The 288358-nt window shown below is 40.8% G+C and overlaps 3 protein-coding genes, 1 non-coding gene and 1 pseudogene across 5 annotated transcripts; 1 reads left to right on the top strand and 4 right to left on the bottom strand.

Annotated features, from left to right (window-relative positions):
* Nucleotides 1–60562: 60562 nt before the first annotated feature.
* On the top strand, nt 60563–207401 carry CIT (citron rho-interacting serine/threonine kinase). Of its 2 annotated transcripts, XM_063086476.1 has the most exons (47): nt 60563–60658; nt 64549–64690; nt 72106–72281; nt 76952–77053; nt 87427–87569; nt 88433–88526; nt 94800–95003; nt 96551–96704; nt 115576–115759; nt 132043–132148; nt 133067–133210; nt 134558–134677; nt 139298–139468; nt 139740–139790; nt 140325–140378; nt 142776–142916; nt 144812–144937; nt 148264–148359; nt 152317–152433; nt 153469–153578; nt 154513–154687; nt 158215–158412; nt 166422–166475; nt 173093–173290; nt 173781–173974; nt 176392–176527; nt 178451–178555; nt 183070–183210; nt 183652–183759; nt 185496–185658; nt 185938–186102; nt 188909–189046; nt 189608–189788; nt 189973–190064; nt 190570–190674; nt 190911–191080; nt 192322–192402; nt 192557–192692; nt 194380–194519; nt 197560–197652; nt 198577–198685; nt 198784–198912; nt 199765–199845; nt 201334–201412; nt 201549–201728; nt 205943–206246; nt 207378–207401. In XM_063086476.1, the coding sequence occupies exons 1-47, from the start codon at nt 60563–60565 to the stop codon at nt 207399–207401; spliced, it is 6210 nt and encodes a 2069-aa protein (XP_062942546.1). The 2 variants fall into 2 exon arrangements, with proteins under 2 accessions (XP_062942546.1, XP_062942547.1); XM_063086477.1 differs by lacking the exon at nt 144812–144937.
* Nucleotides 155717–155790, bottom strand: TRNAI-GAU (transfer RNA isoleucine (anticodon GAU)). The gene has a single exon. It is a non-coding gene; the product is annotated as a tRNA-Ile (tRNA).
* A 7867-nt stretch (nt 207402–215268) lies between the features above and the next one.
* PRKAB1 (protein kinase AMP-activated non-catalytic subunit beta 1) lies at nt 215269–227515 on the bottom strand. Its single transcript, XM_063086582.1, has 8 exons — nt 227372–227515; nt 227010–227240; nt 224446–224609; nt 223117–223210; nt 222717–222831; nt 220455–220588; nt 216871–216939; nt 215269–216659 (listed from the first exon to the last, which is right to left on the bottom strand). The coding sequence occupies exons 2-8, from the start codon at nt 227166–227168 to the stop codon at nt 216582–216584; spliced, it is 813 nt and encodes a 270-aa protein (XP_062942652.1). The 5' UTR covers nt 227169–227240; nt 227372–227515; the 3' UTR covers nt 215269–216581.
* A 12611-nt stretch (nt 227516–240126) lies between these two features.
* On the bottom strand, nt 240127–245044 carry LOC134370734 (heme-binding protein 2-like; annotated as a pseudogene).
* A 9026-nt stretch (nt 245045–254070) lies between these two features.
* TMEM233 (transmembrane protein 233) lies at nt 254071–287644 on the bottom strand. Its single transcript, XM_063087914.1, has 3 exons — nt 287320–287644; nt 264626–264762; nt 254071–256169 (listed from the first exon to the last, which is right to left on the bottom strand). Exons 1-3 carry the CDS (start codon nt 287503–287505, stop codon nt 256163–256165), a joined length of 330 nt encoding a protein of 109 aa, XP_062943984.1. The 5' UTR covers nt 287506–287644; the 3' UTR covers nt 254071–256162.
* Between the last annotated feature and the right edge of the window lie 714 nt (nt 287645–288358).

Here is a 288358-nt window from a genome sequence, read left to right as displayed (position 1 = left end):
CGCCGCCATCTTGAAAAAAAAAATAAGATTATTCTTAAGACAAAAATGATTTCACATATTTAAATCACTTAAAATGGAGCCTGGCACATGCTAGGTACAATATGGTGTTTGGTAAATAAACACATACATAAAATAACTGAACATGAATCTGATGCCATGATCTTTCCTAACTTTTACATCTGTCTTCTTCTTTATATACCTGCTTCCTTTTAAAATAAATTTATTAAGTTGAAAAATGGATCAACTCAAAAATAATAAATAATATCCATATTGGGTATGAAAAAAATCATGATGGTGATATGCAAATGACTAAAGTTAGGCTACAGTGGAGTTATTTAGAATGACAGTCTGGGATTTCTGAATTCTATCTGCCATTAACCAGCTGTGTACATTTGAGCAAGGGATTTAATGGGCCTGGGCTTTGGTTTCCTCATCTGTATGGAAAGAGATTGGGCTGGATGATCATACCTTTATCCTTTAAATCAGTGGTCCTCAATTGGGGGTGATTTTGTCACCACCCCCACCCACTGGGGACATTGAGAAATGTCTGGAGACATTTTTGGTTGTCACAACTGGGAGGGAGGAGGTTCTACTTACATCTAGTGGGTCGAGGCCAGAGATGCTGCTAAACCTCCTACAATGCACAGGACAGTCCTCACATAAGAATTATCTCTCCCCAAATGTCAATAGCCCTGAGTTGAGAAACATTGATTTAATATGACAGGCTTCTATAACTTGACCGTGGGGTTTGTTACCTGAGAAAGATATAAATGAGCTATACACAAGACAGGTTATGATGTGAGCCTAGGGGTACTTTTGGCTGCTTTTAAGAATTCCCTCGTGAAAAACCAACCCATAATAGAGCCATACCACTTAGACAAATAAACAAAAAGCCCTTCTGCTTTGGGCTGAATTGCTCCCAGCATTGACTAAATTGCTCCCTACTCTCTCCTGCCCTCTTCTAATGATTTGGTTGTCTCTATTGCCCAAACTCATCAGAAAATAACTGCTTTATGTTCAAGTTGGCTATTTTTGGTTCTTCTAATGCCCACATCTAGAAAGATTTGTGGTCTAATTTTCGGTGTTCACATTTATCTGCTTCTTGTCAATAATTTTGGCCCTAAACACACTGATGCTGATGTGTTTTGCTACATATATCAGTCATCTGCAGCTATTTTAAAACATTTCCTAGTTTTATTTCAAGACTTTGCCAAACATTTGTTGTATCTTGTTCTTTCTGCATCACATTCTGGATTAATCTGTTGGCAGGCAAGTTATTTATACTTATTGGTACTTCTCATACTAACACTGTTTCCTATGTGAACTTTGTCTTATTTTTTTCTTTATTTTTCTTTGTCAATTTCAGATTAAATTGTAAAAAAAAAAAGCTTATCATCCAGTTGCCAGGACAACTACAAAGTTTTGCTGGTAGATAGGCAAAATGTCTTCAATCTGTTTTTCATAGCTTGTGTTATCATTTCTACTACTGCCCTTCTTACTCTTAATAAAAAGCCTTTATGGACTTCTTGGTGTCTTCTTGTGATCAGAGGAATTATCATTTTCTGAGGGGTCAAGATTTAATTGCATGTCCTGGAGAATGTAGCTATATTTGTGTCTGGGGTACATGTGTAGGTGTGGAATATATATATATGCATACTAAGTTTTCTGGGAAGATAGTTAGTTTAATGGTAATTGAATTTATACTTGACTACAACTGGAAGAAATAGGTTTTTATTGGTGATTATATATTTTTACAGGCCAATTAATTTTTAAAGTTCCCAAGTATAAGGAAATCCAATCGATTATATAGTTATCAAGGCAGTTGGTCAATAAGTATTGAGTAGCCATTGAAGGTTGGTATGGGTTTGGTATTAACATTACATGAAAACTTTAGTTTAGAAAATTTTAGAAAACATGGTCCCTATCCTCAAGGAGGATTCCATCAGTGTTTGTGTAAGTGAGTGTGTTCAAACTGGACATGGTCTCATCATGGCTTCCCCATAGTTCACACCACAGGAAATATAATATATTGGTTAAAAACATGGTTTCTAGAGTAAGCCCTGGTTTCATGTTGAAGCTCCCCCAGTTACTACCTGTATAATCCTCTCAATAGGCATTGTGTCACTATGTTCTATATAATTATAGAACTATTATTATAATCTATAAAATTGTTTTCACTAATGGATTCTTAAGGCCTGGCACAGTGCCTAACATATAGTAGTCACTTGATTCATTTTTGCAATGAATGAATAATGTGTTTAAAGCACTTAGCACATTGCCAACACATAGTGCTCACTCAATAAGATGCTAAAAACAAAACAACAAAACCCTTGATCTCAAAATGCCAGATTTTTTACATATTAAAGTGGTCTGTATGGTTTGTATTAACTACTTCAGTCATTCAGAACATTTATTGTATAGAAGCTACTGTGTTAGATATTATGTGGGGGAAACAAAGATGTATGTATGCTATGATCCTTGCCCTCAAAAACTTTACAATTTAATAAGAGATAGAAAACATGAATAGGAATAACTATAATTATAGGCGGTACTACAGTACTAGAATGATATTAAATAGTGTATTAAATACCTTATAAATTATGCAATATATGTTTTAGAATTCAGAGAAGGGAGATACTACTGGATACAGTGGCATAAAACTTGGAGCCCATGTACTTTTTATTATCACTATGTGCTGATAAAAATTAAGGAATATTCCAGGAATTTGTGTTTGGAAAACAGCAAAGGAAGGGGAGAATGAAACTGTAAAGGTCAAAGGAAAGATAGGCTGGCATTGACTTGCGGAAGGAAAGATGCCATTTATTGAGCACCTACTACAGGTGGCCAGAGGATTGTCTTACATTGTTGTGAAAGTTTTCAGAATCAAAATGTCGTTGCCTGTGTTAAAATCCCTGAGAAATTGAGCCAGGCAAAGGCCATGAAGGAAGGAGTCCTCATGCAGTTATGTCTGATAAGAACTTTCACAAAGTATTCTGCAAAGCCATAAACTTGCACAGAAGCCATCACAACCTTAATAAAAAATACTGCAAGGACATCTGCCCAGTAACTGCCTGTTCAACCTCGAACTGGCATCTCCCTTGTTATTGAGTCCTGTAGCCCAGAATAATTATCCCCAAACAATGATGAAATCCTGAATCATTTTTTCTCTAAAACCCTCTGTCTTCTTTTACCTTTCTGAATACACACATAGTTTATTAAGGCCCACATAGTCCCATTGCAATGGGTAGAGAGACTATGGTTAATAGTTAAGTTTTATATATTACATAACAGCTAGAGGAGAGGCTTTTGAATATTTTTGCCGCAAAGAAATGCATGAGGTAATTGAAACTTTAACTACCATGACCTGATTATTATACAACTTATGTGTCAAAATATCAGATCGTAACCCATAAGTATGTACAGTTACAGTGTGTCGATTTAAATCTTAAAAATCTGAAATCAGAAACACTCCTGGTCTCAAGCATTTCTGGTAAGGTATACTCAACCTGTACAATGATAGGAGTGAGTTGTTGATGAGAAATGTGTCAGTGGGCTTGAAAATCAAAAGTTCTTCCTCACCTGGAGAAAGTATCCTATAAAAGCTATAATTGATGGAAGAGAAAGGGTGAAAATACTTGACAGGAAGAGGAAGATTGTTCTCTGAGTTTGGAAAACCACTGATGAAGACCTGGCAGTTGGAGAGAGATTAAACATGTCTCTGTGCCTATGGAAATGGAAGCAACTGTCCTTTATTGGGCCAGTGTGACTACAGCTGAAGTAACCATTTCCCTCATCTTCTCCAACGCCCACCTGTAGCAAAGTGCATTGGGCTCTTCTTCCTGACACCCCACTCTATCCATCCAACCCCAATCTAATAAAGGAAGAGATTAGAGAGAGAAGCAGGCCTCCCTGATGGGTTTAAAAAATAATTGCATGGAAGAAAGCGGTGTACATGTTTTATTATATATTTGCATTTACAAAAATCAAGAATTTGCACGGGTTTATATTCAAGAAGACATGTGAAATCACCCAATTAAAAGAAGAAATGGCAAAGACTCAAACTCTGGTTACAGAATTTAATTTAATTGAAGAAAAACCAAGAAATACATCAAAGGTATAAATCTGCATTTCCCTGTGGTCTCAATTGAGTGATTCAGACTTTTTTAGTAAGTGGGTCGGAAAACTGCTAATCCTGTAATAACTTTGTTCTATTGCACTCAGCTGGTAGATCTATTTCTTAAGACCTAAAAAAGTATGTTAAAATTGTCAAAGCTGATGTCATCCCAATATCAAGTGGCTTTGTTTATTAACCATGAATACTTTATTTTCTTGATTGAAAGTCTGTTCTTCTAATTGGCAAGCAGCGACAATATTGTTTGTGGTTTTGTTTTTAAATCTTGTGTTCTGTGTTGCACAATTCTGTGGTATAGCTGATACAGTGACACCATGAAATGGGGAGTTTCAGACAATAAATTTCAACTGGAGAAACATCGCACTACAACATGAGGACAAATATAGGAGCTGATGTATTGGTTTTGTTGAAACAGCTCAGGCTTAAAAACACAAGCCATGAGTCAGCATGAAAGAGGTTTTTTGTTTGTTTTTAGTTTTGGTAAAATATACATACCATAAAATGTACAAAAAAATAACCATTTGTAAGTGTACGGTTCAGTACTGTTAAGTATGTTCACATTGTTGTGCTACCATCTCTACCATACATCTCCAGAATCTTTTCATCTTGCACAACTGAAACTCTGCCCCGACTAAACAACTCCCCATTTCCACCTCCCCCTGCCCCTGGCCACCACCATTCTACTTTCTGACTCTAGGAATTTCACTACTCTTTGTACCTCATGTAAGTGAAATCATACAATATTTGTCTTTTTGTGACTGGCTTATTTCACTTAGCATAACGTCCTCAGGGTTCACCCATATTTAGTCTATGTCATCCATATTTAGCATATGTCATATTCCTTCTTTTTTTTTAAGGCTGAACAATATTTCACTGTATCTGTATACCACGTTTTGTTTATTAATTCACTCATCGATGGATACTTGGGTTGCTTCCACCTTTTGGCTAGTATAAATAATGCAGCTATAAACATGAATGTACAAATGTCTCTTTGAATCCCCTGCATTCAATTATTTTCAGTATGTACCCAGAAGTGGAATTATCGGATCTTTTGGTAATTCTTCTTTCAATTCTTTGAGGAACTGTGTTCCTTAAAAACTGCCATACTGTTTTCCATAGTGGCAGGAGAACTATTTTTAAGTCATCTGATAGCAGGGTGCATTCATTCATTCCTTCACTCTCATTTTCCAAAAACATTACTGAGTTCTTGCCTTATATAATGACTGCTCGGCTCTGTGAAGTATATAATGCTAATTTGGTGGTACAAAAGAAGGAGATCTACAAAATTAATATACAATGTATCAGAATAGAGATACAGTTATTCCTAAACCAGTGGTTCAACACAGTTTAAAATTTTTTGTCTACCAGAAGGGGAGTTAGTTCATTTGGAAGCATAAAAAAAGAAGCATCACAGAGGTAAATTTGGGGAGTCCTATTAAAATGTGAAAATGTGGCTCAGAATGAAATTCTATTACTGACTCATTGGTGAGGCCATTCCAAGAGGGACTGAGTATATCTAAAAAGCTAAACTGAAGGACTCTTTTTAGCTCATTCATCTAACTCTTCTTGTTCTGATTTTATGATCCTTAAACTGTGTTCTGATTGCAATTTGGCTTCTCTGCCTGCAAAGGGAGAATGCTGTTGGTCCTGCCAACGTTATCATTTTGGTTTTCAAGAGCTTAAATTTCTTATAAAAATTTAATAATTTGGATCCTGACTTTAAACAACGGATTTAATAAGACCTAATTAACATGAGTCCATTTCTAAAACATGGACCCACTCTTGATGTGCTGGCAAAATCAGATTTCTAAGCCTTTCAGATCATAGACCAGGACCAGGCACATGATAAGCACTACATAAGTGTTGAATCTTGTTATTGATGGGAAACTCTTCAAGGTAATAATTCCTTATGAGATCTCTTGGCAGACAAAGTCTGACCACATAGAACACGTAGGCTTCTTTTCTGTTGAAATATGCATAACTCTTATTCTTAAAGTGCAATCAAAGTCGTGAAGGATTTATCTTGGTTGCCTTCTTACCTCTCCTTTTGGTGCCCCTTCCCCTGCTTCCGAGCACCCCACACACTCAGGATTTTCTTCTATGGTGAGACACCAACACCCTTCAGGTAGTACCCCACACTATGGCCTTCCCATAATCTAGCAGAATTACTGTAGCCAATATGAGAAATTTATTGATAACAGTGCAGTCATTACTGATGACTATGGATTACACATGCATGTGTTTTAACCTTCCTGGAAATTTACTGTTAACATCCAAAGGAACACTCTCACATTGTAGAATTTAATTGACTGAGAGAAGCCAATAGGGACAAAATTTGGGGTTGTATAAGGTCCCTTTGGTGCCACCCGGCCTATTGTTTTTTCCACTGTCCCTTTTAAGAATTCTGGGGCCATGGCTGAAAGAGAACTTCTGCTCTTGTGTGACCTCAGGGGGTTTTATGAGGTCTGCAAGAGTTTGGGTGCTACTGGGGAAATTCTAAGGCTAAATTAGGTGTCTGGGTTTGGGTGAGCCACTGAATAGTAAATGTAAGGGTAGTTTAGGGCTGAGGACAGAAGAACAACATAAAGTGGAGCTGATCAGAGCCTAAAATAAATACTGACTGTTTGTTCTGGAAGAAAACTAGGCTTAGCCCAGGGGGACTGAAGCAGGGAGCTGAACTAGTCACCATTCCCTTTGCCACTTTCTAATTGTGTTAATATATGACACCAAAACTAGTTGACAGTTCAGAAAAACACAAAATATGGTTAAACAATTGGTAAATAGAATTTACAAAGAAAATGTGAGTGAATAGGATTATTTAACCTGAGAGAAGTAATAACATACCCTGTTATTTTATGGAAGGTGGTGATAACTACTTTCTAATTGCACTGAAGGATTTTATTAAACATCAAGGAGCAGGCTGGCCAGTTAGCTCAGTCGGTTAGAGTGCCATCTTGACCACCAAGGTCAAGGGTTCAGATCCCCACCCTGGCCAGCCACCAAAAATCAGATTTAAAAAAAAAAAAGCATATATATACATATCAAAGAACACTTCCTGAAAATGCTGGTAGCCAGATTCTGGAATCATTTACTGATTGTATGGGCCCTGGGCTGCTTTTAAAAATGGGGGTGGTAGGCTAGAATGTGGTTTAGATAGGATGGTTTGGGTGTGGTCCTGATGAACATCCAAATATGAATGAATAACACACCAATGAGTTGATCGCTCTATTATAATTAATCATAAAAACAGAACTCAATCTGTGTTAACCTAAACTCATCTGTTAAATTGGTCATTTATGGCAATCTTCTCAGAAAGTCTTTGCCCTCAATTTAACACTTAGATTATTAAGGTAATAGGGCTCCTTTAAGATGTCTAAAATCAAATCTGGATGGTTTGTTTCAGCAATGGGAAGTTTTGAAAGTGAAAAGTGAAGGATACAATTTTATATCAAGGACAGCTGCAACTTCCATGATAAAAATAACTTTTCATACAAATGGAATTTGACTTAGAGATGAAGTGTCAGGACTCAAGCTAGGTTGGGGAATCTCCTTAATGACTCCTGTGTAATAGATATTCCAAATTCAGTATGACCACAAATTATTACTCTAAGAAACGGACCCTTGACCATTTCCCAGGGCAGGGGAAGCTTTGCTATGTTGAAGCTACCTGGAGAAGAGTGAAAAGTACACTGCTCCTATGAGTCCAGACCACCAACCTCATTTACCTTTCATTCACTTTTCCTCTGAAGTTCTGGGTGACTGGGACCCTCTTCATGGGTGAGGGTGGGGTACAAATATAGGAGCCAAAAGAGAAAGAACAGAAAAATTAAATGAGGAAATTAAGTAGGGCGTCAGGTCAGGACCAGCTGTCTCAGTAAGCTAGCAAGCTCTTATAGGATCAGAAACTCAGAAACCTATATTTTTCACTTTCGCTCTTTTCTTGTTTTTGGTACTTCCTTTGTTTACTAGTACAGTTTCTTTTGAAAATTGCAGATGATCTTATCTTTGCTAAAGGGAATAAGAAAAGAGGGTTTTAAGTTTGTCCATGGTTAGGCCAATATTTAAAGGGAAAATTACAGAGAAAGTCAGAGATGTGCTGGGTTTTTTGATTGTTTTGTATTATTTTCTGCCAATTTCTTTTTCTTGTTGAGATGAACATCAGGAAATCATTTAAGGTGTAGGATCATGGTACAAAACTGAGAAAGTATACAGCATCACATACAACTACTCTCATGAAAATAGATATCCCAAGAGTATAGAGTTACCAACTTTGGTATGCTACAGCTCACTAAAAATTGAAAAATAATGTAGTCTTTAGGGCCCAGGGGTCCAAGGCTTGGTGCTGGGGACTGGACCTCCCCCTCCTGCAACCAGGCACAGGGCCAGCACCTCGGGGCCTGCCCCCGGAGCCAAGGCATGGAGAAGGGGATGGGGCACCCCCTCCCACAACTAGGCACACCACCAGCACCAAGAAGCATGCCAAAAACATCACCTCCATGTGGGTGGCCCACCACAGCCACCACAGTAACCACAGCTGCTGTAAAAGTGGCTAGACATCATGATTACCATGCAGATGGTCCACCAGCGACTGGAGAGCATTGACACAAGGAGAGTCACCAGCAGAGACCAAAGAAGAGGATGTCTCTCCACAAAGCCCATTCCAGAGTGACAGAAGAAGCATCTGCTCTATGATAATATTGGGGGACCTGAACATACTTCTCAGCATTGGATAGATCATCTAAGCAACAAATCAACAGAGTAACCATTATTCTTTCAGAGGGAGAGAAGAAATCTAGGGTTATCAGTGGTGGGAGGGGGGAGGGAGAGGAGGATAGGGAGAGATTGGACAAGGGGCATAAAGAATAAGCACAATTTGTAATAATATATATACTAGTAATATTGATTTTATCAACATATGTCAACATTGAATCCCCAAAATATGTATAATCAATTATGATTCAATAAAAAAAAAAAAAAAAAGAAAAGAAAATGTAATCTTTAGGGTTGCTTGATATTTTCAGAACACATGCTTAGGAGTGCCCACCATAGTCATCTAATTTTATTTCAAATGATGATTAAAAATGAGTGCTTTGTGGTATGAAGATCTTTCTGCTATTTATTTTTTAGCTTTCTTCCCGACCACCCATGGTATAGTTCTGCTTATTTTAGAAAGTGTGTTATTTTGTGATTTTGCCATTAATGTATTCAGTATCAATTATGCACTTGCAAACAGCTCTGTGTGGGTGAATTTCAGCGTTGAGAATTTCCTTAAGAAAATGAATTCTGAGTTTTAAGTTTCCTTTGATCACTCTCCCATTTCAACTGGCTACCTGCAGTAAAGTAAAGCTCAAAAGACCTGCTGTCACTTTTAACTTTTGGTTTGAATCATGCCAATTAGGCTTAACCTTAACAAAAACAGAGGAAATAAACCCTGAAGTTTGTGTGTTCATCCTAATTTATAGGTCCTAGACAAAAAGCCTGAGGTGTTTATAAAAATTCATAAAGAGGGCCAGCCTGTGGCTCACTTGGGAGAGTGTGGTGCTGATAACACCAAGGCCATGAGTTCGGATCCCTATATAGGGATGGCCGGTTAGCTCACTTGGGAGAGAGTGGTACTGACAACACCAAGTCAAGGGTTAAGATCCCCTTACTGGTCATCTTAAAAAAAAAAAAGAAAAGAAAAAATTCATAAAGAATGTACTTTTCATTTTTGCTGTTTAAAATCCCAGATATTGCTTACCCTGTCTACAACCAGGCCAACAAAATGATGTACTACTGTTAGATTCTTGGCAAAATTTTCTTCAACTCTGCCCATCTTCCCCACCCAGTGTCTCCTTCTTCCTTGCTATCCCCCTCATCACCACAAAGACACCCTCATCAGCTTCAGTATGATGTGATGAACTGGCCCCTTGCCTGCCTCTTAGCCTTATTTTCTTTCATCATAGAGGCTATTTCTTAAAGTCCTGTTTGTGATTAACTAACCTTGTGGGTTAGGATATCAAGAGGTGAGGCAGGTTCAAGTAGCATGTGGGAAATTTCCTTTACAGATGGTTTCCTTCCCTTTGGTGCAAAAACCAGAAACAGCATACATTGACTCAAAATTAATCATGAACAGGTTTGATATTCGTTAGCCTGATTCAACCAGAGTGGACTGGCTTATCAGACTTGCTTCCCTAAGGAAACAGTAGGTAGTTCACCCTCGCCTCTATCTGGGCAGAGAAGGAATTAAGCCAATGAGAGATAAACTCATCTTGGATAAACACATTCTAGATCTGGGTATATATGCAAAAAGAATTGAAAGAAGGATTTTGAAGAGATATTTGTACACCTGTGTTCATAGCAGCATTATTCATAATGGCTAAAAGGTACTTCCCGAGTATCTATCCACAGAAAAATGGATAAACAAATTAGAATGTGGAGCTGACAAAACCAAGGTCCAGGGTTTTATCCCTGCACCACCAGCCACCCCCCAAAAACAAAAAACCTCCCACCAAATGTGGTATATACACACAATAGAGTATTATTCAGTCTTAAAAAGGAAGGAAATTTTGATATATGCTACAACATGGATGAACCTTCAGGACATTATGCCAAATGAATAGGCCAGTCTCAAAAAGATTAAATACTATATGATTCCACTTATATGAGGTAACTTACAGTAGTCAAAACCACAGAGACAGAAAGTAGAATAGTAGCTGCCAGAGTCTGGGTGGGGGAGGAAGAATGGTGAGTCGTTAATGGGTATATAGTTCCAGATTTGAAAGATGAAAAAGTTCTAGAGATCTGTTTCTCAACAATGTCAATATACTTAACATTACTGAACTGTACATTTAAAATGATTGAGATGGTAAATTTTATGTTGTGTGTACTTTACCACAATTAAAATAAATTCTGGAAAGAGAAGTCAGTGAGAAATAACTTAGATGAGAAATTGGAGAGCAAGGTAAAGATGGGGTCAGGTCCTTGTCACAGGTGGGGCTATTGTGGTTGGCACCACCCTGATCCTCCCCTTAGGACTAAAGGACATTTGCCCCAGCTGCTGGGAGTGCTGCTGGCTGACTCCACAGTTGCCAGCCCCAGCTATCAGTGCTTTCTGGGAATTGCCCTCAGCTGAAGAAAGCCATGGCATCTAGCATCACACCCAATTTCTTGGGGCAGCCTACACCCAATGAGAGGTGGACACAGGGGCAATAAAAGCTGGGTCATCTCACCCCAGCGAGGGACAGCTCTGAAGGGTGAGCCCAGATTCAGAGCTCCCTATGGGGTCAGCTGAAATCTAGCTGTTATGTATCCCAACTTCTCTCCCTGTTCAATCCTGCTTCCTTCACCTCCCCAACAGATGCATGAAGTGATGGTTACATTAATTACCCTGACACAATCATTGCACAATATATATACATATCAAAACATCAGATTGTATCCCACAAGCATGTGACAGTGTGTCAATTAAAATTTAAAAACAAATTTTTTTGTTTGTCTAATTTTTCCTTTGCTTCTATAAAATACCTCCAGCATCCTCTTATTAACTTCCTCCTCTCCCTCTTCCACCCCTGTTCTGTTTTTTTGCTTATGTTAGCTATAAGACATTTCTGTTACATGCAATCAAAAGTTTGCAAGCAAAACATTGCATACAGTGAAGTTTAAACCTTGAAAGAGGGATAAATGACAGCAACTCTTCTGGGAATATTTGTCATTTCTTCTTAGGCATCTATAAAAGTCATCACTTTTGTCAGCAACAGGATTGAACGTGCTACCATGGTTTATATTTTATTGCTGTTTTTGTTGTTTTTAAAGACACTACTCAAGGCCTGTGTTATAAATAAATGGAAAGGAGTATAGATTTATGCTGATAGCTATCACCTCGGTAGAAAGGTAGAATTTGAATACATTTCCACTATTGGGCTGAGAAAAAACTAACTAATGGAAATTTTATTTTACTCTTTAGTCTGATGAGAGAGAGAGAGAGAGAGAGAGAGAGAGAGAGAGAGAGAGAGAGAGAGAGAGAGAGAAAGCAATGGGCAATAGGAAACATAGAGAGAAGAAACAGCCCAGGCAAACTACAAAGTGAATAATCATATTGAGATGTAGAAGCACCAACAATAAGAAAATCCAAAAGAGATATTTCCAGGTAAAGTGTCCTGATATTCAGGGAACAGCCGTCATTAAATGATATCAGACTTAGCAGAGAGGTTTCAAAGATAAACTAATAGGAGAGGTTTTGATAAGATTTAGAGAAACACTTCTTGATACCTGAGAGGTATGTTTCAGTGCAAAGAGAAAAAGAGAGTGGTTGGGGATCTTTATCTCTGGGGAGTTGAAAGAAAAGGACAATCTTATTCATCTTAGATGGAGCAGGTGAGCTCATCATATCCTTCAGAGTTCTATGAATCATCCTTGGGGTTTCTTAAAGTTTTATGACCCTAATCATTTTAACTGCCTGAAACCCATATTAAAAATATGTGTTACTACTAGTACATTGTCTGCTCTGTGGGAGCTCATTCCTCCTCTTTTACTCTGCAACTCCCTGGAGGCGAGGGCTGCTGGAAACCATTACAAATCAGTTCTTGAAGCACAGACCACAAGGTTCTGGATGCCTCATGCCCTTCAGGAAAACGATGAAAGAGTCATGTCATGCTCAAAAGTGTGGCAAACCTAACAATCTGTCACCCAAAACGTGCTAATTGTATTGAACAGTAGCAATCAGATTCATGGCTACGTCTTGTGAAATAGAAACGCAACACTTCAGTGGCTGCCAGGTGGTGCTTAAATAAACTGGGACACTTCACCTTAAAAGCTTTCAGTAAGTGCTGAGAAGCCAAAACAGAAATAAATGATTTAACAAGCCGTAGGCTCTGCATATTAATAGTCTAGTCTCGTGTTATAACGCTAGAGCTACTGAGCACTTGGATTGTGGCTACTGTGACTTAGTAACTGAAGATGTAATTTTACTTAAATTTTATTAAGTTCAATTAATTTTTTTTGATCAAGGTGAAATTCACACAACATAAAATTAACCCCTTTAAAATGAACATTTCTATGGCATTTAGTACATTCACAGTGTCATGCAACTACCACCTTTATCTTGTTCCAAACATTTTTATCATCCCAAAAGAAAAACCCCATACCATTAAGCAGTTGCTCCCTATTCTTGTCTCCTCCTAGCCCCTGGCAAACACTACTCTATGTTCTATAGACTTACCTATTCTGGATATTTCATATAAATGGAATCAAACAATACGTGACATTTTGTGTCTGGCTTCTTTCACTTAGCACAATGTGATTAATTTCCATTTTAAATTTAAAAGCTGATATTAGATTTGGTTATTGAATAACTTTCAAGGAGATTTGGAATACACGGGAATATCAACCTACTTTTTCAACTATAAATTTTATGAACTCTAAATACAGAGGAATTATTTTCAACTCAGATTTAACATCTGAATTGAGATATGCTGTAAGTGTAAAATTGCACTGGATTTGGAAGACTTAGTACAAAAAAAATGTAAAATATCTCATTTATAATTTTTTATATTGACCACATCTTGAAATAAGAATATTTTGACTATACTGGATTTAATAAAATGTATTCTTAAAATTAATTTCACCTGCTTCTTTTTACTTTTTTCATTGTGGCTATTAGAAAATTTAAAATTATATATGTGGCTCACGTTAGATTTCTATTGAGTTGTGCTGGCTTAGTAAAAAGATCTAACTCAAGCTGGCCACTAATTCAAAAAAACTTTTTTGAGCACCTACTGTGAACTTTTATACATTTATGCTGTTGCATGGAAAAGTTGGTTAGGAATAATATGTTTGCCACTTTTATTGACCATTCCCTAGACTTCAGCCTAGGACAGAAATTGGTTCTAGATTAAGTGTAGGAGATTGATAAAGTTTTCCTCCTCTCCTGCCAGCTATTGATGCTCATATAGAGTCAGAATCACTAGGAAAGGTCTTGTGATATAATCACTGAAATGTTTATTTATTTATTTATTTATTTTATTGGTTATGAATGTCACCCCTCGTGCCCATGATGTGAGGGCCAGATTCATACTGGCAGCATACCCATTACCACAAATTGCATTGGTACCCTGTGTCCCCCACCCAATTATCCCCAACCTCCCTCTCCCTCCCCTTTTCACCCCCACTCCACTTTGTAGCCCAAGGAATGTTCTCTCCCTCTGCAAGTCCAATGCACTACTGTGTTGGGTCCGCCGCCAGCCTACCCGAACAGCCCTAGCCCTTGGTGGGTGAGCGAATTGCCCGGATTCCTCTTTCCCTCTGTCCCCGTTGGAAGGAGACAGGGGAAGAGAGCCGTGAAGAGAGGTGAGCACAGCCGCCGGCCCCAACCAGCCGGTTAAAGGACACTCAGACGCGGGGGTGGAGGGGTGGGGGGGTGTTCTGTTGAGCAGTTCCGTTTATTATCACACAAGCACTTGCTTTGAAAGGCAAATGGGGAAGGGGGGTTTTTACATCCTCCAATCAGCTTAAAGGTTATGAGAGCATGCATCCTGTCTCAATGCCTAGCTATTGTAATCACGCAGTGTTCACCAGCGCGGAAGCGCATATTTGGCCAATAAGGGCTAAGGCAAGGTTCCCGCAGACACTCCCACCCTACTTCCTCCCAGCGCGACTTAGGCTCTGCGATGTTAATACACCCTTGTGGGCCCATAATGGCGCCGCTTGTAATATCACTTAAGGTGGCGTTTTAAGGCCCGACACTACTGTGGTCTTTCTTTCCTTCCTTCTTTCTCTCTTAGCTCCCACATATGAGTGAGTACATGCAGTATTTATCCCTCTGTGCTTTGCTTATTTCACTCAACATAAGTTTCTTCAGGCTCATCCATAAAAAAGAATGAAATACTCCCATTTGCAACAACATGGATGAGCCTGAAATGTTTTAAATGAGGGAAAATGAGGAGTGTGTACTGGCCTTGATTTTTTCTTTTAACTCATAATTTAAGTATATACTATCCATTTTAATGAACCCAAAGCATCTGCCTTTGTGCTATTGAGAACAAAAAGATAAACACTTGCTTATGCATTCACTCGCCAATGACATCTTGGGTGCATATTGTATGCTATGCACTGTATTAGGTGCTGGAAGTTTAGGTGTAATAAACCTAACAAAGTCCCTGCCCTCACGGAGCTCACATTCCAGTAAAAGGAGACAGAAAACAAACAAATCACAGATTCTGATAAGTTCTATGAAAAAAAGAAACACTGATTTGATAAATAGTAACTTCCTCAAATGGTTGGGGAGAGGCTCTACTTTAAATGAGGTGGCTGTGCAATCTCTTTGAGAAGATGACATTTGTGTTGACATTTGAAGAGTAAGGAGGAGTCAGTCATACAAAAAGAGCCATGGGAAGAGCACTCCAGGCAGAAGGCACAGCAGAGGCAAAGGCCTTGAGGTGGGAAAGAGTTTGGTGTGTTTGAGGAACAGAAAGGAAGCCATATTATTAGGCGGTGATGAGCGAAAGGGAATGAGATAGGAGATGATTTGGTAAGCAGGAACCAGCAGGAGCCGGCAGTCCGTATTAAGAAACCTGAGTTTTATTTTAAAGGTAATGGGGAGCCACTGATGGTTTCAGAGCACAGGAGTAACCAGATGCATTTTTCATACAGATGATCCAAGAATGGCTTCAATAGACAGCTCATGTTTTCTCCTAATTATTGCCAGAAAGAAGACCTAAGAAATGATTAGTTTTGGTAGGTGTCCTCTAATATTCAACAGTATTTTAGTTAATCCCAAATACCAAGCACCTTGTACATTTTGCATGGATCTTGTTCACATGAGGGATTCAGGGACCTCCCAGGAGATAACTTATCAAAAGGGAAGACAAGTTCAGTCAGACAAGTTTGACTCAAAACAGGGCTTATTTGGCAAGAGTTGGAAGGGTGATGTTTGAGGACAGAGGGGTACCCGTTGCTCATATTAATTCTCAGGAACAGTCCTTATGATCTTAACATGCCTGAGTTTTGTGTGGTTTTGGCTGTAAGTAGAAAGTAAAACACATTTTAAGGGGTTATTTAATGAAAAGAGTGTTGTTTAATGAAAACCTCTTTTTGGTCCCCAAGTAATGTTCTGGCATCTTGTCAACATGGTGGAACATAGTGTGGACAAGAGGTAGTCCCCTCTACTGAATGTCACCATTGAACATCAAGTAGCTTTGGCACCTTGGGCCAGTTGGTACGCAATAAGAGGCAACAGTGCTTGGTAGGGAAGGTGGTACCCAGTGGTACAAGGTAGAAATGTCCCTTGGATAAAGTGGAAGTCAACTGAGATCATCATGGCCAGCAGAACTAGCAGCATGCCTTGTTGATATAGGCGTGTCCAGAACAGGAGAAAAGCAGGAAAACCCCCCAAAAGGTAACTGACTAGACTTGTTTCTGGGTATGTGCGACCCCCTCCTGCACATACCTGAAAATTCTGACAGGGAGCAAACCTTGCAGGACCCTGGAGTTCTACAGTAAATAGTAAATAAGGCATAGTTAGTTGTCTTGGGTTGGGTTTCCCAAGAATCCATGCTGAGACATGGATTCAAGTGGAGGTAGTTTATTTGGGACGTGACCCCAGGAAATGACAGCATGGGGAGAGGGAAAGGGAGACTCAGAAAGGAAGATAGATACAATAGGATTTATTATCAAGCAGGTTACCACTATGGGCAACTGTAGCTCAGTCCCACTGGGGAGCTCTGGAAGACTGTACATCACATGCCTCAGCTTCATCTTAGTGGAGGGGAAAGGGAGCTGAGGTATTTATCTACCAACTCCCCATCCATCGCTGGGTGAGGCTATTTCTAGGGACATGAACTCTCTGGAATTTCTGGGCTATCCTGCTTGCTGATCCTGCGTGCTTTCACAGCTAGAACAAAGCTCTCATTCACAGAGTCACCATGAACATCCTTTAGGTTTAGAGATGAGTGTGAGGCTCTCTGGGCAGGGCCCCAACAACATCAACTACATCAGTGGTCACACCAGGTTATGAGCATAGAGAAATTTATCATGTTTATCTCTGTGTTAGTCTCATCTCTGGCCCCATTTCAGTCCTCACTCTTGTTTTGTTTTTCTTCTTCTTCCTTCTCTCCTACTTATAATTTATGCTCTCTGGTTATGTTTTATGTATCCATGTAAGCTGCCTTAAATGTTTTCTGGAACACAGGAGGGTATAAATAAATAATTACTAGAGAGGTTTGACAGTTTTGCTTTGTTTTTGAACATCCCCCCCCCACATTTTTTGATCTTCTTGGAACAGAGCCTTATTCACCTGTGCCTAGCATTGTGTTGATCGCATTGAATTTGATTATTGTTCTGTAGAATGACACATAGCAAAAAAGCACACCCAACAGTGTATAAACCAACTCTGTGACCAAACACAGATACAGAAAAAGGTCCTCTCTGGCCCCTTCCTTCTTGAACTCAGAGTCTAGAACAGTATCTGCCACACAGTAGGTGCTCAGTAAATTAATTAATGAGACTTATAGGACCTACATACAGTAAGGCCTCCCATAGACCACCAGTTAGAAATCCATCAACATGATAGCATTGTGTGTTTCATAAGATCAAGGTTGCCCTTGAAATTACTATCATGTGAATGTACTTATTTTCATGAACACAAGCTGAGAGGTAGGAACTAAAGATAGATCTAGAGATGGTGTTTTAGAATGTATACCCAGCAGGCTATGTGCATCTAAGAACACCCAATGGCAATTCAAACACAGTCTGTTTATGAGCCTAATCTTTGCTTAAGGGTGTTCTGGCAAATTGTGCTTAATAACACCTCTATTGAGAAAAGAATTACCAGCAATGGTGGAAACTGGGCTCCCCAGGAATCTCAAATGCTAGAAATTGAGTGACTGCTTTACATCCCATGAATCTCTGAGGTGTATGCTTTATTTAACTCCTGAGTTTCCCCAGGGGAATTGTTCTGGGTTAGATTCTCTGGAAAGATGCTCATATGGAGTTTGGGGTACAAAATGCATATTAGGGATCAATCCCCATGAAAGGAAGGGGAGGAAGCAGGATTGCACAGAGGAAAAAATCCAGCAGCAATGAAAGCTTGACAAAGGTTTGACCAACCCAGTGAAGTTCTCTGGGGCAAGGGTTGCACATCTAAATGTCCCATATCAGGCAGAAATGGCCAGCATTCATACCCTTGCCATGCTTAGTCAACAGTAGCAGGATCCCCGGGGAAGGGAACAACCTTGGGCTAGGCAACTCTCTGCAGCTGGGGCAGACCCTAAAGGAGTTGACAGCTACAGGCTATCTACTGACCACACTCCCTGCAGCTGGACAGCAAGTCCTTTCTTGAGGGAGATGTGGGTGGCACCTCTCTATGGCCACCACAAGGATCATGTTCCAGTTGTTCATAGTCGTAGCTAGCTTGATAACACTCTCTTATTGGCTGCCTTTCTTTCCTTGTTTCTTTTCCCCACTCCCCTGCAAGGTGTTTCCTTCACCTCCCAAATAAACTACTTGAACCAAATCCCTGTCTGAGGGAAGTGAAACCAAGATGTACCCAACTAGCCTTCAGAGTGACGTTCCTAGGAGCAAGTCTGTGGTTTCCAGTTTTGTACACGTACTTTTCTTGTGTTACTTCTACTTAGGATAACTTAAATCCTGGTTTGCTAAACACAATTCCTGTTCAATCTGTTGCCATGGTGTTCCATTCCTAGTATACCCCCTTTTCTCTTAAAAGTATCCTGGTTTGTTGGTTAGAGTGCAGTCTTATAGCATCAAGGTCATGGGTTTGGATCCCCATACCAGCCAGCCACCAGAAAAAAAGAAAAGAAAAGTATCCTGCTTTGGATGATACATTTTATTATTATCCCACCACTCTTTAAAGTGAGCGATCCTTAGTAAGATACACGGAAATAAGATACGGGATAATAAGATACAGGGAAAGGTGATTAGCTTTGATCTTGAATGCCAGCACTTATTGTGTATTTTGGGTGAATCATCAAATGCGACTGGTGAATCTATTGACTCTCCACGTGTTTTTCTGCTAACGACGCACATACCTACATAACACTCCCATGGGGATTCCCAGTATGCTAGCTGTAACTCCACTCCTTTTTTCTCCCACTCAAGAAGGCATATTAACTGCTGGCAAGAATTGTTATAGGAATAATGTATTATTTTTAAAAAGATGAATCACTTTCAAGCTTTGGTACTTCAACCATTAGCATCAAATCACTCATGACACAGTTCGTGACTGATTGGATTTGAGTACTGCTGATCTCCTTCCAAACTCCCAAATTATATAAAACAGTCATTTAGCTTCATGGTGTCTTCATTTTCTCACTTGGAAATGAAGATGGTAAAATCTCCTCTGTCTGGTTGAGTTTTGGTGGAAGGTAAATGAGATGAATGTGAAAATTTAGGAAATATGAAACTTTAAACAAATGGGGGCAATTGTGGTGGCTATCTGTACACCTAAAGAGACAGCCATATCTGCTGAGAGTTTTCAAGGGCCACATCTGGATTGACAAAACAGGTCCACAGGAGAATTTGCTTCCATCTAATTTTCACAGGATTCTTTCCTCATGGCACTTATGAGTTAAAATTTTACCAGCACTTCTAGTCATTATGTTAATTCTCTACATCTTTGCCAAGGGGTGTTAGGCAGGACCCCATGGTTGCAAGGGGGAAGAAATCCAAGATGAATTAGCTTAAATAAAAAGGTGTAGTTTATTGGCTCACATGAGGAAACCATGAGAATGTCCTGGTTGGGGTTAGCCAAAGGGAAAACCAGAACCTGAGACTTGAACATAGCAAGGAATCTTTGGGTCTCTTACCCATTGTACTCTTTGTATACCGGCTTCATTTTCTCAAAACTACTTCTCCCTTAGGTGGGGGCATGGGTATAGGATGCTGGGCTCCCATCTTTATGGCCTTGTGACCAGAAAGGAAAGAGAGCCTCTTCTTCTGCCCTGCCCCATCAAATTAGTTAGAACACCAGGGAAGAATTCTATTGACTCACCCTTGGGCCAATCACCACAGTCCAGGGAAAATGTGTGGACTAAGCCAGTTAAACCAGAAGCCACACCTCAGATCAGTTACCCAAGAGCTTCTCATGCAGATGGTTGCTTCAGGGATTGCTGGGAGCTGGCAGCTGCCGAATCTGTGTCTGTCACTCAGGGAAAATATGGTCTTATACGTTGTCAAAACTTTATTCCTAATGAACCTACTATGCTTCCAGGGCTGTAAGTAATAAATCCTTTCCCTTTCCGTCCAATGCAAGTATTTTGAATGTTTTAATGATTCCTTTCCAAAGCCTACTTTCAAATCATCTTTCAAAGTTTTGTGCCAATGTATTCTCCCACAAATGGATGGTGGTGGGCACTCCTGAATTACAAGCTGTCTTTGCTCTAGACTGGCAGTTCTCAACTCAAGGTGATTTTGCCTCCCCAGGGGACAATGGCAATGTCTGGAGATTGATTGTCACAACTGGGCTGATGCTACTGGCATCTAGTGGGTAAGAGGATGGGATGCTACTAGACACACTATGATGTATGAAGCAGCTCCTCACAACAATGAATGATCTGGTCCAAAATGCCAATACTGCTGAGGTTGAGAAACCCTGATCTGTACATATGGACATGGTCTTTATTTTTGGAATATAAAGTAATCTCAACAAGAAGACTTGCCTTGGCAGAAAGACTTTGGCAGCACACTGTATGGCTGGTCTTGGAATACTGAGGTACACTAGGGGTTCTATTTTCCCAGTTTGGGAGGAGGGCATTGAATATGGCAGGTAAAGTTTCTAAGGTGTTCAGCTGAACTACTCAGAAAACTCTCTCCCAAGCCCTGGTGGACTCTTTGTTTTAGAGATAGCATTTGCAGCACTTTAGCAAAAAAGGGCTGGCTCAGATTACAACTGAGTCTGAGAATTACTAATGTTTGTTTTTTTTCTATTCTGACCCTTGGAAAATAATAGTGATATACTATCATTGAGGACATTTAATGCATGGTAAAATAGAATGTAAAAACTCTCACTACTAACAGGATCTGATCTCAGCAAGTTTATACAACAGAAAACAATTTATCTTTTACTTTCAGCTTTCTTATTTTTCATCTTTCTCCACAACACTTACTGCTGCTCCCTGCCCATCAACCCCAACTAATGGTCGCAGATGCTTCCTCTTTTCAAAAATAGTATAACAACAGAATAAAAAGCAGGCATTCAGCCTGCCTGGATTCAACTTTGGGAAAACTATTTAAATAACCCTGGTGTCCTTGTCTGTAAAACGGAGATGATAACGTATTTCCACATAGGGTTGTTGTGAGGGTTAAATAGTTAATATACATAAAGAACTTAGACTGGTGCTTGGAACATAACAAGTGCTATGTAAATGTTAGTAATATCATTTTCAGTTCTCCAACACTTTATCAAAATTTGATGTCAGACCAAAACCCAATGTTAAGTTTTAAATGAATGGCAACAGTTTAGTATGGGGTAGTGGTGAGGGTCTTTGGGTTTAAGAATCTGAGATCTCAACAAGGACAGTACTTTACTCTGCAAACATATTTCATTATACATGTAAAATCTTCTGGGAACAAAAACATCATCTAGAGCAGGGGTCAGCAAACTATGGCCCATGGGTCACATCCAGGCAGACTTCTCTTTTTGTAAATAAAGTTTTACTGGAACCCAGCCATACCCACTTTTTAATGTATCATCTAAGGTTGCTTTTGAACTATAATGGCAGAATTGTGTATTCACAGCAGCAGCGTTGAGTAGTCATAACAGAGGAAATATGACTTGCAAAGCCTAAAATATTTGGTCCTGTATGGAACAAATTTGCCAACCCCTGCTCTAGACCTTTGCTACTCAGAGTATGGTTAGTGGGCCAGCATCATCAGCATCACCTGAGAGCTGGTTAGAAATGCAGAACCTCAGGCTTCACCCCGGACCTACTTAGTCAGAATCTGCCTTTTAACACAATCCCCAGGGGGCTGTGTGCACAGTAAGACTGGAGAACACGATGTAGAGGACACTTGCTTTGAAAGGAAGAGTAATATATGTGACTTTCAGGGTTCCTTTTAACACCAAGCTTCAAGTGAAGAACTTAGTTGATTCTCATTTGTCTCTCACTGATCCGAATCTTAAAATTTGGGGATATTACTTAAAATCAATGAATTTAGAGCTGGCAAAAAATTAGAGAAGTAATTTTTTTCCTTCTCTCCCTTTTTGGTCCATTTTCCTTTCCTTTGTCATTTGTCAGTGTCTACATGGGCTCCAGCCTCACCTAAATTCTGCTCTTGACCAGGTGAAAGGACCTGTGCAAGCTGCGTCTCAGTTTCCTCATCTGTAAGATGGGAATAATTTTATCTGCTCAGGACCTACCTCAGAGAGTTGCTATGAGGATGAATTGAAATACTGTATATGAAAATGCTTCATTATTGGTGAAGGAATATAAAAATGTAAGGAATTATTTGTAGATTGCCCGGCACCAAACATTGACACAGTGTGTGCTACATAATTGGGTAGTTTTTCCTATGGGAACTGATCCAATCATAGCCACCAGATGGCAGCAAAGAGCAAGTAAGTTCCCCCTCAGAGGTTTCCTCTGGTCAGCCCATGAGGTTTTAGAAGGGGAATGAAATAGTTGCTTCTCCCTGATTTCAACAAATTGACTCCCCTTTAATTGTTCCTCCCCTCCTCCTCCCCAACACATCCCTACCCCAAACCTACCACGTGTCTTTTTTTTTTTTCTTTCTCCCAATTCCTACCATGGGAATGATTTAAAAATGCATTGAGGGGCAAATTGGAAGTGACAGCAATCTCTGTGTTCACAGCCTAAAGTTAATGTGGATTGGCAGTGGGGATTAAACCTGGGGAATTTACAAAACACATTTCAGGCAAAATGGCTGACAACTGATGAGGCAATGGGAAACGAAAATATTTAAACAGATTGCTTGTTCTCTAAGTCCCTGTCCCAGGCAGGTCATCCACCCACCCATCCTCCATTCAAAAACCACTTATTCCTGGCCTGGGAATACAGATACATTCTCAGTCCTCACAAGAAAGGGAAGACGAATATTGGACAAATAACTAATTGCACATGTGATATGAGCTAAGACATAGAGGGAACCATGGAGATGTGTAATGGGGTGACCTAATTTTTGGAGGGTGTCAGAACATGCCTCCCTGGGAAAGTGATGCTTGAGCTGAGGCTGGAGGATGAGTAAGCTGGCTAGGCAAAGAAGGAGGGAGGAGTGGATAACAGCCCTCTAGGCTGAGGAATCAGGGTACTTGATGGTCCAATGACCTCCGTGGAATTTTAGAGCACTCTGATTGAGTGAATACATAATGACTGAAAGCTAGCATGATTCAAGGAAACTTAACAGATTTCTATTTTATTTATTACAACACAATCTACACATACTTGAAAAATTTTCATGCATGTATGCAGGAGGCAACATTGATTCAGTTTATAGCTGGTGGGATGTATTGATTTCACAGAGTCTCTATGATGATTCTATGTCCCCTACCCCTGGATTGCGCAGGACACAATCCCTGCACCCCCCTCCCCTTGTCTTATCACTTCAGGGCAGCTCTTATGAAACATTTCCATATTTTAGTCATGTCATTTTTGGATCTGTTCCTGTTCCTCTGGACATTCCCCATCACCTCTTCCCCAACACTCATTGAACTATGAGTTCCTAACCCAGATCCATGGACCCCCAAGGGGCTGTGGATAGAATTCAGACATTCTTCAACTTGGCTGGGGAGAAAAATCACTTCTTCATTTTCACTAAGTTCTAAGTAAAAGTCAGCATTTCTCCTTCCATTATGAACATAGACAACAAAACACGGGATTGTTAGTAGTGCCTGTGACTTTGTCTCCAGTGGAAGTCACAGACATTTGAATATCACATGTATAGCTGCTGCTATTTCAAAATTAATGCTCATCATTACTTTGAAATCATGGCAGTTTTTAGGCTTGCTGCTTGATTTTATTGTTTAGCGCATTAATAAAGACACATGCATATTACTGTATCCCAAATTTTTAAAAAGTATTTTGATAACTGTGTTTCAGTATGATTGGTTCCTTTGTAACCCTGTGTGTTTCACTTCAGGCATTTATTATCACTATTCTGAGAAGAGTCCTTTGGCCTCACCGGGCTGCTGAAGAAACTCCATGCAGGAAAGGTGGCCAAACTCTGCAAAACTCAAGAGTTCTTGAGTGTGGCCTCGGCTCTCTTCTTTCTGGGTGGACACAGGGCCACATTATGACTTTGGTGGGTCTGAGGTCCTTTTCTTGCCTCTGTGGGACCCTCCTCCATAAAGATATTAAAAATTATATTTTATGACTGCATTGGTAAAAATATAAATATAATCCAGGCTGAATTCATTATTATTTTATTTATTTGTCTTCTGCTTTCAAAAGCAATTAAAACATTTGTGTGGGCCCTGGGCATTGGCCTGCTGTGCATGATGGAGAGGTTGGCCCCGAATGAAGTCATTCATTTCCATTTCTTCCACTACTGTTATGTCCCAATGATACTCAAGTCTCCATCCCTAGCCCCATCATCTGTCTTGACCAGCAGACTTGACCCTCCAGCCACTCACTGAATATCCCCACTGGCTGTCTCAGCAACATCTCTACTGATACATCAGGTCCCAAACGGAACATACTGCTTTTAGCTGAAAATCTGCTTTTGTTGCTATATCCTTATTATGCCACCATCCAACCAGTCATGAACGGAGAAACCTCAGGGTCCTCTGTGACTCCTCCCTCTCCTTCATTCTCCACATGCAATCAATCACCAAATCCTGTCAAAGTCACTTTCCATGTCTGTCCCAGGTCTGGCCCTCCCATCCATTCCCAGGGCCAACAACCTAGTCAGGCTGGAATTGCTTGCCTGGAATTCTCCACAGCTCCCTCATGAATCTTCCTCTCTCTCTCCTCTCCAGAGTCATCTTACTGGGATCCCAGTTGTATCATATCTCATCACTGCTCACTCCTTGGACCATTCCCCACTGTCTAAATTAACAGTGAGTCTTGAACTGAAGAGCTTATTAAAAGTACAGATTTCTGGGTCCCATTGCAGAGCTGAGCTCCCAATTTATTTACTGTTGGATGGAGATCTGGAAACTGCCTTTTAAACAAACACCCAGGTAATGCTTTGTGGAGCAGTTCTTGAACCATACTTTGATAAACACTGTAATATCAGCTAAATATAACATGGTATTCCATTTTCTTCCTGACCTGGCTGCATTCTACCTTTTAAACCTTTTTCTTGTCTCACATTCGAGTGATATCATTTACCCCCGACTCCTCACCACTATTTACAGCTCTATACCTTTGCTCATTCTCCATGTCTAAAATGCTTTTCTTTTCTCTACCTGCTGAATGCCTCCTCATCTTTTGGGGTTCAGTTCAAAGGCTACTTATTTTTTAAATCCTTCTTTGATCCCTCCAGGTATAATTAATCATTTCCTTTTCTATACTTCTATACTTGTGTACAAACTTTGAGTATTACATTTTTATTACAGAAAGGGGTGGGTAGGTGGGATATTCAAAATATTCAGCAAAAGTATGGCCCAACCAATCAGGACTCAGAAGATTGAGACACACTTGTTCCTGGTCTATGGGGGGGTGTTCCTCCCCCAGAGAGACTGAGTGGTAGTAGAACAGGGTGGATGGGGAGAAATAAGGTGTTGAATGAAGTAGCTATTTATTAACTGAGATGGAAGAATTTCAACATTTTAGCAGTCAGTATAAACATACTGATTGTTGTGGCTGGTTAGCAGCCACTTGTGTGGAAGCATGTGCATGCACGTGCATGTGTGTGTGTGTGTACATTTGTGTGTTTGTGTGTCCTGTGTGGTTGAGAGCACAGATAAGTGCAATCTATTGCTCATTCCAAACCTCTTTATAATCTATAGCTCTACCCTGCTTTCTCAATGGACTCTGAACTGTCTGAAAAACTTATGGATTCAAATGTCAACTCCTTTTCCTTTATTTTTCTACCTCTGTTGCAAATGTGACTCGGCAAGTAAAAAAAAAAAGGAACTCAAAATAACTGAGGAAGAGGGCATAAGAATTCCCTGGAGTGCTAGTTTAAAATGCAGATTCCGGGGCCTCTACCCTAAACCCACTAAATTAGAATCTCTGGGTAGGAACCAGAGATTCATACTTAATTAGTTCCTCCAAGTAATTGTGATGCATGTTAAAGTTTAGGAACCGTTGGTTCAGGTTAGTGTTTTCCAAAGTGGTTGTACTATATGTTAGAATTACCTAGAGAGTTTTAAAAAATACAGGTTACTAGACCTCACTGCCAAATCACTTAAACTGGAATCCTTGTGGGTTGGGATGCAGGCATCTATAGTTTTAAAAGCTCCCCAGGTGATTCTGGTTTGCAACCAGGATTGAGAACTACTGGTTTAGAAAATTCTTAAGCTGGTTAAACAGTCCCTGAACAATAGAGTTAAATGTTTACTGTAGTTAATAGGAAATTTTCTCTCTGGACTTTGATCTTATACATTACTTTTTTTATATTGGGAATGAGGAAAACTCATTATTATTTTGACTGCTGTCAGTGGGAAACAGCATAGCAAGTCAAGTCATGAATTTCTATTCTGTGCTAGGCACGATTGTTGGGAAAAATAGCAAAATATCAGGGCCCCTCAGATGTTCAGAACCTTGCTGCACATTTGCTGTAAATATCCTCAGGTGTTCCTTGTTACTACTTAATGTAAGTTGTGTATGGGCACCCAGGTGTCCAGGGTTGTGGACTTAAGTATAAAAGACTAACAGCTCTGATCCACAGTGCTTTGGAGAACTCTCAGAGAAGCCACTGGGATAGTTGCTCCTAGAGCTGAATAAAACCCATTCATTCTTTTATACCTATGGCTCCCAGAACCTTTTTTTTTTTTCTGTTACCTACCTCACAGACCTGTGTATGGAGAGTTTGTAACCCAATCTCTGCAACAGACTCGAGGGGTCTTGTAAGCCCTAGCTTTACACACGATGATCATTAAGGTCTTGAGATTGTCTTGAGTGTGGGTGTAGCTGGAGTCTGTGACTTAGCATTCAGTGGCTTCACGTTGGTAAGTGGGGCAGATGGCTCTGAGCCTTCCTGCAGTACCTGATGTCCATAAACTGCTTTGAACAACTCCCTGTGAAATAATATACCTTTATCTTCCCCAGTCCATGAGAGAAAAATAAGGCACAGAAATTGAAGGGAGCTGCTCAAGGCTGGATATGTTATAAGTATCATAGTCAAGGGTAGAATCTCTGAAGTCAAGTTATACATCACAGAATGGTGAGCTGATAACATTCTGGGCAACTAGGCAATTTAGGATAAGTATATTGGGTGACATAGGCTCTTGTCTTCACCTGTTTACTCTTTGTTCCCTTTCAAAATTTTTATTATGTATGCTAAACTCACAGGCTAATTTATTGCTTAATTGCTTCTTGTCCACTTTGCTAACACAGACCCACTTTAATGGGAATACATTAAGTTCTTACCATCAGAAGTTGAACCTGGACCTAAATTAAACAGCCATTTCAATATCTGTACTAACCTGTGGTGAGATGGAACCAGACATTCATTACTAGCCAGCAAGAACCAACTGTATATGTCCCATCCCACCTCCATGTTCAGTATTCACATTGGCCACAGTGGGCGTATACAACACAAGAATTTGCAAACACAGCAAATCAGGTAGGTGGTGGTGGTTGTTTTTTAACCCCAGAGAATTAGTTGTTAAACGTTTACCAGCATACTGCTAGTGCTAGGTTGGCAGAGAAATTTATCTGCACACTTCAGGCTTTCACAATGGTGGAATCAACCAGCTAAAATGACGAAAAAGATTGACCTGTCATCTTTGGTACATTCTACATTAGGTTTTCTTTTTAATGCAGTGTATTAGTTCTTTTTGTGTTGCTGTAACAGAATACCTGAGACTGGGTGATTTATAAAGAAAAACAAAATTTATTGCTTACAGTTTCTGAGGCCGGGAAGTCTAAAGTCCATCTGGTGGTGGGGACAGTAACCCAGGGGTCTCACATTACAATATGGTGGGAGCAGAGAGGACAGAGAACACAGAGAGAGAGAAAGGCAGGATCTCTTCCTTTAAAGCTCTCAGAACCATGCCCATGCCCACCATTTTTAATCCATTCACTACTGCAGGGTCCTACAATCCAATCACCTCTTCAAGGTTGCACCTTTAATTACCATAATTGGATTTCCCACCCTCTTAAACAGTCACAGTGGGGGCTAAGTTTCTAATACATAAAACTTGGAGGACACAATTCAGGCTTCAGTGAGTTTTCGAGGGACATAATTCAATCCACTATATGCAGCCTACAAAATGTCAACTTTTAGGTGTGATGTAATTTCCCACCTACCAGATTGGTTTAAAAGAATGATAATAATATCAAGAACTTGCAAAGGTGAGGGGTAGAGGAGACTCTCAAGCACTGAAGATGGGATGGTAAATAGCACAATCCTTTTGAATGGCGACTGACAAAGATTGTGTCAAAAGCCTTAAGATGTGCATTCCCATGGAGTTCATTCTAAGGAAATAACTAGAGATGTGTGCAGCATTACATGATTTAAAAAGTTCACTGCAGCATTATTTACACAAGTGCTTCTCAACCTTGGTTGCATATTAGATTCACCTGGGCAGTTAAAAAGAGTAACCCCAGTGGTTCTCAACTGGGGTTGCAATGGGGGCAAGGGATCAGGGAGCTAAGGAAACATTTTGCACCCAGGGGACATTTTGTGAAGTCTGGAGACATTTTTGGTTGTCATAGCTGGGAAGGGGTGTGCTACTGGCATCTAATGGGGAGAGGCTCAACATCTCACAATGCACAAGACAGCTCCCTACAGCAAAGATCTATCAGGTCCAAAATGTCAATAGTGCTGAGGTTGAGAAATATTGCAGTATATTGATGTCTGAGCCTCACCTCAGACTAATCACATCAGCATTTCTTGGGGGAAAGCATGATATTTAAATAACAAAAACTTCTCAGATTCTGCTGTGCTACCAGAGTTGAGGAACTCCAATTTTCATTTTCAGAAAATTGTAAATAACATATAATTAATAACAAGGCATCAGTTACATAAATTTGGCACTTTAATAATAACATATGATTTCTTAGTCCAACAAGGAGATGAGACATCAATAAGAAAGAGACAAACAATGGAAAGCTGCTCAAAGGACACGAAAAGGCAGTTCTCAGAAAAAAAAAAAAAAAAAAAAATCCAAACAAGCAATATACATATATATATGTGTATAAATGTGATCAAGCTCACTAACAATTAGGGAGATGCAAATTAAAAACAAGCATGGAATATAAATTTTTCAGTTTAATAAATATTAAAAAAAATAAATACTATCCAGTGTTGGCAAAAGAATGGTGAAATAGGCATTTTCATACTCTTGATGGAAGTGAGAGTTGGCTCATACTTTTAGAGGGCAATTTGGCAGTCTCTAACAAAATTAAAGATACATTATTCTGGGGCTGAGCCCGTGGCGCACTCGGGAGAGTGTGGCGCTGGGAGTGCGGTGACGCTCCCGTCGCGGGTTCGGATCCTATATAGGAATGGCCTGTGCACTCACTGGCTGAGTGCCGGTCACGAAAACGACAAATAAATAAATAAATAAATAAATAAATAAAAAGCACTATATTTAAAAAAAAACAAAAAAACCCCATTATTCTGTGTCTTATCAACTTATTAATTTTGTACCTAAAAATGACCAGATCTGTAAAGTATATGGATTAATAAGTCAAAGGAGATATGCATTTTAAATTTTGATAGATATTATCAAATTGATCTACATATATTATATATCTTATATAATATATGGAGTTATACACACACAGTGTTACTATGTGTGGGCACTGTTCAAAGCATTTTATATTTTATATATATGTTTAATATATATGTATATACATAGAGAGAGTGAAAGATCAAGCATTTCATAACTGTGTGTGATATCAAATAATTCAGAATTACAAAAGTGTTCAAGTGGAGACTAGTTAAAAAGTTACTGCATAGTTATGCAATAGAACACCATGCAGCCATAGAAAGATATCTAAGATATATTGTTACATTAAATAACAAGTCGTTGAACAATAATATAGTGTGATTCCATTTGTATATATATAAACCTAGAATATTTTGGAAAGATACACAAGAAACCTTTAGCAATAGGAGTGGCATGAAGTGTTTTTCTTTCTTACTCTTCTGTACTGTTTTTTTTTTTTTTACCATGGGCCTATATTTTTATATAATTTAAAATTATTTAACTGGATTATAACATATAAACATTTTTGTAGAATATTATTAAATAAATAATAATATTCATGATATACTAAGGGAAAAAGTCTACTTTAAAACATTTTATGTGGTACAGACTCATTTTTAAGGCATTCATAGGAAACAGGCTAGAGAGGGGCTGGCCAGCTAGCTCAGTTGGTTAGAGCACAACCTTTTAACAGTAAGGTCAAGGGTTCAGATCCCTGTACTGGCCAGCTGCCAAAGGAAAAAAAAAAAAAGGGCTGGAAGGTACATACATCAAAATGCTTCACTGTTTAGAAGACTGGTGTTTTCTTTCTGTTTTTCTCTATTTCCCAAATTTTCTGCAATGAGCTTGTGATTCTTCTGAAATTCGAAATTCTGAAACCCTACAATAAATGTAATTTTTCTCCTGAAAGTACATCCACACATAGCTACTAGGACATTGCGCATAGTTCTGGTGTAGTAATGTGCAAAAATAATTTCGCTGTTAGTACGATATTTTGCCGGGCATCTGTGGTGAGGCTGTAAAGAGGATCAGCTGGAACGGTGACCCTGTAAGCCCTTTGTTAAAAATGGCACTTCCTCAGCACATGGCTCCCAGATGCACTTCATTTTTGGATCTATTTATTTAATATGAAAAACTGTTTCTGCTGCAGAAATTCATTGTTATCTCAAGTTTATAGAGAAGATATTTTCCTCCCATGGAGCAGAGTGCCAATATCTCAAGAGGGAAGCAGAACCCTGAGTCCTTCATTCAACATATATTTATTTATAGGGCATGAACTTGTGCTTTGGGCATTGTTCTAGAAGCTTATGTTCCAGTGGTAAAGCAGACATACAAGGTCCCTGCTCTTAGGAAGATGACATTCTGTGGTGGTGAGAAAGATAATAAACTGGAATAAGACTTCCTGGTTCATGGACAGCCATCTTCTCTCTGTGTCCTTGTGTGGTGGAAGGGGTAAAGGCAGCTCTCTGCAGTCTCTTTTATTAGGGCACTAATCTTATTGCTGAGGGCTCCACCCTCATAACCTAATCACCTTCCAAAAGTCCCACCTCCAAATACTATCACATTGGGGATTAGGTGTCAACATATGAATTTGGGGGTAGTTACACAAACATTCAGTTCATAGCACACAGAATGCTGGACCCCTCCTTCACAGTTTCTGATTGAGCAGGTCTGGAGTGGAGTCCAATAAACTGCATTTCTAACAAGTTATCAGGTGATGCTGCTGCTGCCAGTGCAGGGACCACAATTTGGGAATCACAACTGAGCCTGTCTTTACCAGTTCAGTATGATCCCAAGGACATCAAAGCTTAGGCAAACCTTGCTCATTCATTCACATACTCAGGGAATGTTTATTAAAAACGTGCTGTGTGCAAGGCAGTATGCTAGGTGCTACATAATCAGTGATAAAAACAGGGTTCTTGCCCCCGACTCTTATAGATGAGTGATTTGCTCAAGGTTAAACAGCTGGTGGTAGAACTAGCACTTGAGTCTGTGTTTTCTTACTCCAAATCCAGTACTCACTCCATTATGCAATAAGCAATGTTAACAAACAGCTTAGTTGCTATTAATTACTCCTTTTAATATCTTCTAAGGAAGTGACCTTAGAGGTAGCACGCAGACCTTTTCTTTGTAGATGGGTTTGCATTTGCAAGTTTGGAGAAAGAAGCTTCAGTGGGGGCCCTCCCTGCTGGCAGCTTTGGGAAGAGAGAAATGACTAAGAGAAATGACTAAGGAGGTGTGGCAGGCACAGTGATGTACTGCCCAGAACCCTCAAGGATGCAGGACTTATTCCCCCAGCTGCTGGGAGTACTACAGCCCTCTCAGCTGCCAGCCCCCTCAGGGGACTGCCTGTTCTAAAGAGAGCTGCTTGATGGTTTAGAGTGCAGTGGTGTTTACAAAATTGATCACAACCGGGTATGGATTTCTTTGTTCCTTCTCCACTCCCACACCTTCACTTGATTAGCTTTAAAAATAAATGGATGGAAGGATGGAAGGAAGGAAGGAAAGAAGGAAGGAAAGGAAAGGAAAGGAAAGGAAAGGAAAGGAAAGGAGAGGAGAGGAGAGGAGAGGAGAGGAAAGGAAAGGAAAGGAAAGGAAAGGAAAGGAAAGGAAAGGAAAGGAAAGGAAAGGAAAGAAAGAAAACTGCTTCTCCCAAGATCACACCCCCTTCCTGGGAGGCCCACATCCGATAATCGATGGGGAACATAAAGGCTCTGAAGGGACATCCCAGTTGCAGGGCTCTTTGGCAGATCAGCTGAGGCCTTGATTTGGCTGCATCCCAGCTCAGCTTCTCCCTGTAAGCCCTGCTTCCTTCCCTAACCTTTCCAAGGACTGGTATCCCAGAGTACTCATTAATAAACATCTTGCATGCTAATCTCCATCCATCTTAGAGTTGGCTTCCCAGGACCCCAACCTAGGATGGGGATTTCAAGGTGTCTGCTCTGGCTCAAGTAATCTAAACCTCGTACTCCTCTCTTTCAAAAGTTCCTGCGAAACTGGCGTTGCTCACGTATGCTTTTGTGCGACAGTATTTGTAGTGGGTTGAATAGTGTCACCCCAAAATTCATGTCCACCTCGAACCCCAGAATATGACCTTATTTGGAAATAGAGTCTTTGCAGATGTAACAAATTAAGGATCTCAAGATGAAATTATCCTGGATTTAGGGTGGGCCTAACTCCAGTAGTTTATAAGAAGAGACACACATAGAAGATGGCCATGTGAAGAGAGAGGCAGAGTTCGGAGTGATGCAGCCACAAAGCAAGGAACACCCAGCATCACCAGAAGCTGGAAAAGGCAAGGCAGGATTCTCCCCTAGAGCCTTCAGAGGGGGCATGGCCCTGCCAGCGCCTTGATTTGGTACTTCCGCCCTCCAGAACTGTGAGAGAATAAAATTCTGTTGTTTAAGCCACCCAGTTTGTGGCACTTTGTTGTGGCTGCCTTAGGAAACTAACACAGTATTTTCCTTGGAAGAGGTTAAAGAGGAAAATGAGGTGACAGCTGACCATCATATGAACGGAAATGACATGGTGTTGCTGGTTATGCAGTAGGCATTCAAAAAATGCTTGTTGTACTAAACTGAGATAAATGCTAATGAAGGGAAAAGCAAAGTTTATTGAAGTTATCTTAGGATAACTGCTTGATTTATTTTCTTTAGACCCTAGGCATGTGGGCACCCGCTAATTTGCATACTGACTCATGGTATTTGATTCTATGCATGGAACTGTGGAAGGTGCAGCATTCATTTTGGGACAATTTTAATAACTCTTTAAAAGTCAGTCACTAATGAGGTCCTTGCACTGTGTCACTATAATGCATGTCCTGATCATTTAAATTAGATTTATAATTTTTAAATGCTCCTGGTTTTTTTTTTTCATTTTCATGTTGTACCTCCTGGCCCCTCAGGAGCCCCCAGTTCTATTTTTAGGTTTCTAGGTGGGTAGATAATATGTGATTTGCAAATGCAATTTAAGATCTCAGGATAGCATCAAATGTAAGTGCCCTTGCTAGTGCTTGTCTCGTCACTCTATAGCTGATAAAACATAATAGGCCTCAACTCGCCTTATCCATAAAATGGAGCTCATACTGCCTTTTCATAAGTTAGCAATAGTTAGAGAATAAAGTAAATTATCTGATCAGATTTCACAAGTTGAGATATTCTTCTGATCACATTTGGTGGTCCAAAATCATTTCTTTCTTTCTTTCTTTTTTTTTTTTTGGTGGCTGGCAGGTACAGGGGTCTGAACCCTTGATCTTGGTGTTATCAGCACCACACTCTACCGAGTGAACTACAAAACCATTTCTGAATCCTTCAGGTTGAGCCCTTGGGTCAACATTGAGCAGAGGAGGGTTGCATTTATCAATGACCAAAGATACAAAAACTGAGCTTTATGTGGGTTTTTAAGAGCCCACAATGAGCCTCAAGACACTTGCTCTGTTTGACCCTTCCTACCCTTCAAATTTAGAGACTCAAATCAAAGGAATGATTTTCAAGGGCTAGCTAAATCAAAATGAAAATATCCAGTAAATCAGCAAATGCATTGAGTTCTTTAATGTGGAGGGCACTCTAATAGGTTCTATTAGAGGTCTCAGACAACACGTGGTTTTTATAACTGAAGGAGCTCAAGGAGGATCTGTGAATATCCTTTAAAGTGCTGAGGGAGCCCTGCAGAGCTTGCTGTGGAAGTTAGGTCCTCTTCAATGGCACATGGCCTAAAGTTCCACATTTGGTGCCTGTTAAAAAACTAGCAGGTTATGCTTATAAGAGATGGTTGTCAGTGAGGATGTTTTGATGATAGCCTAACTCCAGATGTCTCAACAATACAGGGAATTTGTTATCTATTTGCTCACATAACTGAAAACCTATAGGTAGGGCTTCCTTCAGGTAAGGTTTGATCCAGTGGTTTGCAGCATGTCACCAAGCACATGCTTTCTTCCAGCCTCTCCATTCTAACTCCCATAGTGTTGGCATCATCTTGGGAGATCACCCAGTGGTCCTATGGTGGCTCCAGATTTTTCTCCTTTTGGTGCATCTCATTACCTTCATACCACACCATCCAGGGGAAGAAAGAATATATATTCTGTTATCTCTTATGTGATTCCTGGGATTCACTCTCTCTTGTTGACCTGAATCTAGCCATTTTGTGATTCTTGAACCAATTGCTGTGGCCAGGAGACAAAAATCAGAGATCAGAGAGCTCTCAGGAGCCAAACCTCTCCCGGGCTCCCTTTTTTCAGACACCACACAATCTTTCATCTCTCTCCTCTCAGCATCTCTGCTTCTTTCTTTTGGCTCATCAACTTTCACTGTTTTTTTCTGCATAGAGTGTATGGTGACCATCCTCAGTCTTTGAGTTTATGTGACCTCATTCAAGGGATAATAGAGCCTGACTCTCATGTCCTGATTTCAAGTCCTGGGAGAAATAATCTAATTGGGCACAGTAGGGTCAGTTTCTACCCCTGGTACCAAGAAGTATGGTCAAGGAGTTGGGATCACATTGTCCAGAAATGGCCAAAGAGGGCCACCACTGGAGTTGGTAATCAGGTCAAGACAGTTCTCAGGGACTTGGTGTCTACCCCTAAAACTAGTGCAGAAAAGTGAATGTGTGCCCTTACATGCCAAAATCTGGGAAAGGTCTTCCACTGAATACACCTGATACATGTATCAATTAGGTTTCTTTGGTTGCAAGTGATAGAAATCAACTCTGGCCAACCCAAGCCAAATATACATACATATACATATATATTTTCTATCCCCTTGAATGGAGATGACCTTACTACTTGCCTTGAACAGAATGTGGCAGGTTTGATGTTGTGTGAGCTCCAGAGCCCAGGTCTTAAGAAAACTCGCAGCTTCTGTACTGGCCTTCCTAGAGCTCTAGAACCACCATGCTGTAGGGCTAGCATACTGGAGGATGAGGCGTCACATGGAGAATGAAGCCTCCTAGATGGCAATCAGCACCCACTGCCAAATATTGAGTGAAACTATTTTGGATCTTCCATCCCAGCCAAACTTCCAGTTAAATGCAGCCACATGGATGAGCCCTGGTGAGACCAGCAAATCTGCCCAGATGGCCAACCCACAGAATTGTAAGGAATTACATAAATCATTGTTTTTAAGCCTCTGAATTTTGGGTTGTTTGTTGCACAGCAATAGATAGCAGAAACACATGCCCAACCCCTGGGCTTGGAGAGGAGGGATCTGCTCGGAGAGGCCTCTGGGAACCTCTTTGGTTGCCACAGTACGAAGGCTACATACTTGGATTTTCTGGCCCACAAATTGTGCATAGTCAGGGAAAAGTAGTTCTTCAAAATGCACCAGGGTGCTCTTTGGAAGAGAAATATATATGCCTGACCGTTCAAAACAACATTCTATTTTGCTTTGTGATTCTTGTAAGCAGAGCTGTATAAACACTCTGAGTACCTATTACATGTTGTTTTAAACTCATACTTTTGAAATAAATACCACCAGGATGGACTGATCTGAATTAAACAGGCAGAGACTACAGTCTGTGCCATCTGCAGTCCTCTACTTCTCCTTTTGGCCCAATTGGAGAACAAACACATACACACCAAACCACAAGAGAACTACTGATTTAGAACAAATTAAATAAAGCAACATGTAGGATGTCAACGCTGAGCGCTCCAAGACAGGACCCAGCACACCTACTCCGAGTGCAGAAGACAGGACTAGCCATGTGCCCAACCACTAAATATCCCCAGGTCAGGAGCAGGATTGACACAACTTCTATATATTGTGTCAACTCTAACACAGTGATTCTCATCCAAGGGTGATTTTGTTCCCCAGAGGACATTGCCAAATGTCTGGAGACATTTTTGGTTGTCACGCCTAGGTAGCAGAGATGGTGTTACTGGCATCTAGTGGGTTCAGGCCAAAGACGCTGCTCAACATCCAACAATGGCCAGGGCCCCTTCCACCCCCACAACAAAAAATTATCTGGTTTAAAATGTCAATAGTGCTCAGGTTGAGAAACCATGATTTAACAGAAATAGAATTGCCAGATAGAATAGGAGTCATAACCACATCCCTGGGCCTTAGAATAGTCATGAATAACAAAAAAGCCCTGTTATTCAACTCAGCACTGTGTATAATACTCTACCATACTTTAAAACCTTGCTGCCCACCAGCTATCCCACTCTTAGTAATTTACACAAGAGAAATGAAAACATACCTCCGCACAAAGAATTGCATGCATGCAAAGCAATTTATGAATATTATTATTCATAATAGTCCAAATGTGGAAGCAACCCAAAATCTGTTTACTGGTGAATGGGTAGACAAACTGTGGTCTATGCATACTACTCAGCCATAAAAAGGAGTGAAATACTGATATATGCTACAACATAGATGAACCTCAAAAACACAACACTCAGTGAAAGATGCAAATGCAAATACCACATATTGTATTATTCCATTTATATGAAATGCCCAGAAAAAGCAAATTATAAAGATAGAAATTAGTGGTTGCCTGAGGCTGGAGGTGGGAATAAGGATTAATTTAACTGGGCACAATAAATCTTATTGGGGTGATGAAAATGTTCTAAAACTGGGTTATGGTGATAGTTGCACAACTAAATAAACTTACTAAAAAGTATAAACTGTATACTTAGAAAGGGTCGATTAATCTCTTGGTGCCTTAGTTCCATCATCTATAAAATTGAACTAATATATAGTACCGACCTCACAGGACTGTTACAAGGAGTAAATGAAGTGCTATATAAGTTAGCATAGTGCCTGGTACATTGAAAGTGTTCTATATTGGAGTAGTAGCTATTATTTTCCAAGTATGCATGCAATGGCCAACCCTTCTTGAATCTAAGTTTAAGTTGCATCAAAGATGCTGTCTTTCTGCATTTCAGTGAGACCAGCCAGCAATGCTCCTAGGTCCTATTATTATCTGAATTGAAGCCAATTTTGTCAAAGTTATGACTGGAATAGGTTTGCTTCTGCACATTTTAGCCAAACACAATTGAAAGAAACATGCAGTTTTAGGGAACTTATGTTCTGTAACAAAACACTCTTCTAAACAGACTCAGCTGGTCTAGATAACACTCCAGGACTTGATTCCCTCCTTTAAACACTGTGGTCCCTCTGCCATGTTCTACTGAGTATGGTAAGAAAAGAGCTCTCTCAACTCCATGTTCATAGGGACAGGTAACTTCAAAAAATTTTTTTGCTGATTACTTAAATAATGCATGTTTGTTATTAAAGAAATCAAACATGACCGAAATACGTATAACCTAAATATGGCAAGGCTCTCAAGGGCAGCCACAGCTCTCATCCTGGGCCCACTTTAAGGCTGCTTTCAGCACTTAGTTGCAATCCTAGGAAACCAGGGGCCAGTCTGCTAGACATTACTAAATGATATAGCTTTTGCTGAAGATTTTTTTGAGAAAGTAGGGAGGAAGGATTATAACGCATATCACATGGCAGAACTTTATAGTAATTCCTTTTAGACATTTTTGTTCTGCTAAAATATCCTCTCTGGATGTCAGCCTCCTCTCCTCTCTCCCCTTCTTCCTTCCCTGCCTCTGTCTTTATTCCCCATCACAACCTAAATTCACCTTAATTCTCTGGAACAAATCAGTTCTGGCTCTCAACCTGCTTATCACACTCAAATAGACAGAAGCTCAGCATGCTGATCTTACTCTGACCCTTATTTTTAAAAGGAAGCAGCTCAATCAATATTGAGCAAAGAATGGCTGCTGGAGCTGGTCCTCTAAGGTTTGGAAGACCCAACTGAGTGCTTCTCTTCCGGTTCTGCATTTAGTGAAATCATGTCGATAGCCTGAAATCGGCTGCAGTTGGAATATTTGCACCACAGAAGTTAGCAAACATTACCAATTTACCTCTAGAGAGCTAGTTCTTCTTCTTTTTTTTTTGTCTTTTTCGTGACCGGCACTCAGCCAGTGAGTGCACCGGCCATTCCTATATAGGATCCGAACCCGCGGCGGGAGCGTCGCTGCGCTCCCCAGCGCCGCACTCTCCCGAGTGCGCCACGGGCTCGGCCCCAGAGCTAGTTCTTAAACATTTATCAGCACGCAACTGACCCCACTCTGCAAGATGCATATCCAAGTTTTTACCAAACAAAAGTAGGCACTGCAGAAGGCAGTTCCAGGAACTGGGGTGGGGGTGGGGGATAATTTCTGATGCAAAGAAAATAAGATTTTCTCCATATTGTCACATATATAATGTATGTAGAAAGTGTAATCTTCATTTCTTTCCCTTCCCACACCATGCATCTCCCCCAAGATAACTATTGTTAAGTTTCGTATAGATTTCTCTCATATTTTCCAAGAATATATAAACAGATATTCATGCTATTTGTATGGGATGACACTATATATATATATATATATATATATATATAGTGTCCTGTTTATATCTTACTTTAAAAGAAAATCTAACAAGATATCTTTGAAAGAAAGTGAGCCAAGATGCCCGGTACTATTTAAGCTTTATTAAAGGAAAAGAATCTGCTGGGCTGTGCTCAAAGTGGAGAACAGCCTGGGGCTGCCCTGAAAATGGGGGACAGCAGCAACAATGGGTTTGCGAGAGTTTATATTAGCTGTTGGGTGCGAAATGTGTGGGGCGGGGGGGAGGGACTATCAGGTTGATATAACTGGGTGGAGAACTGTGCTTATGCGGAAGCCATAAAGTTTCTAAGTCAGGAGGCTTCTTTTAAAGGGAAGCGGGGAGGGGCTTGATGCTGGAGTGTAAGACAAGGCCGGTGGCTATTTCATGCTCATTGTGTGCACAATGGTGCCAGTCACGTCCAAATCCATCAATCTTGAATATTTTCCTTTGTACACACAGAGTCACTTCCTAAAAATGTATGCATGGTATTCAATTGTGTGGACGTACCATAATTAATTTAAGTCCCTATTAACTGAATTTGGCTTTTTCTTTGGCTTTTTCAGTTATTATTAGGCCTCATGGCCAGGATTAGCCCAGCCATGTTAAGCAATATTCCACCCTCTTTCCCCCTTGCCCCTCCCTATCTTGTGTTAATCAACTTTCCACCCCCTTGCTTTTCAAGAAAAACCGGAATTTGTGCAAAACAGATTCTTATGCAGAAACGACCACCCAATGTCCTTCCTCTAATTAAACCTTGTAAAACCTTTTTAGTCTGTATGGGGGTGGGAGCTGATCTAACTCTGTCTCCCTTCCACGCTGGTGGAATAAAGCTTCTTGGCTGAAATGGCGCCTGGCTCGAGTCTCTCTCTCTCTCTTTCCACCCCCTTTTCTCTGTCTCACCAAACCTAACAGTTATGAATAGTTATGAAGATGATGATGATGGTGATGATAATGATGTTAGGTAAAGTTTTTTTTTCTGTAGGGTAAGTTCCTAGAGGAAGAATTGCTGGGAAAAGTGTAAAAACATTTTTAATTATCATATATATTGTCAAATTGCCCTCCAAAAACATTTGTGCCAATTTAGCCCTCCACCAACAGTGTATGATAGAATTTTTTTTAAGAGAGTGATTTTCTAGGTAAGATTTAATGCTCTAATTGATGTTGGCAGCCATAGCTGGGACTTTGCAGTGATGACTTGATTTGTTTCCTCCTGAGCCTTTTGTTCTTTCCCTGGTACCTTTATTCATGTCTTTAACCTGACCAGAAATGCCTTTCCCACACAAATACATCCCAATCATTTTTATGGATTTATTGCATATCCCTTCTCTAGTCCCACTGGCTCTTAATTAGAGGTACTTGGCAATATCTGGAGAAACCTTTGGTTGTCAGAACTGAGGTAGGGGATGCTGCTGGCACCTAGTGGGTAGAGGACAGAGATATTGTTAAACAGCCTACAAAATGCAGAACAGCCCCTCACAACAAAGAATAATCCAACCCCAAATATCAAAAGTGCTGAGGTTGGGAAACCTTGCTATAGCCAAGTTGATTTCTCCCTTCTTTGAACGCTTGGTGCTTACTACATATTCTTCAGTTTTGGCACTTAATAAATAGATTGCTTTATTTGATTAATTACCCTCTGTGTCAGTTGAGATTCTTTTGTTTGGAAGTGATAGAAATTTCAACTTGAATAAATTAAAATAATAAAGGGAACTTATTGCCTCACATAACTAAGATGTTTTGAGAACATGCTGACTTCAAGAGATGCTTGATCCAGTGTTTCAAATAATGTCAATGAGGACTTAGTTTATTTCCAGTTCTTTTTTACCCTAGATGTGGTCAATTTTGTCCTAAACTACCTCTCCTCTCATACTTATGGATACAGCAGATCTAGTTCCACATCCCCAGGCTGTACTTCCAGGGCTACACAGTAGCCACTAACCACACATGCAGCTCTTGAGAAATGTGGCTAGTCTGAATTGAGCTCTGCTGTCATTGTAAAATACACATGTCAGATTTCAAAGACTTCGTAATACAAAAAGTAAAATATTAATTTCATACTAATTACAAATTGAAAAATATTTTGGATATATGGGATTAAATAAAATAAATTGTTAAAATTAATTTCATTTTTTTCTTTTTTTACTTTTTAAAATGTGGCTCCCAGAAGACCTAAATTTGTATATAAAGCTCACATTATATTTCTTTCTTTTTTTTTTTTTTGGCAGCTGGCTGGTACAGGGATCCCAACCTGTGACCTTGGTGTTGTAATGTTGTGCTCTAACCAACTGAGCTAACTGGCCAGCCCATATTTCTATTAGATATTATTGGTACAAGAGAAGAGACTCTTCTGGACCCTTTCTCAATAGAGAGGGAATTTTCTTTCCCAGAGATCATAGTAAACATCTCCTTCTCTCTCATTGACTTTGGTCAGGTTACTGCCTCAGTTATGAACCAATCACTGTAGGGGAGAGGTATGGAATAAATTGATTGGCTGATGCCAGGTACAGGCCCACCCCTGGAGGAGGGATTGGATCAATCCCACCCAAAATTTATGGTTGAGAAGATGTAGAGGGATGGGGGTTTTGCAAAGGATATTTGGGATTCTGTTTCAGAAGGTATGATAAAGAGTGTCTACTCTCAACTCCTAACCTGTAATCTCAATTGAAGGTAATTTATAAATATTTTGTTATTGATTGCACAAATAATTCATGCTCATTATTTAAAAATTCAAGTACAGTGGACAAGAGGTGTTCACTATGCCCTTTAGGTTTATAGTCCCTTCCTCTCTCTTGGGTAAGACTGTAGAGCAGTTTTCACTTGGATTGTGAATACCTTGAGTACCATGCCTCATTATTTGTTGTGTCACCGTTCATGTAACACTGTGCTTTCCCCAGCAGATAGTGGTGATGGTGGAGACCATCATACACACAGTTACATTCCCAGAGATGGGCATGCCCAGTAGAGCAGCAGGGTGGATTCTCAGTATTTGAAGGGAAGGTAGACAGATTGTCCTCAGTTGTTCAGTAAATACTATTCTTGGATTAAAGGATTCATGGCAGAGGATGGTACATCTGTCAGTATGGGAATGGAGAGTTAAGGGGATGTTTGGACAATGTGGAGGACAGACTGTGAAAGAAAGTGAGCTGAGATGCAGATCTATTATTCCTGCCTTTTAAGTATAGGAAAAAAGGAAAAAGAGCAGAGGTCTCATTCTTCTGAAGCTACTTCTTGCTGGAGACGGGCGAAGATATGGAAAAAATAAAAGATTTATGTTGGCGAGTAAAATGATTATGTGGTGCGGTAGTGATTTCGTGTGGGGAGGCTGTATTCCTCCGGGGAAGGGTCGCTGATTCTGAGGGGCTCTTATCCTCCTCACAGGAACAATTCGGCGACCTTTTGGTTGGTGAAAGCCTGTATATGTTCCTGCAAGAAATTAGAGAAACACCAAAAGAGACAGGGGCCAAAAAGTAGGCTGAGTCCCAGCACAGTGAGGGGTCCTAGTAGGGGCATAAGCCAAGGTATCCAAGGGTTCAGTGAAATGGTTTAAGCTGTTTGGGATCACCCCGGACTCATTTATGTAATAACAGAATTTCTCCCCCAAGAAGAGGCAGGTGCCTTTCTTCTCGGCTTTTAAGGAAGTCAAGGGCCTGACGGTTCTGTTAAGCGACTGTCGACTGTCAACTGTCGTGAGTGAGGTGACCTGTCACTGGAGGGAGGAGATGCTGTCTATGCTTAGTTCTTCTGAGAGTTTTTTATAGAATTGAGAGGCAGTAGCAGGGCCCGCTATGCCAGTTCCAGTTGCAGGAAGGATCCCTGCCCCAATTAAAAAGGTACAATTAGTGCCCTATGGGAGCAGGGGGCACTTCCTGAGGGGGAGCTGAAGTTAGTCCCAGTCCTGTCTCCATCTCTCCATCTGTCTGGAGGGCGATGTCAGGGATGAGCCAAAAGAATATGCAAGAAATCGCTTTGGGGGGCAGGCAACAGGATAAGGTAGTTTTACAAAGGAAATATTTTCTGGTTTTAGGGCATGCATGAGGAGGGGGTAGGTGAGTGGTAGCGTTTGGTGTTAGTGAGGCAGAGTGTGGGCAGGCCCCGCACAACACTGATAGTCCCCACTGAGGTGAGATTAGAGGAAAGTGAAGAGACATTTGTGGAAACATTGCAAGCTGCATCGACAGGGAGGGGGGTGACCACAAAAAGTTTCTCGTGAAGTGGGAGACAGATGAGTCGCACGGGGACCAGTCTGATTCTTCGAGGACTGCATCATCCCTGCAGACCTGGAACCTCCACGTTCCAGGGAAGGGGGAGCATTGAGATAGGAGGAAAAACAGGGGAAGGATGCAAAGGGTTAGGAGCCAAAAGAGTTTAAAGGGCACGTTGCCACAGTGAACTTGCTAAGAAGCATCCTGCTGATAGGAAGTAAAGGAGTGCCAGGAGAAATCTTCCTATAATGTTACACACTTTGGGGACAGCACTGGCTAATCCTGTAGCAAGTAGTAGAACAGGTAGTATAATAAAGGTTAGGGACACGGGGTGGCATATACTTATCATGTCCCACGATGGCAAACCAGTGATAGCAGGTTGGGACCAGTCTCGGAGTAGCTCTTGTGTGAGGGATGTGGAGCGGGCCCGTAAGAGTGAGAGGGTAATCGCTGGGGGAAAGATCATTCTTCTTCTGGGATTGGGGAAAGAGTGGAGGTCCTGGAGATTTTCAGTTTTGTGGGTCCTAAAATGGACAAAGTGTGAGGAGATGTTGAGTTGGGGGTTGAGTAGAGGGACTCCTCTGGCTTGGTGTTAACAGATTTTTGAGTAAAGTCTCAGGTGCTACTTTTACTAAGGATAAGTGATACCAAGGGGCCTTTCCTAGTACTTTTACTGCCATGGGGGTGGTGAGAAGTACTGCATAGGCCCCTCCCAGCAGGGTGAGAGGGGCTTTGGGATTCGGGTTTTAATATACACTTGCTGTCCTGGGTTCAGTTTAAAGTCTGAGGGGGGTGGTGGGGAAAGGATGAGGTAATAGAATGTTGGCCTGTTCCCTAAGAAGATCACTAATGAGCGAAAGAGTAGGCAGACACTGCCCTAAAGGTGATGAGCTGGAAGGGAGAGGTGTGAGAGTGAAGGGCCTACTGTACATAAGTTCAAGGGGGGCTGAGGCCTGTGGGCTTGCGGGGGCCAGCCCGTAGGTGAGTGAGTGACTGGTGGGTACGTCAAAAGGAGGGATGATTTCTGAGGTGAGAGCTTGTGTTACTGCTGTAGCATCCTCTGAAGTGCAGGGAAAAGCCTCAGTCCAACCTGAAAAGGTATCTACTAGGGTTAGAAAGGACATTTTAAGCGTGTCCTTTCTAAGATGACTCCTGTGATCCCCACTTCCTGGTGTTCACGTCCTTGTGTAATCCCCTTCCCTTGAGTGTGGGTAGAACCTGTGACTTGCTTCTAACCAGGAGAATATGGTAAAGGTGACCAGTTGTCACTTCTGTTATTACATTACATAATATTGGCATGTCTGTCTTGCTGAGAGATTCTCTCCCTTGCTGGTTTTGAGGAAGCAAGCTACCTCTAGTGAGTTGCACTATGGATGGAGCCACATGGCAAGGAACTGAGGTGGCCTCCACTGATAGCCATCAAGACACTACACTACAGTTTTCAAGGAACTGAATGTTGCCAGCAACCACCTGGGCTTAAAAGCAGATCCTTCCCCAGTCAAACCTTGATATGGGACTGCTGCTGTGGCTGACACTTTGCAGTTTGTAGAGCACTGAGCTCAGCTGTGCCTTGACTTCAGACTCACAGAAACTGTGAGATAATAAATGTTGGTTGTTTTATGCAGCTCGGTTTGTGGCAATATCCTTATGCAATACTAGATAACTAATACAGACAGTCCATTCAATTTGCAGGAGGCATTCAGCAGCACCTTATAGGGTTGTTTCTCATTTTATCGATGAGTAACGGTGAATAGAGAGACACTCTAGAGGCTCAGAAAACGAAAGACTATCTCCATAAGTTACCACGGAGAGACAGGCCCCAATTTCTGACATTGATTGGCTGCCATGAATATTCCCAGTAAATTTCAAATCTTAACGATTTCTTGTTCCTTTCAAAAAATCTTAGCTACACAGAGTGAAAAACGGGTGGAGAATCTCAGACGTTACCTTTTTTTTTTTTTTTTTTTTTTACCTTTTTGTTAGTGCTAGAAATGGTTTTTACTTGGCAAAAGAAAGTGAGCTAGGAATTGTGCTCTTGAGGGCACAAAACTCTTATTTCCAAAGGTTGCTTTTTAGACCCTGCTAATGGGGAACAGAGCGAAAACTACCTTGGAGGAATGATCGTCTTCAAACCATAGCACCCCTTAGCGAGAAATTTCAGTTCTAAAAATACACCACCAAACACACCAATTGAAGGAGAAATGCCTTAATGGCTGTGGAAAATCTTTACGCCCAGAGAAATTGGTCACATTAAGGCGCTGCCTTGCTTTTATCTACAGCGAACACAAAGTATGTCAATGCATGAATCCATTGTTCTCTTTCATCCTAACAGCAAACCATGGGAGTTCACAAAATCCATTCATTACCATTCTCTTATTTACTGCTTAGTGTGTACTGGACTCTACCACCTAATGTTTGCACATTTTCTCTTAAATCTCTAGAATTTATTTTGGTTTATAAGTGTTCCTCGTTTTTATGCTATAAAACAATATATTATTGGAGACCTCCATGATATAAGGAGAATTCAAAAGGAGTTTGAGCCTCTTGCTTGCCTTTTATGAGGGTACTTCAAAAAGCCCATCGAAAAATGGGATTAAAAGATAATATGATTCTTTCCGGGAACTTTTTGAAGTCCCCTTATATAACAGGACAACTCTGGAAGAGGCCTCCAGGACTCGAAGCTGAGAACAAAAATGCTGCATGGACTCCACATTCCGAAGAGAGAAGAAAACAGTTGGGGTCCCTCTCTTCTATTAAGAAGGAAACAGACTACTTTGCTAGACACCCACTGCAGGCTGTATGTTGGTGGAAGGATGAGGCAAGGGCTGAAACCGATCCTTCTCCTCCCCATGGGAAACCTTTCTTAGACATGGAGAGTACTTGCCAGAAGGGAGAACTGGAGGTGTCTCCTTCCTAGGGTGGCCAGGGCTGTGCCACCTGCTTGGGCTATGGACTTGTTGATGGACTCTCTGGGCTTGTACTTTTTTTTCTTGGCGGGTCTCATGCATTTATTCTTCTTGAAGAATTTTAATTTTGGTTTCTTAAGTCTGTGCCGTATCTCTCCCCCAAACTCTAAAGATTTTTTAAAAAAATTCCATTTTAGTTTGAATTCCTTTTTATTTTTTCCAACTTTATTGTGGTACAATTTGTATTCAATAAAATGTACCATTTTAGTAGTATATTTACGTGAGTTTTGACAAATGTATATGCCATGTAATCACCAGTGCAATTAAGATATGGAACATTCTCATTAACCACCAAAAGTTCCCTCGTGCCTTTTCTCAACTAATGCTCACCCTCCTCACCACCTCCAGCTGCTTTCGCTTTTTCCCCTTTCTAGAATTTTGTATAAATGCAGTCATACAGTACGGACTCTCTTCTATCTGGCTTCTTTCACTCAGCATAATGGTTCTGAGATTCATCTATGTTGTTGCATGTATCAGCTGTGCATTCCTTCTTATTGCTGAGTAGAATTCCACTTATGGATAGACTACAATTGATTTATCCTGCTTTTCATTTTTATGTTAACTTGGAGAGAAAAGGAATTCTTATAATGCTGATGCTTCTTACTTAGGAACAAGCCACACGTCTCCATTTTCTTACTCAGGTCTTGTTACTATGTCTGTAGCCAAGTTCTCTAGTTTTCTTTATGTGGCCCCTGCTCTTGTAAGTTTACTTCTAGGAACTTGATAGTGTATTAGAATATAATTATAACTAGAATAGAATCCCTTTCTCCTTAGCATAGCTCGATGGTTGTTACTCGTATAATGGAAAGCTATTGATTTTTGGGGGGTGGGGGTGCACATTTATCTTATATTGGGCTCTCTTTTGGAATTCTTGTTGGTTCTAATAATTTGTTTAGTGGAGTCTCTTGGGTTTTTTAGGTTTATAGTCCTATCACCTGTCAGTAATAACATAATCTCCTTTTGTACGAGTGATACTTATTCTTTTTCCTTATTTTTGTGATTTCTGAAGAATGGGAGAAAAATGGGAGGGAGATGGTTGGGGTGCAGGCGTGGAGAGGCAGAGAGAGGGGGCAAAATGAAATAGCTCAAACTCCCAATGTTGAGTGTGCAAAAGCGAATTAAGTGGACACCTTAGAACTTAGCTGGAGAATGAGCTGAGGGGAGGGTAGTTGGAAAAGTCCAAGCAGGAGTCCATTTCCTACATCAGAAAATTGTGTAGGGTGTAGCCCTTCCCTCTAATTTCTAGTCTCTTTCCCAAATGTCAGGGGAGCTTTAAAGGGAGGAGAAAGGGATTAGTTCTTGAAGATCATTCTTGCTCTGCACTCCAAAACTTGGCCTACTGGGGGGAGGCAGGGGAGGTGATGTATCAGATGGCACTGCAAGAGACTTTGAAAACTAAAGACACCTAAGAGCTATGGGGTTTGCTAGGGATGTTTTTTTAAGGGTGGAAAAAGGAGATTTGACAACAAGTGATGGAAGGAAGAGACTGGAAGAAAATAAAATAGGCTTTTTTGAGCAGAATGTTCAACAAACCAGTTGCATTTAAAATGTCACCTGCATTTCTATTATTCCTATTTTAGGAAGGGGACAATTAAGAGGAGACTGGAGAAGTTTGGCCATTTGGGGAGAAAGCCCATCTAGCTAATCTTTGTAGAAACATCCCTCTCCTAATCACACTTGGATCTTGCCTTTCATGGCACTACCAAGTGGACATCACCAGATAAATAAAATACATCAAGGACTCGGTAAGGATAAGCACCAGTGAAAATGGGGACTGCTCCTGCAGTACCTCGGTAGGGCCGCTAGATAGCGCTTCTGCTTAGGTGAGGCAAAATGCAAACCAAGCAATGGTGCTTCAGGTGGTTTAAGGAACTGATGGAAGTCATTTTGAAGGTGGGAGTCTAAAGGCTATTGGAAGAGAAGTACAGGTGTTCATTAGGCAGTGTGAAATGAGTGTGATCTGGAGAAATGCATCCATTGCATATGAAACATTTCCATCGCTAAACAAGGAAATTAGAAATAAATAGGCACCATGAAAGATACTACTTCATACCCTTTAGGATGGCTACTGAATATTAACAAACAAATAAACAAACAAAAAAAAGAACATAACAAGTGTTGGTTAGAATGTGGAGAAATTGGAGACCTGATTCATTGTTGGTGGGAATTTAAAATGGTGCAGCCACCGTGGAAAACGGTTTGATGGTTCTTCAAAAAGCTAAACATAAAATGATTATATGGTCCAGAAATTCCACTTCTAGATATATATGCAAAAGAACTGAAAGCAGGGACTCAGACACTTGTACATCAATGTTCATTCAACAGGTGGGAACAACCCAAGTGTCCATCAACAGATGAATGGATAAACAAAATGTGGTGTATACATGCAATGGAATTATTCAGTAATGAAATGGAATGAAGTTCTGAGATGTTAAAACGTGGACGAACCTTAAAAACATGGTAAGTGAAATAAGCCAGACACAAAAGGATAAATATTGTATGATGCCACTTATATGAGGTACTTAGAACAGTCAAATTCCCAGAGATAGAAAGTAGAATGGTGCTGGCCAGGGGCTAGGAGGAGGAGGGAATGGGGTGCTACTGTTTAATGGGTACAGAGTTTCAATTTTGCAAGATGAAAAGAGTTCTGTGGATGAATGGTGGTGATGTTTGTAACAACAATGAGTGTACTTAATACCACTGAACTGTACACTTAAAAATGGTTAAAATGGTAACATTTGTTGTATGTATTTTGCCACAATTTAAAATAAATTAAAAAAGAGCAATGCAAAGCTGAACAGTGTCTTCCCCAGCATATATAAGTCCCCAGATAGAGATTTTTGGGCTTTTCTGAAAAGTGATGCTGATAAACAACAGAGCGCAACTCTTTTTTTCCCCAACCCGCTCCGTGTTTTGTGTTTCTTTCTTCCCAAAGTCCTCTTTGGGACTAGGTTTGCTCTTTGGGATTCAGCAACCTCTCTCAGCATGCACACGTGGAAAGCGGAACTAATAGACACCGCAGTAACTCCAAATGTTTTAACGTTATTAGAAGTTAAAAGGTGGCCTGACAGCAGAAGGAACAGAAAAGTACAACCCAATATTATTATTGTGGAAAGAGCCAAGCCAGTTAGATTTAAAGAATGAAATCACAAAGACAATTCTTTTTAATGAGTAAGAGTCTAGTCATTCAAAAAGAAGGAGTATCTTTGACCTCATCTCCTACTATTCTTGTCTGCACTAACTTCTTCAACCCTGCTGGTTGTGGCAGGCTCTACAGTGGCTCTGCCAAAGGATGTCCATGTCCTAATCCCTAGAACCCATGACTGTGTTGTCTTACATGACAAAAGGGACTTTGCAAATGCGATTAAGCTAAGGATCTTGAAATGGGGAGATTATCCTGGATTATCCAGGTGGGCCCAATGTCACCACAAGTGTTCTTATAATAAAGAGGGAGGCAGGAAGGTCAAAGAGAGAAGAAGATGTGACAAATGAAGGGAAGGGAGGGAGGGAGGGAACGAGAAAGAGAGAGAGAGTGAAAGAGAGAGGAGAGAAACAGAAGATTCTACATTTGTGACTTTGCCGGCTTTGAAGGTGGAGAAAGAAGCTGTGAATCAAAGAATGCAAGTGGCTTCCAAAAGCTGAAAAAAGGCAAGGCAAGGGATTCTTCCCTGGAAACTCCAGAATGAACCAGCCCTGCCAACACCTTGATCTTAGTACAGTGATGCCTGTGTTGGTCTTGTGACATACAGAGCTTCTGAGAGAATACATTTGTGTTGTTTTAAGCCATGAAACTTGTGGTCATTTGTTACAGCAGCAATAGGAAACTCATACACGGGCCTCTTTACTGTTTCCTGAACACATCAGGCTCCCTCCCACCTCAAGGCCTTTGCTCTTGCTGGTCCTGCTGCCTGGAGTGCTCTTCCCCCAGTTATCTGCATGGCTTTCTCCCAAATTGGGGATCTTTATACAAATATCACTCTCTCAGTGAAGCTGTTTCTGACCACCTTATTTAAGACTGTAACTCTTCCCCTCCGCTCTGTGAGCCCTCTCCTGGTTCATTTTTCTCCACAGCATATTTTACTTATTTATTTTGCTGGTTGTCTGTCTTTACTCACTAGAACATGAGCTCCACAAGGTCGGGGATTTTTGTGTGATTTATCTCTTGCTGTCTTCCCAACATCTAAAACACTGCCGGCAAATAGTAGGCACTCAATAAATGTTTGTTAAGTGAATGAACGAAGTCCAATGAGATCTTCCTATGCAAGAAATAATCAAATTACTCTAATCCCTTTATTTTCTACTTGTCTCTTAAGTGGCATTTATTGGTGTATTCCAGTCTTCACCTGTTCTTCTTCCATGATGGCTGCTTCTAGATATTTCCACGCACTGATTCAGACCCATCAACAACATTCTTAAAACTTGAATTTAAATCAGAGTGGCTTTTATTTATTTAATATTTATTAATGTTTATTGAATCAAAATTTATTATACATATTTTGGGGGTTCAACATTGAGATATGTTGATCAAATCAATATTACTAGCGTATATATTGTTACAAATCGTAATTATTCCTTATGCCCCTTGACCAGTCCCTCCCCCTCTCCCTCCCCCCCCACTAGTCACCATAGATTTTTTTCTCTCACTCTGAAAGAATAATGGTTACTCTGTTGATTAGCTGCCCAAATGATCTGTCCAATGCTGAGAGGTGTGATTAGGTCCCCCAATACTATCATAGAGCAGATGTCTCTTCCATCACCATGAAATGGGCTCTGTGGAGACCGACATCCTCCTCCTTTCTTTATCTCTCCTTGTGTCAACTCACTCCAGTGGCTGGCGGACCATCTTCATGGTGGTTGTGGCATCTAGCCACCTTCACAGTGGCCATGGTTATCATGGTGGCTAAGGTGGGCCACCCACATGGAGGAGATGTTTTTGACCTGCTTCGTGGTGCTGGCAGTGTGCCTGGTTGTGGAGAGTGTCCAATCCCTGGTTCCATTCCCTGGTCCCTAAGTGGGTCCCAAGGCGCTGGCACGCTGTGCCTGGTTGTGGGAGAGGGTCTGGTCCCTTTCTCCATGCCCCGGATCCCTGAGCGGGCCCCGAGGTGCTGGCAAGGTGTGCCTGGTTGTGTGGGGGGGTCCGGTCCCAAGCTCCTTATCCTGGGTCCCTGAGCAGGCCCCGAGGTCCTGGTGCAGTGTTCCTGGTTGTGGGAGGGGGGTCTGGTCCCCTTCTCCATGCCCCAGAGTGGCTTTTGTACCTGAACCTTTGATCTAACACTTTACTGAAAGCATAGGTGCATTCATTCATTCATTCATACATTCATTCAAAGAATACAAATTTATTGAGGCCCTATCAAAGGCCAAACACTGTGCAAGATATTGAGCATTGTTGCCCAAATGAAGATGGGCATGATTCTTGCTCTCATGCAGTGTGAGTATGGGCAGGCATAGAGAAAGATTTAAAAAAATAAATATTAGATTGACCAGAAGGGTAGAGAGTCAATTTTATGAAAAAATTATTATTACATGCAGACCTAAGATAAACCCAAATGAAAGATATGGGGCATGTTTAATCATATTCCCAGGACAAGGTATTTGTCTTGCTGAAACTCAACCAAGACACAAGACATAGTTTAAAATAAGTATATGCGCATGGTGCGGCCGGTCACAAAAAAGACAAAGACAAAAAAAAAAAAAAAAAGTATATGCTTTTCACCAATTTTGAGAGATTGACATTGATCTAGTTTCTTTCTAGTAGGGTTTTCCAGTCCAATATCAGTAATAATTATGTTAAATATACACAGAGAGGGAAACTCTAGGGATTTGATGACATTGTTTTCTAGTTGTCCTTAGAGGACAATTGATGTGAGTCAGGTGTGTGATTTTCTTGTATTACAAATGGATTGGGGATTATAAAACACTCCTGAAGTCAGTGGGCAGAAGGATTAGAGGTATATTTTATGATTTATAACAGTTTTGAAGAAACACAGTTAACTAACATGCCCAAGGATCGTAGAAATTAAATGTCAGGGAGGCTAATTGCCATTTAACTGAGTTTTGAAAATTTAGCTCTCCTTGTTAAATGCTTTGTCTACGGTCAAAGAAGGAAAAAAAAAAACATAAGTAGGAAATTATTCATTCAGATTTGGAGGAAACCTTAGGAAAATGATGGGATCAGAACGAAAGTTGTTACAATCAGTAAAAATTATCATGGCATTTAAAATCTGGAAAATGTATTTTGGTTAGTTTGTGAGCTCTGCTGGTTTAAATAAAATATATTTAATGTATTCATTGGGAATTTTCACATCATGCAGTTACAACACATGGTTCTCAATCCAGGGTGATTTCGTCCCCTAGGAGATACTTGGCAATGTCTGGAGACATATTTGGCTGTCACAGCTGGGTGTGTGCTAGTGTGTAAGGACAGGAATACTGCAATGCACAGCAATAATGCTTCACATTTATATACTGGCCTTAGAATTTTTTTTTTTTTTTTTTTTTACATTTTAAGAATTGAGATATAATTCAAAAACCATAAAGCTTACTCTCTGAAAATGTACAATTCAGTAGTTTTTAGTATATTTACAAAGTTGGGTAACCATTACCACAATCTAATCCCAGGACATTTTCATCTCCTTCAAAAGAAACTCCATATACATCTATTAGAATGGATAAAATCCAGAACACTGATGACACTGAATGCTGGAGAGGATGTGGAGGAAAAGGAACGCTCTGTCACTGCTGGTGGGAATGTAAAATGGTACAACCACTTTGGAAGACAGTTTGGTGGCTTCTTACAAAACTAAACATATTCTTACCATATAATCCAGCAATTGTGCTTCCTGGTATTTACCCAAAGGAGTTGGAAACTTATGTCCACATAGGAACCTGCACACAGATGTTTATGGCAGCTTTATACACAATTGCCAAAGCTTCAAAACAACGAAGATGTCCTTCAGTAGGCGAATAGATACATAAACTATGGTATATCCATATAATGGATTATTATTCAGCGCTAAAAAGAAATGAACTTTTAAGCCATGAAAAGACATGGAGGACCTTTAAATGCATATTGCTAAGTGAAAGAAGCCAATCTGAAAAGGCTACATCCTGTATGATTCCAACTATATGACATTCTGGAAAAGGCAAAACTATGGAGTCAGTAAAAAGATTGGTGGTTGGACTGGGGTGTAGGGGGAAGGGAAGGATGAATGGGCAGAGCACAGAGGATTTTTTTGGGGCAGTGAAACTACTCTGTATGATACTATGATGGTGGATACATGTCATTATACATCTATACAATCCATAGAATGTACAGCACCAAGAGTGAACCCTAATGTAAACTATGGACTTTGGGCAATAATGATGTTTCAGTTAATCAACTGTAACAAATGTATCACTCTGGTGGGGGATGTTTATAGTGGAGGAGACTATATATACGTGGGGGCAGGGGGTAAAAGGGAAAAATCTGTACCTTCCTCTCAATTTTGCTGTAAACCTAAAACTTCTTTAAAAATATAAAGTCTGGGCATTGATTTCGGGTCTCACAACATTACTGAAATTATTAATCAGCTGTAAGAGTTTTTTGGTAGAGGGTTTAGGTTTTTCTATATATAGGATCATCTCATCTGCAAACAGGGACAGTTTGACTTCATCTTTTCCTATTTGGATACCCTTTGTTTCTTTCTCTAGCCTGATTGTTGTGGCTAATACTTCCAGTACTATGTTAAATGGGAGTGGTGAGAGTGGGCATCCTTGTCTAGTTCCTGTTCTTAAGGGAAAAGCCTTCAGTTTTTCCTCATTCAAGATGATATTGGTGGTGGGCTTGTTGTAAATAGCATTTATCATGTTGAGATACTTTCCTTCTATATCTAATTTGCTGAGAGTCTTTATCATGAAAGGATGTTGAATTTTGTCAAATGTAATTTCTGTATCTATTGAGATAATCACATGGTTTTTGTTCTTGATTTTGTTGATGTGGTATATCACATTTATTGACTTGCATATGTTGAACCATCCTTGCATCCCTGGGATGAATCCCATTTGATCATAGTGTATAATTTTTTTGATGTGTTGCTGTATTCTGATTGCTAGTATTTTGTTGAGGATTTCTGCATCTATGTTCATCAGAGATATTGGCCTGTAGTTTTCTTTTTTTTGTTGTATCTTTGTCTGGATTTGGTATCGATGTGATGCTGCTCTCATAGGATGAGTTTGGGAGAGTGGCCTCTGTTTCAGTTTTTTGGAATAGTTTGAAGAGAATTGGTATTAATTCCTCTTTAAAGGTATGATAGAATCAGCAGTAAAGCCATCCAGTCCTGGGCTGGATGTCTCGCAACATTACTGAAATTATTAATTTCAGTTTTTTTGTTTCTTTGTTGGAAGATTGCTGATTATGCTTCACTCTTGTTGCTTGTTTTTGGTCTGTTCAGGTTTTCTATTTCTTCTTGGTAGTTTGTATGTGTCCATGATGGATCACACAACAGGGACTGAAAGGCCCATCCCAAGGTCTTCAGTTAACCTTGCATCTGAGCCAGGGTAAGAGTGGGTCATCCCCACAGGGGCAGATTCTTGTTAACAAAGACTGTTGATGAAGCCAGATTGTCACGTTATTAAATTACAATGAAAAACACACTCTGATATTTTGTTAGTGGTAGATCTGCTCTCTCTGGGCAAGTGGTTCCTGACATTGGATGCACATTGGGGTTACTTGGGAGCTTGACCAACTCCTAATGTGTAGGCTTGACCCTGGAACAATGAAATGAAGATCTCCTTGGTGGGGCCCAGGCATCAGTATTTTTAAACTCTCCCCAGGTGATGCCAATGTGCATGCAAGGTTGCAAACCACTGCTCCAGTAATATCTATATAAGAAGTCAAATTGTAATCAAATGAACAATTTGTAATCAAATTAGATTTTATCGCTTAGTCCACAAATCTTTGTACAGGTATTTATTATATGCTAGATAAGCATTAGTAGAAGCTAGTACACTTTGGTGGTTATTGAAATAGGCCCTAAGATGAGAAAGCCCTGTTCAAGTCGTGGTTCTACCACTTACTAGTGTGTGACTTAGCTTCTCTAAATTTCTGAATTTCTCTGCTGGTAAAATGGAGGTGCTAATAACAATAAGTCCCTACTTCAGGGGCTTGCTTGAGAATTACGTCAGATTATGCAGTGTTTCCCAAATTTCAAAAAACCATTTTTTTTTCTTAGCTATACCCATGTACCACGTGTACTACTGTTTACTTAACATTTTGTTTACTAGCTAACTTTTTTTTTCTTAAATACCTCCTTTAGCCTTACTCCAAGTGAAATCATCTATGAAATATCTAGTTTGATGGAGTAGCTATAGTTTTTCCTAACCCACAGTAAAAGATATAATTTTAAAAATAAATGACCTATGTATGCCACCTGAAAGTGTCTCATACCAGTGGGGGACATATCTTTGGGAAACAAGTATAGGAGTTCCTCCTTATCCACTATTTGGCTTTCTGTGGCTTCAGTCATCTGCAGCCAACCATGGTCTGAAAATAGGTGAGTACAGTACAGTAAGCTATTTTGAGAGACACACAGAGAGAGAGAGGAAGAGAGAGAGACCACATCCACAAACCTTTTACTATAGTATATTGCTATAATTTTTCTATTTTATTATTAGTTATTGTTAATTTCTTATTGTGCCTAATTTATAAATTAAACTTTGTCATAGATATGTATAGATAGGAAAAAAACATAGTACATATAGAGTTCGGTACTATACTTGGTTTCAGGAATCCACTGGGGGTGCTGGAACATATCCCCTGTGGATAAGAGGGGACTACTGTACTACCTGGGACATACATGGCTTGCACCTAGAAAGCACCTAGATAATGGTAGTTATTTTCATTATTTAGAAGTTACCTGTAGCTAAAATAGCTTGAGGAACTCTTCCTTGCTAAAGAAACCAGAATCACTTTGTTCTTTATATCCAGAATGGGGTTAGCTCCTCAATTATTTTTTCTTTTTCTTTTTTTTACATATCCAGTTTGTCTAGAAGCTTCTCAATTCTGAATGTTCCAGTAAGTCTAGTTTGAGTTTTGCAGACATCCCTCCTATCTCAGGTGCCTAGGTGTAACTCTGTTTGTGCTATTTCCCAGTTGAACATTCTGAGGGCAATTACATTTCCTTTATTTTCAAGTTCTGGTTGGGGTATTTGCTGTCACATATCACCTGTTCCCCTTGGTTGCTATGGCCCTTTGTACCCTCTGCTGCCACAGGAACTTAGCACAATTTTCAATGGTTGTTTATTGCTTCACTCCCCTATCATACTTGACTTTTCAAGAACAGATAAGGGGGGGGGGGTGTCTTTTTCATTTTGGTACCCCCAGCACTTTGCACAATAACTGTTTATTGAATACATGAGTAAGTGAATGCAAGAACATCACAGTGCCCTTCACTAGTTCTTGGGTATGAGAGAGGTCTTCCAGAATCCCCACTACAATAATCATCATGGATTCATGTTTAGCAAATGCTTGGTCATTGATTCATTTTGTGCAAGAACAAACATAAGCTCTCAGGGTTCTTGTCAGTCTAGATTCAATGACAGTTTATTCTATTTGGCAGCATCTTATCCCCTTACTATTGGCACAATCACTGTTGGTCCCTTCTTATTCTCTTTCCCCTTAAACTTTCTGTACAGTTCCTACTCCTGAAAGAAAATTGGTGGAGTTAATGTGCTTTTTGCTTTATGTTTCTTTTCCTCATTTTTCTTGTTTATTCCCATCTTGTCTCACAAAGGACTTTCAAAGGCTAGTAATTTGTTCTATGGGAAATTAGTAGAACGTCTATGCTAGATTCAGGGCAGTGCAAAACAGTGCTGTTAACATTGCCTTCTAATTTAGGATGAACAAGTCCCAATATTGTGGTAAAGGTTTCTATATGTGATACTTGGAAACTAACAGGTTTGGCTAGGCAAGAAAAATCAGGGGAATCATTGATACTCAAAGCTTTTCTGAGACTCTTTGTATCGAATCAACAGCTAGCTTCAAAAGTAAGCCTACGATCTACTTTGCATCCCCAAACTTTGGTTAACCTCTTCATGTCATTAAAAGCATTTCTTATTTTATACATTTTTCTGGACTGGGTCAGCCCTTGCAACAAAAAGCAAAGTCTGGGAGAATATTTAATGCCTTCTGAGAAGTAGATTTTGTGTATGGAAAAGGGTTTTAGAGTTAGTCCAGGATTCCAAACCGAGCTCCACCACCTAAAGCTGCAAGACCCAGTATTAGCCACTCCACCTCCCTGAGCTTCAGTTTTCCTATATGTGAAATGTGGATTATAGTTCCTTCCTCCCAGGTCTGTGATAAGGATTAAATGAGATAAGGTGTTTGATAAAAAAAGGGGAGCAAGCTTGATAATTAGTAGCTATCATTATTGTCCCAGGAACAAGAAGCAAATTATGTCTGGGAGAAAAATGTGTACTAAGCAGATCTGTAGCTTTGGTTTTGTACTGATGGGCACGTACGTGTGTGTGTGTATGTGATAACGCATCTTCAGTTCTATCTAATGTAGGGATTAGAGGAGTACAGTAAGGACTGCTTTCCCCCTTTAATTTTTTTTACACATATAAATAGAACACGCACATACATATACACACAATTAAATCATTATAAAACAACATCCATATTATTACCACCAAGGTTAAAATAGATCCTAGCAGCACCCTGATACCCTGAAAGGCCTCCATCCCAACCCCAGGTAGCTACTGTCCTGACTTTAACTTTCTTTATGGTTTTACCACCTGTATGTACACTCCCCCAAACAATATCGCTTTGTTTTGTTCACTTTTGAATTTATATTAATGGAATCATACTTTATTGTCTTGCGTCCTTCACTAGGCATTGTTTGGAGACTCATTATGTCATTGTGGTAGTTTGTTCCTTTTCATTGCTGTATGAAAACACTGCAATATAAAATTTTATCCTTTGTACTGCTGATGGACATTTAGGTTGCTTTCAGTTTTTGTCATTATGTTGTACAACACTATTCTGCATTGATTATTCTTGTACATGTCTCCTGTGTACATAATTAGGAACTTCCCTCAGGTATAGAAATTACTCCTAGGAGTAGTCATAGAATGCACAAATCTTCAGTGTTAGCAAATACAGTAGTGTCAAACTCTTTTTCAAAGATTGTACTAACTTATACTCCCATCAGCTATGTATGAGTGTGTAGCTCCACATCTTTGCAAACAAGATTTTTTTTCTAACCTGAGTGTTATTGTCTCTTATTGTTCTTTTATTTTTCCTATTTCCTGATTATGAATGAGGTTGAGCACGTTTTCATACATTTGCTGGACATTTGGATTTCCTCCTTGGTGAAGTGCCTGTTTAAGTATCTTGCCTTTCATTTATTTAAAACGCCCTTTCAGAAGGTCTTACTGACCTTCACCAACTCATTGCCGGACAGTCAGACCGGAGATGTAGTAATCCAGGCAGGTTGAAGTTCAAGCTCATTTGCAGCCTTAGCTATTAGCAGAACCGATTGGTTTCCCAAAGTAACAAGTACTTCTACTTCAGCCATGTGAGAAGGACAAGAAGACCAAGACAGAGTGGCCTGGCTGTCTTCCTCCTCGCAAGGGGTTCTGAGAGCAAGGGACAGCGCCCAGGCGACCTCTCCAGGGATCCTAGGCAAACAGACACGTCCCCAAACACTGCATCCTGCTTAACCGCCAATTTCAAACTCCCAAGATCTGCCCTGCCGGGTTTGCCCTTTCCCTTTTTCCCATTGGTCGCGAGTCCAGGGAAGAAACAATTTGACTGGCTCTCGCCATTCACTTCCTCCGTCCCTTTAAGGACTTAGGCGGGGTCTGGCTGAGACGCAACTGTCCATTATAGAAGCTGGCACTCTGATTGGCCCAGACAAGGCTGAGTCGCGCCCACGCCGTTCCCCGGTTCAAACCCAGCGGCGGGAGGCGCAGGGCGGAGCAGAGCACAGACTTGCCGGGTCCGCTGAGCGTGAGTCTGATCCCCCACCCCCTGTACTCCCTCACCCCGCTCTGCAAGGCCTGGGGAAGGGCCGCATCCACACACAGCAATCCTAGCTTTCCCTCCCGCAGCGGGGAGGCGGCGATTCCACACCCGGGGCTGCGGGGGCAGGGAGGGTCTTCCCCGGCTGGCGGCGCGCGCGCCCACCCTCCCCCGGAACGGAAGGGTTTGCGGGCTGGTGCCTGGGGCAGGACGACTTGTTACCTCTTAAACGGGGTGGAGTCCTACGTGTGTGCGGCCTTGCCTCCTGTCAGCATGACCTGCGTTACTCTGTCTAGTGGAGTCCGTCAGCTCCTTATTCTCTGTGTGACCTTAGCGATTTACTTAACCTCTCTGCTTCATTGTCTTCATACGCTCGGTACCCACCCCGTCATCTCCTTCCACTCCCCCCCACTCTTTTACTCTGCTCCATCCCCTCTGGCCTCCCTGCTGTTGTTGGAGAGGCCACGTCCTGCCTCAGGACCATTGCCCTGGCTGTTCCGTCTGCTACGGTTACGTTTCTTTCCCCAGGTATCACCGAGGCTTGCTTGTCACCCCCTTCAGGTCTTGGTTCAAATGTTACCTTCTCAGTGAGGTGTACTCTGACTACACGGTTAAAAATTGCACCACTCCCTCTGCTCTGCCCCAGTTGGCCTTACCTTGCTCGATTTCTCTCTCTCTCTCTTTTGGCACCTGGCCCGTTTGGGGATCCGAACCCCAGACCTTGGTGTTTTAAGGCTGAGCTCTAACCAACTGAGCTAACAGGCCAGCCCTCAATTTTTTTTTAAACCCCATAACATTTATCACCTAGCGACACACTGGGGACAAAAATCCCTGCCCTTATGGCTCTTAACATTCTAAGGTTGTCATATAATAAACACAGTTATAAGTAAGAGAATGTGTCAGATAAATGTATCACCTGCTGTTACAGTGAGTTAAAATCTGGTTTTTAATCTCCGTGGTCAGACTGAGCTTCCTAAGACTGGGATGGTGGCTGATTTTACCTCCCTATCCCTGACGTCTTGAGTGAGATCAGGATCTCTCAAGCCTTTCCTGCCCAAAATATTAGTACCTACTTGACCTTTTCTGATTTCCCTTTAGAACCAGTGGGGAGATGTTGAAGTTCAAGTATGGAGCACGGAATCCACTGGATGCTGGTGCTGCTGAACCTATTGCCAGCCGGGCCTCCAGGCTGAATCTTTTCTTCCAGGTAACAGGCTGCCTTGCCAAGTTTGCTCACCTGTGTTGGTCTCCTTGGAATCTCCTTGTCACTCACCTTTGCTCTTATTATAGGACTGAAGCTGATATTCTAGGAGAAATATTATTTGGTGTTTTATATGTACTGATTGTATTGAAAAAAGGAGTCACTGTCCAAACAGGAGTAGATAGATAGCTGAACTTGCCCTTGAAGGGAGATCTTTTTATATTTCTCACACTTTACACTTCTGTACTAAAGTTTGTGGTTTAATTAGCAGCACTTAAACCACAATTTCTGTAGGTGTAATCCTATTTATTTTTCATTAAAGGGATGTTTACTTTGTAGATTTTTAAAAAAACAGTTTAGATAAATACCACACCTGTGTGACCCACATCCCTCTCAAGCTACACAACATATTCATCACCCCAGAAGTGTTAAAACTTAATTATTTCCAAGCAGATTTCTAATTTTTTTGTTTCTGAAGTATATGGAACACTGGTGAAGTAGAAATCCTTGTTTGATTTATGTCGCAAGTCAAGGGGACAATGTAGATAGTGGTGATGATTTAAGTTTGAATCTTGGCCCTGGCACTCGTTAGCTGTGTTACTCTGGGTGAGTCAATTACCTTCTCTGAATCCATTTGCTACTCTTTAAAGTAGGGGTTATAGTACCTAATTCACAGGGTTGTAGTGAGGATTAAATGAGATAATCCATATGAGGTACTTAGCACATTGCCTGGTTCTTGGTAAGCCCTTTAGAAATGATAACTATTGTTAATACTAAAAATAGAAAAGTATTAGTTATAATCATAATAAATTCCTGTTTAATTAACAATAATTACATTTAGGAAGGTATTTATGTAGGATACCTGTATGCTGATCAATAGTAATGTGTTCTTGATAACATTTTTTTCAAAATACAGGTATTGGGGAATATTCAAACAGATCAGAGTAGAAACAAATTGAAAGCTTAGGTTGTTCTGTCCCCATAACCATTTGAAGTCATGACATATTTTTTACAAATGAATAGTCTGCCTCTAACCTTAGAAGACTGGAGTCTGCCACTTTTTAGCCCCCTTATCATTTTACTCCAAAACTTCTAAACTTTTTACAAAACAATCACTCATTTATTAAGGGCTTTATAATGTGCTAATTATGTAATAGCTATGGCTTCCAATGTGCCAGGCACAGAACCAGCATGCTTCTGATTATCTCACTTCAGCCTCATCATAGAGGTAGGGACTCTTCTTATTTATACTCTAAATAGGAGGAGACAAATATAGAAATAGGCAAGGACTTGCCCAATACTGTGTAGGTCATAAATGGCAGGACCAGGTTCCATCTTCTGTCTGTATTACTGCCTATGTGACCGCTGAACCACACTGCCAGCATATGTGGGAGTTTATTAAGTGTATCTTATATTTAAATGTCACCATAACAGCAAGGATGTGTGTAAATCCCCAATTCATCTCTTTTTAATGAGTTTTCCTCCTGCCCCCAGGAAAGCTATTATTACAAGTGTAGCATACTGCTAACATTTGCCTCCTGTGACCAGATAAAGATACTGTTCTTTTCTCATATAGAGCTGTTTTAATGAGGTTTAGATACAGTAGTGATTTTGTTTTCAAATCAGGTAGGTACTTTAGACTGGTTCTCAGTTTGTCTTTTTTCCTTCTACCCAACAGTACTTCCCAACATGTTCTAGGTCAGTGGTTGGCAGACTTTCAGAGCCAGCAAAATTTCACAAATTGCTGGGCAGACATAGGTTTGCCAACTTCTTATTTTGCCAAGTAAGGGTGTCAAAAACAACTAAAAAGCAAAACCTATTATATTCTGGCTGCTTTATTTCACAAAGAATGAGCATTTTAAGAAACACCAAGGGGGAAGAACATCATCTCAGAAAGAATCATTTTAAAAATTGAATACACTTAGCTTTATAAAAGAGATATCATGTGGTGTTCATTTTTTCTCATTTCACTGCAGGCTGTTGAAAACTTTGTTAAGAGTCAGTACTATATTTGGAAACCCCTGCTCTAGTTGGTCTAAACTCATTGAAGAACAAAAGAAACAAAGAATTTTATTTTTCTGAGTTAGTTGCAACTGTAGGTATCACTAAAGTGACAGATATGATGGCCTTGAGGCACAGTGCTTCCCAACCCTGACTGAAGTCTGAATCTCTTGGGGAACAAGTTAATAAAACAGATTCTAAGCTGCAGTCTGGAAAATTCTAATTCAGTAGATTAAGTTCTGCTTTTTTTGTTTTTGTGGGTTTAATTTCTCAGGTTCCGTAGTGATTCAAATGTAGCCAGTCTGTTTCTGTTATCCAATGCTGCATAACAAACCACTCACAAAGTGTAAAGCACCAATGATTTATTTTTTCTTAGAATTCTGTGGGTTGGCTGGACTCAGGTAGGTGGTTCTTCTGCTCCACTCTGTGACATTAGCTTGGGTCACTCACAAGGCTACATTCGGCTGGGCTCATGTCTGGGACTAGAACATCTGGGGGCTGACTGCTGGCTGGATCACCTCAGTGTTCCTCTACATGGCCTCTCTTCTCCATGCGGTCTTTAACCACTCCATAGTCTATCCCAGGGCTTGTAATTTTTTTCTATAAATAATAAATTATTTTAGGCTTTGTGGGCCACATAGTCTCTCTTGCGACTACTCAACTCTGCCATTGTAGTACAAAAACAGCTTGGACAGTATGTAAATGAATGGGTGTGGCTGTGTTCCAATAAAACTTTATTTATAAAAACAGGCAGTGGACCCGATTTGGCCCATGGGCTGTAGTTTGCTGACCCTTGGCCTAACCTAAGCTTCTTTACATGGTGGCTGGCTTCCCAAAAAAGCAAAAGCAGAAGCTGCTGGGCTTCTTAAGGTCTCTGCCCTGGACCAGCACAGTGTCACTTGTGTCACATTCTGTTAGTTGAAGTGAGTTGCAGAGACAGCACAGAGTTGAGGGGAGGAGAAATAGACTCAGCTCTTGAAGGGAAGAGCAGGATGGCCTACAGGGTTGGAGGAACTGTTGGTGGCCATCTTTGCAGAGAGACCTCACACAGTCCATGTCCTGACGCATGGGAATCATTGCTCTAGACTGGGGGTTGTCAGCTCATGTTTTTGGGGGCCGGGCAGTGAGTATAAATGAGTCAAGTGGGCCAGGTGGAAGACTAGGAGTCAGGTCTGCAGTGAACTCCAAAAACATTTGCTACCAAGAGGGGCGCCTCACTTGGCTCTACCTCATCATCACCAGCCAGGAGCATGGGGCAGGGCTGCTAGATCTGCCAGTGTTTCAAGAGAAGCCAGAATTCCATTTTTATTATTTTTTTTGTGAAATCTCCTGATTTTTAAATATTGGCAGATAATTCAAATTATTTTAAACACTACAGGCCAAACAAAACATGTCTGTGGGCTAGATACAGTCTGCCAGTTTGTAACTGTTGCTCTAGATCATGAATAAATTCAGCTTTATGACAGTCACCCATTCTACTCTTGATTGTGCAAATGAATTAAAGAAACTCAAATTATATTAACAAACCTCTGGGCACACATTATCATTGTTTCCTATTGTAGAGACATGGAAACATGTCAGAACTAGCAGGGTCCAGAGTAAATGTTCTCATGAGCCTCAGATCATTAAGATGGAGAACCTTTTCTTATTAATGGTATGCTTGTGAAGTTTTTCTTCCCAGGTGCTAGTGGAAGAAACCAATGGTGATGTAATCGTACAAGTGACAACTTAATGACTGTCAACTGACGTTGCTTTAAAAAATGAAGACACAGAATTGTGCTGTGTGTCATGAGCAGTTAGTTGAGTTGGTGGCTTGTAATTTACTCTGTGTGGATGTTATTGATCAAAGCTTTTTATTATTGACAGTGTCTCCATCTGCTGTTTGCTGTTTTTAGGGGAAACCACCCGTTATGACTCAACAGCAGATGTCTCCTCTTTCCCGAGAAGGGATATTAGATGCCCTCTTTGTTCTCTTTGAAGAATGCAGTCAGCCTGCTCTGATGAAGCTTAGGCATGTGAGCAACTTTGTCCAGAAATGTAAGTTTGGGAAACTTTCTCTTGAAAACTGACCCAATAGAGAAAACTAGAAGGATGCTGGAGGCAGAATGAATTAGTGATTGGTGATAGTGAGTAAGAACTCTGGTCTGAATAAGACAGACTCAGGTTCAAGTTCAGGTTGCCACGTTACAGTTGGGAGACTGAGTAAGTCAGGCTTCTTGGTTCCAAGTGACAGAAACTCTCTCAAAGAGTGAATTTTTTTTTCTTTTTTGGCTGGGTGGTGTGGGGATCCGAACCCTTGACCTCGGTGTTATGAGGCTGTGCTCTAACCAACAGAGCTAACCAGCCAGCTCAAAGAGTGAATTTATTGGTTCATGAAACTGAGAAATCCAAGGATGAGTCAAACTTTAGTCTGTCTGTTCCAGGAACTTAAATGTTGTCCTCTGTCCCCATCCCTGTACTCACGCAGGGCTGACTTATCCATTAGGCATAGAAGGTGCAGTGCATAGGGCCCATGATATGTAATTTTAAGAAATTTAATTTGTTTTAATTAGCTTATATTAATTTTGATTTATTTTAAAATCATAAGAAAAATGAATATGATAATAATGTATAATGATTCTGGATTGTATTCATCTTTATACCAATGCATAAAATATAATTTTTGATCTTTTTTTTAATGGGAGAAGGGGCTGATGAAGGCAGAAGTACTCAGGCCCTGTGGAAATCACAAATAGGCCCTTCCTTCACTCTGCTTCTAACTTTTCTTGACTCCCATGCAGTGGAGAAGTTGGCTGCTGGTGCCCCAATTTCAAACTCTTTTACCATACATTACTGTTTTTCAACCAGTGGTGATTTTACACCCCAGGAGCGCTTGGCAGTGTCTGGAGACATTTTTGGGTGTCAAAACTAGGTGGGGAGGGTGCTACTGGCACCTAATGGTCAGAGATGCTGCTAAATGTTTTACAATGCACAGGACACTCCTCCACAACACAGAATTATCTGGCTCAAAATGTCAACAGGGCTGAATTTGAGAAACCCTGCTGTATTAGTCAGGGTTCTCCAGAGAGACAGAATCAGTAAGATATGTTATAATTATATGAGAGGGATTTATTAGGGAAATTAGCTCACGTGACTATGAAGAAAAATCCCCCAATAGGCCGTCTATAAACTGGACGCCGGTAGTGTGACTCAGTCCAAGTCTGAAGGCCTCAAAATCAGGGAAGCTGATGGTGTCCTTGGTGTAAGTTCTGGAACCCAAAAGCTGAAGAGTCTTGAGCTCTGATGTCCACGGATAGGAGAGAGGTTGTTTCCCAGCTCCAGCAGATCGAGAGAGAGCTTCACCTCTTTCCTCTGTCTTTTGTTCTCTCCAGACCCTCAGCGGACTGAATGGTTCACTCCCACATTGAGGGTGGGTCTTTCCCACTCAGTCCACTCAGACTCTCATACTAATGTCTGCTGAAAACACCCTCATGGACACACCTAAAAAGATACCTTTACCAGGTTTCTCAGCATTCCATCATCTAACCAGGTTGACACCTAGGGTTAACCTTCACATCTGCCTTACACAATATTGCTGTTCAACCAACCACCCTAAACTTCAGCGGCTTAAAACAGTAGTCATTGTGTTACTTCTCATGATTCTGTGTGTTCACTGGACTCAGTCAGGGATTCTTCTCCATGAGACATTGGCCAAGGTTGCAGTCATCTGGAGCTCTTGTGGGCTGGAGTGTCTGAGGTGGTTTGCTCCATGTTGGGTGCCCCGGCTGGAAGGCTGGGCTCAGCTCAGACTCTGGGATGACTGGGTTTCTCTCTCTCTCTCTCTTCTCCCCATCTCTCCATGAAGTCTCAGAGCCCTTTGCTCTGCACATGGCTGCTCTATGTGGTCTCTACATCAGGGGTCAGGCAACTACAACCTGTGATGTGTATCTTGTAAACAAAGTTTTAGTGGGACACAGCCATGTCCATTTCTTTACACATTGTCTATGGCTGCTTTCATACTGCAACAGCATTTGAGTAGTTGTGATGGACATCCTATGGCCTACAAAGCCTAGAATATATACTATCTGGCCCTTTAAGAAAAAGCTTGCTGACCTCTGATCTGCATGGTCCCTCTAGCAGGGTAGCCAGACTTCTTACATGGCAGGTCAGGGTTTCCAAAAGCACAAAAGTAGAAGCTGTCAGGCTTTCTTAGGGCTGAGTCCTACAAGGGACATAAGATCTCCATGGCTGTGTTCTATTATTTGAAGCAAATCATAGGAGTGCCCAGATTCCATGTGAGAGGAAACTACACAAAGGCATGAATCCCAAGAGGCATGGTTCATTGGGTACCATTTTTGGATACTGGCTACCACACCCTGCCCAATGTTTGTCTTCTGTTATCTAGATTAATATAATCCCAGGGAAGATTCTAATTGGCTCTGCTTTGGGTCATTTATCTGCCAGGAGGTAGAGTATTGTGATTAACCTCATCTGAGTACCCAAAGGGGTCAGGGCACTGTGATTACCAGGACCTCATGGAATGGGGGATGTGCAGTTCCCCAAAGGAGCTGGGGGTGCTGAGTAGGCAAAATCAGCATATGTCCACTATAGTGACCTTCAGTATTTTACGTGTCTGTTCTTAGTTTTCTCATCTGCAAAATGGGAATAATGTACATCTAATAAGGCTATGTGGGGATTGAATGAGTTAATGCACAGGCCAGATGTATCATTGTTGCCTGCCACATAGCAGACACTCAATAAATGTTACCCCATAATGATAATCATAAACTTCAACAATGTTTAAGATATTGTGTATCTTTAAAATGTACTTGGGGTGTTTGTTCATCCTTCTGTATTTGAATAAGGTCTCACTTTCTTTTCTTGAATATTTAAATTCTCAAGTAGGGAGTGGGAGGGGAAGGAAATTATGTGACAAGACTAGTTTACTGAACCATCTATAGGCAACTTCATTAGTCTTGAGACTACCTCTGGTTGCTTAAAAGCAGTGAATCATGTAGAATCATTCAGTAATCAGGGGGCTAGGTTTAGTGGAATGTAGATTTTTTTCTAATAGAACTCTCTTCCAGCGAACTGTTTTGTATTTTTGAGGTTAATCACAATACTCTACCTCCTGACAGGCTTCCTGGGGAGTATCTTTAAGAGGCCATGATTGAAAAGGGATGGTTACATTAGTATGTTTTTTTTTTTTTCCTTTCCCTTTTTGAGTTTCTGTTTTGGAACTTTGCTTTTCTATGTGGAAAAGGGTCCATCAGCTGCTACTGCTCAACTTTCTTGAGTCTTCCCATAGAGATGGAGATATTCTCTGGGGACTGTTGGAGAAAATGGAACAGAGTATAGCTCTGAGGCAGTGCCTCCAGCAGAAATGCCCCTAATCTTAGGCCAAGGGAGGGGACGGAATGAGCGTCTGGGAACCAGAGAAAGGATTTTTGTCTTTTTTAGTTACTCTTATATCCCCAGTGCCTAAAACAGTGTCTGGCATTTATTAGGTGCTTCATAAATAGATGATTGGATAAGCAAAATGTGGTATGTATACACAGTGGAATACTACTCAGCCATAAAAAAGAATGAAATTCTGTCATTCTCAGCAACATGCACGAGCCTGGAGAAAATTATGCTAAGTGAAACAACCCAGGTGCAGAAAGAGAAATACCACATGTCCTCACTCATAAGTGGGAGCTGAATTCATAAATAAACAAATAAACAATAAAGAAAGAGAGAAAGAAGGAAATAACAATCACAATAATACAATGAACTTTTAGAAGGAGAGAACAGAACTGTGGTTACTAGAGGTAGAAAGGGGAAGGGGAGGGGAAGAGGGAGGAGAGTTAATGAGAAATTAATGAGAAATTGGTTAACAGACACAAAGAATTATGTATTGTAATGATGAATAAGGTAACTATCCTGATTCAACTATCACACATTGTACGCAACTATTGATAGCCAACTTTGTACCCCACAAATATGTATAATAAATTATCTTTCAATTAAAAATAAATAAATAAGTACTTGTTGAATGAGTATATTGCAAAGGGAACAAAATAAATGGCAAATGTTAAGCACGGTATTATATAATTTGTGTAAAAAATAAACAGCAAATGCGATATTAAAACGTGCATGGAAGTGTTGATAATGATCAAAGTTGGGCTGTTCTTGGTGATTTGACAGTAGCTGAAATTCTACTCTCAGCTACATTCACTGTAGGCAACACCTTCTATAAGTTCACAGCTTTAGTGCTTATGGGCACATGATAAGTTTTGAGATTTTTTTTTTTTCTAATTGCAAACATAATACAAAATGAAGTATAAGAGGTTAAACATCATGTCTTTGTTTGGGTTGCTATAACAAATAACTTAGGCTGGATAATTTATAAACCGTAGAAATTTATTGCTCACAGTTCTGGAGGCTGGGAAGTCCAAGATCAAGGCACCAGCAGATTTAGTATATGGTGAAAGCTTGCTCACCGTTTCAAAGATGGCAACTTCTTGCTGCGTCCTTACATGGTGTAAGCAACAAACACACTCGCTTCATCCTCTTTTATAAGGGAACTAATCCCATTACGAGGGTTGAGCCCTCATGATTTAATCACTTCTCCAAAGTCCTTACCACTTAATGCTATCACATTGGGGATTAAGTTTCAACATATGAATTTGGGAGGACACAAACATTTAGGCTTAGCACATCACATACATGGTAGCAAGAGAAAATCCCTCAACATCTTACCTGTCTGAGATAATTACTGTCAACTGTTTGGTGCATAGTATTCCAATTTTTTTTATTACAGAAGTTTTCAAACATTCCCAAAGGTAAAGAGAATAGTATAATGAACCCCTATGTACCAGTCAACTAGCTCCAGCAATTGTCAGCACTTTTCCATGCATGTTCTAACATTACTCTTGTTTAATTTTGCACAAAATAGGTCATATGTGTATAGTGTTTGCTACTAGCTTTGCTCACTTAGTGACATCTTTATTCAACAAATATTTATTGAGCACTATGTGTCAGGTTCTACTTTAGGTACTAGTTTACAGCAGTGATCAAAACAGGCAAAAATCCCTCCCCATAAGGAATGTACGTTCTAGTGGAAATTGAGCTACCTCATTCATTCAACATGTGCCTAATATTCTTTTATATGAATGGACTTTCTAGGTTGTTTTAACTTTCCTATTGATGGACCTTTTGATTGTTTCGGACAGTTTTTCTGTTACAGCAGCTTTTATCACATGCATCTTCACATGTATCTTTTTTGAGCTCATGTGCGAGGGTTTCTGTGCAGGATGGATTCCTAGAAGATGAACTGTTGGATTACTGAGTTTCAGATAAGGAAGCAATAGATTCAGCTGTCTTGGCTTTTGCCCGCTGGGTCCAAATGTTTATCTGACAAAGTCATTCTTTGAGTGCATTTTCATTACAGTGCTTTGGGTCTTTAGGGCCATCTCAATGTTCAGTACCCATTGGGTCCTTAAATACTATAACTGAAAGTGTGCAGGGATCAAGGGTGATGTGATTTTGGGGTCACAGAGCAGCTGTGGTATGGAGAGGAGTTGTGAAGTTTATTTATTTATTTTAATAGTCTTAGGCTCGAGTTTAGTATTTCACAGGTTCACCTTAACAATCCAAAAGCCTTTGGATAAAGAAATGGAGATTTGGAATGGTTTCTCAGAATTCTGAGGGAGTACCAGGTAGTTTTGCCTACAAAGCAGTTTATCTACTTGTATGATTGAGATGTCTGGTAGTCGCCAGCCACAGACTCAGAGTTATGAAGTGGGGCAACGCTGTAAGCAACTTTGGGGCCCAAGGCCTAACAGAATATTAAGAGATTGGCCTTGTGTATAAGCAATGATGAAATCAGGTTCAGCCCAGAAAGTTATAAGCCAGCATATTTGGGAATTATAATTTAAAACTCAAATGCTTGATCTGAAAGAAATTTGGAAAGGGACAGGTGAAGACAGGGCTTGGCACGGCATTGTCAGAGCAAAAGGAAAATACCATGCAGTTTTCCATTTTGCTTCTGCATGGTATTCTCCATGTAGGCAGTCTAGGTTTGTTTTCTACAGTAGTCACAATGAATTCATGTGGATCTGCCCTCCACTCTTACCTGGTTCCCTAAGGGCCCAAGGGAATGTGTCTTCAGGATGACTGGCTGAAGTGAGAGGCATGGTCTGTGGGTGGGGAGACTCTCAGTGCGGTGGAGTTAATCATACATACTTTTGATCCAAGAGAATTTACCTCCTATGCAACACAGAAAGAGGGTGCATATTAACAGTTAAAATTGTGCTGGATAGTTCATCAGAATTCTGCTCAATGACTTTGGGTATGAAATGGCTTTTCCCTTTGTTGGACTCAGTCCCTCTCATTGTGTGAACAACTCATGGAGCTGAGTGTGACTCTGAAATGTAGCTCCTAACTTTATCTGGTGCCCAACCACTGAAATGGCCATCCTTTCAATGCTCAGAAGATGTGTGGGATTTCAACCATCTCTCGTCTTCAACATGGCACCTTTCTGTGGGATTCTCTGGGATACTTTTGATTACAGGTGTCTCCTGCCTTCTTTTTGCATGTAACGCCTGTATACAACGCCATTCTCATGTAACGTACAGGAATACATTTTAAGCCAGGCACTGCTGCTCACCTTCATTCTTGCATGTCAGTAGAGTCATTGCACATCCAGTGATGACTCAGCTTAGTGTATTTAGGGTGTTAAAAAGTATATGTTAAATTCCAAATCCATGATCCATTTAGTTCATACAGCATATATTGAGGATCTCTGGCAGTGAGATTGGAATTGGAAAAAGAATAAGACTTTCTGTTAAGAAAAAGAAAGTTGCAAACCCATCCAGATGTGAGGTCTGTTGACCGTGCAGAGCAAATATCAGGGCTTCACTTGGTTCTTTGGGCCCACCTCACCCCTCCCTTTTAAGCACTGTCACATGTTAAGTAAGGAGGGCATTACGATTACTGACACAATCCAAGTGAAATAAAATTGGGCTAGTGGGATAAAATTGCAGAGCAAATGTAGTTACAATGGAATGATCTGGAAGCCAACTCCAAAGCTGATTGAAATGGGAGTCATAGTGTTTATATCACATTGTAAACCAGTCTAAATGCTGACAAGCATGTTTGACCAAATACTGCCCTGCAGCCTTCAGAGAGGAAGAAGAAAAGCATGAATTTGTGTCTTCCCTACCTATTTTCTAAGTCTGCGGGATTCAAATTATAGCTACCATGGAAACTGTACTTTGGAATTTCTGGAGCCTTTAATTTTAAGTTAACATACAAAAACACTTTTGTGCTGATTTTATAATTATTCATGATGGATGAGAAAGTGACTAAATGTCTTTGACAGGGAGGGAAGATATAAGAATGCTTTTTTCTTTCTTTTTTTTTTCTTTCATAAAGATGCATATATTTGAAGCGCTTTATTTACCTGGGAGTAACTCTTCTGTCTTTTGCAGATTCTGACACCATAGCTGAGTTACAGGAGCTGCAGCCTTCAGCAAAGGACTTTGAAGTCAGAAATCTTGTAGGTTGTGGTCATTTTGCTGAAGTGCAGGTGGTAAGGGAAAGAGCAACTGGGGACATCTATGCCATGAAAGTCATGAAGAAGAAGGCTTTGTTGGCCCAGGAGCAGGTAGGAGCATTTTAACATCATGCCCTTCCCCCTTCCCCACCAGAATATTCATTGCAGAGACAGTAATCTGCTGAACTGGCATTTAGAATTGAGCGCATTTTCCTATGTGACCCTGTAGTTAATTATGGATGTGTGTACAAAGAGGTCTCTCGTGTTCTTAGCTCTTCTTCTTGAACTGATATTGGTAAATTTTGAGGGCTCACAAATTCCTCTTGTTTTCTTTATCATGTTTCTATAGTTGTATTTTATTTCAGAACCAAATTGGCCTTTTAACTAATGAATTTAAGAAGATTTTTCATGACCATATTGTGGGGTGAATCAGATAGCATTTGCTTTTGTACATGCTTTAGATATTTGTGTTGTGGGTATGTGTATCTGATTTTAAAACAGAGCTTTGAAGAAGTGAAATAAAATTGTTTTGTGGCTAGGGAGTTGCTTGTCTGAGAACAGGTTAGAAGTTATATTTCTGGTTGTGGCATTTTTCTTTTAAACAAGGCTGCTGTCTTGAGACATATTGATTCATTTGCTGCGATTTAGAGAGACGGCCTTCAGCCTTGGATTTCAGAGAGTAATTTATTAGTTACAGACATTCTAGTGCACATTATGTGTTCAATAATGTATCCAGCTCTGTGGGAAGACTGCAAAAGGAATTGAAGTTCCATAGCTGTTACTTTCAGCGTTTAAAAACAACCTTGGAAAGTAGAGGAAAAATGCAAATATATAAAGCAGGCACTTACCAGCTAAAGCATCCACAGAAGGAGGGAGCAATTAGCAAATTCATTAACAATGATGTGAGGGGAGATGTGGGTGAGCCAGGGAAAGTTCTCATTAAAGAGAGGGAATGGAGGTTCTGGGCAGACAACTGATGACAGCGTGCCAGGTAGAAGTATGGCCATGTGTGACATTCTAGAGGTTCGAGTACTAGAATGCTGTGCAGGGGTGTGTGTGTGTGTGTGTGTGTGTGTGTGTGTGTGTGTGTGTGTGTGTGTATCTCAAGAACATTTATTTTTTATTGTGGTAAAATATATATAACATAAAATTCCCCATTTTAACCATTTTTAAGTGTATGATTCAGTGATATTAAGTGTACTCACTGTGTTGTGCAACCTAGACCACAATTCATTTCTAGAACTTGTTCATCATCCCGAACAGAAACCCTGTACCCATTACATAATAACTCCCCATGCCCCAAGAACTGGTTTTTGAATTGCAGTTTAATTTGCGAGGCAGCTGGGGATCATTTATTTAGCCTTTTGGAAGGAGCAGGTTGGGATCAGAGTCTGAGCATCAGAGGGCAGGAAGCTGCTTACGAGTCCAGGAATGATGTGGACTATGTTTAGGAATGAATTGTGAGCAGCATCATAGAAAGGAAAAATGATAGGACATTGCAAATAATTTGGAAGATAGGGATGGAAATGCCATTCAGCCTCTCAACACCTATGTAAGAACTATCTATCATCAGTACATGCTTACTGAGCATCTGCTGTATTTGGTGTGTTTCTAGGTCCCTGGGAAGAGACATCAGATGTAGCCCTGACCTTGCGGTGCTTATGTTTTAGATGGGAAATAGTGCACGTAAAAAGAAACTAATCTGACATACCACTCTGCAGGCAAATAACAAAGATGTTCAAATAGATGTGCCTTCCTCCAGGCAAATGACCTGAAATGACCATGTGTGAAGTGTGGACTGGGATTTTTAAAAATCATACACATACAGAAGCTAATTAAAGCCATCCATCCCTTCCTTAAAAGGGTGCATATAAAAGAAAAGTAGGGTCCTTAACTGAGCCGTGGGGAGGATTTGGAATTCAAGGGCACGAGAAGGGAAGGACTGAAAGGGAATGCCAGAGACGAGGTAGGGAGAAGTGGTGTCCTGCAGTCAAGGCCTATCACCTGGAAGATGACAGCACACCCTCCCAGAGTTCTGTGACAACCAGAAGAGGTCCTCAGAGACTTTTTTTTTTTTTAAATGGAAGCTGCAGGGGTCAAAGGGTCAGTGGTGAGCATGTAAAGGTGTAGACTGTTCAGCTAACCTTCACTGAACACATTTGATGTGCCAGGAAAGAAACAGGATCAGCACAGCAGGTGCAGTAAATTACTAGGGTTGTGTTGGTGTTTTCTAAATGTGTTAGATTTATTACTGGGAATGTGCAAGGTGATTTTAGGTAGTACATGGACAAACTGTTTAAAAACATTTAATAGTTTAATATTAACTAGCTTATCAAAACCTGTGTTTTGATAAGATGTTATTGTTAGAACTAAGCAGAGGAAGGTATATTTAAAATTAAAATTTTAAAAATTTTGAAACTATTGCAAATTTGTGAAAAACCTGACATGGTATCAGTCAGGTTCTTAAGAGAAATGGAACAAGTGGAATATTTACATACATACTGTAATATAAGTTCACACATAAAACTAACCATTATTTACATTTTAAACAATTTTCTTCCTAATCATTTGATACACATACACACAAACATATTGAATATATATAGCATATGTACACATAAAACATATATGCACACATGAATATGTGTGTGTGTATATATACACACACACATATTTACTTCAAGCAGTTGATTTTGTGGGGGCTGGAAAGTCTAAAATCTGTAGGGTGGGCTAGTAGGCTGGAAATTCTTGGGCAGGAACTGATGGTGCTGTCAGATTTTCTTCCTCAGGGAAACCTTGGTTTTGCTCTTAAGGCCTTTCCAATGATTGGATGAGGCCCACCCAGATTATTGAGGATAATTTCCTTAAAGTCAACTGATTGTAGATGTTAACTACATCTACAAAATACCTTCACAACAACACTTAGATTAGTGTTTGAATGAATAACTGGGTGGTATGGCCCAATGAAAATGACACGTAAAACTATCATGTAGTATAACAATTTTTTTTCCCGAGTCATTTGAAAATAAGTTGCCGGTCTGATGCCCCATTACTTCTCAGTGCTTTAATGTGTATTTTCTACAAAAAGGGCATTTGACCATGAACTACAATAAAACCATCAAAATCAGAAAATTAGCAATGATACATTACTGCCATCTAATCCTCAGACCCCATTCAAGTTTCACCAATTGTCCCAATAAAGTATTTTAGAATAAAAGGATTCAGTTCAGGATCACACATGGAGTTTAGTCGTCCTGTCTCTTTAGTCTCTTCAATCTGGATCAGTTCCTTAACTTTTGCTGGGCTCTCATGACCTTAACAATTCTGATTACAGGCCATTTATTTTGTAAAATTTAGATGTGTCTGATGTTGCTCATGTTTGGATTCAGGTTGTAGATCTTTGGCTGGCATATCACAGACCGGGTACTCTGTTCTTCCCATTACATCCCAACAGTTGACTCTTTCAATTCATCACATTCCTGATGATGAGCTCTTTGATCACTTGATGAAGGTGGTGCCTGCCATGCTTCTCCACTGTGGAGTCACTCCTCTCCCCTTTGTAATTAAATAAGTATTTAGTGGGAAGGCACTTTCAAATGATGGGAATATCCATTCCTCATGAAACTTTTAACATATTTATTTATACCTATGTGGACTTGCATTTTCCTATTTCTATCTGTTACTGTCATTATTTATTTTTATACTCAAATTGTCCCCAAGTTAGCCAATGAGAACCTCATCAGGTGGCTTTTATGTCCTTTTGACATATCCCCATCATTCTTTGAGTACTTTTTTACTTTCTGATACAGCAAGATGTTCAAACTTTTTTGGTACTTTTACCTTCTCTGCCCCAGCCCTGGCATTAGTCATTTCTTCAAGGGGCCCTGATCCTTTTAATGGAAAATGGTGCTTAGAGGCTAAGATCTGGGTACTCACTGCATATTCTCATTGTTACTGGGTGTCACTGCTCCCAGACACCTTTCAGTGGACAGTGCTAAAGAATACATGTATGTGTATACAATACACCTGTTTACACACACATGTACGCATGTGTGTGTGCACAGACATATATACACATACACATTTACATCTATATTTATTTCTATATCTTTATATATTGAAAACCATGAGTTCACACCAATACCTCCAATACCAGTCCAGCTTCACAGAGTTCATTTTAGTTTTCACCCTTTCCATGTTTGTAACTCTCTTCTCTGACATTATATCTTTAATATTTTTCCTTATTTTAAGCATCGTATGTATCTAAATTCACTGTCTTTGTTACCATCCCACCTACCCTTGGTGGATCCAGATAGCCTACTCCAGGCCACCTCTACCTGTGGAGGTCTTCTCACCCTGTATGGGCCCATGATGGCCTACACTGGGCTGGTTGCTGCCCTCTCTCTGCTGGGCATGGCATCCTGTCTGGGCCACCATGGTCTCTCTCCCTACCACCTGGCATACGCTTGACTTGTTCACCTCTACCTAATGGCTTTAGGACTGAATTATCCAGGAAGGGAAGGTGAAGAAGAAGAGAAAGACAGTTAGATGTAAAGAAAGTGAATTTAATTTAAAGAAAGTTGTTAAGTAAACCACTGAGCAGGTAATATATGGATCTGGCAAAAATTGTGAGCAAAGTAGGTGAGAGATTGAGATTTGTGAATGCCAGCCTAAGTGATAGCTTTTTTTTTTTTAAACTAGAAACATCAGTTTAAGCTTAATGACAGAAGAAAGTCAGTTTTTAATATTGTAATTGTCTAAGGGGTTTCTTTTTCTCCTAGGTTTCCTTTTTTGAGGAAGAACGGAACATACTGTCTCGGAGCACAAGCCCTTGGATCCCTCAATTACAGTATGCCTTTCAGGACAAAAATAACCTTTATCTGGTGAGTCTTTACATCCATCTCTCTGGAATTAGCCTAGCGCTCGGATTCTCTGTAGAACTGAATGTGGCTCCTGCCCATGTGGTCCATAACACCTCTCATTCATTCACTTGCTTTCCTGACTTTCAGGTGTTCCCTGTTCTCCTTGTTCTCAAGGTTAAGGGCTGGCCCATTTTGAATCAGCCTCATTGATTGTTGAGTATTAGAGCTGTGGCTTCAAGGGCAATAATAAGAAGTTATTTATTTGGGAATAGTCTGTTATTTCCTTTAGTAGGACCTTGCTTTAATTTTTGAAAATTAAGATAATACATGGTTGTTATAGGAAAATGCAAGCACTGCAGAAATGTATGAAGTAGAAGGGAAAGTCCTTTACTCTCTTTTCTAATCCCTCTCCCTAGGAAAACAAATGTTAATGGTTATGTGTGCTCTTTCTGACCCTTACTGTGCCTGTGGGGGGAAAAAAATTCTGTATACTCATGAATGCAGTTTGTTTTACAGAAATGGTATGTTACTCTCTGCTTGGCTCTTCAGCTTGCTTTTTGCCTTTCAACAGTTTATCCCAGACATCCTTCCATGTCAGTACATACAGATGTACTTCATTCTTTTGAACGGTGGCATAGTTTTCCTTATGCGCGTGTAGCATAATTTACAGAATGATAAAATTCATTTTGGGGCTTTGTTTAGGTTCTTGAGGGATTAGATTCCTAAATTAAAAAAGTTTATCCTAGAAACAATTTTTGTTCCTAATTCGGCCCTTAAAACAGGACTATCATGTTACCTTGAATGGAGATATACTTGTACAGAGGCTCACATAAGAGAAAAAGGGGAGAGATGCACTCTTATCTGTCTTGAACTTCTACTGGGCATTTTTTGGGCACTTTACTGCCTTTATTTCTGACCTGGAACAAACAGTTTATTTGCTTAGGTTTCATATTAGTTGAGAACCCAGTGCCTGTAGATAAGTTCTCCTGGCCTACCCAGCCTTCTGAGCAAGGACATTGTATATGAATGGCTCAGGAGACTGACCTTGAACCGCCCACCCCCATGCTGTTGTGTTTATGGTCTGAAACTTCCTTTCCTAGAATATTGTCATGAAGCTTTCCTCTCTTGAGACCTGGTGCGTGGAGCCCTCACCTTCACAAATGACCTTGGTGTGTTTCCAGGGTCGCTGATGTTCTAGGATATTTGTTGCACATGCAACGTTTTTTGGTGCCATCTGTATCTTGCGGAGCCTCTCTTGTTTGGATGTATTAACAGGCTTCTTCATTAGCCTTCAGAAATGCAGTTCCCTTGAGACAGCAGGGTTTTTGTTTTGTTTTGTTTCTTGTTTGTTTTTTATTGTGGTTTTGGATATTTTAGTTAGACTTCTGCAAGAGACTTAGAACACCAGCTTGTGAGGGTAAACTTCATTTTCAAGGTAATACAGAACACAGGCAGTCCTGGCGTTAGGAAGGACTCTGATTTTTTTGGCAAAAGGGGAGAGTCCACAGTTTTGTGGTCTGCGTTGCACTGCTCCATAAACTCATATTTCTCTTTCTCTGGGTTGAAGAGCTCACCAGTTTCCTTACATGGTGAATGTAGTGTTTTTGTTGTTTTTCTTTAAGCCACATCTTCAAGAGGGTACTACCTAGGCATTTTGAGAATTTCCCAGTCTCGCTTGGCCAGGGTTGAAGAATCTTCCCTTTCTTTTTCTTCTTAATTGAGGATTTGTAGCTGTCATGGTCTTCTGCTTGAACATAGCCTTCCTGGAATACCTCTGGGATTGGGAATATCTGCTGGTTCCTCTGCTAGGACAGGCTCTCAGCTCCAGGGGGCTTCCTTTCTTGGGCCTTTTGGCTCTGGGGCTTCCCTCTTGATCTTGCCACTAGCATCGGCATCCTTAGCTTAATGACTTTCTTCAGTTTTCCACCTGCTATCTTGCAAGATGGGAAAGTTCTTAAAATAGCTGTTTTTTGTAGTTCTGGTTGCCTCAGCACATTGATACTTGTGTTCAATGACATTTTTACACCCTTCTTTAGTAGCTCAATTGAGTATTACTGATGAGATCTTGCAATTATTTCCTTGTCTGCATTTTCTTCTCATGTACTGTGGAGTAAAATACTTACTAAGAGTATAGTTTTCATATAAAAATCCAAATTTAGCATAAGAATTAAGATGTAATCATAGGTCCACCATCCCTTGTCTTTAATTCTGAAATACCCAGAGCTCTGAATAACCTCAAATTCTTTTGTTACTTGCTCAGCAGCAAAACCTGATTTGACTTAGTTTGTAGCAAAAATCTAATCTGAGCTCTCTTAAGGCTGTTTATAGACTTTATTCATTCCCTTTAGTGTAACTATTCACATACTTTGGTGCAGAATTGTGAATGTGTTTGATTATGAGGTGATGTCCTAGACCTTACTGAGGGTGTTATGTAATATAAACTATATGCACCACTTTACTTTTCTAAAGTCTGAAAAATTCTGAATTTGGAAATACATTCTGTTGCAAGATAAGAGGATCCTAGATCTATATTGGCACTATAAAGTACTGAAATTCCATTGTACCTACTGACCACCTACAGATTACTAAACCTTTGAAGTTTGGGGAAACGTATATCCTGCTTCCCTGGCTGTTGAACATTTATTTGTAATGCTAATATAGTTTAATTGAAGACACATTTTAAATCAGTTAAAAAATAGGATTCTACCTCCTGTGTATCTCCCATGGCTGTCTCTTCTCTCTAGTCCTGCCTCTACTGTGTAAATTCAAGTCTCCATCTCTCTTGCCTGCATTACCATGAAAACCTCATAAGTGTTCTCCCTGCCTTCTGTCTTGCCTTCCCTGAAGGTCTTCCACATACTACAGTCAAGTCAGTCCACTGTTAAAACCCTTCAAGACTCCCTGCTGTTCTCTGGATGAAGTCCAGACTCTTCCTCATGGCCTACAAGGCCTTTCTCACTTATGCCTCTAGCCTCATCACTTACAATTTCTCTCCTCTGACTTTACATTCATCCTGAACTTCCTTTGGTTCTTTAACCTTGCCTCTGATCTTTCTGCATGCTGTTCACTCTTTCTCTGTTTATCTGACTAATTCCTATTTTTCTTTCTGGGCTTGGATCAGATGTCACTTCTAGAAACCCCTCCTGGACCCTCTACTTCTGGGATGGTGACCTTCTGCTGTACACTCATAACACCCTGTATGTCCCCTTCATGAGTGGGTGTTGGTCTCTTCTGCTAGGCTACTTCCTCTAGGAGGGGAGCAATTATGTCTACCATGCTCCCAGTAGGGCTTCACCAAGTAAATGCTTAACAAGTATTTATTGGATAAATGCATGATTAATTTCATAGAAATTTGATTCACATACAAATTTTCTTATTGTGTTACAGAAATCATATTATGTTAGCAGTGGGAGTTTTGTTCTCTAAAGTGTATAATTCAAGGTAGACCCAGTGAGATTTTCAAAATTTGGAGCATAGTGCAAGGAAATTGAACTTGAGTACTTTTGAATTTTGATGGTTAAAAATTTCCCATTGGCAATGACATATCAATGAATGTGGCTTACCATTTTGTGGTATATAGAAAATTGTAGCAAACTCCGTTGTAGCTTCTGGTTCTGTATAACAAGGCTAGTCCCATATTCTGGCAGGTGGCCTATGGAAACTGTGTTTTGTTGATCTGGTTCATGAAGAAATCTGTTCAATTCTGTGTAACAGATGCCTTCATCAGTGTCTTTCCATGAAGGAGCTGATCTCTACAAAGAAAACACTGTTTTGCAACTCACTACTTGTAGTATTGTATCTAAATTCTTTGTGAAATTCTTTTTATTGATGTTTTTCTTAGGGTGGGTGTCTTCAGGCTGCCCTCACGCTGAGCCTATAATTGTCCTCTGTACCTCCTTTTCCTGCTGTGACCTTACATTGACTTTCCTCTGTTCATCTTTTCCCCCAGGTGCACAGAGAGATGTATTAGTTAAGGTATAGGCTCAGGTGCTATAACTAAGAGACCCCAATATACAGTCCAGGCTGGTGGAGTAGCTCTGTTATATGTGATCATTAAGAGACCCAGGTTCCTTCCATCTTGTGGCTCCTCCATCCCTGAAAATGTCCTCTTTTACATGGTTGAAGTTGGGCCATTTCATACCTTGTTACAGCTGGCTGGTAGGAGGAAAGAGCAGAAATTCAGAGCAAGCAAATTCCTTTCACACAGAATGACATGGAAGTTGTACACATCATTTCTTCTCACATTTTCTTGGCCAGAAGTTAGTCATGTGACTGTACATCTTGCCTCTAGGGAGACTGGGATATGTACTGTCTAGCTGCATGGCCTATATTCAGCTAAAATTCTGGGGCTGGCCAGTGGTTCACTTGGGAGAATGTGGTACTAATAACACCAACGTCAAGGGTTCAGATCCCCATACTGGCCAGCCGCCAAAAAAATAAAAAATAAAAATAAAATAAAATTCTTATTACTATGAAAGAAGGGAAGGATGGAGGGAGGGAAGGGGCAATTAATAGGCTGCCACAGAGATTAAAACAGCTACTTTTGTAGGTAATGAAAGATAGAGCTACAGTTTGAAGGCAGGCCCTGTAGATCTGCCTTCCATATTCTTACTTATTACATTATCTTGCTGCATCCAAAACCACTGCTAATAGGACCCTGGTTCTGAGGTCCTGTTTGAGATTAGTTCTTTATATTTCTTGCCTTTCAGTCCACACCTGTGCAATTTTGTGGGCAGTGTTTCCCTCCTATATAGGAACAATTTGGAAGTGGGCTATTTCTAGGCATTGACCCCAGGGCCTTTATGAATAACAGCCTATGCTGTCATCGAGAGTCTGGAGAGAGTGAATACAACTTCATTGTTTAGTTTAGTGAAGTGTGGCAGCTTATGATCGTTTTGACAAAGAGACATGTGCTGTTTCCATCTCTCAGCTAAGATTATCTGATTTTTCAGGCATGTCTCAAAACTTAACCAGGCGTGTACATGTGTTGCTGCTTCAGAAGCCAGGGTTTGGAAACCAGCTTGCCCATCAGAGAGAGGCTGTTACGTAGAATATCGGTTCTTATTTTATTACTATCTATTCCTTGTTTGATCTCTCCAGAGTCATTGTCCTTTTTGGCTTCAGTTTTCTCATTGGCAAAATGAGATATTAATACCTCCTGTTGACCCCAGTTCAATTGCTCAGTGTGTTATTGCCTTGAGGGTTGAGGTTTTTGAATTCTCTGTGCCTTCAAAATAGTTGTTTTGTGTTCTGGTGTTTTGAGGCATATTTCTGGTGAGTACATTTAGAGTTTTACCTTTTTAGCAGCCCCAAAGTAAGTATGTTGTCCCAGTTTGCCTGGCCCTACTCCTAGAGTTTCTAATTCAGAAGGTCTGGGCTGGGGCCAAGAATTTACATTTCTAACTGGTTCCCCAGTGATGCTGCTGCTGCTGTTCTAGGGACCTCGCTTTGAGAACCACTATCTAGTTATAGTTATAGTTAGTTTCTGGTTACTTCCTTTTGTCCCTTCAGTAATACTGAAAATATCTGAAATCCCTTTCCTTGTTCTTTCAGGCCCAGGAATGGTACCTGTTCTCCTGCTGTTGCTGACCCTGGGGGCCTCCTCATCTGATGTTTATTTCCCTTGACCTAACCTGCACCTTTGTAAATACTCCCTTCATTAGTTAATGTCCTCAATTACCTGGTTTGAGTGTTCCATTTGTTTCTTGCCGAGATTCTGGATGATTCAATCAATACTCAATAAATATTTTTTGAATAGAAGGATGAATCAAGCTGGGATTCACATTTTCTCTTGGTCATCTTGCCCTTCAAGAATAATAATATAGGGTCTCTTCCAGGGCTCACTCCACTTAGAGGATCCTTTTCCTCCTCCCCCGTGTCAAAGATCAGGAACACTGGGCAGAGTAGATAATGATGCTAGTGGCATCATTACCTTTTCATGGCACTTCTGGTCATGCTGAATGTGCAAACATTTCAAGGAGACATTTCTAAGAGGTGGTTAGCATGGCATGCCTCTAATGATGCCCTAGGCAAATGGAATAAACTACTAAAGAACTATTAAATATTCACACATAGCACATGTGTGCACATGCATGCAAGCATACATGTATGTGCATATGCATACGTGTCCATGCACGTGTGCATGCACACACACACACATACACATACACATTTGTCCTTTGCTTCACATACAACACAATGGATGGAAATTGCCATCCCAGTATTTGGGGTATGATACAAACACCAACAGAGAAGCAGCCGCTCTTTCCGTAACTGAACACATGTAAGATTTGCCCTTTAATTATCATCTGCAGCTGCTGCTATCAGAAGGGTCTGTCTCTGTTGGCCTGAAAGCCTTTGCTTTAAAAGAGCAAGTGCATTATAGCTCCAAGCCAGGCTTGTCTGTCAGCTGCTGTGCTTTCTCTGCCATCAGTGGGGCTGCCACATTGTATAGGACTATTTCACTCTAGGGCTCTTTTTCCTCCTACTGTCTCCTCAGTCTTTGATTACTATGCCTTGGTGATCACCATTTGGGAGATCTGCCTCTGTTCATTGTGTGCAGGAGACATCTCTACTTCTTTCAAGGATGGAGGATTGTTGCTTCAGTGCTGGTTAGATTGGTTACTTTCCAGCCCTTTGTTGTCAGTGATCTTGTCTTGATGTGCAGAAAGGTTCCAGGTAGTCACGGACAAAATTTAAGCAGCAGAAATGATGGCTATATTAAAGCCAAATTTCATTCAAGGGCACATCTGCTATAGAAACTTAATTCGGTTGGAGTAGAGAGCCTCATTGGTTCCACAACTTCATCAGCAGTGGGTTCCAGTGCAGTGCTGGGCTGGCTGCATCAGAATCACTCCAGTAGCTCCTTAAAAATGCCAATTCCTGGACCCCACCCATGGAACTTGATCCACGAAGTCTGTGGTCAGTCCCTGGAATCCATATTTTTAACAAGCTCCCTAAGTGGTGGGGACAGGAAGTAGACATACTTTACCTTTTTATACTGCATATTCTTATTATTTTAAAATTCTTTTTCATTCCCTTAGAATGCCAGCTCCATGAAGGCAGGGATTTTTTCATCTCTTTTATTCACTGCTGTTTTCCTAATATCTAGAACAGTGCCTGGCACATAGCAGGCATGCAAATATTTATTTGGATGTATGTGTCTTATTTTTAAAAAGCATTTCTCCTAGTTACTCTGATAGGCAGGCAGGCTTGGGAAGTCCTGCCCTAGAGGACTTACAGTCTTCTTGGGTTAGAAGCCAAGTTGATCCCATTTTTGGGGGATCAACACCTCATTGGGCAACTCTGAGTAGTAAAAATCAATGACAGAGTCCCATTTTTGGATAAAACCAGATGCTGTGAATGAACTCTCTGGTACACACTGGGTGGCAACTTTGTTCTTAATTTGCTCATACTGTTCTTTGGACCCTGGTCTTTAGTTCACTGCAAGTCATCTGGTATGAAGACTTGAAGACTCTTAGTTTGTGACTTTTGATGATGCTTTTGGAACCTTTCGATTTGGTGCCATTTTTAACAATACAAAAGTGTTTTCTGAAAACATCCAGGTCCTGGTTCTTAATTATATCATCAACCTCAACAGCATGATGATTGACTAAGCCTGAGTTGGCCACACACAAGTCATCTTCTCCGTGGGTTTTATTTATACCAGAATATGCCCCAGTAGTATAGTTTTGGGATATGGGTAACATGTTGGGATAACTAAATTTACTCAGAAAATGTCTGAACTAATGGTGAACAGTTGGGATTTCTAATATGGTAACCTGGAATTGTGTTGGTGGGTCAAGTTTGATTATTTCTTTGATGAGGATCCAGTCTATTTAGGGGTTTGTTATTTAGTATGTCTATTTTGGCCCCATGTTGTGGAGCATGCTGCTTAACAGCTGGTGTAATTTTTGTTGCTTGTTTTCTCAATCAACCCTGGTTTTGAAGAAATGGAAAGTTCAACTCTTAGAAAAGACTGATCTAGTTTGGGCGGGGATTTTCATTGCAGGAAATTGCATCTTCTGAATAGAAGCAAAGAATACATGTCTTTTTGCCTTTTTAGGAGATGGTTTTTATTTTCTGAACTATTTTACTGGTCATTACAAATAGAATCTTTGGGAAGAGCTGCTAAATACAAAGTAGGGTTCAATTTGGGAGTTCTTAAAAGTTGCTGGTGGCTGCTATACATTTGACCTTCTCAGCCTTAAAGTTACAAGTTGTACTGTTTTTTTCACATCTTTATAGAGCCATAGGAAATTTATAACTGTTCCGTGTTGTCATAAATATGCATTGTTCTTATTTTAAGACATTTCAGTTCTAAAAGTATGAGTACTTCGGTTACTATCTTTGAATTCTTTTTTCTTTTTTCTTTTGGATGTTTAAGACCTTTTTAATGGCAATATATATTTAAAACAGACATAAAAATTAGCATTCACCCACATACTCAGGGCCTGTGGAGGACCAGGTAGGGATGAGTGGGTGAGCTGTAGGCAGCCAGGTGGCTCCTCCTGTGGGCTCCTTGAAGAATGAGACAAGTAGCTAATGTCTGCTGTGAACTTGGGGGAAATAAAGTATGCATTTTAGGGGCTGCCCTTTCTAAGTGTTGCTCTTCTTGTTAGTTCATAAGTCAATTTTTTTCTGGCAATTGCTGTGTAGATGGAATCTTATTCTTCTAATGCAATTGCCCAGTATGTGGTTGAGTGTCTGTTGTGTGTAAGAAGCTGTGCGAATGGAGTAGACTCCCAGGTTATAAAGAGCCCTTGGGGAGGACATGCAAGTCACCGGCTTCTTCAGGGGTCTCTTGTTTGGGTGGAGTTGGTGCTGGTTAAACTTCCTGGAGTCTTTACTGGACCAGCCTGGGGCCCTTAGGGATATGTGCAGATGCTCCACTTCTGACTTGTCTAGAGCTTTCTTCTAATTCTGGACTAAAAGCAAACAGTTTGGAGGATGATGGTGAGAACTCACATCCCAAAGTTGGCTTCTGGCATGCAGTAGTTTGAGAGATTTAGTGTTTTTTTAAGAAGTATATTCGGATCTTGCCTTTTTCCAGAAAGGATTTGATAAGTTAAAACAAAAGACATTTATAGCATGGCTAAAAAAACAGGAAATCAGGAGAACTCAGTGAGGTTAGCATGATTGTAGCAATGGGTCAAAATGGGTTCCAGCTCTTGCCAGCCAGAGCAGAAAGGATCATGCAGTAAACTGAGAGGAAGGACAGGAATTGAATGGTAGCTGAGTGCCAGGCAACCTCACGTTGATGCCAGGATCTCTGAGGACCTTGTTTTACTTAATCCTCACATGGTGCTGCAACAGGATTAGATTTATCCCTATTTTACAGAGGATGAAACTAAAAGGCGGAGAGGTGAAGTCACCAGCCGGAGTCTGAAGCCACCTAGGCTAATTGGGCTCAAGGCCGGTGTTGACTCAGGATCATCACACCTGGTTTATCATCAAAAGGAGGAAGAATTTCAGTTCCTTGGGTTAGAAATTTGTTTTTGCTAATTAAATAGTTCACCTGAGGTTTTATATTCTTCTTCTAGATTTTTTTCCTTTGTATATACCAGCACATGTAATAATTCATTTTTTTCTCACAAAAAAGGTGTTGTACTTTGTCCTATAAGGCTGTCACTTTATATTATCATGGACAGCTTTACAAAAAGTGGCAGTATGAATAGGTGAAATCCATTTGTTTTTAATATCTGCATCATAGCCCATTGTTTAGATATATCTTATGTTAGCCAGTCTCTTGTTTGTAGATATTTGGATGGTTTCCAGGGCTTTAACCCCCTGTTACAAGCAGTGCTGCAGTGAATGTATTTATCTATCTATTTATCTGCAAACTATTGTAAGTACCTGTAAAAGAAATTGTTGGAAGTGGAATTACTAGGTCAAAGGGTATATATTCACATTTAAATTTTTATAGAGACTTTCAATTGCTTTCTATACTGTAAGAGGAAAAGATTGTATCACATTTATTGCATGCCTCCTATATTCTGCTGGGTGCTGAAGGGAATGCAGAAAGGATGCAAAAGAGTTTGTTGCCCTCCAGGAAGATCCATCTGCGCTGTGTACCTAATCCTAGGGAATTTCTGGAGTGTCGACTTGGGTGGGTGGGGGAGTGGGTGAATTTAATTCAACTTTTCAAGCTTCTCTTGCAAACATTGTTCATGGTGTCTGGGACTAGTCTTTCATTACATTGATTCACTTGGATAGTGGATATAATTTCCTTAGGGCAGGGAATTCATCCTATGTGGCTTACAATATGTCTCACACATCTTCATTGCTTTGTGGAGACATTGTAATTATAACATGTGAGGCAGTATTTGAAGGTCTAACTGAGGTGTTCTCTCTTCTGGTGTGTGAAGAATTAATATCTTTGGTGTTCTATACAGGTCATGGAATATCAGCCTGGAGGAGACTTGCTGTCACTTTTGAATAGATATGAAGACCAATTAGATGAAAATATGATTCAGTTTTACCTAGCCGAACTGATTTTGGCTGTTCACAGTGTTCATCAGATGGGATATGTACATCGGTAGGTGAGACTCTGGTACCATGCCAAGAATTTTCCTCTATCACATAAGAATTCCTACACTGAAATGAATGGATAAATGATTTTAGGATCGAAATAATGCTCCACACAATTTTTAGCCTGTGACGAGCTGTAAGTAAACTTTCCAAAATGGCATTTCAGCCCATTCAACAGTGCAATAGATCTAGAATTGCATTATTCTCAATTTTGCTTGTAATACCTGTTAATGTAGCTTAATATAACAAGACCAAGAATTCTTGCATGGGTTCTTTGGGTTATATGGTAGAAAAACTGAATTTTATTTGCAGAAGGAAATGGCATACCATGTAGGAATGGAAATCCTTGGAGTTGTACTTCTAACCACACGTTAGTAATTTACAAAGGAGTTCCACAAAATCCTTAGTTGATAAGTGTTTCTTCATGTCCTCATTTGTCTGATGTTTTATATACATCTAAGAATGTTGTGGGAATGCAATGATGGCTAGACTAGGAGTCACAAAATCTGGAACAGAGTCTCAGTTTTTCCTTTGGCTAGCTGCATGACCTTGGGCAAGTTCCCTAGCTTCTTTGGCCTTAGTTTTTGTAATGTAAAATGTGTGTCTCTGTGAAAAACAGCCCATCTAATAACATATATTATTTTCCTTTCCTTTCTCTTTCTTTCTCTTCTCTCCCTCTCTCCCTTCTTTGCTTCCTTCTTTTGTTTTGCAAAATGTATTACTAATGATTTATATCCATCAGTAAAGGAGGTCTGTATAGCAGAATATAAAAACTAAGACTGTTGGCCAGATTGAGATCCTAGGTTAGCAATTGCTTGGTGATTGGCATGGAGAAGACAATACTAATTCTTGGTTCTGATTTTCTTACAGAGACATCAAACCTGAGAACATTCTCATTGACCGAACAGGACACATCAAGCTGGTGGATTTTGGATCAGCTGCTAAAATGAATTCAAATAAGATGGTAACAAATGGAATTAGGTAGCTTAATAGAGGTTATACTAAAAAAGGGTGATTTTTCATCAAAATAATACCCAGCAAAATATTTTTAGGAACATTCTTATACTTTGGTTAAAAAGAAAGGAAAATACTTGTTTTGTTTCTGCCTTCACTTTCCTTGCCTGTTATAGACTGCCTTCTGTTATATTATCTTTTTTACTTTAAAATATTTTGATGAAATATAACTCTTTTAAATCTCAAGTCCTCTATTTCCTATGCAGCAAAATTGAAATTAATCCTTGGAGCATTTGAATTCAAATATCCTTTAGTGTTGAGAACTAAGTGCTCAGAATGTCATTTTTAAGTCTTGGACCTCTGGTAAAAGTTAAACTGTATTCTACATGCTAATTAGGAAGGCAGGAGGGTAGCTATTGAGATCAAAAGTACGAATACTTTAGGAAAAAGATGACAGTAAAAGAAGATTAGAGTTAAAAAATCTTCTAATAAAGTTGGTATGTACTAAAATGTGAATTTTGAAGTCAACAATGGGAAAAAGGATGGGTCTAAGAGAAAAACGACTTAGGTTTTAAAATTTTCCCAACTGAGCCGTTTGGTGACCTAGACAAATCCTTAGGAGATTGGTTGGCCTTTTATTCTTTTTCTTGAATATACTAGTTTTAGTTAAATTGAGCAAATTAAGAAGTTAGGGAGGCTGCTCTTCATAATGCCCCCCAGGTCTGAGAGTATAGTCCTTTATATAAAGGACAATATGTAAAGTTGCCTTTTCCCCTCAAATTCCTTGGAGGAAAGGTGTTATATTAATATTACCTATTATTAATAACCTATTATTAGGTTGATGTTAGGAAAAGACTTGGAGTTGCATTAACTCTTTGCACTCCAGCCTCTGGCCTACCTACTTGAGATAATTTAATTGGTTTTCAGGTCCTTGGAAGAACAGGCTCCCTATCCTGTCCAAAGTCAGGGTTTCTCAACCGAAGCACTATTATTTTCTTCAGGTTATGTTTTTATAACCTATTCACTTCATGATTATGTTAAGAATTAGATTATAGAATCAAAGCATTTTATGTTATAAAAATTATATACAAATCAGAAATAGGTATGAAAAATTAGGTACTGAATTTAGTGGAATGAATAGAGCACGGAAAAAAGTTAAATAATGTGGAGTTTTATTACCTAGGATTCAAAAACTTATACATTGCATTAGCGACATTAATAAACTCATGCATTAAAAATAAATTGAAGCATAGGTACCTAGTCCGACAATATAACCTCAGCACTTTTGACATATTTGGTTTGGATAACTCTTTCTTGTGGGGGCTGTCCTGTGTACTATAGGATGTTTAGCTGCATCCCTGGCCTCTACCCACTAGATGCCAGTAGCTCCCTCCCCCAATTTGTGACAGCCCAAAATGTCTCCAGACATTGCTCAATGTCCCCAGGATGGGAGTGGGGCAGAATTACCCTTGTTGAGAATGCCTGCAGTAGACTGAGACATATCAGAAAGCTGAGTAATTAGAGCCAGCAATATGTGTTTGCAACAAGAAAATCTCCTCAGAACACTAGATTAAGATCCAAAGTCACTGCTTGGAAAATAAATGGGAATTAAAGGTAAGGCTCTATCTCTACGTCTAGAGTCAGTCTTTTCAGGGCCATTGGTGGAGAGACAGGGCTCCTATTCATTTCAGCTTTCTATTTTTCAGTGCTTCAAAATGCCTCTTTCAGTTCCTCTAATTGTAGTATTCTTCACTCCAGGTGGGGAGCCTCCTGGAGGCACTCAGGTTATTTTATTTTATTATTTTTAATTGACACATAATAACTGTACATATTTATGAGGTACAATGTGATATTTGGATACATATATAATGTGTAATAATCAAATCAGGGTAATTAGCATATTTATCACCTTAAACATTTGTCATTTCTTTGTGTTGGGAACATTCAAAATCCTCTCCTCTAGCTATTTGAAATTATACAATAAATTGTTATTATCTGTAGTTCCCCTACCGTGCTATTGAACACTAGAATTACTCCTCCTATCCAGCCATAATTTTGCATCTGTCAACCAACTTCTCCCTATCCTCCCTCCCCCATCCCTTTCCCAGCTTCTGGTAACACTGTTCTACTGTCTACTCCTATGAGATCAACTTTTTTAGCTTCCACATATGCGTGAAAGCACATGGTATTTAACTTTCTGTGCATGACTTATCTCACTTAACATAATGTACTCCAGGCTTATCCATGTTGCCGCGAATGATAGGATTTCATTTTTTTTTTTATGGCTGCATCAGTATTTCATTGTGTATATATAGCACATTTTCTTTGTCCAATCATCAGCTGATGGACACTTAGGTTGATTCCATATCTTGCTCAAAATGGATTAAAGACTTAAATGTAAGAACTGAAGATAACGAAACTACTAGAAGAAAACGTAAGAGAAATACTTCAGGACATTGGCCTGGGCAAAGGTTTTATAAATAAGACCTCAAAAGCACAGTCAACAAAAGCAAAAATAGACAAATGGGATTATATCAAACTAAAAAGTGTCTGTCCAGCAAAGGAAGCAATCATTAGAATGACGAGAAAACCTGGAGAAAACCCCTGATAACTTTGGTCAAGGAGATATGGTACTAAGTACAACCACTTGAGAATATCAAACCTCCTTTCCCCTTGTGCTTTTAGGACTAGAATGTGACAAGCAGATAGGGAATTTTTAGCATTAGGTACAAAGGCCCTTTTATTATAGGAGAGCAATGATCTGCAATCTAGATCAAATCAAATGTGGATATAGAATTACAAATTTTTTCTGATATTTTTGATCAGTGGTGGTGGGTTAAAATGTGTGCTTTCTCTAAGTAGAATGTTTTAGAGGGCTAAAATAGGTTCTAAATGTTTTCTGTACTCAAAATATACAATGTAAAATGTAATCCACATTTATTGAAATTACTTTGTATTGACTGATTTGGGGTAAGTAACACAAAGTAATTTCAATAAATGTGGATTTATTTTTCCCTACCACTCCCCAAATATTATCTATGTATTTTGGATATTTGTGAATCTTAGATCTGTTGAGTTTTCCATCCTTCATAGTCTTCATTTCAAGCTTCTTATTCAGAATGTTGCTTTAGAGTATTTTCTGTTAGTGTAACACAGGGGCCTAGTGACCACAGGACCTGTTGTGTGACGCAGGTCACTCATTTCACCTTATTAGAATCTCAAAGAATGGCAAATAGCTAACAGTTCCAACTTATCTCATTCAGCTCTCATGTTGTAAACAGTTGTAAGGAGATTGTAAATAAAACATTATAGCATGTTAAGTGATAATCAGCCCCATTTAGCAGTTGGAAACCCACAGGAGATAGCCTTTTTTGGATTTACGTAGGAGTGAAAAGATTTGATTTCTTTTCCACAAGAGGAACAACATAGTGAGAATTCCTTTTCCCCCTGCTTTTGCAAGTATATGTTTATGCCTCGGGCAGCTAGATGGGGAAAATTAGGATTAAGTAGTTTTACATTTAAGCATTTTATGGAAAGAGGTTGAGAGAAGGAAGACAGTGGTTTTCTTATTTTCTTCTTCATCTTTTTATTTGTAAAAGAATCTGCTAAATTAACCTTTTTCTCCCTTTCTCCTTCCCTCCCTTCTTTTCTTCCTTCCTTCCTTTTCTTTTTCCTTCTATCTCCCAAAATATGACAGTCATCTGTCCTCCAGTCATTCTCTTACTGTCTCCTGCTGAACAGGTTTATTTTCTTCCCTTTCAATACAGTGAAAATAAACTAAAGTTTAGTAATACTGGGGCCCTGTCAGACAGTGCTCTGAAGGCAGGCTGGGCTCCTACTACATATTCACTTTAGTATCTCACCCAGATTAGCTGGCTAAATTGCCACCCAGGGCAATTTAGAAGTGAAAGCATGTTGTAATATCCTTATCAGGATATGTGAGATTGTGTGTTGAGAAGGTTTAATGTGCTTGGAGGTCAGTGATAAATGTAAATTTAGTCATTAATTGTCATTTAAAACCTTCGTTAATTACTACTAAGCACTATAGTAGGAGATGTACAAAGAGAAAGCCAATGGGTGTTTTTCTTTTCAGAGCTTTCTAGTACAAATTAATAATAAAATTTAGAAAATTATAAAATGATTGGACATAAATGTATATAATCACATATTTGTTATGGGGCAAGAATTAGTTGGGATGTTAGACTCTCTTTGATAAGTCTAATTATTAGTTTAAAAATGAGACATTGACAATTTGTACTTTTTCGCTGGGTCACCCTGGTAAACATGACCCAATCAAGTTCCTTTCAACTCCTTGGTTGTGAATAAGTGACTGTGCCCTGTGAACTGCAAATAAGGAAAACTGAATATTCCTGAAAAGTCTATTTGACAATAAAGTAAAATCTAACAAGTGCAAATGGTGCATATTTGATAATTGTGCAGTTATGGTCCTAAAAGGTAATTAGGCACAAAGGACAAGTAAACCTTTAATCAGTGATACAGTGGCATCATCATTACGCAGTCAAACCAAGATGTTACGGTTTTTCTTCTCTTGTTTTGTTATTAAAAGAATATCTATTGCTCATTGTCAATATTGTGGTTTTTACCAATCCAATGTTGAGCTCATTAACATTTACATACACATTAAAAGGCAGAAATCTTGGCCCAGACTTGCCAACATGAAGGCTTCCCCTTGAATTAAGCTACTTTCAGTTTCTCAAGCTTAAATCCCCTTATGGTTCTTTCTTAGACCAAGTATTTTCCCCTTTTTCCCCACTTTTGTCCATCAGCACAGGCCTGACTGTGGGTTTCGTGGGTGTTGTGACCATCTAGCTTTCCCAAGGGGGTACTTGCAGTGGAAAACCTATTGCCCAATGGGTGATCTGTCCAGAGTAACAGTATCACACTGCTTTCTGGGATTAGGGTTTGGAAAAATCTATACCAGAGTGTGGGCCTGAGGGAAGGGATGAAAAGAAACAAAATGGGAGCATGGGTCTATTTCCTTTAATGAGAGGGTTTTGGGACAGAGGAGTGGACAAGGTTAAAGTTACAGGCTGGAATAGCTTCATCCAGCTTCATCTCTGGGGAAAGGAATGTCTTCTCTAAACATTAACTTTCCTTTCAACCCCCAATTAAATCAAAGCAAAGCAAGTTCACTTTTTGATATAAATCCCAGCCTTAAAGGTATGTGGTCATACCCACAAAATCTCTTGGCTAACTTGGGGATACTCAACATTCTTTAATGGGGAGACAATTCTTTTGCACCATATAGCTACTGACCTGAGAGAAACCCATTTACAATATAGAGTTACAGGACAACTGGTCAACACAGTGTATGACTAAAGTCAGGTCCTCTCTGTTTTGACGGGGAGAAAGGTTAAAGAGGTGATTCTTAGACTTGTAATTTCATAGCTCAAGAAAACATCAAAATAATTTTGAAAACCAGAGGGGTTGCCAGCTTACTAGGTTGCCTAGTAAAGGGTGGGAGTGAAGGGGGTAGAAAATCTATTTCTTTCATCAGCATCATTTCAAGAAACAAAGGACATTTAAGCACTAAAGCAGTCAAAAGGACAAATTCTGAGAAAAAAGGGACAGTCCTTTCAATGGAATAAAAAGACCTTTATAAAAAGACCTCCCATATTTGTCCTTTGCCAAGGTCAGGCTTGGGTGCCACTGGATTGGAGGGTTCTGGGTTTCTGAACAGTGGGGAGAGATCACAGGAATAAGAGTTGGGGATGAAAAAGAACCCATTAACATTTGGCTCTGGGTGGAAATTATTTCTCATGTCTTGCCTTGTGGGTGGGCCGAAATACGAAGGTTGATTCCTAAAGCAGTGAGATAAGGCATATGTTTATGATATTGTATTGCTGGTAGTTGCCAGTTTTTCAGTAATGGTTAGATTGATCTTAAAGATTCATCTTTAAGATTTATTATTATTTTGTTGTTTTCACAAGTAAGAGAACTTCTATCATATCAATAACTTATTATCAGGAAAGACATCTTCCATTCCAGGTATATACCCAACTCTCATTTGTGTAACCAAAGGTTGTATATCATCAACAACTCTTGCCCTTTTGCCTTTGAATTGTGTTATGTGCTTTTTCAAAAAAAAAAAAAAAAATTAGTAGAGCATTTGCATTTCCTGACAGTGTGCCACTTGACAGAAGGTTTAAGTGCCTGTGAGAATCAGAATCAGTGGCAAATCAGCTTGTGTCTGAAATGTGGCTGTTGGCACATTGAGGATAATTGAAAGTTTTCTGTATTCATTTTATTTATGGGTTACTAGGTAAATGCCAAACTCCCAGTTGGGACCCCAGATTACATGGCTCCTGAAGTGTTGACCGTAATGAATGGGGACGGAAAAGGCATCTACAGCCTGGACTGTGACTGGTGGTCAGTGGGAGTTATTGCTTATGAGATGATTTATGGGAAATCCCCATTCACAGAGGGAACCTCAGCCCGAACCTTCAATAACATCATGAATTTTCAGGTAAGAAGCCATTGGTAGATTTTGAAGTCATATTGAAAAATGTCATTTAAAAATTGTGTGGATAATGTTTATATGTAAACCAGCAGTACTGGAAAATAATGATAAAAGCAAATACTTTTATATAGTGCTTATTTTGTGCCAAAAGCTATTCTAAACTTTATTAATTATATTTCATTAAATCTCAACTGCCAGTAATTGTAAGATTATGTCATTATTTTATGTATCTCTAAGAGAGAAAAACTGCTGCCAATTAATCTGTGTTTTTATTGATTATGCAATGTATCTTGATTTCAGTGTTGTTAAATGTGAATAAATGTGAGTCTTAGAATTGATGAAAGATAGTTTACTAACATAGTTAATCTTCAAACAACCCTGTAAGGTAGGTATTATTATTATTATTGTTGTTATTTTCATTTACAGATGAGGAAACCAAAGCACAGAGAGGTTAAGTAACTTGCACAAAATAACACAGTCTGGCTCTGAAGTCCATGCTCTTGATTTTACGTTATACTGCTGCTTTTTAGTACTAACTATTGAATGTGGTAGTAAAATTGAATGAGGAAATGAATTAGAACTACAGTAATATATATATAAAGTAAAATTAAAACTATTTTCTAACGATGGTACTTTCCATAATATTAAGCCCATTTCTTAGTATAGAATAAATACATGTTTTTTAGTTTCAACCAAAAGGAAAAAGATAACATTTCCTAAGTTTTAGTATCTCACCCAATTTTCGTCTTTCTGGAATGCTTAATACATTTTTTTTTTTTTTTAAAGATGACCGGTAAGGGGATCTTAACCCTTGACTTGATGTTGTCAGCACCACACTCTCCCAAGGGAGCCACAGGCTGGCCCTTTAATACATATTTTTTATGTGCATACATTATTTGTCATTCTTGAGTCTCCTTTTAAAGTTTCCCCTTAGATAAGTCTTGGGGCTAATTTATTTCCTTCATTTCAATTCACTCATTCAGTCATTCAATCATGAGTGAGTTGCAGCAGGTACTGTTAGGTACCAGGTTTACAGTGATGAACAGAAAGAGAAGCCCTCTCTGCCTTTGTTCTCCATCAGCACACAGAAATCACAGTCCATTGTGTATGTGCAAAAGCAGAGAAAACAAGGAGCATGCAGAAGGGAGAGATGGAGTGGGAAAAGTAGCCAGAGAGCGTGAGGTGGGAGGGGAGCGTGTTCTGGTCAAAGAGAACAGCGTGACTTGTTCAGGAAGCTTTAAATAGCTCATCATTGTTGGACAGCAAAGAGAGCCCTTGGGAGCATAGCAAGATTAGACGGGCAAGAGGAGCAGGGGTCAAACCGTGAAGGATATTGAACCCCTACAAAAGAAATAGGCCTATTGATGCGAGCAGGCCACTTATTTTGGGAACATGTCTTTGGTCCAAAGTTAAGAGGCCATGAAACTTCTTTCTTTAAAAAAAAAAAAAAAAAAAAAAAGGAAACCTGTGTATATGAAAAATACTTTCTTAACTTTGGGACATGAGAAACTGAATCACTGCTAAGGAAATTATTATTTTATTTTTTGGAACAGCGGTTTTTGAAGTTTCCAGATGACCCCAAAGTTAGCAGTGAATTTCTTGATCTGATTCAAAGTTTGTTGTGTGGCCAGAAAGAGAGACTGAAGTTTAAAGGTCTTTGCTGCCACCCTTTCTTCTCTAAAATCGACTGGAATAACATTCGTAACTGTGAGTAGAGCTGTGTTCCCTAAACTGGGGTGTGGAGATTAAGAAACACTTAAGAGTGATCTGAAATTATTCTGGCCCAAAAAAGCTGGCATAAATTACATAAATAAAAGCTTTAATTATCTATGGGAGTAGAAAAGGCTAATGATATAGCTGTCTTGGAGTAATAATTCTGCTTTAAAATTGTTTGCATAGAACTGGGTCATTTATCAAACTGTGTTTATGTGGCCTTTAGAATATTATATCTTGGTAAATTAGAGGCACAGACTGATGGAGTTCAGTGGTTGTCACTTGGTTTGACAGAGTTTCTTCCCAGAGGAAAAGTGATCCTAGGTATTTCATTCACAGATTAGGAAAAAGACTGAGATTAGGCAACCTGCCCAGGTTGCTCTGCTAATGGCTGAGCCTGTACTAAAACCATAAACACCTTGCTGTGTTCATTTGTTTCTCTCTACAATATTTGTCTTTGCTCACAAGCATGTAAAATCTATAATGTATACGCACAGTGGATTCCTTCATACACCACTTTGTAATCAATTAGTGTAGACTGAATTAATTCATTACAAACAAAGATGACTTATTATCAACAAAACTAAAATGCTTGGTTTTTTACAAATTGGTGATTTTCTAAAAACCTTTTTTATTCTTGGATGTGTTGTTGATTGAATGCGATGGAATGACCTGACCCAATGATCAGCAGAAATTAGAGCCGGTAGGAAAGCGTTTGGCCCATTTGAGTGTGTCATTTTTGTTGGTGGGGGCAGGTTGAGAAATGGAACCCGTTTATAGGTGTCAAAACCAGGTTTCTAACTGGGGCTGTATTGTAATTATAACCTCTTGCACCTTCAGCTGGGACATAAGTGTGGTTAAGATTCAGTATTGTCCAGTTGAAAGCCATTTTGATGGTTTGTCTAACCTGCTGAAATATTTAAGTGGGCTGTATTACCATAAATCCTTCTTGGCAAACTTTTTTCTTCTGGTAGTCATACTGTTTTGTTTTTCTAATCTTTAGACATCACCCCTCAAATCTCCAAGGTTCAGACCTTTTAATCAGTGATATATTTTTAGTGCATTCCTTTTATGCTTTTAGAATGATTTGATAGGATTTCTTGTAGATGCTATTCAGGTACTGTGAAATTTTATGTCTGTCTGTCTGTATATCTATCTATCTGTCTGTCTGTCTATCTATCTATCTATCTATCTATCTATCTATCTATCTATCTATCTATCTATCTATCTATCTATCTATCTATCTATCTATCTATCTATCTATCTGTAAGGTTTTCATCCACAGTTGCTGGCTCATAACTCCCATAGCCCTTGGTCTTTTGTTATAATATTGGGGCATGTTAGTCCTCAGAACCTGGCCTCAGAAAACAGAACCTCTCTCTCTGATCTCCTGCCCTCCTTTTACCTGCTGCTTTTTTTCCCCAAGGCAGGCCATAGCTGTAAAGAAATTCTCTGACCTACCTTATCTGATTGTAGGTCATAAGACCCCCATTTCAGAAGGGGTCCTGCACCATCCTGGGAAGACAGAATGCTGCATAGAGAGGCCAAGAATAATCTGAACAGATAGGCCTGTGGGTTTCTCCACCCAGGCTGTTAGTGTTAGATCACACCCTTTTTGTCCAATCACATTTCTACATGCTTGTCCATGCTTCAGTCATGCCTACATAATGAGGTTTCCATAAAAACCCAAAGGGACAGGGTTTGGAGAGCTTCCAGGATAGCTGAACATGTGGAGTTTTCTGGAGGGTGGCATACCTGGGGAGGGCATGGAAGCTCTGCACTCCTTTTCCCATACCTTGTCCTATGTGTCTCTTCATCTATATCCTTTGTAATATCCTTTATAACAACCAGTAAAGGTAAGTGTTTCCCTGAGTTCTGTGAACTGCTCCAGCAAATTAATCGAACCCAAGGAGGGGGTTCGTTGGAACCCCAGATTATAGCCAGTAGGTCAGAAGCAGAGGTAAAACAACTAGGGGCTTGACATTGGCATCAGAAGTGGTGAGTAGTCTTGTGAGACAGAGCCCTCAACCTCTGGGATCTGACGCTATGTCCGGGTAGGTGGTGTCAGAATTAAATTAGAGGACACCCAGCTGGCGTCTGCTGCAGAATTGATTGCTTGCTTAGTGTGTAGGGAAAAATCTCCACACATTTGGTCACAGCAGTCTTCTATGTTGATTGTTGTGGTGTGAGAGCAGGGGAGAAACTATGTTTTTTCTTCCCAGTGCTTAAATTTTTCTTGCCTTGCCTTTTTGTCTCTATATAGTGCCCATAGAGCATATAAGTCTGTGTGGAGTGTGGTGTATGCTGTCTATCCTGAGGCCCATCTTTTGAAAGGCCATGGTTATTTTTGGCATGAGATTACGTTATGATGGGTCACTATAGTTTCAGTCATATTCTCACATGCCTTTCATGGCTGTCTGCTTAATTTTTCCTTATCCTAATAAATATCCACTTAGTTTTTCCTTATCTTTAACACATGTTTCTCCCCACTCCTCCCATTCTTATCAGGAAATTCTCCTTACCAAATTGAATCCTGATTCTTAAGAACCTTGATGGTTTTTATTGACTCCCAACTCCCAGTATAGTGGCTTTGAAGACTCACAAAATGTATTTGCTTTTAAAAATATTCTTTTAATTTTAGTGAACCTTTTATTTTGGAATAATATTAGATTTATAGAAAGGTGGCAGACAGTACAGAGAGGCCCACATACCCTTCACCCAGTTTGCTTAATGTTAACCTCTTATATAACTGTGTCACATTTGTCAAAATGAAGAATAATATTGGTACATTACTATTAATTATAGTTTAGATCTTATTCATGTTTCACCAGTTTTCCAACTCATGTCCCTTTTCTGTTCCAGGAATCAATCAGTTAGGGTGCTTGTATCTGATGAGACCAGTCCTGGCTTAGATACTTTGTGTAGCTCAGCCAGCCCAGGGATTTTCATCCCCATGAAGATTGGTAGTGCCTTTTGCTGGTGATTCGGTGGTATGTCTGACTATGCAGAGAGGCATGGTATTAATTACAGTGTCTCCTAGCAAACTTTCCTTTTTTTTGACCAACCTCTGATCCCTGTCTATTTACAATCAACTCAGGATTTTGTGATTGAAAGCATTGCTGGACTCCATTGCTATTTGAGCTGTTTTCTAGCTAGGTAACTCTAACATAAATTACGGCTTTGTTCAGTTCTGTTTTTCATAAACACATGTTGAGTGACTTTCATTAACCAAAACACTTGAAGTCATTAAGTTTCCCAAGTTCATGGTTGCTGTTTAAATGCCTTGTGGGTTACAGGCTGTTGGATATTTCCGCTTTCCACAACATGAGATTGTCCCTTGATGAAAGCAACATTAGCCTCTCTGCTGTTTCACCCCTAATTCTTCTTTTTCTTGTTGTAACCAATGAAAGGAAGTACTGCTAAACACAGCAGGTAATAATCTCCAAAAACTCATTATCTCAAGAGGTGGTCCTGGCAGGATATATGAATACAATTTAAGAAGGGTCTGGGCAAATTTGTGAATGACGGAACTGGGAGTGGCTACTGAGAGAAACTAGGGCATGCCTTGGCTTTGACACTGAGGTCAGGTGATCATCTATGCCCTCCTGGGTCCTGTCCCTTCGATTGCTGTGGGCAGCACCACATGAACCAGGGATCTGACCCAGTTCAGGGATGCTTATTCTCCCAGCAGGCCAAAAGCTCTGTGATGAGTTACTCCACACTCATGGGTCACCAGGCACCCATTACTCTGATGTTCCATTCTCAGCCTCACACAGGGTTGGGTTTTCAACTGCTTATTATTATCATCATCATTCCTTCAAGGCTGCTTTCCAAGTTTCACTAGGGGGCTTCTTAAGTGTACCAACCGCTGTGGGACGTGCAGTTCTGGTGATGTTTCAGATGCTGGGCAGGATGCTGGTTGTGCCCAGCTGATTTTTCTGGGCATCTGGAAAGCTGAAGCCAATCAGAGCTCCTCATGCCTTTGGGGTTATGCCTACGTTGCCCGGCATCGCATTCCTGCTCCTTTCAGTGGGAAAGTTTTGCTGTCTGATGCTCAGTTCTATCACAACTTTTTAAGTATCTTCCCCCTAAGGCATAGCGATGTCAACAGAACCAGCATATTTGTACCATTCATCCAAGACTGCCACCTCTCAACAGTGAGAAACACATGATGTAAGTGGCGATTATGGATTATTTCCTAGAACATTTATGGCTAATGCTGTAGGGAACTTGTATTCTCTGTTACTTATGACACGGGCTTTTTCTCTTGAGCCATCCTCCTTTCACTCTTCTCAGAAAGACACAGTTCTTGCAAAATTATTCTGATTTTTCAGGTCCTTAGCATCTGTTAGCAGAGAGTGCATTTTGTTTTGGTCTGGTCGTGACTTAGTGGTGATTCCATGCTGATGACACACTGAGATGTTCTGCTTCCCATAGGTGTTGTTTTTTTGTTGCTGGTCATTGTTCACTACCTGGCCTTGAGTGGCTGTAGTGAAACCTCAAGTACGTAATGTTATGGTTGTTCAATAAACCCGAGGAATGTCAGCCTTTGGCTTACAGGAGAGGGGTTCCATGCCTACCTAGCCTTGGGCGAAATTCTTACATATTCTTGTGTGTAGAAATAAACACCGTTTAACTCACTGGATTTTTTAAATTCCAGTTCTTTCATATGATAGGAAATAATGTTTAGGGGGCACCTATTCTGTGCCAACCACTAGATGTTCAAGTTTATCACACTATATTACTTCAAAACAGTTCTGTCAAATGAAAGGATTATCATACCCATTTTACAGATGTGGACACTGGTTACTTGTTCAAGGTCATATGGCAAAGGAGTAAGAGAGTCTGGATTCGGGTTGAAGTCTGTATGGTTCCAAAGCCCATGTTATTTCTACAATACCGTGCATGTCTTAGCATAATAATTGTTGTTAGTAATAATTTTTTTGATATGGCAAATAGTAAACATGTCACACTAGACAGTGGCTTAATCTCTGGGTCTATTTAAGAATATTTGAGATTGCAGTAATTTTTGAATCTGCAATATTCGTTATGATATTTGAGTATCTATAATGTACTAAGTGTTATGTTAGGTGCAGTGGCTCTGTTGCTGAACAAACTTGGATGTGGTCCTGCCTCCATGGAGCTTATAGTCTAAGATTCTAACTGGTCTTTTGCTTGAGCAGAGCTGTATTTCTGTTAAATTGCTGTATCTCAAAATGCTAGGAAGCTTTGTAGGTTCCCCACTGGTTTATCAAACCACATATACTTGATTTGAAATGAAACACAGACCACAGACTGTGTGACCCGGTGATTCCCTCCCCATGTGCAGCACCCTGCTAACTTGTTACTCTCTGCATGTTTCAGATCTTGCCTGGGAAGGGACAATGTTGAATCAATAGCCCACTTCTTCTAAAATCAGGATTTATAGTTTTGGGATGAATTGAGAAAACTCAGTGTGTGTCCTGTTTTCTGTTTATTTAGAACAGAGTCGTCAACTTTGGCACTATTGACATTTGGGGGTAGATAATTTTTTATTGTAGGGGCTGTTGTGTGAATTGCATGATGTTTCATGGCATCCCTGGCCTTTACCTGTAGGTGTTAGTAGCACCCTCCCCCTGCTGTTGCAACAACCCCAAATGGCTCCAGACATTGCTCAGTGTCCCTTGAGGGACACAATCACCCACAGGTGAGAACCATTGATTTGGAAGAACTGGCTGCATTGTTACCAGGAGAGAGAACATTACAGTAATTTGAATCCCTCCAGACTGCCCTTGCTAACAAACAGCGGGACTGTTCTCTGGCATCAGTAGGACTTTGCTGCTCAGAGTGTGGTCCATGGACCGGCAGCATCGGCATCACCAGAGAGCTTGTGCAGAGACTCAGGCCTGCTGAGTCAGAAGCTGCATTTTAGTAAGCTCTCCAGGTGATTCCTGTGTATATTAGAGTTTGCCAAGCCCTGTAAGAGAAGAAATTAGATCTGTCAGCCTTCGTGTTTCTTCCTTGTCTTTGTGGGTCTTCTTCGTTTTGTCTTCTGGGTTCAGGTGAGGGAGGCTGCTTTTTAGCTAAGAACTTCCATAGTCGATAGAACTGCTTAGAATTGCTGGGTTTTAGACCTTGCTTTAAGGAATATAAAGCTTTTCTCTCAGTCTTCACATTTTTCATATCCTTCAAGATGGGGGTTCAACCTAATCTCTACCTTGTGATAGCAAATAGGCATTTTCATGCCCCTCCCCCGTTTTACTATTGTCCCATATTTACTTTTAATTCAGGATAGATCAAGTGTTTTTCATTAACTCTTTTTATGCACATATTATATTACCATGCCATTTATTGAGCATCTACCATGTGCCAGGGGCTCTACAAAGGGGCTCTTTATGCATAATATTGTCCCATTTACTCCTCCCAAAACCTCTGTGAGGCAGGTGCTGTAACTGGTCCCGCAGTACAGATGAGGGCACTGAAGCCTGAAGAGATGAGCCACTTAGTGAGGGTCATGGAGCCAGTGGTTGGCAGCGGTAGGTGTCGAATTCAGATCTCCCTGACTCCAAGTTCTCTTTCCTTTTATTTATTTGAAAAAGTAGTACAGTTCATAGTAAAAAAATTCAAGTGATGTAGAAGGTTATACAGTGAAAAACGTCTCCCTCCCATCCCATGCCCAGTCCGTCTCCCTAAAGTGAACCCCGATTGTCAGTTTCTTGCATAACGTTCCTGAATATTCTATGCTAGTATAAACATTAGCGCAGCCTATCCTCTTAACAACATCTTTATGCTGCCTCCCAAGAATTCAGGAGTTATTTTTGCAGGTTATTTTTCTGGATCATTGAAATAAATGAAGGAGAAGTTTTTATGAGACCTTACCATGTTTATCCTTTGCATTTGACACTCTGCCATTGATTTCTGGTGAGCAGTGCTCTCTTCCTCCCAAATGAAAACCCCTTATGATTTTAACATTAATTTTCCATTTGTTTATTTTAGTGTTCTGCCTTTAGAATAGCATTATCTCAATGACTTATGCATTTTATGTGCGAGTGTTCATTTGTTTTGGGCCTTTTTAGGTCTGCTTGTTTTGGGGTTCCTGTCAATTGAGCAGGTATCTGTCCATGTTTTGTTCTACAGGCTGGCTCAAGGAGGATAGTAGATATACTTCTCTGTTAGACTTGGTTGGTCCTTAAGTGCTTCTTCCTGTTGGACACTAGTCACTTCAGGGGCAAGAGGAAGTGAGGAAGAGGATCTGGGGCTGTTTGGGGTCTCAATGTGGGGGAAGGGAAGGGTAGACAGAGGGGGATGCTACAGTAGTGATGGCAGAAATTCAACTTCCTAGGCCAGGAGCATGTGGTACCACCTGCTAAAACATGGAAAAGGAATTGTGAGGAGATGTCGTCAGTAGCTCTTATAGTCTTTTATGGGATATGCAGGTAAATATTTATGTTTCTCTTGAGGGCTGTTCTGTTTTTAGAGGGTAAGTTAATGTTAGGAGAAAATATGCTAAAAAAAAGCTCAGTGCTTATGAATTAGGATTGTAGTATTTTCCTCCTCTAGTCTGAATTTAGAAGCTACATCCAGAGATGTTAAAAATATACAGTATTCCACATTATTCCAAGGTAAATTGAGATAGCATATTCTACAGAAAATATAGTTGCAATATTGAGAAGATAAAAATAAATAAATGTAGAAATCTGCATTTCTACATTTCGGTACTACCCTGGTACTCCTGGGGAGTTTCTACCCTGGTACTACCAGGGTAGGAAAATAAAATCAAATCAGGGTTAAAAGTAAAAACAAAGAAGTTCCTGTTAAGTTGCCAGAGGAATAACACTTTGTGACTATCAGCCTCCTAGTGGCCAAAGCAAAAAGGAGAATATGAACAGTTAGAAGAGCCTCAGTCCCATGAGAAAAAAGTCTAGAATGCTTTGCTCAGAAAAGATCCAATTTTCTGGATACCGAGGCTTGAGGAATTTTATCATTGGGTTTCCCATAAATGAGACCCCCTGTGACGTGGTGGGCCACAACCCTCCAAAACGTTCCTTGGCAATTTCCATACAACTTCTTTTTATAGTGCCTCTTAGGGCATGCCGAATGTGCAGTGCCAAATTCCAGATCAGCAAATCAATTCTAAGTGAGATAAATTAATATCTTTCTTGGGGGAAGCTGGGAAATGGAGAATAGGTTTGTTGGAGAGCCCATAAATTGAAGTCCTCAACCTTTAGATTCTCACTTGCAGAAAAACCCTCACAACCAAACAAACATGGAAATGACTTGGCCAAAGATTCAAAATTATATTAAACATCTGGGACTATATTCAGCAGCCAACCTTCTAATCAATTCTATGAAGTGTGGTGGTTGCATTTGTGCTCATTTTCTGAGGGTGAAGATTGGATCGAACTAAAGAGGACGGTTGGCAGGAGTCACATGAGATGAAAACCTAAGGACAAAGAGTAGGAGGCCCAGGTGCTTTATGACTGAGGGTTTGGAAATGGTTTCCAGTGTCTCACTTTAGAGAAAAGACATATGGCCAAGTCTTGTTAATCCCTGGTGATGGAACATTCAACTGCAGCATTGGTAGTTTGGGATCTCAGACCAGCCTTCCTGTCCTTCAAAATACTGACTTATAAAGGAAACACACAAAGAATTGATAGCCTGATTGGGACCAAAATATCCGCTTTATTTGTGGCAAGGTGAGTGCTCATAACCCTTGATTCAGGGCTCTGGTAAATGTGTCCATCCTACTGAACAGAGAGAAATGGTGGGCTTTCCTCATGCACAGGGAGGCCTTGTCACAGGGGTCTGATGGAAACAAGGAGGATGAGAGTGGTCAGTTGGCTGAGTGCCTGCCAAGTCTGGACGTGGGCAGTAAAAGAGGGAGCTGAGCTTGGCTCTTACTTTCAAGACACAGTAACCTTACTTTCTAGTAAAGCAGGCCTAGTGAATGACCAGCTCTGATGAGTCAGATTGGCTCCTCCTTCCTTATGGTAGGAGTGAGTAAAAGGTTAAGACTTGGTGTATTTACTCAGCACTTCCACCTTATGGGCTGAAGGAGACCGAGTAGAAGCTCCTTAGATCAGAAAAGGATTGAGGACAAAATTTCTCCCTTCCCAACAGATGGAAACAGCTTTATTGAGGAATACAATAAGCCACGTGTATTTGCAGTGTACAGTTTGATAAGCTTTGATATGTGTATGCCATGTGAAACCATCACCAGGCTCAAGATAATGAGCATATCCAGCATCCCAAAAGTTTCCTCATGCTCCCTCGTAACTCCTCCCATCCCTTCCCTTGTACCCAGGCAACAACTGATCTGCTTTTGGTCACTGTAGTTTAGTTTGTATTTTCTAAACTTTATATAAATAGAATCGTACAAAATGGACTCATTTTGTCTTCTTTTACTCAACATTATTCTGAGATTCATCCATGCTGTAGCATGTATCATAGTTCAGTATTCCATTGTATGGATATGCCACAATTTGTTTATCCAGTCACCTACTGATAGACATTTGGGTTATTTCCAGTTTTTGGCTATTTGAAATAAAGCTGTTTTTTTTTTTTAAAAAAATCATTTATTTATAAGCCTAAAGGCATATGCATTTATTTCTCTTGGGTAAGTATTTGGGAGAGGAATGGCTAGATCATAAGGTAGACATATGTTTAACTTTTTAAGAAACTGGCAAACTTTTCCAAAGCAATTGTACCATTTTATGTACTCACCAACAGTGTATGAGAGATCCATTTACTACTCATACTTACCAACACTCCAACAGTTGGATTTAAAGTCAGTAGTATCGGGCTGGCTGGTTAGCTCAGTTGGTTAGAGTGTGGTGTTATAACACCAGGGGTTTGGATCACTGTACCATCCAGGGGCTCCCCACTCCCCCCCCAAAAAAGCAAAAAAATGTCACTGGTATCTTAGAATATAGTCAGCTGTGGAGATAGGCTTACATTTTTTCAAATTAAAAAAATTCTGAACATTCATACATATATTCATGCCATTGACATGATGAAGAAGCTAGGTCATTGTCCTTTAGAATAGCTTCCACATTCTGGATTTGTCTCTTCTCAGTAGGCAGTGGTGGTGGTGGTTTTGTACAGCCATGAACCGCAAAACAATGTTTCGGTCAACAACAGACCTCATACGCGATGGTAGTTCTTTAAGATTATAATGGCTGTACCATGTAACCTAGGTGTGCAGTGGGCTACACTTTCTAGTTTTGTGTAAGTACACTCTGTGATGTTTGCACAGTGACGAAATCACCTAATGTTGCACTTCTTAGAATGTGTCTCTGTCATTAAGTGGTGATTACTTGTTCTTCCAGCCCCTGCAAACTGGAAGGTAGCTCCAAAGGCTAAAAGAGATATTTGACTTTTTCTGGCAAGAATATCTAATATTCTGGCCTAAGATGGAATAATTTGAGCATCAAAAAGACTGCAGTGGCTTGAAACACATCAAATATATAAAAATTCACGAGTTCATAATGATAACAAAAAAGAAATCTCATTGGTCACTCCTGGAGGTTGCTGAGGTGCCAGCTCATTACTCTGAATGTTGCTAAATATGGGGAAAGTACCAAGCATTTATCCTGCCTTCTTATATGAATTATATGCCAGGGCAAACAAATTGTTGATGTGCTAGTAAATGTAGAAGGAATGATGATATTAGAAAACCACTGTTTTGCAGGCCTTAATGAATAATGGCTCCAGGCAGTGATTGTCAATGGCTGCTGAAACCATTAGGTGAAAGATTGGAAGGGACTTTATGGTAGTAAGATCAGGCTGATATCATTAGAACCCATGAATCATTCTTAGCATCTCAAGAAGGGAGACAGGCAGACACTGTGTGCCCCCTAATGTCATGAAACAGTAAGTAGATAACACATCTTGGGCAGTATTCTTGCCAAAAGAATTGCATATGGATATCTGGAAGGGCCTGGATTTAACTGCCAATTTACAGGAAACATGGGAGTCAGAGAAATGTAAGTGACGCCACAAGGATATAATCAGTCAAGTCCAGAATGTGGGAAATTGTATGAGGATGCATGATCCAGTTTCTCAAACCAATAAATGGCATTAAAAAAAAAAAAAAAGAGGGGGTCAGTGTTGTAGGTTAAAAGCGATATCAACAAAATCAATGTGTGAGCTTTGGTTTGATCCTGATTCAAACAAACTAATTGTAAAGAGATATATTTGGGACAACTGGAGAAAATCGAACAGAAGCATGGTATTAGATAATGTTATAGAGTTTCTGTTAATTTTGTTGGGTGTGATGAGGGTACCATAGTTATTTTTTTTTAAAGTTCTTATCTGTTAGAGCAGTGGTTCTCTCAAAGCTCTACCCCACCCCAACCCCAGGGGACAGTTGGCAATGTTTAGGGACTTTTTTGTTTTGGCAGCTGGCTGATAAGGGGATCCAAATCCTTAGAGACATTTTTGATTGTCATGACTTGGAGGTGCTATTGGCATCTAGTGGGTAGAGGCCAGGGATGCTGTTAAACACCCTATAATATGCATGATAGCCGCTTGAAACAAAGAATTCCCAATCTTCAATTCTTAGTTCTTATTTGTGAAACCCTGTTTTAGATGTACCTACTGCAGTAGTTATGGGTGAAACCATATTATGTCTGGGGCTTGCTTTTAATAATCAGCAAATGTGCAGACAAGGTAGGGATGGTGAGATGAAATAAGTACGGGAGCTGCTCATTGTTGAAGCTGGGTCATGGGCACATGGGAGTTTGTTTTACCACCTTACTACATTGGTGCGTGTGAAAAATTTTATAATAAAAACATAAGAATACATTTAAAAAATGTTGTGGAAAAGGCTACTAAAGAGATCAGAAGGGTGGCAAAGAATGAATCTAATCTGATGTGTTGTTGGGTGTAGGCAACTCACGGGTACTAAGGGATGGTGTGGGGCCTAGAGCAAGCAACTCCTAGGGAATGGAAATTGATGAACTTGCTTCTTTGCTGTTATTTAATTGAGTCCTGGGGAAGCTCTACCTGGGTGAAAAACTAGGTGTATCCAAACCCAGTTCTGCAGAGAAATGCAGTCATGACAAGTTACAATTTGAAAATTTCCCCTTTTGAGTATTTCCAGCCGATGTAGGTGTTTCATGGATTGCTGAGTACCTAGACCCAAGAGGGAGGGAAAAAACAAAGTAGAGCTAAAATGTTAAGAAGTCTGGCTAAAGTTCAATCCAGAAGTGAGAAAACATCTCCGAAAGTATAAATCTGTGGGGAAACTTAAGTAGATTACCAAAAACTTGATACTTAGTAGCCTTGTAGGAATGTGGCTTTTGGGTATGGTAAGAGTCAGAGCACACAACTCCATTGAGATTCTTTGAAATCTCCCCCAGAGAGGATATCTGTTTAGCTGCTGGCAGCCAGACCCTAGATTGATTGATTGAAGTATAGTTTAGTAACGCTAATGTCCTTATTAATTTACTTTGAAGACGGTATTGTAAAAATTGATTACCAGCCCCAATCACCGTTATCCTAAAAGTCTTTTTATGACTCTCTGGGTAGGCAAAGAAATGGGATGGTTTGTTTTAGTTAAATCTTGCAAACTGGATCTGCTTTGTCTTCTTTTTGAATTTCTTATATACTGTGTTGTGTGGATGAGTCATACCTGACTACTTGCTACCAGGAGGGGAGAAAGTGGGGGGCTTGCCTGAGGCTCTAGGCAATGTAATCTATTCTTACGGGCTAAATTACTTATGTATATTTAGTAGCCAGCTCTATTTGTTGGTCCCCTAATTTATTCTCTTGGTTCGTTCCCATGAGACCTCTGATATTGGATATCTTTCTCTTCTTTCTATTGCGACCATTTTTTTGGAGTTGTTCCTGTCTTGAGAGTTGGTCGTTGATATTCCTAGAATCTCTGCTCTTTGCATTAGCTGTCAAATTTTGCCACTTCTTTTTAAGCCTATCTCCTGTTAATCCACATCGTCTCTGTTTCTGTTATCACTTCCTTAGTGTAGAATTTATCATGTTGACTATTATAGACTTGTCCTTTAGAGGTTTCTAGCACTGACCTCTTCCAACCATCACTATTGAAATGATCGTATCAGTCTCTGGATATGTTCAGTTGGCACTGATGCCAGCTCAACACTCTATAAAACTCTCTCTGGTATTACATTCTGTCCATCCAATCCAGGATTTCCTCTTCAAGGTCAAGCCAAGAATTGACTTTCACTTACTCCTCAGCCTCATTACCTACAGCTCTGTTGGGCCACTGCTCTGGCTTCTGGGATTTTTCTAAAGTAGCACTCTTCCCCTCTCCAACCCACAAAGATACCTTTTAACCAGCTCTTGAGATTCAGTCACCTCCATGACACTCTCCTGCAGGAGCACGCAAAAACTCACTGCCTCCTCATGGGCAAAATTTGCCATCACTCCGTTATGTATTCTCTGCTTTTTCCCACCCACATCCTGACCTCTGAATGATGTAAATATCCCCCTCTTTACTCATTTTGCAGTTCTGTCTTCATAACAGATGAGTACCATCACATTAGTGTCTCAGATTTTAAGCAACTGGAAAAGAGTGAATTTTTTGGTAATCTTCCTTTGCATTTGAACATCGTATCTAATTAGTCAATTAAATTTTTTGAGGGGTGGGAGACATCATGGTAGATAGAATAAAGTTGAAACTGTTTTTGATTTAATATAGTTGAATGCCCAATGTGTTGCAGGCACAGTCCTGATTCATTATATCATCACACAATATTTATGTGCCTTCATCCTCCTATGACACAGTGCTGGCTATTATTCATCTTCTATTTCTGCCACATGCAATTCAGCACCAGGGTCTGTAATCCAGGGATGATTAAAAGTCTTAGGAGTTTTACTAGGCTCAGGTTTTTGTTTTTGTTTTTCAGTAATGTCAATTTTTTATGACTAAATTGGGTACTCTGAGACATATCAGAATTTGGGTTTCCTAAAATGGTATGTTGCATGGAGAAGCGCATTAGATCTAAGAAACTATCCCACATGTAAGATTCTTGTTATTCGTTTGTTCCTTTAACAAAATAGATATTAGACATTGAATAAGGACAGCCAGGTACTGGTGTGGGTGTTAGGTATATAATGGTGAGCACAGCAAAGTCTTTCCCCTCATGGATCTTGTGTTCCAGTGGGGAAAACAGACAGTAAACACCATGCCAAAATTAGAAAATCTTTTATGTTTTTAATATGAACCTTTGTCTGGTATGCTGAAAAATTAAAGGTGGGCATGGGGTAACTGGAGCTTGGTGGAGCATTAGAAAGAAGGGCCAAGAGGACAAAGCCATTTGGATCTTTCCTTTTTTTTTTTGAATATTTTTGAAGACAATTAATTCCCCCCCCCAAAGCTTTTAATGAATGTCAGGATTAAAAAAGAGAGAGAGAGAGAGAGAGAATTTATAGAAGGGAAATTAACTACAGCTCTTAAAATAGCTCTTTGTTTCTGAAAGCCTTGTTCTGCCATCTATCTTATAACTGAAAAAAAAAAAAAAAAAAAAAAAATCCCTCCAGAAGTTACTCGTATAGCCTCAGCCACTGAGGAGAATGTGCCTGATGTTACCTCAAACAAGATGATTTACTTAAAAAATATTTAGGGAAAGATTTTCTTTTCTGTTTTTGCAGTGGCTTTTACCAATGAACAATAGATCTTAGTATATGACTTCTTATTTGTCATTAGTGAATGTAGTGGGTATGTGGTGGTGGGGAAGGCTGATTTCATAATACTGTATCAGAAAATATTAATATAGGCACTCATTAACATATTTTTCAGACAAAACAATCTCAACTTTTAAAGCCTCTTGATTTAATTCAAACATCAAGTACCTTCTTTGTGGCCTGTATTATGCTAGGTGCTCTGTTTGCAAGACCCATTTTCTAGTCATTTAATTATATATTTTCTCAACACATATTTATTGTGCACCTACTATGTTCCTGTCACTATGCTATGTGCTGAAATGCCATGTGTATCTCCATCATCATAGATGAAGACCAATATGATTTTAATAACCTAATAATATCTTTTTTAAAGCAAAAAAAAATAATATTACATTTTGTTAGAATCAAAAAATAGACATTTTCTGTAAGGCACAAAAAATAACAGAATTAGCCCCCCGAGATAGATGTGGTCACAATCCTTTTAAACTGTGGCATCCAGATTTTAAGCTACTTCTCTCTCTGGTGCTTCTATTAGATGTGTATTGGATCTTCTCATTCTGTCTTTGTCTCCTGACCTTTCTTGTTTTCCATCTCTTTGTTAGTGTGTGTTGCATTCTATACGAGTACTTCTTGAGCTGTAGTGTGCTAGTGAATCACCTGGGGATCTTGTTAGAATGCAGGCTCTGATTCAGTGGGTCTGGAGCAGGGCCTGAGATTCCGCATTTGTAGCCAGCTCCTGGGTGATGCCGATGCTGCCAGTCTACAGACCACACTTTTAGCATCATTGTTCTATGCGACTTCCTCAGATCCAACTGCCAGCTTACTAATTTCTCTTCATCTGTGTCTAATCTGCCATTTAACACATCCAGCAAGTTTTTAACTTTAGATTCAATATCAGTACTTCTTATTTCTAGTTCTGTTTGGTTCCTTTCAAATGTACTGTTTTTTTTGTCTGTCTGTCTGTTTTTTTGGTGGCTAGCTGGCAGGGATCTGAACTCTTGACCTTGGTGGTGTTAGTACCACGCTCTACCAACTGAGCTAGCTCACTGGCCAGAACTTGCTTGGTTCTTTTTCAAAGTGTCTTGTTCTTTGATTAGAATTTCTACTCATTTACTGCGATAATAAATTGAAATTTATTTTATGGTCCAATTAAGATTTTTATTTTGCAGTTTTGGGAGGGCTGATTCTCCAATTTCTTGTATCTGCTGATGCTCCTTCACGGTAGTTTGTATCTTTGGGTGGTTTATTTTTCTTTCTTCTTATGTGCAATTGTTGGTTTTTTCTTGTGAACTCATTTCCAGTAGTGATTGTGTGTGTGTGTGTGTGTGTGTGTGTAAGAGAGAGAGAGAGAGAGAGAGAATCCTGTGTGTCCCCACTAGTTCTTTTTCACTTGTGTCTGCCAGTGCTTTAAGTGCTCAAGTGATCCTGGAGCAGTATGTATGTTAATTTCTTGAACTGTAGTTCATACACCATACAGAATACTGTAAACATAGACACCGTATATGAGGTTACAATTTCTTACTAGCCACCTTCTTTCTTTCCCACTGAAGGGCCCTGGGCAAGGGTGAACATCCTCATCCCTCTTTAGAGGGAAGAATATTTCCCCCACTTGTCTTTGGCTTGAGGCTGTGGCTTTTTCCCCAGCCTAAATATGGTCCTAAGAAGCCTTTCTTTTCAGAGTTTCCTGCTGTACTTAACTGGTTACCTGTCTGGAGGTTTACATCCCTAGCTTTTAATTTGTGCTGTAAATATCTCACCAGTTACCAGTGTTTCACGTTGTCTTCTTCCTTTTAAATTGAAGATTATTTGGTCCTTTTTCTAATGTTGACCACATTAAGCTACCTTTGACCCTTTGTTTTACAGACAAATCTTACTTTATAGTACAGAATTTCAAAATCATATTATTTCACTGAGGGTGGCTCCTACCCCTCTATTAATCATACTCCTCACTCAGAAATGGAATTCTACTTTAGTCTCCTAAAGATAATATAGTGGAAAGGGAATTAAACTTCTGCTAGAAATTAAATGATATGATATGATTAACACAAACATCCGCACGGATGTGTCTGTGCCTTGCTTAGGAAAGAATGTTCAATACAGATTCTGCTGTATCTCACTAACCTTCAGTAACTCTAAGATCTGTTATAAACATGCACCTCATGTGAGCAATGATAATAGCAGGTAATATCTATGGAGTGTTTACTGTGTGCTAAGAACCGTGCTAAGCACTTTATATAGATTATTTTGTTTAAGTCTCCCAACAGTCCTTTGATATAGTTATTCCCATGTTGAAACTGAGGCTCAGAGAGGTTAAGTGTCTTTCTCAGGGTTACAGAGCTGGTGAGTAGTGGAGCTGGAATTTAAACTCACTTAGTCAGATTCTAGAGCATGTGCCATTACTGACTATGCTTCCATGTTAGTATCACCTGCAAATCTCTCTCATACATTTCTTCAGTCTTTATCTGTTTCTTTATTTTGGGATGGAGACTTCTCTTTTTGATCCTTATGAAATATAATTTACATTAAAAATTTTTTTTTTCTTTAAGAAATGTATTGGGTAATTGAAATCAGATGAAATCAGATTGGATTTGAGCCTATGTTGATGGAAGTACACATGGGATGTGGGTTAAAGCAGTCAATCTAATTTTTCTTTCCATCAGCTAATTTTTAAAGTATTGAGCAAGCAGACTGTGACACTAACAAGGAAGATTTAAATTCTCTTGAGAGAGGTTGGAGGTGTTAAATAATATTCTGGTAGTGTACATTTTACATTTTCAGTCTTCTTCACTACCCCTCCTCATCTCAATGCACCCGAGTCTATGAGAATTTTCTTTTGTACTTCCTGGGAGCAGCCAGACCTCTGGCTTCATCTCCTCTCCCCTCTACATCCCTTTACCACTCAGTTACTTCCTAGAGCTGCTCTGGATGTTTTTGTCTTTGGGGAACTTTGGAAACAGCCAGATCTTTTTGAATCTGTGCACAGGAAACAGACTGTTGCTCTATCTGGCACATAGCTCTGTCCAGAAAATGAGGAGTTAAAAAGAAGTCTGTCTGGGCTGTTGGGCTGTGAAGGGCTATGACTACTGTCCTAGGGGGAGCTCTAGCAAGCCCTGGCAGGCGGTGACTCATGCTGCTCTGTCACTCAGATCGGCATCGGCCCCTGCCACGCAGGCAGCCAGGTAGAGTTACAGCCAGAGCACGCACCGAGTAGGGAGCATGCAGCCTACACTGAGGGGGATGTGATGCCTGGCTCGCTGGCTCACCCCAGCCGGCCCACCAGGGACGCCTCATACCGCAGCCATGGTAATGCTTCTGACCGGCGACGTCCCCGGGAGCACACCGTGATGGGCTGCCTCCTGGTGACTGATGGATGAGTGTCCACCTCCCTGACTGAGGGACCTTAGTAGGTCGGCAGGAATTGGAGAGGATGTAATTTGCCCCTAGCCGGAGTCATGCCGTAACAAGGTAGGACCTGTGCTGCAGATGTCCGTTCGGGCTTCCGCACCCTCAGTGTGCAGGGGTGCTGTAAATCACCAGGAGGAACTTTATTTAGCTGGTGTTTCATGATGCTGATTCAAACTGCGGTGAATTGGGGGGCATGATTGCACTGGGGAGGAGGGATACTGAACTAAAAAAAAGTGGTTAGTGAGATCTCTGAGTAGACTTATCTAGATATGAATGAACTAGACTGCAGTGGAATCCTAACATGAGTTTCAGAACCTCACAAATTCTCTTTCCTGTTCTTTCCTCCCATTCCAGTGAATCCATGAAACATAGAAGTTCCATTTTATTTCAATGATTAGCACTAAATATTACTAATTTAAACCTGTCTGGAGGGAATATATAGGTTTAGGTCGGCTGGCATTCTTGCACTAGCCAGCTGATGCTCTGTAGAAGCCTTCTGGAAATATTAGGAAGGAGCGGCTTGCTCGGATGAGTTTTTCCCAAGTGCTTTCATTCATCCGTGTGACCTGTTTGAGTTTATCCTTCAGTTTACCCCAGCTGGGAAGGCAGCCTATCTGCAGGTTGGTGGCCATGTTGGCAGAGACGGGGTTAATCTCTTGTTGCTGTAAAAGCCGAGGCTGGGTCTGCCTGTGCAGCTAGATTGAAAGCAGGCGCTGCAGTGCCATCGCCAACGCTGAAGGAGTAAGACGAATTTCTCCGCAACAGTGTTGAATCCCTCTGAATTTTTCTCTCCCTCCTTTTCTTGTTTTTCTTTAACCAGCTCCTCCCCCCTTCGTTCCCACCCTCAAGTCTGATGATGACACTTCCAATTTTGATGAGCCAGAGAAGAATTCGTGGGTTTCAACCTCTCCGTGTCAGCTGAGCCCCTCAGGTTTCTCAGGCGAAGAACTGCCGTTTGTGGGGTTTTCGTACAGCAAGGCGCTGGGGATTCTTGGTAGATCTGAGTAAGTGAAAATTTGACTTTCTAAGGGACCTGAATTGATGCAAGGCAGACAGAGCCAAAGGTGGTGGTGGTGGTGGTGGGGGTAGGGTGGCGGGAGTGCAGTGGAGGGAAGCTTCTAATCAGCCTGCATTTGGAAAGCAATCAACCTGTTTGGGCTTGGTGGGGTAGACTGTTAATATTCTTTCTCATTTTGCAGCATGTAAGGTACCTGTTCTTGTTTGTAGCATCATAATTGTCAATTGGATACTTTGGGTTAGTTTTTCAGTCTTTGGTCTTCTTTAGAGGGGAGGAGATAGTGGGAGATTTCTAGCAGTACAGATCCTTGGTCAAAGGAGAAACGTGCAGGAGTTAAGATGAACTGTCTGTCTGTTTAGCCATCTATGTATCTGTCTCTTAAGTAGGTGGATGGGGGTTGTTGCTATCTTGGCTGTATTGAAAGAATCCTAAAAACCGAGTCTCATAAGCTAAAGGTTTCCTGATGGGTATAACTGAGCTGCAAGTGGCTGAACGAGAGCTCTAGCAGAGAGATGGTGCTTGGCTCCTTTCCAAGCATGCTGCAAGATCAGGGATCTGGCAGCTGAGCCTCTCTGAGCCAGTGGAGCACTGGTCACCAGAGAAAGCCCCATCACTGTGAGCCACCAGGAGGGAATATGATGTAGCCGAGTCATTGATTCACAGAAACTGGGCTTCACAGGAAGGGGGAAAAAAAAAAAATCCAGGAGACTAGAAGATGGAAATATAAGCCTCTTGACCTGGTAGGTTTCTCTCATTCTTATAAAAGCTGTTGAAAATGCATTAGCGTGGCACTTGGGATTGGAGGGTCCTGGCTTCTAGGAGCCTCCTGAAATTCCTGTAAAATGCAGTAGCCTCTGTGGATGCGGGAGCTGAGCATCTTGCTTCGTTCTGTCATGATACAATGACATTCTGTTTTCAGAGGGGCAAGTTCCCCAGGTAGGTCTTGGACTGGCTGTGTTATTCCTCAGACACCCTGGCTTCTTCATTTTGAGGCTCTTGGGGGTAATCTTGAGTAATTAGTTGCTGCCCACTTAGGAGATGAGCAGAATTTGATTTTCTCCTTGGCAGGATTCATTCCCTATTTGTCCTATATCTGGCTTAGATATCAATTTGAGGGGATGTCGTGTTGGTTCCTGGATGGTATCTCCCCATGGGTGCTATTTTGACATTAATGTTCCTGAAAAGATTTCAGACTTTTGTGGAGAATTGGGCGTTTGATACGAAATAAGGTTGTGGGTGGTGATTGAATTTGAGAGAGATTTTTATTTTTAAAGATGTTGAGGTGGTCTTTCTTAATTCCCTCCCTGGGGGCTGGGTTTAAAATTTGGTTGGATTTTGGTTGTGTTGGATGTGCCTTTCTGGCCAATTTGCTCTGCAGCTTCAAAGCAATCTGGATGATGGTCAGAGAGGCAGAAAGCTAACTAGCTGTTGAATGTGCCATCAGATGGATTTGAAATGGCCCAGCAGAGCTAGGAGGTTTTGCATTGGCATCAAAGAGCAGGGCAGCAGTGGAGGCCTAATGTTAAAGGATGCGTGGTTAGTGGGCAGCATAACCTTGACACACACAGCACACTGAAGGTCACAAACTGGACTGGAAGGAGATGTGTATAGAGTTCTAATTCTGGTTAGAAGAGGGCTAGCTGGGTCAGAATGAAGGCTTGCTTAGGGTCTTTTTCAGTGATTCGAAAGACCAGGGAGGTCTCAAGGGAGTTAGATTTCAGGGGCAAAGGCAGAATGATGTGGAGTATCTTAGGCATTGCAATTAATGTGAAAAAGTGTGTGATTAATTGCTTATTTTTCAGGCAGACTCTAATTGCACCTTGCTGCTTCTCACAGAAAGCTCAGTTTGGGAGCTCTCTAACAGGGGCATCTCAGTATCAAGGCCCAGGCACTTGATAAGTATTTGTTAATTTAATTTACTTATGATCCTTTCCCCCAGAATGTGTTTATATTGCTTACTATTTTGGAGATTTGCAATTTCACCTTTGGTAGTTTAAACTATATCTCTAGAGCATAAAATGAGTTTCTGTTCATGTCCCAACAGAATGTTTAATAAGATTATCATAAAAAAAGGTCCATGCAGATAAAACCATGTATTTCTTATCTGGAAGATGGAATCAGTGTATTCCTATCTTTGGGAAACTTTAATGTCTTTTCCATGGCTATTTAGGGTTGGAAAATCAGAAAGATTTTCTTTCATCTTGTGTCTTGTTATGTGATGTTGCTGTTGGACTTGGCTACTCCACCGTGGGCAGCCCAGTGGGTGAAATCTACAGCATCATTTTAGAAATGCACTCCACCTGTTGGGTGTAGGTGATCCTGGACATGTTGGATTATGATTAATTATAAATCCAATAAAAAGGTGCAATGATGAAATTACTTAGCAGCTCTTGTAGTTTTATTGACATACAGTTATGAAATTTATTTAGGGGTAGGAGGAGACACTTTCTGGGGATACCACCTTTGCCACCAGCGACTGCAATGTTTCTTCTTGAGTTTCTCATTCTCCCCTCCCTGTTTTCAGCATCACAGGTTTTTATTTACACATGTTGATTACCTGAGCCGTTACTCACTTTTCACACCAGTGAGGAAATTGCAGATGCTGCTGTACTGTGCTAGGTAAATTGACCCCAGATTTGCTGCCAGTGAATTGAATAAGATATTCAGAGTTGGGGCTGAATGAACAAGGAATTTTCATGGAGACCATGGCAGTGAGAATGATTTTAATGTTGTGGTTGCTTCTCACTTAGAGTATTTTTTGGGGGGGACTCCAGGTCATTTTTGAATCCGCCATGAGTGTATCTTTATTTTAGGTTTGACAAGAATCTTGATCTCAGCATTGCTATGGATGAGGTGCAGTGGGAGTTCTTTGCAGCTCGAGTTGGTGGGAGCAGAAGAGATTCTAGAGAACTAGGTTTGGTTGTCTTTGGGGTAGGATTGTGGTAAAGTTAGTTTTGGAGAGTATCTTTCGGGTGCCTTTTTTCCTTTTTAACCAACAGTACCCCAAACCAAATCCTCAAGATCTGAATGCCTGCATGTTCCTCTGAGGCTGTTTGCTTGAACTTTACAATAGCAGAGTAGTAACAGAAATCAATTTGTTAAAAGTTTAAAAATAAAATGGATTCCAGCTCTCTTCCCTCCTCTCTCAGCATGGGGTACATTTCTTTAGAGCCTTTCTCTCTCTCCTAGACTGAGACACTGCCTTATTTAAGCTCTTGCTGAAACAGTGCATTTCTGCAAAACTTCAGTATAAACTCTAGAAGGTAAAAACCATTTGGTTTTATGTTTTGTGTTAGTTTTACACATGCATGTTGTTTGCTTTTGGAAAAGTTGGAAATCTTAGTAGAGCAATGGTATCTTGATGAGATTTGAATTTGTAGGATGATCCTATCTAGGTAGGATATTTTTAGGAAGGGGGCTCTCTCTTCCTTTTGACTTAGGGCTTTTTCCTTTCCTTTTGGGTGGATCTGAAAATGTATTGATGGAACCAGCCATGCAAACACTGTGGAAGAATGAAGAGTGGCCACCAACACTGCATTCTCAAAATTCCAAAGAACCAGTTTTTGGTGCCTCTTCCTTGATCAATCAGGCTTCTTCGCATGTCAGTTTTCTCACCTGCAAAGTGTGATAACAGTGATGCCTTTCTTATAGGGCTGTTGGGAGAATTAAGTGAAATATGTAAAGCACTTGGTCTAATACCTGGCACATGGAAAAGCCTCAATATATGTTCACTGCTGTTATTTTTATTACCATTACATTAGTCTATATATGTGTAGTGTCCTTCCATACATGCCAAGAGAATATGGAAAGGACTCAGCAATAATTAGGTATTCTAAAGTCATGCCAGACCTGAAACCCAGCTTCCCTGGCCCTGGGAATTTTTTGTTAGAAATGCTTAAATGTTGTAATCAGCTACAAGGGTTAATATGCAGTTGCCAAGTACCTGTTGGTAAAAGGTGGTCATTGGGGAGGAATGGATTAGGGGACAGAATCAGAAGGTCTAATCGTAGAATGGGTACCTTTCTATCAAGTTGAGCGAGTCAAAGCAGCTATGCTGAAACAATTGAGAGGACACAAAGCAAACATCTTTGCTACAGAATATGCTGGTAAAAATTGGATATCTAACTGCTTTAGGAGACTCAGGAGAATAAGGCAAAATCCAATGGGGACACTTAATGCCAATTAACAATTCTTGCTGAATTACAGTGATGATCTTCCTTGGAATGGCTGTCCATTCCCCCAAGTAGACTATGATTTCAAGGGCAGGGCTGGGTCTTATTCATCCTGGTTTTCCAGGAGCACAGGACATGGTAGACCTGTAGTAAATGTGTGTGCTGGAACTGGGTTTACAAGTGTACTAATGGAAGGCAAATCATTTGGCTTGGCTTTTTAAAAGACAGTGGATTTGGATCAGTGGAGGGGAAGGTGGAGAGAATTTCAGGTGGGCAGGGTAATACACAGCTTATCCTTACAAAGCACCAACTCTACAGGCTCTGTTCTAAGCACTTTATACAGATTAACTCATTTAAACTGTATAAAAGCCCAAGAGGAAGGTACCATCATCATTCTCCTTTTACATATGAGGAAACTGAGGCACAGAGAGATTAGGCAACTTGACCTAGGTCATGTAGCTCTGAGTGGTTCATTTGGGACTTGAACTCAGGCAGTGTGGCTCTAGAGTCTCTTAGCCACTGTGCTATGCTGCTAAGTATAAGTGCCAGAGGTGTGAGAACCCAGGAAATTTATGTGGGTTGTCCAGATTCACATGCTTGTCAGAAGTGGAGGCCCATTGTGGGCAGTGATGAGCCATGGGGTTGGGGCAGAATGGGGTGAGAGCGACTGAGCAGGTCTAAATATTGGGTTTTGTTCAGTCTTTGTGAGGTTATTGGGTAGGTGAACTGTACAGCTCTTGGATTTCTCTGATTTCTTTCTCTTCTTATGTAGAAACTCTTACCTGGTGTGTGTGCATATGTACGCACGTGTATGTATACATACTTCAACATGCATGTGTACATTCTTCCTGAGAGTTCTTGTTTGCTAGAGTGTAAGTTCAGTGAGGACAGGAAACCGCACTGACCTTATCCTCCACCATATCTTCAGGCTGATTGTATACAAGCTGCTCAATAAGCATTTGGTGAATTGATCCTAATCATTTTTATGGCTGCCACTCTCAATTTGTTGATGACTCTACAATCCATGTCTACTCAAATCTATGTGTTTTACTTCCATTTGCCTCCTATCTATCCTGGGATGGCTTGTTCCAGTGGAACACAGCCTGAACCCTCCATTCAGTCTACTTCCTTTTTATTGAAATACTTGGAGGTTGGAAGATCGTGCCTTAAAAATTGTTTTCCTTTCTACATCCAGCCAAAGGCTCTATGTCATTGTGCTTGGTACCCAGATCCCTATTGGAGAGAGTCTCATCTGTGATTTGATTTTTTAAAGAGTCAGCAACAATAATAGAGTCTTCTCCAGTACATAAAGGTGTGCATCTGCTGTATTTCCCAAATAAGTTAAAAAACCTTAACTAGCTTCTGCCCATCTTTATTGTTCTCACGTGCCTTGTGGTGTTTCCATTTCCCCGTTATCTGGAGCAGATGTTTAACCTTTGACTGTGTGTTGAGTTGGGTTTTCTCTCCTCTTGCTTTGGCATCTGGTTGTCTCGGATCCCTTAAGAAGGCAGTCATTGACTAAATGGTGCTGCATGTTCCCAAGCTCTGCTCCAGTTTGCCAATTTCTTCTTTCTCTTAGTCAAGCACATCTTGTTCTTCGACTTGCCTTATTCTGTTTCCTATTTAGACCGTACGTGCCTGCCTTGCAGCCCTTGGCAGGACCAGTCTACCGCCTTCTCATTTGTCTTAAAGACACCTTTAGGAAATCTAATCCAAACAGTGCCAGCCCAGTTCTGAAGATTAGGCTCCAAAAGATCTCTCACGTGTGTTTTTTGCTGACCTACACATGCTAATTTGTATGGTTGTCTTGGATCCCTTAAGAAGGCAGTCATTGACTAAATGGTGCTGCATGTTCCCAAGTTCTGCTCCAGTTTGCCAACTCTTCCTTTGCCCCAGTGGATTTCTCTCAGTTCTCTGCGCTTTACTTGCCTTTCATCTCCTGACCTCTATCTGACAAACTTCCTGAAAGAACAGCCCACACTCAATGCCTCTTTTCCCACCCCTACAATACTACTGAAATGACCGTCTCAGAAGCTGCTGATTATACCCAACCACCAAATCTCGTGATTTCTACCTTGCCATATGACATTATTAGTTATCGTGTTTCTTCTGGACAACTTTCTACTTTCTTAGCCTCCATATTATGGATACTTTGTTTTCCTACTACCTCTCTGACTGTCATTAGTCTTTTGTGGCTGCCATCTTCTGTTTCAGGCCCTTGAAACATACACACCATCCCCTAAATTTCCATCCTCAGTTCTCTTTCTAGTCTGTTCTTGGTGATCTCACCCAGTTCCTTGACTTTAGCTCTCACTTCCTTTGGCCTTCATCATCACATTGTGCAACAGATTCACCATCACCAGGATGTTTACCAGTTTCTCACCATCCTGTCCTCTGTTCTCTCCCAACACAGACTCACTTGCTTACTCGGTGAGCCACTAGGAGCTGGTTTTGGTTTCCTCATTTTATTTAAGAAACTACCGCTATCCCTACCCTTTTAGGCAAGAAAACGGACTCATCTTAAACACTTTTCTGCCTCCCTCACCATCCCATCAGTTATCAAGTCCTCTAAGTTGTGCCTCTGGGATGACACTTACATCCATCCTCATCTTTCTGTCCTCACTGCCACCCCTATGGCCTTTTGCTTAGACTCTTGCAATAGCCTCCTAACCAATTCCTTTGCCTCTGGTTTTCCTGGCTGTAATCCATTCTCCACAAAGGGTGGAATTCTTCCAAAGCATAGATTGGATGATGTAATTTGCCTCCTTAGACCTTCAACAGCATCCCAGAGTGCACAGAACTAATGGCCACTCCTGAACTTGGTATTCATGCCTGGTACGCCAAGACCCCAGCCTGCCTTTTCAGTTGTACCTCCTTCTTGTCCCCTGTGTCTGGCCAAACTGCTCGAGGCTCATGAGGACAGGACCATGTATTCCTTCTTTTGCCTGAAACAGTGCCTTTTGCCATTGGCAAGTCTTCAGTGAACATTTGTTGAATTGAATTAGACTAAAGTGGTCAGGGGTTATGCCAATTCCTTCTGCACGGTTTATGCAACTGCTAATGGAAGCTGTTGTCTATTGAGCATTTCTTTTGTGCCCAGAACTATGCCGAATGCTTTATATGTATTCTCATTAAGTCCTCACAATCTCACCATAACTCTGTAAGGTGGCTGGTATTATCTCCCCATTTTACAGATGAGGACAGTGGGGCTCAGCAAGGGTAAGTTAATTTCCTGAGGTCTTGCAGGAAGTCACAGATCTAAGACTTGGATCCACATCTGCTTGCCTCCAGACCACTGTACTAGCTACCCTGCCTCTAGCAGTCATGACTTTGCTAGATTATGCAGGACCTACGGACTTGTCTAATAATAAAGGTGCAAGAGTGGGCTTTACTGAGAATCCACTCTGTACCAGCACTGTTCTAAGTGCTTGACAAGCATTCTCATTTAGTCCCAGTCACAGCTCATGATTTTACACATAGGGAAACTGGTAGTCATGAAGCTTGGGTTACTTGTTAAGTTCATGCAGCCTGCATGTGGCAGAGAGTGGCCAGCTTTTCCATCTTTTAACTTCAGAGCTGATATAAGCATTCTTTATTTTGGGGGCAAACTGTAGCATACCTGTTAAAAGTCCAGGCTTTGGAATCAGGTAGACATGAGTTCAAATCTGGCCTCTACCTCTTGCTAGTTATGTGACTGAGGCATTTAGCATCTCTCAGCCTCAATCCCTCATCTATAAAGTGGGGGGTATAGTAGTGCCCATCTGATAGGTTTGCTGTGGTGACAGGTGGAGCACTTAGCACTGGTGCCAGGAGCAGAGTGAGTGTTTGTGTTGTATTTGTTATTGTTATTTAGGTGTGAGGACTCTCTTTCCCTGCTACCACTTTATAAAGACATCTTGCTGGTTTTTGCCCATTGAGAGAATCTGGCTCCACGTGGAGTGCCTGACAGATGTCCTAATATCTCCATCCAATTTTTTACTCTGAATGGAGTCTGTGACATGTCAGTTAAACCTGTGCTTTCCATAAAACACTCTCGAGACTTCTGGTAGGATCCAGTTACAGTGGGAACTATGCACTGTGCCCAGCCTGATGTCACAGGCTCCCACATACCTCAGGTACTTGAGCATCCTGTGGATGGGAGAGTGTGTGTCATTGTGACGTTACTGTCACAGAACCAATGCTGGGCATCTCTGTTGCAGATGCCAGAAAGCATTCTCATGCCAGCATCCATGCAATGCACTTCTTATTTTGTATTCCTTTGTCCCTTGTGACCTTTAAACTGTGGCTGCCTGGGGCACAGATGTGCTGGCACACCATTCATTCATTCATTCACTCAACAAATATATTGTTCCTGGCATTGTGGCACCACTGTAAGCAAGACAGATAAGGTCCCTGCCCTCAAGAAGCTCACGTTCTGTGGGCAGAACCAGAGGATGATTCTCAGATGGTGGTCAGGGCTCTGAACCTGAGCAGGGATGGGGACTGACTGGGGGTGACCACTTTAAATTGGGTGCCTAGAGAAGGCCTCACTGAGCTGGGTACTGAGTATTCATTCTATAAGGTTGAGTCACTTCCCAACGTGACACAGCTTGTAAGTCCACACTGAGCACCTATGAGGTACTAGGTACTGTTCTAGAAGCTGGGATGTAGCAGTGAATACAAGACAAACAAAAGTCTCCATCTTTGTGGAGCTTACATTCTGGTGGGAGCAGATGTACATTCATTCATTCATTCATTCATTCAACAAATATTTGAGAGCCTGTGATGTGCCAAGCACTTTCTAGGCACTGGGGATGTCACAGTGAACACAGAGGCAAAAATCCCTACCCATACAGAGGGCATTCTACCAGAATGACAATAAGGAGCCCATTATCAAAGATGAGTGGGGAGAGTATTCCAGGCAAGGGGCAAAGGCCTTGAGGCTGGGACTAGCCTGTGCGTGCCCAGTGAAGCACGCTGGGGTAGCCGGATCTTTGCAGGGAACATGGTCTGAGTTGAGGTTGGCAGGGTTTTGAGATTTGGAGTTAGCTCTAATTGCACTGAGTAGGAATCCTTTTCAGGATTTTGAGTAGGGATGTGGAATATCTGGTTTTCATTTTACGAAGCATCTCTCTGACCATTGTGTGGAGTGTGGATACTAGAGGGGCAAGAGTTGGATTCAGGGAGGTAAATTAGGTTATTGCAGTCATGCAGGTGAGAGGTGCAACTATGTCAACAAAGTAAACCTGCAAAGCTAGGCACTAGCTTAGAAGTGGGAACTGCATTAAAAATCACACGAGTAGCTCTACTTTTACTAATAGCATGATTTTTGATAAATGAGTCTTTAGCTACATTATTAATCATTCCAAAGCAGAAAATGCTCTCATTCAACTGGAGACCACTGCTGATATATGTATGTCAGTGTCAGTGTGCGCGTATGTGTGAATGTGTGTGGGTGTGTGCATGTGTGTCAGTGTATAGGTATGTGTGGATATGTGGTGTGTGTGTATGTGTGTGTTGCTCCAAATCTAGACAGACTCCACAACTCTTTAGGTGAACAAAGTTGTTGATATTTCCAAGTTTTCCTGATGGACACTGCTGTGTATTTTGAAATGAGTTTATAAAATTAGTTCACAAATTTCAGAATGCTTAATCTTAAAAGCCAATATATTTTTGGAAACAGAATGCTGATGATTTTTTTATTTTTTGCACCATATTACATCTGCAGTTGCATGTATTTTTAGGGCTGTTGGCCGCAATTAAGATGGGGCCCTCAGTGGAGCTAATTTTGATTTTCCCTTGTTTTAGCTTCAGATATTCATTCTTGGTTATTTCATGAATATCTGTAAATTGTGATCTGTGTGATCTGTGATTCGGTGGCATATTTTGCAGGCATAGGGCCCTCTTACTAAGGGAGTAAATGGCGGCTTGATGCTTAAGCATGATCTTAATTATAGCTGTAGTGATCAGAGTGTGCTCAACACATTTACTTGCATGTAGAATGAAAGTACTCGTTGTGTTCTGATATTAAGTTAATTCTGTTAGTAGCTTTATTAAGCAGTTTTTTGAGTTACGTGTATTAATTTTAGGCACATCATTGGAAAACTGCATTTTATCATTTTTACTTAAACATTGAGGTTACATGTAAAGCAAATTTTAGGTCACATCTAATACATTTTAAGAAAACCTCTTCTTCCTGCTGTAGTGGTAATGACCAAGCCCCCCTTCCCTCCATGTCATATACCATTACCTCTATTAATACTCTTTGGGCCCTATCATTACAAAGCAGGTGGGTATATCAGGAAGAGATGTTAATTTCAGAGTAAATTTTTCTAGAAAATAGAAGCTGGAGGAAAAGGAAAACCCAAACTTGGCTTCGTGCTTGAAGAGACAGCACTGCTGTGTGTGGGTGGGTGGCTGCGTGCACCCGCTGCTCAGAAGTGCCTTTTCTCTCCATGGGGATAACTGGCTGTGTATCCAAGATGTGGTCAGGAGGAGCAGGCAAGCAATGTGTGGGCAGGCTGCATGTTCTTTTATTAGCATTCTCATTGTACTGCATCTTGTTCTGCCCAGAGCATGAACTGGCCCGGGCCTCTAATGTATATTCTGTTTTCCATTTAATTACCCCCCCCGCCCCCCCGAGCCGCCAAGCTATGGAGGGAGAGTTGCTGTTGTGTGTGGGTTGAGCTGTTTCTGGGGTGGTTGTGGTCCGATCTGGCTTGTGGACATTCTGGGAACCCAGGGCTGTCCTAGTCTCAGGCTTGGGGTCATCCTCTTAGCATTGAACACAGCTACTCATGGATGGAGATTACCTTCTCTTGCATGATTCACTGTCCCTTTCCTCCATGACCTGGCCCCTCTGAGCCTCTGAAGTGCTTTTCTTGAGTTTGTCCAAGGCTGTCCAGCCAAGAAGTAGCAGAGTTGGGATTTGAACCCATGACTGCTGGGCTACAGAGCCTCAACTATGAACCCCCAGCTCTACTGCCCCACACCCACACACACATCATCATAATGTGGTAAGAGAATGTAGAGGTTATAGGGTAAGCCTTAGTGCCATGCGATGATAGTACCCATCTCACTGGATCACTGGAAGGATTCAGTAGGTAAATTGTGAAGCACTAAGCACAATGCCTGGCACGTATCAATTAATGGGCACTGTTCTTGATGATAAAGGTAGTGGCATTAATTCTGTTTCCTGGATTGTTACTACCTTGTGGACAGGAATTGTGGCTTGTTTTACTTTATAACCTCAACATCGGGGTTTCTCAACTTGGCACTATTGACTTTTTGGGCTGTATAATTCTTGTTGTAGGGGGACTGTCTTATGGATTGTAGGGTGTCGAGTAGCATCTCTGGCTTCCACCCACTAGATGTTAATAGCACCCCCACATCCAGCCATGAAAATAAAGAAAAGTCTCTAGATGTTGCCAAATATCCCTGGTGGGGGATGGAGGGTGGGGCAAGATTGCCCCTGGTTAGGAACTCCTAGTCTACAGGTACATCTCATGGGGACCACAGACTTTTACATTCTCCCTTTTATACTCTCTCTCTCTCTCACACACACACTCAGACACACTCACACTCATACGCACACTCACACCCAAAGAAGATGGCCAAAAAAAATGTTGAAGTTTGAGAATTTTGAGAACAAAGGAAACATCTGGGAAGACTCTGTCCCATTCCAGGGTCAACGGAACTTCAAAATTAAATAGTTTCCTTACTGTAATTCTGTATCCCATCTCCCGTAGCTTTAAAGTTCTAACCAGTTACAGGACTTTGCAAACTTTCCTTAGAGCAGTGATAATATCAGCTCTTTAAATAAAACCATGCTTGATGAAATGGTACTTTTTAGGATGATTTTAGTCCAGCAGAATTGCTGCTTGAAGAGGACAAGGCTATATTTGATAATAATTTGGTAGCTGTGAGAGCAGCCTTAGATCAAACCTCTCAATCTACATTTGCATTATGGTTAATTCTAGAATAATGCAATTATCATCAATAATTTGCTGTTGCTTTGAAAGTCAATGGGCATCTAATGAAAGTCCTAGAAAAAGAAAATAGATTGGGATATTTCAGAATAACTCTTGGGGGGATCTATTTACTCAAGAAATAGATATTGAGAGCCGACTATTGGTGCTAGAGATTGAATTACCCTGTGCCTACGTGAAAAATAAATAGAATATAAATATTTTAAGGTGAGTCATACCTGTCTTTATTATATTTATTTAATAGGAATTCATGGAAATAATGTATTTTAATTGACTTATTAAAATTGGGGGGAATAGTCTTTAATCATTATCTGATATACCAGTACATTATCTTGAAATTCATAACTCACCATGATTAACTTCAAAATTGGGTTCCCACTCAAAGAGTGACCAAAAGGCACCAGTACCTAATGGTCTGGCCAAATGGCACATGGAACTAGATACTGGGGATGGGCATACTATGAGTTGTAAATGCCTACATCCTAAATCACAAGCACTTTCTTCTAACTAGCACCGTGGTCCTCAATCCTGTCTGTACATTACAGTCACTCAGGAGCTTAATAAAAATAGTGCTCCCAGGGCCTCACTCCCAGTCTGTCTGTTTCTGATTTAATTGATCTGGGTGGACCGTGCACATTGGTATTTTTTTAAAAGCTCTCCAGATGATTCCGATGTGCAGCTGGGATGAGTCCCAGGGAAGTTACAGAAAGCTGTGATGACCTTTCCCTTCTTTCTTCCAGCCTTGTCCACCAATCCCATAATTGTTTATGGAATTATTGCTCCAAGCCCAGTTTAGTCACAGCATTCTTATCATAGCTGTTTTTAGATGTGATTTTTATTTATTCTAAAAAAATGATTTCTTTAGCACCTTTATTTTGAAGATCTCCTAATTGCCGTACTTAGAACTTCTAAACAGTGAACATTTGTCAAGCATCAAAATAGCAGAATGAGGGAGTTGGACCTCAGGTAGCAAGGAGGGCTGTTGCATTGTCTCCTGTTAGTACTGGTGGATGGGGGCTGCATCTCCTTGATTCTGGGCCCTATTAATGAGTGCCCTGGAAATGCTTTTTCTTTTTGTAAACAAGCAATTTGTTTTTTACCCACAGCAGAGCACCTCAATCATGAAGCCCCAGTGGAGGTTGCTCTCCATGTGTCCTTAGGTTTTTCAAGCCACATCCCACCCCACCATCATGTACCCATGTCATTCTTTGCAAACGGTGCCAGTTTTGTGCTCAGGCACGAAGAGCTTTGGTGTGTGTTGTCATCCTTGATGCATGTTATGCCTGTGACTTAGTGACATGTGGGCAACTCTGGATTACTGAAGGACCAGGGACCCAGTCTGTAGATCATCCCTTCCTCTTTTGGTGGTCTGGGTTTTCTTTAGCCCACCCACAAAATTGCAATCAGGAATAAAGGAGTTATCAGTAGAAACTCAAGGCCATGCCAAGCAATCCATTTCATCTCATATTTAGTAGGAAAAGAAAGTGTGTGTGTGTGTTGGCTAGATTTAGGTAGAAAACAGGCTGGTGAGGGGTGTAGAACTGGCTTAAAATTTCTAGTCCAAAGTGAGATTTTAAAAAAAGGTTTATTTCTGGATTTCAATCCCTGTTGCCCATTTCTATGAATAATCAACATTTGTTTTAATGTGAATAATAGCACAGAGCAAATTCAGCCCCCTGAGTTTTACCATTGCAAGCAACTGTTATAGGCTTGTGCTGTTTATGAAGTTGCATGGGTAGTAATGATAAAATCAACAATAATAGAAATGGTTGACATTTATTGAGACCTTGCTGTGTGCCAGGCACTGTGCTCAGGGCTTTACACACATTATCTCGTTTAATCCTTACAAGAATTCTTTGCAGTAGGTTGAGATTTATCCCCATTTTACATACGAGGAAACTGAAGTTCAGAGAAGACACACAGCTGGTAAGCGGCGGGGTCAGATTTTGAGCAGAGCAGCATGATTCTGGGTGCTAACTCCCTTGCCTGCCCTATTGTGTGAGTGTAGAGAGCTGTCACTGGGGTACAGCAAGCCAATGCTATCATGCCAGCCCTTGTTACTGGGCTGGGCGCTGCAGGTAAAGAGGTGTTTTGCATTTGCTTCAGGGAACTGACCTCTTTCAGGCAGGGAAGTAGTTTGGGGCAGCAGAAAGCAGAACTTTCACCTGCTGAGAAGACCTGAGTGCTCACTGACAACCAGCTCCTGCAACCTCGTTACCAGGGCAACCAAGATGGGACAGTGGGGTGGTGGTGGGCTCTGCCACATCCTTCCATGCTTAAGAACCTTTGCCAGCTGTTGACCCAGCTCTCCCTTCACCGATCCCAGTGTTCATACCCTAGGTACCAACTACTGAAGGAAGCTGTCCTGGATGAGAACTTTAATAACCGCCCCTAATTAACTGCTTCTAGGGACGAGGCACAGTGTGTGAGTTGTACACGCATATGTGGATACATATGTCCTTTCTGTGGGGAGAGCATCCTTCTAGACTACTCTTAGAAGGCCATGCTATGTTATTTTTGTGATATTCACCTGAGAGTTATATCAGGTGCATCAAGCAATCTCTACCCCAACTCCCTGTTGAGACCAACAGCAACCGTTTATCAACTGGCAGCTTACATAAACCTCTCTCCCCTCAATTTCCTCTTCTCTAAAATAAGGATGGTAAGTTGTATTGGCCTCATAGAGTTGTCGTGGGAGTAAAGAGTTAAAACATGTCTAGTGTTTGAACAGAAGCAGATATGTAGCCAGTGTTCAATGAGTGCATGAGTTTCCTGTTGCTGCTGTAACAAATTACCACAAACTTAGTGGTTTAAAGCAACACAAATTTATTATTTTATGGTTCTGGAGGTCAGAAGTCTGAGATGGGTTTTACTGGGCTGAAATCAGTATAGACAAGGCTGCACTCTCTGTAGAGGCTCTAGTGGAGAATCTGTTTCCTTGCCTCTTCTAGCTTTTAGAGGATGCCTGCATCTCTTGGCTCAAGGACCCTTCCTCCATCTTCAAAGCCATCAGTGTCGTATCATCAAACCTCCTTGACTCTGAGCCCTGCTTCCATTATCACATCTCCTCCCCTCCTGTTTCCATCTTTTTAGGACCCTTGTGATTACACTGGACTCACCCAGATAATCCATGATAATCTCCCCATCTCAAGATCCTTAGCTTAATCATGCCCGCAAAGTCCCTTTTACTATGTGTGGTAATATACTCATGGCTTCCAGGGATTAGGACATGAGTATCTTTGGGGAGGGGCTGGGCATTATTTGGCCTATCATCCTAAGCATTAGCTGTTTTTATAAAATGAAACAATCAAACTGGCCAACTCAGGGATGGAATAAACAATGCTTTGATCAGTATCGTAACTAACAACATTTATTGTACATTTGCTGTGTCAGCTCTGTCCTGCCTCAGGGACTTTGCATCTGTTATCCCCCTTGTTTCCTTCCAGAGCTTTAGATGGCAAGCCCCTTGTTATCTTTCAGGTGTCAGGCCAAACGTCACTTCCTCCAAGAAGTCCTCTCTGATCATCCTTGCTTAAAACAAGCCCCCACCCCCATTTCCTCTATCATATGTCATCCCGTTTTCTTCTTTCACTGCAGTTATCATTATCTGTAACCTTTTTGTTTATGTGTCTGCCTGATGCCTTCTGTCTGCCCTCTAAAGAATGTTAGTTCCAAGAAGGCAGGGACCTAGTCTGTCTTGTTTACCATTCTATGCCAGTGCCTGTAACAGTTTCTGGAACAGAGTGGATACACAGGAGTGTCTGTTGAGTGAGTAAGTGAACGAAGCCATGTCAGGCATGATGCTATGCATTTAATGCTCACATGCTCCTGTGTGGTGGGTAATTTTCTTACCATTCCACTTTAGAGATATGTAGACTGAGACCCAGAGAGGCTGAATCATTGCCTCAGGTCTCTGGCAATTGAGATTTACATCCAAGTCCACCTGCTTCCAGAGTCCTTGCTTCCTCCCACCTCCCTGCCTCATGGCCTTGATGTCATGAGAAGCTGCATGAGCCAGCTTTGCTGGTGGCCATAGATGCTGGCAGATCTGTCATCTCTGCTGCAGTTTCTGAATGTAGCTTCTCAGGCCCTCCTGCCGGCCACCTTGACATTGGTTTTCCTTTATCTAGGTCTGTTGTGTTGGGTCTGGACTCCCCTGCCAAGACTAGCTCCATGGAAAAGAAACTTCTCATCAAAAGCAAAGAGCTGCAAGACTCTCAGGACAAGTGTCACAAGGTATTTATTTCTGCTGCTGGCCTCCCTCCTTGCTCCAGGATCCTTCCGTCAATATATGCCAAGGGATCCGCCCAGGGCCGCTGCAGGTGCTGAGCTGCCTGATCCATAGACAGCGAGGCACCCTCTCCCTCACTGACGTCACGCCTCCAGCAGCTCAGAGGGAGATGAATTCGGGCCTTGATGTTGCTGTCAATCATTTAAATCCTAACCAGAGGAGGCCCTGGATTTAAAACGGCCCATTTCTCAGCATGACCCAGCCAGCTGTCTGCTTCTTCCAGCAGGTGGTGTGGGTCCTCACCTGTGGCTGAGATGCATCCCATCTGCTTGGAGTGATGGCGAAGTCTCTCTTCCTAGTCTTTTAAAACTCCTGCTTATGTCACTGCAGCCACTGTATTGATTATGCTGATCGTCTCTTAACACTCACTGTTCCTGCCCGGAGGCAACTCTCGGGAAACTAATAAAAGCCACTGCTTGCTTGGGACGCCTAAGAGTGCAGACGAATAAGTATCTCCTTGCCCTGTCCTGGATTTGTCCTCTAGATCTTTGCAAGGAGATGGGGGGGATCAAGATGGATTTGGGATAAAATTAAAGTGACGTCTGCAAAACCAAAACCAAAAAAAAAAAAAAAAAAAAAAAGCAAACAGGTGAAAAATGATTGCAGCCTCCTTGCTAACTGGGTTAGAGAAGTGATCAAGTGTGAACCGGGCGACTTGAATGAGAGGAGTGACTTAGCATTTGGTGACTGTCCTTACGAAGAACTGTGCGCTCCTGGGCGAAGAAAAAATGGTATTTCCATTCCAACTTTTGGTGAATTAGTGATAGCCCAGACCACCAGGTGGTTTTGGAGGCTACTTGAGGTTTGATTGCTCCTAACGAACCTCCATGGGCCTTTTTAACCTGTCAATGTGTTTATTTCAGATGGAGCAGGAAATGACCCGGTTACATCGGAGAGTGTCAGAGGTGGAGGCTGTGCTTAGTCAGAAGGAGGTGGAGCTGAAGGCCTCTGAGACTCAGAGATCCCTCCTGGAGCAGGACCTTGCTACCTACATCACAGAATGCAGTGTGAGCCTTCCCTAAAGCCCCCTTCCCTTGGAGGTGGCACTTCTTGTTGTGTGTGTCTCATCCTGTTTCATGACAGCTTCATGAGGCACATCACAGCCAATGGCAGAGAGTAGAGAGAGGGAGAGGACATAAGCAAGATCTGTGATTTGGAGAATAGTGTGAGCCAGGCATGAGGTCTCCGAGAAATGAGGTTGCACTCATTTATAGCAGAAAGTCCAGGTAGACTGCAGGTGCCATGGAGCCTGGGAATGGGAGTAGGCCACCATTGCAGCAAGTTGCAGAGGCTCCTAACATCTCCCATCTCAACCTCTCTGGTCTACATTGTGTCTAACATGATCAGTCTTGGGAACCAAAGTCCCAAATATGTACAAGAAAATGTATTTTGAATCTGCCCCAAATCAATTTTCCACTGTGTAGAACCAGTGTAGCGACAAGAAAACAGCCTTTAAAACCCAGGCCCTAGGCCGGCCCGTGGCTCACTTGGTAGAGTGCGGTGCTGATAACACCAAGGCCACGGGTTCGGATCAAAAAAAAAAAAAAAAAAACCTACGCCCTATGTCATTATTTACCATGTGACTTTTGTTTTTTCTTTCCTTCACAAGAGTAGACTGTCTTCTCCATTGTCTCATTAAATTTTTCATTCAGGTGTTTTTTAATGTGCCCAATGAAACAGCCTTAAGAAGTTGAATCACACATTTTTAAAGTTTTTTTTCACAAGGGAGAGGAAATCTATAGAACGTGGCTGATTAAGAATAACTGCTATGTTTCCATTCCAGACTTGGCTGCCTTTCAGTGGTGGGTGAAGTTATTCAGCTATGTATTTCAAATATATATTTCAGTGCCATTGAAGCATTGAGGGAACCTTATGGATGAAAGGTGTCCAGGAAAAATAAGCCAGGAGGTGGAAATAGTCTACTTGGAATTTTAAATGACAACTGGGCAGAGGATGAAGTCATTGCTACTTTGAGATTCCTCAAATAGCTGATATTATAGAAAAGACTTTATAGCCATCCAAATGGTGGTTGTAACAGCTAAGGGATCTTATTAGTTGTTAGTCCTGAACATACAAGTAAGTATCTGCTAGGAAAGGGAAATGGTGGCAAGAGACAGGTTGGTATGGTTTCAGACTGGATCCATAAGGTCACAAAGTTTGAGATGATGTTTCTTGAACCAAGGGGTTTTACAGGATGAAAACTGGAATCAACAACCGAGTGGAAGTTGTCAACTTTGGTCTGTCACCCGAAACCATCCTGGTGCCTGTGAAGCAGCTTGCAGCTCTCTTAATGAATCTCTTCAAAAAGAGCAGGATTCACAGGGCATCCCTATTAAAATTTTTGCTTTCTGCAGAGCTTAAAGCGAAGTCTGGAGCAAGCACGGATGGAGGTGTCCCAGGAGGATGACAAAGCACTGCAGCTTCTCCATGATATCAGAGAGCAGAGCCGGAAGCTCCAAGAAATCAAAGAACAGGTAGGACTGCTTGGCTGGGAGCCAGCAACCCAGCTGATTCTGACCTCTACTGTCAGGAGAGGCACGTTTGAGAGACAAAGAGAGAGAAGGTCGGGGGAGAAGAGGAGAGAGAAAGGTATGTAGGTCATTTGGAAACTTTATATTTCCCATGACTTATATGAATCATAGAATGCTTATTCCAGCTCCTTTTGGAGTCCACAACCCATAATGTCTACTCTTTTTAATAAAGATGTAAGTTTAGAGCAAGAGTGGACAGATTTCAGCCTGTGGGTCAAATCTGGGCTACCACCTATTTTCTGTGACCAGAAAACTTAAGAATGGTTTTTACATTTTTATTTATTTTTATTTTTATTTAATTTTATTTTAAATTTTATCTTATTTTATATTTTTGGTGGCTGGCCAGTACAGAAATCCAAACCCTTGACTTTGGAGTTATAATGCCATGCTCTAACCAGCTGAGCTAACTGGCCAGCCTGGTGTTTACATTTTTAAATGGTTGGGAAAAATAAATAAATAAATAAATAAAAATAATTTTTCATAATGTGAATATTATAGGAAACCCAAATTTCAATGTCCATAAATAAATTTTTATTGGAAAACAGATACGCTCATTTCCATATTGGTCATGGCTGCTTTCATGCTATAAAGACAGAGGCAAGTAGTTGTTACAGAGGCTGAATGGGCCACAAAGCTGAAACTACTTACCATCTGGCTTTTTACAGAAAAAGTTTGCCAACCCCTGCTTTAGATGGTTAAAAAAAAATAATAAAAATATTCGATATTTTTATAGCTTTTTAGGTGCACTTTAAGTTTTTGAGAGAAGCCAAGATAGTTCATAGTTTTACTTGTATAAAGAAATGTTCTAAAAGAAAAGTGTGAGCTATTGAGGCCGAGTCAGAATTAACATGGTATATCTGAATGCAGAAAGCTGTCCCTTGTGTGTTCAGAAAAGAGAATCGAGACCTTTAAAAAGCCCACTCTTTTTTCCCTTCCTAAAATGGTTTTCTTTTTAGATAGCTCCTTTTATATTGCCTCATTGTTTCCTTTTTAGCATGGATTTTTCTGTCTTTTGAAGAAACTGTAAATAGAAACTTTAATGAAGAGATGGCAGTGAGCAATTGGAGAGCTGAATTATCAGCTGCCAGGCAACTCTCATTCACTTCAGAAAATCTAATGGAAACATTGATGGAAATGAACATTTTTATCTCTGGGTAGCACAAACTTAGCCATCTGGCTGGTGCTAATGCAAGAAGCTCCTGCAAATAACTTGATCCATTATTACTCTTTAAAAAAAGAATTACTGTCTTAGGAGTTCTATTGGCATAATATATTTATTACCTGAATATTTTCAAATGATGGGTTAATGTCCTTTTGCTTGATAAAAACATTGTAAGTAAATGTACATAGGGAACTTTACAAATGGATTAATGGGTCTTTGAATGATACTAATCTTAGAGATTTTGAAGGCCACCCATATGTTTGAGAAATCTGCTTTCACAGTTGACTCATGTCTCTTTTATCAACATACTTTTTCATCCTCAAAGTTTGAAGAGGTAGGATTCTTTTTCTCCCATTAGTTCACTGTTTGGAAATTTACTTTTGGTGACATCCTGGGGAAATGAAAGCTGTGTTTGGCCACCAGAGGGAGCAGCTGGTGTCCATGAATTCCACAGAAATAGACTTATCAGGACATTTTGAAAAGGTGTATGCTGGTGGTTGAGTTCAAAGAAATGTCTTTTATGATTCATATCACAGTTGGCATGCAAGTGAAATTTTAGATTTAATGACTGCTAAAAGTTCCATTGGGGGAAGAAAACTTTTTGGTTTTGAATTTTATTTCTCATTGGAAGAAGGATCTATTAAAATGACTTTTGGTAAGTTTTTTGAGAGCAGGATGTTTGCAAACCAAGAAAACTTTTAATGCTTGCAGCAAAATTCCAGAGTTGACTTGCAGCAAACTTCCAGAATTTGGCTTGCAGCAAGCATATTGATTCCTCCCAAATTTGAGATTTATTCCTTGTTCTTTCTCTTGAAAGCTAATTTTCTGTACAGTTATTTATTTTATTCAAATATTTTGCTTCTACCTAGCTATTCCCTATAGAGTATTTGGATTTGGGTTAAAATAAAAACACCTAAAAGTCTCATGCAATAATTTGATTCATACACCATTACTAGCAATTGCCTATTCTTCCTTGGACCCACCATCCCCTAGGAAAATAACCAAAACTGTGGCTAACACACAAGTCATTTGTGTGTGGGTTCTGAGTGAATAGGACCAGGCCTGATATTTTCTCCCCAATAAATTCTGAAGCTGCATTCAAAAGACTTGTTTTAGATAGGTCTCAAAATTGTCCACGGTTTCCATTCTGACCCCACTTAGTTTATCCCATGGTGAAATATGACAGCTCTCTCTCAGCTGCCCATGGAAAAAGACATGATGATCTTCTCTCGGATTTTTCTTGAAGCAGGAATTTGGTTAGCTGCTGAGTTTGTAAAATATTCTTGAAGTATCCAGTATAATAATAGAGGATCAACAAATGAGTTAGAATTGGTTTTGATGCCTGTAGCAGGCTGGGTGCCCCAAGAGCTCTGAGAGCTGACAAGAGATGTTGCCTGATTCTTGTCTTGCTCCCTCTCGGGCACTGATAGCTCATGAAAGAGAGATGTTGGGAAGGAACAGAGGCTCTGTCCTTGCTCTTGACAAAACACAAAAATTATATTCCCTTCTCACTGATCTAAATTTAAGAAAGAAAAGGGAGCTTGAGGATAAAAGATGCCCAAGACCTTCTTCCAGCTCTTTGCTTCTTTCACAGTTTGGTATTTATGCCTGTGGGTGGGGCTGGCCTTTCCATTAGGCATAGTATCTAGGGACCATTGTATTTTCAGGGTCGCATAAAATGTTTTAATTCTTTTTTGTCTTAATGAGAGTAAAAAATTTGAGCTTTTAGGTCAAAGATGCTGTTTTCATATAATAGCATTTTTGTATATATATGAATGCTATTGTAAAATTTAATTTTAAATATTTTTTTTTATTAAGGAAGGGGACAAAGAAAGCTTAATGTTCAGAACCATGAAAGTCATAATGTAGCCCTGATGGAGGGGCCTAGAAAAACCCCACATAAAGGATGTACCATTTCACATAATGTCTCATGTTCCACTCTGTGAGTTCAGATAATTGTGAGGTTATAAAGACCTTTGGTTATATAATCTGGCATCATCAGCTTAGTATGCACCACCCAGAAAACCTGTATGCCCATGATCCCGAGGACTGACTTTCAATAACAATATGCTTTTGAGTGAGAGGGAATGAAATGAAACCCATGTTCTACTTTGGGCTTGTTATTTTTCTTTCCCTCTACTGATAACATAGGGAGAGGTGGGCTTGTGTGAAAACGATCCGATTTTTATGAGAACATCACCTACCCTTTAGTGCATACTGGGGGATTGCCTGTCACCATGGAATGAAAGGTTTATTTTATACCCTGTTATTAAAAAAAACATAAATTGCGATTTATTGGTTAAAAAAAATTCTTGCTGAATTGATACCTTACCAATTATTTCTTGGGTGAATGATCTTACAGATGTTACTGTATATTGTGAATGTCAAAAACAATCTTGATTCATTTCATTTTATTTTCATATTTCCCACCCCCCTCCCTCAGGCACCTTGGATTAGATAAATGTTCATTCATAATCCTTATAGTTAGCCTTGATTTTGCTAAGAAAGAATATTTTTATACTTTGTCCAAAAGTTTTCAAAACCATCACCTATTTCTTCTGGTAAATCCAATTTTGAAAAACCTCGATTTGAATATTCTATTGTGATTTTAGAAATTCATTTTGGAAAAGATTGGGCTGTTTGGATCACTTTAAAGGGTTTGCTTGAGGGAACAAGACAATTCTTTCCTTGGAATTTTTCTCACAAGTAATTTTGACCAGAGCCAGTATTTATGACTCTTCCAAATTTCAGGGTGACTTAGTGATATTAAGTTCATCATTCACTTTTGGGCCCAGAAAAATTAATGGTGAGAAACTGACATGATGAGTTTCACCTTCCAGGATGCTTTCCACTGAGATTTCCAATTACCCTCTTGTGCTGCCTGGAAGGTTAATTTTAAAACTAGTACCATATCTAATTGTGTTAGGAGCACATGACTTCTAAAGGACAAATCTATATAAATGATTATCCTTGGAAGAAAGCTACATGTAAGCAGTTTATCCTGGTTGTTTAAGGAACATTCTTTTCGGCTCTCCGGTATTATGCCTTAAGGTTCTGTGCATATAGTGTGGTGTTATCTGTGCAGAGGATATTATAGGCACTGTGTTCCCAATGGTTTTGCAAATGATACATGTTCTACATGAAAACAGTTTAAAGATTTCATATTTTTTTCTCCCTCCTCTTTTCCCCATACCCTCCCCAACCCCACCTTTTGCCCACTTAGGGTCTCTCTCTGGGTTTGTCTTTCTTCTTACCCTCTCTCTGCATCTGTGGGTCTATTCTTTGCCAATCTCTCTTCAACATGTGCCTTCCTTTTGTGGTTGATACTCTTCCACCTTCACTGCCAGTCTTTTCTTTTAGGAGTTCTAAAGTTCACCTTTATTCCGTTGCTTGCTCTTTAGGAGTATCAGGCTCAAGTAGAGGAAATGAGGTTGATGATGAATCAGTTGGAAGAGGACCTTGTCTCAGCAAGAAGACGGAGTGATCTCTACGAATCTGAGCTGAGAGAGTCTCGGCTCGCTGCTGAAGAATTCAAGCGGAAAGCGACAGAATGTCAGCACAAATTGTTGAAGGTAGTCAGACACCCTCCAGGAGGGTGTTTTTGGGTGAAATCATGGATGATCTTAGCAAGCAAAATGGGAATATTAGGTTAATATGAGTGTGGGCTTCAGAAATAATGGCATACCTTGGAAAACCCCCCTGCTCATTATTTATAGAAGATAACATTATAATCTATTATTATTATTATCTTGGTCACGGAGACTAAGAAAGTACAACAGGTAGTGTTGTCTGCAAGACTTTTAGGTTGAGATTTCCCAATTTGTTGTATCTTTTTAATTATAGGCTAAGGATCAAGGGAAGCCTGAAGTAGGAGAATATTCCAAACTGGAGAAGGTATATTTTCCATGATTGGTTTTGCTATTTTTGGTAGATAATTTTTTTTTCTATGTTACTATCAATGGGCAGTCATTGATTAAGAATACTCTTGCAATGAATAGAGAACTCTCTTCCAGGCTTATTTCGATGGTCCACTTGTGAGTGACCATATTTAGCTTTAGCTGTGGTTCTGAAAGAGATAAAAGACACCTCATTTTTGTCATGCCTGCTCACAGTAGCAAATAAACCCAGACACTTAGTAGAACATATATGAAAATTCTTATTATCTTAAGGCACTGGGTGACTTTGATTCTCTTTTTGTCATTTATATGTTTCCGGTCCTGGAGAAATAGCCAATGTGGAGGTTTGCACTGGGGCATGCAAAGACTTCTCTGACAAGCCACTATTCTTTCTCTCCATTAGTAGGTTCTGGAAAACAAAACAAAAAGACCCCTCAAAACAGAAACCTCAGGAAAGTAGGACTGCAATAAATGTACCAAGATGTTAATGTCGATTTGCCTTTTGCTTTATTTCCTGGGATTTGAATTATAGATCAATGCTGAGCAGCAGCTCAAAATACAGGAGCTCCAGGAGAAGCTGGAAAAGGTAAGCCCGAGGTGATTTTTCAGGAACCTGGCCCCCCTAAAAATGAAAGAAACTAAAGATGAAAGAAAAAGAATTCGTCACCCAGCGCCATGGAAAATGAAGGGGGAGTGAGCTATTGCCTGAAAATATCAGAGTTCTGAATGTACTTTTTCCTCTTGAGATGTATCAGCAGTGTTTATTTTTAAAAACCAAGCTGTGTGAGAGACTCTCAAGTAAAAGTTCTAGTTATACGACGACAGAACCTAAGAGGCTGGCTTTTCTCCCCTCAGGGGGCCAGGCTCCCTCTTTTGCATGTTTGTAAGAGAAGCATGTGCTGTGCACACCCAGACTGCTTTCAGTCGGGAGCTCTGTGGGCAGTGCTCCTGCCCGGTGGAGGGTTGGAAGATCCCCGGCGTCATCACAGGGCTGCGGAGGGGGTGGGTTTGGTGTACAGCATCCTGGAAAGCTTGTGCTAATGGCCCATTTTAAGATTAATTAATTAATTAATTAATCCCCCCAGATTTATTAAGGTACAGTTGACAAATAAAGGTTATATGCATTTATAGTATACAACATGTTTTAATATAGGTATATGTTGTGAAATGATTAAATCAAGCTACTTAGCGTATCTCTCACCTCCCAAACTGATCACTTTTTGGTGGCGAGAACATTGAAGACCTATTCTTTTAGCAATTTTCAAACCCCCTCTTTAGTTGAACACTGGAAATGCTTAAGGAAGGGGCCTGGGTGAATATGGTCCTGGGACATGCCTTTCGCACCAAGAATGTTTGTAAATGTGTTTGCTGACTTGGTTTAATAGAGACCCTTCTTTTTTCTATTGGGGTAAAAAACACGTAACATTAAATTACCATCCTAAGTATTTTTAAGTGTACAGTTCAGTAGTGTTGAGTATATTCACGTGATTGGGAAGCAGATCTATGGATCTTTTTCATTCTGTAACACTGAAACTTTCTACCCACTAAACACTAATTCCCTCCTTTTTCCCTCCCCGCAGTCCTTGATAACCACTTTTTTACTGAATGTTTCTAGATTTTTACTACTTTAAATGCCATATATAAGTGGTATCATGCAGTATTTGTCTTTCTGTAACTGGTTTATTTTATTTAATATAATGTACTGAAGTTTCATCCATGTGTCAGAATTTCCTTTTTTTAAGGCTGAGTAATATATCAATGTACATATATACATGCCCCGTTTTCTTTACCTATTCCTCTGTACCTTTCTTACTTATTTTTAAGCTCTTTAATGAAAGCCTTCACTGCCCTCTTTCAGCCAAAAGCTTGTGAGAGGATGCATATTATCATCTAGAACTGTGCTCTCCAATAGAAGTGTGTTGTGAGTTACAAATATTAGCTATAGATGTAATTTAAAATTTTCTAGTAGGCACATTGGAAAAAAGCAAAAAGAAACAGGTGAAGTTATTTGAATGATATATTTTATTTAACTCAATCTATCCAAAATATTATCATTATGGCATATATCAATATTACAACACTTATACTGCTTAAGTTTTTAAAGAATTAAACTTACATAAAATTAAAAATTAAGTTAAAACAACTTAAATTTAAATTAATTAAAATTTACTTAAAAATAAAATTTAAAAAATGAATTTCTCAGCTACATTTCAAGTCTCAGTAGCCACATGTGGCTAGTGGCTCCCATATTGGACGATGAGGGTATAAAAGTTGGAATTTTCTTGCAGTTTCTACTTCTTAAAATTTTAATTTAAAACAAGTAAGTGTGAGGTTATTGGTCTCATAAAGTCAGATCTTTACAACAGTGCTATAAGAGCTGTAGTATAGTTAAGACCCAAGTAAAAACTAACAAATACAAAATTAACTTCAAGAAGTTTAGCTGTTTTTTTAAAATGTGGATTTGTAAATCATCATGAACACTATGGCTGTCATACCCTTTGAAAAGTGTTTATTTGAAAAAAAAAGTTAAAATTATAGCTTTTATTTTGTTTTCTTCTTGTAAAAATATTATAAATTTCTTGGAGGAAAATTAGCAAATGGGATAAAGTAAGGAGAAAATTAATGCTCAGCGTACATTAAGTCTTGGGTAGGTCAGTCCATCTAGATCATTTTGTTTGCATTTACTACCTTCATCAAATCAAAGATGCTAATGATTGTCAGATACACTAATATCTTATAGGCCCCAAGAAAGAAAGGTGCATCAATTTTAATTGTAGGATGCATCCCAAATTCAGTGATGTTAAAAGAAAAAGTGCACTTTAGGATGTATGAAGTCCAGAATAAAATGAATGTTTATATGTTTTGAAAAATGGATACTGTTTATACACTCAGTGTTACCTGCTCTTTCCATGTAGGGTATCATCACCATCTTTTTACAGAAATAAATTTGGTCACCTATCTCCTGTTCCTTCTTCCTTTGTAGGCTGTAAAAGCCAGCACAGAGGCCACTGAGCTGCTGCAGAATATCCGCCAGGCGAAGGAGCGAGCTGAGCGGGAACTGGAGAAGCTTCAGAACCGAGAGGATTCTTCTGAAGGCATAAGAAAGAAGTTGGCGGAAGCCGAGGTGAGCAGGGGACCTCCAGGCTGCAGTAGACTGACCCCGGCCCCAGTGTGGCCTCATGTGAGCAACCTCGACCTGCCCTCGGCTGTGCCAAGGAAAAGAAACTGCAAAACCATCACTTGCTTGTGTTTGACCAACCTGCTTTCCCTTCTGAAGATCTCTTTGAAGCTTGAGAGGCTTGGAAACATTTTCTCCCAAGGGGAAAGAAACATTTGTCACAGCAGCTTCAAGTGGAAGGGTGTCTCAATAAAAGCGTTTCCTCTCTGTTTGTTTTCCTCTGACCTACTCACTAATCTGGGAGAATTTATATTAATATAGGTTAACTGTGACTCCAGCACTGAGCTTTTCCTTTTCTTCCTTCTGTTTTTTTTCTTGCCTTTTCCCCAAAATGTTAATAACATATTAATTTTCAAGGCTTTGCCTATTGCCCATGTCAACTCTCAGATTTGTATTTTTGGGCCTCTTTTCTCCCTCAAATTCTTTGTTGTTGTTGTTGTTGTTGTTGTTGTTGAAGTCATTTCTATAATTACACCAGAAACACACGAGTACCTTTTCATTTTTAAAAAGGTAAAACAGTGTAGAAGAATACAGGGTAGAAAGTGACATTTCTCCTTCACTCCTCTCTGCCTCCCCCGCCCCTTGGTTCCACAGAATGGATGTGCCATGGCTGATTTAACCCTCCTCCTATTGCTGGATTTTTTCCTTTTCCTTATCATAGTCTTGGTGTGGACCTACTGGTACATGTCTCTTTGGGGCCACCCTTACCCACATTCCAGGCTGTATTTCCCTGAAATCCCGAATGGGAATCTGAACAGTGGATCAAATTTAGAATGAACTCAGTATCTTTGCCCACAAGGTGGTTTCCCTTCCCACTCTCCTCATGCTGGTCAGGGCCATCCTCATTCATCTGGTCACCCAGGCTTAAAACCTTGGTGTCATCTACTTTTCCTTAGACCCTGCCATTCAGTGAGTCACTCAGTCATATAAATACAGCCACCCCATGTCTCCTGTTCATCTCCTGCTGGCCATTTCTGTAGCCCTCCTCATAGTCTGGGCCCTTTTCCTCTTAGCTGAGCAAATGTAGTAATTTCTTTACTTTCTCCTTCCCGATCGCTCCTTCCTCCCAGCTAGCTCACACAGTGTAAGATTCATGGACTCCAATCACAAGGTTCCTGAGTACCCGCTGCCCCATCCCAAACCTTTCAGGGATTCCATTTATCTTACATGCACCCTTCAGCCTGGTATATGAAACTCTCAACCATTTGACTCACAAATGCTACCTTTTCACCAGCTCTTCCCGCAACACATTCTATGTTGTAGCCATTCTTGGTTTCACCTGGGGCGTAAACTGGCTCTTGACCACCTCTGTGTTTCTGCTAATGAGCCTCCCTTTGCCTGGAACACCTTTCACGCTCCTCTCTTGCCCTCCCTACTCCAAACTGCCACATCCCATCCTTCCCCCAAGCTCACACCTCTGCAACTCCTCCATTTGACTGCTCAGTTGAAAGTCCTCTTTCCTGTCCACACCTCCCACAGCACTAGTACCTGTTTGCTTTACGGTTCTTCCCTCTCTTAACCCGTATCATGTTTATGTTTGTCTTATCTCTTCCAAGGGCAGGAATAATGTTATCTTCTCTGTATTTTCCATGATGTCTAGTGTGGTACTTTGCAGATAGTAGGTGCTTGGTAAATATTTGAATGAATGAATGCACTCTTGTAACCTACACAACTGAGTACCTGAATTATAGAGTCTTATTTTCTTCACTGTTGCTTTGGGTGCCTGAGACTTTTCTTCCCGACTCAAGTGTGTACCTCTTGAGGGCTCTTTCCCTCGGTGCAGGTGTTATGCCCATAGCGGTTACTCCATTAAAACTCTCTGATTGATTCATGATCTACAGGAACGCCGCCACTCTCTGGAGAACAAGGTAAAGAGGCTAGAGACCATGGAGCGTAGAGAAAACAGACTGAAGGATGACATCCAGACAAAATCCCAACAGATCCAGCAGATGGCTGATAAAATTCTGGTGAGCAGGAATGGAAGTTGAAAAGTTAAAAGATAACAGGTTAGAGGTTGCAAAGGGAAGGGGGTAAGAAGAAGAATTCAGCACCATAACAGGGGAGGTATCACGGAGTAGGTGAATTAAGAGAGGTGGTATCAGTATATGCCACATTGCAGAATAGTATGAATAACCAAATATTGGACGTTTTAGCACTGGTATCTATAAATGTTATTTTTTGTGCTGTTTGCTACTGCCTTGCATTTTTTAGTAGAACGTGCATTTATAATTTTTGATACACTTAATAGGAGCATTTACATACTTCTCTCAGCCAAGTTTTGCGTATGGCTGTTGACTTTGCAATGCCAATTTAGAAAGTTGTAGGGGTTTAGACCTTTAAGACCGAAACTCAGATTCTTGCTTTTGGAGAAGAAACAAAAATTAGTCATACAGAATTGTTTTTCTCAGAGTAGTATTTGTCATAGATCCGTGTTCACCCACTCACTTTCTCTGCTACAGTTGATTATTATTATTTTTTTTTCAATTTCCTTAGATGTATAAGGTCTTTCTTTAGATTTGTAATCATCCTCGTTCTGTCTTAGTTTCTGATAACCAAATTAAGTTAATCAAGGAAGGCTCAGGTACTTGCAAATGTGTTGTAGTTTTGCCCCTCCCAGGGTAGAAAGCAGCCTTTGAGGGGCTCTCCTTGGATCTCAGTCTCAACACTAGAAATTTGACGTCACATTTGAAAGATTTAATGATGACATGGAGTCCATTCATAACCCCCACTTGTCCTGCCCATAGGAGAGACTCTGAAGTCATTGGCCCTTTCTCTTTACTATAAGGAGGCGAGGTGGTGTGCAGGTCACTTCATCTCTCTCTCTTTGCATCACTTTGAGATATGAATCACCAGAAACTCTATGAACTCAAGAATGGCCAACTTAAAGGCTTGTACTTAATACCAAACCAGACCAAATCCAAACCCTTCAAAACTTTCCATTTCTATGTGTATATTCATAAATACATAGATGTTCTTGGAAAAACGGGTAAGAGAGGAATTGGTTAAATTGTTTTGCTTTGACACCTAGTCTTCGTATATATGTCTGCACACAAAGACAAATGTGACTGTTAGTCTACCCTTTCTGTTCTCTTGTTCCATCATCAAAGTTTCTCTTGGCTTTCGTCAAGTGTGTGAATTTTATTGTGAGTAAAATAGATTCTACTGAGATCCCACCACTGCTATCCCTTGCTTGGTACAAATGAAGTGGTTAACTCTCTTGTGGTTGCAAAGTGTTTCTCTGTTTAATGGTGATGTGTTCATTCATTCATTCAACAAATATTTAATGAGCTTCTACTATGTGCCAGGCACTGTTCTAGGAGCTGGAAATAGAGCATTGAACAATAGTATTTGCATAACAGGACCAAAGAGTTCATCTAATACATATATAGAAAAGATAATGTTTGAAAAATGACAACAACAACAAAAAATGCCAAACCACTGAGAAGTCAGATTTTAGAATATCTGCTTTTCCAAAGGTTCACTTGCAGTCAAAATGTAAGAGTAGAGAGTTCTGCCTTCTTGGATTATGTGTTGTAAACTCCCATTCATATACAGACCAGAAATTTGGTCTTAAAGTTGTCAGTCTCAGGTATCTGACCTGTTTTTAGATTCTGGGTTCCATTCCTGTGTGATCTTTTGAGGACTGAAACTAAGAAAAGATGATCATCAAGTAATTTCTAACATAAAGGAAAAATAAGCAGATTTCTTTGTCTGAATGTATTTTGTCATTTGCCCGAGTGCCTTTGTGGTTGTGACTTCACATATCAGAAGTTGCCTTTGCTCAAGAACCCTGTGCTTAGGCTGCAAAGTTGTCTAGGACATGCGCAAAGAGTGGTCTTTAACACCATTATATAATGATGATACTTCAAAACAGATCCCCAAATGTCACTGGCTTTAAAATATTTGCTCTTCTGATAGGATTGTTCAAAATAGATAATCGGGGCTCTCATTATAGCAAAGTCCTTTGCTTTAACAAAAGAAGTCATTGCAGGGGATCCTTTAGTGAGTACACATAAAGCCTTCTAAAATATGTTTTTACTAATTAAAATCCTGTTTGCATTCAACTTTTCAAGATCACATCTGTTAGATTGCAATAGATCTTGTACACCTGGTCTTTAAGATTGAACACTTTAATGGCCCCCAAAGCAAAGGCGATACTTATAGAATTTAGAATTTCAAAAAGCTTAATCATTAACATTTTGTGTGCATGTGAATCTCAAAGTACTTTTTTTCTTCCCATTTTTATGGACATATCTTGTATAATTTCCTCATTCTTCAAAATTCTCATAATTGCTTCCACTTCAAAGAAAAATTTCATAATAGTGTGCAGAGGTGTAAAGTTGGAGTAGTAACTTTTGATATTAGTAATTATCTAATGGATCCAGATTTTTAAGAACTAATGTAGATGCAGCTATCTGTGCATTTAAAGAATGTTTCAGTGAATCGAATACTGCCTTTTATAAGGTCGGTTTATAATACATTGGCAAATGAATTGGTATAATTTTCAAGTGAATTACAATTTTGTTTAAAAGCAGGAAACTTAGCAATAAAAGAACTAAGAGAACACTAAATTTGAGTTATTTATATTACTCCAAATTCTCTTCCCATCTTTAATGTATATGCATACATTTTTACATCATTATCAGTGTATTTTATGTTCAGCTTTGTTCTCATTAGCATTGTGTCATATAAACATTATATCATATATGCATCTCCAGATCTTCATATTCTCCACATACCAGTCAGTTAAAATAATCATCCAAAACTTGAAGTGCTTGAATTGTAAATAGTTTTCCTTTTTAACTAGGGTTCTTGAGCAATAATTTTGTTAATGAGGAAAATAAAAAATATTTTCTATCACAATAATAAATTGAAATTACTTTTGTCATTTAACGCTGTCATTAACAGTGAAAATGGCCCGAGATTCAAGATAGTGGTCAGGGGCTTTGTGCTGTACTAATTTTCAAATGTTGCCTTGTTCTTATTTCTCTATGCAAAGATGAAGAGCTGCCTGTGTTTGACCTGTCACGCTGATGTATTTCTGATCCCAGGCCTCACAACCCACCAGCTGTGTGTGTGTGTGTGTGTGTGTGTGTGTAACTACTTGGACTTGGAACACCCAGGGCAAAGGCATGGTGGTCGTTTCCTTCCCAAGAGCCTTAAGGCTAGTAACAGAGGACCAGATGCCTGACCTGTGGTGCCTGTACCAAAGTCATGTTTCCTGTGAATGTCTAGTGTACATTGGCCATATTCTTCCCTTTGCACACCTGACCATCTGCTCTTTTGTGTCTAGGAGCTGGAAGAGAAACACCGGGAGGCCCAAGTCTCAGCTCAGCACCTAGAGGTGCATCTGAAACAGAAGGAGCAGCACTATGAGGAAAAAATTAAAGTAAAGACACTTTCTAATCTTCTCTGGCATTCCTTCTATAGCACCACATAGCTTCCCTCTCTTCCTTGGCACTTTTGGCTATTTCCTGCTAGACTGAAGGACGGTTTGGAGTAAATGCTGTCCTTGCTCCATGTTGGGAGGCTTTAGGGGTGTTATGCACATGAAGGTTTGGACATCTGAAGTTCAAAAAAATTAAAAAAAAATTTGGTCATTATATATCTCAATTCCATCTTTTAAAATGTTTTTTTTTGTTAAGCTGGTTGTTATTCAGTCCAGGATAATTTAGATTTGTCCACATTCGACACATTCTTTGCTTTTAATTTCCTCCTGCATCTCAGACCTCGGTTTCTTTTCCTTTTGTTTAAAGTATATCTTTGAGAACTTTTTTTAGTGAAGATCCACTGGTAATAAGCTCTCTGTTTGTTTGTCTGAAAATGTCTTTATTTCACCCTCATTCTCCAAAGAAGTTTTGACTGGGGATAGAATTTTAGGTTGGCAGTTATTTTCTTGTAACACTCTTTGAAGATATCATTCCAGTGATTGATTTTGGCTTTTATTATTGCTTATTGTAAAGTCAGCTGTCAGTCTGACTGTTGCTTTCTTTGAAAGTAATCTATCCTTTTTCTTTGGCTTTTTCTTTAAAGTTTTACTTTGTCTTTAACTTTTCTGAAGCTTTGCTGTGATGTATCTAGATGTGGATTTCTTCTTTTTTTTATCCTGCTTGAGATGTACTGGACTTCTGAATAGATTGGTATCTTTTTATTAATTCTAGATAATTAGTGGTTGTTATATCTCACATACTGTCTTTTCCTCTTCTCTCTTTCCTTTTCTTTTGAGAATTTGACTAGACATATATTAGATCACCTCCAACCTATCCTTTTTTCATATTTTCCATTTCTTTGTCTCTTTGCACTACATTCTGGTAAGTTCTTCTGACTTATTTTCCAATTTACTAATTCCTCTTTAGCTGTGTGTAATCTGCTGTTAAACCCATCCATTGAACTTTTAATTTCAGTTACTGTATTTTTTATTTCTAGACATTCTATTTGGTTCTTTCCCAGGTTTACTTAGAATAAGAAGATAATAATTTTCTATTCCCTACATTCATTTTCAAGCCTGTCTTTTATTTTTTTAAGTGCATTAAATGTTTTATGATCCGTATTTGAAATTCCAATATCTGAAGTATTTGAAGATTTTTCTGCTTTGTTGTTTCTCTTGGTTCTTTTTCATGATGCCTGTTTCCTTTCGTGTGCTTGGTGAGCTCTTCATTTTCCTTGGAAAATTATTAATGAGAGTTCTTTGAAGCCTTGGATGACAATGTGTGCCCACCTTGGGGGGTGACCCTGGGCTTTGAGTTCTGTCACTTTTTGACCTTGTAAGATATCAAAACTGAAGCTTTGAGCCCTTTTTTCCTCTCCCTGCTGCTTTTGCTTAGATTTTGGTCTGTAATTTCCTACTGTCTTGCCAACTTTCAGGTGCTTTTGGGAAAATGTTTTCTGTACTAGTACTTTAAATCATTTTCATTAGAAGAGCTGGCCTTACATCTAGCCCACTATATTATCAGAAATGGATACTAGCCTACAATTTCCTTTTAAAATCACATTACATTTTCATTATGATTCTGGACCAAGCCTATAATTTATTCTTAGGCTCTGCAGGATCAGATGTTGGTCATTCTTTCTCAAATATTTTCTCTTCCCCTTCCCAATCAGACACCAAAGGGGGTTTTTAATTTTTGTGATGATCTTTTTATTATTTGGTTGGTATTATCAAAGAGTTGAGTAATCCTTTCTTGGAGAACCAAAAATACATGCTCATACAATATCACCACCACAACCACCCTGGCACCTTCTTTCTTCTACCCATGGCACTACTTTTTGGTTATTTTTCATTAAAAGAAATATTGGAAAATAACCCAGAAGTGATCTCAAAGGGTTCTCATGTGATTCCCTACTTTAGTGCATTTTAAACTTTATGTACTAGTTCTTTTGGTTTGAATACTTACTGGCTTTCTGAGTTTTATCTTTGGAATAGACTAATTTTTCAGAAAACTATAGGAATGTATATAGTAGTCCACTGGTAATTTGTATGATGAAAATACCCTTTGTAAAATCCATTCTGGGATTTGGGTGTTTATATTGATGTGCCTGTCAAAAGCCATGTTCTATCTTAAATTGATTCAGATGTCTTCAGTGGAATCTCTCATTTTAAATAAACTCCTTGCTTCCTCCTCTCCTCAATACATCATCTTGTTTATCCTTCTGCCGGTTGAACCCTATCAAAGATGAAAGATGCATACGTTCTTGATAGAGGCTTGCTTCTGGCCTACATTTACCTCCTATTTATATACATTACTGGCAAAGTTGAGGTCTTATTTTGAGCCGAGTCATCGTGAAAATATATTTTATTGCTTTAGCATCTCATTAAAAAAAGAGCATACCTGGTCTTGATATTATGTGGGCTTCACTACCTTCTAGATGGAAAGAACTTTGTTTTATAGATCCCACAGAATGTTAGGGAAAGATCTGTTTTCTTCTGTCTCCCCTACTGGAATCTTTATAGAAACATTTCTTTTTAGGCTGTTCTGCTTTGTGTTTCCTGTTCTGGCCTCTATACAGACATTTTAGTATAATTATGATCATACCCTGGATTCTACCTTGTACTTGCTCATAATTTTAGAATCACGCTCCAACATCCACTGAGCTGCTTCCCTCCTCTCATGACCCTGTTCCTCACCTTTCACTCATCTCCACTAACTCCCATTCTATTTTTTTCATCAGTCGGTTCTAGTTTCAAGCCCTCTTTGAAATCTGTTCTTTCCTTTCTTTATCATGTAGGACCCCCTCCCTGCTGACTGGCTCCTTTTAGGGATGACATCCCCATGAGCTCTGAAGTCCACTTCACAATAGACATTGTGGGAAAGGCAGATTTCAACCCCATCTGTGACCTCGATTCTTTCAGCTTTATTCCCCATATCCTGTTGTCCTTCTTGATGTAGTTGGTGTCATTTGAAAAGCCGAATACATTCTCTGTGATGAGAAACAGAGGGCTGTGGTCAAAGGCTTGGACAAGTTATGATGTCTTCTTTTTTTCCTTTCTTTTTTACTTGTTGTTTTGGCAATTGGCAGGGCTATGTGTGCCCAAAGAACTTTAGGTCAAACTAGTGGCTGGTGACACCATTCCTGTTTTATGTTTTCCTCTTGGGAACAGGGGGTGCTTACAGTGGCATTCTCAGCACTGGGAACATATGATTCCTCTTCCCCTGGGAAAGGCTTCTCTTCCCAGTGACTGTGTTTTTCCTTAGCTGGATCAGAGGAAAGAATGGAGGAAAGTGACATTTTTTCCCTCCTTTTATGTTGTCTTTTCAATCTATTAACTGTCCACCTCTGTTATTGGTGGCCAAAATCCTCTTGTCCCTGGCTATTTCTGAATATCAGCCTTGGTCACACAGACTTCCTCGGTCTTCAGCTTCTCTCCCTCTGCACACAGCCCAGGAGTATATAGAATTAATTTTGTACAAATTAGGAGCAAGGAATGTTCTGAAAACTACTGGTGCATTGGCTAAAAAAAAGTTATCCCCAGGTAATATCTGCACATTATAAGAACTTTATTCTCTAGGTTTAGACCACAAGAGAGATCTTTTTTCCCCTTGTCCTTCTGAAGTCTAAGTCATTGTGGATATATTTCTCTGGTCTTTTTGGCTGCTGATTTTAAAATAAATTCTTAGCTCAAGTCCACCCATTACTTGCCGTTTGATGGTAATATCTGACTTCTTAATCTCATCCCAGTTGATAAACAGACTCCTGATTTTTGCTTTCTCTTTGCCCCAGAGTTGGGAGACCTTGGGCCTTTCCACTGATCTTTCCCTCTTTCCTTCTTTTTCTCAAGTGTCCCTGTTTAGTCTTCCCTGCTCAGCTTTGCTACTTAGGACATTCACTTCTTCTTTTGCTTCCATAGGTGTTGGATAATCAGATAAAGAAAGACCTGGCCGATAAGGAGACCCTGGAGAACATGATGCAGAGACATGAAGAGGAAGCCCACGAGAAAGGCAAGATTCTCAGCGAGCAGAAGGCGGTAAGTACAAGGAACCACAAAGTCAATCTGCAAAGGAGGGCTTTGAAATACACCAAGAACCACAACACCTGAGAAGACCCCATTGCATCTGGTGAATTCCTCTTTCTGTTTAATCCTGTGTAGTTTGTTGATAACAGGAAGCTTTCTCTGAAACTGCTTCCTTTCCTAAAACTGACAGAGGTGGTGGCTCAGGGTAGCTGATTTTGTACTGTTCTTCATCATGCTGGTCTGCCATCCACTAAAATGTTGTCCTTCAGAATGCCCCCCTCTTTTTTTTTCTTTGTCTGTTTCTCTCCTTTCTCATCTATGTAGGCAGTTGTTTCAGAGACTTGCTGCTCATGAAGTTCACATGTGATGCTTTTCAATATGAATATTATCTCAGGCCCCGCCGAGACATTCCACATTAGAATCTCTAAGGGAGCATCCTGGGAAGTTGTATTTGTAACCAGCACCCCCCACTCCCCCTGCCCCACCTCAAATCTCTAAGGGAGGGTCCTGGGAAATTATGTTTTTAACCGGCAACACTCTTCACCCCTCTGTCCCTGATTCTTATGATCCACGAAGTTGAGGGAACTTTCACATAGAGAATCTAAAACAGTAGTGGCTGGGTGAGAAGGAATCACTCAGAAAATGACAACCCTATGGATAATGATAAATATGGATAAATATGAACTTGTAGATTCAAGTTAGAGGCTGCTGCAGGCCCAGGTCACACGCAGGTGACTTGGGGATTTAATGAGGCCTGCTTACTCATAGGATGTCAGGTTCCTGAGTAGGTCCTTCCTTGTGTTTTGCATGTAGGCCACTTGGCTAGTGTGGGACATTTAATTTCTGTTGGAAAAAACTACTGAGTATCATCTGTCTGAGTGGTGGCATCTGTGATCTTCAGGGTAGAGACCAGCTGAGTCCCTTGTTACCTCTGGCCAAATTGCCGGCATTCCAGATGAGGCTTGTACCCTGGTCCACAGGCCCACAGTACTCCTGTTCTGGTGTAATTGTCTGTGTGTGACGTTTCAAAAGTCCTCTGTGTTTCAGATGATCAATGCTATGGATTCCAAGATCAGATCCCTGGAACAAAGGATTGTGGAACTGTCTGAAGCCAATAAGCTTGCAGCAAACAGCAGTCTTTTTACCCAAAGGAACATGTAAGTAGTCAAGTTCTAACCTCGTACATTATTACACGTTGGTCTTCTCTCCTGGGGCATAAACTCTGTTCTCCTTTTATCTGATGGAGTTGGAGCAGATTTAATTACTTTTGCAGTTTGGCCCAGCCCTAGACGACTTATGTAACTTTGCCCTCTCTTAAGTGGCCTCACTCTATTGTATCCTTTTCTTTTAAGTCGGGTTTTCTTAAATGCCTTGAATTATCATCAGATTATAGAATGTTTTGCTCTCTCTAATGAGGTTGTTTATAGGTTGCCTTTGGAAAGCTGCAGTCCTTGTTTGCCAGACTTATACAGTCTGTGTTCAGCAGCACATGATCTTAATCTTTTCCCCAAAGAATGACAATCTCCAGGACTTTTTTTTTCTCCTTAGGTTTCTCTCTTCAGAGATCTTTCAAAACATTTCCATCTTAACCTAAACCAGCTTGGTAGGCTGCTTTTTTGGTCTTTGAGGTTTTGATACTTGCAAGCAGTTTGGTGGAGAGGTGAAGAATCTCCAGAGAGAACTAGAAGGAATAATATTCTTTTTCTCTCATCACTCCTTTTCCTTGGGGCCTGCTTTAATAAGTTATTGGGGGCACTCTTGTACTCTAAGTTGGCTCTTAAAAAATACAGACTCTTAAAGAAAAAGAAAAAAAAAGTCTACCAAAGGAGAGAAATGTTAGTTATCTCCTGTACCCTCCTTGACTGCACTCAATCCCATAGGTGAGGAACTGTGAGCAGAGAGGACTAAATGGTCCCCAGGTTCGCTCTCCTGTGATCATGCCAGATCAGGAGAGCACTAACTTGAGATTGACCATAGTCCACATAATGAGGACACACATCTCACTCCATTTCTGTCTTATCTTTCTGAGGGGACATGCTCACCTCTAATGAGACTATGATTTTGTTTGGATCCTCCCACCACCCCCACCAGGAAGGCCCAGGAAGAGATGATTTCTGAACTCAGGCAACAGAAATTTTACCTGGAGACACAGGCTGGGAAATTGGAGGCTCAGAACCGAAAGCTGGAAGAGCAGCTGGAGAAAATTAGCCACCAAGACCACAGTGACAAGAATCGGCTGCTGGAACTGGAGACAAGGTTGAGGGAGGTGAGAGTGAGGGGTGATCTCCTGAGAGGATTTGCTGGGGGTTTTGGGCTCCAAACCAGGTTTCAAGCATAAATCAAAACGTATAGGAAAGGCATTGTGTGTGGTAGTTTAGAGCGCAGATTGGGCCACACGCATCTGGGTTAGAATTCCACCTGCACTTATTAGTTTTGCAAGCTACCTAATCTCTCTATGCTTCAGTCTCCTCATCTGTAAAATGTCAGTGACAATGTATCTGTCCCATAGGGTCATGTGGGGATTATGTAAATTGATGCATCTGTCAGATGGGAGCAGTGATTCTTCCTCTATAAATATATTAAATCTCTATTAAATCTATCAGGATTTAATGAGGCCTACAAGATCTAGTCCATGCATGGAGCTTAGCAGTGTTGGGTATATAGTGTGGCTCAGTGATGGTGGCAGAGGTCTCATAAAGACAGTGGAAACAAAACCAAATTTAAGTTTGTTTGATGGAAAGTAGTTCTCTTCAGAGGTACGAAGAAATTGGGAAGAGCAGCCAGGCTTTTGGGAGGAAAATAGAACCACTTCGGTTGTAGACATGCTGAGGTTGATTAAAGCCACGGATTTACGTTCACGTATTCACTGTATATTTATTGAATGTCTGCTGTGTGCTCATTAGTAGCCTGGATGTACAGTGAAGACATAGTGTCTCGTGCATTGTAGGTGCTCAAGTTTTTGTGATGTAATTCTTCAAAAAGCAGATTATCTTTCCTAAGAAAAAGACTGTTAAGCAGACAGAGTTCTTGAGGACTAAATCTTGGGGAATACACATGTCATGGATAGGTGTGTCTTAATTTGTACTGGAATATTAAAATGAAGCCAGTTCTCCAAAGGACAGAAAAAATGTATTATCTTGTGTTTTTCATGTATTGTCAAGGTGTGGACCACTCCATTAGGATCACATGGAGTGTCTGTTAAAATGCAAATTCCTTGATGTCATCTTCATCTTTTAAAAATGGAATTGGCAGGGGGGTTAAGGAATTTGCTTCTTTTTTTTTTTTTTTTGGTGGCTGGCCAGTACAGGGATCAAACCCTGGACCTTGGTGTTATCAGCACCATGCTCTAACCAACTGAGCTAACTGGCCAGCCCCAAGAATTTGCATTTTTAACAAATGCCACAGGTGATTTTTATACGCATACTCTCTGGAGTTTGAGAAACATTGTTTTAGGTTGTCTGAAATCCTTAGGTGGTGGTTTAACTTTTAATATCCAGGCTATATTTTTACTCTTTGATAAGTTTAACAACAAGATATCTGGCAGAGTCAGCTTTAAGGGTGTGAGTGTAAATAACCCAGACAGATTTCTTTAGCTTGGGAATGCTGACTGGCTGTCTGTTGCCTTGCCTTTCCACAAATGTCTGCCTTACAGAGCCTGCCCTGCAGCTGTAGCTCATCTGGACAATTAAACTGTCCCTAAGGATTGCTTTTTTCTTGAATCAGTATAGCTAGCCCCCCAAGGATGGTAGGAGAAACTTAAAATGTTTCGTAAGAGGCTTAGAGCTCTATATTCTCCCTGGGAGTTTTGGGGTTTAGCTCTAAATATAACAAGGCCAGTTGATCTTCTCTTCGCCACATGCTGCTATTGAGATTGAGGGCAGAGGCTTTAGCCTCAAGTTTGCTTCACCTTAGAGGCCCTGGGCCTTCCACTCACCCTGTGAGTGCAGTGTTAGCTCTTCTCTAGCAAAGCGTGTGGAGTGGCAAAGGTACAGGGTTCGTGGCTTCTTGTTTCATTGTACAGCATCTGCTCCTCCACCTCCCTTGACTTGCTGTCACCTGCTTCATGGCTTTGCCAAGTGGCATCAGGGGAGTTTTCAGACTTGCTAGAGTCCCAGCCTGCTCTGACTGCTGGCATTTTAATAATGCAAACAGTAGGCACAGTGTTTATGAGCATGGATTTGGGGCCAGACTTTGGGGTTTGAATACTGGCCCTGCCATTTTTTCAGCTATGTGACCTTTGCTCAGTTACCTAATCTCTCAGTGCCATAGTTTGCTTATCTGTAAAATGGAAGTAATAGTGCTATGAAGACGAAATGAGTTGATGCAGTGCCTGATGTGATGCATAGCCTGATGCTACTGTTTGCTGTTGTGTTATTGTCATCGTTGTTGTTGTCATTGCCATCATCATCATCATCATCACTAAAGAGAGATCACAGCCATGGCTTCAGCTACTACTGATTTGTTAAAGACCCCCCCAGATCTAGATTACCAACCCAGACCTTTCGCTTGAGTTTCTGACCCAGTGTCGCAGTAGACATTAGATATCTCCACTTAAATGCCTCCCATGGGACTCAAGTTCAACATGTCAAGACTGAATTTCTCATCTTTCTCCTCAAACTGGCTCTTCCTTTCTGTTTCCTGTCATAGTCAAAGGTCTCACTCTCTATAATCCACCTGATCAGAAATGTGAGAGTCACTTCTGAGTCCCCTCTGTCCTTAGTTCTCTGCCCTACCCCAAATTAACCACTAAATCTTATTGGTGCTCCAGGTTAAATCTTTTGCACCCTTACGGCCTTTCAGACTAGGATGTCATCTGTTCGGAGGAGCCTTCTCCAACCCTCTGAAGCTAGATTGGTTGTCTCCTTTGTGTCTCCACAGCCTGCTGAGCTTAGCTCATCACTGTGGGTTCCTCTTAGCATTGGTCCCTAGGACAGTCTTGTCAGTGTTTGTTAGGTCAATAGATGTGCCATGGTCTCCCTCACCCCCATACCTTTAGATGTCTTGCTTCCTCTGTCTGGAATTTTCTTTTCCCTTTTATCTGCTTGTTTGACTCCTGTAAATTCTTCAATAGAATTTAATAGATTCAGAGTTAGCTTCTCTACCCCTCTGCCATGTTCTTACTATATCCCTAAATGCCCTGACCACAATATGCAGTAATGGTTGTTTTTCATTATTTTTCCCCAACTTGAAGGCAGAGACTGTCTTTCATCTCCGTATTCTTTTTTGCACAGATATTGCTGAGTAAATTTTTCTTAAATGAATGGATGAAACATCGAGTAGAGAGATGGATGGATGAGCAAATGGAAGGAAGAATGATTAGCTCATAATGTGACATTAATGCAGGTTACTTAATGAGAACAAATTGGAGCAAGAATATTTAGAATAAATAGAATTCAATCTGTTGTTCCATTTGCCTTCCAATTGTAAAGGTGTCCCTGTTACTAATGTGATGTTATTTATATCCATTTACCTTTAAATGTTTTTCTAATAAAAATAATTGTTATAATTTTTATTTGAGATTCTTGCTGTGTGGTTTTTCTTTTGAAGCCTTCCCAGGCATTTGAATATTTGTAAGTAAGGGTTGGTTAAGATACACAGCCTCTTACATGTTCTCACTCCTGTTGATTTCTGAAATGCATGGAAGTCAGACCCATTTTATTACATTTTTCTCCCATCTGTTGAGTGTTGAGAATTTGGTTCCCAGACCAGGTTTAAGCTGCAGGTTGAGCAGCAGGTTGTTTGTTCACTTCCTTTTCTGTTCAGATCAAGTGAGGGTCTGTCTCTTTCTCTCAGGTCAGTCTAGAGCACGAGGAGCAGAAACTGGAGCTCAAGCGCCAGCTCACGGAACTGCAGCTCTCCCTGCAGGAGCGTGAGTCCCAGCTGACAGCCCTCCAGGCTGCCCGGGCGGCCCTGGAGAGCCAGCTTCGCCAGGCGAAGACGGAGCTGGAAGAGACGACAGCAGAAGCAGAAGAGGAGATCCAGGCACTCACGGTAGGTCTGAAGGAGGTTGCTTGGCAAGGATGCGTGTGGTGCTGAGGATATTTACTCACTTTTAGAAGTTCCAACAGGGAAAGAAGCAATCCACAGAGATATTTAATGGGCAGGAAATTGGCTTACATAGGCTCTACTTCATTGGAATTAGTGTACTAGCTTGATTGGTAATACCCAAGCTTTCCTTAGTATCTCGAAAAGTTTCCCCTGTATTTATGTATCTTCCCTCTTTTTAAAATAATCATCATTATAGTATTTTAAATTTGTAACAACCGGTCTGTTTACCTAGGTCTATTATAGTTTCCAATAATCATTAAAAAGTAATAATAATCTTAAATCTTACAGTATTGTTTCTACCATATTCCCATTTTTTTGTTTCAGTTAGCCTCATTTGTGTTACTCCCCCCCCCTTTTTTTTTTTTACAGCTGTAGATTCTGCTTCATGTCTTTGTATGCATGAAGTATGATCTATGGTCTGGATGGGAAAGATTCTTCTGAATGAGAGATTCTTTCTCTAAAAGGGACCTGGGTTCCCTGCTTTTGCTGAGAGACTAGTTTACTGAGCTGGCGAGTGTTTTCAGGAGGTAGAACTTGGAGCAGGGAATCACTGGATGTAGACCGCTGTTCTTTCTGCAAGTCTGAAAATGGAACTTTTTGGCCATGTCCCCACAGTTGATCATTCTTAAAGGGACTGACCCAGTATAACAAAACTCATGTAAAATACCAACTTATCAACTTACAATGAGAAATGCAGCTGCCAAGTTGACTAGGATAGTCTGGGTGGCCAATCTTCACATTTTTTTTTTCTACTAAGAAAACCCCATTACTCTCAGAAGTCTTCTTGCCACCAAGACCCAGGACCCTATGCCACCAGGACCCTAAGCTTAGAAAGCTGAGTGAGTTTTAACAGCTAGTGTCAACCAAGTGCATACATTTCTCATATTAATATACTGTACCTGCCAAGTGGACAGACACACTCATGCCTGCTGGCCAGGGTGCCCTCTTGGCAGGCCCAAAGTAAAAGGATTTGAGGAATTACTTTCCTGTGGGCACAGCACAATGTAGCTGATTGGGTTTAGTGTTTTTTAAATGGGTACCTTATTCATTCTGATTCAACTTGGATACTGTTCCCATCTCCATCAGTGAACATCTCTAGACATCTCTTGAAGTGGGGTTACTTCTATAGATGGACGTGCACATGCATTGCTTATGATTTACCTCGTTTAAAAGTAATGTGTATATTTCTTTTTAACTAGTTTCATTCTTACAAGTTATTGCCCATTGTTGGGTTTGGGGAATCCCATTATCTGAACCAAATTGGGAATCTGATCTGGCAGTGCCTGGATCTTATGGGACCAATCAAGGACACAGTGGCTTCCATGATTCTGGGGGTACAGAGAACTCCTGTATGGAAGGTGCTTGTGCATCCCAAATTTTCCAGGACTCACCCCAAGTTCAGATTTCCATTGCAACTTTAAGTTTTGTAGTTTCTAGGAGAACACATTAAGTGATACCATGTGCCTCCAGTGTTTGGTTTGGAAAAAATCGTGATGTCTCTTTGTTTATACTCCGCCTTGTTTCACAGTGTACTGAAAGCAGTTTGAGATATGAAACAGTAAAACAGGACAAAATAAGAAAGAAAAGGCAAAGAGAAAATAAGTCTATAGAAGAAAAAAATGGAACTAGGAATGAAATTGATATATAAAAGTGCATGCCTGGAAGACTTACATGCTTGCTGGAGTTGGGTGGGCAGAGAGGGAGACAGATAGCATTTCTTAGCTGCTAATTGAGACAACTAAATTTCAACCACTATTTTATTTAATGCATTATATACTAATATTTCTTCCCTGTATGAACACCTAAGCTCTAAAAAAAAAAAAGAGAAAGAGACATCAGTACTTAAATCCATATTTAATGAGCCCTTGCTATGTGCCTAACGGTGTGTTTTTAGCCTTTTCTCGCCAGGGGATTGGCCTGTAATTCCTCAAATCCTTTTACTTTGGAGCAGCCGAGAAGGACACATTTATCTTGCTGCTCTGTTGGAATTGAGAGGGACGGGTGGCCGTGTGTCTTATCTTGCCCCTGTTTGGAAGGAGGAGGGTATGAAATAGAGCATGTGTCACTGCTGTTTATCTGTGGGGAAATTAGTCCTTTAAATCCTGTCTTGCTGCGGTTGGAATGTGCTGTGTCTAATGGCTGCCGGAACCCAGCACAGTAGCAAGTCACGACTTAATTTAGTTAGATGAGATCACCGCCTCAAAGCATCTTCTTAAAAAAAAACCATAAAAAAACAAGCCTCCCTAGGTCTAGAAACTAGGTCTCTCTCTCTGTCGCAGATGAAGATACCATGGAAAATAGGGCTTGTTCAAAATGACAGCCGTAAGTGCCTTTGGTCAAACAGCTGTTTGTAAGCCCATCTATGGAAATCCAAACCCCAGATCAGTTTTCTTTAGTTCAGGTTTGAGGTGGTGGGCTTTTTCCCTTATGTCCCATAAGACATTATGGACAGCATATGGTTTGGTGAATTTGTTTTTAAGAATGTATTTTCCAAGGAAAAGAGAAAATGGTCACAAATGCAATACTTTCCTACTTCCTCATTGTTTGAGGCCCAAGTTCAGACCTGGCACAAGGTATCAATCAAATTAAATGAGCTGGATCTATAGTGATCTCCTGGGAAGTTTGTGAGCTTCACAGCACGATATTTTATCAATAAATGGGAATAGTCAAATGGGCTATTATTGCTTAATTGTAAGAGGCATCCATCTCCTAGCCTGGGAAGAGAGCAGTTACCTTGTTTGGCCTCTGTCCCTGGGCCAGATTAGATGGAGCGCAGTTAAATTAGAGCTCTTTAATGAAGAAGCTTGGCAGGGGCCACTGGGAGCCCATTGTTGCCCTTCCTAATGCTTTCTTTTTTTCCACTCTCACTTTACCCATCGTGTCAATTGTGTTTGCATTGAAATTGGCCGTTGAAAGCTGAAATTGAATCAAGGTAGAGACCAACAGGAGCACCATATTTAAACACAAACATGCTTTTAAGATACTTCTGTACTTGCTCCTATAAAATAGAAATTTCTGCCTGGACTTGAAATTTAAGATTCTGTGTAATCTCTTTGTCTAAGGAAGAGAATTTGAGTCTGCACACTTTATAGCACACAGATGGGTTACTCTGAATGAGACTGCCTCATAGAGGTGTAGAGGCATGGTATGTGCTCTGCACACCAGCAAGGCATCATGGACATGTTTTCTGTTCCTGCCCTCATGTTCTTTTACTGAATCGGTCAGGTGACTAATGTTGAATAATCAAGAGTCGAAAGCTAGAGACACTAATGAAAGGAATCCTTATTCCCTCATGGCATGATTATGGGATCCCAAAGTCATCCTCTTTGATTTGTTAAGATCATTAGTCAGTGCACGCTCTCATTCTTTTATGTAAATATCAAGTCCTGTATTTAATTAGTAAGCCATTGGCATGATAGCCAAGATATGAAATTGGGGCATGTAAGGTAACAGTCTGGCTTGGTGCCTGTTTTCACTGGGGAAGGGATGGGTATGCAGAAGCCAGAGTGTTCCAGAATCCCGACCATAGATCCCAGAAGGTTGTCAGACATCTGAGCACTGGTTTCTTTTCCTCAGTTCTGCAGGTATTTCTTCTCATCAAGGCTGCATTATAATTTACTTTACTTTCTTCCTCTTGTAATTTTCTTTAAAATTAATGGAGGCACCACTGCTCCCAAAAGAAAGTGTCTCTCTGGTCTTCGGGCAAGGCTGACTGCAGCCTGCCCATTCTACCTTGTCGCCACCCACCTCCTAGGTCAGTGGTTCTTAAATGGGTGCTCAAAGTTAGACTATTTTCATAATAATACCAAGATGCCATTTGGCATTTTTCACTATGTTAACATTTGCACAAATGGTGCAAAAGCAATGTTATTGTTATTTTAAAAGAAGTAAAAAAAAAATATTTGAAAAATATCTAATTTCTAATGTAAATATAGACAGCTATAACTCATATAATCAAAAGCTCTTTAGGGTCCTCAATAATTTTTAAGTGTTAATATTTATTCCCTGTAGCACCTAATACTTAATTAACACCCAAATATTTCATTAAGTGATTTCAAAAGTTGTCTTATGTATTTTATTTTCCTTGTGTATACTATTTTGTGACCTTTTGCTTTTTTTGTGTATTTTTTTACAACTTATTTTAAAGAAGCAAAAGCATTTGCCTCTTACCGCTTTCTTACTCAGATCAATTCAATAGTTGTTAGATGCTTATAGTATTTCCAGCAGCCACAACAGATTCAGTTCTATGTTTTGTTTGTATTTCACAATCAATAATAAATCAAAAGTTGTAATAGCTGTGGTTCATTACATTATACCTTCAGAGAGGATTGTCATGTGATGTGTCAAAATGATCCATAGGTCCCCTAATGGTTAATTTTAATGGAAGTGATTCAGTATTAATGATTGAAATTTCAGACTCCAGCACTTCAGTTAAATGAGTTTTTAATGGTGTGGTGTTATTTGGAAACTTTGCTATTTATAAGAAAGTAGAATATACTAAGGAAGTGGAACACGGCTTCTTTCCCCACGTGTAGGCCAGTAAGCTTTTTTATGATCACTGCTTGTGCTTTGAAGGAGTTGACTCCACCCTCAGCTTTCTGTTTCTGTCTTTGAGAGATTTCACGCCATATAGTCATTTAGAACAGGGGTTGGCAAGCTGCAGCCAACTGTCTAAATTTGGTCTGTCACCTGTTTTCTGTAAATGAAGTTTTATTGGCATACAGCCACACCCGTTCATTTACTTATCATCTATGGCTGCTTTCATTCTACAAGTGTAGAGCTGAATAGTTGAGTAAGACTGGAATGGCCTGCAAACCAAAAATATTTACTATCTGGCCCTTTAAAGAAAAAGTTTGCTGACCCCTCACCTAGAGTTGATTAACACATGGGTCTTATTCTTTCTCTAAGAAGAATTCTTGCCTTTTGTCCTTGATGTTCTTGGAACATGCTAGAGGTGGTTGGGTGGTCCTGGGGGTAGGCTGCCGCTTGGTCACAGCTGAGATTTTAACAACAGTGTGCATTGCCAGCTGTGTTCCTACTTTGGATAAATAGTGTTCTTACCCCATAAAATTAATAAATCTCTCAATGTTGCTAGGTAAAAAAAAAGATCAATTTTTGGAAAAAAATTTATGATCTATTAAATTAGTCCATAAAAATATGGGCTAATTATTTGGAAAATTGATTCTAAACAATAACTTTTTTATTTATGAATCTGAGTCTGCCTATGCAACTATTTTGGTTTTGTTTTATTTTACCATTTTTCTTGTTCTCTTCATTCTTTTGTGTAGATCCAAATTTCTAGTTGTAATTTTCCTTCTATCTGAAGGACTTCCTTTAACATTTCTTGTAGTGCAGGTCTGCTGGTGACAAGTTCCTTCAGCTTTGTATGTCTGAAATAGTCTTTAATTTTTGAAAGGTGTTTTTGCTGGGTATAGGATTCTAGGTCGATAAGGTTTTGTTTTTTGTTTTTGTTCTCTTTCAGTATTCTAAAGACGTTGCTCCACTGTCTTCTAGTTTCCCTTCCTTTCTCTCCTCCCCTTTTGGTGAAAAACCTTATCTTTGTTTCTCTATATGTAAGGTGTCTTTTTCTCTGGCTGGTTTTAAGATTTTCTCTTTATTACTGGTTTTACTCAGTTGATTATGATATGCTTTAGGTTAATTGTCTTAAGATTTCTTGGGGTTTATTGGACTTTTTCATCTGTTATGGTTGTCAACAATTTTGGAAAGTTTGGGACCATTTTTCTTCAAATATTTTTTCTGTCTCACCCATACACTCCTTTAGGAACTCTAATTTCATGTATATTAGGCTGCTCAAAGTTGTCTCACAGCTCATTAATGCCTATTTTTTTTAAGTCTTTTTTTTTTCTCTCTGTTTTCATTTTGGATAGTTTCTACTGCTGTGTTTTCAAGTTCACTCATCTTTTCTTCTAAGGTGTCTAATCTGCTATTATAAATTTGTAATATTAATTTATGGAAAAAATAGAGAAAATATCACAGCTCTAAAATTTTTTGACTAAGTTGTCTTATAGACCTTCTTATGGAGACTAACTTTTTTTTTTTTTTTTTTAAGAGAACCACCACTTTTGCCTCTCCCCAAACTGAGTTCTTCTTTGGGTTTTCATAGCTAAGCTAATGGTACCATAATCAACTTTATCTCTCAAGTCTATTAGGGTATCTATGACTCCTTTTTTCCCTTGGTCCCCACACCCATCAGCAAGTCCTTATATTTGTACTTTCAAAACAGATCTCAGTTCTATCCACTTCTCTCTGTTTTTTTGTCATCATCCTACTCCAAGCCACCATCATCTCTTGCTTGAATGACAGCAACATCCTCCTCAGTGGTTTCCCTGTTTCTTTATACCTTTGTTCTGTTTTGATCTGTTCTTTCTACAGCATCCACAATGATCTTAAAACAACAATTAGATCATATCACTCTCTTTCTTAAACCGCCTGTTGGTTTTCGATTAATTGCATTTTGAATGAAACCCAAAGTCTTTGTTGGATCTTCAAGATTCCTGGTCTCAGTCTGCCTCTCTATCATCATCTTGGGCTGCTTTTCTTCCTCTCTTGTTGTGCTTTTTCAAAAATTGACCACAACCCATAGAAGAAGAAGAAGAATACTTTTTACTTGCAATCTAATACAAGGGAGTATGTATACTGTATTTCATTGCTTCGAAGGTATCTGAAATCAGGATGCATTGTATAGTCATATGTAGACGTAAACATGTTATAGTTTGACAGCACTTTTTCTTTCTTAATGTTTCATAAGATAGGGATAAGTTTTACAATTGATAGCAACTTAAACTTGATGAATTATGGTATCTGAAAAAAAGTTTCCTACGACAGTGCTCACCTTTACTACCCAAGACACATTGTGTTGTTTTCTGTTCTATTCTGTTTATTCTATTTCATTAGATAAAACAAAGCAAAAAAACCCCTCTTGTCATGCTTGCTATTGGGCCACAGCTTGAATTTTGAAAAACTCTGCTCTAGTCAGTCAGCTCTTTTTTTGTTCATCAAATGAATCAAACCCTTTTTTTTTTTTTTTTGCCTCAGGTTCTTTGCAAATGCTGTTCCTTCTGCCCTCTCCTGTTCTTTGCATGGCTGGCTTCTCATCCTGTAGGTTTTAGTTTAAATGTTACCTCTTCAGAGAACCCCTCCTTGGCCACTCCCTCTTCCTATCTATCCTCCTTATTCTTTTTTACTGGTCGCTATTTGTTCCTTCACAGCATTTGCCCAGTCTGTAATCATGTGCTTACTTATTTTTTTATCTTCCCTCAACAGAATAAAGGCCATGTATGCCTATATCCTTTCCCAGTGTCAGGCATACAGTATGCAGTCAAAAAAATCCTTGTCAACAGAATGAATGCTGCTGTTTTAGGGCAGCTATGCCTCAGAGAAAGACTGAATATTTAATATTCAAGGTCAGTGTAGGGTTTTCTGAATGTTAGCAGCTTTTGATTAAAAACACAAATACACACAAACAGTCCCTTCTTTGTCATGACTATTGTCCTGTATGTGTGTTCATGTTTGTGTGTTTGTGTTTGTGTGTGTGTGTGTGTGTGTGTGTGTGTGTGTCTCAGGGAGTAGGCTGGGAGGGGTTGGTTGGAGGGAAGAGGGAAAGTTCCTTATCTTTCAGAATGGGGAATAGGAAAATGAAGGGGAATAAGAACTTCATCCTTTTTTACTTTTTTCCCTCCCTTTTCTCTCAATAGTTTCTAGGGATTAATATGAATGTTAAAGATACTTGTATAGGATGTGCACGTGTTGTTTAAGTAGTTAATTGTTATTAACACAGCATTGCGTATTCGTGTAACTTATTTCTGATGCTGGGGCTGCTGCAACAGCATTCTTGCCTTTCCAGGCAAATTGCAATATCTGTATTTGACCCATAACATGTAGAATTGTATTCTACCTCATGAAAAATTTATAATCAACTTCTTACCTTTTAGGCACATAGAGATGAAATCCAGCGCAAATTTGATGCCCTTCGTAACAGCTGTACTGTGAGTATTAATTGACCAAAGATGATTAAAACAGCATGAAACTAAAACAGAGAAGGAAAAGTGGACATCTCTTTATAATATCAGTGACTGTTTTTTGATATGAGCTTGCAGCTTGAAGCAAATAATATGATCAAACTCATCTGGAATTTTTTGAGCCCGAGATAACTTATTTTTCCGGGTTCTTCTAGTTTTAAAAAATCAAACCATTCTTTATGTTTGGGGGAGGAAGATAGTTAAGATGGTCAATATAATTCTTACTGCAGAATCACAGATCAATAGCTGTAACAAAGATTCCAAGTCAGCTCCTCCTCCTTCCCCAATGTGGAAGGTTCCGTGGCCAGCCAGGGCCAGAGACTGTCAAGACACTGGGGGCAGTTGTGTCTCTGAGGCTTCTCCAGCCTGCTGCCTCTGCAGAGAGGAAAGACCAATTACTTCTTCTCCCATGGACTTAGAAACTTTAACTTCCTAAGAGGCAAATCTGGCTTCCTAACATGCAAATTCAAAATCTAGGACTCTTGAGGTGATGTTATTTATATCAAGAGAAGTAAATTCTATGAGCAGATAAGCATCATTCATAGGTTATATAATAGGGTAGGGTGAATAGAAACTCAAAGTCTATTTTTGATCAGAACGAAGAACTGAAAAAGTCCCCTTTCAGAAGATGGGATTGTTATTCTTATTCATGGTTTCGTCTCTTTCTTTTTGGTCTTTCCATTGCTTTATTACTTTCTTAGTCAGACCTCAGTGATCTTGTCCTTGTTTGTATTGTTTGCATTTGTAAATTTCCAGAAACATCCTCTCCCTATACATATTTTATTTTCTTGTAATAAGCTCTTTATTTCCTCTTTAGCTCTACAAATGGGAAATTAAGTCCTAACAGTATATGTTTTTTCCCCTTAAAATAGGAATAAAATGCAGGCAGTAAAGTGCATGAAGTGTACTAATCTTAAGTGTGCAGCTCAATGAAATGTTTGTATGATAGACAACTATATAACGACATCATAGATCAAGATGCAGAATGTTTTCAGTCCCCAGAAAGCTCCCTCATGTCCCCTTCTCATCAGTATCCTTTGTCCGAAGGGTAACCACTATTCTGACCTCTGATACCATCAGTTAGTTTTGTCAGTTCTTGAACTTTATATAAATGGAATCACAGAGGATGTGCTCTTTTGAGTTTAGCTTTTTCTTTTTTTTTTAACTTAAATTGTCTGTGAGGTTCCTCCGTATTGTTGTATCTGCCAATAATTTGTTATTTTTCATTACTGTATAGTGTTTCCAGTCTATGAATGGAATAGTAGTTTGTTTTTTCATGCTGCTGTTGATGGACATTTGGATTGTTTCTATGGCAAATAAAGCTGTTAGGAAACATTCTTGGACAAATCCTTGGGTGGCTGTAAGCCTTTACTTCTGGTGAGCATAATCCCAAGAGTGGAATTGCTAGGTTATGAGATGTACTTCTGTTTGGCTCTAGCAGGGACCTGGCAGACCAAGTTTTGGTCTGTATTTCCTGATGTGATGGTTGGATGGGGAAGGGCCTGCTTCAAAATGTCTGATGATTTCCTCTATCTCTCCTCCCTTCTGTGAGGAGTTGGTGGATTCTGTTCCTGTATTCTTCTGCCCTAGCTTTTTAATTTCTTGTTGTCTTGGTTTCTTGTTTTACACAAGAATTATTTGCTTATATTACATATGTGCTCATGAATGATCACTAAGTTAAATATAGATCATTTTATGACTGCGTTTTTTATGTTACTATTTTTTCCTTAAATAAACTTGGATGTTTAAATGCGTACATTAAGTAATCTTGTTCCATTCATCTGGAGTTCTTTTTTCTCCTTTTTTAGTCTTTTGGCATTAGAACTTTTTCGAAAACGTTTTTTTATAGCTTTATTGAGGTATAATTGGTGTGCTAAACCTGATAAGTTTTAAAATATGTATGTACCTGTGAAATTAGCAAAACAATCAAAATACATATCCAGCACCTTCAAAAGTTTTCTTGTGCCCCTTGGCAGTCCACCCTGCCCATATTTTTAAAGTTTAGTTTTAGTGGAATATGCCAATATATAGAACAAATTTGGTTACTTTCTTAATTTATGTAACTTTTATACTCTCCACATTTGCTTTTTCAGGAATAGTGACTTCTAATCCTTGCTTCATTTGCCTGTGGTGTTCTGTGGAGATGACTCTGGGGGCCTTCCCAAAGTGAGAAGGGGAACCCAAGAAAGTGACCCCCACTGAGCTAGAGCAGCTGAGTAGTTTTGTGGTTAAGCCATGGGCTCATGGAGTCAGACAGACTCAGTTCAGATTATAAATTGGCCTCTTAGGAACCTATGTGATATTATCCTCTTAAGCCTTTGTTTCTTTGTCTGTAAAATGGGAATAATGTTGTACATCTTCAATTCCAATACAACATTGATTGTATGATACATGGTTAGTTTAATAACTGCTCTTTGGGTGCTGGGTGAAGGAAGAGAGATAGCTGCTTAGTTGCAATTTGAGAAACAGTAAAATTTAAGAAACACTGAGTCATAGAATTTTGTAATAATATCTTTCTCATGGGGTTCCTGCAAGAGTTAAATGAGATGATACATGCAAAATGCTTGCACAGGGCCTGGTCTATAGAAAGTACTAAACAGCATTGGTTACTATTTTTATTTTATTATATTGGGTTTATAATCTTTTGTTTGGAAAATGCCTCTGCTACTTTAAAGGTTTGAAAACCACTGCTTTAGAACAACATTTGGCAATAATAGTAGGTCTCAGTCACACTTTTGCAAGTTCAAGGCCACTTTAAAGATACTTCAGAAGAGTGTGATGGATGTTCCTTTCTTTTGGGACTGTCCCAGATTGTCTCAGCTAGGAAGTGTCATCTTTGTTGCTGGTGGGAATTCCCATAATAACTCAATTGACAGGAGCTCCCAGTTAGCAGCTTTCAAAAAGCCCATGAACAGTGAGATTTTCAAGCTCAGACCATTTCTATATTTTGAAGAGATTTAAAAAAGGGATTGGATTCAATCTGGCACCTAAAACCCTACCTAAGTCTGTTTTAGAGGGGAGTTGGTGGGCAAACATATGACACAGTTTTAATTATGAATCAATCTGTCAGCTATAAGATTAAAAATAAATAATATGCAAATAGCTGCCTTCAGGAAAGAACTAGTCATTAAAATAGGATTTCAGTCCTGTGTCTTTTTAGCCTGGTGCTCGTTATCTGAATGGTTTCTTCACTCCTGAGATTCCATTGGACATTTACCTGGTAACTTTCCTTTATTGGTCTCCCAGTTAGGTATGAGAGGTTAACATCTACTTCTCAGAACCGTGAGGTTTGCATGACACCCTTGAAAACCAACAGATAACCTCAAATGGAGACCTTTTTTTCCCCCTTGACACTGACAGTAGATAATTTTTTATCCCTGTTTTCTCTTAGAAGTGCACCAAGATCTCTTATCAGCAAAAACAGCATATAAGAAAGTTCCGCTGGCCCCTGTTTTATGAAGCTATCTCCCTTATCTTTTTTACTGCTAAGATGGAATCAGCCTTTCTGTTTCTTTTTTGCCCTCTATCCTCAGTTTTGAAAGGTTAACAGATTCATAGTAAGTAGATCGTTTGCCCTTGCTGTGGTGAGAATAAACCCATGGCCAAAAAGTAGACCTAAGAATTCTCCTTGCAGATCACCTGGTTCAAAATCAGGAAGGATTATTCCAAATGGTCAATATGTCTTACTCCACCATTTTGGGTTTTAAGGATCTTTAAAAAAAAAAAGTTCAGTAAGTAATTCTCTCTCTATTTTAGAGGGGCAGTATAGTGTAGGGGGTAAGAGAATAGATTCTTGAGTTTCAGTGCTGGGTTCAAATTCTGGCTTCGTAATTTACCAGCAGCGTGACCTTGGGTAAGTTTTGTTGCCTTCCTGATGCCCCAATTACCCCTTCTATGAAATGAGAGTAAAACAATATCTACCTCAAAGGTTGTGAAGACACGTTATACATCGTAGCCTATAATTATACATTTTGTTTTACCATGGAGGCCATTAATATACTGTCTGTATCTCAAGTGAGTTTAATATCTGTAAACTCAATATTGCATGTGTGTAAATTGCATGTGTATGAATGTGTGTAAACTTATCCACACTCCAGTAATTTAAAACAGGGTCATAAGCTAAACATGTTATGGCTTGGGCAGACAGAATACATACAAAGTCTAAATGAATTAAAATGCTTTAAATTCCTGCATGGGTGCTTCACACAAACACATAATCCTTCTTTTGTCAAATGGGCAAAGTAGAGATGATGACCAAATATAGAACCAACAATCACACACTGGAAATAGATCAGAGACATGAGACCCCTTGAAAACTGGATGACAACAGAGAAGTAGCAGGACCTTTCTTATTCTAATGGGCCCAAAGGGAAATAACCTTGACACCTGATTGGCTTTTTTCAAGTGTTTCTTCTTCAGCACTTTATAATCTGATTTTGGGAGAAACAGAAGCAGTGGCAGAAATGGGCTCATAATAAGTTCATTTTTTTACCCCCACAAATCAAAGAAAGGAGGTGGGTATACCCAAAGGCTTACATTTATCTTTGAATGGCAAGTTAATTATTTTGGCAATGTATGTATTCTTAAGTGAATAGATTTTCTATAGTCTTTTTGCTCCCCAAGAGGTTTTAAAAATGAAAGCCAAAAAGAAATGAAAGATAATGACATTATCTTGGTCATTAATTTTCATTTTTTATATTTCACATGATACATTAAGGTTGAATAGTACGCAAGAAAAGTAAAAAAATTAAAAAAATAAAAACACATGAGTAAATATAATATTTACTTGCATGTCACAGATGGAGACACCAACCCAGCAAAGTTCAAGATGGCTTTCTTGGTTTTCCAGAATCCATTTTATAGCATATCTTCCAGGCCAGTTTGCTCAGTCTTATTGTTTTTCTTTGGGAGAGAAGTTAAAGAAAGCATAATAGTTAAATGGAGACATTTACAGTCTAGGATGAAAATTATCTTAAGGAATGGATTTTGGGAGAAAAAGAAGCAGTGCCATTCAAAGATATATGTAAGCTTTTGGGCATACCCACCTCTTTTTTTTGATTCATGAAAAAAAATGCAGTTATTTTCCACCACTGCTTCTTTTTCTCCCCAAATCAGATTCCTTAAGATACTTTTCATTTACTACATATAGGAAGGAGAGTAGTTGAACTAGTGGACATTATTTATTGTTTCTGATCTTAGGAGATTTAACCATGCCACAGAAAGGGTGATACAGGGACCCTGTGAGGCATAACTGCCTGCTAAGAATGATAAACGTGCAGTTTTTCCCTATTTTTTTCCCCAATAAAGAAGGTGTCTTAACTAAGAACCTGACCAGATAACCTTTATTCCCCGTCTTGTAGCTGACAGTGTACCTCAAAACAATATATTAGGAATTAACATGGCTTTTGACATTGAAAACAGATTACTAGGCCAGTACACTGTTACATTAAAAGGTTATCAGCTCAGTTAACAAAATGAAAAGTTGTGTTTTCTGAGGTACATTGAACAAATTTTTAAAACTAGGTGCCTGGGAAGATTTATTTTTTTAGTTGATAAGCAAAGAGTGTTAAAATAGGGAATTAGTCATGGAAACAATGGCAACATTTCATAAACTAAGTCTATTTTAGGTTTAGAAATTGGAAACAATAACTGTAGGCTTAAATGTATTTCCTTTTAATTTTCCTCCTTTTTTTTTTTTTTACATAAAATTTAATTTACTGCCTGTGTGCCTCATTCCAACTATTATTAGAAAATTGCCCTTAAACTTCTAAAGTATTATATATAAAAGCTCTCTGCAAGCACTAATACTAAACCTTGGCAAAGAGAATAGGAAAGCTAAATGCACTGAAATTGAAGTCATTCTGCCATTGAGCAGGGAAATAATTAAACAAAATCAGATTAAATCTCTCTCAAAAAATGATAATTTCTTATATGTGGTTTCCCATTTTCTGGTAGCTAACTGTATATTAAAATCCATTAAAGTGATGCTGTAGCACAATATTATATTTTTAGGGTTATCCTAAGCTTCCTTTAAGTTTCTTTTCCTTTGTTGCATGAAATTAAGTTTATTACCTGTGATATTACGAAAGTAACTCTTAGTGTCCTTCATCATCAGTCTTCCTTGTTAGGAACTTTATTTTGCTTTCTATGACTTGGCCATCTCCAATTATAATGTCCTATGTAGACAGTGTCATGGGCATTTTTTAGCTTAATTAGCTGATTGTGATACCAAACAATTATTCCTCCTTTCCCAGTTTATGTTTTCCACATTATATTATTGTCTGTTAATTTGATCTTATTCCAAGTTGCCTCATTCCATACAGCAGTCACTTTTGATTAATTTGCTTTGGCCATTTTTTTTTTTTTTTTTGATGTATCCTGAGTTAGAGAGAAAGTGGGTATTTTCTTTCCCACACCACTGCACATGTGTGTTACAGCTAAGTGGTTGGGCATGGGAGCTTGGCTTTGGCTGTCAAGGTTGGATAGCCAGTGTCACATAGGTCCCAAAACCAGTGGCTCTAGAAGCAAGTTCTTATTTAAAATGAACCTACAGGGTGTATAACTGGGTTCCTTTCCTCTCTTAGGTAATCACAGACCTGGAGGAGCAGCTAAACCAGCTGACCGAGGACAATGCTGAACTCAACAACCAAAACTTCTACTTGTCTAAACAACTCGATGAGGCTTCGGGCGCCAACGATGAGATAGTACAGCTACGAAGTGAAGTGGATCATCTCCGCCGTGAGATCACAGAGCGAGAGATGCAGCTTACCAGCCAGAAGCAAGTAAGGAGGGCACATGTGGCTAGGAGATCCCTGGAGGACTTTTAGAAGGATTTTAGAAGGAGTGCCTGCCTGCTGATTTCTTCCCAGAGTCCCAAGACAGCCTTGTCCAGTGAACAGCCTCTTTTTACAATCATGTCTTGATTCCAAGCCTAGGGGGTTTTAAAAATGGCATTTAAAAGTGTGTAGTTCTTAATTTTGATCTTAAAAGTTAAAAATAAAAGCTAATGCTTTAGGAGGCCAATGGGAGCCACTTGATTTTTAAGCTTGGTCACTTCCCTCTTGTCCTTCTTTGGGTTCTGCCTGTAAGATGGTGGCACAAATGGCCCTTTATCTGTTCTTGTCCAGTCCCCTTGGGCTGTAGGAGACAAAGATAAACTGTGTTTCAGACTGTAGTTAGAAACTTGGGCTTTCTTGAAACTGATCTGACAAAAGTAACCTCCAGGAAATCCTCGTTTGATACAAGGCACAACTCAGTGCTACTGATTTGCAGACGATGGAGGCTCTGAAGACCACTTGCACAATGCTGGAAGAACAGGTCATGGACTTGGAGGCCCTCAACGATGAGCTGCTGGAGAAAGAGCGGCAGTGGGAAGCTTGGAGGAGCGTCCTCGGTGATGAGAAATCCCAGTTTGAGTGTCGGGTTCGAGAGTTACAGAGGATGCTGGACACTGAGAAGCAGAGCAGGTGGGACTTTGTTTGTAGAAAGCCAATAACAGGTGACCTCAGCAGGATCCACCTGAGAGTTGTGGGCAGGGTGACCAACTGTCCCATCTTGCCTAGGACTAAGAAGTTTCCTGGGACACAAGACTTTCACTGCTAAAACCAGGAGACTCTTGGGCAAACCAGGGTGGGTTGGTCATCCTAGTTGTAAATTAGGACAGTGTCATTTGGATTCTGTGGCAGTAGCTGGTATTCATTTACCCTGTGCAGAGGCCTCAGAGTCAGGGCAAATATCTTAATGTTTTCTTTGCAGAAACACTTACTTTCATCAGGTTTCTTATCTTTGCGACCAAGAAGCAAGACAATCACCATTTTTAAAATTTATTTATTTATTTATTTTTCTGGCACTTGTCTGGTAAGGGAATCCAAACCCTTGACACTGCACTCTAGTCAACTGAGCTAACTGGCCAGCCCCCATCAGCATTTTAATCCTGATCATGTGTAATGCTAGTCTTGTCTCTACACCAGAGTTCCTTAACCTTTGCACTATTGACATTTTGGGCTAAACAATTTGTTGTGGGGAGCTGTCCTGTGTGTTGTAAGCCATCCTTAGTCTCTACCCACTAGATGCCAGTAGCAACCCCCTTCCCAAGTTGTGGTAACCAAAACTGTCCCTAGATATTGCCAGTGTCCCCTTGGGGGCAAAATGGCCCCCAGATGTGAACCACTGCTCTACAGGAATAGTTTAGTGTGTTTTTTTCTTTCTTGGTAGGAAATGGTAATAACAAATTCAAGCAGTATCTTCTCTCTGTTTTCCCATTTTGGCTTCCATGGTTCTCCTGGCATAGAATTCCTTCCTGCTGGGACCACGATAGTGCAGGTTGTGTACTGCATAGCTCTAGGGAGTGCCGGTCACGTTGAAAATGTCATCGAATTGAAGAGTTACTATGAAAATTTTTACAGCTCATGGCAGGAAAGTGTTTTGTTCTAACAAAACTGGTATGTGGTGACAGCTTACAGATGGAAAGAAATGGTCGTGAAGAACGGGTGCCTTTTTCCAGTTTGCACAAAGGCACCATATGGGGGAGTGTTAGCTTGGTGCCTTCTTGTCCACACAACTGAATTGTATTCTTCCTTCATAACTAACATCACCTTCCTCTGAAACTTATCTTCCTGGGATTCTCTGAACTTCTTAAGTGATATAAACCATGCACAGAAATATTTATCACTTAATTGGACTGTATCACACTCGTTTTGGTGTCTCCCACATGTACTTGCCCATATTAGACTCAAATAAATGTGTTGGATGAATGTGCTGTTCTCACCTGGACCCCTTCTCTCTCACTTTTCAAGTCCAGCTCCTATCCTAGCTGTTTCTAGGTCCTTCAGAGATAATTTTGCAGGTTGGATTTGGCTTCAACATCAGTAAATACACAACCACACATGGAAGGTATAATTATGGACTATTCTTAGGAAGACTAGCATTAGTCTACTTTCATTTCATATCTACTTTTAGGGAAATTGTGACAGATGTTGGCTTTCTTTTCTTTTTTCTTTCTTTTTTTTGGCATTATATGGGATACCGTGATGAGTAAAATATAATTCTTAATCCTTGTCCTCAAGGTGCTAAGAGTCTAGGGAGGAGATAACTATGCATTCAAGTACTTAACACTGAAGAGAGAGAGTGAAGTTTGCTGGGAGAGAAATTCCTTTATGGTTTGGATACAGAACAAGGAGAGGTTACTTCTAAGTAGAGAAATTGGGAAAGGTTTTATAGAAGACATAGAATTTGAGTTTATCCTTGATGGCAGAGTAAGATTTGAGTTTGTAGAATAAGAATGGAGAATATTGCTGGTGGAGGAGATTGTACTAGCCAAAGTGTTGAAGTAGGAAAACATAGTACCTAAATGGGGGAAGGAAAGTGATTTTTCTAGTTTGCTTCTGTTTTTTCTAGTCTTTAGTGCTATTTATAGGTACATTCATGAGATTCAAGTTTTAGTTTCCTGGTGAGCACCCAAAAGATGCAATTCCTTCCATATGCTTTAAGGAGAGCACGTGTTTGCTTGAGTGAGATCCTCTGTACCCTGTGGTCCCTCAGCAGGATCTCCTTCCATTTCCACTGCCATGGGAGGGTGTGACATCTTCACATCATATTCAGCTCAGTTGCATTTGGAAATGCCTTTTCTCCTTCAACCTTTCCAAGTGAGTACTCACGGGAACTTTACCTTTTAAGGGTATTTTTTACCCAAGGCCTAAACTGGGTCAAATTTTTGCTCACAAAGCTGTTAGAAAAGAAGACATAATTTGGAGCTAGGAATCAGGGTTGGGCATCTCTCTGACCCACAGCCTGTTTAGTTGCTTATCAGGGTTATAGATGGGCTTCCTTTCCCAAGATTGGTGATGGTGGGGCTTCTGAAAGCAGGCCTGTGTTTTTCTGGCAGGGCGAGAGCCGATCAGCGGATCACTGAGTCTCGCCAGGTGGTGGAACTGGCAGTGAAGGAGCACAAGGCTGAGATTCTTGCTCTGCAGCAGGCTCTCAAAGAACAGAAGCTGAAAGCTGAGAGCCTCTCTGACAAGGTCAGCGCCCGTCCCTTCTACCTTTTAGGAAAACATTTTTGTTTCCTTTTTTCAAAGTCAAGCTGGACACAAATTAAAATGCAATCCGTGGTAAACGTATTTCATAAACATACATTCACTTTCTCCAGAAATGTCACATGGTTGGTTATGCTTCATTGTGGCACATCTTTGGTTGGCAATAGTGTGGGTAGGTGTGGTGGGTACTGGGTTATTTATCATCAGTCAATGACTTTTTACCTGAATTTTTATCTGGGCGCATAACTCTCATTTTCTGGCATCTTATTTCTAGAAGGCTTTGTGGACTTGATGTTGAGGATCCTTGGGCAGTGCTTTGTGGAAATGACTAATGCTTATTCCATGGCTGCAGTAGTAGTGTCCAGCTTCTCCATGCTCCTAGTTCAGGGACACGACAAGTCTGAGGGCACATACGTATCCTCGGTATTTCACACTGGAAACACATATGTCTGGTCTATCTACCACTCCCTATTATATTATTAAAGTGATGTACCAGTGTTTTGGAGATTTTATCTAAGTCTTGAAAGAGATGTAGAATAGGTGCTTTAATATTATAGATAACAAAAGTGAAGATCAGAGAAGTTTTGTGTGTACACACACAGACTCACACAAACTCAGTCTTTTTCACACACACACACACACACACACACACACACACACACACACACACACACACACACAGAATAAACAATCTGATTTTGTATTTTCTATAGCTTTGTTATTTCCTGATTATAAAATTAATTATTTGGGAACATCATGGTGGAAAATATAGAAATCGCAGAAAAGTAAAGGAAAAAATGGTGGTAACACATCACTGTTATACTGGTGAAAGTATTTGCAATCTCTTCTTTGCTTGTGTTTATGCATACACATATAACCATATATATTTTTATAAATTTAGGTTCTTACTATATATATACAGCTTTATATCATTTTTTAAAAAACATCATATGATGAGAGGATTTTCTTGAGTTAGTGAATATTTTTTGAACATGTAATTCCAAAAAAATGTACATAAATAAATTGCATGGAGGAACCTATTTCAATCATTCCATTGATATTGGAAGTTTGGGCTTCTTTCAGTATTTTGTCATATGAATATCACTGTGATGAACATAAATTTTTAGGGACATCCATGACTGTTTTCTTACCAGAAACTTACAGAAACAGAATTATTGGTTTCAAAGCTAGAGTTCATCACTCAGGAACACTCCTGAGTTCCCTGATACTGGCTTACCATTTTTTTTAAGCATGAGGAAAGTAAATTTTTTATTTAAAGATAAATGAACCCTTTTATGTTGAACTTGGAGAATATTTTTTTCTAGTTGACTATTCTTAAAGTATTCATTAGCAAAGTCCTACTTATTCTTTAAAGCTCCAGACATTCTGATTCCATTTTTTCTTGATCTTCTCTTAATCAGGATGAATTTTCTTTTCCATATATCTCTTATCAACATCATCTGACAAAGCAGTCATTATTTGTGTACATATCTAATCATGGGTTACCCTCTGCCTTTCTGACTTGATTAAGATCCTTGAGAGAGCTTGGCCGTCCTCTCATCCTGAAAGCTGTACTGCTGTGCAAAGTAGAAAGCATTCAGCCCATGATTATTTAATTAAATTCAGCCAAAGCATGTCAGATAAGTAAACTGTTGAGCAGTCATCCTCCTGGAACCTGTCACAGCTATATATATGACCCATCTCTAAGAAATAATTCCTATCCTCATATAATAACCTATGGAAGACTTACCTATGACATGGACTTTTGTTTTTAAAAAACAACATCTATGTTCTGACCTTTAGAACTTGATTATTCTTTATATGTGAAGGTTTGTGGACATTTATAAAAGTCATTAGCATCCAACATTCCTCAATGTGGCCTCATGGCCAATTTTTCTAAATGTCCAGCTCAATGACCTGGAGAAGAAGCATGCCATGCTTGAAATGAATGCCCGAAGCTTACAGCAGAAACTGGAGACTGAACGAGAGCTCAAACAAAGGCTTCTGGAAGAGGTGAGTGTCAAACACCTGGGAAATAGAGCTAGGTGGAATTTTGAAAGTGGAAATGTGTTATGTTTATGTGGTCAGATCCAAATTAGACATTCAGAAGGCAGTCACATAATACTTTCTTTAAAATATTTAGTACATTAAAAGAATATGTCCTGAAGGCCAGAGGTCTCTCTGTCATTTGTATCTTCCTACACAGTGCTTAATAAGGTGTCAAGCACATAGTATGTCTAAACAGAGGTTTATTAAATAAAAGAGTGAATGAATATTGAGTTAAATTGTTCTTTAGGCTTAATAGCGTAAGAATATTAAGTTTCATACTGATAGGACATCCATGCAAATTAGCTTCCTGCACAGGGCAGAGATTTGATCAGATTATGCTGAATACCAAATTTCACGAAGTCTTTTGAAAATTCACTTAATTCAGTTAAAAATAATTGTGCCCTGCTTTTGAGACATAAAATGACAAGCTCAAATTGATCTCCTAAACTCATCCCTTATGTTATTTCCTGTACCTTTTCACAGAACTCTGAAAATTTGTTTAGATTGACGGCTACCTCCCACTCCCAGCCAAAGCCCTATATGTTGAATCACTCATGATTCTGCTTTGTTCATAAGAATTGACCTCAAGGAAAACTGCACTTTGTACAGATATCTAACAAAAAATTGGACTCCAAAGAGTGTTCTGTTTAACCCATAGTAAGCCTGACAGTTCAGTTAAAAAAAGTTCGTTCTGTTTTTTTTTTCTTCTTTTTTTGTGACCAGTAAGGGGATCGTAACCCTTGGCTTGGTGTCGTCCACACTGTGCTCAGCCAGTGAGCATACCGGCCATCCCTATGTAGGATCTGAACCTGCGGCCTCGGCGCTCCCAGTGCCGCACTCACCCGAGTGAGCCACGGGGTTGGCCCCCCCTGTTCTGTTAATTGAGGTTTTGTCACATGATACTCATAGCTCCTGAGGTGCTCTGTGGATAGAAATAATATTGCTAATGTTTAAGTTTGAAAAGTATAGTGAAAATTTTGCAGGTCAGTGTGAAATATTTTATAGGATGATACTTTAAGAAATATGGATGGGAGTTTGGGAACGTTCTGGAGATGGATGGTGGTAATGGTTGCACAACAATATAAATGTACTTAGTGTGTGTGTGTGTGTGTGTGTGTGTGTGTGTGTGTGTATTTTTCACCAAATGGCCCTAAGAATACTATAATAGAAAATTTAAATATACCTGGTGGTCCCATAGAGAATGATGGTCTTTTATCTGGGATGAACAGGCCGTGTTCCCACTTTAGGCACATGCTGAGAACAGAAGAACAGAAATAATCAGTGCTCTTGCCTGTCCTATTTTCCTTGCGAAGAGGGCGAGCTGGCCCTGACAGCTCAACACTTTGGTCCAAGGTTAAAATGGTGAGTCAGTGACAGCGCTAGGAATAGATGCTGGAATCCTGATTCAGTCCCCTCGTTCTCACTTCTAACCTACATGAGAACATTGCCAGTTTCCCAGGCTGTACCTCACAGATAGATTTTTGAGTGCGGACATCTGGCAGACATTGAGTTAGAGGCAGATTTCATAGACAGTTGAAACCATTATAAAACAAGAATGATCTTTCTTGTCCAAAATGTGGTAGGGCCCTTTGGTTGTAGTGTGTGTTTTATAAGCATGTGCCCAGGGTCTCACCTAAGTGTCCTCTTCATAGGAACGGAGACTTTTAAATGGGGCCAGAATCGGAGTCTCAGGATTAGAAGGAATTTTTGTCATCTACTCCAAATTCCCAGCACTAATCCCTCTATCCCTGCCCCTGACAAGCTACTCATGGATCTTTCTCCTAAATCTTTCCTCTTGGGCCCGAAATGGCCACAGAAGTTTTCTGGACATGATACTTCATAGGCACTATCTGTCCATTGTGAGTAGCACCAGAGATGGAAGTCCTTTTGCTAATCCTGGTCAAATTCATGTCCTCTCTAAGGCAAAAAAAAAATCACTTCCTCAGCAATCCTCATAAGTGGGCTTCATTGAACCTTGGCTTAAATACTTACAGTAACTTTGGACATTCCAACCCATTTTTCAGCTACTCTAATTCTTAGAAAGTCCTTTCTTATTTTGAACTAAAATCTACAACTTCCACCCATTGATTCTATTACATAGAAACATGAAATTAGAGAGTAGTTTGATATCTCCAACCAAAATCAGAAGATAATAATCAAATTACTTAATTAATAATCAAAATAACTAATGTTTAATTAGCACTTACTGTGTGCCAGGGGCTTAATATCAAATTAAGTATCATTTCTGAATACTTTATGAATTAATTCACACTGTCCTTGCAACAATCCTATGAAATAACTACTTTTATTATCTCGATGACAGTTGATTAGATACCCAGATAGCTCTCCCTCTCCAAATGGTCTTCTCTTATCTAAGTGAAACATTTCACATCCCTCCAAGCTTTGGATATTCTTTTCTAGTTGACTTAACTTTCCAAAGAGAGATTCTAGAAGTCCATGTAGTCTGAACAGCACCAAATACTTTGGGACATTTCTACCTCCATGCTGAGCTCTGTAAATGTCTTTGGGTAGTTTTTTCACACCATTTAAGTCACCACCTGCCCAACTCCTTCCTTCCTCCTCCCAGTGTCCTATCAGCCTCGTAAAACTGTTGGACAAGTCTAAGCATGCAGCTAAGGCCCTTCTTTCAGTCTAACAATGACCCATGAATACACCTCCATTTGCCTCTCTCTGGGAAGCAGGAAAATGGTTTTGAAAAACATTTCATAGAGTGAAAATGTCACTCTTACTTGTTTTTTATCGTAGTAAATAACCAGTCTATACTTGGAAAGCTAATGGACAGTTGATGTGTTTATTCCAGAAAAATATTTTGGGCTTACCTATCACCAACCAGATTCTTGTCCCCAGCACTTGTTTCTCTGATTCCTGTCTAGTAATTTATGTCCTAAAGTAGTGGTAGGAAACTAAAGAGGGTAATTTGTGGAAGAAATAACTTGTGCTGCAGGAGACTGATCTCCCTTTAAGAGAGTATCTGAGCGGTTTGCTTTCTTTCTTTTTTTCCTTTGTTTGAGTGGGTTGTGTGATTTGATTCAGAAATCCCAGGTTATGCACACAGGCCAAGTGACCTTTAGTTAGTAACAGTATCTCTCGCTTTATGACAAGACTGGTGGGGCAAAGGCAGATGGGAAAGTGAGGGAGAACCCCTGAACTGGACGGAGGGAGGAAGGATGAAGGAGATGGAGGGTACTAAGATTCATTACTCACAGTGCTGGGCACTGTGTTCAGTGGGTCGTCCAGTGAGGCAAGGTGTTACACCCACTTTCAAATGAGGAAATTGAGGCTCTGAGAGACAATATGAGCTGCCCATGATCATATCACCGATAAGTGTGAAAGTCGGGATTTAAACCAGGGTCTATAAGATTCCAAAGCCCATGTTCTTTCTACTACACCATGACGACTCAGGGAATAACTACTTGTCAAGAGGAAGGGCAGGTAAAGAGTAAAAATGGAAAGAAAAACAGGTGAAGAGAAGCAAAGTAAGATGGAGAGGACCAGGAAATTCTGATGTTACCAGAGGCTCTCAGCCTCTGGGGTGGAGGCTTTGGGATCCACTAGGAGCGGTTTGAAAATGCCTGTGGCCATGTTTATGCTCTTTAGTAGCTCTCTGTCCCTAAGACTGGAGAGGGGAGAGACTGTTTGGGCCCTAGTGAGAGTAGTTAGACTGTAAGCTGGGGGCTGGATAAAATCAAGCAGCATCTCATCAGGATGGCTGCTCTCTCCTGCTTTTTAGAAACAGACACATTTTAGGAAAGAGTGCCATTAAACCAGTATCATTATAGCCTGTTCTATTCTCTGGTTGACTTCCATTATTAAAATTGGAGAGAGATTTTCGGGACAAAACTATTTCCAATATATTAAATTGAATCTTTTTTTCTGGGTTTTACTGATTTGTACTGTATCTGGGATCCTCCTCTTCCTTTCTCCCACGCGGTAGAAATATCTCCTGTGATTGTGGCTATGGATGTATGTTTTGGGGTCCCTAACCCTGAGGGGGTGCTCGTTAAGTGAGGGAGGCTAGGATTCCTCCTTGTGTACTCCACACTGCCTGCACAGAGGACTTCTCCTAACAATTGAAATCTTGAAAACCAAAAGTAGGGACACATTGGAACTTGATTGTCACAGCACTGAGTTGCACTGCGTTGGGTGTCAACGCGGATGGCTCATGCTCTTAAGTATACAAATAACCCCAATTGTAACTTGATTGGGAAAGCAGACCCTGCAGCCTGGACTTCCTGCTACAGTGGGGATCCTTTGACTTGCTGACCATCTGTGAAGTTCATTTTCACTGTGCTTGTATCATTTTGGAATAGATGACATTTGGTAATTCTGGATTGAGATGATTTCAGAAGTTGAACTTTTAGTGCCATGCCTGAAATTAGCTTGGGAATAGGAAGAATGGGGGAACAAGGTGTATTGCATGCAGTATTGAGCCTTTTCCTGGCCCTTCTCCCCACCAGCAAGCCAAATTACAGCAGCAGATGGACCTGCAGAAGAGTCACATTTTCCGTCTGACTCAAGGGCTGCAAGAAGCTCTAGATCGGGCTGATCTACTGAAGACAGAGAGAAGTGATCTGGAGTATCAGCTAGAAAACATTCAGGTGAGGACCTGCAAAGAGAATCTGCTTAGAAATTGTCTGCAGAGGCAAATTCCAATGATGAAAAGCCCACTAGTGAAATGGTCAGTATCTTTATGTTGTGTCGTGTTGTATATTTTCCCCGACATTTCAATATGAAAATTTTCAAGTGTTCAGAGAAGTTGGAAGATTTCTATAGTGACTATTACCTGGATTCTACAATTAACTATTTGCATTTTTTTTTTTTTTTTTTGCTATTTCATATATCTATCCATCTATCAATACATCTTTGTTTTTTCTTTGTGATAAAATTGGAACTAAATAAGTATTGAGTCAGTACTGTTTGTGTTGGATTTTCAGATGCCACTATCCTAACAAGTTTAGTTTTTTATTTTCTTAAAGTACCAAATTTAAAAGTATGCTTTTCTCTGGGTCTCAGGTTATTTTTGTTTTCGTGAATTTTAGGTTCTTTATTCTCATGAAAAGGTGAAAATGGAAGGCACTATTTCTCAACAAACCAAACTCATCGATTTTCTGCAAGCCAAAATGGACCAACCTGCTAAAAAGAAAAAGGTGAGTCAAAGTGTTTGAAAAGTGGGAGTAGACAGTTTCACTCCACCATTCATGATTCAGTGGACAGCACAGTGATAGGAAGTAATAGAAACACACAAAAAAAACCCAAAATGCATGTTTTCTTGTTTTATTTTTGGTTGAAAAAGGTTTTGAGATAAGCAAAAGAGCCCTTATATGAGGATATCATTGATCAAGTCTGACAAACTACTTTATGTTCATGCCCATTAAAACTGTAGTGTTTTAAGGACTCCCTTTCTATGTTAAGGGAATCCTCCCTGTCCTCCCCACCCCCTGCCACCGCCACATAGCAGGGGTGGTATGCAGAGAGAAAGGTTTATACATAGTCATGCATACAGGACTCCAAGGGGGTTTGAAGGTCATGTGTGCAGGACTTTAGAGAGATTAGCAGGTCACATGCACAGGACTGTAGAGGGCTTAGTAGGTGACATGTAGGGGGTTTCAGAGGGAACGGCAGATCATACATAGGAGACTGTAGAGGATTTCTCAGGTCACTTATACAGGACTCCAGAAAGAACTTTAGAAATGATCTGGTCCAGTCCTTTTGATTGGCTAACAAAGAGACTAGAACCCAGCGAGTCTAAGTGACCTGCCTAAGGTTCTTGAGTGTATACTGTACTCCTCCACAAAGTACTGCACCATCCCTTTGAAATTGAAACAAACAAACAATACTATGGACAAAAAACAAACTATGGACGGGGTTATATGTAGGTGTGCAGGGGGAGATTGCTTTTAATATGCTTGATCCATGCATTTTTAAATCACAGAAGCCCTCATAGTAGGGTTGGCCAAGTGTTCTCAGTTCTGGAAAGGTTTCTAAGGAGCTTGCAGTTTCCTTCCAAAGGCCACTGTGCACCGTGGTGGCTGTGGCAGTAGTTTTACAGGAAAGGCCTTGATGCCTTGGGATACCTAGGAGAAAGGAGTGGAGGACTGAATTGACAGTTTGTCTCAATATTCCCGGTGCCACCTTTACTGTCAGGGAAAAGAGCAGCATTCAGAGGCGCCTCCTGCTAAGCAGTGGCTACATGGGAAGGGTTTTCTTGCATACCCTGTGACTGTGTATCTTTGTTATGCTTATGATATTTAATCTTTTTTATTTTAGCAGCAGACTGTTATCTGGTTATGCCACTTGATATAGTTAGGGTGTTTCCATTTATTAAAAAAATTTTTTTTCAGTTACATTATTCTGTGTTTTCCTTTTTTCTTCCATGCACAGTAAATGTTTCCATTTGCATTTTTTTGGCATGCCCTTTGTTTTGACATCATTTTAGCATTTTTTTTTTTTGCTTCCTTTTTAAAAATATTCATCTCTGTGTCTTGTAACTAAGCCTCATGAGACAAACTCAAGGGCAAGAATGACCACTGAACCATCTCTCCTGACTCCATACTCCATACTCTCCTGATTCCATTTTTTGAGGGGAAGGATTCTCAGGAAGTGACGCTCCTGTCTGGGGAATGCTAAAGGAAGAGGTGGTGGCAATTCAAGCATCTTTAACCCTCTTGGTGAAAACTTCCACACCCCTATCTTTTTTCAGCCGGCTGGAATGGGCTGTGGTTCAGCCCCTCTTTCCCCCCTTCACATGCCATTTTTACTAAATACACTTACAGTGAGTATGCTCCTGGCTTTTGTGGTTTGCCCATCCCGAGTCAGGTTTCCTTTAGCTAGTTTACAGTGCCAGTTTCCAGGAGTTAGGAGATATCTCTGTTTCCATTGCTAGGGTTTATTTAGTCGACGGAAAGAGGACCCTGCTTTGCCCACACAGGTTCCTCTGCAGTACAATGAGCTGAAGCTGGCCCTGGAGAAGGAGAAAGCTCGCTGTGCAGAGCTAGAGGAAGCCCTTCAGAAGACGCGCATTGAGCTCCGGTCTGCCCGCGAGGAAGGTAGGGGCTCTCTCTAGAGTGCTCAGGGCTGTGCAAAAGGCAGAGGACCCATCTCAGTGAGACTGGCCAAGACTAGTTCAGCATTTTTGTTTATGGCCCATGTGCTTTCGGTACAGACACTCCAAGTATGAAAAATTTACCACATCCTTGGCCTTGCCAAGTTGACATAACACGTCCTTTTGGTCGTGGGTCCTTGAAAGACAGCCCAGGGGCAGTCGCTTGGTTTGGGCCTCTTAGTGACCTAGCTAACCAAAAGGCATTGGATTGGTCTCTCTGCAGCTGCCCACCGAAAAGCCACAGACCACCCGCACCCATCTACGCCAGCCACCGCGAGGCAGCAGATCGCCATGTCTGCCATCGTGAGGTCACCTGAGCACCAGCCCAGTGCCATGAGCCTGCTCGCCCCGCCATCCAGCCGCAGAAAGGAGTCTTCAACTCCAGAGGGTATGCTCTCAAGGGGCCACTGGAGTTGTGTGGAAATTTTATTTTCATCGACTAAGCAATGCAAGCATATGGTAAAAATTACAAGTAATACTAAGGGATAAAGAGTAACAAGTCTTCCCCCTCACCATCCCCTGATTCCTTACCCAGAGTCAACCATTGCTGTCAACCATCATATTCTTCCAGTGGTAGTTCATGCACAGAATTACATGTCTATATTAATTCATGTATCTTATATGATTGTAGTTAAAGAGTATGAGAAAATAAGCATATTTTTCACAGTCCTTTTTTCTTTCATAAATATCATAGCACACTGCACTATGCACTGCAAGACACTTTCTTCTAGTTAAAATGTTATCTTTGAGTGTTTCATATTAGTACACATGGATTTGCTTCATTCTTTCAAAGACTGCATAGTATTCCATGCTGTGGGTATATGATTCACCTATTAAATCAGACCCCTGTTGGTGGGCATTTAGGTTGCCTTCAATCCCCTGGTATCATAAACACCCTGCAAAGAGCATCCTGCACATCTGTGGTAGTTGCGGCTGTAGGATAAATTCTTGGGAAATCATCATTGGGTTAAAGGTTATATGCATTTCTAGTGTTGGTAGTGTATGACAATTTATATGCCTATGAACGGTGTAAGGAATTTTCTTTGTGGTCTCAAAAGTGCTCTGTGCATCTACAGATGAAAAGGACTTTTAAAAAAGTCGAGGAATGTGGTTGGAAAGTCTAAAGGGGAATAGAGGAGAGCTGTGTTTTAGCATCATGGTGTCACAATCAAGCCCATCTTGGTTTGCAAATCTTCATGGTGTTTTGCTGTTGCTGTTATTTTTCTTCAACCACGATGTCATCTTGTTCTTACGCTTACATAAAGCCTTCAATCAAAGAGCTTTCTCTTAAAGTCATCAAAATGGTGATGGTAACATAGAGGAAAGAATCGTTTTCCACTGTGGTGTCCATTGACAAGGCCACACAGAGCAAAGCAACTTCCCTGAATAATGTGAACACTTCAAGAGCCTCCTTCACGTGTGTCGCACCTGAACAGTTCTGAAGTGCACTCATGTTGTTTATTCCTTACAACTTTCTGAGAAAGGAAGGGGGGTGATGTTATAAGGGGAACCCACCAGAGTGGGATTCAGAAATTTGGATCTCAGGGGCTGGCCGATTAGCTCAGTTGGTTAGAGCATAGTGTTAACACCAAAGTCAAGGATTCGGATCCCTGTACCAGCCACTTTTCTATTTAAAGATGCCTCTAATTAGTTAGGTCACTATGAGAAGGAGCCTATTCAATGGAAAAAAATCAATCTTGTTAATTTTAACAGACTGGAATATAAACATAAGAATCAGTACTTTGAGACTAAAAAGTTGGGTTTTGAACAAAAGGAGGTTATGCATGAAGAAACTGAACATGAAAGGAGAATTCTTCAGTCTGTTCATATAATTTATAATTAGAAATTCTGTAATTCATAATAGTGATTTTTAAATTGGATTCTGAAAAGCTCTAGATATATGATTTTATCTGGAAAGCAAAGCTTTCATGACTAAAATATTTATAAGCATCTGATTTAAAAATTTGTTTCTTCATGCCCACAAATATTTATGCCAACATATAGTCAATCTCCTACCAGTAATATGTTCTTAAATTAAACCTAATTCCTAATAACCAGATAATGAAGATTTTAAGTTGATTCATATAACTCTAGATGCATTGGTTAGTGTTAAAATAGTTTTACAATCTGTAACTAACCTGCTATAATGGTTTTTTTTAACAGCTTTATTGAGATATAATTTACATACCATACAATTCACCCATTAAAAATATACAATTCAGTTTTTTAGTAAGTTCACAGAGTTGTGTAACCATCACCACATTGTAATTTTTCATCACTTTTGCTTCACCCATCCCCCCAAAACAACCTCTGTACCCATTAGTAGTCACTCTCCATTACCCCTCCACCCAACCTGTGGCAGCCACTAATCTGCTTTCTATCTGTGTGGATTTGCTCATCTGTATATTTCACATAAATGGAATCATACTATATGTGGCCTTTTGTGTCTGGCTTCTTCCATTTAGCATAATGTTTTCAAGGTTCATACGTGCTGTAGCATGTGTCAATACTTTGTTTCTTTTTATGACTGAATAATATTACATGGTATGACTAGCACATCTTGTTTATCCATTAATCTATTGATGGGCATTTGAACTGTTTCTACTTTTTGGTTATCATAAATTATGCTGCTATAAACATTTATGTTCACATTTTTTTGGGTTACATATGTTTTCAATCCATTATGTATGTATATACCTAGGAGTGGAATTGCTAGGTCATATGGTAATTCCATGTTTAACTTTCTGAGGAATTTCCAGACTGTTTTCCAAGGGGGTTGTACCATTTTATATTCTTAAACCAGCAGTGTATGAGGGTTCCAATTTCTCCATATCCTCACCAACAGTTATTTTCTATATTTTGGATTCTAGACATCCTGTGGTTGTGAAGTGCTATCTCATTGTGGTTTTGATTTGCATTTCCCTAATGACTAATGATGTTGAGCATCTTTTCATATACTTGTTGGCCATTTATTTATCCTCTATGGGGAGATGTCTATTCAAATCCTTGACCCATTTTTAGATTAGGTTGCCTTTTTATTATTGAGTACAGAGTTCTTTATGTATTGTAGATACTAGTCCCTTATCACAGATATGATTTGCAAATATTTTTTTCCTGTTCTGTGGGTTGTCTTTTCATTTTCTTGATGGTATTATTTGCAGTACTCTAATGATTTAAAAAATTTTTTTCTGCAGAATTTAGTCGACGTCTTAAGGAGCGCATGCACCACAATATTCCTCACCGATTTAACGTAGGCCTGAACATGCGAGCCACAAAGTGCGCTGTCTGTCTGGATACTGTGCACTTTGGACGCCAGGCATCCAAATGTCTTGGTAAGAGCAGCAGTTGTGCATCTTTGGTGGGCACCTACACGGCTCTGTCTAAAAAACCCATCATATGGAGGTGATTTCTTTTCTTTTTTTTTTTAAAACTCCTTATCATATAGTGCATTCATTTTCAAACTTTTCGTTTCAGTGGGAGGACACTATTTTTCCCTTGTTAAAATAGTGGGTTTATACATGTCTACAGCTCATGACTCCAACTTGCTGTACAAAATGCCTTGAGCTTTGCTAATTTCCAGCCCCTTTTTGTCAGGCTGATCTCTCTACCTTTATGCTGGCTCCATCTGAAATGAGCAGACATGTCCTTTACATACCTGTTTGTGGGCAGCCTGGGTTGAACCTAGGAAAGCTGGGTTGGGAGTGTGTGGCTCTCTCATTTCCTCTCTCTGCAGGGGCCTGGCACCTGGGAATGCTCAGGGATTACCTGGTTGCCGGGGCTAGATTTATGGGGCCCGGCTGGGGATGGAGAAGCCTGGGGGTTGGCTGGCAGAGGAAGGGAACAGCCCAGGATCAGCCGAGCATGTTTTCAAGTTGTTCACTGCTTTTCCCCAGAATGTCAGGTGATGTGTCATCCCAAGTGCTCCACGTGCTTGCCAGCTACCTGTGGCCTACCTGCCGAATATGCCATGCACTTCACTGAGGCCTTCTGCCGTGACAAAATGAACTCCCCGGGTCTCCAGGCCAAGGAGCCCAGCAGCAGCTTGCACCTGGAAGGGTGGATGAAGGTGCCCAGGTATGGTTGCAGAGTGGCTTGGGCTGCGGCAGGTGCTGGCATAGAAGGCCACAAGCCACTTCCACTCCTAATGTTTTCTGAGGAGGTGTCTTTTCTAGGATCTCCCCCGACCTGCCATCACCCCGCCCTCCATCCTGATTGTTCTGAGTTCAGACCTTTTTCTTTTCCATCATTCTTTTCCCAGGAATAACAAACGAGGACAGCAAGGCTGGGACAGGAAGTACATTGTCCTGGAGGGATCGAAAGTCCTCATTTACGACAATGAAGCCAGAGAAGGTAAATTAATAATTCAGGGGGAATTTCACTGCACGTGGTTAACCCAGGTCTCCCAGTGTTGGCGTGAAGGCTTTGTGCTTTGGACTGCCTTGCAAGCCTTCCACGCTTTTCCATTTTTGAAAATGAAAAACCAAATGACTTCTCTAAAGGTTATTGGTGCGATACTCACATCTATAGGTCTCCCCCCTGAAGAACCTGCAGGGTGCTGCCCTGAAGATTCTACCTGCTAATACACCTACAGAGACCTTCTGCCTCAGTCAACTAACCCATAAATCCGCATCGTCATCAGAAATTTCACTGTGCTACTCATCTGACACACTTTATTTTTTTTTATCTTCCCTCTCTGCCTTCTCTGCACACCTGTTTCCCTTCCTCTTGTTCTCGTGCGCCTGTCTTTACACGCATACCCTGTCTCTCTTTCCTCCTCTGTCTCTCTTCTCTCTTCTCCCCTTGTTCTTGTTCCTGTTCTTTTGGTTTTCTTTCTGCCCTTCCTCTTTGCACCAAGCTGGACAGAGGCCGGTGGAAGAATTTGAGCTGTGCCTTCCCGACGGGGATGTATCTATTCATGGTGCCGTTGGTGCTTCCGAACTCGCAAATACAGCCAAAGCAGGTGAGAAGGAGCCGAGGAGCTCCACCTGGCCATGGGCTGGGCTCGCTCATCAGAATGGGCAGGAGTGGGGCATGAAGGATCAGCTCTCAAAGGAGGCTGCCTTCCTCAGCTCCCCTGTCTTAGCAGCAACTGGGGCTGGTGTGGTTTGGCGGGATCTCTGCTATCTCAGGGCCATCCCTCCGAGTGGGAATGGGGGAAGTCCACACCCAATCCTGTGCTCTCTGTGAAATTCCTAGATGTCCCATACATACTGAAGATGGAGTCTCACCCGCACACCACCTGCTGGCCTGGGAGAACCCTCTACTTGCTAGCTCCCAGCTTCCCCGACAAACAGCGCTGGGTCACCGCCTTAGAATCAGTTGTCGCAGGTGGGAGAGTTTCTAGGGAAAAAGCAGAAGCCGATGCTGTGAGTATGAAAATGGGCACTGGAGCTTTTTTTTGTAAAGTGGGCAGACTTGGTGACTGATCTTAACCACGGGAATCCCGTTGGCTGTCTTCTTTTCCCTCGGGCTCACTCTCTGAGGGCTGATGGCTCCAGACTGTGTTGTGATTGAGAGTTCTGTGGGGACGAAGGCGCAGGCTCTGAGGTAGCTTATGTAGCATCCCGAGGCCTCCCTCTGCAGCATTTAGAGTGGGGGAACCAGCACTGTTAACCAACTTTTGGGGCATCGTAGACCTTGGTTATGACAGTATAGCAGCAAATGTACTTATAAGGAAATCCTCTCTCCTCTTTACTCTGATGAGTTCATTTGGTTTGAAGGCTTGAGTTATAAGCACTTTGGCCATGAAGCAGCGGCATAGGCTGCGACAGCCATGTCTACTTCAGGAAGGCTTTTCATAACCTCCTCCATGGCTTCTGTGGAATTTGCTCTTCTGTAGGCAGGTTTGAAGTCCCACTTGTCCTCAAGATGTTATGTAGGTGTGCCGTGATTGGCATCACTCCCCCTAGAACATTCCATTGCTCATTGCTCATCCTCATGTGCTCCACCAAAGACCAAACAGCTCTTTCAGATGCTTAGCTCCTAATAAACACTTTAAGTGTTAGCAATTGGAAAATTCTCAGTCACGAGACTCCTGAAAAGAGCTTTGCTCACTGGGTAGACCTGTTTTGATCACTTGTTTCACTGTTACACGTGTGAGCCTTTTATTGAAATCCATGTTATGTGTACAATAGGCCTGTGACTCTATTTCCTCCGAGCTTCTGCCTGCATGGCTTCAGGTAAAGAGATTCAGAGGCTTTTGGTTTGCTGCTGATACTGTGCTTTGCACTTTTGCTGCAGCCTTGGTGGGGGGAGGAGCCTTTTGTGTGGCTTATTAACCCTTTGCAGGTAAAATCTGTTTAGCTTCAGCTTATTTATTATCACAGAATAGCCCTCTATGCCTACTACACTCACTTGTTTCTGTACCACGCCAAGTTATAACCCAGATGCTCATTAACAACCACCTCAGAGATACTGATAACACTTACATCTTGCCTTTGGAGCTCAGATCAAAATATGGGGTGAGCTAAGAGCAGATGTGTGTTTCTGAGCATTTTCAGGAATAACGTGCCTTTAAACTTCTCTTTGTCTCTCTGGATGGTTTGGTCATGAATGGTTCAATCTTACTATGTTTTCTTTTTTCTTTCTTTCTTTCGCATATGAAAAGAAATTGCTTGGAAACTCCCTGCTGAAACTGGAAGGTGATGACCGTCTGGACATGAACTGCACACTGCCGTTTAGCGACCAGGTGATATTTTCTGGGCACTGCCAGCCGGTGTCTGGCTACAGCCACACGCCATCAAGAAAGAAAGGGCTGTATAGGCTTTGTTGCTCTTCTCTTTGGGATTGGGATGGTGACATGCTTGCACTTATGCTCTACTTTTGGACTTCTGCCTTTGCAGGTGGTGTTAGTGGGCACCGAAGAAGGTCTCTATGCTCTGAATGTCTTGAAAAACTCCCTAACCAACGTCCCAGGAATTGGAGCAGTCTTCCAAATTTATATCATCAAGGACCTGGAGAAGCTACTCATGATAGCAGGTGGGAGGCCAAGGACATGGTGCTTTTCTTTACTTTTAAGGGAAACCATTTGAGAGCCAAATTTCCTGCTGGTGAAACTCAAAGGCAGGCCCTCCTGGTAGCAGGTCAGAGCAGCAGTGACTCTTTCCTTGTGTCCTTGTTGATGTCCAAGCCTCAGCTGACAGACTCTCTCTGCCCAGATTTGGTTCCCTTTCAGTGTGCAGTTTAACACAATCTGACACCCCCAAAGAACATCTTAGCATTATGCCAAGTGAAGAGTGCCAAGCCTCAAAGACTCACTAAAGTCAAACCCTTTGTCATAATTGCATCAGCACCACCGTGGGCCATACCTTCTGAGAGCTTGCCTGTTCTGTGAGTGCATGACTTCTCTTATGTCTGTGAACTCTGATAGTCGCTTCATCTGGATTCGCCACTTGCTAACATTTTTTTTCTCTCTCTACACACACACACATACACACACACGCACACGCACACTACCTTCTTTCTGAGCCATTTGAGAGTAAGTTCAGTTATGACCCCAAGTTCTTCAGCATATCAACCTAACGACAAGGGCATTCTTTCACATATTCATGGTAATAATTTTTTTCTCTCCTTTTGTTGGTGATACTGTTTTTTTAAAGGGAAAAACAGTAATGTATTGATTCAGTGTTTGAAACATCCACAGTTAGGTCTTGTTTCAGGCATGGCTGGATCTAGGGGCTGAATAATATGGTCAGGACCTGGCCTTTCTTGATCTCTCAAGATAACAAGTGGGAGCTCAGATCATTTCCTGTCCTCCCCTTCCCTACCCTTTTTCCTTTCTCTTTCCCGTCCTCTTTTTTCCTTATTTTATTCTTTAGAGTAGTTTCAAATTCACAAAGAAATTGAGAGGAAGGTACAGAGATTTCCCATATACCCCTTGTCCCCCCACCACATGCACAACCTCCCCCACTACCAACATCACTGACCGGAGTGGTACATTTGTTAAAACTGATGAACCTGCATTGACATATCATCATTACCCAAAGTTCGTGGTTTACATTGGGGTTCACTCTTGGTGTTGTACATTTTGTGGGTTGGGACAAATGTATACTGACATGTATCCACCATTGTGGTATCATATAGAATAGTTTCATATGGTACAATTTTTGCATTCAGGAAATTTAACCCTTGCTGTAATACAATTATCTGATATACTGCCTATAGTCAGAGTTTACCTGTGGCCCCCATAGTGTCCTTCATAGTATTTTTTTCCCCAATTCATGATCCAAATCGGGATCACGCGCTGCATTTTATCATGTCTCTTTAGTATTCTTTAATCTGGAACAGTTCCTCAGCCTTTCTTTTGTCTTTCATGACATTGGCATAGTTGAATTGTCCAAGCCTGCTGTTTGTAGAATGCCCCCTCTTTGCCTCCCAACTCACTCTTTACTTATCTGGGGAGCCTTTTTGAAAATACAGTTCACATTCTTCTATTTTATGTCTGCAGAATTATTTCCCCCCCTGGAATCTTGAGGAAAAGGCCAAATGTTTTCATCCTACCTAGATCTAAAATGGAGACCTAAAATGTGGGTATAGGGGTTTGTGGAAAACTCAGGTCTATCCGCATGGCCGCCTGTGGCTTGTGTTTGTGACTGGAACTGCAGCTGCTGTCCCTTAGCTTGACTGACGGCCTCGTGCTGACAAGAGGCTGTTCCTGCCCCCTCAGGGGAAGAGCGGGCGCTGTGCCTCGTGGATGTGAAGAAAGTGAAGCAGTCCCTAGCGCAGTCTCACCTTCCCGCCCAGCCGGACATCTCGCCCAATGTTTTTGAAGCTGTCAAGGGCTGCCACTTGTTTGCGGCTGGCAAGGTAAGCTCTCCTCAGGGCCACAGCTGGCAGCAGTTCTTGAACTTGGCACTGCCCCTCTTCCTGCAGTGCTTATTGACTTGACCTTAGAAATGGAATGTCCTCAGACAGGGTTAAATTTCTATCGCTTCCTTTAGGCACACGAAATAATGTGTGGGGCCTCAAAATTTGCACAGGCTTTGAATCTGAAGGAAGTGTCTGACAGAACAATGAGAATAAAGTTAGCAACATAAAAAAATAAAAGGATGATCATTGTTTAAAAGAAGTGTTTGTGGGTGTGTCTGATGAGCCTTTTTTTTTTTTTTTTAAATCTAACATGGAGCCCCATGTCTGAACTGAATGAAAGGATATTTCATTACTAGAAATTTACAAATTCTAATTTATGACATTGTAATAGTTTTCTGTTGCTTATAACAGAATACCTCAAACAGGGTAATCCATAAAAGGAATAAAACTTGTTTCTTACTGTTTTGGCAGCTGGCAGTCCAAAGTCCAGGGAACACATCTGGTGAGGTTCTTCTGGGTGGGAACTCTCTGTAGGGTCCTGTGGTGACCTGAATGTCACATGATGAGAATGGGCTGAGCAAGAGAGCTAACCTCCTCACTTATTCTGCTTTTAAAGCCATCAGAGCCACACACATTACTCCATGAATGGATCAATTCACTTAGGAGGACACAGTCTTCACAATCTAATTGCCTCTTAAAGGACCCACTTTTCAATTACCATAATTGGATTTCGCACCCTCTTAACACTGTTGCAATGGGAGTTGAGTTTCTAATTCATGAACTTTTGGAGGACACATTTAACCCAAAGCAGCCATTTATGAGGGTACTTCAAAAAGTTCATGGGAAACATAGAATTAAAAGATAATGTAAACCTTTCCATGAGCTTTTTGAAGTACCCTTGTATAAAACATAAAATCAGTTCATGAGAACACAAGTTAATTCTTTCTGAGTTTCTAGAATATTGAAATTTGGCAAATAGATACATTCACTTGCTTGCTTCTTTAAAAAACTTTTCTTCATTAAAAGATATTTAGTAAGCTGGCTGGTTAGCTCAGTTGGTTAGAGCGTGGAGTTATAACACCAAGGTCAAGGATTCAGATCCCCATACTGGCCAGCTGCCAAGAAAAAAATTGAGTACATATGGGTGTATGCACACACATATATAAGTTTAATGAAATCTGAGTCAAGCATTTGTAGAGTCCCTGAGGCTATTGAAGTTCTGCTGTTGAAAACCACTGGGCATTTATTCGTATAGTCACTCAGTCAACATTTACTGAGCACATCCTGTGTTCCCGACCCAGGCTTCAGAGGTGTCTTTTCTGAGGGATGCAGGTCAGGTCTAGTTGGGGAGAGGTGTGGCCAGCCATGGGGGCTTCTGTATGGTGGACTCGGGCTTGCCTGTGGTTATTTAAGGGGTTATGTTTTACAGGGCCCTGTGGTGATGAGGCAGATTCTTTTCCTGGGCACTTATATGAGTGTTGGAATTATTTAACTGTGGTAGACAATAAAAAGGGGACAGAGTATAAAGTAATTAATTTGAAATGGCTTCTTGGAAGAGGCGAATCTTGAAGGATCTGATAGACAGACATTGCCAGAGGGAACTGGGAATTTCAGACAGAGACTGAGTGAGGCAAAAACTATGTACTCATCAATTTTAACAATTTTTTTTCCTTTTAAACATTTTTTGTTTTTTTTTAGTCTTCCTTATGTTCTTTGTTGTATTTCTTATAGTAGTTACGTTACCTTTTTCATCCCCAGTATTACTTGTGCCATGTCTTTTGTCAATGTCACCAGAGACATTCCGATTTTATTAACTTTGACACAGGAGCAGCTTTGAGCTTTATTGTCTCTAGTATAGCAATATTTTGTTGTTAATTTTCGCATTTACCCTTGATTTTCCTTCCTTCAGTTTTCTCTGGATTTCCTTTATTATTCTTTTTCTAATTCTTGTTTAGTTCATTAATTTTTAGAGTATTTTTGATTATAAGCATGTTAAGGCTATGCAGTTTCCTCTAACTAGTATTTTAGTTGTACTCCATAGATTTTGATATGGAAACTTGTTAATCATCCCACATATTTTAAAATTTCTCTTATTTTTTATTTCTTCTATGAATGATGAGTTACTTAGAAATGTGTGTTTTAGTTTCTAAAAGTTAGTTTTTTTATAATCAGAAATTGTTTTCATTATAATGTTTAAAATACTCAAAAAATGTATGGAACATATATTGTAAATCATAAAGCCAGTGATGTAGTAAACATCCACAAACCCACTACCCAACCCAAGAAGCAGAACTTCTCTAACAATTTCCATTTTCCTATGTATTCCCCCCATTCCATCCCATTTCTCCCCAACCCCCCACACCAACTCCTCACTTTTGTTTCAGGTCTGATTTGAGCAATAAGCTTCTTTTTACCCTTGGGGAATGACAAAGACTTGGTTGTAGAAGGTGAAGGAAGAGAGATTCAACTGTTCTGGAAAAAGAGAGTTTTGATGTAGAACTCTGTATATATAGGTCTTAGCTCAGAAATTTTGCCTTTGGACTGAAATTTTCTCTAAATTCTTATAGCAGTTTCTCCCTCTTTTCCTCTCTTCTCCCTCAATCCCATGGTGGGGGAGGGGGGTGGGATTGCCAAAAGAATCTGTCTCCAGCAAAAGGCACATAAGCACGAAACACGTGTGGTGTCAGGTGGCTCCCTGAGGCTTCTCTGGATCCCAGTTAAAGCAGTGGTTCTCAATCAGGGGCAGTTCTGCCCTCCCAGGGAACATGTGTCAATGTCTGGAGACATTTCTGGTTGTCATAACTAGGGGTGCTGCAGGCATCTAGTGGGTTAAGGCCAGGGATACCGCTCATCACTGTACAATGTGCAGGACAGCCCTCCCCCCACCATAAAGAATGATCTGGTCCAAATCATCAATAGTGCTGAGGTTGAAAGACCCCCCTCTAAACTGATGTTCCTTTCCCGGTTGTGCTTCAGAGCCAGTGTTCACACTGGTGGCACTCGTTCTCTTCCTCCCCCCCCCCCGATTGTTTTGCAGATTGAGAATGGGCTCTGCATCTGTGCAGCCATGCCCAGCAAAGTGGTCATTCTCCGCTACAACGAGAACCTCAGCAAGTACTGCATTCGCAAAGTAAGTCCCTGGCCTCGCCCTGCTGAGCTGGACCCAGCCCTCCCGTTCTCCGGGCTGGCTGGTGTGGGGAGCGTGCTGTCTCAGGGAATGGTCTGAGTCTGGTCCCTTCCACCCTGCAGGCCTTCAGCCTGGGGGGACCTCCTTAGAGAGGAAGACCCTCCAGAGCCGCTAGTAGCTGCAGTTTTCCCTCTTGCTTTTCTTCCCCTGTTTGGGAGCCACCTCCCCATCCAGCCCACTGAATTCAGCCTTTGTTAAGAGAGAAAGTTGGCTGATGGAGGGGACACTTCTTTTGAACCAGCGGAAAAAAAGAAGCAGCTCTCTCTCTCTAAGAAGCCAGCAGTCCTGGGTAGCACTTATCAGAATCTTTCTCAGATTCTAGGGGTTTCTATGAATACAGCCATTTGGAAAAGCCAGTGCTAGCTCTGTTTTGATATGTAATTAGGGAGCTGGTTGTGATCATGACTGCAGTATGGACAAAGGTGTGTGTGTTAGATCATTAAATTTGCCTCACTTTTGGAGAAGGCTGCCTGTTGTCCCTAGACTGAGAATGTTCTACCCATCATAAGCCTGGTTTATTTCAGGTGCTTTCATGATTAGGACCAAAAGTGAAATGAGGGGTGAATAATGTATAAAAGATATTACCTGCTAGAGAAACTGTTTCATTCTGGGAAGGATGTTGTTAGTTTTGCCTATAATTTGACCTTATTTTCTTAGTTTGGGGTCACATAGAACTATATATAGGAAGAGGTAGCAAATGGATCACAGGTCATCTTGAGAGATGTGAAAAGTGAATAGGCTTTGTGTGACAATGTGACCAACTCTGGTGGCGACTGTCTGCAAGGCTTCAGGTAGAAACAACAGCAGTGGACATGTGGCTGTCCTGAGTTACCTCTCATTTCCTTCTCTTCCGCCTCCTTGTCTCAGGAGATAGAGACCTCGGAGCCCTGCAGCTGTATCCATTTCACCAATTATAGTATCCTCATTGGAACCAATAAATTCTACGAAATCGACATGAAGCAGTACACGCTTGAGGGTAGGGCCGGTGTCCTTCTCCCTGCCCAATGCATTGCTCAGGCTTTGCTGAGAGTCGGAAATCATTCCTGAAGCCCCACTTCTCACCTGCCTTTACAGAATTCCTGGATAAGAATGATCATTCCTTGGCACCTGCTGTGTTTGCCTCCTCTTCCAACAGTTTCCCCGTCTCCATCGTGCAGGTGAATGGTGCAGGGCAGCGAGAGGAGTACTTGCTGTGCTTCCACGGTGAGTGTGGCGGCGCCTATTCTGGTGCTCATGGTAGCTAGGAATCCCAGATAGGTCCACTGAGGTTTTGGGGGATGGTGAATGTGGGGCTCTGCAGCAGGGTGCGTCCTGCTGGGTGTGAAGAGAATGTCATTCCAGCACTACTGAGGTCCCCTGGGGATTCTCCTCCCCACCATCAGACACTAGTGTAGTCTAATTCTATCACATTCTTTTTTTTTTTTTTTTTTTTTTTTTAAAAGATGACCGGTAAGGGGATCTTAACCCTTGACTTGGTGTTGTCAGCACCACACTCAGCCAGTGAGCGAACCGGCCATCCGTATATGGGATCCGAACCCGGGGCCTTGGTGTTATCAACACCGCACTCTACCGAGTGAGCCACGGGCCGGCCCTAATTCTATCACATTCTTGCTTTTGCTGTTCCTCTCTCTTCCTCACCTTCTTTCTCTGGACTTCTTTCTTTTTCTTTTGATGTTTCTCTTTCCTTCTTTTTTTTTTTTTTTAAAAATCTGAGTCTATCTCTGCCTCCCTGTCTCTGGGTCTCTGTCTCTCCCTCTTCCTTCTTGTTTCTTTATTCTCCTGTCTCTCTGTCTCTTCCTCCTTCCTTCTCTCACTTTTTTTCTTATTCCCCTCCTTTTTCTTTAAAATTTAAAAAACCCCCACATTTTTTAAAACCCCACATTTTTAATAAAACTGAGAGATGGCTTAGCAGAAGTCCTCAGGTTTTACCATGCAGTTAAATCTGGCCAGTCATCCCCTGGGCTCTGTTCCTCATTCTTTCATCACAGTGTGTGTCACCAACTCCCCCTTCCTTTGGTTGTGCTAATAATGCCCTGTGCTTGTGACTCCTTGCAGAATTTGGGGTGTTCGTGGATTCTTACGGAAGACGGAGCCGCACAGACGATCTCAAGTGGAGTCGCTTACCTTTGGCCTTCGGTACGTGAGGCAGAGTGGAGGCTCCTCTTTTGCCAGCAGCTGGTGTCCAGGACAGAATTGTTGGTGGAATTCTTTTTGGCTTAAGCACTATGCTCATGGATTCCATTAGACACCAAGCACCATCTGTAATAGTCACCTGAATTAATGTTCATGGCAGAGATTCTGAAGCTTGATGAAGAATTGCACAAGCCAAATTCACCAGGACATAATCCCAGCCTTGTAAGGCTCTCCTGATAGAAAGGAGACCATTCCCTGTATATTTATTTAAGTCATTTTCAAAGGCTGTATAGTATCCCATGACATAGCTAAACACCTGCTACTTTAACCAGTTCTAATTAGGCAGGGCAGTTAGGTCATGCCCATTCTTTTCATAAATGTGAACAATGCTGCAGCGATTGCAGTGCTGCAATCCTTGTACTAATCTTTGTGTACTTGTCAAATAATACCCCCGGATCATACATCCCTAAAAGTGGAGCTGCTGGGTCAAAGAGTAAACACGCACATACATACAAATATGCACCTATGTGTCTGTGTGTATGTTCTGAAATACCATTATGACTGAAATACCCTTCAAAGCTGTTTTGTTTATCTATTGCTGCATAACAGCTATTCCAAAACTTAGTGACTTAAAACAACAACTTATCATTGCCCTTGATTTCTATGGCTTGACTGGACAGTTCTGCCTCATGTGGTGTCAGTAGGGGCACTGGGACAACTAGAAAATCCAAAATGACCTCACAAACATGGCAGGCAATTGGTGCTGGCCATAAGGTGGGAGCTCAGTTAGGGTTGGTGGCTAGAGGCCTTTTCCTTTTAAGGCAGAATACAGTTCCAGTCATATTCTCTCTAGTTTCAGTGATACTATGATATAGAGATACGGTATTAAGAAGACCAGAAATATCTAATAATCTATTAATCCAGTTTTTTTTTTACTTAAGTTTTTGAAGATGTATATAGTTTAAAAAGATATACAATGAAGTCTCACTCATATTACCCATCTCCCAAATTCTCCATTCCTACTCCCCCAAAGGAAATTAGGAGTTCCTATCCTTCCAGTGCTCTATGCAGACACTAGCTCATAAGTATATATATATTTTTCCCCACCTTTTTTTCGATCAGTAAGGTAGCACACTTTACATATTATTCTGAACCTGGCTTTGTGCACCGAGCAGTGTATCTTGGGTATTTTTCCATATCAGTACATAGAGAGTTTCTTCATGCATTTTTAGAGCTATTCAGATTTCCATAGACATACCAGAATTTATTTGACCAGTCTCCTATAATGTACACTTGAGTTGTTTCTCATCTTCTACAACACGGCAATTAATAAACTTGAATATGCATGATTATGCTGGCACGTGGGTATATTTGTAGGATAAATTCCTTTAACGGGATTGCTGAGTCAAAGGATGCGTTGCAGCCAGGTTTTGATTTTCCCTCTTTTAACCCTTCTTTACCTCGTGTTCTTCCTTCATGGTGGCCCTGCAGCCTACAGAGAACCCTATCTGTTTGTGACCCACTTCAACTCACTTGAAGTCATTGAGATCCAGGCACGCTCCTCGCTAGGGTAAGCATTGTCCTTCCATGCTTTGAAAACCCCAGCTGTGGGACAGGGTATCGGGGCAGGTGCGTGTTTCTTCCTAACCTGCCTAGCAATGGAGATAACTTGCAATGAATGTAAACTCTTCTCTGGAACTCTGTAGGACCCCTGCCCGAGCGTATTTGGAAATCCCAAACCCGCGCTACCTGGGCCCCGCAATTTCGTCGGGAGCAATTTACCTGGCATCCTCATACCAGGATAAATTAAGGGTCATTTGCTGCAAAGGAAACCTCGTGAAGGAGTCTGGCACTGACCACCACCGGGGTCCCTCCACCTCCCGCAGGTATGAACCTCTTCCCCTTCCTTGTTACTGGGGGCAAAGTGCTTTTCTGCAAAGTGCTTTTCTTGCTAAACTGGTTGAAGATTCCCCAATCTTCACTTTGTCCTTAAGGTCAATCCTCTCATTTCTTTAAGATTTGTAGCACTGAAATGACACAGTCCTCTATAAGCATCAACAGAATTAAAAAATGTCCCCTTCTGAAATGGGAAGGGAATGGTCTGGTCTTTCTTTGGTGGGTATTTTCAGTTGCTCTGTTAGGAAGGGAGCACAAATATGCATTCATTGCTTTAGCAGGTATTTTGTCTTGCTAGTTGCTGAGCTTGCAGGGAGCGGGATAACCAGGCACGGCCCCTCCCTGATGATGCTCAAAGTCCTAGTGGGGGAAAGACATGAACAGTCAGGGGATTGCAGCTCAGAAGGCTGAGGCTCTGATTGGGGTAAAGCACCATGGGAGCTCAGAGGCGTGCCTCTGGCCTGGACTTGGGGGCCAGACAGGATTTCCCAGAAGAAGTAAGGCTGCGGATCGGGGGCAGGAGCGTAATAGGGAGTGGTCAGGCAGGAGGGAAAGGCAAGCCATGCGTGGAAAATCCAGAGGTGTGAGTGAGGTGGTGAGAGCGGGCCAGGGGTTCCCAGCCTGCCTGATGGCCTCCATGTAACACAAGACCTTCTAAACATGATCGGTTTGATATTCTGTTTAATATTTCAGTTTTAGAATTTTACTTATTTTTGAATCAGTAATCCAATCAGGGGGTACAGAATTCAGAGGATACTAAAAGGTGGGTAGTACACCGTCTCTCTTCTGTTGTCCTGTGCCTGACTCCTAACACTCCCCATCCCTGCCACCCAGGTCAGAACCACATTTTTAAGTCTGTTTCCATTTAGAGATCCTTTATGCATATACAAGCAAATGTGTGTGTACTCTTCCCCTTTTCTTCATAACACTGTTGAGATCATTCACATAACATAAAATTCACCCTTTTAAAGTGTACAATTCAGTGGTTTGTAGTATGTTCACAGATTTGGGTAACCATCACCACAATCTAATTTTAGAACATTTTTATCACCCCCAAAAGAAACCCTCTTGTCTTGCCCAACTGGTATCACTGTCTTAGGCACTTGCTATGTTTAACAATTGCTACTGCTTGTTTTTGATAAACACCCTGGGGATAGAGCTTTTCTTCCTGAGCAAGCCCTGAGTCAGGTCAAATAAAGACAAGGCCTGAGAATGGGTCTTTTTCAGAGTCAGATACTGACAATTTTCTGGGGATGGTGTGTTCTGGGGAGTTTCAATTTGATCTGTTCCCTCCAGTGGCCGCTAGACTGACGGTTCTCACAGATACTGTGATTACAAGGCTGTTGGTTTCAATTCTACTGCATGTCTGGGGAGAGGGACATGGTTATAGGACAAGTTAAAGTGTCTCAAAGCTTGCTCTTCTTACTGAGATTCAATTGTTTTTCTTGCAAAAACGCTCTTCAAAGTGTTACAAGCCTTCTTTGCAACATGCTTGTTCGGTGTGGTTTTAATCCCAGGAACTTGGTGGAAAACCAGAAGTGCCAAGTAGCGAGGTGCTCCTAACATTTTTGCTATCACCTGCCTCAAGAGTGACTGCTCAAAGGTCTGGGTTAATTCTCAGAGTTCTAAAAAGTTGATTTTGACAATTTTTGCCAGTGTTCTTGTTGCTCTCATGGAGGAACAGGTTTTTAGAGGTCTTTACTCTGGCATTCTAGAAGCGCTCTTCCCCTTCTTTTTAATAGAAGTGATAGCACACTGTGCTTAATCTTGTGTACCTTACCGTATCTTGGAGATTGCTTCATGTCAATATAAGAAGTATTTCTTCATTCTTTTTTAAAATGCCTGCATAGCATTCCTTCACTTGGCTGTACTTTATTTAACTGCTCCTTTATCAATGGGTGTTTGGGTTACTTCCTGTCTGTTGTAGTAAATGACCTTGTACTTAAATCATTTGGCATGCTGAGAAATCTATCTGTATGATAAGTTCCTAGAAAAGGAATTGATGGTCAACAGTGGGTGTGTACTTGTAATTCTGATAGATGTTGCTGCGTTTTCCTCCCTGGACGGCATACCCATTTGTAATCCCACCAGCCATGTATAGAAGTGAGACTGGCTTTGTCCTGACACAGAGGGCTAGGGAGCCAGATCCAGGTTGATGCATAGGACCTTTGAGACCTTGGTCCACAAAAGAAGTTCTGAGATTATTTAACCCAGGGAAATATTGAACTGACCTAGGATCTTAGTTTTCTGGACTGGCTTACCAGCCCCACGTGTTCAACCCTATAAATAGTTATGTGGACCCTCTATCATGTGCCGGACATGGCATCTGGGAGCTGGGGATATAGAAATGATGGAGACAGTGTTTTGATTCTCAAGGGGCTCACAACTCTAATATTATGAAATACTTAGATCTTGGAAGAGACAGTCATCAATTTAACATTTTGAGACTGTGTCCTAAATGAATACTCTCTCTTTCTTTTGTTGATGTATAGGAGTTAATTAATCTGAAATATTTGGTCAGCATGGTTTTAATCCCAGGAACTTGCTGAAAAACAACAAGTGCCAATAACGTGGTGCCCTTCACTCTTTTGGCTTGACCCTGCCTCAAGAGTGACTGCTCAATGGGCTATAGTCCTCCTCTGAAAATGTCTAGATCTTCTTTAAGTAGTTTCCAAGTCATGCCAGAAACAAATTGAAGTATTGTAATTAGATTTTTTCTTTATTGTCTCAGTAAGTTAGATGGCCAGGCATCTTGCTTTTGAGACTATATGGTCTCTCTGTAAGGAGTTGCTTATTCTGTGGTTGAAAATGGTTTCAGTACCTGTGAACAAGGGGCAGAAATAATGTGTTTGCTTTCCTGCTGTTGCTAAGCAAGTCTAGAGTATCACCAGTTAGCCTTTAGTTGTCTCTTGGCTTACAGAATGGTCTTTTTGCTGCTGACTGCTTTAGGAAGGTCAAAATGTAGAAGGCTGGGTTGGCTTGGGTGTGATTCTCTGCAGGCCTCATTGCTCTGGTCTGTTTAGCAGAGCAGGAAACATAACTCTTTGCAAAAAACCAAAATTGATGTGGTAGATCATTGGCCGTTAATGGGTATGGAGATGGAAGACTGCCCACTCGGCTTAAAATGATGGGTGTTTTCTTTCTTCCCATTAATCTATGCTGACATCCTGGATGGCCTAACCTGAGCCATCCTTCTTCCCATGGGCAGTGAGCACCCTCTCACTTGCTTTATAATGGGCCCCTGTGGACACATTTTCTAATTTTTCTTCCATTACGAATAGGCTCAATGTATTAATAAATAAATTCCTACTTAGAATTAATTTTTTCATTTGTCTTCCATATCTCAAAGTTATATGGCTAGAGGTTGTTACAAAACTCGATTTCAAGATGCTGCAATCTGACTTACCTAGAATTTTACTGCTGCACGGACAGCATGGAGGGGTTCTGGTCTTCTGAGTATTTTGTTTTCTGAATCTCCCCAGAGTTGCATGGGGAAGCAAGAGAATGACATGAACCTTTTCACAACGAACTGACTGACCACTTGTAAAATGATCTCTGCTCACCAACCTCTGTTTCACTGTAGAGCAGGAATTGGCAAACTTTTTCTGTAGAGGTCTTGATGGTAAATATTTTCAGCTTTGTGGGCCATATGGTCTCTCTCGCAAATACTCAGACCTGTTGTTGTAGTGCAAAAGCAGCCATAGACAATATAACTGGATGGGTGGGGCTGAGTTCCAATAAAACTTTATTTATAAAGACAGGCATCTGTCTAGATTTGGCCCTTAAGCCTGTTCTAGAAGCCTCTCATCCCTTAGGGAGACACTGTCTTTGCTGCTAATTATAGGCATTGACAAGAGAAGTTCCAGTAGAGTTAGGCCAATAATTGAAGGAAAAAAATTAGCAAGTTGATAAAATGATAGCCTCTTCCAAAGAGAAGGATTTAAATATTAGGGATTAAGATAGGCCTTTGGGAAAACCAATCATGCTCAAATATTTTTGAAGAAATGACCTTATTTAGGCTCTTACTGCAAAAGTCCAATGTAGAAATAAAGGATGTCATAGCATGTTAGCATTCAATTTTGTTGAGAAAATTAGGGCAAAATAAATCAGTATGTGATTCATACTTGGTTCATTCTTAGAATCAGCATGTAATTGCATTGTAATTTAGATTTTAAAAATATCTGCCTCTCTCTCTGGTTGCCAGCAGCCCCAACAAGCGAGGCCCGCCCACGTACAACGAGCACATCACCAAGCGCGTGGCCTCCAGCCCGGCGCCACCCGAAGGCCCCAGCCACCCCCGGGAGCCAAGCACACCCCACCGCTACCGTGAAGGGCGGACAGAGCTGCGCAGGGACAAGTCTCCTGGCCGCCCCCTGGAGCGGGAGAAGTCCCCGGGCCGGATGCTCAGCACGCGGAGGGAGCGGTCCCCCGGGAGACTGTTTGAAGACAGCAGCAGGGGCCGGCTGCCTGTGGGAGCCGTGAGGACACCACTGTCCCAGGTTAACAAGGTGAGGCAACATCCCGAAGCTTGTGTGTATGTTGTGGAGGACAGAGGAGTGACTTGGGGAGCTGAGGACCCCTCGGGGCCAGTGCTGTAAAACAGGAACAATCTTCATGTAGTTTAGGCTTTGTGAGACGTATGAGTTTAGGAAGAAATCATACTTTATTTAAGAAGAGACCTCCTAACACGTGTGTGAGAGAATAATGTGTGTGTGATTAAAAAGGATAATGTGAATGTGCATGTTTATACCTCAAAATGTAATACCTTCCAAAGGGCATGCTGTTCCCTTCCCCAGAGGTGAGGGTTACCAGTTTCTAGAGATATTCTATGCGTACAAGCAAATATGTACATGTATTCTCTCTCTTTAAACATAGATGATAGCATACTATACAAAATGCTCTATGCCTTATTTTTTTCAAACATACACACAAACACACCCTCATACATACATATATATATATAGGTTTTTTTCTGGAAGGCTACAGAGGAACTGGTAACAGTGGTTATCTTCTAGAAGGACTTGGAACTTTGAAATTTTTGAATCATGTGCATGTACAAGGGTACTTCAAAAATTTCATGGAGAAAATAGAATTAGAATACGAATCTTCCCATGAACTTTTTGAAGTAATTTTTAGGTTAGTGATTGAGAGATAGATCGATGTGTTGAAGACAAGGGCATCCCATAAGCAGGGGAGGCCAAGTTCTGGGTGTCTCCTTGGCAGGCTAGCCAGTATCAGGAGCCCACTCTGGACAGCAGAGCCACCTTCCTGTCTTTGGGGGCTGATTTTCTGGATGGTATTTTCTTCCTAATGCTACCTGCAGTTCACGTTAGCACCTTTGCTAGTAAAGAAAGGAGGAAAGGCCATCTAGATATTTTTTATCCCTTCTGATTTACTGATAAAAGTTCACATGTGTGCACACATGCACAACAGTAAAAACACACACAGCTTTGGGGATTTTTCAGTGAATTTCACTCCCTGTTGAGGCTGGCTCTGTGAGTTGGTTTCACTCTGCAGGGCACTCACTGTAACTGCTGAAGGGACAGCTCAGGTGCTCCAAATTCCTTTTGGGTTCTGCAAAGTGAGCAGAGCAATTTCTGGCCTGGGATGGCTAAAACCCCTCCTTACTTTGCTCCTAGGTATGGGACCAGTCTTCAGTATAAATCTCAGCCAGAAAAACAAACTCCTCATCTCAATCTGCAGGAAAACACCGAACACACTATGGAACTTTGCTGAAGGGGACCCCAGTGCCCATCTGCTCGGCCACCCAAGGCACAGCTGGGCCCAGACCCACCTCAGCACGGACACCTGTCTCTAGGAGGTGCAGGTGGCTGAGGCTCTTAGGAGCTGTCAGCGCTCAGTGCCCACTGTGGGCACCTTCCTGCAGTCATCCTCTTTGCACTTTGTTACTCTTTCAAAACATTCATAACCTTTTGTACCTAGCTCTAGCCTGGACCAGCTCATCAAAGGAAACCAACCTGAGCACTAACTACAATGTGGTTAGAATCCTGATTAGCTACTTTAAGATCCTAGGATTGGTTGGTTTTTCTTTTGCTTTTAGTTTTTCCTTTGTTTCTTCGTTTCTCTTTTTTTAAAAAAGACAGCAGAATTCTTAATAGATTTGAATAGCAATGTATTTCCTGTTGTAGTCATTTTTAGCTAGATCCCACCATCAGGTCTTTGCTACTGAAACGTAGTATAGAAGAGTCCCCGTCAGTTGGCTAACCTCCCGCATTCCCGTAGGTTCATTCTTGTTCCAGTCCATTCTCATAGATGGCCCTGTTTGATGCAGGGCAACATCGTAGCCAAATGTTTACTGTTCTCATTGCCTTTTATGGCCTTGACAACTTCCCCTCCCACCAGCTGAGAATGTACAAGGTCATCGGGCCTTAGCTCAGAGGCAGTGACTTGAGGCCAAGGGACCTCACAGAGCTTTTCTTCCCTGCCCCTCAGTGTCATCTCCCCAGCCTGCTATCCCCGCTTTCCATGTAGCTTTGGCCAGGAAAGCATGCAATAGACTTGCTCTGAGCCCAGCATTAATGGGTCTCAGGGCCGGGGAGGGAACTGAGGGCACCCACCTCCTGTCTGTGATGGTGTGGTGTTCCCTGCTCTGGGATGGGGAAGAGACCCATCTGGGAGCTCTGCATGGCGGTTCACTGCATGTGCTGCCCCCCAACCTGGCTGACCCCTTGGGTTGCTCTGCCAATGTATTAATACCATCCCATAGCTCCTGCCGAATCGAGACCCTCTGACGATTTGCCAGCTACCTGGCCACAATGAGCTGCAGTCTGTAGCACTGAACAAAAAACAAAACGCTCAAGCCTTACGACCAGAGAAGGATTTCAGCAAACCACCACCTCACACTCATCATCCCCTCCGACCTCCACGCTTCCCTGCCAACTCCCTCACGGATGACTCTGTGTTCACACAAAATCCAGCAAGGTTCTACCCCATGAAACTGTGACTTCCCAAATGAGCCTTTCCCTAGGGCTAGACCTAAGACCAGGAAGTTTGAGAAAGAAGCCGCAGCTCAACTCTTCCAACTCTGCCGGGGTTGGGAAGCCCTCCTTAGGTGCAGTGCGGCTCACACTGTTTCTCTCTTCCCTCTAGTAGAATATGAAGTTCCTGGCAACTGGTATAGAACCAACCTAGAGGCTTTGCAGTTGGCAAGCTAACTAGCGGCCTTATTTCTGCCTTTAATCTCCCACAAGGCATATCTTGCTTTGGATTCTCCATGACTCTTAGGCATGCCTCAACAACCAAGGCACATCTTAAGTAGGCTAAAAGGTAGACCTGTTTCCACCACTGAAGGTGAACATGACCATGTTTTCAACCCATGTGTCCACAGTTCAGATTCCTTTCCTGATTGCGACCTGGCCAATCCCGGCTCCTTCCTGCTCGTCTCTTAACCTAAGTGCTTTCTTGTTTGAAATGCCCATGAACCTCCATGTTTAGCACCTCCAGCAAGTGTCCTGCTGTTGTGTTCTGTGTTGCTTGGGTCTCTGGGGTCAGACTCCATCTCTTCCCTTCCCCAGGGCAGATCCGACTGAATGTTTGCTGGAGTTTTTTGTCTCTTGGTCCACAAGTATTTGGAAAGGTCATGGAAAATTGGTCTTTCAGTCTTGGCATTTCATTTAGGATCTCCATGAGAAAAGGGCTTCTTGAGCCCTGAAAGTGTATATTGTGTGTCTCATTCGTGAAATGCTTCCTGCTATATAGAACTAGCTCAAAAGACTGTACATATTTACAAGAAACTTTATATTCGTAAAAAAAAAAAAAAAAGGATATTGAATTGGTTTCTACTTTTTTATTGTAAAAGGTGCATTTTTCAACACTCACTTTTGGTTTCAACGGTGGTAGCTGTGGACAGCCATCTTCACTGGAGGGTGGGGAGCTCCGTGTGACCACCAAGATGCCAGCAGGAAATATTGTAACACGAAATTGCAGTCAAAAGCTTATCAGCGTAAATCAGATTCTAGGTTTCCAAAAGTACAGGCTTTTTCTTCATTACCTTTTTTATTCAGAACGAGGAAGAGAACACAAGGAACAATTCAAGATCCACCTCGAGAGGAATGAACTTTGTTGTTGAACAATAGTGAAATAAAGCAATGATCTAAAAATGTTTGCTTTAGTGCAATGACCTCTTCTTTTCTTGAGAGAGACCACAAAAACTCTTGCCAGAGTCAGTGTGGGGCTTATTATCATGGCATGGGGCCGCCTTTGCTTTGTGGGGAGGCTTTTCCTCTGGGGTGGGGTGGGTTGTGGCTGGATGGGGGAGGCACACGGTGGTTAGAACACAGTGCTATCCTGCAATCGGGAGATTGGTGACGTTCTCTTAAAAAAGTGCGATATTGTTGAAGTCTGGTCAGTACTTCCAGTGAGCCATGAATTGGCTATTAAGGTCATTTTATGGGACTGCAGAACTGGAAAGCTCCTTAAGCAGTCAAGTAGGCCGTTTTGTAAGGATTACTCAAGAATGTATTACCCAGTTCTCCCATAAAGCAGGGAACACAGAAAACAGGTCAATTCAAAATTTCTCTCCTCTATTATGATAAGGCCACTGAGAATTTCATAATGTAGATTTTTTTTGGAGGGACGAGTTCAGATTAAGGTAATTAAAATGTAAATAGTTTTTAACTAGATTAGATGAATTTTTACAAGGTAAATTTTCTCTATCACTGTTCAGTGTGTTAGCATAAACTTGCTTGATCCAGACAAATATTGGTTTTGGCAAATGGTGATTTTTTTCGTGGTTCCTGTTGCTTTTAGTCTTTGATTTTCTGTTTTCTAATGAAGTATCTGACCATATTCAAATTCTGATTTGCAGGGTCATACTCTGACATTGGCTTGTGATGGGAACCACAGATGCAATTCTCTTCCTGGTTTCTTTTTTGTATTTGGCCTCTGGCCGGTTTGGGGATCCAAACCCTTGACCTTGGTGTTGTAACATCATGACCTATGCTGCCAGCCCTCTGTTCCTCTTTTCTATTTCACTGTTAGGCATAAAACTGCCACAAGATCATAATTGTAACAACGAAAATAATTCATAAGATGAAGAAGTGACATGCTGGACAACCTTTCTTTACTCATAACATTAGAAAAAATGTCTATTAAATACCAACCGGCCATTTCAGTTATTGTCTTGAGGATTGTTGGCAGCCACAGAATACTTCAAAGCTACGTAAACATGGTTTGGTTCCAAAAAAAATACACCGAAAAAGGTTCTTTGGGTCCTAAGGAACGACCTCAAAGAAGCAACAAATTACTATCATACCGTGAGAGGCCCAACCCTTCATACTGCCACTCCTGTTTCTTAAGCATAAAATTCAATGTCACATTTTCTGTACTTACAACTTAATTTTCACTAAAGACCTTGATTGCATAGCAAATCTCATAACCATGAAACTTTAGGATTTGGAGACTTAGGCCAAAAAGAGATGATTTGTTTAATAGGACCGAACACCTAGTCTGTCTGCTGAATCAGGCCTCTTGAATGATTTGCTTTAGAAAATATTCATGCATTTTTAAGTCTAAAGTATTAAGGGTAGGCCCACAGGGTGGAGCCAGCTAAGCTCTCACTTTCATAATACCACAGCTAAATTGGTTTGTTCCAGTGGTTCTAAGCCAGGGGAGATTTTGCTTCCCTCCCCACAGAGGACATTTGATAATGTCTGGAGACATTTTTGGTTGTCATAACTGGGGGTTACTACTGCTATCCATGGGTAGAGGTCAGGGATACCGCTAAACACCCAGCAATATACAGGTCAGGCCCCACTCACCACAAAGAACTTTCCAGCCCAAAGTGTCCATAGTGCCAAGGTTTCTCAACCTTGTTCCAGTTGTTCTAGGTAGATTTTTCTTGGCAGTTTAAATAATGCCAATGATTTCTAAAGCGTGGTGATTGTGTCTCTAAGTATAAAGTGCTTCTATATGAGGGACATATCACTTGCCTAATAGAATGCTGAAACAGTTTTTCTTAAGCTGGGGAGGGTGGTGGTAGTGGAAATATAGTACAACGATGATCACTTTGTTTTCCCCTGGGTCTATCAATGATTAATGGAAATCTACTTGCCCTGAAGGGATTGTTAGAGGTAGAGGAAAGAACTTTGCAAATGACTTTACTACTGTACATAACTCAGGCTGTCTTTCATAAAGCCACAAAAAGGAAGAATAAAATTGACCCAGACTATGCACATCTGGAACTGTCACCTGTGTTCAACTGGTCGTTGAGTTTTCCAGATGGGATGGGTGAGTTCACTCGGGGGAGGAAAGGTAGCAGTGAGTGCTGGCACCCCTTCTGGGCAAAGGCACTTTAGTTGTATGAAGGACAAAAAAGACGAGATAGGTGTGGGAGCCAACCCTGTGGGCAGAGCCCACTTCATCCCTGAGGCAGCAGCTGGGCCTCAGATTGGGCTCCAGCCACTGCTGCAGCTTTTAGAATCCTTTCCAAAGGTCTCACTCACATCACATCGGTGATGACTCTTAGGAGCACCTGTGGATATTTTTACAATTATATGGGATGACTTGGGTTTTAGAAGAAACATATACATGTCCATAACTTCCTTGTTTTTCCTGAGGAACATTATAGTTAGTGTTCCAGGGCAGAAGGCCCTGGTTTCTGTTTCTCAACTAACTTGCTGATCAAGAGAGCTGTTAAGGAAGGATTCCTCAAAAGCCAGATCATCTGAAGAATCATCCATAGACTTGGGTCCTCATCAGTTTATTCAAGCTGTTTGTAAACACTGGTGGATGTCTTAGTCCATTTGATGCTGCTATAACAAAGTACTTCTGAGAATGGGTAATTTATAAACAACAGAAATTTATTTTCTCACAGTTCTGGAGGCTGGGAAGCCCAAGATCAAGACGCCGGCAGGTTCAGTGGTCTGGTGAGGGCTGCTCTCTGCTTCCGAGATGGTGCCTGTTGCTGTGTCTATCCTCCGGAGGGGAGGAACAGTGTCCTCACATGGCGCAAGGCACAAGGGCAAGGTAGCTGAATGGTGTGTGAAGCCTCTTTCATAGGAGACTTTAATCATATTCATGAGGAGAGGAACCCTCATGACCTAATTTCTTAAAGGGCTCATATCTTAATACTATCACATTGGCAACACCTGAATTTGAGGGGACACATTCAAACCACAGTAGTGGAAGATCAGTTGCCAGGAGAGTTTAGTGCATGCTCAGAAATGAAGTTGTGCTCATACAGAAGGAACTGAATTGAACTGAATTGAAAATGAAATTGTATTTTTCCCTAAAATGGTTCAGTCTCTGACCTCTGCCACAGACAGTGTGACCTTGATGTTCTGGGTTTTCAATCTTGGCCTTTGGTGTCATGTTTCCTAACTGAGCTAGTTGAGCGCTGGCACTTTTTTCTTGGCTGGCCCCTTGACTTCCTGTTTGTGGCCCCATCTCAGTTACGCTGTAAAGGCTTTGTGGCTCCCAATGTGACATGAAGGGAGTTCTAGGGATCACTTAGTGCTAGTCCAACCCCTCTCATTTTTCAGGGGAAGAAATCGGGCTAAGAGAGGCCATGTGATTTGCCCAAGGTCATACAGTGTTAGCAACTGAACTGGATCAATATTTCTGGTCTTCATCCAGTGTCCACTCTGAGAGGGGATGGTGGGGGAGTGGCCCACTCAAATGTGACATCAGGCATGTGACTTGGTCTGGGAGGGCTGTTGACTTCCTTTCACATTTACATCTGTAAGAAGTAGAGCCAGAGGGAAGAAAATACCCTTGGCTGGGTCCTTTCATCTTTGGTTCAATATTTTGATATATGGTTCTATTTATCCTGCAATACTGTTTTTATACTTTCGTAATTTTCAGGCTTTACCTTTGGCTCTATAAATTCATTTGTACATCAATTTCTGGAGGGAAAAACTTTAGCTGTGTAACCAGTCCTCTCCCATAAAGGGAAAGCTAATAGAGAAAGCATTAACTGGGCCACAGTTTCCCTCATTTGACATGTGGCTTTGATCCTGTGATTTGGGCAAAGCAGGGTCTCCTCCTTTTCTACCTCTGTAAAATAATCGCCATTACTTTCAGCTTCCTGGGGATAAAGTATTTCACTTGGAACTGTAGATAGTCTTCTGGGCCATAATGGACTTCCTTTTGTGTGCTTCTTAAATAAAATGAATGCTTTTAAACATGCACATAGATGTGGAAAATGCTGTTTCAGATACCCGTGACCTCACGTTTTGTGGGTGTGGCGACCCTCTTCCACCTCAGCTGTTATCTCAGCTGGGGGTCCCCCATGGTTGGTGCCAGGGCTCAGAGAACTCTTACAGGGTGACCAGCTCCAAACTAGTTTTTACATTGGACTTTCAGCTTGAGTTTTTCAGCACTTTGCGGCTAGAGCTAATTTGCATGCTGGATTTTCCAACTTCTTGCTTTTCCATTCGCAGTCTAGGGCTCAAGGTTCCCTCTCAGGCCAGCAACCAGATTCTCTAGACCCTGTTACAGAAAGGGCAGTGCTATTCTAGGCTTACTCATGCAGGGGCTCTCCTGCTTAGATGTGCCAAACCCTTGCCCTGGAGCCCAGAGCTGGGTCCTGGCCTCAGCATCTCCCTCCCTGAGGCCCAACAATGGATGGAGGGGCTGTGCTCATAGTTCACCAACAGGGCAGTGGCTTCTTCGTTTCTGGTTTGAATATACCTTTCATACTTTCGAGCTTAGCTATATATTTACAATTGTTATTTAAAGTATTTTATAGTGTATATTATTGAATACAATAATTATTCTGATGTGAGCACCACATATTACACACGAGTATTGATGTTCAACTCTGTACCCCAGAGACATGTACAGTCAACTGTTACAATAAAAAAAAAAAAAAACTTTGGAAAGAGGATTGCTATGTCTATTTCCTTAGTCTACTTTAATAATCCCCACCATCCCTACATTAGGCTTGTAGGTTGTACTAGGGTTCCTCCATTACTTGAGTTTTTGGGGTAAGAGGGGTAATTATCCGGCTTGGAATGCTTTCCAGGCTACTTTAAACCTCAAGTGACCACATGACCCAGACCTTCCCCCTTTCCTGCTACATTTATTTTAAATCTTTCCTGATGCTGGAAAAGAAAAGTTTTCAAGGGACACCCTTAACCTTCCATCTTTTTGGGGGGAGAAGGGACAGAGCCCCTTTCAGCTGATAACAGCTCTGACTCCAGAAACATCTATCTCCCAAACCACTGTCATGATCCCAGGCTCCCCTGTGGGGCTTGTTTATTGAGCACGAGGAAGCAAAACCACTGGCTTAGGGATGCCACCAACCTGCCCAGGCCAGGAACCTTCGCCGTTATCTCTCAGCATCCCTTGTGATTGAGCAGTTCAAAGGGGCTCAGTTTTGAGGCCCTTTAACAGGCTTCCAAACTGTGCTGAACGGGTGCGTCAAGGGAATGGCCCTCAGCTGTGGGGCTGCTGGAGAGCCCTGTCTGCTCACTCCAGAGTGCCACAAGGATGGTACTGAATAAACCTCTGGAAGAGTTCTAGTCTCTTCTCTAAACGACTGAATAAAATCAAACCTTCCTCCAAGTGCACGTCCAATTATCTTTACAAAGCTTTATTGAAATTTGTACGTCAAGGTAACAGTAATTCAGTGTTTTGAAAAGTAACAAAAAAGGGTACCTTGCACACAGGTTTACCAAATAAATACTGGAAACCATGGAGCTCATTCCTCCCTCTCATGGCAGGAACAAAGGGCATAAAGATAGCTTCTGCTCTCTGTGTGACAGGAACCTGCACTAATAGGCACATCTGCAGCATCTCACTGGAAACTGAGCCGAGTGTAAAGAGGTCTGCTTTGGTCCAAAGGATGTCTTCCTGACATGGATTCAGAATGCAGCAGTCAAGTTCTAAATCCCTTTCAGTACAAGCACTAGCAACTGTTGCAGCTTCTTGGCTAACTAGGGGCAAAGGTCCTGAGTAAGGTGGCACAGCCTGTAATCAACAGGAGGGTGGTGCTTCTCCAACGTTGTTACGCTAACACTGTCACCTCATTACAACTGGAATAAAATCCTGGACAAACTTCTAGCGGACAGTGGTTAGTCCTCAGGATCAGCCAGCTAAATGGAGAAATCGGCAGCAGGTTTAAAAGTCTGTTCTGGGAACAGATTATTGCTGAGCACAGTTCATGTGATCTATATTCTAGTTATGGTGACTTAACATTGCCTTAAGGCTATACAGCCAGCCACCTCTGGTTAAAAAAAAGTATTTAGTGCACATAAATGTAAGAAACAACTTTAAAACTTCATCTGGAAATCAGACAGCTTCTAATTTCTACAGAAATTACATCTCCCTGGAGCTGAGTATGGGAGACAACCTATTGCTTGGATTTTGAAAGATAGGCAAGATCAACACTGTACTTACTCGTAGCTCCACAGCCAGGCCTCAACAGGGACAAGTCAATGGCCTTCAAAAAGCACAGACGATGAGAAATTTTGTGTGGCCTCAGTTCCCGCTTCCCAGATTTTTACTAGCAAAGCGGCTGTGGACATTTTTGGCTTAAGAAGAATCTTATGACCAGTTGAGAGGATGTAGGTTTCGACTTGCACCTGTCCTCAGTCATTGCGGAGCAGGGGCTGCAGATCCCCCATTTCCCTTCCTCCATTCTTGGCCTTGCTGAAGCCCTGAGGCTTAAGCCATAGGGTACTAAGAAGACTGTTACAGACCCAGGCTCTTCAGGAGCTGCTGTGCCTGCACAAAACTTCAAGTAGGACTAGGGCAGGTATGAAATGTCTTATAGAGTGTGAAATGAGAAATTTACAGTCCATTCCCTCTAGTGGAAAGCATGCACGCGTGGAACCTGATGGTGCAAACTTCCCTGGGGCCCACTGTCGGCTCTCGACTCCTCATATAGGCTTGTATAACAAGGTGGTGACGTATTTTTTCTTGTACCGGTGGGTTGCACTGAGCACCATTACTCCATCCTAAGGAAGAGGGAGGAAATGATCAGAGGCAGGACTGAGTTAGGACGTGAACCCACAAATTCCTGGGCCCACCTTTAGAACTTAAGCTTGAGAGTCTGCATTAAGTCCTGGAAGCTGCCCTTTATATCAGTACCCACAGATAATTCTGCTGGGGGTCCTCAGAGCACACATTGAGAAAAACAGCTCTTAACAAGGACAGACATATCATTACCTTAATAGAAAGTGCATAGAGGTGGTTCAACATGACGTGATTGGGCTCAGGGAGCAAAGCTGGATCACACTGTGAAGGAACAAAGGCAGACATGAGCATTTAGGATTTGGAAATCAGTAAGATTCTTCCCTTTATTTCATGACACCAGGTATCAAAGGAAAGGAGGCGGGCTATCAGCCAGACTCTCTCCCTAAGTTAGGCAATGAATGTGGTTGTCCAAGATGACAGGTGAGGTGAGAGGATCATGCCCTCTGACTTGAAGGGAGCTCCTTGCATGCCTGATGGATGCACCAGTGTGTCTCTCTGATCAGGCTTTTACCCTGGCCTCTAAAGTGTGGGCCATGATTCTGTCCTCTTACAGAGGGAGGGGCAGGAAGGAGCTGTCCACTGAAAGCACTTTCAGAGAATGCAGGAAGATACAATCTATATTAAATGCTCCTGAGCAGTGGATTTCGAACTTATATCTGTAAAACTCAGGCAATGAACTTTAAGAATGAAATGGATAATTGGGGAAGACATTATTTCTCCATAAAAGCTCACATAGGCCTGGCACTTAGTGCTGTCACACCTTCTTATTTTTTAAAAGAAGCCAGAAATCTGGATTTTTTCCCCCCATTGTACACTCCTATCTTTTATAAATACTAATTCAAATTTTAAAAAAAGCACAGGGCAACTACTCTGAGGTGGTAGTCTACTGCCTGTCATCCATGGTTGCTGCTTTAAGGGAAGGGTTGTGTTCACGGTCACTCTACACTAGTGGGGAGGTCTGCAGCCCTAGCCCTAAAGCACCTCAAGATCTCACAGCCACCTGAGGGCTTCTCATGGCCCTAAAACGTGGTGTAAAACCAAGAACTCTGGAGCTGCCCTGGGTGTAGGACTGCTGAGGAGGTACAACGAGACTTTCTTAAATGATAAAGCTGGAGCCGTCCTCAGCACAAATGTGCGTGGCCATATCAAGGGCTTCTGGTTTAGAAGGTCTGAGGGGAGCCTAGAAAGCTGCATGCTAACAAGTCCCATGGTGATTCTAAGTTCAGAGTTGAGAAGATCTCTTTGGGGACAGAGCAGCCTACAATCTGACAAAAGTTGTACCTGCTGGTTTTCTCAAACCACCGTCCTTGGTGGAGGCAATGTGGGGTGGACAGCTGGGAAAGCCAGATCGTTGTTCCAGCTCTGCTACCATTGGCTGGGAGATTTTGAGCATCGCACTTGACCTTGCTCTAGGCTCAGGATCCCAGGGGCTGGGCTGATTGTTCTGTCAACATACCCAGTGAGCACCTGCTGGGGAGGCTGTGCAGGGCAGCTGGTGAGAACACAGGGTCTGGCACCACCTGCCTGATCTGAATGCTGGCTCAGCTACTTACTGTGGGACCCTGGGAGGTTTGTATTTTAAGTAATTAGTTTTTTAAATTGACAGATAAAAAATTATATATATTTATTGCATACAACACGATGTTTTAAAATATGTATACATTGTGGAATGACTAAGCTAAGCTAATTAACATATGCATCACCTGACACACTTCTCACTTTTGGTGATAAGAACAATTAAAAACTACTGTCTTACAGTACTACTGATGGGTACGTAAATTGGTACAGCCATCATGGAAAACAGTATGGAGTTCCTCAAAAAATTAAAAATAGAACTACCATATGATCCAGCAACCCCTACTGGGTATACATGCAGAGGAAATGAAATCAATATATTGAAGCAATATCTGCCTCCCATGTTCACTGCAGCAATATTGACAACAGCCAAGATATGGAATATGTGTTCATTGACGAATGAATGGATAAAGAAAATGTTGTGTATATACACGATGGAATATTATTCAGCCTTAAAATAGAAGGAAATCCTGTCATTTGCAACAACATGGATAAACCTGGAGGACATTATGCTAAGTGAAATAAGTCAGGCACAGAAAGACAAATACTCCATGATCTCATTTATAAGTAGCATCTAAAAAAGTTGAACTCCCAGAAGTAGAGTGTAGAATGGTGGTTATCAGAGGCTGGTGGGGTGATGAATAATGGTGATGGTAGTGGGGAGATGTTGTTCAAAGGACACAAAATATCAGTTAGACAAGAGGAACTAATTCAAGAGACCTATTGTACAACACAGTGATTATAGTTAATAATAATGTATTGTATTCCTGAAAATCTCTAAGAGTACATTTTAAATATTCTCCCTGGGATGTTGCTTGACCTCTCTGTGCCTCAGTTTCCCCATCCATAAAATGGGGGTAATAATAGTATCTACTTCACAGGGTTGTTGTGAGGCATAAAAAGCACTTAGACTAGTTTTAGACATATTAAATACTAGCCATTTAATATTATAACTATAACCAAAGTTCATGTTAGAACTTGGTGTTGCCTTGGACAGAGGGGTCCTGAAGCTCTCTCCTAGTCCATATTCCCAGCTTCTTGGGCCACTCTCAGTTGGTCTATTTCCAAAAGCTGTCTCTACTAGAGAAGCCAGCTAGTGATGCCTCCCTTTCCCAGGAAAAAAACAAGTAAAAATATCTTACTGGCTTAGGAGGGCACTGGAAGTCATCTAACCTACAAACCTTTGTAAAATTAGAGTTAAGAGACGCAGCCTCACCCAGGTGCTTCTAAGATAGAAGCTAAATGTCTTTTTGGTTCTTGACCTGTTGCCCGTTTGAGATGTTGCCGACTCAGTGCTGGAAACATGGTTGGCCCAGCAGGGCCCTGACCACTGGCCTCTTCTTGGCCTGCACCTGAACGGCCGACCCAGCTCCCAGGTGTGTGCTTGGGGCACTCTTGGCACAGGGGGAAACCTGGTGCCCTGTGAAAGGCAAGTCCCATTGGGACAGGGTAACAAACTCTGGGACTCTGTCCTGACCAGCCCCGCAGTGACTGCTGTAGGCAATGCCTACATGTGTATATATTCAGCTCCTCATCTCAGCATATGTGTCCTCTACTTCTGGGTGGAGTCCTGAGCAGCACGATTACTTTAGCACCTTCTAAGCACGTACCTCTTAGGTGGCTGCTTGGACCAAACTGAAGAGCATTATGGCTATGCCATGCATTCCAGAGCCAGGTGCACCAGGCAATCCAGGTTAAACAGAATGGAAAATTAATCAAAAGGGAATAACTGACTGCTCTTCAGGATCCAGGAGGACACACACTTCTTTTTTGCGTGTAATATTAATTTCGCAGAGGAAATGTGTATTACCCAGATACTCCTTGTTTTGATCCAGGAACACTGATGTTTCTGAAAGTAACTTAGTGACTAAAACTAAATTTTAAAACTTGGGGGTCTGAGTAGGAGTTCCAATATGTAGCTTACTAAGAAGGGTGGCTATATATTTTTTTATAAAATTTAAATGAAATGGGACTTAGGTTGAGACAGGAGTGAAAGGCAAGGAAGAAAAATTCAGAAAGGCTTTGTGACACAGGGAGGCAGCAGCCATACTCTGGAACATCTTACTAGCAGCCCGTCCCCATGTCAGAGGTGGGCTGTGGCAGTTCACACCAGTGGGCAACACTGAGCTTGTTCACCAGCTGCCTAGCAAGAGGTGGACATGACCATGGAGAACGATGAAGGCAGATGCCCATGTACTCACAGAAATTCCTGTATCTTTGTTCAGGATGACCTGGAGCAGGTGTGGAGGGAGGATGGGTGGCGCTTTAAACCGCTCTTCTGGTTTGGAGACGTAGGGCTCCTGATGGTAGGGTCCTGGCGGGGAGCTGGACAGCTCTGTTGGGAGATGATGACAAGACATTGACTTTGACAATCAGGAGTTCCAGGAGCAGTCTCATTTAATTTATGGCACTGTCATCTAGTTTTCGTCTCTTGTTCCTTCAATATAGATTTATATTCTCTGTAAGTAAATACATGCTCCAAGGGTGAACAGCAAAGGAGAAAACCTTTTTGGAATCTGGGTAGTTAGCATAAAAATCAGTAGTAAACACACACGCCCTGGTAGAAGACAGAAGTTGTGGCAAAGTGGTGAGTCTGGGAAAGAACAAGGAGACTGTTCTCAATACCCTAACCTTACATGCCACAGGTGAATAATGCCTCCTCCTTGCTCAGGATGGGCTGGAATTATCACAAAGAAGCTCAAGGCTTCAAGTGAGGATTAAGTGGCTAAGTCCAGTTAGGAGCACCACCAGCCAGAATAAAACAGAAGATAAAGCAGCCTGTTTATACAGAGGCAGTGGAGAAAACAGGTTATACGAGGCACTGACACATTTCAAAACTAAAACCAAAAAAAAACCTATCACACATTCCTTCCGAACTCTTGCTTGAGCATGTTGCTTATACAGATATGTTAAGGAGCTTCTTCGTCTCAGTGCAGCATTTCATATGTTAGAAGCAGCTCATTTCACTGAATGAGCTCATTTCATTAATGTTTGGCCAGCTGGAAGGGGCCAAGCCATCATCCAAAGAACATGTGGGATGGGTTCTGCTCACCTGATCCCTGGGCTGGTCTGAAATAAATCTGATATGCCCTGGCTCTGCCAATTACCTCAGAGTCATTTTAGGGGGCAGGCCCCCTTCAAATGACCCAACCATATCACAGCAGGAAACTGAGAAAAGTGTTAAGTGCAAAAAACCGGCCGATAAGGAGTAAATATATGATATTTTAACAAAGTGAGTGTCTAAATTTGAGAAGTCTGAGAGCCTACAGTTGGTTTATCAGTGGTGAGGGGTCGGTTTTCTTTCCGCAAGTAGTCTATAACACATAGAAACTTGACTAAAAGCTTTGGTATATGACCTAACATTATATCTATCAGCAAGTAGGAGGATATTTGGGCACTTCCTCCATCCTGATTCCCACCAATCTGAAACAGAAATTAATCGTATCTCCAAAAGATTAGTTAGCTATCCAGATAAAAGAATGTTATTTTTGGATTTCCAAGTTCTGCTGAACAACCTGACTCCTCAGCCACAGCAAGCCCACCATGGTCAATTTACCACTGTGACTTCTGAACTGATGATAACAAGAGATCCTGGTGGCAGAACCTTCAGGCCCAGCCCAGTGATGATGAATTGTCCTAGAAACTGAACTAAATCCATTTTCTTAGCATGTCAGACATGCTCCTGGGGAAACTTTTCACTGCCTCTCACATGGTCCAGAATTGTTTAAACCCCCACCTGCAAGACGGGGAAGGGCAGTTTGCGTTGACACTGCAGATTACAACACATCTTTCCCCCCGAATTGTATGTATTACGTTCCAGGTAGTTTTCTTCCTGTGGGGTTTGGATGGAAAGCAATTTATTGAAACTTCAACGATTGAAAAACTTTTGGAAGATGAGAAAGTTTGCCTAGGACTGTATTGAGCAGGTTCCTGTAAAGGAGAGTTATGCTGCATATCCTGTTTCCTGTGGTGAGCCTCTTTCTCTTTTGAAGGGACTCTGACAAGACGCTGTTGTACCATACAAGTGACCGCCAAGGTCGCCGAGGTGTCCATTTATCACCTGTCAATCTGAAATTCTCCAGGCACAAGCGGGAAGTGAGCTGGAAGGCTTCCCTAGTGCTGGTTTGTCACTGACCCTATGTGACTCTCCAGGGCTCTTCGGCCCTGCCCCTGGCACAGGATCAAGCTCTGATTCCATTTCCATTGTCTGCTTTCTATGGCCAAGCAAACCTACTGAATACCTGAGATAATCTGGAAAATGACTTACAGCTCCCTTGGGGCTAAATTTCAACAACCTGATCTAACAGAGTTAGGAATTCATTCTGTGGCTCTTCAGGGAGCTACAGAAGTCCATCTGACTGGGCAGCTTTAGTTCAAGAGTGAGAGGCAAGAGAAACAAGAGTATTTCTAGACTACACAGCCCCCACCTGCACACGTGTGGTAAAAAATAACTGTGTTCATACCAGACACATCGGAGCACTTTTGGGAATCCACCATTAAAGCATCAAATACTTCAAAGTCAGTTTTCTTCACTTGAATGATGTTGTTAACTGTGCCAAGCTGGCTGGTTACTACTGGCTGGGAAGAGACAGACAGGTAGAAATCATAATGTGCAAAGTCTGCGGAGTTATTCTTTGGAGGACTTAGAATTCCTGATGGGAAGGGCTCATCTCCTGGCTAGCCACCTTGCTCATCTTGGTCAAGTATGCCAACAGGATGACAATTAGCACGGCTCTCTAGTTCAGCCACACGCAAGGACTTTTACCCCAGCACAGTGAAGAGACCTGGCAACAATCCTTAAGGGAAGGAGATGTGTTTGGACTGTGCAGGCACCCAGAGGACCAAGGGCGGGCAGAAGAGTACCTCAGAAGGGTCGTGTGTCCACTGACCGTCCACAAAGAACTTGTACTGGTGCTCTCCTTCGGGCAGATCCAGGATGGCTACAAAGTTATTGTGGCTGCGAGGAAAAAGGAAGCAGAGGATTTCAGCTGGGTGGGCTGCCCTCTTAGCTTACTTGTCAAAACAGCTTGGGAACAAAACAAAATACTTCCATGTAAAACCAAGAGTTCAGCTGCAGAACAAACATTTTTAACCAATTTATACAATTCAGTATAATGATCTCAATGTAGAAAAGCTATATGCAAGCAGCAGTGCAAGAGGTTTTCCTGGAAACTCACTTTGCTCAAATACCAGGAATCCATATTCCTAACATTAAAAGGTCAACAGACAGACATTCGTCCTTCTCAAGCTTGCGTGCAAAATATCACCTGGCAGCCCTAGATGCCAAGGAGAAGGACAACACAAGGTAAATGACAAGCTGCCTAGTTTTACCCTTTGTCCCTCAGTCTGGGGCAGGAGAGGGGACCAATTTAACAGGATGCACAAATGATCTCTAAAGAAACTTGCCTAAGTACTAAAAAGAGATTCTGGGAAAGCTCTTTCATTTGGTTTTGTTTCCCTGACTGGAACCGACTTTGACTACTGTGCCAAGTCATTCCTTCCTCAGTGTTATCACTGGAAAAGCAGGTGGCCCCTGACAACATCAGTCCTGGCCTGGCAGGGCACAATTTCTCCCTTCATTTCATCAAGTACTCACTAGTGAAGATGCTTTCTCACTGACAATTTGAGACAGAAGCCCTGCTAAGGTTCCTGATAAATTGTCATCTTTTACCCTTGCTAATGGTGCCTACATAGCATGTACCTTTCAAACAAAATTCACAGAGTCAAAGTTAGAAGGAAGCTCAGAGATCACCTGGCCCAATATTCCCTTTCTACAGACAGGAATACTGAGGCTCAGGTGTTAAGTGACTGTGAGTATGGCTAATGTGGGGTCAAAAGCAGGTCTCTAAGTCTCCCCTCCTGGTGATCTCTCAGTGTATTAGGAATAGATTTCTCTGTTTCTTAGAAGTCCTGACTGAACAAATATATAGCTGAGTATCTGAAGTGAAAGATGTCCATGATACAGAAATACTTTACATTGAAAGATGTTACTTTTTTCTATGGAAGATGTGTTCTAAACCTAGAGACTGCTTGGGTTTGAGATTTGAATCCTTTTACTTATAAAGTAAGCTTAGTTTTCCACTCAGCATACGTTTTATAGAAATATCCTTTTTCTATTCACCCTCAAAGGTTTTTAGAAACAAGAGTATCCATGGGTTAAAACAAATACATGAACACTCCCCAGGCAATCACCTTCTTGTGAGGGGAAGTTTACTCCAGTTGTTGAAGGACCCAGATAAGTAAACTTCCTTTCCACCTCCCGTCCATCGAAATACAGTTGGCCGAGCCTGGGCGGGAGCTTTATCATTCACTTCCAGATCATGCTGCCAGGCCAGGAATTCCTCCTTCTCTGGAGCCTAGAAGCAGAGCGGTTTACTCAGGGACAGGAAGTCATTAGTGAGCTCTCTACAATAGACAGTTACCTTAAAACTGACAATTCATCCTAAAGAGGCAGCTGTTACTACCTAGGTTCATATCCATACTCAGTAACTTACTAGTGGTGCCTCAGTTTCACCACCTGCAAAATGGAGAAAATAAAAATAAGTTTTTCTTAAGGTTGTGGTGAAGACAGAGCAACACAGTCCATGTAAAATGCACTGCAGAGTCTGACACACAGTGAATGCTTAATAATTATTAGCTATTGTTGCTGCCATTAAAGAAGTCTACACTGAAAATCTAGGAGAAACTATAAAACCCATTTGGAAGAAGGCTGCAATAAATCCAAGACTAGCTTAATAAATGTCATCTTCCTTCCTAACAAAGCGAGATTTAAAGTACATGAAAATTTATTAGGGACAATTCCAGAGCTGTCCACTTGAAAAGTGGCAAATCAAGATTTTGTAGAAGGGAAAAAATCTTCACTGAATGCTGTCCAGGCACTAAGGAGAAAAAGATAAATAAGACAAAGGCTGACCCCTCCCCATTAAGGTAAACAATAACTTTCAGTGCAGTAAACGCTGCATAACTGAGATATTCCAGAATAAGAAAGAAATGAATTCATCCAGCTCTGGGCGAAATATATGTGCTTATGAATCTTTCGCATTTTTTCCTAGTCAGAAGCCAAAGACATTAAAAGAATAGGAGTTCCAGACTGAGAGAGACCCGTAAAGGAGTCGAGGTTTCTATCACCTTCATTTCAAATACTTAACTGAGCTTATCTAAAAGATGCCTGAATTCTTTGAATTATAACAAGATCTACAGATTAAGTAATAACAGACTGGAATCATTTTACTCTGAGGATGTGATAGCTAATAGCAGCCAAAACGGTGTACTGGTGTTGTTAAAAGAATCCATGACTTTTTCTGGTATCTGGGGCACTCATTCCAGTTTGTTTACTAAGTGATTTCAGTAACTTCTGATGAAATGAGAACGGATGCTACTTAAAATCATTTTCCACATATTTGTATGCTAAACATTTTTTGTAGGAGTTTTGGAACTACAACAAAACAAATATTTCTTGAAGAAAGTAGTTTACATCTTATGGTGTCTTAAATAGCCTTCTTGGGGCCAAAATTCCTTCTGGGAGAGGGGATGTCAAGTCACTGGAAAAACATGATTCCAAAGTTCACTTTGCACACAGCTTTTCAGGAATGCAACAAATGCAGAAAGCAAGTTCAAATCACAGGGTGTAGAGCCAAGTAAAAGCAGGCTCTTTATAGTTAGACTGAAGGCTAAGATCCAAGTGAGGGTGTGAGATAATAATGTGATTACCCAGCCCAATAACTGAGAAAAAAAGGTGGGTAAATGTGGCATGTATTGCCAGACAGTTAGCCTAATGGACAGTGACAATTAACTTGAAACAGGACACTAACAGAATATGTTGGGTGGAGGACGCCTTCATCCTTCCTAAACCTCCTTTGTTCCTTTAAGGAATTAGTTCTTTTTGGATATACCACATAAATATCTGCTGCCAGAATCACTACTTGTCCTTGGACTGGGCCCTGTAGCAGGAAACACAGACCATATCAAGGTGGTTAACAAAAATATGGCTGAAGCCAGAGTCAAGAGTTACCTGAGTTTTTGATTAATTAAGGCAGACTGCAGCAGTCCAAATTTGGCCTGCAAAAATGTTTAGTCGGATTATTTAAAACATATTTAAACAGTCATATTTAAACAACACTGGGGAAAGAAGTTGAGTAACTGTTGCTGCCTCCTTCAGACTGACACTTCACTGACCTCCAGAAGTCGGATTACATTTCCATGCCCTCCCTAAACAAGCAGGGTGAAGCAAAAGCGTGAAGCAGAACTAAACACCTCTGGCAGCTGCAGTCAGCTGTCCAACTCCACAGCTCTGCAACTCATACTTTCAGCTTACAGGTGCGCTCTGGTTTACCCCCAAAATGGACAATAAACTCCCAAACTCACTTTTACAAAAGCGCCAGTCTGCAAAAAGGTGAGGGAGGATTTCTCAAAGCTGTGGAATTAATTATACCTGAGAGAGAAGCAGAGACTGGGGCTCAATTACAGCTAGCTCGACTCTCTTAATTAATTAAGAATCTGAAACTCTGTCCCAGAGCTGCTTTCTCCTTAATGATGTTAAACGAAGTGAGTTCCTCCTCCCTCGGGGTGGCTTTCTCATATTGGTAATTAGACACAGGTTCCTGGACTGCTAAAAGGGATCTTACAGGGCCATCTGGTGAAGTACCACCTCCCTCCCTGCTCTGAAGGTTTTAGAAGGGATGTGGCGGGAATCTAGAAGAGGGCTCTTCCCCTCAACATCAGTCAAGGGGAATGGGATTTCCCCACCGACCCCGCACCTTGATTTCCTCGGCGTGGAAGAGGTCGGCGTCCTCGGGGCTGTCCATCAGAATCTTGGGCCTGTCCCCATCCTTGGTGCCCCCCGAGCTGTCCCTCCGGGGCGTCTTATGGCCTCCCTGCCGCTCCAGCGCGGCGCGCTCACTGCTTGTGTTGCCCATGACGGGTGGACAAGGTGAAGCTGGACGCAGCCTCAGTCCAGAAAAGGGACTGAGACACGGGACTCCCGGAATCTGGGGGTCACAAAGATCCTGGGGAAGGGGTCGGAGCACCGGAGTGCCACGTCCCTCGGGCTGGTGTTCAGGCCGGGAGCCGGCCTGTACCGGGTCAGCTGAGCTGCCGAAGTCTCACAACCTCGCTTTACCTGCTCAGGTAGTCGCGGCGCGCACCCGAAGAGCGCGAAGATAACCCAACGATTTCCGAGCAACTCCTCAGCCCCTTGGCAACTTCCGCTTCCGGCAACTCCACGAGTCGGCCCGACCAGGCCCACGGCGTAGAGGTAGCTGCGGCGGGCGAGGCCAGCGAGCTTAACTTGACCTCACTTCCGCTTCCGGTCTTGGGCTGCTCGACCGCCCGCTCTCCCCGGCGGCCTCCTCAGGTCTCGGAGCGCGCAGTCGCAGTCGGCCGCTCAGGGCCGGGCCCAGGACAAAGCCGCTGAGGGCCGGAAGGGGGAGCGCTAGCGCGCAGGCCGTCTGGGCCGCTTTCCCTGCGCTGGGCTGCGTGATGCCATTTGGTATTTTCCAGTCGCTCCTTTCCACGCAACAACCAAAGTGCAAATCTAAGTAAGACATCCCTATTCTTAAAGCTCTTTAATGCACTAGCTCTCACGCTTTAGAGTGCATCAGAATCACTTGGACTGCTTGTTGAAAATGCAGCTCCCACTCCAGACCTGCAGAATCATAATTTCAGGGTTTTAGGGTTGGGGGATGCAGGTAGTTTTGAAGGTTTTTTGAAAATGACAGACCATAAGACCTCTGGAAATTTTTTACGTCCAGGAGGCTGGGAGGTTATAAAACGAAGGAGCTTTTAGTGTATTTTTATGAAATTGAGTACCTTTTTCATAGGTAATTTTGCAAGATATCTTGTAATCACTTTGTACACATTCATTCTGTGTAAAATGCATTAGCGTTTGTCATTTACTGTGGCCAGTGTTTCAGCAAGACGTGCATACACATGTGGAAATATTCTATTGTCATTGTCATGTTTTTGTTTTTGTTTTGTTTTTTCGTGTATCTTAAAACACTGCATTTGCTGGGCCTGGTCATGCATTTCATCCACTGAATATTTATTTAGTACCTACAAACTACCAAACATTGTGTTAAGTAAATGGGGAACATAGATGACTAAGATAAGGTCACTGGAGGGAATTCAGCAATATCTATCAAAATAAAAAAATGCACCTTCATTTTGACACACAATTTTACTTGTAGGAAACATCTACAGAAATACACACATGAAAGTTATATATATGAATGTGTTTATTTGCAGCATAATCCCTAATATAATAATATATTTCTTCTAAGATGCACTTTTTCTTCACATTTTAACCTCCTTGAAATTGAGTGCTTCTTAAAATCAATGGAATCTTAGATTTGATGAAATCAAGAAATGAAAAACTGCAAAATCTTAAGAGGTTTCAGTAGGAGAACAACTAAATGAATTAAAAATGTGTTTAATAGATTACTGAGTGTGAAGGTTAATTCTAGGTATTGACTTGGTTAGATGAAGGAATGCTGAGAAACCTGGTAAAGCTATCTTTTTAGGTGTGTCAATGAGGGGGTTTCCAGTAGAGATTAGTATGAGAGTCTGAGTGGACTGGGTGGGAAAGACCCACTCTCAATGTGGGTGGGAACCATCCTATCTGTTGGGGGTCCGGAGAGAACAAAAGACAGAGGAAAAAGGTGAATCGTTCTTTCTATCCACTGGAGCTGGGATACACTCTTCAGTCCTGTCTGTGGACATCAGAGCTCAAGACTCTTCAGCTTTTGGGTTACAGGACTTACACCAAGGACACCATCAGCTTCCCTGATGCCTGGTTTGAGGCCTTTGGACTTGGACCGAGCCACACTACCAGCATCCAGTTTACAGACGGCCCATCGTGGGACGTTTTTTCATAATCACGTGAACTAATTCCCCTAATAAACTCCTCTCATATATTTATAATATATCCTATTGATTCTGTCTCTCTGGAGAACCCTGACTAATACACTGAGCAACTTTTAAAAAGGAAGAAATAGAATTTTGTGGGTAACTATGGAAACGTGTCTTTGACATTGCAAGGTCAGTGAACAAGTGGCACAACAACAGGAGTTAAGAGCATGAACTCTGAAGTCAGCCTGCCTGGGCTCAAAGTTTAGCTTTACCACTTAGTAACTGTCACCTTGATTTGTTTCATGAAATGGGGAATAAAAATAACACCTACCTTATAGGCTTGTTTTATGAATTAATTGGGAGCATGCGTAAAAAGTGCTTAGCACCGCACCTGACTCTTAGTAAACACTCAATAACTCTTATCATTTTTATTAGCATCATTATGCTTGCAAATGAATAGCTCTGGAAGGATATACAACACCCTGTTAATGATGGTCCCCTCTAGGGAGAGGAGTGGGATTGGAAACACGAGCAGATAGGTAGAAAGGGGACTTTCACTTTTTAGTTTATAAACTTCTGTATTGTTTGAAAAATCCTATACCATGAGGATGTATTATTTTTAAAATTTAAAAACATTTTTAAAAAACAAAAATAAATAAAATGTGGTTCTAATCCCAAAGAAATCTGTAAATTAGAGGTGGGAGCAGACTCACAGAAAGGCAATAATTTGAATACGGGTAGGCAAGGGGTTCTACGGTAGCCCAGGCCAGGGAAGAGAAGGGGAGCCAGGAAAGACTTCCTGGAGCTGGTGACTGAGAGTTTAATTTACACAATATAATTAGAAATGTCGAATGTGCTTGCTTAATTGAATAAGACAAGTTACTGTGGATGACCCAGAAGTGTTCTTTGGGCTGTTTTTCTAATAGCGAGCATGACTTGCTCACAGGAGAAAGTGAGGAAACCATGAACAGGAAGATGGTGAGCTTTAGATTCTCTCCCAAACAACTTGAGAGATAAGCAAGAACACATGAGCCATGGACTCCTTATCTGAGCTATGCACACGCTTTGATGTGTGAGAAAAGTTTCAAGACTTCTGCTCTGGCTTGGATAAGATAAAAATGGAAGCATGGGCCCTTGATGCCAAACACCATAAGTGATAGCCTGGGGATGCTGTCAGTGGTTTTCAGCCAATGGAACAGCCCAGTAACTGGGGTGAAATAAGTGTACTCTGCACAGGTGCCTGCCCAAGGAGGCAAGTAGGTACTGAGATTCCACCTGAGCTCTAGTCATCAGACTGCATTCCTGGAGGAATGGGCAGTTTTAAAAAATTTGCATAAATGCATCATATGGACTAGCAATGGCCCTGGCCACTCTCTTAACAGAAACATTTGAGCATAAGAATCAGAGGTAGCTTGTATGTAGAATACCTGCCACACAACATTATATGTACAATTAAATTCTGGAAAACCACACTGACTTTCAGAAAAGGAGAATTTTAATCTTCATTGAGCTTAGAATTTTTTTTCTTTTTGGTAGACTTTTTGTTTACTGTTATTCAAGGAGAGAGCCCTCACCATACAGGGACCATGCTGGCACCCTGATCTTGGATTTCCCAGCTTCCAGAACTGTGAGAAATAAATTCCTGTTGTTTAAGCCCCCCAATCCGTGGTATTTTGTTATAGCAGTCTGAGCTCACTAAGACAGACTACAATGTGTGTGAGCTGTTGAGATAGAATTACAAGTGTACTTTTAGTTGCCTCAACTGGGTTTCCACCAGGCCTTCTGAATTTTGCTCAGCCAGTGTAAGTAATGCTCCCAGTGTTTGAGAGGCTTGTCCATCTTTTCTTGCTAGACAGCCCTGTATTCTCTTACCACTGAGATGCACATGTCATTGTGACAGAAAATCATTGACATAGAAGTAAAATAAATTCATTCTACAGCATTTGGTTCACTGTTATGATGGAGAGCCAATATATGACAGGCATTGTTCTGGGTGTAAGGATAAAGGAGTAAAAGGACAGGCATTGTTTATCCTTTTGCAAAGTTGAAGGGCCCCATGTGGCAGATAGATATACACAAGTGATCAACTAAATAAGCTGGATAATTTCACAGAGTGATGACTATGATGGTGGAAATAAAATGGAGTTATGTGAAAGAGTGACAGGGGTACTGCTTTAGATGAGGTGGTCATGGAGGGCCTCTCTAGGGAGATGACAATTGAGCCAAGACTTCAATGACAAAGAGTCAGACAGGAGAAGAGTTTGGGAGGAGCATTTCAGGCAGAGGGATAATGCAAGTGCAAAGGCCCTGAAGTGGTACAAGCTTTGCATGCTGGAGAAAGATAAAGGCAATTCTTATGATGGCTGGAGTGTATTGGGTAGCAGGAGGATAGACTTGATCGTGTTGGGCCTTGTTGGCAATGGGGAGCATTCTGGATTTTATTCCAAGTCAGGGGGAATTCATGGGAGGACCTGTGTATGGGAGTAATGTTATCTGACTCATGTGTTGATTGATAGTATAAATTTTATAAGATCATAGAATTTGGGCATTGGGTTGAGTATTTAGCTAGATATAAAAATACAGACTTGTAAACCTCAGCAGTGTAGACTCTTGGGGAAGAGACCTTAATTAGCAAAGAGCCTCATTTTGTGACTTCTGGGATGTCCAACAAACTGTATTTTTTGACTTGGGTGGTGGTAATTGAAGCATTGCCTTGTAGTAATTCACTACCATATATTTCTTTCTTTGTTTCTTTTTTCTTTTTTTGGTGGCTGGCCAGTACCCTTTGCAAGGATTAGAACCCTTGGCTGAGATTAGAACCCTTGACGTTGCTACTACAAGATGGTGCTCTAACCAACTGAGCCAACTGGCCAGTCTCATATATTTCTTTTGTGTGGTTTTCTGTATCTTTATTTTATTTTCAATAAAAAGATTTTTAAAAAGAAATAGCTTCACTTACAGGATAAATTGAGTCCAGAAAGGACAAGTGCCCAGCTCAAGGTAACACACCTTTCTTACTAAAGTTCACCCCCAAATCTTCTTTCAAGAAACTTTAAAGGAATGTTTCTTTTCAAGAGAACAATGGACAAACTAAAGCAGTATTTGGGCAAAGATCCAACCGAGGTGAAAAAAACAAGAGGAAGTCTCTATCCGTCTCATCTGTTTAAAATGTAAGCTCCCAGGGATTTGAGGATCAGGGTTTGATAATCACTCTAACATACTATTGGTGAGCACCATATCCCATCTGCATGTGTGCTTCTGTGCATGCCCAAAGCTGCACATGCAACTCTGTCTGAGGGCCTTCTGGAGAAAGCTTGGGCTGGACAAAGCAGAATCAGAGTGAATACCTTGAGAGCAGCTCTCAGCCAGTGACAGATGGGAACTGGTAGATAAATACCCCAACTTCCTTGCCCCTTGGATGGGACAACTCTAAGTGTTACCCACAGTGTCTCAGAGGTTCCCAGTGTGAATGAACCCCAATTGCCCATAGCAGTAACTTGATCAAATTACTGCATAAAAGCATACTGAATTTATTGATTTCTTTCCCTTCCTTTCCTTTATCACTTCTTGGGCTCATCTCAAAAAATAAATACTCAGAATTACCTTTCAAATAAATTACTTGCACAAAAATCTTTGTTCGACCACTTAGGTTATAGGTGACCAGGCACACCACCTTGCTGAACTGTATAAGAAGTTAGTGACCATAGAAAGTTATTTGGATCTTGTGGCTTGGTTTATGGTCCAGGGTGCTGTGAGATTTCATTCTTCATGATGTAGCAAACTATGGAGGCTTTAAAAATAGTCTTAGACAGCACTATTCTTAACAGCCAAAAAGTGGAAACAACCCAAATGTCCATCAACGGATGAACAGATAAACAAATTGTGGTATGTTTGTACAATGGGACATTATTCAAACATAAAAAGGAATGCAGCACTGATACATGAAAATATGGGTGAACCTTAAAAATATTATCCCAAGTGAAAAACACCAGAAATTCGCATATTATGTGATTCCATTTATATAAAATGTCCAGTACAGGTAAATCCATAGAAATAGAAAGCATATTGGTGATGGACAGGGGCTGGGGAAGAGGAAATGGGAAGTGACTGCTTAATTGTTATGAGGTGTTCTTTTGGGAGGGATGAAATGTTTTGAAACAATATAGATTTGGTGGTTGCACAACATTGTGAATACTAAATGCCACTGAATTGTTCACTTTAAAATGTACTTTAAAATTAATGTTTTATGTTATGTGAATTTTGCCTCAATCAAACAAACAAACAAACAAACAGAGTTGGTCCCAGGACAAGTGGTAGATGTGCAGTTTATCTTTTTTCCAATTTATTTTCTGCAAACTGTCTTGCAGGATACCCCCCCAACCCCCTTTCTAGGTCTTGCCTTCTGTAAAGTGTCTCATGACACAGGTCATCTAGCCCATCAGAACCTAACCAGTTTATGGCACTCATTCTAGTTACCATTTATTTTCTCAGAGGCCTTCATTTTTCTAACTTCATTAATTATTATTATTTTTTTATTTTTATTTTTTTTAAAAGATGACCGGTAAGGGGATCTTAACCCTTGACTTGGTGTTGTCAGCACCACACTCAGCCAGTGAGCGAACCGGCCATCCGTATATGGGATCCGAACCCGGGGCCTTGGTGTTATCAGCACCGCACTCTACCGAGTGAGCCACGGGCCGGCCCCATTAATTATTTTCTTACCAATAATTAAGAATGGCATAACTTAACTGGTATTTTCCAGGCACTGGTTAGATGCTGAGGGTAGAATGTTGGACAAAACCAGACCTAGGCTTTGTTCTGAGTGCTTGTGATTTATTAGAAAAGAGAGACATCAATCAAACGATCATCCAACAATCATCTGTGACAAATGCTAGGAAGGAGAAATGTGCCCTAGTGAGAAGGATATGACCAAGTCAAGAGGTTAGGGAAGGCTTCATGCAGGAAGTGACAGTGAAGTTGAGATCTGAAGATTGTAGATGTGAAAGTGAAAACTGTTTATTAAGCCCGTTTTATGTGCCAGGCACTGTGCTTGATATATGAACTCATGTAATCCTCTCAACAATCCTTTGAGGGATCTAATATTATTATCATCACTTGTATTTTGCTGATGAAGAAGTTGGAGCTAAGAAAGGTGAAGTGACTTGCTTAAGGTCACACAGCTAGGAAGTCATGGAACCAGCATTCAAATGAAGGCAACCAGCCTGATGTGGAAATTTTAGATACTATGAACAGATCACTGGGTGAAGGGTGAGACAATTTTCAGTGAGCCAATAGATCAGGATGTAAGTGTAAATATAAATATATTAAAAAAATATATAAAGCTGGAATGGTTGTTTGTTTTAACATCTATTGAATATCTAACTATGGATACGTGTTTTTTATTGTTACCAAATTCAGTAAAGATCTGAAAATTAGAGGCCATGACTTGTTTGGTGTATCATACTAGATCAAGAATGTGGGATCACTTATTAAATAATGAATAGGGTTAACAGCAGTGACAGTTATCATGGCAGTTAATGTCTCCAGCATCCTCTAGGTGGCAAGGAAGAGCAACAAAAATATTTCCATGGTCTTCCAAAAAATTAAATGTATGTATTTTTAAGTACAAATGAACAGGTAAAAACTTCAAGCAGTATGGGAGGTATAGAATAAAAAAAGTCTCTCTTATACCTTCTCCTAGATCCCTAATTCCTTTCCCCTCAAATGAGCTGTTAAAATTTTCTTGCATATTTTGCTGGTGTATTTTGTGGTGTATTTTGCTACAATTGCATAACTACAGTTGACTCTTGAACAAGTGGGGTTTTAACTGTGTGGGTCCACTTATATGCAGAGTTTTTTCAATAAATGTATTAGAGAATTTTTGGTTCGATGTGTCATGAATACCTGACACACCTAACCAAACAGTTAAGTAGGCTACCTAAAGTAGGCTATTAGGCTATTACTTAATTACTTACGTACTTAAGTAATTAACTACTCGTTAAGTAGTTACTGTAGTTACTTGAGTAGTAGTTAAATAGCTAAAATTTTGGGGAGTCAAAAGTTATACATGAATTTTTGACTGTATTGGATGTCAGCACCCCAATCCCTGCATTGTTCAAGGGTCAACTGTACTTTTTTCAGGAAAACTATTTGCTTATATCTCTCTCCTTTAAAAAAACTGACACCAATGGTACTTTTTCCCCCTTAGTGTATCTTACCATGTCAGTATATAGAGATCTACCTCATTTTTAAAATAACTGCTGATTCCATAACAATAACAGTTAACATTTATAGAGTGCCTACTGTACGTGTGGCACTGCCCTGAGCACTTTTCTTGTTTAAGCCATATAATTCTTGAAAAGCCCTAACAGCCCACTTTATATATGAGAAACCCAAGGCACAAGTGGATAAGCAACTTGCCCAGCACCACAAAGTTACTAAATGGTGAAGCCGGGATTGAGATGCAGGAAATTTGACTCCCGAGTCTATGCTCTTGACCACCATGGTAAACTACTATAGCATAGATGTACTATAATTTACTTAATCAATCTCTATGTTCTCAATACTCCTAAAAAATTATTTAGTTTTAAAAAATTGTGCTAAAATACACTGTCTAAAATGTACCTGAGATTTTGGTTTTGTTCATGCAAGCTGAGGTCAACAGACCAGGATGCTATTGACATTGAAAAGATAGTTTTATTGCTCATAGTTCCCAAGAGGAGGGGGACACACCATGCCACACAGGGCCACAGGAGAGGACTGTGAGGTTGGTCATGGGCAGAGAGGATGAGGGAAAAGCATGGGCAAAAGCCTTTATTGTGCTTTTCACAAGAAGGAATGCAGGAGGTGGGGCAAACAGCGGAGCAAGCTTATGACTGGATAGTTTGAACAGTTTTGGCTGGCTCTGGGCTATAGGGTAGTCCCTAGGTGTCTGACACCTCACATTGGGACGATTAGGGCAAAGGGAACTTGTCTCCTAGAGTGTAAAAGCTGGATAGTGGGGACAGCTCAGAGTATGGGTTCTGGGTTAGTTGGTTTGCACAGTGCAGTTAAGTCACCTGCTATTTTGGAAATTAGCTAACCTTGGGAGGGATAGTTTCTTCCCCGTCAAACAACATAAAATATATAAAACATGATTAATACATATACATAGCATAAAATTTGCCATTTTAACAATTTATTTATTTATTTATTTTATTTTACTTCTCAATATACATTGTAGCTGGTTTTCATGCCCCTTTACCTGTTTCTCTCTCCCTTCCCCCTCCCCCCTACGTCATATCTGTGCACTTGACTTAAATAGTTCAAGGAATTTTTGTGGTTATTCTGTTTTCTCCCCCCCCACCGATTTGTTGGTGTATTTATTTATTTATTTATTTATAGACCCACACAAATAAGTGAGAACATGTGGTATTTCTCTTTCTGTGCCTGACTTGTTTCACTTAATATAATTTTCTCTAAGTCCATCCATGTTGTTGCAAATGGTAGTATTTCATTCTCTTTTTATAGCAGAGTAGTATTCCATTGTGGAGATATACCACAGTTTCCTTGTCCACTCATCAGATGATGGACATTTGGGCTGGTTCCAACTCTTGGCTATTGTAAAGAGTGCTGCAATGAACATTGGGGAACAGGTATCCCTTCCGCATGATGATTTCCATTCCTCTGGTTATATTCCCAGCAGTGGGATAGCTGGGTCATATGGCAGATCTGTCTGTAATTGTTTGAGGAAACTCCATACCATTTTCCATAAAGGCTGCACCAGTTTGCAGCCCCACCAACAGTGGATGAGAGTTCCTTTTTCTCCAGAACCTCGCTAGCACTTATCATTCTCAGTCTTTTGGATGTTCGCCAATTAAAAAATGGGCAAAGGAGCTGAGTAGGCATTTTTCAAAGGAAGATACACGAATGGCCAACAGACAATTGAAAAAATGCTCAAACTCTCTCAGCATCCGGGAAATGCAAATCAAGACCACTTTGAGATACCATCTCACTCCAGTTAGGATGGCTAACAGCCATTTTAACAATTTTTAAGTGTATAGTTCATTAAGTACATTTATATTGGTGTGCAACCATCAGCACCATCCATCCACAAAATGATACTCTGCACCCATTAAACTGTAACTCTTCATTCCTCCTTTCCCCTGGCCCCTAGCAACCACCGCTGTATTTTCTGTTTCTATGAATTTGATTACTTTAAGTACTTCATATAAGTGGAATCAAACAGTATTTGTTCTTTTGTAAATGGTTTATTTCACTTAGCATAAAGTCTTTAAGGTTCATCCATGCTGTAAGCATGTATCAGAATTTCCTTCCTTTTTCAGGCTGAATAATATTGCATTGTATGTACATACCACAGTTTGTTCATCTATTTCATCTGTTGATGGACACTTAGGTTGCTTCTAACTTTTGACTGTTGTGAATAATGCTGCAATGAACATGGTGTGCAAATATCTTTTTGTGTCCCTGATTTCAATTCTTTTGGGTGTATACCCAGAAAGCAATTGCTAGATCATGTGATAATTCCATTTTTAATTTTTGAGGAACTGCCATACTATTTTCCACAGTAGCTGCACTATTTTACATTACCAGCAACAGTGCACAAGGATTCCAGTTTCTTCACATTCTCCTATATTTTCTTCAGAGGCTTTATCATTGTAGATTTTACATTCAGATCTGTGATCCATTTTGAGTCAACTTTTATATATGATGTGAGGTATAGGTTGAAGTTCATTTTGGGGCATATGAATATTTTGATTGTTCCAGCATCATTTGTTGAAAACACAATTCTTTCTCCATTGAATTGCCTTTGCATCTTTGTCAGAAACCACTTGACCATATATGTATAGGTCTATTTATGAACTCTCTATTTTTTCCCGTTGATCTACATGTCTATCTTATCACCAATACCACAGTGTCTTGAATATTGTAGCTCTACAGTAAGTCCTGAAATTAGGCAACGTGAGTCCTCTAGCTTTGCTCTTCTTTGTCAATATTGTTTCAGCTATTCAAATTCTTTTGTCTTTCTATTTGAATTTTAGACTCAGTTTGTCAATTTCTGCAAAAAGTCCTGCTGAGATTTTGATTGGGATTATGGTATTTTGTATTTATTTGTATATTTAACATTTCTAATAATTTTTTCCCCCCTGTAGATACTAATTTCTGTTTGGTTTTATTTCCCATTAGCCCAAAGTTAAAGCATTTCTTTTAACATTTCTTGTAGTGCAGATCTGCTGGAAACCAATTCTCTAAACGTTTGTTTAACTGAAAATGTCTTTATTTTGCTTTTATTTTTAGAATAGTTTTACTACAACTGGACAGGTTGTTTTCTTTCAGCATTTTAAAGTTGTCATTCTGCTGTATTCTGTATTTCATTGTTTCTGATGAGTCAATTATCCTTTCTTTATGCCTTTAAATTTTTTTTTCCAACTTTAACGTTGACATTAGTTTTTTGGTCTTCCAGGAATATGATTTTACTTAAAGTTTTTGAAATTATTTAGGAAATATTATTAAAGATTTGAAATTCTGCCAGATTCGATGCATATTATTAATCTTTTTTATTGTGGTAAAAAATATATAACATAAGAATTTCCATTTTAAGCATTTTTAAACATACAATTGAGTGGGATTAATTGCATTCACAATGCTGTGTAGACATGACCTTTATCTATTTCCAAAACTTTTTTGTCATCCTAAACATAAACTCCATACCCATTAAGCAACAGTTTCTCATTATTCCTTCCCCTCATTTCTGGTAACCTCTAATCTACTTCTGTCTCTGAAATTTAGTTTTTTTTAAATTTATTTTTTCTTAATTGACCCACATTAATTGTATGTATGTATGGAGTACAATAGGATATTTGGGTACATTTATACTGTGTGCAATGACCATGTCAAGGTGTTTAGCATACCATCACCTCAAACATTTGTCAACTCTTGAGACATTCAGCATCCTCTCAACTAGCTACTGGAAGTTATACAGTCACCTGTTGTTGGCTGCACTTTCCCTATGTTGCTGTAGAACACTAGATCTTATTCTTCCTATCTCTCTGAAATTTTGTATCCATTGAACACCCTCTCTTCCTCTTTACTCCCCACTCCTCTTACTAATCTCTGGTAACCATTATTCTGCTCTCGACTTCTCTAAGGTCAACTTTCTTAGCTTCCACATATGAGTGAGGACATGTGGTGTTTCTCTCTCTGTGCCTGGCTTATTTCACTTAACATAATTTTCTCCAAGCTCATCCATGTTGTTGCAAATGGCAGAATTTCATTTTTTTAAAACTGAAACATAATTGACTGTACATAACTGTGGGATATAGTGTTGAATATCAATACCTATGTGCAATATGTGATGCTCAAATCAGGATAATTACTATATTTATCATTACATGATGCAGTCATTTTTGGGGGGCCCTTGCTAAAATCTCCTCCTGCCCCTTTCCGACCTCTGGTGGGCTCGGTTCCATTCTCTCCTTTTCAAAGTTCAACAAATTATTGTGATCATTATATCTTTCTTTCTTTCTTTTTTTAAAATTTATTTATTTATTTATTTATTTTTTTAGCTCCCACTTATGAGTGAGGACGTGCGGTATTTCTCTTTCTGTGCCTGGCTTATTTCACTTAACATAATTTTCTTTAAGTTCATCTATGTTGCTGCAAATGGCAGAATTTCATTATTTTTTATGGCAGAGTAGTGTTCTTTTTTTTTTTTTAATCTTTTAACATTTTTATTGATAAAATCTGGAGGTGATAATATCCAACTGACACAAATCCAGGCAGAATAATGAAACATGATTGTAATGCACTGAAGAAGACAGAAGTCACATGACTTCCCTTGATCCTCACAGAAATAAAGACTACCATGGTTATGACTAATTTACATGTTTATAGACTGCTGTCCCCTATTGTCTGTGTATCCAGATAAAGCTTCAAGCATTAAAAAGGCACACTGGAAACAAGCTCAACCCATAGCAGTACTCTCTAGAAGGCCCTAGACATACATGTTACCTACAGGTAATGCTGATGTCTATAGGTAGTGTTGATGTCTATATTAAACAGAAATTTTGCCCTTGGCAATGGAACTTCTTTCATTTTCTCATTCATTTTCTTTGGAGGGTTCATTTTTCTGAATCAACCACACTTCGTTATTTCTATCAAGCAATTTAAAAGGACTGCTGTAGCCTGCAGTGTAGAAAACCTTTTCATCGAAAACTTTTCCTTCTTCCCTCAAAATGCTTGCTAATGTCAAAAGTTGTTCTTGATTCTTTTGGGCACTAGAGAATCCATCGAAAGACCGTACAAACACAGTCATTTCAGCTCTATCTTCAATGAAGACATCTGACTCTGAAGGCCTGGGCGGATCAGATTGCTGTTCAGAGGGGATATACAGGGAAATGGTAATGGTAGACTCACTAAAAGGACTCGAACCGGGCTCCACATAGCTTGTCACTGGAGCTGTCATCTTTATTTTCATCTCTTTCTCGTTTTTGCCTTGAAGGTAGCTGTTCAGTTTTGTAAAGCCAGTCTGGACGGCTGAATCCCAGTCCATAGACTCAACGGAAGTGCTGACCCACTTGGCTGGTCCATAGTGTCAGATCTCATAACTTCCGGGCTGGGGGCCCGCGGCCTCCGGGGCCTTCCAGCCCGGCGTCTCCACGGCCCCGGGGTCTGGCTCGAGCTCGGCCAGGGGCGGCGCCGACGCTCGGGGGAGAGAGCCCGGCCAGCCGCGCCGCGAAGGGTCCGCTCCGTGGGCCGCCCCGTCTCTTGGGCGCCCAGAGTAGTGTTCTATTGTGTATATGTACCACACTTTCTTTATGCAATCATCCATTGATGGACATTTAGGTTGGTTCCAACTCTTGGCTGTTGTGAATAGAGCTGCTATAAACCTGGGAGTGCAGCTATCCCTTAGACATATTGATTTCCATTCTTTTGTATACCCAATAGTAGGATTGCGGGATTGTACAGTAGTTCTAGCCATAGTTTTTTGAGAATTCTTCACACTGTTTTCCATAATGGCCGTACTAATTTGCATTCTCATCAACAATATATTCTCTGCATCCTTGTCAGCATTTGTTATTTTCTGTCTTTTTGATAACAGCCATTCTAACTGGGGCGAGATGATACCTTATTGTGGTTTTATTGCATTTCTCTGATGATTAGTATGTTGAGCACTTTTCCATATACCTGTTGGCCATTTGTATGTCTTCTTTTGAGAAATATCTGTTCAGCTCATTTGCCCATTTTTAAACCAGATTATTATTTTTTTACTATTGAGTTGTTTGAATCTTTTCTATGTTCTGCATATTAATTCCTTGTCAAATGCATAGTTTGCAAATATTTTCTTCCACTCTGCAGGTTGTCTTCTTGCTCTTTTGATTGTTTCCTTTGCTGTGCAGGTTTTTAGTTTGATATAATCCCATTTGTTTATTTTTTCTTTTGTTGCTTGTGCTTGTGTGTCTTATTCCTAAAATCTTTGCCCAGTTTTATGTCTTAAAGTGTTTCTCCTGTGTTTTCTTTGAGAAATTTTGTAGCTTCAGGTCTTACATTTAAGTCTTTAATCCATTTTGAGTTAATTTTGGTATATGGTGAGAGATAGGGTTCTAGTTTCATTCTTCGGCATATGGATCTCCAATTTTCCCAGCACCATTTATTTATGTATTTATATTATTATTTTTATTTTTTTATTGAATCATAATTGATTATACTTTTTTTGGCTCAATGTTGACATATGTTGATCAAATCAATATTACTAGTATGTATATTGTTACAAATTGTACTTTTTCTTTATGCCCCTTGTCCAATCTCTCCCTATCCCCCTCTTCCTCCCGCCTCCCACCACTGATAACTCTAGATTTCTCCTCTCCCTCTGAAAGAGTAATGTTTATTCTGTTGATTTGTTGTCTAGATGATCTGTCCAATGCTGAGAGATGTGTTCAGGTCCCCCAATATTATCATAGAGCAGCTGCTTCTTCGGAATGGGCTTTGTGGAGAGAGACATCCTCTTCTTTTCTTTGGTCTCTGCTGGTGACTCTCCTTGTGTCAATGCACTCCAGTTGCTGAAGGACCATCTGCATTGTGGTTGTGATGTGGCAGCTGTGGTTACTGTGGTGGCATTGTTTTCTTACTGTGGTTACTTTCACAGCAGCTGTGGTTACTGTGGTGGCTGTGGTGGGCCACCCACATGGAGGTGATGTTTTTGGCATGATCCTTAGCACTGGTGGTGTGCCTAGTTGTGTGTGTGGGGTCTGGTCCCCAGCTCTATGCTTCAGGACTCCAGGGAGGCCCCGAGGCACTGGTGGGTGTGCCTGGTTGTGGGAGGGGAAGTCCGATCCCTGGCTTGATGCCCTGGGCCCCTGGGTGGGGCCCAGAGGTACTGGTGGTGTGCCTTGTTGTGGGTAGGGGTGTTTGGTCTCCAGCTCTGTGCCTGGGCCCCTGGGCAGGGCCCCGAGGTGCCCACCACCATTTATTGAAGAGACTGTCCTTTCCCCAAACATGTTCTTGGCTCCTTTGTTGAAAATCAGTTGGCTATAGGTATGTGGATTTGTTTCTGAATTCTCTATTCTGTCCCATTGGTGGGTGTGTCTGCTTTCGTGCCACTACCATGCTGTTTTGATTATTATAGCTTTGTAGTATATTTTGAAGCCAAAGAGTGGGATGCCCCCCACTTTGTTCTTTTTACTCAGGACTGATTTGGCTACCCAGAATCTCCTGTGTTCCATATAAATTTTTGATATTTTTTCTATTTCTGTGAAGTATGATATTGGTAGTTCAATGGGGATTGCATTGACTCTGTAGATTGCCTTGGGTAGTATGGTCATTTTAACAATATTGATTCTTCCAATCCATGAGCATGGGATGTCTGTCCTTTTTCTTGGTGTCCTCTTTTATTTCTTTCATCAGTGTTTTATAGTTTTTCTTGTAGAGATCTTTTGCCTCCTTGGTTATACTTATTCTTAGGCATTTTTTGCTGGTGGTGCTCTTATAAATGGGATAGCTTTCCTGATTTCTTTATCTGCAAGTTCCTTGGTATACAGAAATGCAACTGATTTTTGTATGTCCATTTTGTTTCCTGCCATTTACTGAATTTGTTTACCAGGTCTAGGAGTTTTTGGTAGAGTATTTAGGTTTCTCTCTATATAAAATCATGTCATCTGCAAATAGGGACAATTTGATGTCCTCCTTTCCAATTTGGATGCCCTTTATTTCTTTCTCTTGCCTAATTGCTCTGGTTAGGACTTCCAGTACTATGTTGAATAAAATTGATGAGAGTGGATTGGATTATGTCCCTTCAAAACTCACTGAAGCTTGAATTGTGTCCTCTAAGTTTTATGTATTAGAAACTTAGCCCCCACTGTCACTGTTAAGAGGGTGGGAAGTCCTATTATGGTAATTGAAAGAGGGAGCCTTGAAGAGGTGATTGGATTATAGGACTGTGCAGTAGTGAATGGATTAATAATGGTGGCCCATTATTAATGGGGTGTGGTTTTGAGGGCTTTAAAAAGAGAGTGAATGAGGCTACTCTCTGCTCTCTCTGTTCTTCCATTTTTGCAATGTGATATACTGCCATCACTGGCCACGACCAAGACCCTCACCAGATGTGTTCCCTGGGCTTTTCACCTCCAGCCTCTGAAACTGTAAGCAATAAGTTTCATTTTCTTTATAGATCAGCCAGTTCTGTGTATTTGGTTATAAGCAACAGAAACAGTCTAATACACTAATACAGAAAATTGGTACCAGAGAAGTGGGGTGTTGCTTATAATAAATACTTGAAAATGTGGAAGCATATATATTTATAATTGTTATATCCTTTTGCTGTACTGACCTCTTTTATCATTATATAATGCACCCAACACTGGAGCAACCAGATATATAAAGCAAATATCAGATCTGAAGGAAGAGATAGATGCCAACACAATAGTTGGGGACTTTAATACTCCACTCTCAGCATTGGAGAAAACATTGAGACACAAAATCAACAAAGAAATATTGGATTTAAACAGCTCCATAGACCAGATGGACCTAATAGACATTTATAGAGCATTTCATCCAACAGCTGCAGACTACATATTCTTCTCATCAGCATATGAAACATTCTCCAGGACTGATCATAGGTTAAGCCACAAAACTAGTCTCAACAAGTTCAAAAAAATCAAAATTATATCAAGTATCTTTTCTGATCATAACGGAATAAAAATAGGATTCAATAACAAGAATAACTTTTGAAACTTACACAAATCCATGGAAAGGAAACAACATGCTCCTGTAGTGCATTGGCTTGGGTCAGGAAGGTGGAGGGTGGGGGATGTGGGTGGGGAGTGCACAGCGTGTGCTCCTAATCTGGAGCAATGCAGTCCATGTATTCTAGGCAACTCCCCCACTTGGCTTTGGGTTTGCAAGTGCTGTGGAATCCTCCTGCAAAAGGAACTACTCTGTGGTGATGATGGGGTTTGGTGTGGGCCCTTGTCCTACATTTTGCCACTGGGAAAATGCCTTCTGTGTTGGTCCTGGTAGTGGAAACGTAGTGGCTAAGGCAATGTGCCTCTCTCTCCTGTATGCTCCTGTCCTAGACTTTCATGCTCCACAGGGATCTCACCAGTCTCCTGCTGCACTCCTAAGCTCTCCCACAGATGCTCCAGTCAGTATTTAGCTTTCTGTTCTTGTCTTTTTCTGTGGTAGAAATGCTCCCCAAGCACCTCTAGTCCACCATCTTTCCTTGTCTCCCTTGGATTTTTTCTAAGTCAATAATTTCTTGAAAAATATTTTTTATTGCTTCATTCCCTCTCTCCTTTTATTTTAGGACTTCAATTACATATATGATAGAATGTTTGATATTTTTCTACATGTCACTGAAGCTCTTGTTTGTAAATCTTTTTTTCTTGGGCTGCTTCACTTTGAATAATTTTTATTTGCCTGTCTTCAGGTTCACTGTTCTTTTCTTCTGCATTGTCTACTATATTGTTAATTACATACTAAGTATTTATTTCAGAATTTGTGTTTTTTAATTCTAAGCTTTCCAGTTTTTTTATTGTTTTATTTTTATAGCTTTCGTGAAATTCTCAATTGCTTAACATATTTGCTGGAGTTATTTTAAAGCATTTGCATTCCTATTTTAACATCTGTGTTGCCTTTGGGTCTGCTTCTATTAACTATTTTTTGTCTTGATGATCATAGTTTCCAGTTTCTTCACATCTTCAATGACTATTTTGCTTATTTATTTATTTATTTTTTCTTCTTTTCTTCAGTCTTTAACTCTCAAGCTATAATTCTTTATTTTATACTGGGGATTATGGATGATGTATAGCAGAGACCCTGGATTCAGTTATCTTCCTTAGTAGTTTTAGTTTACCAGTAGTTAAATTCCTGGTGACTCATCAACTTTATCCTAGGGAGGCATGGTTTTAGAATTCTTTTGGGTGAGTTTACTTTGGTTTTGTGCCTTCTGGACTTAAGCCCCTGGATGTGGTCTTTACTATTAATTTCTGACCCCTTTGTGGTTTCAACAGAAAGACTGGGGGTTGACCAAACACCTCAAACTTGGAGGAACTTGAACTCCAAACTCTGCTGCCCTGTTACTGAGCTACTCAATTCTTTAAGCTCTCTAGCTGCTTTCTCCTGCTGGGCTCCACATGTGCGGTTTAGGAGTTAGCCAAGAATTCAAGGGGAGTTCATATTCAGATTTTTAAGCCCCCTCTCTGGGGTTCTATCTTTTCTGGGACTTCTCTCTTAGATTTCAGCAACCCTGGAAACCCCAATCCCCAATCTGTGACTCCTCAGCCCGGTAAGGCTGTTGATTTTCTGCTTGAGCTGTGTTCTCTGTGTGCTATGCAGACTGGGAGACCCTTCAGGAAAAAAAAACCAGGTAAATGTAGATGATTCTCTTTTTTCAGGTTTTTGCCTACTACTAGTTGTTCTTGAGTACCTTCAATTAAAAAAAAATGTTTTGTCCAGAGATTGTAGCTATGATAGGCAGGAGAGTTATCCCAGTACAAATTGTCCTGCTGTTATTGGAAGCTAGAAGTCTAATCAGTCTCTATTGATGAACATTTTTTGTTTCTCATTTTGGACTTTTACAAATAACACTGCCACTGTACATCCATACAACCCGACTAATTCACATATCCTAGTGTAGTTTTATGAGTAAAATAGTAGGAATAATTCCTAACAGTAGAATCACTAGATCCAGGAATACATACCTTTAAAAATTTGCTGGAAACTATCAAATTTCCATAAATGTTATAGCAACTGTGTTTGGGATTTCTTTTCTCACAGCCTCATCAATACTGAGCATTATTAAATTTTTATTTTTTGAGAGTCTGACTAGTTATCTCATTGTTTTCCAATGTATTTGTTGCTTTATGACTGAGGTGGACCAACTTTTCATTATTGGTCATTCTACTTATACTTTACCTGGGTACAAAAATTCTAATTTTTTAGAATAAAAATTAATGAGAGCTACTATTATAGAGCAATTCCAGAGGCAAGTCCTGATTGGACAATCCCACCCCTCTTGAGGGAAGTCAGTTTGAAGACATAGAATGCACACAAAGGAGGACAGAGCTGAGAGAATCTAAGAGAAATAGAGCCGTAGCCTACTGACTTTGTGATGTGGGAGATCAAGCCAACCTTGAAATTGACTTTCATCTGAAATTTTCCATTATGAGAACTGGTAACTTCTCTTATAGTTCAAATCAGTTAGACTTTCTGTTGCTTACAGCCAAAAGCATTCTACATCATACACTCAGATGAGCCTATATTCTTAAACAATAGGAGTGGAGTTGGCTTTATTTTTCCTGTGGATGTTAATTATTGTGCATATGAAATATATTGTAGACACAGAGTTGAGACCTCAGTGCTTCCTAAATATCTGATAAGATTACAAAGAGAAAATGTGTTGTAATTCATGCAAATCTGTTCCAAAAGTTCAGCCCACACAAATTTACATCAAGCTTGCCACTAATTAGGGAAAATGGGTAACAGGCGATTAAGTTACTTCATTCTGTTTTATGTAAAAAATAGTTTTGTTATTTTTGCTTACTTATGAACTAAACTATGAGAGTCAGTTTATGATTTATCGGAGTTAGTTGAGTGTAGTGATTAAGAACGTGGATTTTAGAATCAAATGGCCTGGGCTCAAATCCTAACACTTTGCAATTGTGTGACCTTGGAGTTATTATTTAACTTCTCTGTGCCTCAGTTTCTTCTGAGGCAAAGAGGAATTAATAATAGTACTTATATCTAGAGTTGTTAATGATAACTGAGTGAGAATACATGTAAAGGGTTTAGCACAATGCCTGGCAGATAGTAAGCCATAATGTTTGTTATTATGGTTGCCCAGTATTTTTTTTAACGGTTAAACAACTTCTTAGGGGGCAAAAGAGCTAAGTTTAGAATTGCAGGTTGTAGCAAGAACAAGGCCTACTGAGTCAGGCTTTGTCTTTCACAGTCACAAGGCATTTGATTATCTTATCTACCAGGAGTATTTCTAAGGAACAGAGACATGAATAATTGTATCTACGTCACTTTTGAGAAATTTCAGGCCAGAACTAAGACTTAGAGTGAGCTAGCCAGAAAATTACTCTGGAGTAAAGCCAAAAATCTGGCTCAAAAGCAGCAGACTATACTTTAGGGCTATGCACTAGTGACTGCTAGCAAGTACTGTCATGGTTAGGACTTGAGGCTCTGGAGCCAGACTACTCAGTTTCAAATCCCAGTTCTACCACTTTCTAGCTATAAGCCCCTGGGCAAGTGACTTAATCTTTCCATGCCTCAGTTACCTGTATTATCAAAATTGGGTAATAAATAGTACCTTCTACAGTTTATTCTTGTGAAGATTAAATGTTATAATATAGCACAAATTGCTTAGAGCAGTGCCTGGCATAATAATATAAGATCTTAAAAAGTATTAGCTCAGTTTCTATTTCATTGAAAAGTAGTTACTCTGGAACCTGTTTCTGCTTCTCTGTATCAAAGTTGTGTGACTTCCCTCCAGTTTGTTTCTGGATCCCATTACACAAACTCAGAGGGTATATATGGCAAAAGAAATGTACCATTTATCAGAAGGTACACCAAAGTGCCTTTCTCCATTGCACCCACTAGGGGGCATCCCAGCCTCAAGAGAGGCCTTAGGGAAAGGCCACCCATACAAGCTAGGGTTCATTTGGGTCTATATCTTCTTCTTTTTTTATTGGTTATGAATATTCATGGAGTACAAAGCTGATTGTCACCCCTCGTGCCCAAGATGTGATGGCCAGATCCATACTGGCAGCATGCCCATTACCACAAATTGCATTTGTACCCCACCAAATGCATCACCCCATGTCCCCCACCAAATTATCCTTGACCTACCTCCCCTTCCTCCTCCCCCCCCCCACTCCACTTTGTATCCCTGGGTATGCTCTCTCCCTCTGCAAGTCCAACGCACCACTGTGGTCTGTCTTTCCTTCCTTCTTTCTCTCTTAGCTCCCTCTTATGAGTGAAGACATGTGGTATTTTATCCCTCTGTGCTTTGCTTATTTCACTCAACATAAGTTTCTCCAAACTCATCCATGTTGTTGTGAATGGGAGAATTTCATTCTTTTTTTATGGCAGAGTAGTATTCCATGGTGTATATACCCCACATTTTCCTTATCCAATCATCCATCGATAGACATTTAGGTCGGTTCTGTATCTTGGCTCTTGTGAATAGAGCTGCGATGAACATGGGAGTGCAGGTATCTCTTTGGTATGATGATTTCCATTCCTTTGCGTATATAACCAGAAGTGGGATTGCTGGGTCATGTGGAAGATCTATCTGTAGTTGTTGGAGAAAGCTCTGTACTGTTTTCCATAGTGGTTGTACTAATTTACAGTCCCACCAACAGTGCAGTAGTGTTCCCTTCTCTCCACACCCTCACCAGCATTTGTTATTCTCCATCTTTTTGATTATTGCCAGTCTAACTGGGATGAGGTGATATCTCAATGTAGTTTTAATTTGCATTTCCCTGATGACTAGAGATGTTGAGCATTTTTTCATGTACCTGTTGGCCATTTGTATGTCTTCCTCTGAAAAATGTCTATTTAGCTCCTTTGCCCATTTTTTAATTGGGCTAATTGTTTTTTTTACTGTGGACAACCATATGCAGAAGAATGAAACTAGACATGCACCTCTCACCATATACTAAAATCAACTCAAAACGGATTAAAGAGTTAAATATAAGACCTGAAACTGTAAAATTACTAAGGGAATGTATAGGTGAAACACATCAGGAACTAGGTCTGGGCACAGACTTTATGAACATGAGCCCGAAAGCACAAGCAACAAAAGAAAAAATGAACAAATGGGACTAAATCAAACTAAAAATCTTCTGCACAGCAAAGGAAACAATCAACAGAGTGAAACAACAACCTACAGAGTGGGAGAACATTTTTGCTAGCTATGCATCTGACAAGGGATTAATATCTATAATATACAAGGAACTCAAGCAATGACACAGTCTGTATCTTCTTGAAATAACTCTTTGGTATAGGTGGATTTTCATCTCTTCTTTTTTATAAGCCTTCCTGATAAGTGATAAAGAAATAAGTGAGAATGTTTTGAGACAAAATTTTTGATCAATACTTTGGTTAATTTCACTTTGCTTTAAAATTCGGGTTTCAATCTGTCAGATAACAATGTAAAAATAAAGCCAAGATGATGGAGCAATCTTTGGTTCAGTTCTCTTCTTCCATTTCTCCCTGTCTTTACACCTTTATTCATTCATTCATATATTCAGCAAATAATTATCAAAGATCTATGTGCCAGGTACCAAGCTAGGTATTAGGAATACAGAGGTGGACAAGATAAATATGGTCCCTGCCCTCATGGGGGATCGTAACTTGCTAAAACAGACAGATATTAAATGATAATTACCCAAACTACCTAACTACCACTGTGGTAAGACCTTGAAGTAAAACTACAGGGCTGTGTGAGCATGCAGAAGGGTGAGCCTAATGTTCTTGAAGAATTGTCATGACAGAGAAGGCTTCCCTCAAGAAGAGGCATTTAATATGAGACAAAGGAGTGGACATTAGCTAGGGGAAGAAGCAAATGGGGAGAAGAACTTTTTGCTCATTCAACAAATACACCAATATGTACAGTGTATCTGCCATGTGCTACGTCCTGTGCTAGGTGCTGGGGATACAGACAAGGTCTCTGCCTTCCGGATGCTGATATACTAGGGAGGAGGAGATAGACAGTAAACAATAAAGAAGAGAATAAACAAGTAGTTAAATAAACAAGAAAATGACAGGTAGTGCTAAGTCCCATGGAGGAAATAAAACAAGGTAATGTGGGGTAGCTGACTTAACAGGGGTTAGATCAGCCCTCTCAGAGAAACTGAGACCCAGGCCATGAGGAAGAGCCAGGTATGTGAAAACCTGGCAATGGTGTCATGGGTGGAGGAAACAGCACATACAAAGGCATAAAGGCAAGAATGATCTTGGCACGTTTTGGGAACAGCAAGAAGGCCAGTGTGTGGCTACAGCAGAGTCGGGTGGGGAAGTGGTAGGAGACAAAATCTGAAGGGCAGCCACTGGTCTGATCAGGTAGGACTTTGTGGGCTGTGGTTAAAAGTTTGGATTTTAATTGCATGGGAGGTCACTGGGTTGTTGGGTTGGGTTTCAGCAAAGGAATGACATGGTTCAATTTAGGTTTTGAGATAACTCTGGCTGTTGTATGTGTGTTGTAGGGGGATGGATGTAAAAGCAGGATGTGGTAGGCAGGATAATGGTTCCCCAGAGATATCCCTGTATGTATTCCTGGAACCTGGGAATATGCTATGATAAAACAACACTACCATCATGTAATTATCATTTATCATATTAATTAACATAGCAAGGGGGAATTAAGGTTGCTAATCAGCTGACCTTAAAATAAGATTATCCTGGATAATCTGGGTGCCCCAATGTGATGACAAGGGTCCTTATATGGGTAAGAGAGAGGTAAAAGAGTCAGAACAAGAGAGATGTGGTATGACAAAGAGTCAAGTGGCCACTGCTGACTTTGAAGATGGAAGGGGGCCATGAGCCAAGGAGTGTGGGCAGCATCCAGAAGGTAGAAAAATAAAGAAAAGAGAGTCTCCCTAAGAACATCCAGAAAGGAATCCAACCCTGCTGTCATCTTGATTTTGGCCAACTGAGATACATTTCAGACCTTTGACCTCCAGAAGTGTAAGATGATAAATTTGGGTAAAGTTGCTAAGTTCGTAATATTTATTACACTACCAATCACAATTTGTTACACAAACTAATACACAGGGAGCCCTATAAGAAAGCTACTGTAATTTTTTTACATGAGCTTTGGTAATGGCTCAAGAAATATTTGCTTCCCTCCTAGGTATGGGGATTTGTGTTAGGTCCTATTTCATGCTGGTCATCAGACCATTTGTTACCTCTTTATAGGCAGGATTTGGCTTTTTACAAGTTCCTCTCAATACGTACATTCACTCTGAAGCCCAACTAGTTCTCACATGTGAGAGTCTGAGATACCTGGGGGAATAGATGCTTGGTAGAAGTGCCAGGAGCAGGCAGCTTGGGAAAACCAGTGGTAGGGTCCATCAGTGAACTAGCCTGAGAGTGTGAACTGGGAAAGTCTACACCCAGACAGGAAGAGGGATGAACATTGTGACTGGACCATTACAGATTTGACCGGGTGCTCATCTGAGGTTTGGAACAGGTACATAAGACGAAACTCAGATATCTCACCCAGACAGTGCACAAAAACAACTTTGCACTTTCCTCTCCTTATCTCTGATAAAGAAATCACTATTGGAATAAAGAATACATTAAAGAAAATCTGTATTGGAAAGGGAATTCCTCTGTTCTGTGGCTTCTCTAGCAAGGATAGGTGATGCTTGAGTAATTTTCATGGCTCTCTCTGTGTTTCTGGAAACTGGAATTCAAAGTATCTTGGTTCAGGGACCTTTTAAAAATATACATATGGTGTGGCTCTCCAGGTTCAAATATTAAACATCTATGAGTATTTTTAAAGGATCGGTAGTAACCCATACATGTGGACGCTATCTTAGAAGGATTTTGTCATTTTTTTTGGTGATCGGTGGCCCAAAACTGTCTCTTATATTTAGAAACGTGGATCTAGGGTTAGGTATCAAGATACATGCATGGTGCTATTTTGCTGAATGCAGCTGTCCTGCTGTAGGCCAAAGATAATTTGCTGATCCAAGAGCTGAGGCCAGCGATTTTATGTCTGCATCTGCTTCTGCCCATAACTTGTGGGCAAAGACACAGCAACTTCAAGAGCTATAGCCACATCGGCCCTAGCAATGACAAGAGCAGCGGGACAGGGATATTTACTCCTGAGCCTTTCCTTCCTCAGATATAAGCAGGGCTCCCTCTTGCCAAGTGACCGCATGACATTTTGTTCATGCCTCTGTCTGGGTACTGTTTATGTGCCTGGTCTCCCACTAAACTGTAAGCAACCTCCCCAGGGTTCTCTCTTAATCATATTGGAATTTCCAAAGCCTAGCCCAGTTTCTATGGTTGAACGGGTGCTGTATAAATATTGGTGTGACAAGGAAATGGATGAGAGTGACAGCACAATGGGGAAATTGTTTGAAAAGCTGCTAGATTTCTTTTGTCCTGCATGTAGTAGGCATAGCATAAAGCAACGTGCCTAATGTGGACAGTGGTTGTTTTTTCTGCCCAGCATCTGTCTCTTCTTCTTCTGGTAAAAGCACTTTGGATTTCCTTTGGGGAAAATCCACCCTTCCCGGACCCTCAATCCATAAAGTTTGGGTGGAGCTCAAGTGGTTGAATCCTGACTTTGGGCCTGGCCAAAAGGGACACCACACACCCCTGGCCACAGCATCAATTTGTGTTGGTATGGCAGCCACCCCTGTTTGTTAATGTTTGGTATCCATTCTGATGGGTTGGTTCCTGTTTCAGATCAATTGTGCATTATTTTCAATTGAACCTTTTTTTTTTTTTCTCCTGGAGCTATTAGGGAAGAAACACTTTATTTCTACAGGCGTTACTCAACTGGTAGGAAGATGTCCAAAGCTCTTGCCACTGTGAAACTAACATGAACTCAGCGAGTTGACACTTAAGAATGCAGCAGAATAAGTTCCTAATAACTCTGAGCACCAAGATCCAGCCACACCTGAAGCTATCCCTGGAATCTTCAGTTACATGAGCCGTAAACTAAACTTTTTGCTCTACCAGTTTTTTTTATCACTGGCTGATGAAAGAGTCCCTTAACTGACACACCAGATCAATCCTTTTTCTAGCTGTGCTTTTGGAGTGGAGCAGGGGCGATCTCAGCTTTGCAGGATGCTCTGGGGAAGACCGCCATACCACTTTGTCAATCTTAGAACTTAGTGCTCTGGGTTCCCAACAAAAACCAGAGTCCCTTTTGACTCCAAAAAGGGACACTCACTTAGTGACAGTATTTTTCTTATTTTACTTTTACTTTAGTGGGACTTTTTTTGACAATTTTTTTTTATTGAAAGATAATTGATTATATATATTTGTGGGATACATAACCAAATATTCAATACATGGGTACAATATGTGGTGATCAAATCAGGATAATTAGTACGCTCATGTTTACAAAACATGATAAATCTTTGTGACCCTTAACTGGTTTTTTGCCAACCCTCCTCTCCTTCCCTCTTTCCCACTTCTAATAACCAGTTCTGTTCTCTCTCTCTCTCTTTTTTTTTTGACTAACATTTTCAATGGCCATAGAAGGGCATTTCAGGCCATAAGTTAGTTCAGAGACTGGATACCTATTTAGCCTCACCCTTGGCCTCTCTGTGGTCTTCTCTACAAACTGAGCCTGGGATGGGTGAGCATATTTTGGTTACAGAAGTTTCTAGAAGGTTGGTAACGCCCCCCCCCCCCCCCCAAAAAAACACAATTCACACACTGTGGTAAACAGGTTTACTTAAAACCATTTTTATTCTGCCTCTCAGCATACTTTTCATTTGATTTGGGTAAAAGACCAGGAACTCAAATACACACAAACAAAAACCAAGATATCAGAAACAGAAATCATGATCCAATATACTGGAATGATGCTAAAATCTCTGTGTGCTGAGAATTTGTGTCCCTGATTCAATGTCCTCTTGGGACAAGAGCTGGCTCATAATGGGCATCTGGGTGAAATGACAGGTGGAATCTGGTGTCCCTCAACTTTTATTTTTTCTAGGGTCCAGTATTTTAACAAATGCCTGAGATACATAGATCTGAGAACAGTGCTTTGTATTTGTATAGCACATAGAATTTTCCCCCAGGGACATTCACATCTACTGTGGCAATTAATTCTCATAACAACATTGTGATGAGGTAAGTAGGCAGACGTTCTCCATTTTTCTGATGAAGAAATTTGAGGCACAGAGAGGCTAAGAAACTTTACAAAAATCAGCTTGCATAGATAATTAGTGGCAAAAGAAAAAAAAAAGGCATCGAAACTCAGGTATTTTGATTCTCAGCCTCTTGTTCATTCAATTAGAATAAGCTGCCTTTTCTTTTGCTTCTGAATTTTCATTATCACTGTGTTACTAATATTAGTTCTTAAAGTGATTTTTGCCTTGTATACATATAATCTGTTGTGTTAACCACTTCTCTTTGAGTCCTCCTACTTTCCCTGAGTAAATTTACTTGAACAGAAATGATATATCACATTCATATGTGGAAAAGTAGTAAGTGGAAGGTAATAATAAAATAAATATCATGAAAACAAAACAATATTTAAGTTCTATCTAGACAGAAGACTCTGCATCTGAGGCCTGCTCTTTCTTTGTTAAAAAAAGAAAAGAACCAGCGTCAGAAAGGTCAGAAAAGAGTTAAGGACCCACTAGCACTAAATGGAGACTTTTTCCTTGCTGCAATCAGGATTGAAAAAGAATAGAAAGAGGGAAACATTCTTTGTATTCAGTATTAACCTTGTGTCTATAAACTACTTAAAAATTATCTTGTAGGGCTGGCCAGTTAGCTCAGTTGGTTATAGAGCACGGCCTTGTAACACCAAGGTCATGGGTCTGGATCCCCATACTGACCAGCCACAGAAAAAAAAAGAAAAAGAAAAAGATCTTGTGTACCACCAGTGGCACAAGTCTAGTGCTCTGTGAAACAGTGGATCAGCGGGTTCTGGCAGGCAGAATAATGGCGAACGTCATTAACTAGTACATTCCCACGTAAAAGATTTACATTTGACAGAAAAGAAATACGATGGGTGGCATTTCGGGGTTGGCATTCAGGAAAATCAAAGATCTTGCCTGAGACTTGTTAAAGAGAGAGAGAGAAAGACAGAGAGTGAAGAGAAGCACAGTCCGTAAAACACAGTTTTATTCCCAAAACTGGGATGGAGAAGGTGCTCACATGCCTAGAATTGACCACTAAGTACATTCTCAGAGTTCATTTGAGTGAAGAGTGAGGTTATGGTCAAGTTGAGCAATGTGAGTGCAAGCAAGGGAGGGGGCTATTAGGAAAAGTAGGGGACAAGACAAAAGGCCAGAAAGCCCCTCCCCTTGAGTCTTTGATGACCGGAGGGGTGAACTCTGGGAGGAGGGGTGTGGATAGAGGAGGAGTTACTGAGGATTGAAGAGAAGCCATGACATATAAAAATAACAGGAAACCCCCCCACAGATTCAACTCTACAACTAGACAATTTTAAACATGCTGCTAATGTTTGTGCTTGACACTGTAAACACAAGCATCCACTGCTCTTCCTAGAAACCTCCCACTCCCCCCAAATCCAGACTCACCCTCCAATTAAAAGTAATGAGATTTCCCATCTCTGCAGAAGAGGCAAAGATATGACAGGTTGTGCTAAACTGAGACAGTGAGACTTCATTTTTTTCTTTTTCTTTTTTACAAATCAGTGACTTTGGCTGATCTGGCTGTGCAGCTTGGATCTCTTAAATTTTGGACTTTTTTGTTGTCATTCATTTGCAGGGACCTGCCTCTGGAGAGTCCTAGAGGAAAAGATCTCACAGTCTGAAGCTGATGACCCACTCCTCAGAAGCTCCTTTGTGGTGTGCGTGGATGAGGTCCACCCTCCACGTGTGCACGGCCTGCTGGCTTCTTAGGCTCTGTGTGGTACGGACAGAGAGAGCGAGAGAGAGAGAAAGACAGCAGACTGAGCTTCCGTGGTTGGCTTTTTGGCAGCCAACCCAGACAGTTTCCTTATTTGATGATGGAGATTACTCTGATTAAACAAAGGCTGAAATGGACTAACAGGCCTGCATGTTTTTCACTCTAAGCATTGGCTTCCTTTTGAGAAATATATTCTACTTGGAAAACATTTTATTTTAATATGTGGCACATGTAAAAAACTGAATGATTCAGATGCAGCTTCTCGAGCATTTCTGAACCTCATTCTCCTCCCCAAGGGTTAGAAGCACTGTTAGCAGTTTGGTGTGTGACCTCCAGGTATTTTTGTCTGCATTTAAATCCACAAATATGCACTTAGAAATTATATACTCATCATGTGTATGTGTGTGTGTTTGTATAATGGGATCATGCTGTATATATTGCTCTGCAATTTCCCTTTTTTTTTTTTTTTTTTTTTTTTACTTATTCATTCAAGTACCTCAGGCTCCTGAGCTGGGGCAGCAGGAGGTCAAGGTCCTAAGCCACTGCCCTGGGGCCTCACCAGGGTCCTGAGGCATGGATCCGGGTGAAGCCAAACCCAGCCGCAACTAGGCAAGCTGCCGCCACTGCACTGAGGCCTGAAGCATGGAGCTGGGGGAAACTTAACCTAGCTGCAACCAGGTAAGGAGCACACCAAAAATACCATTTCCACATGGGTAGCCTACCATAACCATCACAACTGCCATGGCTGCCACACAAGTGGCTAGTCTCTACAGCAGCAGTCACAGCCACCATGCAGATGACATGCCAGACTCTCAACTGCATTGACATAAGGAGAGGCACTAGTGAGACTGAAAGAAAAAAGATGAGGTCTTCTCTCTCCACAAAGCACACTCCAGAGTAACAAAAGAAGCATCCGCTTTACGATAATAGGGGAGGACTTGATCACAACTGTCTCAGTACTGGACAGATCATCTAGGCAACAAACAGAGCAATAGTTAATCTATCAGATGGAGAGAACAAATCTATGTTTATTAGAGCAGGGAGGGGTAGGGGTAGGGAGAGGGGGAAGGGGAGAGATTGGATAAGGGGCATAAAGAACAAGTATGATTTATGATAATGAATATGCTAATGAAAAATAAATTTAAAAAAATGAATAAAAGACATGCCCAAGGTCACACAGCTACCTAGAGGTGGAACCTAGATTGGAACTCCAGCAGTCTAGCTTCAAAGTGGGCACCCTTAAGTGCTATGCTCTATTATTATGGGCAATGACAGAAATGAAAATGTTCCTGGAGAGGTTTCATTCCTGTAGAGGGAAACGGACTATAAATATATAATTTGTCAGGCAGTGGTAAGGAGAGATGGAAACAAGTTGTGTGGGTAGTAGGAGGAAGAGAGTTCCAGGCAGAGGGAACAGCAAGTGCAAAGGTCCTGAGGCAGGAACATGCTCGTGTTGCTCAGAGAGAAGGATCCAGTGTGGCTGAAGTGCACGGAGTGAGGGGAAGGGTGAGGGGGAGAGTGCTGGAAGATGAGGACAGAGAGGCAGCAACAAGATCACGCAGGGCCTTGTAAAGTCATAGTAAGAAAGAGGTTTCCATGTTTAAACTGCTGTGTGGTATCCCATCATATGAATGACCTGCCTACTGGTGGATATTTAGGTTGTTTCAAGATTTCCTTTATTTCAAACAAATCTGCAGTGAACATCATCGCACATCTGTGGTTCACAACCCTGGCTGAACATTAGAATTGCCTGGCGAGCCCTAATATCTGCCAATGCCTGGCCCTACCACACTGCAGATTCTAATTTAATGGGTCCTGGTATTTTTTTTTAAAGCTCCCCTGGTGATTCTCATGTGTAGCTAGGGCAGAACATTACTGTTTGGCATTCATTTTTGTGTATTTGTATCTAAGGTGGATACTGAGAGGTGGGAATGCTGGGTTGGCAGGCACATGAATTTTAAAGTATAATAGATACACCCAAATTGACTTCCCAAAAGACTGTCCCAATTTATTCTTCCACCAACAGTGTAGTATTCAATTTCTCGCATCCTGGCCAACCTTGATATTATTCATATTTTTAATTGTTTCAGTCTGGCAGACAAAAAATATAGCATTTCATTGTTGCTTTAATTTGCACTTCTCTGGTCATCAGCAAAGCTGAACATCTTTTTCATGTTTATTTTTATTTCTGCATCAATAGTCCACCAGCTTACACCCTTTTCAAAGCAAAAATCCTTCTTTTGTTGCTGGCAACTTAAGTGTGACATGTCTCTATCTCAACTTATATGAACCAACAAAGAAAGATCCTTCTGACCTTCTGGAAATAGATAACGTTCCCCATTTTTCATTATGGAATCACAAAAATTCTCTGAAGACAAAACTATGCAAAACAATCCCCAGAAAGCCTCACCCCAGCCAATAATACGGGAAAGAAGATGGATTTGCTTTTACATTTTTGCAAAAAGGCCAAGTTCTCGCTTTGTGCCCATCTTGATATATATGCTTCCTTCTAATCCTAATACAATTGAAGGATATTTTGAGGGCAGGGAAGGACTCGCCCCAGTCTGTTTATGAGAGTTTTCCTAGTGCAGAATGGGTTATATTTGCTAACTCTGTGCTTGCTAATGGGGCAGTCGTGAGACCCTTAGCCCTGTTTAGACGTCAAGTTCTTCCTTAATGGAAACCTTGGAACACAAAAGCTCTTATTGCTAAGAATGATGAACAAGCATTTTTTGTACATGGTGGTGTGTACCTGGCCATTTAGATACCTAAACTACCACTCAGGGATATAAGTTCAGTGGAGTTGTATTGTATGTGTGTTTAATTTATGGCAAAACAACTATTCATGTTCCCCCAAAAGAAAAAAAGCAACTGTTTAAGTGGATCTGGAGATTCTGGCTAACACTCCACTCGATGGTCATGAGCATGGATGGGAATGTCACTCCCGTTCCTTCTATGTGAGAGCAGAGCGCCGTTCCAGATACTATGATTCCTAAACACAGCCCACTACTTCAGCTGGTGCTCAATCCGAGAAACAGTCACTTCTTCCAGTGCTGGGAATGTTGACTGATTGTGCTGGACTGATCAACATACTGTGGGTGAGTCTCTAACAGGCAGCCCTCCCAGGTATGCTTCCAAGATGAAGTCTGATTATACTCAAAGCTTACCTTATGCCCTGACATGAGAACCTCACCTCTGAGTAGGAGGAAGCTCCACCATACTCCCAGGGTCATCTGAGAGTGTCACATGTCATCTTTATGGTAGAGAACACTTGTCTTCCTCACACTCAAGTTTGTCATGGTCAACTGCTTTTGCTGCTAAGGAAGTTGCACCAAATTCCACAGAGCATCAGATATGGGACCATGAGCCTGACCACGAGGAGGAGGAGGACACTTGGGAGGTATGTAAACTTTCTAGGGAGTACGGGGGAAGCAGCAATAATTGAAGCATCTAACAGGTATCTTAGGGATATAAAAAAGTCTTGTTTTGTGGCATATTCCCACACAGGCAGGAATGTTCTCTCTTAAGTGCAAAGCCCCAGAATAGTGGGTCTGCAACTTTAGAATACTTAGAACGATTTTTTGGGAGTAAGGGTGTTTGTGGTAATGCATGTCTCAGGACCACTTAGGGTCTTGACTTGGGCTCAGGAGTCTGCATTTTTATAACCATACCAGCTGAGTCTGTCATTGGTGACCCTGAGATCTGTACTTTGAGAAACATGACTAGAATAACCTAACCTTGCTTTGAATCCTCAAGGCACCAGCAGAAAGGAAAAGCCCGCAGACATATTGATTTAGGCTGGGGACTTAGTTACTAGGATTGATAAATAGACTGCTACAATATTTAAATGTTTCACCTGTGTGATTCATTTCTCCACTTTTCCTAGTAACTTGAGGGTGAGAATTTTCTGACTTTAAGAGACTGAAAGTTTTTGATTCCATTTGGACCAGAACACTTCTCTTCTGTCAAGGCAACATTCTATCCAAAGCTGTTGAATATTTCAGTTCAATGATTTCCAGCTTTTATGAATTTAATGTCATAATATTCCACCTTTCTTTGCCCCAACCATTGTGTGGTTTACATAGATATCCTCTCAAATTAGGATGAATGAGTACTTTTTATGAGTTTGGGTAAGACTATTATGATCTGAGACTATTTTAAGAAAGTAAACTACCTGGGATTTCAACCATTTGAGGGGGATAACAGATCGCAAAATCTCTCACATTCTTTTTGATAAGGATAAAAAATATACACACACACATATATATATTTATTATTTTTTGGAGGCTGGCTGGTATGGGGATCCAAACCCTTGACCTAAGTGTTATAATACCGCACTGTAACCAACAGAGCTAACTGGCCAGCTCTAAGAATAATTTTTAATTAAAATTATTTTTTAAATTTAAAAAATATATTTATTTATTGTTATTGTTTTTACGTTCTAAGTTTTTAGAAGGTAGGGACTTTATAATTGTTAAAAGGTAGTGATTTACTTCAGAAGTATTTTTTTTTTTTTAAAGATGACCAGTAAGGGGATCTTAACCCTTGGCTTGGTGTTGTCAGCACCGCGCTCTCCCAAGCGAGCCACGGGCCGGTCAGAAGTATTTTTTAATGAAACTCCAGAAACTCACATATCCATGGCTTTTTGGCTCATCTTCAGGCTTGGCTTCCTCTAAGTCAGAGTTTTCCAGCCCCTCTGTGGAAGCATGTCTGCTAGGCAGTAATTTCATTCCTCTCCTTGGCATTGAGTTAGACATAACTCGATGACGAGTTTGCTGATGTAAATGAAAACTGAACACTCTGTTAATGGCCTCCATTACTGTGTTCTCCCTTTTGGACTTCGGAGGGAGGAAGTTGGCCAGGGTTTGACAAACAGTGTTCAGTAGATCACCTGCATCCGAATCTCCAGGGTGGCAGTGGGGAGCTGAAAAATGCAGATTCCTGGGCCTGGCTTCTGATTTAGCCAGTTGGGATCTTTTCAGGTGGGGCTTGGATGCCAACTTCTTTTAAACCTCCCCAAGTAACTCTTAGGTAACCCCAAGTTTGGGAACTTTTGCTTTAGAAGTTTCACATTGCCATCCAATTCCTCCAGTAAACTAGGGTTGGGAAATTTTATTTCAAAGGATTACTGAGAAATTGGCCATGTTATCTGACTTAATGAAAGATAGAATTGATTTTACCATGTGAATTCTCTAAGGGCTAGTTCCTCTCTCTCTCTCTCTCTCTGCATGTGTGTGTGTCCCCGTTGCTCTCTCTCTTGCCTGTATGTACATATGACAAAGCCTTTAAATTTGAGGTTTTCCATGGGATTCTAACTCTGAAAATCTTTCGTTGTATTTGATAATATGGAAGAAAAGTATATAAAATAGATCTGACCTTACTGATGGGAAAATAATACTATGTTCATTTTACAGATAGGGAAATTTAGGCACAGAGAATTTAATAACTTGCCCAGATAGTCTGTGTGGCAGAACTGGGATTTGAATCCTAAAACTGGTGCTAAAGTCCAGGCTCTAACCACTACGAAACACTGCCTCTTAAGAAGAAGGGATGGAGAGGTGACTCCCTCTCATATATTTATTCCTACTAGGAAATCTTTAATCACAAACATACACATACCAACGCTTCCTCTCCATGTAGAAACATTTATATTAAGAATGGAGAAAAGTCCCCATATATGAAGACTTCTGGATGCCTTGTAAAACTTCTCAGATGGTATATCATGGGCAGACTGATCTTTGAAAGCCAAAATTATCCACCGGAGACTGCAGAGTAGATGATGTCTAGGCTTCAAGCTGGTTTTTGTTTTGTTTTGTTGTTGACCCTCACCATGTGAATTGGTTATCAACATCTAAAAATCAGGAGATTTTACACAAAAGCTCAGATTTCCAAACCTTCTTGAAAAATGGGTCCCAAGAGGCCTGCATGCTATGTGATAACAATTGGAGCAGAGTGGTGGCGGCTCCCGTTAAACTGTGCTCTCCAGTTTACCACAGTCCCCACTGCTCCCTATTGTCTTGTATCCAAGCCACTTCATTCATGTATGCTCCCTGCCTGAACCCTGTAGTCCTTTGACTTTGTGACCCTTAGCCCTGCCTCATTACATGTTTTTACAGGTTGAAACTTCACCGCACCATTCCCACGTAAATGAAATCCTGGAGTTAGCCACAAAGTGAGATAATTTACTGGCCTTTGTTACTGAGTGTACTAGAAGGGACACAGTGACTTAGAGATAGTGCAAAGTTGTGGATGAGAACACAGCCTAAAGAGTCTTACTATCCTGGGTTTAAACCCTACTTTTCCCACTAACTAGCTGTGAGATGTTAGACAAGTCACTTCATCTCTCTGAACCTCAGTTTCCTCATCTGCAAAATGGGGATAATAATATCCCTACTTCATGGGGTTACTGTGAGGATCAAATGAGGATTAATTCATAAAAGAGTTTAGAACAATGCCTGGCATATGGTAAGGTCTATGTCAATGTCAGCTGCTATTACAACCCACTTAACTCAAACACTAATCTGAGCAATATGTACTTGTATTTTCACAAGTCCCCAGGAGTTAAGCCAAGACTTGGTCTCATTTCTTTGGAACGTTGTCCTTTGAGCTTGGCTCATGGGTACAAAGGCTTGAGCTCTATTTAATGGCATCTTAAGTTCTGAAGTTCTCTCCCAGTAATGTTGATAACAATAATAATAATAACAGGTTGAATAAATGGTTTGCATTTTTTTGTGCACCAACCAAGGAACAGATGCCAGGCTATACACATTCTGTGGCTTGTCTTATTAACTTTTACAACAGCTTTATTACATGAGTACTATTGTAACCTCCATTACAGCTGAGAAAACTGAGATTTGGGAGGTGAAATGATTGGCCAAAGGTCTCACAGTTAGTAAGTGATAGAGGGATACCTGGGTCCAAGCAGCCTGGTGCCAAACCTGCACTATTAACTCCATACTCTATGGCCCCTGCTGACACACACACAAGCACATTATGCCTTCTTTTAAGAATAAAGTCAGGTGCATTCTCATCTATTCTCTGTTTTCCCCTTTACTGGCCAAAATTGTCAAATTTGCCATCCTGCAAGCAGGAAACCTTGAGTTTCCTTTGATGTTTAGTGTCATTTTCTCCTCTCTTTAGACAAACCCCCTATTTTTCCTTTGTGACACATCCCGTTTTCACATCTCCCCTTCCATCCAGCTGCCGTTGATTGCTGCTGGGTCTGACTTGTCTGATAGGAAGGTGCTCGACCGTGACATCTGCTACCCTCTTGGTTGCTAAGGTTGGTTTGGTTGATCTGGCTGGCCAAAAGATGTCCCCTTCCTCCCTCACCCATTTGGGTGAGTTTCTTTTGTCAACCAAGCCAAAGAGGGTGACCTTCTCAGCTTGAGGGGCATGGTACTTCTGTGAAGGGTACAAGAATAGTTGTATTGCTCTGGCAGAAAAGCTAAAAGATTTTCTAGCACTCTTATCTGTCTTGCCAGGAGTTACACAGCAAGACAGAGATGGATCTGGGCTTGTCATTTCCAGGTCTGGGTTGTCCATCACATCACTTTGCCCTTCGTCCAATCCCTGATGGAAAGTGTCATTGATTCTAGCAGATGGAACCCATCTCAGCTGGTTAGAGAAATCAGAATAAATTTGTCCCAGTCCAGAGGGAAACAGCATCACCCAATACCAAAAATATGTGGTGACCCTTCTGCCCTTGAACTAAGAACAATTAGGTTAGTTTAATGCAAAATCATGTAGGATATCATTTAGTAGATCACATGGTAAGGCACAGCAAGTAACAACACTAAATATCCCATTTACTCTCTTACATTTTCCAACCTCTTACAGTTAGGTGGGGCTATTGGGCTGGTGTTAGTCAATGAATGTGAGCCTAAGTGACATTTGTCACTCCTGGCTTGAGGCAGTGAAAAGTCCATGTGGGAGTCTCTGATCTTCTCCCCTGCCTTAGCCTGAGGACACTTCATGTTCTAGATCAGAGGTTGGCAAACTACAAGCCACAGACAAGATGCCTGTTTTTGTCAATAAAGTTTTATTGGAACACAGTCACACCTGTTCATTTACATATTGTCTATGACTGCTTTTAGGCTAAAATGGCAGAGCTACGTTGTGTGACAGAGCCCATGATAGAGATTATATGGCCTGCAAGGCTTAAAATATTTACTCTCTCCCGCTTACAGAAAGTTTGTTGACCCCTTTTCCAGACAGAGCAGCTACAAGACTGTGGTGCTTTGGATAGCTTGGGACCCTGAATAACTGTGTGGAGGAGACACCTTCCACCGACTTACATGGTCCATGGAATGCCAGTGAAGCAAACATGAAAACCCTTTTGTTTGGAGTTGTTTGTTCCTAGAGCATAACCTAACCTAACCTGTCCTAATAGATTCCGATGGCATTCAAGAAAAGGCATTTTACATTGGGAGGGATTCAGCAAGCTACTTACTTCCTTGTGAAGTGAACTACACAAGAAATGCCGATGATGAGAAGGCCAATGATGATGGAGGCGATGGCCACCCACTTGGCATTCCGCCCAAGCCGCCTGGATCCTTCAAAGTCTCCATCGTTGTAGCTGTTCAGAGACTGGGAGACACAAGGGAAGAGCTGGTGATGACAGACAACCCACAAGGAAAGGCATGGGGATTCTCAGGCTCTCCTCACTAAGAGCCCACAGGTGCCTTTGCTCATCATGCCAGGCTGCTGAGCAAGCAACATGGTTATCGTCTCCTCCAGGAAGCCTTCCCTAACCCCCTGGGGTTTATATGGCTGCCCCCTCTATATTTCCTAATTACTTTCATCTTAGCATTTACCATAACATATTAAAATGACTGATTTAGTCCCTCCCACCAGAATGTAAGTGCCATGGGGGCAGAGACTATGGTCTATTTGTTTGGCACACTATACCAGTGTCCAATGCAATACTGTAATATATAAGACAGAGACTGATAAATATTTATAGAATAAAAGGACACATGGGTATGTCTGTCTTGTCCACTAGAATGGGGGTTTGAACCATGGCCAAATCCAGCCTGCCTGTTTTCATAAATAAAGGTTTTTTGGAACATAGCCACACTTACTTGTTTATTATTGTCCGTGGCTGCTTTTGTGCTACAAAGACAAAGTTGAATAGTTGGGACAGAGTCCATAGGGCTTGCAAGGCCTCAAAGATTTGCTAGTTGGCTTTTTACAGAAAAAGTTCACCTACTCCACCAGAAGGTCCAGTCCATGAGGTCAGGGATCTTGGCTGAATTGTTCATCTCTATATCCAAGCCAAAGATGTCATGCAACACCTACTCATAGGGTTCTCCCAGCTGTAAAATACTGCAACACTTTTGTGCTGGTTGATAAATAGTAGCTACCTTGAGGCTTGTCCCCCTTCCCCAATGTCTTGATCATCCTGGCTCCTCCTCTGAATTCCCCCAGACTTGCCCAAGATCCAGCAACTTAAGGGTTATAATGGGGCTCAGTGCAGCTTCCTGACTCTGTGCCCATGCCAAACTTGTTAAATATTTAAATATTATCCTTGTTGCTAGTACTTTGAGTAATGTCTGGCATGTTGTAGGAGCTCAAGAAATATGTATTGACCGAATGGGTGAACGAATATGCCTATTTCTCTGCAGAATGTAGGTTCATTGAGGGTATCGTGGAGTTCCCCAGGACCTAGCCCACTGCCAGGCAAAGAGGAGGTCCTCAGAGAAAGCTTGCTGCTGAGGCAAGGGCCAGATGCTGTTCTTCTCCCTTATAATAAGCCCTCTTTATCATCTCACTGCTATGACTTGCACAAAGGTCATGCTGCCAGCCAAAGACTGGAAATATGTATTCAAAATTATGTACAGAGAGACTCCATCAATGCTGTGAATTGTAAATTTCATTGGGAGCCTCTATTCTTGTTTCTGAAATCACAGCACTTCGGTAAATATTGCTCCTTTTCCTGGACTGTTAAGGGGATTAGGTGTCATTTTTCATATTGTTCACAGGAAAAGAAAAAAATCTAGAAGCAAGTGCACCAAATTGCCAGCAGGCTTACCTCTGGGAAATAAGATTAAGGGAACAGCTTTGCTATTTTTTTTTTTTGCATGTGTTTTTGTAGTGTTTAAATGCTTTACATGTTCACAAATTGTCCTAGTAATTTTTAAAAGAACAAGAAAGATCGTATACATTTTGAATATCTAAAGCCATCCCATTTCTTTCTAGTTCTTTCACACCAGATGGATAGTTTGCATTCTAAGCTCTTCAGAAAAAGATTTATAAACAATGCATTTTCTCTAAAACCCATTTCTACCACTTCAGTCTGTCACATCTGCCAGGAGACTCTCAGTATGACATTCCAGTTGGAAGAGGAAAAAAATTACAGCTAACATATTAGGGGGGGATTCCTTCTGCTTCGTTGTTAGTCCTCAACCCTTACGCCCAAGACACCAGCCACTGAAATCCTTCAGAATGGAACTTGAGAGTTCTGAAGTCTCCCACCTCATCCCTCCCCCCCATCTTCTTACATTTATCCAGCAGATTTACCATAGGTAGCCCCTTTTCCAAGAACCAGGAGAGGAAACAGATTCAGAAGAGGACTCATGGAAAGAGGAAAGTCCACTCTTGAAACTAAAAGAGGCTTTTTGTTTGTTTTTCAAGCCAACAGCAGCCCCATTCCTGGACTCACTCAAAGTCTCCCTGATGAGCCCTGGAAATATTGTGGTTTGACGAGAGGAGGGTCACATACAAGATGCCAGATTGGCAGCAGGTAATGAAAGTGGGTCAGGATTAACCACTGGTTTGCATCCAAATCCCCTTCAGCCAGGTCACCCACAAGGCTCCACTGACCTGCACCAAACAACTCAAATTGCTTGAGGAGCCCATCTCATCTGAGCTCATGGGCAATGCACGGATGATAGACATACCCTTCAATATGGCACAGACTGGCTGTTCTTCCCACTTTTTTGGTCACTGCTTCTGAGAACATGAAATTGTTTTTTCACCTAAACATCCAGGAGCTGACATTGTTTAGGAAGAAAGAGGGTCTCGTTTCTTCTCTCGTTTCAGCAACACAAATGCATCAAGCCATGACTAATCTCAGAGTGTTTTCCAAAACTGTGTTACCAAAAGTAACACAGTCAGTCTGTCTAGTCTTGATCCTTCAAATATTAAAACCTCGAGTATTTCTCATAAATCTTGGCAAAGACAACTTTATCCCTGCCTTTTGCAATGTTGATATCTAAACATGGTTAGTTCCTTTGTGGGTACTGTAATCTGTTGAGAAAGATGCTTTTTTGTTTTGTTTTTACCATGAACTGTCTAATGTAAAACACGGTAACCTTGGCAACCTTGCCTTGGTTTTCTTTAAATACTTGTGTTGTGCTTAGCTTGTCCTTTTAGAGTTGGACTCCCTTGCATTTCTTCTCAAGTAAAACTTTATTTTCTTTTCTAAATGTTTTGGCCTCTGAGTCTTTCTTTGATAAAATAATAATGTTAACAGATAACATTTATTCAGCATTTATTATGTGCCAGGCACTGTGTTAAATACTTTTCAAGGATTATTTTATTAGTCCTCACAACAACTCTATGAGGTAGGTGCTTTACTGTTTCCATTGTACTTATGGAAAATTGAGGCATAGAGAAGTTAAAGCAACTTGCCCAGTCATATAGCTGGTTTGATAGTGATTACACTCCCCCTGCCCAGAGCTTTTTATTTTCTGTCTTCTCTTTGTTCCAAAAATCTGAACAGTATCATACTACCCTTGCTCTACTACTTGCTTTCTTCCACTTAGTATAGGGTGGGCAACTTTCCAAGCCAGTGCTCCTAGGTCTGTCTCATTTCTTTTCTTTCCCCATTCATGATTTAAAATAATGAGTAATAATGATAGACTTCCTAATGCTGCATCGTCTTTGTATTCTTATGGAAAATCTTAATTTGTTATGGCGCAATCTTTTCTTTGTCACTTTTTATTTTCAAATAGCTTCAAACTTACAGAAATGTTGCAAGCATAGTTGTCTCCTTTTAATGACTTCACGGTAGTCAATTTAAATGGTCACACCCCATGTATAGACATTTCAGTTATATAAAGTTTGTTGTTGTTGCAAATTACATAATATGCTGCAGTGGATATCCTTATTCATATATATATATACATATTTGCATACATTCGAGCATCTCTTTAGGGTGGATTCCTAGGAATGGGATTGATAAGTCAAAGAGTATATGGATTTACATTTGGAGAGGCAGAGTCAAATTGCCCTGCAAAAATGATACACAAATTTACTCTTCCACCAATGGCATTTAAGTGCCCTTTTCCCCACATCCTTGCCAATAATGTATATTATCAATTTTTTTTTTTTCTTATTCTGATGGATGAAAAAGAATTTCAAAGTAACATTCTTTTAGTTAATGGTGAGGTTAAGTCATCTGTTCATATTTCAGATCTCAGCTCCGAAGTTACGTCCTCAGAGAGTACTTTTCAGACCAGCTTATCTAAAACTGGCCATCTTTCCCTGGTGACTAACACAGTGCCTGGAACACAGAGGAGATCAGGAAATACTTGTTGAATGAGTAAATGTATGTATGAATGAATGTTTATTGATCAACTATTTCTTCTTGATGAATATTATACTCGTACTTTTGTCTAATTTTCTATTGGTTTATCTTTTCTTATTATTTGTGGGAATTTTTTATATGTTATAGATCGAACTGTGCAATGGAAATACAATGGGAGTCACATAAGTAACTTAAAATTTTCTAGTAGCCACATTAAAAAAGTAAAAAAAAAGTAGGTGAAATTAACTTTAAAAAGATATTTTACTTAATCTATCATGTCCAAATTATTATCATTAAAACCTAGGGTACTAGCCATTTTTCAAAAGTTCAATAATCACGTGTGGCTAGTGGCACTTAATACTGAATAATCGCACAGTTCTTAATCTGTCACAAATTTTGCGAAATTTTCTTTCAGTTCTTCCACTCCATTGTCTTTTCAAAAATATTATTGTTATAACATTTATTTTGATATAGTTTAAGGCTCACAAGAAGTTGCAAGATATTAACCAGAGTTCCTGTTTACCCTTCACCCAGCATCTCCTAATGATGATATCTTATGTAAAACCATGGTACTTTGTCAAAACCAGGAAACTGACATTGGTGCAATACTGTTAACTCAGGAATAAACCTTATTCAGAATTTTATTGGATTCTTTTTTAAAAAACTTTTTTTCAAAAAGATGACTGGTAAGGGGATCTTAGGCCTTGACTTGGTGTTGTCAGCACCACGCTCAGCCAGTGAGCTAACTGGCCATCCCCATATAGGGATCCAAACCTGTGGCCTTGGTCTGGTCAGCACCACACTCTCCCAAGTGAGCCATGGGCAGGCCCAGATTTTATCAGATTCTATGTGTACCTTTTAAAAAATATGTATATAGGTCTGTGAGATTTTGTCCCAGGCATATACGAGCAACCACAACCACAATCAGATTACAGAACTGCTCCATCACCACAAGGAAACTCCCCTTGTTACTTCTTATAAATCACAGCCTTCCTCCATGCCCAATGTCTTTTAACTTACACAAGGGTGCTTCAGAAAGTTTGTGGAAGAGTAGAATCAAATGATAATATGAATCTTTCCATGAACTTTTTGAAGTACCCTCATATTGGTGGTACTTGGACATTGCCCAGCATTCCTTCCTAAACTATAGATCTTATAATTTCACAAACCAATCATCCTTACTTTAAGGTGCTAAGCAGCCAGTTGCTGTCTCTGTTTCTCCTGCAAAGTATCTTGAAAAGAAGGGCTTGTAGTTCCTTTCCTTTTATTTTCCTCTGTGATGCTAATGAACCTTTCTCAGAATATATAGCAATGGGTTCTCATCACACATTTTGTATTGCACTCAAGGGTCCCCTGCAGTGCCTTTTCCCTTTTCTCTGGGTCTGGACTCAAGTTGGCAAATGTAATTGTCATCACAAAACCTAACAAGAGTGTCCACATCATGGTCAGGTGCCTTGAACCAGCGAAGGTCACACTTTGACAGAAAAATGGACAAGTTCCTCTCTCCTGTAGTAAATACTAATGACATCATGGTCATTGTATGTAGTTATTCCAAGATTATTTATACCCCCCTTCCCTGGATGGACACATGATACTCAAATACCCACACAAGGAAAGTTGGCCAGGAACCAGAAGTGAGGGTGACTGTTTCTATGCTGAACCTCGAGAAGGCTGCAGCAGGGAGAGGCAAGACTGTTGCAAAGCCATGTAGCAGAGGCTCCTGGCTCCTGTACAGGCCACATCTCAAAGAAAGAGAGAAAAGAATAATTCCATAAATTTTGATAACTGGAGTTGAACACTGGTGGGTCTCATGTTCCAGGAATTTGTGACGCTTCATGCCAAATGGTAAAGCTACTGCACTGTCCTAAGCTGAGAAAACATGGAAAGTACTTCGTTCTTTCTTTCTGGTCTTTAGAGTGGAACTCTTAATACATCCCACATGGTACCCCAGACGAGACAGCATCATCTATGGGGTTGCTGCCAGTGTAGACTGGAGGTGAAACTCTTTAAAGTTATACTTTTTATATTCTCCCTGTATTGGTGGTTCCCAACCCTGGCTGTATCTTAGAATTTCCTGGGCTGGGGGGGGGAGCTTTAAAAAATTCCTATACCCAAGCCCCACCCCAGACCAACTGAATCAGGGTCTCTGCTGGTGGGGCCCCAGCACCTGTATTTTTTTGTGTGTGTGTGTGTGAAAGCTTTCCAGTTTGTTCTGAGGAGTAGCCAGAGTTGAGAAACACTGTCCTAGATACACATTCTTTCCTTCCTTCCTTCATCCGTTGATTTAAAAATTATTTATTGAGCACCAACTATGTGCCCTCATGGAGCTTGCATTCTAGTAGAGACTGAAAATAAATAAGTAAACATGCAAATAACCAAGATAACTACAGAATATTATAAGAAAATATGCAAGAAAAATGGGGTGGAGGAGGGGGCTGTCTCTGGGGTGGGAGCATGAAGACTGAGATCTGAAGCTCTGAGAGGAGTCAGGCCTGCAGAGAGCAGGGGAAGAGGATGCCTGCCAGGGAGAACAGCAGGAGCAAAGGTCTGGAGGTAAGAAAGAACTTTTTATTGAAAGTCCCCAAGAAAATTCAGTGAGACTGAGATGTAGGAGCAAGAGAGAGATGGAGACAGACAGAGAGAGAGATGAGATGAGGCCAGAGGGGAAGCCTCACATGATCATGGGTTACCATATTAAAATAATAGTTAATATTCATTGAGTATCTATTCTGTGCCAGGCCCTGGACTAACCACATTATGGGCATCATATAATTGAACTATTGCAATAACCCTCATGAAAATAAAAATCATTTTACAGATGAGGAAACTGAGACTCAGAGAGAGAAGCAAATAATGTTTCTGCCTTCAAAGGCAACTTTCTAAGGGGTCTACAAACTTAAGCAAAAGATAGTGAATTCATTGACAAAGCCCTTACAATAACTACTTTATTATGTCCAGAAGAACCTAAGAGCTAGATTTAATGTATTGTTTGATGCACTGGCACTATGTAGCTGACTTGATCCTAATTTAATAAAAATTTGCCCACTATAAAGAAAATAGGGCAAATATATCTCTAAGCTATGTTACTGATCTTACTGTTGAAAATTCATTCATTTTCTTTGTGCTTGCCCGCTGTCAAATTTCCACATTCACTCTCAAGCAAAATTAGCCCCCAAACACAAAATAATAACAATGGAAGACATTGTCAGTTATTTTTTATTTTAGCTTCCTCGTCATTCCAGATTAAATGAGTTCATATACGTAAAGTAGTGCCTGGGAATTAGTATGAATAAGCATTAGCCATTACTGATATTACTATTATTATAACAACATATGCTGATTGATGAAGGTGACAAAAATGAGCTATTAAATATACTTTTGTATGCTCCACATTCCCCTTACCCAATGCCCAGTGTTAAGACAAAACAGATCTCCATAAAAACCAAGAATCCTTCCATTAAATCCCCCTTTTCCTTGGAATGGCACAGAAGGCATGTTTCTGTCACCCGGAACAGGTAACACAGTGAGGCCTGAGCAGCCAGTAACACCTTAGTGTGAAGTAGCTTTTCTGGAAAGTTCCTGATATCTGATGATGCCCTATGAGGACAGAGAACAAATCACTTGTGCACAGGATGGGATTGGAACCCTGTGTGGCCTCAGCTTTAAACTATTCCTTGGCTCCCCATTGCCCTTGGAGAGACTTGTAGTCTTAGTTATGGCCTTGCCAACCCTGCAGGGCTGGGCCCTGCCTGCTCCTCACTGGGAACTTTCCTCCTTGCCCACCGCCTCCTCTTTCCTGCCCACCCTGTCCCTGCCTCCGTCTTCATCTGGGTCATTTCCTCTGCTGGAGCCCTCCTGGCTCTATGTCTCACATGGCTAGCACCTGCTCATTTCTCTGGTCTTGCTTACATTTTGGCTTCCCCATGGCAGGCCTCTCAGAACCCCCATCTTAAGTAGGTCCCCTGACCATGGTCAGTAGGCTCTGACTCAGCCCCAGGTTGTTTCCTTCATGGCTCTTGACATGAGTCACCATTACTTTATTCAGTTACCTGTTGACCTTTGGGAGTTTGTCTCTGCCCCTGCTCATGAGCTCCATGAGGGCAGAGACTATGTTTCTTTCTATTCACCACTTGACGACACTGAGCATTCCCTCAATATTTCTAATAAAAAAAGAAAAAAACTCATATAGCCAGATTTTAATTTTCCAACTTACAGTCATGCTTTGTTTGGAAACAGCCTTCTTATCCATACATTTGCCCACACATTTGGACAGTTGATGATTGCTGTTTTGTAAGAACATTTGGTTGACCAAACAGATGAAGCTCTATTTTTCTGTGATCCTAAAGTGATTAATTCTGTTAATTATCTGATTTTTTTTTGTTCCCCACACTACTGAAATATCAATATACAGATCTGGAAGATTAGATTAATTTTTTAGCTTTCACTTGATTTCGTATGAGAGTCCTGTAGACAGGACTCCATTGGGATCTTAGGTTTCTCAAAGTCAAGAGCTATTAGTATCCTCCAATTGTTTTATAAAGTGGGGAATCCTCTATGAGACTTAAGTTTGGGGACTATAACCTAACACTGGTCTTAGGTATTAGGATTCTTTCCCTAATCCCTAAGGCACTGTGCAGAGGTTAGCGTGCAGGCTCTGAGCCAGTCTGCTTGGGTTCCATCCCAGCTCTGCTACTTCCTCATGCAATCTTGAGCAAGTTATCTAACTTCTTGGTGCCTTGGCCTCTGCTTCCATAAATGGCATGATGATAAAAGAAGTACCTCATAGAATTTCCAGGCCTAAGAAAATTGAAAACAGATGTTTATACAAAAAACTTGTACACAAAAGTTCATGACAGTGTTATTCGCAAGAGCCAAAAAATGGAATCAACCCAAATGCCCATCAATGAATAAATGGAAAAATGAAATGTAGTATATCCATACAATAGAATATTATTTGGCCTTAAAAAGAAGGAAGTACTGATGCATGGTACAACATGGATAAACCTTGAAATCATGACGCTAAGTGAAAGAAGCCAGATGTGAAAGATCACACAATGTATGATTCCATTTATATGAATCCAAAATAGGTAAATCCATAGACAGAAAGTAGATTAATGGTTGCCAGGGGCTTTGGGGGGTAGGAGGAAGGGGAGATGGGGAGTGGCTGCTAATGGGTATGGGATTTTTTTGGGGGGTGGTGAAAATTTATTGGAATTAGATAGCAGTGCTGGTTGCGTATTCTTTTGAATATATTAAAAACCACTGAGCTGTATGTTTTTTTTTTTTTTTAAAGCAAGGCCCAGTGACAGAGCTTTTGCATCTTGAGGGCTCCAATGACTAACAGTGGTTCCCAGAGAGGTTGGTGGTGCCTTGTGAGAGATGATGGCAGGGCTTTGAGGCAGCCTGGGGGTGCCTGACGGTTACTGCAGTGACCACTGAAAGAAGCGGCCAAGCCATGCAGATGTTACAGTTAGCAGATTAGACTTTTGCACGAGCATGTGAGAAACACCCCCTAAAAAAAGAGAAAGGAGTTTTACAGGGAGTTGACTAAGCAGGAAAGGACAGGAACCAGTAAAACCTGGGCTATTATTTATTAATGTAAATTTCTAGCTCATTAATGTCTAGGGAAGCTGAGACTCAGACAAAATAGACCCTGCTTCTTCAATGATCAAATTAGCTTTGAGTAGTTGTTGCAGTTTGCAGTGAGGGCTGAAATAAGAATAAACTGAGAATTGGTGCTAAATGTGGGAGCAGGTTGCACTGAGACCAGGCAAAGTAATGGTTTAAGGGCTCTTGTGGGACACCCCACTGGGTAACAGAAGCCCTAGCTCTCTATTATGTGGCCTATCCTAGGATTCCATCCTGGGGGAGTTACATACATTTTAAGTGGATGACACAGATGACATAGCATATGTCCATGGAAGCTGTTTCTTCCCCAGGTCCTTTGCACATCCAGCCCTGCCCAGATGGTTGCCTTCCCATCCTTCAGCCTTTGCTGACTGCCCTCTCTAAAGCGGAATCTCTTCTCTCCACCACCTGCCTCCACTAGTCCTTCCCCCTCCGACCTCCCTGTTTATTCTCTTCACGGTGTTTATCACTTTCTGAAATGATCTTGTTTATCTGCTTCCTTGTGTATAGTCCGTCTCCCCAACTTGGATATAAGTTCCTGGAAAGCCAAGTCCTAGGCTGTCTCCTTTGACAAGCAGGGGGTAGGTTGTGGTTTCCAGTGCTGCCCATGGAGGGATGGACAAGCTTGTCCAATTTCAGGGCAGAGTGTTAGCAAGCCCCTTTCTCATTTCTTTATTTCCTTTGTCTTATTTCTCAACTGGTTCAGAATTCTTGGGGGGAAGAAGAGTGGTTAATTCACTGACTCAACATGGAGGCCACCTCTAGTCACTGAGAACCCAAAATGTCAGCCGTACAAGGCTTGCATTTATCTCCAGGGCTGCCATAGTGCTCGACACATAGTAGGAGTTCAAAAATTGTTGAATGAATAAAGGAATGAGTGAGTATGGGAGAAACTCCCACCCTGCTTTCTACTCTTGAGGAATGGTGGCAGGAAGATTCCCAGGTTTTCTGGAACCTTCTTTGAGGAGATCACATGTCTGTTGCACTCAAGTGTTGCTTCTTCATGTTGGCTTTAAGCTCTCCTTCCTCATCTGAATTCTCTCTCCTAGCATTTCCCTTTAAACTTCAGAGCCAACTGCCACCCCAACCTGCTTTTTACTGAAGAGACAGTGCAGCTCTAGGGGAAAGATCATAAACCACACGTCTTTCAAAAACATGAAGAATTGACCTCAGGAGCATCGGGTGCCCCTTATGTGGTTGGGAGACAGAACCACCACGGGAGCTTCCATTAGTGGAGGCAGAGAAAAAGCTACTTCTTACCATTTCAGGCTAAAAAATCCCACTGGAATCAGAACAAAAACAACAGAACTGTTGATGTTTTTCAAGCATTTACTTTGTGACAGGAACTGTGCTAAGCTGTTGTTTCTCTGTCCTTAGAGGTTTTCAAGATTAGAATAAAACAGCATTTGTCTTGGGTTAACTAAAGAGCTGACCATTTCATATGATTTAGAGCAAGGATCACCTCCTGGGATGCAGAAGAATGAACCACGTCCTCCTACTTGCCAAAGATTTTTTCTTTTTATCGTCTTTAGAAAAATGCTTATTTCTAACTGGAAATGAGCTCTAAACACTTTTTTAATAGAAAATTTGGAAAATATTAAAAACTTATTATAAGAATATTTGAAACTAGAATAGCAGAGATTTATCAAGTACTTTGCATGTTATCCCATTCAATTCACATAACAGTCCCTTGGAGGTAGGTGATATTGTTTCCAATTTACAGAGGAGAAAACTGAAGCTCAGATCAGGTAACTTGATCAATGTGACAGAACAATAAGCAGGAGAGCCAGGATTCAAACCCTGGTGGGCCTGATAATAGAGGTTGTGCTCTTAACCTGTACATTATAATTGTCTATAATCCTGCCACTGAGAGAAAAATCATTGCAGACATTTGGGCATACTTTCTAGGCTTTTCTACCCCATGCCTGTTTATGCATATATATACATATAGGTGTGCTGGGTACTTTCAATTGATAAAGAATGTGGAATCTCACTGCACATACAATTTTCTATTCTGTCCTGTTTTTCCATTTGATTCTTTACACTATTTCCCTGTATTATAAAAATTTTTCAAAAACCTGATTCTAACAGTGCTGTAATATTCCATGTTGTAAATAGATGTATTATGATTTACCTAGTCAATCTCCTATGTTGAAATCAATATTTATATCACTCTCAAATTTTTCACATGTATAACAACAACAAATATTAATTAAGCAGTTACTCTGTGCTAGGCACCATGCTGCACATTTATTAACTGATTTTATCATTTACTTCGTAACTATTTACATCTAATGTGCAATATTATGCCTTTCCATTTAGTTAAAGTTTAAAAATTTTAATCTCTTGGTGAAGCTTTCTTTGTATGGATCTTGCATGTTTCCTAAGTTTGTTTCTGGTATTAATTTTTTTTTGCTTTTGTGAATATGTCAATATTCTGATCTGTTGAGCTGCCAATACTGAAATCCTAATTTTAGAATGCATTCCCTTTTCTTCAAACTACCTCTTCTCTCTTTCAAAGACATCCTCATTTTCTTTATCCCTTTATCTCTAGTACATATTTGGCCAGTGGGAAGCAAGTGAGGTTTTGTCTTTTTCTCTGTCTGTCTCTCCCTGTCTGTCTCCCTTTCTCTCCCTCCCTTTCCCTCTCCTCCCCAACCCCCCAACATCAATGCCTCAACAGTCTGAGGTACTTTTGTCCAAGCGTAAGAACTCTCTTTATATAGATCAGTATTACTTTAGATTCCAAACTCCTAGACAGCAGACTCCCACCAAAATAGCTTGATGTATGTTGGCACTTGGTAGATATTTTTAGTAATAACGCCTGAGTTTTCAGATGACTTTGGGGTTTCTTGTTTAGATTTGCTTGCTCCGTAATTTCTGTGCCTGAAGGTAGTGCTGGGAATTCTGAGACTGAGCTTCCAGATTACCTCTTCATCACCAATAATTCATTCATGTTTGTCAGTCTCCTTCTTGAGCTTTTAGGTTTTTTCTTCCCATAAATATCGTCAAGGACAACTGAGAATTGCCCTTTTGCCCATCTATCATCAAAGCCAAAAGCTAGAGAGGAATTCTGTCATGCTTGATTGAAAGTATTATATGATGCTTCTTATATCACTGGGGTAAGCCTATTAAAAGAGAAAGCTTCCAGAATATCAAAGCTGTGTTCCTATCAAAGGACAAGGCATAGCCATCTGATTACATTGGTTCAAGAGACTAGACTGTAAACTCCATGGGAGCAGGGACTATCACCTTTGATTTTGTCCACTAGTGGTACCTTTCCAAGCCTCAGCTTACTCATGAATAAATAGGGAGAGCAACTTGCTTGCATACCTTGCTGGGATTTTGCAAGGAACAAGTGAAATTGTGTTGAAATAAAAATACTTGGAAAGCAAAGACATATACAAATATTTTAACAACAGCAACAACAATAATAGCAATATCACACTACTATAAGAATCATCCAGAACAAAGAACAAATTAAGTTATCAGAAGAGGGAGTTAAATATAGGTGGTCTCCTTCAGTTTGGAAATAGGAGGTATAATGAAAAGGGTAAAGGGAAGAGAAAGACAAATTTCTGAATTTCACCTGTAGAAAAAAAGAATTATGGAACAAGAATATCAGCAAAAGTTTGGCTGGGGAGACTCATTAAAAGCCTAGGTTGGAAGAAAGAGGAGAGAGGTGGGTCTACAGAGCAAGGAGGTTAGGGATGGAGCACCCTGCAACCCCCATGTCAGCAAAAAAAAAAAAAAAAAAGTGAGAACCAATGTATCATTTAGAACGGTATTTCCCAAAGTGTGTCCTGTGGCATACTAGCTTATGACCGATCAAAGGATTCCAGGCAAATGCTTAGTAAATGCCCCATGCTATACTGCTCCACTAAAGAGCCACAAGCACAGTGGTTTGCAAAAGGAAGCTCCAAAGGCTAGAAAACCATTCCCTTTTGCTTCACTTAGCATCTGAATTCTCATTTTCATCCTCCCACTCTCCTCTTCCTTTTTTGGTAAAATTTATTAACATTAGGCAGAACCCGCTGTCTGAGAAGCATGGATTTGGAAAGTCTGAATTAATTCTTGAACTTGCAGGACTGGAGGTTTTCAGGTATGTTCAGGCTCACATTTCTGGATGAGGGGTTTTGAATTAAAGAGTGTCATGACCTGAACTAGCAAATTGAGAATAAAGACCAGTAGCAGATGTGGGCCCATTGGTCTGCAGTGTAAGGATATCAGTGAGCTCCAGACCAGCCAGGAAAATTATCCTTGGGAACCAAGCCTTGGCCAACCTCTCAGTCACCCTTGGCACTTGTGTGGGTCTCCTGGATAATTTTCAAAAAAGTTTTGGCAGAAATGAAGAACATGGCTGGGGAAGGGAAGGGAATCCTCAGAGACAAAGGTAGGAGGAGACTTAGGCCTATATAGACATTCATTCATTCATTCATTCATCCATTCATCATTATCCATTCATCCATCAAACCTTTGTTACATGCTGACTGTGTGCTTGGCATTGTGCTAAGAGCTGGAGCTAACATTGCAATCTCACGGGACTCACACACACAAATAAGTGTAAGGAAGAAAAGACAGTCCAAGAGAAATTTGAGTGCAGTATAGTGAGGTACAACTTTGGGTGAGAGAGAGAGAGGGCAATCAAGAAAGGCTTCATGGAGGAGAGGTGATTTTCCAACTGAACCTTGAAAGAAGAGTGAAATCTGCATTTTAACAAGATCCTAAGGTGATTAAAGCTTGAGAAGAACTGTTCCAGGATGTGAGTCCTGCTTGGCCTCCCCTTGGTGATTATTTGAACGTATCTTCCAAAGTCATCATCAAAATTCACAAATTATAAGTCAGAAATAGTTTGCTTATTAATTAATGATGAACTCCACCTGTACTATGCCTGCTTGGCCAATTTGTTTAACAGTCGCGGTCTTGTTATCTTACCTGCCATTCATTTGGGCAGTGTTTAATGACTTTGGAAGGGAACATTTCTTTCTGGATTTATTTATTTACTTTTTACTTTTTATTATGGAAAAATTTAAAGGGTAAACAAAAATTGACAGAATAATCTAATGAATTTCTGTGTTCCTGGAACTCAGATTTAACAACTACCCATTAGTTGTCAATCTTGTTTTATTTATATCTCTACATATTATGCTATGATAAATCCAGCCATTAAAGCATTTCAACAGCAAATTAAAATGGCATTTAAAATGTATTTTCTTTGATAGGAACACAAACCAACATTTTGAAATAGATGTAGCCTGTACCACCAATGATCTACGGTTGAAAGGACTCTAACAGTAGTTTCAATTCTAGATTCCCAAATACTGAATGTCAGTGGCCACCCTCTCCACATAGTGGCAAAACTCAAAAAAGTAGTCAACAAGACAGGGGCTGCTTGGGAGACATGCATATCTATAAAATATAGGGGTGTCTAGAAAAGAGCCTTTGCATAGGACACCCTTCAGAGAAAGTCTTTATCATCTGAAACTATCTGAATGCTCTTTAGAGCTTCAAGCAGAGAAATTCATAAGAAATAAGCTGGCTGGTTAGCTCACTTGATTAGAATGTGGTGCTGATAACACCAAGGTCAAGGGTTCAGATCCCTGTACTGGCCAGCTGCCAAAAAAAAAAAAAAAAAAAAAAAAAAAAGACAGGAAGGGAGGAAGGAAGGAAGAAATGAATAAGAAATAAGTCACAGGGGTCCATAATATTAATACCTCATTTCTCAGGTGACAATCATGTGGAAAAAGCTTGAGAGAAGTCACAAAGAGAGATCCAGTAAATACCAGCATTCAGAGTTCCAACTGGTAGGCAGTGTCAGACCCGCTGAGTCAGCTGCCTGGACCAAGACCTGTTATTTCCAAGTTCTGCCCTCATCACTGAAAAAAATCTTCCCTCTGAACCTAATGAAGTCCACATAAAATAGAGTGTTGGTGGATGAGCAGTCCTTGGTGGAGCCTGGTTCAGATAAGAAGAACACCTGGTTTGGTTTGTCTTTTACTCTGTGGGTATTAAAGAAAGTTTCTTTTGGACCGCAGACCTTGTCTTCCAGACCAGGTGTGGTCAGGCTTGGGGTAGGTCTGCGGCTTACTGTGCCAGCCTGTGACCAGATAATGGACTGGGACAGTGGCTTTGGACCAACCATCCCTATCAACTGCATCTTCTGTGGGTTTATGACACTGGCTGCCTTGTTTTGAGGAGGATTTCTCTGTGCTTCTTCTCTGTGTTGGATCTCTTTTCTGGGTTTCATGCTTTCTTCTGTCTTGATTTATTACCTTCTTTTGGGGAGCACATCTTCCCATGACTTCCTGAAAAAAGGCGTATGGCAGGCAATTTTTTTTTTTGAGATCTTGAAATGTCTGAAAATGTCTTTATTTTTCTCTGTTCTTTAGATAAGTCTAGAATCTAAGTTGGACATAATTTTCCTGAAGGATTTTGAAGTTATTTTTTAAAACTATTGTTTAGCTTTCAGAATTACTGATAAGAATTCTGAAGTTATTATAAATCTATATGTGGTATATATTTATTCTCTTTGAAAGTTTATAGGATTGGAGAGAAATTTTACCCTTCAATATATGAAATTTCTCATCTCATTCATTTTATTAGGTATTGGGGTATTCTTTCAATCTGGAAACTCATGCATTCAGGTCTGGGAAATTTCCCTATATTATTTATTTGATAATTTCCTGTCTTCAACTTTCACTGTTCTTTTCTTTTTCTGGAATTTTCTGAGTAGATGTTAGATTTCTAGGAATAACTCTCAAATTTTATTATATTTTCTTGACTATTTTTTAATCTTTTTTTGGAATACTTCTTTCTTTTATTTTTTATTGTGATAAAATATACATGACATAACATTTACCATTTTAACCATTTTTAAGTATTACAGTTCAGTAGTATTAAGTACATTCACATTGTTGTGTAACCATCACCACTATCTGTCTCCAGAACTTTTCCATCCTCAGAATTGAAGCTCTGTACCCAGTAAACAATAACTCCCATTTCTCCTTCCCCCAGCTCCTCACCACCACAGTTCTTTCTGTCTCCATGAATTTGACTACTGTAGGTACTTCATGTAAGCAGAATCATGTAATACTTGTTCTTTTGTGACTGGCTTCTTTTCCTTAGCATAATGTCTTCAAGGTTGATTCAAGCTGTAGCATGTGTCCTACCTTTAAAAGCTGAGTAATATTTGATTGCAGGTATATACCACATTATTTTTTATCCATTCATCCATCGATGGACACTTGGGTTGCTTCCAGATTTTCTACCTTTGTGATTTTTGTATTACTTCCTTCAGGTTCCCTCACCCTTCACTTACTTCTTCATATTTTTAATTCCCAAGAGCTGTTTTGCTTCTATGATTGTTTTATTTTTTTCAACCTGTTCTTGTCTTGTGGACACAACGTGATTTCTTGTCTCTCAGGCAGAGGATGTTAATCATTTATTCTTGAAGTTTTCTTCTATTTCTTACATTATTTATTTATTTACACTCTATTTCTTCTGTAAATCATAGATCTCTTATTTCAGAAGAATTTCTCAAATGTCTGTTTATCTTTGGCTGCCTCTTCATATTTGAAGGTGAGATACTGAAAAACTGCTTGGAAGTTCTGTGGATGAAGACAGAGCTTGTCAGTGAGTGGACATCCCGTAGCATGACTGGATGGGATTTCATCATTTCTTTGGAAGACTCCAAAAAGTTGTTTTTTTGAACTGGTCACTTCATTGGAGAAAAATTCTCTAATCTCCTGTCTGGAAGTCAGAGTAAGGGAGCCAAGTAGGGGTAGGTGCTTCCTTGTTCAACGTGCCGACTTTCCATTAATCCCTTTCTCAGTGTGGCCCCTCAGCTCTACTGTCAACTGTGCCTGGTGTCTAGAGTCATTCTGTTTAATCTCACCAGAGAGCATATCTTCCATCTTCTGTCAGGGTTGGTCAGAAAGTAGGTGCCTGGCTTCTTGGGATGGTAGGTGATCTCCGTCAGTCTAAAGACTTAAACAGACTTTCAAAGATTCCTCCTCTCTTCAGCCCTACCCTTTATTCCTAAAGGCAGTATCTTCAATTGGCACCTCCAGTTTTTTTTAGCCATCCTAGACTTTTGCAAGGCAAATAGACTTTCTTCTTGTTGGACGCTCTTTCTTCAGGATTTAGATTTCAGTGTTATCTACTCTGTCAAGGCTGAACTAGCCATTTTCCATCCTCTAAGATTTTGTCACCCCTCTCATTTATTTTCCTGTTCTAATTTGTCTTTTTAAATTTACTTACTATCATTTTAAGTGGTTTCAGGAGGGAGTGGAGAAAAATAGATATGTTCAATACTCCATGCTTAACCAAAAGTCCTCCTTGCTTATTTGTATATGTCTCAGTTTAGCATTAATATTTACCTTTAGGCTGCAACAAATATTTATGCCGGTGGCATGCCCACTGGTCATTGTTTTTATTCTTATCAAATTTTCTAGTCTCAATAAAAACAGAAACATTGGTACTGGAAAAGGTAAAGGCTTGCATCCCTAGAATATACATCTTAATTATAATCATCATCATCATCAATACTTATTGAATTCTATCTGTGTTCTAGGCAGTGAGCTGAAAACCTTTAACTTTTATCATTTAATATCCACAATTGCACTTGGGTAAGTACTATTACAACCCCTATTTTACAGGATGGAAAAATCAAGCTTGAGAAAGATTGAGACACTTGCATAAAATCATAAACATAGCAAATAGAAGAAAAAGATTTGAACCTCCATGGTTGGTCTCAAGACAGGTTCTGTAGGTGTGAGGGAGAAGAAGTTCTGATGAAAGAAGGCTTATAAACCACCCAATCAAAAGTCATTGGCTATTTTGTAGCCATAATGAGAGTGACCAGTTGGTTCAGTTATGCAAATGATTGCATCATGATGTCATCAAGGACTGAGGGCTGGTATTGACTCCACTACAGTCTTCTGAGTCAAGTAGCAAATTCCAGCTGCAAAAGTCACCCTAAATTTGCCAGCACTCTTGCACTTTGCCTTGATCCTCACTTCTTCCAGATCCTGGAGGGCAGAGACCTTGCTGATCTTATTTAACACCTTAGAGATAAAGGAATGTACCAGTGCCTGGGACAGAGCCTAACATATAATAAGTGTTCAATACATGTTTGTTTACTGAACAGACATTCTTTCTCTAGGGTTGAGGATTGTATTAGGAAATTGTGGGGTTCAGATGGAATAAACAGAGATAACCGGGGGGTGAGGGTGGGGGGATGGGTGGGAATACGATGAATGAAGTCTGAAAACCAACCTGAGCTCCACTTACCACGCAGTGTGCCCTAGTGCAGGGCTGTGCCTGCATGGAGGAAGGGTGCCTTATTTAAACTCACACTAAGGTAAAATATGGGCTAGCAACAACAGTCCAGTCTGGGGGGACATCTTGAGATATATGTCCCCCAAATTGAGTACAGGTTAAGTGCACTTTCAAAAAATAGACTTTCAATACATAGAAGAACAAAGACTTCTGCATCCTCTGCCACTGTCTATGCTTGACCCACCAACATTTTGATACAAGATGTGTTGTTCTGAAATTCACCTGTGGTGGGCTGCTCATAATCCCCAGGGTGCCCCTGGATCCACATGGGGTAGCGGAGAGAACACAGATACCCGCAGCTAGAAGAACACTCTTCTCAAATGTATACTTTTCAAGTAGTTTTATTCTCCAATGCTAGTCAACTTTGTGATTTTACAGAAGCCTTCTGAGGCTTGGTTTAATAAATAAACATATTGTTTTGAGGTTACTGGCTTTTTTTAGCAGTCTGGGAACAAGTTATTTTGAGCCTTGCCCATATTTTCCACACATTCATGTTTCTATCAATTTGCATTGTCTTACAGTGTTTCTTAATTGGGGTGCTATTGGTGTTTGGGATTGCCAATTCTTCACTGGGGGACAGTCCCTAGCAATGTGGGACATTAGTACTTTGGGTCTTTCCACCAAATGCTGGTAGTGCCCTAGATCATTGAGACCACCACAGATGCTCTCCCACATTAGCAAATGCTTCCATGGTGAATGGGACAAACCCCAGTCGAGCTCCCCAGGCAAATCATTGCTGTGCCTGAAATTATCATGAATTACAGATAAATGAGATTTGAAGAGAGCCAGGTGTGAACATTACAAGACACCCTTGGGGAAGCACACAGGGGCAGAATTGGTTGGCCACCTTCCTCCTGCACACCCTTCCTCCTCCTCTCTGTCATTTGGAGTTTGGCGTCTTCGTGGTGAAACTTATCAAGCCCAGATCTGCACTATATCAATGGGAAACCACTTCCAGTACCTTAGAGAGAGTAAAATAGGGAGGGCATAGGAGGCACGTTTTAGAATATGGGTTTCAATAGTTTGATGGTCTGTGTGTTTTTGTATGTGACATATGATGTCTCTATGTTCCAAATGTATCCATTTGTCTGACAATTATTGTGAATACCTAGGACAATGCTGAGGGCTTGACAGGCTTTATTTTATTTCATCCTTATAACAGTTTTGCTCAAGTTTAAACACCTTTCACATTCCCATTTTATAGATGAAGAAACAAAGGCTTTAAGAAGGTATGAAACTTGCTTAAAGTCAACTTTCTGTCTTTAGTGTCTATCTTCTGGCAATCTTGAAAAAGGTTTGGGTGAGGGAATTGGGATGAAGAGATTAGAGAAACAAGTTTCTATTCAAAGCATGTACAAGCCTTATCCCTCAGGGTACAACGAGTGGCATTATTAGTATCCAACCTGTCACTACCAGATGGAGTGTTAGCTCATCTCAGACCAATGAGGGTAAAAGCCTTTTCAGGGAGGTTTCTAAGTGGCAATGGGAAAGAGATGAATTTGCTGTTCCATTAATAAACCAAGACCGAGTGTGGGCAACAGTCCCAGCCAGAGAGTCTGCTGCTGCCTGGAGATTTGACTGTGGCATCGTTTCCCGCCTCTCTGCAAAACATGCAAGACCGGATCTCTGGGGAGAGGAAGGAAGGCAGGAAATTGGCTGATTGGTCCTAAGGAACCTGATGCTGGCTTCCAGGGCTCCAGGAGGGGAAAAAGAGCAGCAGGAGTAAAATAAACATGATGGTCCATTAACACCATTCATGCATGTATTCATTTCATAATATTTATTAAGCATCTACCATGTGCCAGATTCCCTTCCAGGTGCTGATGATACAGCAATAAACAAACTGACATAAAGCTAAAATTCTAATGTTGGGACACAGACAGTAAACATTTTACTAAATAAAATAATATATCAAATGCAGACAAAAGCTTTGGAGAAAAAGCAGCAGAGGAGGGGGAATATAGCCTGTGGCAGATTTTGATTTTAAACAGGGATCAGAGAAGGCCTCATGAAGTGACATTTGAGTAAAGATCTTATAAAAATACTATACTGGGGACTGTCCTAAGCCTTTACAATTATTTCATTAATGCTTACAACGACCCCAAGAAATATGGCTATGGGTATTCCAGTTTTACAAAGACACTGACGTTCAGAGAGAGGCAGTGACTTCGAAGATCCTAACTAGTAAGTGGTAGAACTGGGATTTGAACCCAAGCAGTCGGAACTTTACAGCCTGCAGGCTTGAATGTTGGTGCAGACAACTTACAAACCAGGTTTGGGAAAGGGCAAGTTGCGGGTGCAAATGGAGTCTCTGTGGGTACCCACGAAGCGAATATGGTGCCACGCATGGACAAGTGTGGGCGGACTTGGTGGGGGAGGTGGGGTGGCTTGCGATATTCACCAAGCTGAACCAGGACTCTCCGTCTGTGGCCTGGGAGTTCCGTCGCCCAGAGGCAGGCGTGGTGGGCCAGTGGGGGAGGAAGCGCAACTACAAGGGTTGTCCCGGGACAGTGCCGGTACGAACCTCACCCCGCCGCCACCCCCGGGCCAGCTGCTCCAGTCAATAAGGCGAGGACCTCGTAGGCGCTCGTAGCCCTCCTGGTGGGGTTCGCCGGGGAATTCCTACGAGGGTTGGAGAAGGCCGCTTGGCTGAGCCCCAGAAGAGCGGACCGGAGGCGCGCAGTTCGGGAGGCGGGCGCGCAGAGCAGAGTCCCCAGTGCATTCCCGGGAGCGCGCCGGGCGCGGGACAAAATGGTGAAGGGGAGCCTGGCAGCCCTTGGGGAGGCCCCGGGGGTCAGTGCGCAGCAAATGGGGGAGGAAACACGGCGCACTGGGGTAGAAAGAGGCAAACTCGCACTTTGCAGGTGAGAGGGGAGCAGGGGGCGCTCAGGAAAGGCCTGGAGATATAGCTGGTGTGAGTCATCCCCAGGCTCGCCAGAAAGTGGGTGCCAGAGAGAGAGGCAAGCAAGGAGAAGGAACTGGGCGTAGGAAGGAGCGAGAAGAACTATTGCCACGGAGAGAACGTGCCGTTACAAAGCGCAGGATCAAGAGTCAGGGAGGGGGCGTAGAGAATTTCCTGGGGACCCTCGGAGAGTGGCCGAGGCGACGCCCTGGGGGCGGCAAAGAGAGAAAGGAGCATATGGTGAGACACAGACAGTCCTGGACGCTGGAGAGCAGGAGCAACGAGCTCCGCCGGGAAGGGGACATAAAGCCTGCGCGCTCAGAGAATGGGGCGTACGGTGCCTGCTAGGGTGGCTCGCATTGGGGCCCTAGAAGAGTGGGTGGAGACGGCTCCGGTGAATGCCTAGGAACGCCGGAGGACGCAGGGAGAAGCGGCAAAGTCCACGGAAGAACTTCTCCACTTGGAAAGAGAGCGCACCATGGGCGCTGGAAAGAAGAGGAGAGCTCGCCTAGGGAAGGCTTGGCCAGGGCCCTGAGCACCACAAGGAGCGCAGAGGAGGTGCTGCCGATGGCTGTGGGAAGAGCTCCGGGAGCCTGAGAAAGATGCGAAGGACAAAAGAAAAAAAAACGCCTAGCGCGCGGGGCCGAGAGGAAGGGAGCCACAGAGAGCGCGCTGCGTCCCCAGGAGGGGCGCAACTCCGCCCGGGTCTCTCCTCCCAGGCTGCCTCTGGCCCTAACTCACTCACCATGATGGAGAAGACCAAAGCCACGATGTTGATGGGGTACGCGGGGCAAAAACACGAGACGATGGTGAGCCACAGGTAGTTCTTGGGTATGGGTACGTCCTCCTCGGTCTTGTCATCCTCAGTGTTGGCTTCGGGACTGCTGTCCAAAGCCCTCTTGAAGTCGGAGCTGGGGTCGTACTCAGACATGGGCGAGGCCGGCGGCGCAGGGACGGCAGACGAGCGCACGGTCCGCGCGGTCTGGGGCTCTAGCCGCCGGCTCGTGGCGCGGCTCTGAAAAGCCAGCGGCGCGGGGCTCAAGGGAGACGTGACCTCACCCCTCCTGCGTCCTCCCCCTGCACCCGCCCGTGCTCGGGGACCCGTGCCAAGAGCCTCCCCGCAAGGACGGAGGGAGGGAGGGAGGGGAGGCGGGGCGGAGAGGGCGCCAGTCAACCTGAGAAGCGGGAAAGGCAGACGAAGACACCGCACCCCCGGACCGACAGACCCAGAGACCATCGGACAGACTCACAGAGAAGTCTGGAATAAAAAGAGGCTCAGGGAAGGGGGAAGCGAAGGCCCTTTCAGTTCTAAACTGGTCAGCTCCCGGGCTGGAGCTGACCAGCTCATTTTTTAAAGCCACTGAATTTTAATACATTTAGACCGGACAGGATGCACCCCATCCAGTTGGCATCAGACTCGCTACTTCCTCTTAACATCTTACTTTCACTGTCTGGCTCCTGAGGCATTTAATGTGCCTCCTCGGCCTCAGCCCCTTCTTCCACTCAGAACTTGATATTCTGAAACATACTCAGTTACACAGTATTTTGAACCTGAGATCCATTATTGCAAATATTTCACCAAAAATCCAGGTATCCTGAGCTGGCAGGACCACAAAGAAATGAAAGTAACTTATCACGCACAGTCTCAAAACAGTCGCTCACATCATCATACTCGAAAGTATTAATCATCTGCTTGGCATTCTCAGAACATGAACTGATCGTCTGGGATGTTCTCACTTACCGCATGGGGTCGTTGTTATTTGGCTATCTCTCTCATTGGACTG

The sequence above is a fragment of the Cynocephalus volans genome, chromosome 2 (assembly GCF_027409185.1).
Source record: "Cynocephalus volans isolate mCynVol1 chromosome 2, mCynVol1.pri, whole genome shotgun sequence".
NCBI lineage: Eukaryota > Metazoa > Chordata > Mammalia > Dermoptera > Cynocephalidae > Cynocephalus > Cynocephalus volans.
Note: the sequence above shows the minus strand (reverse complement) of the source record. Positions and strands in the feature narration are given on the sequence as shown.

What these genes read in the sequence shown, in the direction of transcription:
- CIT (XM_063086476.1), top strand. Translation starts at nt 60,563, where the DNA reads ATGTTGAAGTTCAAGTATGGAGCACGGAATCCACTGGATGCTGGTGCT. An exon ending in GAGCAACTTTGTCCAGAAAT is followed by an intron (nt 64,691 to 72,105) that starts GTAAGTTTGGGA and finishes TGTCTTTTGCAG; the next exon opens with ATTCTGACACCATAGCTGAG. An exon ending in CCCTTCGTAACAGCTGTACT is followed by an intron (nt 166,476 to 173,092) that starts GTGAGTATTAAT and finishes TTCCTCTCTTAG; the next exon opens with GTAATCACAGACCTGGAGGA.
- PRKAB1 (XM_063086582.1), bottom strand. Translation starts at nt 227,168, where the DNA reads ATGGGCAACACAAGCAGTGAGCGCGCCGCGCTGGAGCGGCAGGGAGGC. An exon ending in TCCACGCCGAGGAAATCAAG is followed by an intron (nt 224,610 to 227,009) that starts GTGCGGGGTCGG and finishes CTCTGCTTCTAG; the next exon opens with GCTCCAGAGAAGGAGGAATT. An exon ending in ACAAAGATACAGGAATTTCT is followed by an intron (nt 216,940 to 220,454) that starts GTGAGTACATGG and finishes GTTCCTTCACAG; the next exon opens with TGTGATCCAGCTTTGCTCCC.
- TMEM233 (XM_063087914.1), bottom strand. Translation starts at nt 287,505, where the DNA reads ATGTCTGAGTACGACCCCAGCTCCGACTTCAAGAGGGCTTTGGACAGC. An exon ending in CTTTGGTCTTCTCCATCATG is followed by an intron (nt 264,763 to 287,319) that starts GTGAGTGAGTTA and finishes TGTGTCTCCCAG; the next exon opens with TCTCTGAACAGCTACAACGA.